Below are 288,358 nucleotides of genomic sequence, written 5' to 3'. Positions count from 1 at the left end.
CCAAGGCTTTTCTTGAGAAGGGAAGGAGCACCAATGAAAGAGTGATCCCAGGAGGTTGAGTATTGTTTATGTAGCTTTAGGAGGAAGATAGGCTTTAGAGGAATAAAGAGATAGGGAAAAAATCAGGCCTTGGTTGACTTCGTAGTCCCTTCTCAAGGCAAAGAAAATAAAAGAAGCACCGGCAGAAAGGGAACAAGTAGTTGTATCACGTTTGTGAGTGTGAAATGCCAAGGGGCTTTAGCTACTTGGTTGGCTTGTTGTGAGGACTTTTATGGCATAGGTTAATGGCGAGGATTGTTGTTTACCTTTCAATCTGTGACAGGGAATTTATACTTCTGTCAGGATTAGCCAATTAGCCAAGGTTCTAGATGTTGCCAGGCTGAGTAGCTTTTATTCCTTCCTATTAGAAGGTGGAAGTGCTCATAGCAGCAAGATGACCAAAGGGAGAAGAAAGAGATGCAAAAAAACAGGAGCAATATAAAGCTAGAACATGTATTCCCATGGACTGGTTGTGGTTCAAATGTGTACATTTCCCATTAGAGTCATTTACCAGTTTCCCCTAAACATTTTCTCTTCTTTCCTTTATTGTAAACTCTAGACTGTAAGCTTGTTGTGGGCAGGGAATTTGTGTGTTATATTGTTATATTGTACTCACCCAAGTGCTTAGTACAGTGCTCTGCACACACTAAGCACTCAATGAATATGACTGACTGACTGGACTCAATCAATTAATTAATCTTAGTATTTATGGAGAGCTTACTTTGTTTAGAACACTGTATAAAGTGCTTAAAACAGTCCTAAGACTCTCCTTCCTGTATTCATTCATTCAATCATATTTATTGAGCTCTTATTGCGTGTACAGCACTATACTAAGTGCTTGGGAAGTACAAATCGGCAACATATAAAGACGGTCCCTACTCAACAACGGGCTCACAGTCTAGAAGGGGGAGACAGACAACAAAACAAAACAAGGAAACAGGTGTCAATACCATCAAAATCAATAGACTTACAGCTATATACACATTTTAATATAGTAGAATAATAAATATGTTCAAATATACATGAGTGCTGTGGGGAGGGGAAGGGGGTAGGGCGGGGGGGGTGATGGAGAGAGGAGAAGCAGGGAGGACGAGAGGAAAAAGGGGGCGTTCAATCTGGGAAGGCCTCCTGGAGGAGGTGAACTCTCAGTAGGGATTTGAAGGGAGAGAGAGAGCTAGTTTGGCGGATATGTGGAGGGAGGGCATTCCAGGTCAGAGGTAGGACATGGGCCAGGGGTCGACGGTGGGACAGGTGAGAACAAGGCACATTGAGGAGGTAGGATCATTACCACTACTCTCAAATTAATCTGAAATTGGAGGGGTGGCAATATTCGTTCTAGGCAGTGGCAAAACAACGGAGGGTGAACTACAGGACAGAGCAGAAGGGAAGCCGAACCTGATTTTGGGGTTGCGAATAAGGGGAAAAGGATGGACTCCTGTCTGATGCAATCAAATCAATTATTCAGGGCTGATTATCCTGTCACTGCCTGTCAACACCTCTGCCAGAGTGGAAAAGGGGAAAAAAAATCTGGGGAAAGATGAGTCGGTGAATTTTGGTGCTTTTAGTTCAAGTTTAAAAAGATTCAGTCTGGATGATACTTTAAGGTTTTGGTTAAAAGAGATTTTTTTTTTAAAGTTTCTTCCCCGTTGGAAGAGGTTTTCAAAAACAAGAGTGATTCTCCTCTGAGGTAGCTTTAGGACAGGTAGGTAGAGTAACAGTGAGAAGTTAACAAAGATGTCAAGGTTGAAAATTTCAGAGAGGATGGCGGCGGCTTTCTGAATGGAAATGGGAAGTAGCATGGCCTAGTGGATAGAACCCGGGCCTGGGAATCAGAAGGACCTGGATTCTAATCCTAGCTCTGCCACTTTTCTGCTGCATCACTTTGGACAGGTCACTGAACTTCTCTATGCCTCAGTTACCTCATCTGCAAAATGGGGATTAACGCTGCTAGCCCCAACAATCAATGTCATTTATTGAGATTTTCAACTCTGTGGTGTTTCCAGTGACAGCGTATGGATCCAAAAGCTGGACAGTGAAAAAACAGGATAGAAAAAACATCGATTCTTTTGAATTGTAATGTTGGAGTAGGCTTTTGCAATTACCATGGACTGCCTGGAAAACAAACAGATGGACTTTGGAGTATATTAAACCAAAGTAGTCTTCGGAAGGCTAAATGACTTGACAGCATATTTTGGACACATTATCGGGAGGACTGATTCTCTGGAGAAGACAATATCACTAAGAAAGTTCCAGGGAAAATGTGGAAGAGGCAGACCAGAAGCTAAATGGATAGGGACCATAACAAAGATAACAGAAGGACCATTAGAAAGGTTGTGGATTATGGCAGAGGACAGGATGTTCTGAGGAAAGTATATCCATGGAATCGCTACGAATCGGAAGCAACTCGATAGTGCGTAATACTATATGCAGAGCACTGTACCAAGCACTTGGGAGAGTACAATATAACAGAATTAGCAAGCATATTCCCTGTCCAAAAGGAGCTTACAGTCTAGAGGGAAGACACATCAATATGCATAAACAAGTGATTTATAATATATAATTTAAAGATATGCACATAAGTGCTATGGGTTTTGGGGTGGGGCGGATATCATATGTCCAAAGGTCACACAAATCCAAGCACATAGATGATGCAGAAGGGAGAGCAAGCAAGAGAAAAGAGGGCTTAATTGGGGAAGGCCTCTTGGGAAGCCCTGTGTGGGACATTGACTTTGTGCAATTTAATTACTTTGTATCTACCCCAGTGCTTAGAATAGTGTCTGGAACATAGTGCTTAAGAAATACCATTAAAAAAAGGAGGGAAGTGTTTAGGAAAGTAGTTGAGAAGTTAAGTTTTGGACAGAACTTATTTACATATCTGCAATGTATTTATTTATGTCTGCCCCCCTTTATACTGTAAACTCACTGTGAGCAGGGATTGTGTCTTTATTGTTATATTGTTCTCTCCCAAATGCTTAGTAAAGTGCTCTGTATATGGTAAGCACTCAATAAATTGACTGAATTTGAGGTATCAAAACAGAACCCTCCATTAACCACATAATTAACTTATATAGAACAGTGTTTCAATGCTTTGCTCTTCTCTACCAACTCTGTTACGTTGTACTCTCCCAACTGCTTAGTACCGTGCTCTGCACAGTAAGCACTCAATAAATACAATCGTTTGATTGATTCAAGCTGGAATCCCAGGGTGCTTGAATCTCTCAGGGTGATTGAGCTGTGAAAGGCAGGAGGAAGGACAGAGCATCGAACCAGCAATGGGGAATCCCTCTGTCTTTGAAAAAGTCACTCCAGAGCTCTTTATCTATCAAAAGAAGAGTTCTTACCTTATAGCTGACATTAGGGGAGGATCATAAATAAAACCACTAGCAAAAAGCCCCAAGGCGATGCAGTGATACATGCCCTATAAATGCAAAATAGCATAAAGGCTGGATGGGTCCTTTTAGATCAGATGGTAAACAGGGCATAGCTATTAACTTATTACACTTTGGGTGAAAACTTCCACTTTAATTGTTAAGATCCAGGGAATAGACTTCCCAGAGTTTGGAAAGTTGCAGAGGTATTGGATCACAGTACAGAGACCAGAAAGGCAACTGAATCGAGAGCAGGGAAGAAATTCACTAACTGATAGTTTAAAAACCTGTAAACATATTTGTGGTTTAGCATATGAGCCAGAAACCGGTGGACTTCCCAATTTAAAACCAGGACACATTTTGGTCTAAGCTTCAGCAGTGAACTGACTGTGTTTGCTTGGTTTGGCTATTTCACTGAAAACTGAGGAATGACAGATCAGAAGTTGCTCCAAGTAGGTTACCTTATACTGTTCATTCATTCAAATGTATTTATTGAGTGCTTAAGTGTGCAGAACATTGTACTAAGCACTAGGGAGAGTACACTATAACAATAAGCAGATAGATTCCCTGCCCACAGTGAGCTTACTGCATTCACTCATTCATTCAATGGTATTTATTGAGTGCTTACTGTGTGCAAAGCACACAGAAGAGAAGCAGCATGGCTTAGTGGCAGGAGCATGGGCTTGGGAGACAGAGGTTGTCAGGTTGTGGGTTCTAATCATGACTCTGCCACTTATCAGCTGTGTGACTTTGGGCAAGTCACAACTTTTCTGGGCCTCAGTTCCCTCATCTGTAAAATGCGGTTGAAGACTGTGAGCCCCACGTGGGACAACCTGATCACCTTGTATCTACCCCAGGGCCTAGAACAGTGCTTGGCACATAGTAAGTGCTTAACAAATACCATTATTATTATTATTATTAAGTGCTTGGGAGAGTACAATATAGCAACAAATAGACATATTTCTGGCCACAACGAGCTCACAGACTACAGGGGGAGACAGACATTAATGTAAATAAATAAATGAATAAATGGATTAAGCAAATGCATAATTACAGATATATAAAACATATGCATATGTGCTGTGCGGATGGGAGGAAGGATGAATAAAAGAGCAAGTAAGAGCGGCTCAGAAGGGTGTGGGAGAAGATGAGAGGAGGGCTTAGTCAGGGAAGGCTTCTTGGAGGAGATGGGCCTTCAATAAGGTTTTGAAGTGGGGGAGAGCAATTACCTGTCTGATAAGAGGAGGGAGGGCATTCCAGAGGTGGGATGTAGTCGAGAGATCGGTGATGAGCTAGACGAGACCGAGGTACAGTGAGAAGGTTAGCATTAGAGGAATGAATGCACTGTACACATTGACCAGCTGTGAAACAGATCAAACATTTACTACAGTGCTCTCCATTCATTCATTCAATCGTATTTATTGAGTGCTTACTGTGTGCAGAGCATGGTACTAAGCGCTTGGGAAGTACAAGTTGGCACACAGTAAGTGCTCAATAATAATAATAATAATAATAATAATAATAATAATATTGGTATTTGTTAAGCGCTTACTATATGCTAAGCACTGTTCTAAGCTCTGGGATAGATACAAGGTCATCAGGTTGTCCCACGTGGAGCTAACAATCTTCATCCCTATTTTCCAGATGAGGGAACTGAGGCACAGAGAAGTGAAGCAGCTTGCCCAAATTCACACAGCTAAGTGGCGGAGCCAGAATTAGAACCCATGACCTCTGACTCCCAAGTCCGGGCTCTTTCCACTGAGCCATGCTGCTTCCCAATAAACGCCATTAACTTGTATCTAACCCAGAGCTTAGAAGAGTGCTTGGCACATAGTAGGTGCTTAACAAATACCATAATAATAATGAATGTAATATTAATGGATAATCTATAATTCTATTTATTCTGATGGTTTTGACACTTGTCTACATGTTTTGTTTTGATGTCTGTCTCCCCCTTCTAGACTGTGAGCCCGTTGTTGGGTAGGGACCATCCCTAAATGTTGCCGACTTGTACTTCCCAAGCACTTAGTACAGTGCTCTGCATACAGTAAACACTCAATAAATACGATTGAATGAATGAATGTATAACTTTGGAGATTTTGCTTCCCTTAGATGGTGAGCCCCAAGTGTGACCGGTACTTACTCAACATGATTATCTTCTATCTCCCCCAGATGTTTAGCGGAGTGCTTGGGCATAGTGAGTCAATAATTCATTCATTCATTCATTCATTCAATAGTATTTATTGAGTGCTTACTACGTGCAAAGCACTGTACTAAGCTCTTGGGAAAATAAATAAACAAAGATGGCATTTGTTAAGTGCTTACTATGTGGAAAGCATTGTTCTAAGCGCTGGGGAGGTTACAAGGTGATCAGGTTGTCCCACAGCGGGCTCACCGTCTTAATCCCCATTTTACAGATGAGGGAACTGAGGCACAGATAATTGAAATGACTTGCCCAAAGTCACACAGCTGACAATAGGCAAAGCCGGGATTTGAACCCATAACCTCTGACTCCAAAGCCTGGGCTCTTTCCACTGAGCCAGGAAGGAAGACACGAAAGTATGATATAACAATAAACAGACACATTCCCTGTCCACGGAGAGTTTACAGTGGTATTAATTGAGCACTTACTGTATGCAGGGTACTGTAGTAAGCACTTGGGAGAGTACAATACAACACTGTCAGTAGACACATTCCCTGCCCACAAGGAGCTTATCATGGCATCTGGACCTGGGGGTCAGAAGGTCATGGGTTCTAATTCTAGCTCTGCCACTTGTCTGGTGTGTGACCTTGGGCAAGTCACTTCACTTCTCTGGGCCTCAGTTCCCTCACCTGTAAAATGGAGATTGAGACTGGGAGCCTCAAGACTGTGAGCCCGTTATTGTGTAGGGACCGTCTCTATACATTGCCGACTTGTACTTCCCAAGTGCCTAGTACAGTGTTCTGCACACAGTAAGCACTCAATAAATATGATTGAATGAATGAATGAATGTATGTGGGACAGGGACTGTGTCCAATCCGATTTGCTCAGTGCTCAATATGGTGCCTGGCACATAGTAAGCGCTTAACAAATCCCACCATCATTACTATTAGAGGGGGGGACAGACGTTAAGATAAATCACTAAAATCTTATTGCTATTATTATTATTATTACCATTTTCTTTTCAGGTACACTTAGGGTTCTGGGGAAAGGGAATGGAGGAGGGAGAGAGAAGGTTAGGAGAGGAGAGCTGCCGTGACCCCAGAATCCAGAGACCAAAGAGGCCCACCAGGGTGTGAAAAAATACCCGAGGCTCCTGATTTAGGGTATGTGTGCCATTGCTAAGCAAAAAGGCTCGATAAATCTGGACAAAGGGCAGCTCATTCATTCATTCAATCGTATTTATTGAGTGCTTACTGTGTGCAGAGCACTGTACTAAACGCTTGGGAAGTACAAGTTGGCAACATATAGGGATGGTCCCTACCCAACAACGGGCTCACAGTCTAGCATGAGACATGCCAGTGGACCTATTCTGAGCTTTCTGGTAAGCTGAAGGCAAATGACCTGTGATAATGGCTTTTATGCTTCATTAGTTTTCAAAGTTTAAAAGGGCCAAATGCTTTAAATGTTTAAATGTTAATGAATTCCATTGCACCTGTCCTTCAGGGTTACCGACTGTAGTCTCTGCATTGTCCTAGCTTTTACTGACATATTATGGGGCCATTGGCAATTTCAGACATAAAAAGGTGATGGCAGCTTGTCATGATGATGACTGTTAAGTGTTTACTGTGTGTCAAGCCCTGTTCTAAACGCTGGGGGACATACAAACTAATCAGTTCCACGTGGGCTCTCAGTCTAAATAGGAGGGAGGATGGGGAGTTCAAAGTCCCATAAACAAATGAAATCATTTAGAGAAATGATCCACATCAATAGCAAATGGTGACTTTTGTAATAGGAGTTTAATCAGCCTGTTACTGCAAGAAACTAATTTTAAACATTCAACTTTCATCATAACTATGTTTTACTGGAAACAACAAATTTTAAGCAATTATAAATATTTTCCCTGTAAAATTCTAATGATCAAATATCATGTGTCTGATACAGATCACGATATAGATGAGTTGAAACAAACTTTAGAACCTGTTGATAAAACGTCTACATGCTGCTCCCATCAGGCTGAAAGTCAGGAGACCTGGATTCTACTCCTGGCTCCACCACTTACCTGTTGTGTGACCTTGGGCAAGTCACTTACCTTCTCTGTGCCTCAGTTTCATAGTCTGCATAATGGAGATTACGTTCGTGTGATTTTTCCCCGTTATAATAATAATTATGGTATTTGTTAAGCGCTTCCTATGTGCCAGGCACTGTACTGGACACTCCATGCGGGACGAAGACTCTATCCGATCCGATGATCTCATATCGCACCCAGCTCTCAGCTCAGTGCTTGGCACATAGTGAATGTTTAACAGATACCACAATTAATTCTTTGTTTTCCCCTGAAGCAGTGGTTGTTTCAATCTGGTCTTTTTACACAGGGGTTTTCGAGAACCCAACTAGCATGCTGTATTAATAGTAGTAGTAGTAGTACTGGTATTCATTGAGCACCCACTTGGTGCAATACATCGTAAGCAGTGTTTGGGGAAGGCAAAATAAAGTGGCATATTCCCTTTCCACAAGGAGCTTTATATTCTAATGTGGGAGACAGACATGAAGGTATTTACAAATAGAATAAACAAGATAATTAAATGTATAATTGAACCAATCTATTTATCTATTAATAGGTAGGTAGATGGATATAGCAGTGGTAAGGATGTAAGTTCCTTGAGGGCAGGGATCCTGTCTATCCACTCTTGTCTTGTCTTATGCTGTCGAGTCATTTCCGACACTTAGCAACACTACAGGCACATCTCTCCCAGAACATCCCGCTCTCCATCTGCAGTTGTTGGTAATGTATCCATAGAGTTTTCCTGGTAAAAATCCGGAAGTGGTTGACCATTGCTGCCTTCTGCGCAGTTAAATTGAGTCTCCACCCTTGATTCTCTCCCATTCCACTCCCCCAGCATGGGGAAGTTTTGATTTTGTAGCAGACTGCCTTCCACTTGCTAAACACTGGCCAAGCTAGGAATGGAATGGGTGGGCCTCTGCTTGACTCTCCCTCCAGTAGCCAAGACTGGGAGAGGACTGGAAACTCTCCAGATTGGCACCCTGAGAGGGACTACTCACTTTAATGCATTGTATTATTCTCCCAAGCACTTAGTATAGTGCTCCACACATAATAAATGCTCACAAATAACATTGATTGAAGAATGGATATGACATCAATCGTTTTTATTGTAAGCCCTCATTAAATACAATTAATTGAAGAATGGGTAGAAGTAAGTTGCTAAGTACTGTAATAGGTAAGGCTGAATTTACTGAGGGTCTAATGATTCATGCATTCATTCAATTGTATTTATTGAATGCTCATTTTGTGCAAAGCACTGTACTAAGCGCTTGGGATAGTACAATGTGGCAACAAACAGACACATTCCCTCCCCACAAGGAGCTCACAGTCTAGAGGGAGGGCAGAGTGATCTTCTATAGAAGGCATTTGGGAGAATACAATAAAAAAGAAGATGCAGTCCATGCCTGCCTTTGAAGATCTTACAATCTGATGGGTACAACAAGCTTCCTGGAGAAAATAGTTTCCAGGCCTTCCCAGACGGAGCCCCTTCCTTCCTCTCCCCCTCGTCCCCCTCTCCATCCCCCTCATCTTACCTCCTTCCCTTCCCCACAGCACCTGTATATATGTATATATGTTTGTACGTATTTATTACTCTATTTATTTATTTTACTTGTACATATTTATTCTATTTATTTTATTTTGTTAGTATGTTTGGTTTTGTTCTCTGTCTCCCCCTTTTAGACTGTGAGCCCACTGCTGGGTAGGGACTGTCTCTATATGTTGCCAACTTGTACTTCCCAAGCACTTAGTACAGTGCTCTGCACACAGTAAGCGCTCAATAAATGCGATTGATTGATTGATTGATTGAGAAAATCTAATGGAAAGAGGAGGTGGTATTTGATGAAAGGAGATTTTTTTGAAATGTACAGGGCAGAACTTGCTCCCCCAGATTTCAGCTTTGATTTGGTTTTGGTATGAAACCTTCCCCTGTCTCCCTGAAAAGGTCCCTTTAATCTGATGAATGTGTTCATGTGAAAACCTGGATTCCTAAAGTATCCTGTTGGATTGTAGATGTTTAGAAGCTCCTGAGGAAAAAAAAGGGTGAATATGGAGGTCTCCCCAGCCATTCCGGAAGTAATAATAATAATGACAATAATGATGATGATGATGATGATGATAATAATAAGTGAAAATTTTCAGTTTTTTGTGAATGCATAGTTTTAATGCCTACACTATATGTATATGCAACCCACACATATGGACACACATATATGGAGCAGCAGAGCTCACTAGATTGTAAGCTGTTTGCGGGCAGGGAGTGTGTCTACCAACTCTACTGCATTGTATTTTGCCAGATGCTTAGTATAGTGCCTTCCTACAGTAAGTGCTCAATAAATCTGACTGGCTGATTGATTGACTGGGGAGAAGAGATTGAGAAGGTGGGAAAGGGAGAGAGGAATGGGGAAGGGGAGAAAGGAGAGGATAGGCAGGCAGACCTGTCCTGCCGTTTTGAGGATGCTGCCGTTGAAGGTCATGGGTTCTAATCCTGGCTCTACCACTTTTCTGCTGTGTAACCTTGGGCAAGTCATTTAACTTCTCTGTGCCTAAGTTCCTTCTTCCGTAAAATGGGGATTAAGACTGTGAGCCGTATGTGGGACAGGGACTGTGGCCAAGCCAATTATCTTGCATCTACCTCAGCTCTTAGAAAAGTGCCTGGAACATAGTAAGTGCTTAACAAATACCACAATAATTATTATTATTATTACGGTAAGATTTCACCCCTGGATTGGTGTGTGGTTGAAAATAGTGATATGGAAAGGACTTCCTTCTTTCCCATGATGTTTGCCCAAAACAATCGATTCTCATTATGCAAATGGATTTATCCCATAGAGATCCTCATCAATCAATCGATCGATCACATTTATTAAGTGATTACTATGTGCAGATAGGGATTGTGTCCTACCTGATTAACTTGTACCTACCCCAGTGCTTAGAATAGTGCTTAAAACATTCACCAGATACCAGAATAATCAATTATTATTGTTAGAGTTCCATCTGTTACAGCTACCCTATCTCACCTTATTATCTTGTATCTACCCCTGTGCTTAGTGGCAAGTAGTACACACTTAACAAGTACTATAATTAGTATCATTTTTCTGACTATAAACAATATATTCTCTGAAAACTTCGCTCAGAATACATTCTTAGCTACAGATTGACCCCATTTTGGAGGCTTTACTGAAAATTTAGAATTGCGGTTTCATGACGATGGAGGAAAGAACAGTGAAAAATGATGATGGTATTAAATACGATGACAGATGGGATAGGCAAACCTAAAAAGGGCACTGGAAGGATTGATTGAGAATTCGAGATTATGGCAGGTGAAGTGAACGTGAATCACTCCACCGAATTCACTTTGTCATACAAAACAAGAGAAAAGAAAGAGGATTCAGAAGCCTCCAAAAATATTTACAAAGGGACCTGCCTTCTCCAGCTGATGGAAATGGATAACTTTCTTCATCATTCAGAGTCTACTTTGCTTATTTGATCATCAACTATTCCTTGTCATCAGTGAAGTATGTGAACTAATAATCTGTGTGAGAAAGACCTGTGAAATATTCTGAACCTACCAGGTACCAAGGATCAAGGTCAAAGACGTAGCCTTGAATACTATGGCTGAATTTCTGTTACTTAGGTAACCCATTAGACTCTAAGCCCCATGTGGGACAGGGACTGTGTCCAACCTGGTTTTTTTATACTTACTACTCGAAAGCTTACTAGAGTGCTTGGCCACTTGTCTGCTGTGTGACCTTGGGAAAGTCACTTAACGGCTCTGTGCCTCAGTTATCTCATCTGTAAAATGGAGATTAAATCCCACTCCCTCCTACTTAGATTGTGAACTGCAGGTGGGACAGAGACTATGTCAGATCTGATCATCTTGGATCTGCCCCAGTGCTTAGTACGTGTCTTGGTACATAGTAAGCGCTGAAAAGCAGCGAGGCTTACTGGATAGAGCATGGGTCTGGGGGTCAGAAGGACCTTGGTGTCTAGTACAGTGCTCTACACACTGTAAATCAATCAATCAATCAATCAATCGTATTTATTGAGCGCTTACTATGTGCAGAGCACTGTACTAAGCGCTTGGGAAGTACAAATTGGCAACACATAGAGACAGTCCCTACCCAACAGTGGGCTCACAGTCTAAAAGGGGGAGACAGAGAACAGAACCAAACATACCAACAAAATAAAATAAATAGGATAGAAATGTACAAGTAAAATAAATAAATAAATAAATAAATAGAGTAATAAATGCTCAATAAATATGATTGAATGAATGATCTCGGCTCCCCCACGTGTCTGCTCTGTGACTGTAGGCAAGTCGCTTCGCTTCTCTGGGCCTCAGTTACCTCATCTGTAAAATGGGGATTAAGGCTGTGAGCCCCACGTGGGCAGAGATTATGTCCAACCTGATTAGTTTGTATCTACTCCCACTGACGCATAGTAAAGGGCTGAACAAATACTATAATTATTATTGTCACACTGATTTCAGTCAGCCCTGATTACCCAATCTGTAGTACTGAGTGTATCCGTTGGCTTAGAGGAAAGCACCTTGGGTAAAGGATACTTCACAGGAAGCTAAGGAAGCCAGATGGAAACAAGCCCATTTTCAATGTTTGGCAACTTTTTAGAGTTTCATCATGTGGATTTCTTTTCCTGTTTACCCTTGCACAACTTTCTTGTTCAGCTCCTTCTACTGTGTGAGGTTGAAAACTGCTGCCCCGTCTCTTTCGACCAACTGGATTGAGGCGGCCCAATTTTCCAGTATAAGGCAATAGACTGTACCCTGGGTGCGTCTTTCCATTTTCAGCCTCATTGCTCATTCAAAGGGCTTTGCTGATTCCAAACAGAAATCCTTCATCCTCAGATAATCTTCTTATGTCCATATTTCCAGGGTTCTAGGCAGTTCTAGGAGCTCCTGTCTGACTGATTTAAAGAGATTCAACGATACTCAGTAGAGTACTCTTCTGCAAGTGTTATTTGAGCCCAAATAGGGTGTTTTCAAAAGAAAAGCACCCCTAGGTGCCACGGCTTGCCAGCTGACCAAATTTGGCACCCCTTCACAGCTCTGTGTCCTACCCACGGACAGATCCTTCCCAACCAAATAAGAAGGAAGAAATGGCCTTTTCCAAACTCCACCCAGAGTGCTCCCCAAAGAAGAGGGAGGAGCTGCATCCCTTACACTTGGAAGAAGAGAACACTTGAAACTCATTTTAAACAGAAGTGGATATTGATTTGTCCTAAAAGCCACACAGTTAGAGTTTGTCTTGCTTATTTACATTCAGGTGCCTACTAGATTGTAAATTCCATGTTGTCAGAGATGTGACTGAGTGCTATTTGTTTTTTAAATGGCATTCGTTAAGTGCTTGCTATGTGCCAGGCACTCAATGAAGTTCTGGGGAAGATACAAGATAAATAGGTTCTATTCAATTCATCATATTTATTGAGTGCTTGATAATAATAATAATTGTATTTGTTAAGTGCTTACTATGTGCCAAGCACTTTCCTAAGCACTGGGGTAAATACAAGGTAATCAGGTTGTCCCATGTGGGGCTCACAGTCTTAATCCCCATTTTACAGAGAGGTAATTGAGACCCAGAGAAGTGAAGTGACTTGCCCAAAGTCACACAGCTGACAAGTGGCAGAGCCGTAATTAGAACCCATGACCTCTGACTCCAAAGCCCAGGCTTTTTCCACTGAGCCACACTACTTCTCTGCTTCTCTTCTTTATTGTGTGCAAAGCACTGTACTAAGGAACTGGGAGAGTACAGTATAGCAATAGACACATTCCCTGCCCTCAACAAGCTTACAGTTTAGAGGGGGAGACAGATATTAATATACATAAATAAATAAATTACAAATGTATACATAAGCGTTGTGGGGCTGGGAAGGGGGATGAATGAAGAGAGCAAGTCAGGGAGACGCAGAAGGGAGTGGGAAAAGAGGAGATGAGGGCTTAGTCAAGGAAGGCTTCTTGGAGGACGTGTGCCTTCAATAAGGCTTTGAAGCAGGGGAGGGCAATTGTCTGCGGGATTTGAGGAGGGAGGATGTTCCAGTCCAGAGGCAGGATGTGGGCTACAGGCGAGAGAAACTAAATGGAATTCATTCTTCATTCAGTGATATTTATTGAGTGCTTTCTCTGTGCAGAGCACTGTACTAAGCTCTTGGGAGAAGACGATACAACATTTCCCAACACAATAAACAGACACTTTCCCTGCCCAAATCGAACCTAATGCTGCAGAATAAGTTTTCTATTAAAAGTGGTGAATATTTTTTGTAGGAGAGAGATTTAGAAGTAGCTACAAGTCGTGGGATAAGCCCTCTGCCCTTGTGTCTTTCCAGACCAATAGATCATTGGGTTTTCAGGCAATCCTCCAATGGATCCCACTCTTTCCCTGGAATTATTTCACTTGCTCTTCTGCACTGCTCAGATTTAGAAGGGGACGCCTCTCCTTATGAAAGAGTTAGTACAGTGCTCTGCACACAGTAAGCGCTCAATAAATATGATTGAATGAAGGAATGAATGAATGAACAAAAGCTTGGATAGATTCACAGACACTAGGTTCCCGAGCTCATGGTAGGCAGGGGATGGGTCTACCACGTGGTTTTATCGTAATAATAATAATAATAATTATTATTATGGTACTTGTTAAGCACTTGCTGTGTGTCAAGCATACAAAACTCCTCCCTATTGGCTTCATAGCTCTCCATCACCTTGCCCACTCCTACCTCACCTCCCTACTGTCCTTCTCCAGCCCAGCCCTCACACTCTGCTCCTCTGCCACTGCTAACCTCCTCACTGGGCCTCATTCTCACCTATCCCGCCATCAATCCCTGGCCCACATCTTACCTCTGGCCTGGAATGCCCTCCCTCCTCACATTGGCCAAACTAGCACACTTCCCCCCTTCAAAGCCCTTCTGAGATAAAGAAATATTTATTTATTTATTTATTTATTTTACTTGTACATTTCTATCCTACTCATTTTATTTTGTTGGTATGTTTGGTTCTGTTCTCTGTCTCCCCCTTTTAGACTGTGAGCCCACTGTTGGGTAGGGACTGTCTCTATGTGATGCCAATTTGTACTTCCCAAGCGCTTAGTACAGTGCTCTGCACATAGTAAGCGCTCAATAAATACGATTGATTGATTGATTGATTGAGAGCTCATCTGCTCCAGAGGGCCTTGCCAGACCGAACCCCCTTTTCCTCTGCTCCCCCTCCCCTCCCCTTCGCCCCTGCTCGTCCCTCTGCTCTACCCCCCTCCCGGCCCCACAGCACTTGTGTACATGTACACCTATGTACATCTTTATTATTCTATTTATCTTATTAATGATTTGTAACTATCTCCTGATGGTTTTGTTGTCGGTCTCCCCCTTCTAGACTGTGAGCCAACCGTCTCTACAGGTTGTCGACTTGTCCTTCCCAAGCGCTTAGTACAGTGCTCTGCACACAGTAAGCGCTCAATAAATACGATTGAATGAATGAATGAATAACTGTAATTCTGTTTATCCTGATGGTTTTGTTGTCGGTCTCCCCCTTCTAGACTGTGAGCCAACCGTCTCTACAGGTTGCCGACTTGTCCTTCCCAAGCGTTTAGTACAGTGCTCTACACGCAGTAAGCGCTCAATAAATACGACTGAATGAATGAATAGCTGTAATTCTGTTTATCCTGATGGTTTTGTTGTCGGTCTCCCCCTTCTAGACCGTAAGCCAACCGTCTCTATAGGTTGCCGACTTGTCCTTCCCAAGCGCTTAGTACAGTGCTCTGCACACAGTAAGCACTCAATAAATACGATTGAATGAATGAATGAATAACTGTAATTCTGTTTATACTGATGGTTTTGTTGTCGGTCTCCCCCTTCTGTCTCTATAGGTTGCCGACTTGTCCTTCCCAAGCGCTTAGTACGGTGCTCTGCACACAGTAAACGCTCAACAAATACGAATGAATGAATGAATAGCTGTAATTCTATTTATTCTGACGGCTTTGACACCCGTCTCCATGTTTTGTTGTTGGTCTCCCCCTTCTAGACTGGGAGCCTATTGATGGGTAGGGACCATCTCTATAGGTTGCCGACTTGTCCTTCCCAAGCACCTAGTACAGTGCTCGGCACACAGTAAGCGCTCAACAAATACAAATGAATGAATGAATAATTCTATCTATTTATATTGATGCTATTGTTGCCTGTCTACTTGTTTTGTTTTGTTATCTGTATCCCCCCTTCTAGTCTGTGAGCCCATTGTTGGGTAGGGATTGTCTCATCTGTGGCCAAAATGTCTAATCGCTTAGTACAGTGCTCTGCACACAGTAAGTGCTCAATAAATGCGATTGAATGAATGAATGAATGTTCTAAGCACTGGGGTAGATACAACCTAATCAGGTTGGTCACAATCCTAATCCCTCATGGGGCTCACCTCCCTTCTTTCCTACTCCAGCCCAGCCCGCACCCTCCACTCCTCTGCCGCTAACCTCCTCACTGGGCCTCGTTCTCGCCTGTCCCGCCGTCAACCCCCAGCCCACGTGCTCCCCCTGACCTGGAATGCCCTCCCTCTGCCCATCCGCCAAGCTAGCTCTCTTCCTCCCTTCAAAGCCCTACTGAGAGCTCACCTCCTCCAGGAGGCCTTCCCAGACTGAGCTGCCTCCTTCCTCTCCTCCTTCCCCTCCCCACAGCGCCTGTATATATGTTTGTACAGATTTATTACTCTATTTATTTTACTTGTACACATTTACTATTTTATTATTTTGTCAATGATGTGCATCTAGCTTTATTTCTATTTATTCTGATGACTTGACACCTGTCCACATGCTTTGTTTTGTTGTCTGTCTCCCCCTTCTAGACTGTGAGCCTATTGTTGTGTACGGACCATCTCTATATGTTGCCAACTTGTACTTCCCAAGCGCTTAGTACAGTGCTCTGCACACAGTAAGCACTCAATAAATACTATTGAATGAATGAATGAATGAATGAATGGAGCTTACATTCTTACACCCCATTTTATAGATGAAGTAACTGAGGCCCAGAGATGTTAAGTGACTTGCCCAAGGTTATACAGAAGACATGTGGTGGAGCTAGGATTAGAACCCGGGTCCTTCTGCTTTGTCCACTAAGCCATGCTGCTTCTCTACTCTCCCAAGTACATAATACAGTGCTCTGCAAACAGTAAGTGCCTGAAAAATGTGACTGACTGACTGAATTAGAGAGAAAAGTTTAGTATTTTAGGTGATCCGTCAGCTCTGAGAATGGATATTAATACCCTCATGCTGTTCCTTTGAGTGTCCTTTGAGGCACTGTCAGAGAGGGAATTCAAGGATGGAGTCTTTGATTCTTATTGCAATCAGGACTCTAAACTGATCAATCAATAAATAAATAAATTAATTAATGATGCAAAGAGGATAAAGGACACTACATAGCATTTGGAAAAGTCTTTATCAACATGATGAATAAAAATGATTTGGAACAGCTCGTAGGCTTTTTTCTCTGCCCAGAATTTTCAGTAATTAATTAATTAATTAACTGTGGCGGTGTTAGGTGTTGGCTATGTGCCAAGCACTATACTAAGCGCTGGGGTAAATGCAAGGTAATCAGACCTGGCATAGTCCCTGCCCACTATGGGGCTCACAGTCCAAGTAGGAGAGAATAGGATTAGATCCTAGACTGTGAGCTCATTGTGGGCAGGGAATGTGTCTGCTTGCTGTCATATTTTACTCTCCCAAGCGCTTAGTACAGCACTTTGCACACAGTAAGCACTCAATAAATATGATTGAATGATCGAATGAATCCCCATTTTACAGATAAGGAAATGGAGGTTCAGAGAACTTAAGTGACTTGCCTGAGGTCACCCAGAAGGGTAAGGCAGAGCCGGGTTTAGAACCCAGGTCCGTTGAAATTCAGGCCTCTGTCCTTTCCATTCGGCCATGCTGCTTCTCAAGTTCTCTAAGTCCTCTCAAAATCTCTTATTCCAGATCAATTCTGTCTCGGGCTAAACTAAATCAGTTGTCTACCCATCAGTGATGAGTGAAACAGCGAGATTGACTAATGAGCTCTTCTGTTAGGAAGCAGGAGGCTGAAATATTGAAAGGACTCATAAAAAATAAGCAAACATGGAAATAAGGTAAGTCCAGTCAGAGCCAGAAAGCGTCTCGTAACCATCATTTAGTTCAACTGAAGAACTAAGCCGACATCTACTGAAGCTGGTTGTAATCGGCTGAGTACAATGCCTTCAACTCTGTTGACTTGAGTCCTTTTAGCTAGACTTTTCCTCTTCTCCTTCAGGGTAAATGATATTTTCAAATGCAACATTCTTTGGAGATTCACCAACCTTTCCGGGGGCCAAAGACCTCAACTTTGTAATGGGACAAGGTTATTGTGAAAATAAAATCATCATGAATAATCCAGGGAGAGGAAGCTGGAGAATTGCTGACTGTGTTCTGAGGCTCATTTTGGATGCAACCAGCCAATGCCAGAGGGAAATGATGAGCCAGGAGAACAAGAAGAAGATGGAAATAATCCAGTAAGTGGTATTTGCTGTTACTCTTTCTCTGACATTATCTCATTAGTAAAGCAAAGAGAGTATTATATTAGCTCAGCATCAAAACATTGCCTCAATTTTCAGCACTGGTCAATCGCAAATCTTTCTGTCTCCTATGTGCCCTCGTTTCGAGTTAAAAGATGACCGCGGCTCTGGAATAATATTTCTTCTGCAAAACCTACCTGGGCGCAAAGAGGATAAAGGATGCTATATAGTATTTGGAAAAGTCATTACTAACATGACGAATCAAAATGATTTGGAACAGCTCATAGGCTTTGTTCCCTGCCCAGAATTTACAGTAAATATATATCTTGATTTTCCCTCTATCGGTCCGATGTGTTTTCTTTCTTTAGAAGACTAGCATTATTCATGTTGCTAAAGATTAGCCGTTGGTTGAGTTCCAGATTTTCTCTTAGAGTTGCAGAGTTTCGCTACTAGGCAAGAAGTGGAAAGTTTCAGTGCAGTGTGGATCTCTTGTGATCAGAAAGGATAAGAAGTGTGAAGGAAACATATCTTCCAAATCTGTTATATTGTTATACTGTAATAATAATAATAATGATTATTATTATTCTTTTTATTGTGGTATTTTTTAAATGCTTACTATGTGCCAAACACTGTTCTGAGTGCCGGGGTAGCTACAAGATAATCAAGTTGAACGCAGTTCCTGTCTCACACAGGGATCAAAATCTTAATACCCATTTTATACCTGAGGTAACTGAAGCCCAGAGAAGTGAAGTGACTTGCCCACAGTCACACAGCAGACAAGTGGCAGAGCCGGGATTAGAATCCAAGTCCTTCTGACTCCCAAACCCGGGCTCTAACTATTAAGAGAAGCAGCATGGCGCAGTAGAAAGAGCTCGGACTTTGGAGTCAGAGGTCATGGGTTCAAATCCCGGCTCCACCAATTGTCAGCTGTGTGACTTTGGGCAAGTCACTTCACTTCTCTGGGCCTCAGTTACCGTATCTGTAAAATGGGGATTAAGACTGTGAGCCCCCCCTCCATGTAACCTCCCCAGTGCTTAGTAGAGTGCTTTGCACATTGTAAGCACTTAATAAATGTCATTATTATTATTATTATTATTATTATTATTAGGTCACGCTGCTTCTGTGGTCTCCCTAGCACTTAGTACTTTGCCCAGCACACAGTAAGCACTCAATAAAGACTATTTAATGGTGAAGACAGAGTGTTTGGAGTTGGGCCATTCTGCCTGTGTCTCTTTAGGGATCCTACTGCAGCTAATCCTGGGGAATCTGATCTCAAGAAGGGTTGAGTCAGTGGGTTTTCAGGTTTTTAAGCAAAGTGTTGGATCTATGTCTGTAATGATAATAGTGGTGGTATTAACTAAGCAGTTACTCTGTTCTAAGCACTGTACTAAGCCCTGAGGTAGATGTAAAATAATCAGGGGAGATCCTGACCCATATGAGGCTTAGAGTCATAGTAGGTAGGAGGACCTATTTATTTTACTTGTACATATTTATTATTCGATGTATTTTGTTAATGATGTGCATAATAATAATAATAATAGCATTTCTTAAGCACTTACTATGTGCAAAGCACTGTTCTAAGCACTGGGGGAATGCAAGGTGATCAGGTTTTCCCACGTGGGGCTCACAGTCTTAATCCCCATTTTACAGAAGAGGTAACTGAGGCTCAGAGAAGTTAAGTGACTTGCCCAAGATCACACAGCAGACACGTGGCAGAGCCAGGATTCGAACCCATGACCTCTGACTCCAAAGCCTGTGCTCTTCCCACTGAGCCGTGCTGCTTTTCTGCATCTGTATCGGCTTCTTCTAGACTGTGAGCCCACTGTTGGGTAGGGACTGTCTCTATATGTTGCCAACTTGTACTTCCCAAGTGCTTAGTACAGTGCTCTGCCCACAGTAAGTGCTCAATAAATACGATTGATTGATTGATTCTCTGCATCTAGCTTTACTTCTATTTATTCTGATGACACCTGTCCACATGTTTTGTTTTGTTCTCTGTCTCCCCCTTCTAGACTGTGAGCCCATTGTTGTGTAGGGACTGTCTCTATATGTTGCCAACTTGTACTTCCCAAGCGCTTAGTCCAGTGCTTTGCACACAGTAAGCACTCAATAAATACAATTGAATGAATGAATGAACCATTATCGAATCCACATCTTAGAGATGAGAAGCTGAGGTGGAAAGAAGCAGAATGACTTGCCCAAAGTCACAGAGTAGGTAAGTGGCAGAGCTGGGATTAGAACCCAGGTCCTCTGACTCTGATGCCTGAGAATATGACTGGGGTCCTAGTGCTACATACGGCTTAGGTAAGGACTTTCTTAGAAGAACAGCTTGATCTGGTGGGAAGAGCATGGGCCTACTAGTCAGAAGGACCTGGGTTCTAATCCTGACTTTGCCATTTGCCTGTTTTGTGACCTTGGGCAATTCACTTCACTTCTCTGGGCCTCAGTTCCATCACCTGTAAAATGGGGATTAAGAGTTTGAGCGCCACGTGGGACGGGGACTGTGTCCAACCTGATTAACTTATATCTATCTTCTAGACTGTGAGCCTGCTTAGGTAGGGACCGTCTCTATATGTTGCCAACTTGTACTTCCCAAGTGCTTAGTACAGTGCTCTGCACACAATAAGTGCTCAATAAATACGATTGAATGAATGAATCTATCCCAGTGCTTACAATGTGCTTGGAGCATAGTAAGCACTTAACAAGTACCATTATTATTATTATTATTATTGCTGTTGTTATTTGGGACCAGATTATTAACTTGTCTCTATCCCAGTGCTTACAATGTGCTTGGAACATAGTAAGCGCTTAACAAGTACCATTATTATTATTATTGCTATTGTTATTTGGGACCAGATTATTAACTTGTATTTATCCCAGTGCTTACAATGTGCTTGGAACATAGTAAGCACTTAACAAGTACCATTATTATTATTATTATTGTTATTATTGCTATTGTTATTTGGGACCAGATTATCTTGTATCTACTCCAGACCACCTTATATTTGCTTAGTACAGTGCTTCATTCATTCAGTAGTTTTTATTGAACACTTACTGTGTGCGGAGCACTGTACTAAGCACTTGGGAAGTACAAGTCGGCAACATATAGGGACGGTCACTACCCAACAACGGGCTCACAGTCTAGAAGGGGGAGACAGACAACAAAACGAAACATGTAGACAGGTGTCAAAATCATAGTAAGTGCTTAACAAATAATTGTTATCCTTATCATTATTGAGCATTCACAGATGTGTCCCTTTAATAATAATTATAATAATAATTGTGGTACTTTTTAAACACTTATGTATATATGTTTGTACATATTTATTACTCTATTTATTTTACTTGTACCTATCTATTCTATTTATTTTATTTTGTTAGTATGTTTGGTTTTGTTCTCTGTCTCCCCCTTCAAGACTGTGAGCCCACTGTTGGGTAGGGACTGTCTTTATATGTTGCCAGCTTGTACTTCCCAAGCGCTTAGTACAGTGCTCTGCATACAGTAAGCGCTCAATAAATACAATTGATTTATTGATTGATACATGGCAATCAGGTTGGACCCAGTCTCTGTCCCACATGGGGCTCACGGTCTTAATCCCTATTTTACAGCAGAGACCCAGACAAGTGAGGTGACTTGCCCAAGGTGACACAGCAGACAAGTGGCAAAGCCTTCTGATGCCCAGCCCCGTGCTCCTTCCACTACATCATGCGGTTTCTCTAGTCAATCAGTCCTATTTGTGTGCCGAGCACCGTACTAAATGCTTGGGAGAGCCGCCACGTTCCCCTCTCGTAATGAGCTTACATGACGCCATGCTGTGGGTCTTAGATTTGGGGCGCCCAATGGAACAGGTAGCGCCCAGGTTTCAGAGAGCCACTCATGAGGCTCAAAGAAAACCATACTCATCTTCCCCTTCGTGATTGAGATCTCTCTGAATCATGGGAGCTCTTCCCATCCAGACTACACCAACCTATTCTTTAGCCAGAAATAGGTAGCTTATATATTATTTATTTGATCAGTCGATCGTTGGTGACTGAGGCACAGAGAAGGGAAGTGACTTGCTCAAGGTCACACAGCAAAGTAGCAGAGCTGGGATTAGAACCCAGGTCCTTCCGACTCCCAGGCCTGGCCTCTAATCAGTAGGTGATCCTGCTTCTCTGCTTGTTTTCCCAGGAGTCGCCTCACCCAGTCCTTCCCCGTCATTCTGTCATAGGCAAGGAAGTGGATAAATTCGGGATGGTCCTGATTTCCATTTGAATTATGCCCTGGGCAAGGGCACACGGGAAGCAGCATTGCCTAGTGGAAACAGCACGAGCTTGGAAGTCAGAGGACCTCAATTCTAATCCTGGCTCTTCCACTGGTCTGTGTGACCTTGGGCAAATCGCTTCACTCCTCTAGGCCTCAGTTACCTCATCAGTAAAATGGGAATGAAGACTGTGAGCCCCGTGTGGGACATGGACTGCGTCCAACTCGATCATTTTGTATCTTGTCTTATGCCGTCAAGTTGTCTCCGACCCATAGCGATGCCCCGGACTCATCTCTCCCAGAACGTCACACCTCCAGTCGTTCTGGTAGTGGATCCGTAGAGTTTTCTTGGGAAAAATATGGAACTTTTTTCCCACTGCCTCCTTCCACGCAGTAAATTTGAGTCTCCGCCCTTGACCCTCTCCCAATGCTGCTGCAGCCAAGCACAGCCCAGCACGGGTGAGTTTTAACCTGCAGCATTCATTCATTCATTCATTCATTCAATCAATCGTATTTATTGAGCGCTTACTGTGTGCAGAGCACTGTACTAAGCACTTGGGAAGTACAAGTTGGCAACATACAGAGACGGTCCGTACCCAACAGCGGGCTCACAGTCTAGAAGGGGGAGACAGAGAACAAAACAAAACATATTAACAAAAAATAAATAGAATAAATATGTACAAATAAAATGGAGTGATAAATACGTACAAACATATATACAGGTGCTGTGGGGAGGGGAAGGAGGTAAGGCGGGGGGGGATGGGGAGGGGGAAGAGGGGGAGATGAAGGAGGGGGCTCAGTCTGGGAAGGCCTCCTGGAGGAGGTGAGCTCTCCGTAGGGCTTTGAAGGGATTGTCTTCCACTCACTAGCCATTGGCCAAGCTAGGAATGGAATGGGTAGGCCTCTGCGTGATTTTTCCTCCCATATTCAAGACTGGTAGAGGACTGGAAGCTCTCCAGGTGCCACCCTGAGAGGGGATCTTGTATCTACCCCACGATTAATGGCACTTACCAAATACCATGTGGAAAAAAAGATAGACATGGAGAGAGGCAGGGAGGAGACTGTACCTTCTTCTGTCTCAGCGAGGTCTATAGAAGGGCTTTCTCCACACTAATTGTAAAAACCATTCCAGAGTGAAGTTACAGCAGTCGGTTTACTTCCTGAAAAACAACTTCCACTTTTTGACCAAAATTCAGCAGAGGGGATATCCTGAAATGGGGTAAAATTTAAAAATACACTGGATGAGCGAAAGGGAACCCCTCTGATCATAGTTCCGATCAGAACTATGAGATGACAACTCTGTGATGATATAATTTCAGCACTTATAACAGGATCCAGCACTAAGGATCCTGTCGAGCTTCTGTTATTTAAAAAGTTTCCTGAGCACATCGCTATGGTTTAAGTTTTGGACAGTCCATAGTTTTTACCTTGGTCTACTCCATAAAATGGCAAAGTGCTGATGGAAATTCATCGTAAATCTAACATAAATTCAGCGACATTTCTCCAACTATCTCTGTCTGACTCAGAACAGTTGGAAAGTAGCAGTTGGATTGATCGATCAGGACTCTTGAAGGGATTTTCATCCTTAATGACAAATAACTTAGGAGCAGTGTTGCCTACTGGAAAGAGCGTGGACCTAGGAGTTGGGGGACTTGGGTTCTAACCCCAGCTCTGCCACTTACCTGTTGTGAGACCTTGGGTGAGTCACATTAATTCTCTGTGCCTCAGTTCCTCACCTGCAAAATGGGAATTCAATAAGTGTTCTCCCTCCTATTGTAGATTGCTAACCCCATGGGGAACTGATGATCTTGTATCTACCCCAGTGCTCAGTACAGTGCTTGGCACATAGTACTTAACAAATACTTTAATTATTATTATTATTATTACTCTAACTTGCTTTCTTACTACAGCCTGATTTTCCCTCAGCCCTTCATTTCCCATTACTCGCCTGCGGAGAATGGAATATCCTCAAGCCAGGTTTCCTTCCTCCAATCTTCACGGGATTAGCAGTCCTGGCTAACCCTGTGAAGCAGCGTGGCTCAGTGGAAAGAGCCCAGGCTTTGGAGTCAGAGGTCATGGGTTCAAATCCCGGCTCCACCACTTGTCAGCTGTGTGACTTTGGGCAAGTCACATCTTTTCTGGGTCTCAGTTCCCTCTACTGTAAAATGGGGATTAAGACTGTGAGCCCCACGTGGGACAACCTGATCACCTTGTAACCTCCCCAGCGCCTATAACAGTGCTTTGCACATAGTAAGCGCTTAATAAATGCTATCATTGTAATAATAATGTGGAGCATTTATTATTGGGTTTACTATGTGCCAAGCACTGTACTAAACACTGGGGTAGATCCAATCAGATTATGCACTTTCTCTGTCACACAGGGATCTCACAATCTAAGGGGAAGGGAGAACAGGTATTTAATCCCCATTTTACAGATGGGAAAACTGAAGAACAGAGAAGTTAAGTAACTTGTGCAAGGTCATTCAGCAGGAAAGTGGCGGAGTGGGGATGACTGAGAATGAATGAGTGAATTAATTAATTATGGTATTTGTTAAGTGCTTACTATGTGCCTGGAGAAGCAATGTAGCTCAGTAAAAAGAGGATGGCTTTGGAAGTCAGAGGACGTGGGTTCTAATTCCTGCTCTGCCACTTTTCTGCTGTGTGACCTTGGGTAAGCCGCTTAACTTCTCTGCGCATCAGTTCCCTCATCTGTAAAACGGGGATGAAGCCTGTGAGCCCCACGTGGGGCAACTTGATGACCGTGTAGCTGCCCAGCGCTTAGTACAGTATTTGGCACATAGTAAGAGCTTAACAAATACCATTATTATTCTTCTTATTCTTATTATTAATAAATGCTGGGCACTGGACTAAGAACCCAAGGCTCATGTCCCTCCCTCCCTCCTGTGCTTAAGCTCATTATAGGCAGGGAATGTGTCTACTAATTGTGTTGTAGTATACTCTCCCAAGTGTTTACTACAGTGCTCCACATGTAGTAAGGTCTCAATAAATACCACTGATTGATTGATTTCCACTTAGTCCATGCTGCTTCCAGATACAGGCCCTCTCTTTTCTCCCCTATCTTTAGCTTGGTAGTATAAATAATGATGGCATTTGTTAAGTGCTTACTAAGTGCAAAGCACTGTTCTAAGCACAGGGGAGGATACAAGGTGATCAGGTTGTCCCACTTGGGGCTCACAGTCTTCATCCCCGTTTTACAGATGAGGCAACTGAGGCACAGAGAAGTTAAGTGACTGCCTAAAGTCACACAGCTGACAATTGGTGGAGCTGGGATTTGAACCCATGACCTCTGACTCCCAAGGCCGTGCTCTTTCCATTGAGCCATGCTGCTTCTCTAGTATCTGTGGTGGAAGCTATAAACTGGGAGAAAATGACACTAGGGCTCATTCATGGAGGTGTAGAGGCAAGGAGTTTTTAAGGGCAAAAGTCCGTCTCTTCTGCCCAATCATTACAGTGGCTTAGAAAAATGTATAAAATTCCAGGGTCTCAGGGGATTGGAACCACAAGATATGTGTTCAGTACAACCCCTTCCCTCCAGGAAGGTGATAATGACAATAATAATAATTCTGTGACATGCAATTTTTAATTGGTGATATCTCAGAAGGAAATAATAATAATGATGATATTAAGTGCTTACTATGTGCCAAGCACTGGTCTAAGCACTGGAAAAATGATGGTATTTGTTAAGTGCTTACTATGTGCCAAACTCTGTTCTAAGTGCTGGGGTAGATACAAGGTAATCAGGTTGTCCCGCGTGGGGCTCACAGTCTTAATCCCCATTTTACAGATGAGGTTAACTGAGGCACAGAGAAGTTAAGCGACTCGCCCAAAGCCACACAGCTGATAAGTGGCAGAGTTCAGATTAGAACCCATGACCTCTGACTCCCAAGCCATCTGACTCTTTCCACTAAGCCATCCGCTATTACCACTGAAATTTTTTTTTATCTTGTGCCTTTCTTTACAACCGCAGCCCGGAAATAGCGCAAAGACAGAGATGGATGATAGAAAATTCAGCTGAGGAGAGCTAGCACATGCGCCTATACCAGCGATATATACATATATCGATTAGCGGTAAAGATCTGTTGTTTGCAAGGACTGAAACAGCTGGATGAATCTTTTTTGTTTATGCCTAAATAGCATATGTTTGCGGGGGATGTATATTTCCAGAAATTAGGCTGGAACTTACATTTAGTCTACTGTCAATTTCACAGAAATAAAAACCTTGGGCTGGAACTCTTCCGGCAATATTTGTAATATGCAGCAATGCGAATATCTCAACAGCATCTCTCCTGGCTCTTTTCAGAATATTCTTCTAGGAGATGATGAAGGGAATAGCTCTGCGGACATGAAAAATGAGCAAATTGTGGTTGATTTTAAAGAGAGGTTGGACCGCGGCTTATGAGCCATGTGACCAAAGATTTTCCTTTGGCAACAAAAAGCATAAGGATGCCATTCCCTCCCCACAGGCCAAGGGGGTGGAGGACCTGGATTCTAATCCCTGTTCTTGCTGCTTGCCTGCTGTGTGACCTGTGTGAACTTCACTTCTCTGTGCCTCAGTTTCCCCATCTCTAAATTACAACACCTGTTCTCCCTTCTTCTTGGATTGTGAGCCCCAAGGGGGGACACGGAGAGTACAGTACAACAGAATTGGTAGACACGTACGCACCTCAGAGATACAACCATTATGGTTTGATCCTTACCCCAGGTTTTAGCCACCCCATGAAACATACAACCAGAGGATACAGCTATTGTTGTTGGTTAAGCCTCGAGAAACCAGTGTTCTGGGCAGGTCACTGAACTTCTCTGTGCCTCAGTTAACCTCATCTGTAAAATGGGGATTAAGACTGTGAGCCCCACGCGGGACAACCTAATTACCTTGTATTTATCCTAGCACTTAGAACTGTGCTTGGCACATAGTTAAGCACTTAATATCGTCATTATTATTATTATCTCCTGAGATATCACCAATTGAAAATTGCACGACACAGATTCCAAAATTGGTAGCTCATTTGACTTGGGTTCGAAGGACTCTTCAGGTTTAGAAGAAGTGTTGCCTAATGGAAAGAGCCCTGTCCTAGGAGTAGTCAGAGGCCCTGGGTTCTAATAATTCTGGCACTTCTCTGCTATGTGACCTTAGGCAAGTCACTTCACTTCTCTGTGCCTCAGTTACCTCATCTGTAAAATGGTGATTAAGACTGTGAGGCCAAGTTGGGGCTTGGACTGTGTCCTACCTGACTACCTTGGATCTACCGTCAGCGCTTAGCACAGTGCCTGGCATATAGTAAAAGCTTAACAAATACCATTAAAAAAAGAAAAAAAGAAGAAAAAAGTGCAGGCTTTCCTTCACTTGCTAATATGGGGAAATTCAAAGAAAAAAAAATTATGACATTATGTTTAAAGAAAGATGGATTTATAAAAATAACTGGGGAAAGATCCTTATATGTAGAGAGGAATTTGAAAGCATGAAGAGATGTTCAGAATAATAATATTACTTGTGACTTTTGTTCAGTGCTTACTTGTGGTAGGTACTCTACTAAGCCCTGGGATAGATAGAATTGGATCAGACCCCATCCCTGTCTCGATTTGGGGCTCACATTTTAACAGGGATGGAAAAGAGGTATTTAATCCCCATTTTATAGATGAAGAAACTGAGGCCCAGAGAAGCTGTGACTTGGCCAAAGTCTTACAGCAGGTTAAGTGGTTGAGCCAGGTTTAGAACCCAGGGTTTCCGACTCCAAGGCCTGTGCTCTTTCCATGAGTCCACGCTGCTTCTCTAGAAGGAGTTGATCTGCTCTGATACTTTATGAAAACAGAATAAAGTTTTAGTTTAATCTAAATTTTTCATTAAATGTGAAAAACCACCACTGCAGTCGGCAGAACAAACTATTTTCACAGCAGCCTGCAAAGTTTCATTATACTGCAGTGTCTCAGTTATTGTGGTGTTATGGTTGGAATTAGTTTAACAGAGATTAAGCACTATTTTAGTGATGCTTAATCTAGCTGTATAGAGCATATAAAGGGTTTTTATACATTTCCAGAGATTGGGGAACAGATCCTAATTTATATCATGCAAGTCTATTGGAAAATGGACGATACAAAAACTCTTCACTATTAGCTTCAAAGCTCTCCGTCCCCTTGCCCCTTCTTGCCTCACTGCCCTTCTCTCCTTCTACATTGTAGCCCGCATACTCCACTCCTCTGGTGTCCTTAACCTCTCTGTGCCTCGTTCTCGCCTGTCCTGCCGTCGACCCCTGGCCCACATACTACCTCTAGCCTGAAATGCCCTCCCTCCTCAAATCCTCCAAACAATCACTTCCCCCTTTCTGTGTCCTAATGAAGGCTCACCTTCTCCTAAAGGACTTCCGAGCCCCCTTTTCCTCAGCTCTCCCTTCCTTCCACGTCACCTCTCCTCATTCCCTTTGCTCTTCCCCTCTCTCCCCACTGCACAGCACTTATGTATTCATTCATTCAATCATATTTATTGAGCACTTACTGTGTGCAGAACACTGTACTAAGCGCTTGGGAACTACAAGTCGGCAACATATAGAGACGATCCCTACCCAACATATCTACAATTATATTTATATTGCTGCCTGTTTATTTATTTTGATGCCTGTCTCCCCCCTTCTAGGCTGTAACCCCAGTGTGGGCAGGAATTGTCTGTATTGCTGAATCATACTTTCCAAACGCTTAAAACAGTGTTCTGCACACAGTATGCGCTCAATAAATACAATTGAATGAATGAAGGTATGAACGATAATGAATGATACAGCTAGGCCTGATATAGCCATGTTTTCAAGGAACACAGCACAACTCTTTCGCTTGTACATGTAAATGTACATTACTACTAATAATAATATATAATATATGTGTATATATGATATACGTATTTCTATATATAAGTATATACACACACACAATACAGAGAGAAGACAGAACATGCTTTTTTTTCCCCATTGCAAAGCTAAGCATCAAACCCAGGTATAATTCACATCACCTTTACAGCTCCCTTACTTGTTATATCTCTTGCCATAAAAGTCAGGGGAGAAATTCATCTATAAAATCTCTTCCTTTTTTCTGTATTTTTATATTAAATGAGATTGAGAAGGGAGTGGCGTATTTCCTTTTTTTGTATCCTCTTCCCTTTTTTGAGCCATTTATAAAATTATGTATTTCCTGGTGATTTCCCATTTGTTCTTCCAAACATTATTAAACAAATCAGAACAGCTGGCAATAGCTGTCTTTTAGCTGTGGACTCTCCTTGTAGGATGACAGTTGGACTGAACACGTTATTATTTTCCGTCAAATGATGTCTTCTCTACCATCAATTGTTTTATTTATTTCAATCGGTATTTATATAAGCTTTCTGGTAATGTGGTGCCTCAGAATACTGTGTAAAGGACTTGGTTTGCTGCTTTTATACTGACTGAAAATCAAAATACTTCATCATGTGCTGCAAAACATAAGTAGAAAAATGAGACGAGGTTCAAAGCTACTGTGGTGGGATAGCAGAGGCGTTGTTCTGAGCTTACATACCCAGTTAGAAAGCACAAAGATGAAATGATCTGGGAGCAGGGTAGGGGGTGGGAAGGGGAAATTAGATTAATAGCCTAGAAGGAGTTTCATCACTGCAGATGTTAGAGATTGTAGAGCAGACTTGATTCATTTATTCAATCGTATTAATTGAGCTCTTACTGTGTGCAGAGCACTGTACTAAGTGCTTGGAAAGTACAATTTGGCAACAGATAGAGGCAATCCCTACCCAACAAAGGGCTCACTGTCTACAAGGGATGACACTGCTATCTTCACCGAGCCCAAAGTGGCGGTTGAAACTGAAACATGAGCAAATTTTTTAAAAATAGCATTTGTTACCACGTGCCAAGCCCTGACCTAAGCCTTGGCGAAGATACAAGCTAATCAGGCTGGACATAGTCCAAGTCCCATGTGGGGCTCACAGCCTTAACTCCCATTTTTCTTTTCATATTTAAGTGCTTACTATGTACCAGACACTGTACTAAGTGCCAGACTAGTTACAAGCAAATCAGGCTGGACAAAGGCCATGTCCCACATGGGCCTCGTAGTCTTAATCCCCATTATTTTTTTTCGGATTTAAGTGCTTAACTAAGTGCCAGGCACTGTACTAAGCTTTGGGGTAGATACCAGCAAACCAGGTTGGACAGAATCCATATCCCACAAGGGGCTCACAGTGTTAATCCCCAATTTATAGATGAGGGAACTGAGGCCCAGAGAAGTGAAGTGACATTACCAAGGTCCATGTGGTGGACCCAGTTTAGAACTCAGGTCCTCTGACTCCTAGGCCCAGTCTTTTCCCACTAGGCCACACTGCTTCTCATTGACAGTCTTTTAGACTGTGAGCCCACCTTTTAGACTGTGAGCCCACTGTTGGGTAGGGACTGTCTCTATATGTTGCCAACTTGTACTTCCCAACTGCTTAGTACAGTGCTCTGCACACAGTAAGTGCTCAATAAATATGATTGATTGATTGATTGATTGATTGACTTGGCTAGTCCACCTTAGTGGATAGAGTACGGGAAGTCAGAAGGACCTGGGTTCTAATCTTGGTGCCTCCATTTCCCTGCTGTGTGATCTTGGAAAAGTCACTTCACTTCTCCGGGCCTCAGTTACCTCACCTGTAAATTGGGGATTAAGACTGTGAGCCCTATGGGGAACAGGGACTGCGTCTAATCTGATTAATTTGTATCTACCGTAGTGGTTAGAACAGTGCTTGCCACAAAGTAAACGCTGAACAAATGCTGTAATTATTTATTATTACTATCATCATTATATTATCGTTAGGAGGGAGATGGGGACAACTGTGGGGTCCTGTAATAGGGAATTCCAATACAGGAACTTCAAAAGCCACTTGAGTGTTTCCCAAGGCTCCATCAGGGAGATTGTGAAGGCTGGATTTGGAGCAACTAAGAACAGTAAGTAAAAATAATAATAATAATAGTGGTATTTGTTAAGCACCTACTATGTTCCAGACACTGTAATAAGCACTGGGGCGGATATAAGCAAATAGCCTTGGACACAGTCCCTGTCCCATGTGGGGATCACTATCTCCAACCCCATTTTACAGATGAGATAACTGAGGATCAGAGAAGTGAAGTGATTTGCCCAAGATCATACAGCAGACAAGTGGTGGAGTGGGATTAGAACCCATGACCTTGCTTCTCTACGCCCTGCGGGACTGGTCTTTTCACAAGTCTGCCTCATCTCAGTTCCCCACCCTGGGAGAGACAAGGCCACTTTGGCACACTGGGGCTGCAATTCTAGCTTTGACTAAAGTAAATCTTTTCAGGTTTGGCTGTGGGTAATCCTTGCATGGAGCTTGAGGCTAAAACACAACCCTTTAGGGTGGATAGACAACATCAATGATAATAACGATAATTGGGGTATTTGTTAAGCGCTTACAATGTGCCAAGCACTGTACTAATCGCTGGGATAGACACAAGACTATCAAGTTCCACATTGAGGTCACAGTGTAAGTAGGAGGGACAACAGGTGATAAATCCCCATTTGACAGAAGAGGGAACTGAGGCCCAGAGAATTGAAGTGACTTGTCCAAGGTCACACAGCAGGCCACAGCAATATGTACTAGGGCACAGTGCTTTCCACTAAGGTAGAAAGGGTGAGGTGAATCTGTTCAGATTCATTCAGTCGTATTTATTGAGTGCTTACTGTGTGCAGAGCACTGTACTAAGCGCTTGGGAAGTACAAGCTGGCAACATATAAAAGGGATCATGCCTACTCACACTATTATATTCTCCAAAGTGCTTAATATAGCTCTTTGCACACAGTAGCCTGTAAGCTTCTTGAGGGTAGAGGAGCAGCGTGGCTCAGTGGAAAGAGAACAGGCTTTGGAGTCAGAGGTCATGGGTTCAAATCCCGGCTCTGCCAATTGTCAGCTGTGTGACCTTGGGCAAGTCACTTCACTTCTCTGGGCCTCAGTTCCCTCAACTGTAAAATGGTGATTAAGACTGTGAGCCCTCCATGGGACAACCTGATCACCTTGTAACCTCCCCAGCACTTAGAACAGTGCTTGCACATAGTAAGCACTTAATAAATGCCATTATTATTATTTTTATTATTATTTGTTGGCAGGCAGTGTTTACCAACTCTGTTATACTGTGCTCTCCCAAGTGCCTAGTAAGTGTCTGGCACATAGTAAATGCTTAACAGATACTAAAAAATAAAATTAATAGGGAGGAAGCCTGGCCTATGGGAAAGAGCACAGAGTCCAAAGGATTTGAGTTCTAATCTAATCTAATTATCTAATCTAATTAAAGAAGCAGCATGGCTCAGTGGAAAGAGCATGGGCTTTGGAGTCAGAGGTCATGGGTTCAAATCCCAGCTCCGCCAATTGTCAGCTGCGTGACTGGGCAAGTCACTTAACTTCTCTGTGCCTCAGTTACCTCATCTGTAAAATGGGGATTAAGACTGTGAGCCCCCCGTTGGACAACCTGATCACACTTAGAACAGTGTTTTGCACTTAGTAAGTGATTAATAAATGCCATCATTATTATTATTATCAATCCCAGCCCTGCCACTTGCCTGCTATGTGACGTTGAGCAGCTCATTTAATTTTTCTGTACCTCAGTTTCCTCAACTGTTTCCTGGGATGAAGTACTGGTTCTCCATCCTACTTAGACTGTGAGCCCCAAGTGGGACAGGGACTGTGTCTGATCTGATTAACTTGCATCTACTCCAGTGCTTAGTATGGTACCTGACACGTAGAAAGTGCTTAACAAATATAATAATAATATAACAATAATGACGATAGTAACAAGAAGATCCTTGAGGGTAGGGATTGTGTCTACTAACTCTATAGTATCCTCCCAAACTCTGAATACAGTGCTCTGCACACAGCAAGAGCTCAGTGCATACTCTTTATTGATTTATAAGGGCTTCCAAAATATTGGGCAGAGCTCCATGGATGCTGAAAAGCAGGGAGGAAAGATACAGTCCTTCTGGGACTTTCACAGACTTCTATAGAGATCTGAAATGACACTTTTCATCCAGGATTTTGATGATTCTGCTTTTCACACTGTAGCTGGAAGGATGAAATAATAATGCAGACGCTTTGCAGATCATATCGGATCACATATTATTTTCTTCTTCATTTAATGAACCACATTTAGCAAAAGAAAAATGATCAAAAGATAAAGCTGTGTGTTATATACTTTGGTTTAAAATACTATGTTTCGTGTTTATGTTAAATGTCTCTCCTCTGTGAAGACTGTCACAATAGGAGGGAAAGATTCTGGTTAGTGAAAAGGCTCAGTTTTTTACAGCATTATGTTAGTGTGAAGCTATAACCTCTGAAAGTCATTCTGTGTATCAATAATAGTTTTATTATCAATGATAAATAGCAGTGTCTGTGGTCTTGGGCTGAGCCTATCCATATGAGTTTACTAGGAAGGGAAGTGGATTTTCTTAATGATGTAAAGACTATTAAATGGTCTCAAGGTCTAGTCTTCTCTCGATTGGATTGTGTAACCCCACTGAGATGAATATAGCAGGAGCATATAAGCGTTTGTCAATACAATGGGCATGAATCAGTAATAGATCGTTAAAAGAACCTCTTTTTCAGTTGCTAAGGTGTCCGATGCATCTCAGGAAAATGCATCTATACCTGTGGCAGCCCGACAGATTTGCTCAAGCAACTTTAAATAATAGTGACCTTGTCGACCAACCAGCCATTTAGAACATAGGGCATTTCTGAAATCCTGGAAAACAGAGACAAACTGGCAGGAGCACATGAGGTTCCTTTACTGATTCCTGCATAATTCCTAGGAGTGACTGTGTCATTTTGCCTGCCCATCCAACCACTTTGACCCAGCTTCTAAACTTGGAAAGCCTGTTAACAGAATCTGAACTGTGTAGGGTGAGCTCTACTTAGCTAGGGAGACTGGAAAATGAATTCTAATCATTCAGTTAATGGTCTCCATGGAGATGGCTAATGAGAATTAAAAGACTCATCCACTTATAAATTGGGATATTTAGAGAAATGAGATTATGTGAAGCGTTTGATTAACTGTGGGCAGTTACCAGTGATCTTCTTTCTTTTCCTCTTGGGCGATATGTTTTTTCTGAAAATGGAGTCTCTTGTTGGGTAGAAACTGTGGGTAGATTTCATATGTGAACTATGTAATAATTTTATTTCTAAATGACATCAACAATAATAACTTTGATGATGGTATTTTTTAAGCACTTACTATGTGCAAAACACTGTTCTAAGCGCTGGGGGGGATACAAGGCGATCAGGCTGTCCCACGTGGGGCTCACAGTCTTAATCCCCATTTTACAGATGAGGTAACTGAGGCCCAGAGAAGTTAAGTGACTTGCCCAAAGTCACACAGCTGACAAGTGATGGAGCCGGGATTAGAACCCATGACATCTGACTCCCAAGCCCGGGGTTCTTTCCGCTGAGCCACGCTTCTGCCATGTTGGAAAGCTATTGATGAGACTCAGACCTGATTAGCCTCTATCGTGAGAATCTGTATGCCATCGATATTTACACGGTGATAATCCGATGAGGATGAAAATAAGATGCAACTTTGAAAGGTTTTTTTAAAAATACCTTAATAGACAATGTATAGTGTTTTGCAAAAAAAAATTGCAAAAAATTCACTTTCCCCCTTTTTCTAGCTCACAGGCTGGCCAACATGGATCATTAGCAAATACTGGGTGATAGTAAGGGACTATGGGTAGGTAAGCAGAGCCTGGAAAGGAGCTTTGGCTGAGAAATGGTTCCCTATCACTTGCAAGGTCATCATCATCATCATCAATCGTATTTATTGAGCGCTTACTGTGTGCAGAGCACTGTACTAAGCGCTTGGGAAGTACAATTTGGCAACATATAGAGACAGTCCCTACCCAACAGTGGACTCACAGTCTAAAAGATAATAGATAAAGATAATAAGGTCGATAATAGAAATTCAATTACAGCGTGGTGTTGCTTACTATGCCATCCTCCCCCATGTGCTCAGACACCTACAGACATTGCCCCTCATCACCATGACACACACATACTTGGCCACCTTCCTGATTCAGAGATGACCTGAAAATTTTTTTTATGGTACTTGTTGAATGCCTGCTGTGTGCTGGGGTAAATACAAACTAATCGGGTTGGACACAGTCCGTGTCCCACTTGGGGCTCACAATTTTAATCCCCATTTTACCGGTGAGGTAACTGAGGCACAGAGAAGTTAAGTAACTTGCCCAAGGTCATGCAGCAGACAAGGAGCGTGGCTCAGTGAAAAGAGCACGGGCTTTAGAGTCAGAGGTCATGGGTTCAAATCCCGGCTCTGCCAACTGTCAGCTGTGTGACTTTGGGCAAGTTACCTCATCTGTAAAATGGGGATTAAGACTGTGAGCCCCACGTGGGACAACCTGATCACCTTGTAACCTCCTCAGCTCTTAGAACAGTGCTTTGCACATAGTAAGCGCTTAATGAATGCCATCATTATTATTATTATTTAAGGAGAAGAGACAGGATTAGAACCCAGGTCCTTCTGAATCCCAGGCCCATACTCTGTCCACTAGACCTTACTGCTTGGTAGGCAGGGAACGTGTCTACCGACTCTCTCATATTGTACTCTCCCAAGTGCTTAGTACAGTGCTGTGCACACAGTAAGCATTCAATAAATACAATTACATAGATTTTATGGAAAAAAGAAGCAGTCAGAATATAGAGACGACCGTGGAAATTATGTGTCAACAGATGTGTAGGATGTAAATCTTGCTCTGGTTGTAGATTGGGATAAGAGGTCCTACGGGGAACTGCTTACTGCTGCTGAATTTCTTGTTAACTGCAATTTGGTCTTTGATCTCAGAACCATTCTCAACACTTCAGCCTTGCTGGTGTGTCCTGTGACTGCTTTGTTGTCGATTTTAGCATTGATGAGGCTCCTTGGTGTCGTGGCCTAGGGGAAAGAGCAGGGGCCTAAGAGTCAGAAGGACGTGGGTGGAGTGGATAATCAATGCTATTTAATAATTACTAATCAATGAGGCGCTGCAACTTAGATCTTGGAGTCCACAGTGGTCCGTCCTCTTATTTGGTCCTCTGGACTACATGGTGTTGATAGCATGGCCTGCTGTGTGACCTTGGGCAAGTCTATTAACATCTCTGTACCTCGGTTCTTTCACCTGTAAAATGGGATTAAGACTGTGAGCCCACTGTTGGGTAGGGACTGTCTCTATATGTTGCCAATTTGTACTTCCCAAGCGCTTAGTACAGTGCTCTGCACGTAGTAAGCGCTCAATAAATACGATTGATGATGATGATGATGACAGGATCGTATCCAATCTGATTATTATGTCTCTACCCCAGAGCCTAGAACAGTGCAGAGTACATAGTAAATGCTTAACAAATACCACTATTAGTATTATTATTACCAATAATAATGGTAAACTGGTGGTCCATATATTTCTTGAGAAGAATTAAACTGCTGGTATTTAGCCTTCCAGTCCCTTGTGGTCTAGTATGTTTTCTCAGTCTTTCCACATCACTGCCCATACCCACCTTGGCATTTCCCATTCCAGTCAGCTCACTGGGTATTGGCGATGCCGCAACGAGTGGATCCAACACCTTAGAGAATCTTTCCTCCTCATGGCCGACGCTCATCGGGAGGGACCTACGTAGCATAGTGCTTCTGTTTGAGAAGACAGGTAGGGTCATTAGTTACTCACTAATTCTTCTAGGCAGATTTGGGAGGTTTAAAACAGGTTATGTAGTGGGCAAGATTGTCTATTCTTACTCTTTTGTACTGTACTCTCCCAAGCAGTAAGTACAGTGCTCTGCACAGAGTAAGTGCTTGATAAATACCATTTTTTTAATGGCATTTATTAAGCACTTACTGTGTGCAAAGCACTGTTCTAAGCGCTGGGGAGGTTACAGGGTGATCAGGTTGTCCCATGGGGGGCTCACAGTCTTAATCCTCATTTGACAGATGAGGTAACCGAGGCACAGAGAAGTTAAGTGACTTGCCCAGTCACACAGCTGACAATTGGTGGAGCTGGGATTTGAACCCATGACTTCTGACTCCAAAGCCCGGGCTCTTTCCACTGAGCCACGCTGCTTCTCAGCGTGATTGATTGATTGAGTTATCACAACACACACAATAAATCCATGAATGGCATTTATTGAGAGCTTACTATATACAGAGCACGCGTACACACACACACACACACACACACACACACACACACACACAGATGGACGAACGGATGGACGGACAGACGGACACACAGACGCACGGACACAAACACACACACACACACACACACACACACACACACACACACAAAATAGATCTTCCTTTAGGTTAACATTGGATTCCCAGATATTCTTGAACCAATGATCAAATTCAGGTCATCCACTCACCCCAGTGGCATTGTCATCTTCTTTCTATCAATCAACAGTCAATCAATTGTAATTATTGAGCTTTTACTACTTGCACAGCATTCATTCATTCAGTCGAATTTGTTGAGCACTTACTGTGTGCAGAGCACTGAACTAAGTGCTTGGGAGAGTACAATATAACACTAGACAGACACATTCCCTGCCCACAATGAGCTTACAGTCTAGACTGAATTAAGTGCTTTAGAGAGTACAGTCAAACAGTATTAGCAGGAATGCTCCCTACCCATGAGGAGCTTACAGACTAGAGGAGTTTACAGCCTAGAGGATGACTATTAAGGGCTAAAACGGCAGCCTCTTGTGACCTTGTATTTGGTATGACAGTGCGATCTTCCTTAGCTTGAGTTCCAGGAACATTTGCTTTGCACAGCAAGGGCATAATTTCCAGGAAGAGCCGACTTCCGCCCTGAAAACGCGCGTGAGAAAAAAGGCAAAGAATATCTTTTCAAATATGGATGAAGTCCTGCCACAACACACAAAAAATGGACTTGGTGCTGACATGCCGAACCGAAGGAATGAAAGCAGAGCGAGACGGCTGGCCTCTTAATGGATAGGATGACATGAATGCCAATGAGCGATTCATTTCTAGACTGAGGCAGGGAACATTTATCTTTTCTTATGTTGGAAGTTTCTCCTTTATGATTTTTCAAGGGGAAATGGATTGTAGAGAACCTCCGGCCCTGTGGGGACAGCACTGTTATGTAAATTAAACGTGCTCAAACATTTACCTCTGGAACCTCTTCCCTGGATTGCTCGTATCCATACTCATGCTTAGTACAGTGCCTGACACAGAGTAAGCGCTTAACAAATACTACCATTACCATTATTATTGATGCCGGAGCAGAAATCCAAATGAGGAGACGGTTAGTCAGTCAGTCAATTGTATTTATTGGGCACTTACTGTGTGCATAGCACTATGCTAAGCTCCTGGGAGAGAACAGTATAACAGACACATTCCCTGCCAACAGTGAGCTTACTATCTTGAGGGGGAGACAGACATTAATATAAATAAATGAAATTACAGATATGTACACGAGTCCTGTGGGGCCGGTAGTGAGTGGGGATGATTGAAAGGAGCAAATCAGGGTGCAGAAGGGAGTGGGAGAACAGGGAAAGAGGGTTTAGTCAGGGAAGGCTTCTTGGAGGAGATTATACTCTTATTACGCTCTACACATAGTAAGCACTCAGGAAATACCATTGATTTATTATTCAGTCCATCCAGTTGAGGGGTAAAGATTCTCTCTGATGGTAAGCTCGTTGTGGGCAGGGAACGTTTCTATTCATTCATTCAATCATACTTATTGAGTACTTACTGTACTAAGCACTTGGGAGAGTACAATATAACATCAGTCACGTTCCCTGCCCACAGTGAGCTCACAGTCTATCACCTCTGTTTTATTATACTCTTCCAAGGGCTTAGTACAGGGCCCTGCACAGAATAAGCACTCAGTTACAGATCAATCTCCCTGTTCTTTCTTCCTCTCACCTTCTCACTACTGTATTTGACCAGTCTTTTCTAGACTGTGAGCCCGCTGTTGGGTAGGGACCATCTCTATATGTTGCCAACTTGTGCTTCCCAAGCGCTTAGTACAGTGCTCTGCACACAGTAAGCGCTCAATAAATACAATTGAATGAATGAAAGTAAATACTATTGTATGATTGGGGAACGAATTTAACCAATTAAAGCTGATCATTTTAAAGACCAAGTTAACTGGACCCGTTGCTATTTACTGAGGGCTTAACTGTATGCAGAGCACGTACTAAGCACTTGGGAGAGTACAATATAAAAGAGTTGATAGAAACATTCTCTGCCCAAATTGGACTTTGCTGCCTGCCTTTCTCCACGCATGTCCCATCCAGAGAAGCTATGCCAAGACAAACAGTGCTTCGAGGCTGATGGTCGGATGATGATATTCCAGGACCTCATTGCTCAGGATCCATCTTAACAATTAATTTTAAGCTTCCATTTATTTGTGGTCTCCAAGGTCTCGAAAACCAGCTTCACCAGCGTCCAGAGAATTTCAGTTCTATGGTCAAGAGTAAATACCTATGTCCATTTCTTTGTATACTCCAATTCAGTGCAGTCAGTTATCCTTCCATCACTAGAAAATTGGAGCTGTCTCCAATTCCCAGAGATGTGAGATCAGGACTATGTCTGATCTGATTATGTTGTATCTACTGAGGGGTTTAGTGCAGTTCTTGGTACCTACGAAGCACTTAAGACATGAGGCTTATTATTATTTTATTATTAATAACAATAATAATGGTATTTGTTAAGCACTTACTATGTGCCAGGCACTGCACTAAGCTCTGGGGTAGATACAAGCACACAGTCCCTTTTCATCATCATCATCAATCGTATTTATTGAGTGCTTACTGTGTGCAGAGCACTGTACTAAGCGCTTGGGAAGTACAAGTTGGCAACATATAGAGACAGTCCCTACCCAACAGTGGGCTCACAGTCTAAAAGACTTATGAGGCCCTTTTCCTCATAAGACTCACAGTATAAATCCCCATTTTACAGACGAGGTAACTGAGGCACAGAGAAGTGAAGTAACTCGCCCAAGCCACACAGCAGACAAGTGGTGGAGCCTGGATTAGAACCCATGACCTTCTGATTCCGAGGCCCATGCTCATGAACAGCAAACGCGTCTACCAACACTGTTGTCTTCTACTCTCCAAAGTATTTATTATTCATTCATTCATTCATTCAATCAATCATGTTTATTAAGCGCTTACTGTGTGCAGAGCGCTGTACTAAGCACTTGGGAAGTACAAGTTGGCAACATAGAGACAGTCCCTATCCAACAACAGGCTCATAGTCTAGAAGGGGAAGACAGACAACAAAACAAAACATGTAGACAGGTGTCAAAGCCATCAGAAGAAATAGAATTATAGGTATATGCACATCATTAATAAAATAGAATAGTAAATATTTACAAGTAAAATAAATAGAGTAATTAATCTGTACAAATATATACAGGTGCTGTGGGGAGGGGAAGGAGGTAGGGCAGGGTGGGGGATGAGGAGGGGGAGAGGAAAAAGGGGGCTCAGTGTGGGAAGGCCTCCTGGAGGAGGTGAGCTCTCAGTAGGGCTTTGAAAGGAAGACGAGAGCTAGTTTGGCAGATGTGAAGAGGGAGGGCATTCCAGGCCAGGGGAAGGTTGTGGGCTGGGGTCGACGGCAGGACAGGCCAGAACGAGGTACGGTGAGGAGGTGAGCGGCGGCAGAGGAGCAGAGGGCGCGGGGTGGGCTGGAGATGGAGAGAAGGGAGGTGATGTAGGAGCGGGCGAGGGGATGGACAGCCTTGATACAGTGCACTGTGCACCGTAAGTGCTCAATAGGTACCATCGAATGATTGATTAATTGTAATACTAATGCTGACTGCATATTGTAACATTATATAACCGCATAATACATCATCATGATCGCAAAGATAGAATGTTATGTAAATATCCTATATTATATTGCTATGGTGTAATTTGATATAAATATGATAATCATGATTATTATATCAACCTGGCCAGTGCCTGATAATGCCTGTTTTCATAACCTCTTTTGTTATCTGTGTCTAATTCTTCCGGCTCATTTTGTACAAAGCCACCGAGTGTATATATCCCTGCAAGTGGGTGTATGAGTGTGTGTTAGGCATGTGTTAACACCTCAATTCTTTTCTTTCTAAGGCTATTAGAAGGATTTGCAGAAAAAATTCAATCTTTTGGATTTTTTTATTGCAGTTTCAATGCATGTTGTTTCCTCAGAGCTGAACATACCCTTGTTTGTTTGCTTTTAGCAATGGGAATATTTTGAAACTTTCTAGACAGGTTTCTGCCATTTCTTTGTGGTTTTGTTTCTTCATTTCCATCCTTTGTCTCTTTCAGTTCAAGTAAGCTCTGTAAGAAATGATCAGAAGGTATTTGTTAAGCACTTACTATGTGTCAAGCACTGTACTGAGCACTGAGATAGATACAAGCTAATCAGTTTGGACCCAGTCCATGTCCCACATGGGGCTCATAGTTTTATTTCCCATTTTACAGATGGGGTAACTGATGCACAGAGATGTTAATAATAGTAATTATGGTATTTGTTGAGCACTTACTATGTGCCAAACACTATTCTAAGCCCTAGGGTAAATATAAGGTAATCAGGTTGTCCCATGTGGGGCTCACAGTCTTCATCCCCATTTTACAGATAACTGAGGCACAGAGAAGTCAAATGATTTGTCCAAAGTCACACAGCTGATCAGTGGTGGAGGCAGGATTAGAACCCACGACCTCCGACTCCCAATCCTGTACTCTTTCTGCTGAGCCACATTGATTCTCTTGTTAGTTAGTTAGTGAAGCCTTAATTCACACAGCAAAGTGGTGGAGTCAGAATTAGAACCCAGGTCCTGCTGACTCCAAGGACCATGTTCTATCTACTTGGCAACACTCTTCTCTTTTCTATTCTACAGAAGCAGCTCTGTCAGAATTTCTACTCCTTGGGAATTTTTTTTTCTCCCCTTTTCCCTCTTTGCTCTTCAGTATCTAAATATGAAAGGCTGAATCTGACTTTTTTTTTGAAACAGCAGGCTAAAATTTTAGATGTTATTGTCACTTGCCTTCAGAAGGAAGTTGTGAATACAAAGGATACATGTTAGTCTTTGAACTGCCCGGACTTCTAAAGCCCAAACCCTTAGTGGCTGAGAATTTGAAGGAAAATAGTATCCTTTCTTCTCTTCAGAAGTGCCCATGTTCAAATGACCCTCAAGTATAATGCTGCTACATTCCCAATTCTTCCACAAGACGGGAATTGCTGAAAAACAGTTAGGGGAACTCAAGAAACATTGCTTTTGAAATCAACTTGGAGAAGGCAGAGGCTGTGAAGGAATCAATCGATCGATCAATCAATGGTACTTACTGAGCACTAACTATATGCAGAGCACTGTACTATGCGCTTGGGAGAGTACAATAGAACAGAGTTGGTAGATGCCTTCTCAACCCACCAACCCAGGGTTTAGGGGATTCTGCAGTGGTCTAACTTTGGGGGATTGCGAATTAGGCACAGGAAGAAAAGCCGCGTGGGGCCATTCATCCATTCATTCCATCGTATTTGTTAAGTGTACAGAGCATGAGACTAAGCACTTGGAAAAGTACAATAATAATAATAATAATGATGGCATTTATAAAGCGCTTACTATGTGCAAAGCACTGTTCTAAGCGCTGAGGAGGTTACAAGGTGATCAGGTTGTCCCACGGGGGGCTCACCGTCTTAATCCTCATTTTACAGAAGAGGGAACTGAGGCCCAGAGAAGTGAAGTGACTTGCCCAAAGTCACACAGCTGACAATTGGCAGAGCTGGGATTTGAACCCATGATCTCTGACTCCAAATCCCGTGCTTTTCCCACTGAGCCACGCTGCTTCTCTGCTTCTCTTCTTTACAGTTTATACAGCAATAAACAGTGACAATCCCTGCCCACAACGAGCTCACAGTTTAAAGGACGAGTTAGTCTAACACGGGTGTGATTTGGCTAAGAGGCATTTCATCATCATCATCATCACCAACAATGGTATTTATTGAGCACTTACTGTGGGCAGAGCACTGTACTAAGCGTAAGGAGACAGAACGGGCAGACATGTACCTCATTCACAGTGAGCTTGCATGGAATTGGACAAAAAATAGACTCTAAGCTCTAGATTGTAAGCTCATTGTGGGCAGGGAATACGTCTGTTATACTCTCCCAAGTGCTTAGTACAGTGCTCTGCACATAGTGAGTGCTCAATAAATACAATTGAATGAATCTTAGAACTAGCTGGAGAAGCTAGTGGCCAGAGCACAGGACTGGGAGTCAGAAGGTTGTGAGTGCTAATTCTGGCTCTGCCACTTGCCTGCTGTGTGGCCTTGGGCAAGTCACGTAACTTCTCTGTGACTCAGTTTCCTCATCTGAAAAATGGGGTTTCAATACCTGTTCTCTCTCTTACTTAGACTGTGAGCCCCATGAGACAGCGACTGTATCTGATCTGACTGTATCTACCCCAGTGCTTAGCACAGTTCTTGACATATAAAAAGAAAAGCAGTGTTGCCTAGTGGAAGGAGCTTGGGGCTGGGAGTCAGAAGACCCGGGTGCTAATTCCAGCTCTGCTACTTGTCTGCTGTGTGACCTTGGACAAATCACTTCACTTCTCTGTGCCTGTTACCTCATCTAGAAAATGGAGATGAAGACTGTGAGCTCTAAGTGGGACAGGGACTTTGTCCAACCTGATTGTCTTTTATCTACCACAGTACTGAGTAGCCTGCCTGGCACCTAGTGAGCACTTGACAAATGCCATTAAATAAAGAACAAAAAAAGCACTTAACAAATACTTCAATTAGTATTTTTTTTTAATGCTTGGGGCTTAAAAGCCCTCTTTTCCCCTTCCTTTTCTCTTTCATTCATTCATTCATTCAATTGTACACACACCTGAGCTCTGGGCATGTCACTCACCTCCTCAAAAATCTCCAGTGGTTGCCTATCAACTTTCACGTGAAGCAAAAACTCCTCACTCTCGGCTTCAAGGCTGTCCATCACCTCGTCCCCTCCTACCTCACCTCCCTTTTCTCCTTCTCCAGCCCAGCCCGCACCCTCCGCTCCTCTGCCGCTAATCTCCTCACCGTGCCTCGTTCTCCCCTGTCCCGCCATCGACTCCCGTCCCACGTCCTTCCCCGGCCTGGAATACCCTCCCTCCACACATCCGCCAAACTAGCGGATGGTGTCTAACCTGATTATCTTGTATCGACCCCAGTGCTTAGTATAATACCTGACACATAGTAAGCATCTAACAAATACCCTCAAAAACCCCTGAAAACAAACATGGGAAAACCCTATTTCCACCAAAGGTTGGGCTGGAGCTGTTTAGTACTTGAAATGTGCAGGGGTAGGGTTACAGTTGCTCCTGCCAAACTTTGGGACTTTAAGTCATTTTTTACTTTTCCACATCAGAGTCTCTTTCTCTGTGCACATTCTAAAGACCCAGTTTGAAGAGGGGTTGCTGGAGATAGGAGACAGAGATGGAATGGATGAAAGGGCGAAAACTAATGGGTTCTTTGACAGTTGTCTTTAATGATGGTACAGGTGCTTGGAAGAATCACCAAAGTGATGGATGGGATACTGAGTGTTTGAGTCACTGTAAAAGTAGCTACAAATGATTGGAGAGGCCTGAAATTGAGACCCATATTTGAGCTCTTTAAAGTAACTGATTCGAATGGGGGGAAAGAAAGATGATGGTTAATAGGTAGAAAAATATTATAGGCCTACGCCTCCACGGTATAGAACTTCCATTAGCTCAGAGGAAACGTTCCACAGAGTAACATAAGCTGAAAATAGGGAAAATAGGACTTTAAAGTCACAGGCCTCAATGAACTGAAGCCAGGAAATGTTGAGCAGTCTTTAAGGGCAAAGTTGAATCTATACAAAGAGAAAAATAAAAGCTTATCATGTCAACTCTAGGCTGTGCTATGGGGAAAAAAAATGTTTTTCAGACCAGCCAGCCCATAATTGGTTTGGATCCCGGCTTTCTCATTTCATGGTAGATGCTGAAATATCGAACTGAATAAACGGTTATGGGATGTTTCAAGCGGGTTAGTAATAAAGAATTCTTGCTATATTTGCCGGCATTCCTTCAGAAATTATGAACGTGAAAGGGATTTCAAACAATATTTCCTGGAAAGCTGATCATTAAAAACAGCAAATTCAAAATATTTGGCTTACAGGGAAGATATCAGGATAAAAGCTGCTCTTGATGATGATGATGATGGTATTTGTTAAGCACTTACTATATGCCGGGCACTGTACTAAGAGCTGGGGTGGATACAAGCTAATCAGGTTGGGCATAGTCCCTGTCCCACATGGGGGCTCACAATCTCGATCCCCATTTTACAGGTGAGGTAACTGAGGCCCAGAGAAGTGAAGTGACTTGCCCAATGCCACACAGCAGACATATGGCAGAGCAGGATTAGAACCCATGACCTTCTGACTCCAAAGCCGATGCTCTAGCCACTACACTGGCCCGGTGGACTAAGAGTCAGGAGACTTGTGCTCTAATCCCCGCTCTGCCACTTGCCTGTTAGGTGACCTGGGACAAGTCACCTAAATATGCTGTGCCTCGATTTCCTCACATCAAATGGGTATGAAACATGTTTTCTGGCTCTTAATATTCCCCTAAAATGGGAACACTAATGTCCATTAAGAAAACACAATGAGATGACTAAAAATAAAGTGCTGTAAAAATGGTGGAGAATAATAAATGGGGAAAGGCGCCAACTGGCTAATTACAAAAATAATGTTTTGTGCAATGACCATCCACTCCTCTTTTCAATACAAATAGAGTTTTCCACTAGTCCTCCTGGTGAAGCAATAGCTAAAGTTGAAACCAACCTGAAGAGACAACTGGGCAACTATTTTTTTATGGTATTTCTTGAGCACTTACTGTGTGCCAGGCACTGTACTAAGCGCTGGGGTTATCAGGAACACAGTCCCTGTTCCACATGGTGCTCAAAATCTTAATCCCCATTTTACAGGTGAGGTAATTGAAGGATAAGGAAGTTAAGTGACTTGCCGAGGTTCACACAGCAGACAGGTGGAGTTAGGATAAGAATCCCGGTCCTTTTGACTCCTAAATCCATTCTCTATTCACTATGCCACCTGCAACATAATCTTCTAAACTCGCTGTGGGCAGGGAATGTGTCCGCTCATTGTTGCATTGTACTCTCCCAAGTGCTTAGTACATTGCTCTGCACACAGTAAACCTCAATAAATATGACTGAGTGAATGAATGAATCAATGAATGAATTTTCTCTGGTTGGTGGGGAAGTTGATGGGGAAAATGAGGCTACGGCATTCTGATTATTGTTCTTATTATCATTATTATTGTTGTTATATTTATTAAATCCTAATTTTATGCCGAGCCCTGTGCTAAATTCCAGGATAGATACACTCAGTTCTTCTAGATTGTGTGTTTTTAATACCATGTTACCTAGAATATTGTTAGGGAATTAGGGAATGCTACTCTGACAACCAACATCTATCTGGAAAGGATATGATGCACTGTCAGAAGAACCAATTGTTCCCAAACCTCCAGTATTATGCAGTTTAGGCACTCTATACCATGACTTTTCTTTAAATAATAATAATAATAACAATAATCATTGAGTGCTTACTATATGCCAAGCACCGGGATAGATACAAGATGGATTGGATGCAGGCCTAGTTCATTCATTCATTCAATTGCATTTATTGAGTGTTTACTGTGTGCAGAGCACTGTACTAAGCGCTTGGGAAGTGCAATTCAGCAACAAAGAGAGACAATCCCTGCCTACAATTCGTTCATTCAGTCGTATTTATTGTTCCACCACCTGTCTACATGTTTTGTTTCGTTGTCTATCTCCCCCTTCTAGACTGTGAGCCTGTTGTTGGGTAGGGACGGTCTCTATCTGTTGCCAACTTTTACTTCCTAAGCGCTTAGTACAGTGTTCTGCACACAGTAAGCCACTCAATAAATACGATTGAATGAATGAATGAATGAATGAATGTGGTGTTCAGAATATATGGCTTAGCGGAAAGAGCATGGGCTTGGGAGTCAGAGGTCATGGGTTCTAATCCTAGCTCCACCACTTATCAGCTGTGTGACTTTGGGCAAGTCACTTAACTTCCCTGGGCCTCAGTTACCGCTTCTTTAAAATGGGGATGAAGTCTGTGAGCCCCACATGGGGCAATCTGTTAACCTTGTATCTCCCTCAGCGCTTAGAACAGTGCTCGGCACATAGTAGGCTCTTAACAAATACCATCATTATTATTGTAATTATTATATCTGGAATTCATTTACTTAAATTAATGCCTGTCTCCCCCTATAGACTGTAAGTCTGTTGTGGGCAGGAAATGTGCCTACCAACTTTGCTATACTATGCTCTCCTAAGTGCTTATGCACTTTGGACATTTATTATTTGCCCGATCCCCACAGCACTTGTGTACATATAAATTGTATAAATTACGTATTTATTCATAATAATGTCTGCCTCCACCTCTAGACTGTAGGCTCATTATGAGCAGGGACTAGGTCTGCTAATTCTGTAGTATTGTACTCTCCCAAATGCTCTTAGTGCAGTGCTCTGCACACAGTAGCGCTCAACAAATACGACTGATTGATCGATCATTGTACTCTCCCAAGCGCTTAGTGCACTGCTCTCCACATAGTAAAGGCTGGATAAATACCATTGATTGACTGGTGGATTGCTTAGTACAGTGCTCTGCACACAGTAAGCGCTCAATAAATATGATTGAACGAATGAATGATGCACTCCTCTGTGGGTCCAGAATGTCTACCCTGTTTGAGGGAAAACCAGTTTCACCCATCTCACCAGTTTCAGGACTCCAGTCCACTGAGTTTCAGAGATGTGAAGAGAATCCCAGGGAAATATTGAGGCGACACTGATCCCCAATTTCCGCGGCTCCTTGTGGGCAGGGAATGTGTTTGTTTATTGTTGTATTGTTCTCTCCCAAGCGCTTAGTCCAGTGCTCTGCACACCATAAGCGCTCAATAAATACGTTTGAATGAATGAATGAATGATTCCTTCCCCTCCTTGAGTGTATGAGATGGCATTTCAGTGTCCGTGAGAAGCTGTTCCAATGACTCAAAACTTTTCACCCTTCTTAAGCAGAGTGGCCTACTGGATAAAACCCAGGCTTGGGAGTCAGAAGGACCTGGGTTCTAGTCCCGGCTCTGACACGTGTCTGTTGTGTGACCTTGGGTAAGCCCCTTCACTTCTCCATGCCTCAGTTCCCTCATCTGTGAAGTGGGATTAGGACTATGAGCCGCATGTGGGACAGGGACTGTTTCCAACCCGATTTGCTTCTATCCATTCCAGCACTGTGAACGGTGCCTGGCACATATTCATTCACTAAATCTTATTTATTGAATGATAAATTTATTTATTTATTTATAGTAAGCGCTTAATAAATACCACAATTGTGATTATTAGCCACCACCTTGTGCCAGGCTGCCTCTTCTGTAAACATGTCAACCAGAATTCTGAGGTGGCATTCGATCCAACTGAGGAATTATTCTCTCTACTTTCTGATATTGTAACGGCTTGTACATTTAAAATGCAATCAGCGCCTTTTATACGTTACAGGTATTAAAGGATTCTTTTCATTAAACTTAGCTCTCATATTTTAAAGCAGAAGTATTGCTTGTATGAATAATGAAATTATAGAGTAGTTTTCCACTTAAACTGGTATTGCCGGCACTTCTAATACTTAATTGTTTATTATTTTATACCCTCTCAGTATATTTAATTAAATTATTCTCAGCATGCTGCATTATTTATATTACTCAAATAGAACCTTAAATCAGATTGCATGCTGGCATCCAAAATATGCACTTGCATCTCTCTAAAGTAGATTTATGGGAAGTAATAATTATTAAGTAGTTGTTTTATGCATGCCATAAATTCTAAATTTCAACTGTATTTTATTTTAGTACGTTACAAAAATAAAATTAATTTTTTCCAACTACATGTCGTTCCTAATGATTCATGTTCAATATTTTATTAACACTCCCTGTTGTTTGCCGTGTTCAACCATGTGTTGGAACGGATGAGTTATTTTCCACTCCACCACAGAAATGATGTCAGGCCTGGAGTTGAAGGTTCGTCCTGAATGCAATAGCCCAGTGCTAGCATGCAGAGGAAGCCTTTCTGTGACTGGACTTGCCTGCCAGGGGCATTACATCTTGTGATCATTCATTTATTCATATTTATTGAGCGCTTACAGGGTGCAGAGCACTGTACTAAACACCAAAGGTTTCTGATCTGGGCCTGGCCTGGCCTCAGCCCCTGTGTCTTAACAGTTTCTGCTGCCTGAATATCTCAATCAGAGATTTTTTAAAAAACTCAACCTTTCACTCAGCTCTAGGAAGTCTGCACAATCAATCAATCAATCAATCAATCATATTTATTGAGCGCTTACTGTGTGCAGAGCACTGTACTAAGCGCTTGGGAAGTACAAGTTGGCAACACATAGAGACAGTCCCTACCCAACAGTGGGCTCACAGTCTAGAAGGGGGAGACAGGGAACAAAACCAAACATACTAACAAAATAAAATAAATAGATATGTACAAGTAAGACAAATAAATAGAGTAATAAATATGTACAAACATATATACATATATACAGGTGCTGTGGGGAAGGGAAGGAGGTAAAATGGGGGGATGGAGAGGGGGACGAGGGGGAGAGGAAGGAAGGGGCTCAGTCTGGGAAGGCCTCCTGGAGGAGGTGAGCTCTCAGTAGGGCCTTGAAGGGAGGAAGAGAGCTCAATCAACCAATCGATAGTATCTGGTAAGCATTTACTCTACGGGGAGCACTGTACTGAGCTTTTGGGAGAGCACAGTAGAGTCCGTAGACCCGATTCCTGCCCTTGAGGAGCTTGTGCTCTAGTTAGGGAGACAGACGCTAAAATAAATTACAGTGAAGGGAACAGAATGGTTTTTCAGGATATGTATGTAAGGGCTAAGGTAGGTTGAGGGGACAACCTCTCACTGCCTTCGACACTGTGGATCACCCCCTTCTTCTCAACACGCTATCCAACCTTGGCTTCACAGACTCCGTCCTCTCCTGGTTCTCCTCTTATCTCTCCGGCCATTCATTCTCAGTCTCCTTTGCGGGCTCCTTCTCCCTCTCCCATCCCCTCACTGTAAGGGTTCCTCAAGGGTCAGTTCTTGGTCCCCTTTTGTTCTCGATCTACACTCACTCCCTTGGTGAACTCATTCGCTCCCATGGCTTCAACTATCATCTCTACATTGATGACACCCAAATCTACATCTTCACCTCTGCTCTCTCTCTCCATCCCTCCAGGCTCCTATCTCCTCCTGCCTTCAGTACATCTCCATCTAGATGTCCGCCAGCCATCTAAAGCTCAATATGTCCAAGACTGAACTCCTCATCTTCCCTCGCAAACCCTGTCCTCTCCCTGACTTTCCCGTCACTGTAGACGGCACTACCATCCTTCCCGTCTCACAAGCCCGCAACCTTGGTGTCATCCTCGACTCCGCTCTCTCATTCACCCCACACAGCCAATCTGTCACCAAAACCTGCAGGTCTCACCTCCACAACATCTCCAAGATCTGCCCTTTCCTCTCCATTCAAACCACTACCTTGCTGGTTCAATCTCTCATCCTATTTCCGACTGGATTACTGCATCAGCCTCCTCTCTGATCTCCCATCCTGCTGTCTCTCCCCACTTCAGTCTATACTTCACTCTTCTGCCCGGATTATCTTTGTACAGAAACGCTCTGGGCATGTTACTCCCCTCCTCAAAAATCTTCAGTGGCTGCCTGTCAACTTACGAATCCAGCAAAAGCTCCTCACTTTCGGCTTCAAGGCTGTCCATTCCCTCGCCCCCTCCTACCTCACCTCCCTTCTCTCCTTCTCCAGCCCAGCCCACACCCTCTGCTCCTCTGCTGCTAACTTCCTCACTGTGCCTCATTCTTGCTTGTCTCACCCTCAAAACCCGGCCCACGTCCTTCCCCTCACCTGGAATGCCCTCCATCCACACATCCGCCAAGGTAGCTCCCTTCCTCCCTTCAAATCCTTACTGAGAGCTCACCTCCTCCAGGAGGTCTTCCCAGGCTGAACCCCCTTTTTCCTCTCCTCCTCCCCATCCCCCCCACCCCGGCCTACCTCCTTCCCCTCCCCACAGCACTATATATATTTGTACAGATTTATTACTTTATTTTACTTGTAAATATTTACTATTCTACTTATTTTGTTAATGATGTGCATATAGCTATAATTCTATTTGTTCTGATGATTTTGACACCTGTCTGCATGTTTTGTTTTCTTGTCTGTCTCCCCCTTCTAGACTGTGATCCCGTTGTTGGGTAGGGACCGTCTCTATATGTTGCCAACTTGTACTTCCCAAGCGCTTAGTACAGTGCTCTGCACACAGTAAGCACTTAATAAATATGATTGAATGAATGAATGAAGAGGGGAATGTACTAGATATAGGACTGCAAGAGTAGTAGAGAAGCAGCATACCTCTACCTCTACCTCCTACCTCTAGCCCAGAATGCCCTCCCTCCTCACTTCTTCCAAACTAGTACACTTCTCCCCTTCAAAGCCCTACTGAAGACTCACCTCCTCCAGGAGACCTTCACATACTGAGCCCCCTTGTCCTCTGCTCCTCCTCCCCTCCCCATCGCCCCGACTCCCTCCCTCTGCTCTACCCCCCTCCCTGCTTCACAGCATTTGTGTATATATGTACATATTTTTTATTCTATTTATTTTTATTAATGATGTGTATATATACATAATTCTATCTATAGAATGTTATTGATGCTATTGATGTCTGTCTACTTGCTTGTTTTGTTTTGTTGTCTGTCTCCAACACTGTGAGCTCACTGTTGGGTAGGGATTGTCTCTATTGCCGAATTGTACTTTCCAAGCACTTAATACAGTGCTCTGCACACAGTAGGCATTCAATAAATACTATTGGATGAATGGATGCATATGTTGGTAACTCTCTGGGGAGAGAGGAAGGGGCAGATCTAGAAAATGTTGTGGAGGAAGAACCATCAGGATTCAGGGGGACACTTAATGGGGGAGAGAAAATAGACAGGTGGTCAAGGACAACACCAAACCTGAGGGCTTCTGGAAAGATTGTGGTGGGGTCAACTGGCACAGGGAAGTTGGGAGGAGGAGTGTGTTTAGGAGGGGAAAAGAGGAGATCATTTTTAGATGTGTTGAGTTTGAAGTATCAGCAGGGCCACCAAAATGGAGGTGTTCTGAGGCAAATAGAAGTACTAGAATGTAGAGCAGGTGAGAGATCGCGGGCAAGAGAGGTCGATGTGGGAGTTGTCCACGTAGAGGAGACTACTGAAGGTGTGAGAGTGGACGAGTTCCCAGAGAGAATGAGTAGAGAACAAAAAGAATGGGCAATCAGGTGAATCTGGAGTCTTCATCATCACCATCACCATTATCAGTGGTATTTATTGAACGCTACTGTGTTCAGAGTAATAATAATAATAATAATTTTGGTATTTGTTAAGCGCTTACTATGTGCCAAGCACTGTTCTAAGCGCTGGGGGAGATACAAGGTAATCAGGTCACAGTCTTAATCCCCATTTTACAGATGAGGTAACTGAGGCCCAGAGAAGTTAAGTAACTTGCCAAAAGTCACACACCGGATAAGTGGCGGAGCCAGGATTAGAACCCATGACCTCTGACTCCCAAGCCCGGGCTCTTTCCACTGAGCCACACTGCTTCTCCAGAGTATTGTTTTAAGTACTTGGGAGAGGACAAAACAATCGAGTTGGTAGACATGTTCTCTTTGTTCTCTGTCTCCCCCTTCTAGACTGTGAGCCCACTGTTGGGCAGGGACCATCTCTATATGTTGCCAACTTGTACTTCCCAAGTGCTTAGTACAGTGCTCTGCACACAGTAAGTGCTCAATAAATACGATTGATTGATTGATTGATTCCCAGAGGGTCTTTTTTTAATGGTATTTGTTAAGTGCATACTATGTGCCAGGCACTCTATTAAGTACTGGGGCAGAATCAAGGTAATCAGTTGGACACAGTCCCTGCCCCACGTGGGGCTCACAGTCTTAATCCCCATTTTGCACCTGAGGTAACTGAGGCCCAGAGAAGTGAAGCGACTTCCCCTAAGGCCACACAGCATTCAAGTGGCAGAGCTGGAATTCGAATTCAGGTCCTTCTGACTCCCAAAGGTCTTCTGTCAGGAACAGTGGATGAGCCTCAGCCGTGAGATTTGAGGACTGAAAATCCACATAGAAGAATTGATTATAGTGTAAGGAGTTTGGGCAGATCCACTCCTATGCTCTCATCCAAGCCAATCAGATTCTCTCTGGGCCTTGAAGTTCAACAAGACAACACAAGCAGTATTCACTTACATCAAGGGTGAGAGCGACTGATACACTCCATTTAGCAGCTCTGTGAGAATCAGGCTTAACGCTTCTGCCCAGCCTTTCAGCACGGAACCAGAGTGAGAACATCAATATTGGAAAAATCCGATTCATCCTACTTGCCCTCAGAATTCCATCTCACCTGGAATCTCATCGTCTTGTGTCAGAGGTTCAAAATTCACCTGGTCTTTTTCCTACCAAATTAGTTTCAGAAAAGGACAGCCAAGACACAGGGAAATTTCATTTTGGAAGATAGTACCTATTCTAGGTCAACAACCATGTCTCCATGGAGAAGGTATTTGATAAAAATAATATTTTCCTCCCATAGGTAATACAATTAGCCTAATGACTTTTGTCTAAATACCTGGATGCCATGGAGATAGATGTTATTTAAATGCGTAAGTAGACCAAAACCATGTAAAGTGAAAAGAAGGGGAAGGAAGCTTTAAAATGTGGAAAACCTCTCGGTTAATAGTGTTGGAAAAACACATTATCGAAACAAAAGTGTGGCCTTGGTTTCCCAGCCCAGATAAAGGGATTAGTTTCAAATTTGCCCTGCTTTTCTTGATTCATGGAATATTACACCCAATTTTCTAGTTTAGACTTTGGACTTGCAGAAAGGTGACAGGGTGTCCCTCACTAGATGAAAAGGTCGCATTTCCCAGAGTTTCTCCCTTTTTAGGGCCCTAAAAAGGCCCTGTGGGAGACCCTACTCCTCTTTGATCAGTGCCATTTCCGTGGCAGCTAGTAGTTCAAAGAATCAATCAATCAGTGGAATTTATTGCCTGCTTACAATGAGAAGAACACTCTTCTAAGCACTATTCCCTGCTTACAATGAGAAGAACACTCTTCTAAGCACTTGGGAAAGCGCGCTGTGGGCAGGGAATGTGTCTGTTTCTTGCTACACTATACTCTCCCAAGTGCTTAGTACAGTGCTCTGCACACAGAAAGTGTTTAGTAAATATGATTGAGTGACTGACGATAAAAATAGAGATGGTAGACAGGATCCCTATCCTCAATAAGCTTACAATCTCGTGGAGTTTATAACAACTCTGTCTAATTCCTGAGGCTTTTGGCATGACTGGCATAATGTATACCCTTCTGCTGCTCCTGTAGACAGTAATCTCATTGTGGGCAGGGAATGTGTCTGTTATACTGTTATATTGTATTCTCCCAAGTGTTTAGTATGGTGTTGTGCACACATACTACTTTATTTTATTAATGATGTGTATATATCTATAATTCTATTTATTTTTACCATGAGCACTGTACTAAGCACCTGGGAAGTACAAGTTGGGAACATATAGAGACAGTCCCTACCCAACAACGGGCTCACTTGACTTGCCCAAAGTCACACAGCTGATAATTGGAGGAGCCGGGATTTGAACCCTTGACCTCTGACTCCAAAACGCGGGCTCTTTCCACTGAACCACGCTGCTTCTTTTAAGGCACTTAACAAATACCATTATTATCATTATTATTGCTGCCTTTTAGGTCACGGTACTACAGCACAGCTTCGGCCTTAGGCTGTGGCCACTTTCTAGACTGTGAGCCCACTGTTGGCTAGGGACCGTCTCTATATGTTGCCAACTTGTACTTCCCAAGTGCTTAGTACAGTGCTCTGCACACACTAAGCGCTCAATAAATACGATTGATTGAGTTTTACCCTTGAAAATGCTTGGCTGACATCTCTCAATTTTTTGCCTACTCGTTCATTGCATTCTGTGCCCAGGTGGGAATGACATTTGGCAGGGAAGAGAGCAGTTCTTCCAACTTGATTATTTTCACCCACGTACTTAATGGCAAGCTCGGCATGGAGTACGTGCTCAAAAATACAACTGATTGATTGAGTCTCTCTCATTTCTTCCTCTATCTGTTTCTCCTATGAATCTTTCCCCTTCTCCTTTTTCTTACTTTCGGTTCCCCTTTGTCCCCCTCCCCCGGCTCGGACTCCCACGTCTCTACTTCCTCTTTCTATTTCCCACTCTGCTTCAACCACTCGTGACCCTGCCCCATCCCATCGAGATCTGAAACTGCATTGCCTTCTGGCATTTGTAACCGTTTAATGGTGGCATTTATTAAGCAGTTGCTATGTGCTGAGCCTTGTACTAAATGCAGAAGTAGTTACAAAATAATCAGGTCGGATCTGGGCCCTGTCCCAGGTGGAGCTCACGGTGTAATGGGGAGGGAGACAGGTATTTAATTCCAGTTTTACAGGTGAGGAAACTGAAACACTGAAAAGTTGTTACTTTTTGTGGTACTCGCTAAGCACTTATTATATGTGTTAAGCTCTGTTCTAAGCGCTGGGGCAGATACCAGTTAATCAGGCCAAATACAGTCCCTGCCCCACAACGGGCTCACAGTCTAAGTAGAAGATAAGCAGCGTGGCCTAGTGAATAGAGTACGGATCTGGGTTCTAATCCAGGCTCTGCCACTTGTCTGCTATGAGACCTCGGGCAAGTCACTTCACTTCTCCTGGCCTCAGTTCCCTCATCTGTAAAGTGGGGATTGAGACTGTGAGCCCCATGTGGGACTGGGACTGTGTCCCGTTGTTGGGCAGGGACCGTCTCTATATCTTGCCAACTTGTACTTCCCAAGCGCTTGGTACAGTGCTCTGCACACAGTAAGCGCTCAATAAATACGATTGAATGAATGAATGACCCAATTCGTTTGTATCCACCCCAATATTTAGTACAGTGCCTGGCACATAGTAAGCGCTTAACAAATACCATTTTTCTTTTTAGGAGGCAGAACAGGTGTTTTTTTTTTTTTCACACTAGGCCATGCTGCTTCTCACCAGGGTCCATTAATCAGTCAATCGGTGGCATTGATTGAGCATTTAATCGGCACCTAAATAGATTTGCGCCACTGTAGAGAGGAATCTCATTGTCTCTGCAATGGACCTTGCCCTAACTCTCCACTATTGAGTGCTTACAATGGACAGAGCACTCTATCAATCAATCGTATTTATTGAGCGCTTACTGAGTGCAGAGCACTGTACTAGGCACTTATTCTACTAAGCATTCTACTAAGCACTTGGGTGAGTACAGTTCAATAGAAGTAGCAGACTCGTCCTTGTCCCTAATGAGTTTACAGTCCAGAAGGGGAGACAGATATTGATATGAATAAAATACATAATTGATGAGATGTAATCATGGGCTTGGGAGTCAGAGGTCATGGGTTCTAATCCCAGCTATGCCACATGTCTGCTGTGTGACCTTGGGTAAGTCATTTCACTTCTCTGTAGCTCAGTTACCTCATCTGTAAAATGGGGATTAAGACTGTGAGCCCCACGTGGGGCAACCTGATCACCTTGTATCCCCCCCAGTGCTTAGAATAGTGCTTTGCACATAGTGAGAACTTAACAAATGCCATCATTATTATTATTATTAAAGATATGTATGTAAGTGCTGTGGGGTTGAGGGTTGGGAGAAAACAAATGTCCAAAGGTCACAGATCTAAGTCACAGTAGGGAGAGCGAGCTGGAGTAAAGAGGGTTTAATCAGCCAAGGCTTCTTGGAGAAGATGCGACCTTAAAAAAAGTTTTGAAGATAAAGAGAGTGGTGGTCTGACGTATATGGAGGGGGGAAAGGAAGGGGGAGTTCCAGGCTAGGGGGAGGATGTGGGAAAGGGGTCTGTGGTGAGATAGATAAGATAGCTAAGATCAGGGAACAGTGAGTAATCTGGTGCTAGAGGAGCAGAGCGTGTGGGCTGGGCTGGAGGTAGGATGGGGCGAGTTGATTGAGTGCTTTATAGCCAAGGATAAGGAGTTTCTGTTTGATGCGGAGGTGGATGGGCAACCACGGAGGTCCTTGAGGAATGGGGAGACAAAGACTGAACGGTTTTGTTGATAAATGATCTATGCAGCAGAGTGAAGTATGGACTGGAGTGGGGAGAGACGGGAGGCCGGAAGGTCAGCGAGGAGGTGAGAAGCAGCGTGGCTCAGTGGAAAAAGCCCGGGCTTGGGAGTCAGAGGTCGTGGATTCTAATCCCGGCTCCGCCACTTGTCAGCTGTGTGACTTTGGGCAAGTCACTTAACTTCTCTGTGCCTCAGTTCCCTCATCTGTAAAACGGGGATGAAGACTGCGAGCCTCACGTGGGACAACCTGATTACCTTGTATCCCCACCAGTGCTTAGAACAGTGCTTGGCACATAGTAAGCACTTAACAAAAGCCATTATTATTATATAGCAGTCAAGGCGGGTTAAGTGCTTGGATTGGCATGGTAGCAGTCAGATTTGGTGACAGATTAAATACGTGGATGGAATGGGAGGCATGAGTCGATGTTATAGGCTTGTGAGTTGGGGAGGATAGTGGTGTTGTCTACGGCAGTGGGAAAGACAGGGAGAGCAGGGTTTGGGTGGGAAGATAAAGAGTTCGGTTTTGGTCATGTTTAATTTGAGGTGTCAGTGGGTCATCCAAATAGAGATGTTTTGAAGGGAGGAGGAAATGCGAGATTGCAGGGAAGGAGAGAGGTCTGGAGATGTAATTTTGGGAATTTTCTGCGTAGAGATGATCACTGAAGCCATGGGAGTGAATGAGTTCTCCAAGGAAGTGGGTGTAGAAGGAGAATAGAAGGGGGCTCAGACCTGAGTCTTGAGGGACCCCCACAGTTAGAGGGTGGGAGACAGAGGAGGAGCCAGCTAAAGAGACTGAGAAAGTGTTCAGAGTGACAGAAGGAGAGGACAGTGTCTCTGAATTGGAGTCCCCGCAGCTCTCCACAGCACTTGCATACATTTGTACAGATTTATCACTCTATTTATTTTACTTGTACATATTTACTACTCTATTTTGTTAATGGTGTGCATATAGCTGTAATTCTATTTGTTCTGACAGTTTTAACACCTGTCTACATGTTTTGTTTTGTTGTCTTTGTCCCCCTTCTAGACTGTGAGCCCATTGTTGGGTAGGGACCATCTCTATATGTTGCCGACTCGTACTTCCCAAGCGCTTAGTGCAGTGCTCTGCATACAGTAAGCGCTCAATAAATAAGATTGAATGAATGAATGAATGAATGAGTCTGTATAAATTTCAATGAGAAGGGGGTGGTCTACAGTGTCAGAGGCCGCTGAGAGGTCTAGGAGGATTAGGATGGAGTAGAGGTCATTGGATGGGATCAAGGGGAGGCCAGATTGGAGGGGATTTAGGAGAAAATTGGAGGAGAGGACTAGTCTCTCCCCACTAATCTCAGTGGGGGTAAACGACTCTCTCAAGAAGTGTGGACAGAAATGGTAGAAGGCAATGGGGTTATAACTGGAGGGAGCTGTGGGATCAAGAGAGGGTTTTTTTTAGGATATGGGAGATAGAAGCATTAATTAGCTGTTCTCCCCACTTCTTAGGCTGTTAACTCCAGGTGGGACAAGGACTATGTCCAATCTGATCATCTTATTACTGGTATATTATCCCCTTCCAAGTGCTTAGTATGGTACTTTGCACACAGTAAGTGCTCAATAAATACGATTGAATATATCTTGCATCCATCCCAGTGCTTGACACATAGTAAGTGCTGACAAATACCATTATTAGTATTGTTTCAAGTGTATAAAGATTATTGTTATTAACTGCATTTAAGTGCTTTCTATGCACCAAGCAGCATGGTGAAATGGATAGAGCTTGGGCCTGGGAGCCAGAAGGTTATGGGTTCTAATCACTTGTCTGCTGTGGGACCTTGGGCAAGCCACTTCACTTCTCTGTGCCTCAGTTACCTCATCTGTAAAATGGGGATTGAGACTGTGAACCCCACATGGACCAGAGACTGTGTCCATCCTGGTTTTCTCGTATCCACCTCAGCACTTCATACAGTGTCTGGCACAAAGTAAGCTCTTAACATATAGCATTATTATTACTACAAAACCCTGTACTAAGCTCTGGGGTAAATACAAGATCATCAGATTCCACATGGAGCTCACAGTCTAAGTAGGATGGAGAACAGGTATTGAATCCCCATTTTCCAGATGAGGGAACAGAAGCCCAGAGAAGTTAAGTGCCTTGCCTTAGGTCACACAGCAGTCCAGTACTAGAGCTGGGACTAGAACCCAGGTCCTTCTGACTCCTGTGGCTGTACTCTTTCTACTAAGCCATGCTGATTCTCTTTCCAGCAGGATTCTCTTTCCCCTTTATATTATGAACTGAAGGATGACTCTATTATTAATTTTCCTCATTCACTGGTCTCTATTGTGATTAATAGAGAAAAGCGTATCATTTGTAATACATCACTGAACAGTACTATGATCTGGTCTCCTAAGAGGCCCTTCCAGAAATATTCTTGCAGTTTTCATCCAATGTTTCAGTGACAGTGTTATCTCAGGAAAAAAAAAAAGCTTTCTTAATATAAGCCAACATGTTTTCACAATTCTTCACTTGGAAATGCATTTTACACTTAGCAAATGGAAAGCTGTTCGTAAACCTTTCTGCGTTTTTATTAAAGAAATTTAATTTATTCCAGGGTTCTGTTAAGTGATGTAGAGAATTGAAATGAAATCCAATGTACCCTTTAGAAAAATCGAGTGATGCCAGGAAGTGGCAAAAAGGCATTTTCATACGAGTATGTGTTTTTTAAAACGATATTGCATATCTGAAAATGGCTCAAAGAAGCAGCTTATTTACTGAATAACCCATCTCTTAAACCAATTTGTTTTAATCAAATGGGTATTGCACCTAAATTCTTGATGAGCTTCTATCTTTCATTGCAATCAATGCGTTTTTCCCACAGATTGGTTTGATTTCAGTTAAATTCACTGTATATTCATTTCAACTCTCGCATTTGAGTTGAATTTCTCCCACCACACAAGATATTTTCTGTATCTTGTACTAACTTGAATGACGGTATATTTACATAAACGACTCTACCTTTCCTCTCCATTCACCTCTCTCCACTATCTATCGCCAGGATATCTGGGGACTCACTTCACTCAAACATCTGCTAGTTTGGAAAATGCATCTGCTGATTTCCGGGAAATTAAGTCTACAGCACAAGCAGAAAATATTTAACGTTTACACTGGAAAAAGAGAAAGGTTTTAATTCGAAGCAACTTTACTTCCTAGTGTATCACCCGGAGGGTTGATTGATGGATTGATTGGTCGATCAATTAACTGATTTATAATGAAGTTATAAAAATGTCTCTGGCATTGGTGTGTGGAAATGCATTTCACATGTAGCAAATGGAAGGCTAAAGCAGCATGGCCTAATGGATAGAGCCCGGTCCTGGGAGTCAGAGGACTTGGGTTCTAATCCCGGCTCCGCCACTTTTCTGCTGTGTGACCTTGGGCAAGTTGCTTTACTTCTCTGGGCCTCAGTTACCTCATCTAGAAAGTGGAGATTAAGACTGTGAGCCCCACTGTGGGACAGAGACTGTGTGCAGCCTGATTTGCTTGCATACACCTCAGCGCTTAGTACAGTGCCTGGCACATAGTAAGTGCTTAACAAATGCCACAGTAATGGAGCACAACGAGGGTCTTTCCCTTTTTTCCCTTTTTTTTAATGGCATTTGTAATCGTATGTAACTATCTTTAATTTTCAAACATAATACAACTGTCCTATCCATCCAGGTGAATGTGGTGGAAAAGTCCATTAATTAATGGTACTTACTGAGTATTGTGCGGAACACAATACTAGATGCTTGGTAGAGTATATAATGCAACAGAGTATGCAGAGGTGTTCTCTGTCCACAAAGAGCTAACATTTTAAAGGGGGAGATGGACATGAAAATAAAGAATGATGCGTATATAACTGCTGTGGGACTGAATTGAATATCAAGTGCTTAAAGGTTGCAGATCCACTTGGAAAAGTACAACAGAGCTAGTAGTCACAGCCCCTGCCCACAATGAGTTTACAGTCTCAAGGATTCCATTACAGACACACCTTCTTCACTGTTGCACTTAAAACTGGATTCTTGCTGGGCTTCTTTTTCAGGGGTTTTTGTTTCCTTGTTTCTTTGGGGGGTTTTGCATGCTATTTGTTAAGTGCTTACTATTTTCCAGGCACCGTTCTAAACGCTGGTGTAGATAGTAAGTAATCAGGTTGAACACAGTGTGTGTCCCACATAGAGAGGTCACAGTCTTAATTCCTAATTTACAGGTGAAGTAACTGAGGCACGGAGAATAATAATAATAATGATAGTATTTATTAAGCACTTACCATGTGCAAAGCATTGTTCTTAGCACTGGGGAGGTTACAAAGTGATCAGGTTGTCCCACGGGGGGCTCACAGTCTTCATCCCCATTTTACAGATGAGGGAACTGAGGCCCAGAGAAGTGAAGTGACTTAACAATAATAATGATGGCATTTGGTAAGCACTTACTATGTGCAAAGCACTGTTCTAGGTGCTGGTGGAAACGCAAGGTGATCAGGTTGTCCCATGTGGGGCTCACAGTCTTATTCCCCATTTTACAGATGAGGTAACTGAGGTTCAGAGAAGTTAAGTGACTTGCCCAAGGTCACACAGCAGACATGTGGCGGAGCCGGGATTAGAACCCATGACCTCTGACTCCCAAGCCCAGGCTCTTTCCACTGAGCCATGTTGCCCAAAGTCACACAGCTGACAAGTGGTGGAGCTGGGATTTGAACCCATGACCTCTGACTCCAAAACGTGGGCTCTTTCCGCTGAGCCACGCTGCTTCTCTAAGTGCTTATTATTTTCCAGGCACCGTTCTAAACTCTGGGGTAGATAGAAAGTAATCAGGTTGGACACAGTCCGAGTCCCACATAGAGGGGTCACAGTCTTATTTCCTAATTTACAGGTGAAGTGACTGAGGCACGGAGAAGTGAAATGATTTACCCAAAGTCACACAGCAGACAAGTGCAAGTGCTGTGGGGAGGGGATGGAGGTAGGGTGGGGAGGGATGGGGAGGAGGAGAGGAAAAAGGGGGCTCAGTCTGGGGAGGCTTCCTGGAGGAGGTGAGCTCTCAGCAGGGCCTTGAAGGGAGGAAGAGAGCTAGCTTGGTGGATGGGCAGAGGGAGGGCATTCCAGGCCAGGGGAAGGATGTGGGCCGGGGGTCGATGGCGGGACAGGCAAGAACGAAGCCCAGTGAGGAGGTTAGCGGCGGCAGAGGAGTGGAGGGTGCAGGCTGGGCTGGAGAAGGAGAGAAGGGAGGTGAGGTAGGAGGGGGAGAGGTGATGGACAGCCTTAAAGCCAACAGTGAGGAGTTTTTACTTGATTCGTAGGTTGACAGGCAACCACTGGTGATTTTTATTAGTGATGTGCCTATAGCTCTAATTCTGTTTATTCTGACGTTTTGGCACCCGTCTACATGTTTTGTTGTCTGTCTCCCCCTTCTAGACTGTGAACCCGTTTTTGGGTAGGGACCGTCTCTGTATGTACTGATTTGTACTTCCCAAGCGCTTAGTACAGTTCTCTGCACACAGTAAGCGCTCAATAAATACGATTGAATGAAAGTGGCAGAGCCGGGATAGAACCCAGATCCTTCCTACTCCCAAGCCCGTGTTCTATGCATTAGGCCAGACCGCTTCTGCCGCTTGCTATTGCAAACCCCTGAAAGCCTCTTCTCAGGGCGAGACACCTCATTCATTCATTCATTCATTCATTCATATTTATTGAGTGCTTACTGTGTGCAGAGCACTGTACTAAGCGCTTGGGAAGTACAAGCTGGCAACATATAGAGACGGTCCCTACCCAACAGCGGGCTCACAGTCTAGAAGTGGGAGACAGACAACAAAGCAAAGCATATTAACAAAATAAAATAAATAGAATAGTAAATATGTACTAGTAAAATAAATTCATTCAATCATATTTATTGTGTGCTTACTGTGTGCAGAGCAGTGTACTAAGTGCTTGGGAAGTACAAGTTGGCAACATATAGAGACGGTCCCCAACAGTGGGCTCACAGTCTAGAAGAGGGAGACAGACAACAAAACAAAACATATTAACAAAATAAAATAAATAGAATAGTAAATATGTACAAGTAAAATAAATTCATTCAATCATATTTATTGTGTGCTTACCGTGTGCAGAGCACTGTACTAAGTGCTTGGGAAGTACAAGTTGGCAACATATGGAGACAGTCCCTACCCAACAGTGGGCTCACAGTCTAGAAGGGGGAGAAAGACAACAAAACAAAACAAAACATATTAATGAAATAAAATAAATAAAATAGTAAATATGTACAAGTAAAATAAATAGAGTAATAAATATGTATAACCATACCCCTCGCCTGATTGCCGCCCTCCATCTGGTCACTCTGCTTCTATCTTCTACATGCCACTCTGTAGGAAAACTATACATCTTTCACTTGTGGCAAAAAATATTCAGCCCACCTTTCTTCTAAGCACGGACACTGTGGCACCAGATTCAAAGAGAGTCAGAGATGCAGCATGGCTTAGTGGATAAAGCACGGGCCTGGGGTTGGTTAGGGACTGTCTCTCTTTGTTGCTGAATTGTACTTTCCAAGCGCTTAGTACAGTGCTCTGCACAGAGTAAGTGCTCAATAAATGCAGTTGAATGAATGAATGAATGAATTCAGAAGGAGTCCGGCTCTGCCACTTGGCTGCTCTGTGACCTCAGGCATATCGCTTAACTTCTCTGCACTTCATATGTAATGTCGGGGTTAAGACTGTGAGCCTTATGTGGGAGAGGGACTGTGTCCATCTGGATTAACCTGTATCTACCCGGCGCTCAATGCAGTGCCTGGCGTATAGTAAGCGCTTAGAAATCCCCAGCCCACACCCTCCGCTTCTCTGGTGCCGCTAACCTCCTCAATGTGCCTCGTTCTCACCTGTCCCTGTCTCACGTCCTACCTCTGGCCTGGAATGCCCTCCCACCATACATCCTCCACACTAGCTCTCTTCCTCCCTTCAAAACCCTACTGAGAGCTCACCTCCTCCAGAAGGCCTTCCCACACCGAGCCCCCCCATCTCCTCTGCTCTTTCTCCCCTCCCCATCGGCCCCACTCCCTCCCTCTGCCCTACCCCCTTCCCCCCACCCCACAGCACTTGTGTATATTTGAACATATTTATTACTCTATTTTATTAATGATGTGTATATATCTATAATTCTATTTATTCTGATGGTATTGACACCTGTCTACTTGTTTTGTTTTGCTGTCTGTCTCCCCCTTACAGACTGTGAGCCCGTTGTTGAGTAGGAACTATCTCTATATGTTGGCGAATTGCACTTTCCAAGAGCTTAGTACAGTGTTCTGCACACAGTAAGCACTCAATAAATACAACTGAATGAATGAAGTAAACTTATATCATAAAAGAGAGGTGACATGATTATTTTCCAGCTCAGTTCCCTAATGCATTTTGATACTGTTGCTCTCCTTCTCAATATACGCACTGCATGCAGGAGAACCGGGGCCTGTGTGTCCTTGGTTTGGACCAAGATGGTTTCTCCCGTTCAGACTGTCTGAACCTGTGACCTAAAATCCTTAAACGCTAACACTAAAATGTCTTTGAAGAGAATCCGGGAGCCTTCTGCAACCCACCTGAATGGCTTCTGTGACAGTTCACACAATGGTGTGGTTCTGCTGACAGTGTTTCATGTTCTGTTAAATGTCATGTTAAATGCCAGGAAATGTCATCCATTTTTGTTATTTCAGACGGTTAAATAGAAAACCAGGAATACGTTTAGAAGTCTGGCCTGAGACACTTTTTCTGACTCGTCCCCCGCAAAGCCTGCCATGTGTTCCCCCGAGTTTTCTGTAAAGTGTTGGGGTATAAATCCCCCTGAAATCACCTTCTGGCTCCTTGTGGGAGTCATTCGACTCTGCAGAAGCGGTGTAGCTTCGTGGATAGAGCACAGGCCTAGGAGAGAATGTGTCTACAAACACCATTTAGTCCAGTGCTTGGCACACAGAGAACACCGAAAAAACGCGATCGATTGATTGATTGATTGAGTGTTTTAAAGCCAATGGAAAGGCGATTCTGTTTGATGTGGAGGTGGCTGGGAGGCTATCAAGGAGTGGGGAGATGTGGACTCATGTTTTTTTAGAAAAATGTTTGGGACAGCAGAGTCCAGTGTGGACTGGAGGATAACATCAGGGTCTTTGCTAGCTTTCATGTCACTTCAGGGTCAAGTCTCGTTCGACCACTTCTACAAAGCCAAGCTTGAGGATTCCACAAAGAATCTGGAGGAAGCTGGTATGGAATACCCCATATGATTCCACACCCCTCAAACTCCTCCAACATCATCCGAATCAGCCTGGCCTAATGAAAAGAACAAGGGGCAGGAAGTTCAGAGGTCCTGGGTTTTAACACTGGCTCGGCCAATTACTTGCTGTGGGACCTTGGGGGGGCCCTTTTTCCTCTCCTCCTCCCCATCCCCCCCCACCCTTCCTCCTTCCCCTCCCCACAGCACCTGTATATATGTTTGTACAGATTTATTACTCTATTTATTTTACTTGTACATATTTACTATTCTATTTATTTTGTTAATGATGTGCATCTATCTAGCTTTATTTCTATTTATTCTGATGACACCTGTCCACGTGTTTTGTTTTGTTGTCTGTCTCCCCCTTCTAGACTGTGAGCCCATCGTTGGGTAGGGACCGTCTCTATATGTTGCCAACTTGTACTTCCCAAGTGCTTAGTACAGTGCTCTGCACACAGTAAGCGCTCAATAAATACTATTGAATGAATGAATGAATAAATTTAACATCCTCTTGCCTCGGATCTCCTGTTCTCCCTCCCACATGTGAGTCCATGCGGGACAGGGAATGTGTCCAACCTAATTAATTTTTATCTACCCTAGTGCTTAGAAGAGTGTCTGATACATAATAAGCAGTTAACAAACACCATTGACAAAAAAGAACCTTGAAAACTGATTGCTTTCAACAAGACACGCGAGGGCTCACAAACTGCTTTTCAGACCCACAAAGCCCTGTGGTTTGACAGTTAGCCTGAAAAACGTTGAGGTTTTATACCGGCCTGCACCTGGTTAGCTCTGAACATAGTCAAGGATCTTCATCAGTGATGATTGTGATCCAGGGATTCGTATTGTACTTCTTCGGTCTTCCGATCAATTAGTCAATCAGTGGTATCTGTTGAGCGCTGTAATAAGCACTTTGGAGGATACAGAAGAACAGAGTTGGTAGCCATGTTCCCTGCTCAGAGAGAGTTTACAATCCAGAGGGGGAGACAGACATTAAAATAAAGAAATAAATTCCAGATGAGGATCTGAATGGGGATGCTCCCAAATACCCATAGTGAGCGCTCACCTCCTCCAAGAGGCCTTCCCAGACTGAGCCCCCTCCTTTTCCTCTGCTTCTCCTCCCCTCCCCATCACCCCTACTTCCTCCCTCTGCTCTGCCCCCTTCCCCTCCCCACAGCACTTGTGTATATTTGTACATATTTATTACTCTATTTTATTAATGATGTGTATATATCTATAATTATATTTATGTATTTTGATGGCATTGATGCCTATCTACTTGTTTTGTTGTCTGTTTCCCCCTTCTAGAGTGCGAGCCCATTGTTGGGTAGGGATTGTCTCTATCTGTTGCCGAATTATACATTCCAAGTGCTTAGTACAGTGCTCTGCACACCGTAAGTGCTCAATAAATATGATTGAATGACTGAATGGTCACAATTATCACTCTATCCTATAAAGAGGTAAACTAAAAAGTCATCAACAATGAAGAAAAGATTCCCACTGGAAGAGCGATGCTTTCTCACTTATCCGAAGTAATTTTCTTTAGGGGAAGGACAATGTGTGCTTTAAGTTAAAAACAATAAATCTTTTGACCGCTACTCATCCAATAAAATTTTAATTGAGAAAGAGTGTGGCTCAGTGGAAAGAGCATGGGCTTTGAAGTCAGAGGTCATGGGTTCAAATCCCGCTCCGCCAATTATCAGTTGTGTGAATTTGGGCAAGTCACTTCACTTCTCTGGGCCTCAGTTCCCTCATCTGTAAAATGGGGATTAATAATAATAATAATGACGGCATTTGTTAAGCACTTACTATGTGCAAAGCACTGTTCTAAGCGGTGATTAAGACTGTGAGCCCCATGTGGGGCAACCTAATCACCTTGTAACCTCCCCAGTGCTTAGAACAGTGCTTTGCACATAGTAATCGCTTAATAAATGCCATCGTTATTATTATTATTAATTACATAAGGTAAATCACAACTTTGCATTGATCAAACAATCGTATTTATTGAGCTCTTACTATGTGTAGAACACAGTACTAAGTGGTTGGAAAGTACAACACAACAGAATTAAAGGATATGTTCCCTACCCATATCGAGGTTGCAGTCTAGAGCTGGAGGCGGACATTAATATAAATAACTAAGCAATTTATAACATATAATTTAAAGGTATGTACATATGAAGCAGCGTGGCGTAGCAGATAGAGCCCTGCCTTGCAGTCGGAGGGTTCTAATCCCAGCTCCACCAGTTGTCTGTTGTGTGACCTTGGGCAAATCACTTCACTTCTCTGGGCCTCAGTTACCTCACCTGTAAAATGGAGATTAATAATAATAATAATGATGGCATTTATTAAGCACTTATTATTTGCAAAGCACTGTTCTAAGCGCTGGAGAGGTTACAAGATGATCAGGTTGTCCCACGTGGTGCTCACAGTCTTAATCCCCAATTTATGGATGAGGTAACAGGCACATAGAAGTTAAGTGACTTGCCCAAGGTCACACAGCTGACAATTGGCGGAGCAGGATTTGAACCCATGACCTCTGACTCCAAAGCCCATGCTCTTTCCACTGAGCCACGCTGCTTCTCTAAGAGTGTGAACCCCATGTGGGTCAGGGACTGTGTCCAACCTGATTACCTTGTATCTACCCCAGTGCTTAGCACATAGTAAGCACTTAACAAACACCATAATTATTATTATTAAGTGCTTAACAAGTACTATTAGTACAAGAAGGAATTATTATTTCCCTCTAGACCATGAGTTCGTCATGGGCAGGATGTGTCTCGTTGTTATATTGTCCTCTCCCAAATGCTTAGTACAGTGCTTTGCACACAGTAAGCACTCAATAAATGTGTTTGAATGAATGAATGGATGAAATGAAAGAGCAATGGGGTTGGGGATTGGGCAAATATCAAATGTCCAGAGATCACAGATCCAAGTCATAGATACCACAGAAAGGAGAGGGAGCTGGGGAAAAGAGGGGTTAAACAGGGAAGGCCTCTTGGAGGAGGTGTGACCTCAACAGGACCCTAAAACTGGTAGACTTCAGGGATTTCTCCATTAGAAGAAGGATCCACATCCTTCGGCTCATCTTCAGCAACTTGGCTTAGTGGAAAGAGCACGGGCTTGGGAGTCAGAGGACATGGATTCTTATCACGGCTCTGTCACATGTCTGCTGTGTGACCTTGGGTAAGCCGCTTAACTTCTCTGTATCTCAATTACCTCATCCTTAAAATGGGGATTAACAATGTGATCCCCACGTGGGGCAATCTGATTACCCTGTATCCACCCCAGCACTTAGAACAGTGCTTGGCATATTGTAAGCACTTAAATACCATTCTCCTTACAATTATTATTATTCACCAGCTCTAAATTTTTTGATCATATTTGTTAAGTGAGCATCAACCTCCTTTCTGATCTCCCAACCTCCTGTCTCTCCCCGCTTCAGTCTACATACACTTCACTCTTCTGCCCGGATTATCTTTGTACAGAAAAGCTCTGAGCAGGTCACTCCCTCCTCAAAAATCTCCAGGGGTTGCCCATCAATCTTCGCATGAAGCAAAAGCTCCTCACTATTGCCTTCAAAGCTCTCCATCACCTCACCCCCTCCTACCTCACCTCCCTTCTCTCCTTCTCCAGTCCAGCCCGCACCCTCCTCTCCTCTGCCACAGACTTCTTCACTGGGCCTCGTTCTCACCTGTCCCGCCGTCGACCCTGGCCCGAGTCCTACCTCTGGCCTGTAATGCCTTCCCTCCTTAATAATAATATTAATGATAATAATAATTTTGGTATTTGTTAAGCACTTACTATGTGCCCAGCGCTGTTCTAAGCACTGGGGGAGATACAAGGTAATCATGTTGTCCCACATGGGGCTCACAGTCTTCATCCCCATTTTCCAGATGAGGTACTGAGACCCAGAGAAGTGAAGTGACTTGCCCGAAGTCACACAGCTGATAAGTGGCGGAGCTGGGATTAGAACCCATGATCTCTGACTCTCAAGCCGGCGCTTTCTTCACTGAGCCACACTGCTTCTCAAATCTGCCAAATTAGCACACTTCCCCCCTTCAAAGCCCTCCTGAAAGCTCACCTCCTCTAGGAGGCTTTCCCAGACTAAGCCCCCCTTTTCCTCTGCTCCCATTTCCCTCCCCATCACTCCCACTTGCTCCCTCTGCTCTACTCCCCTCCCCACCCCGAAGCATTTGTGTGTATATCTGTACATACTTATAATTCTATTTATTTATATTGATGCTACTGATGCCTGTTTACTTGTTTTGATGGCTGTCTCCCTTGCCCCCCCCCCCCCCCCCCCCGCCCCACCTTCTAGACTGTGAGCCCAGTGTGGGCAGGGATTGTCTCTATTGCTGAATTGTACTTTCCAAGCACTTAGTACAGTGCTCTGCACACAGAAAGCGTCCAATAAATAGGAATGAATGAATGAAAGTGTGTAATTTTTGCAAAAGTCTATGTACCACTCCATGGTGGAAAATTCCGTCTGCCGTAGCGATGGAATGCTCCGGGTGCGAGCTGGCCAATGTGGCACCTCTACCAATCGTCCCGCCTTTCCAGCCTTGCCCTTTCGGGCCAAACCACTGTTTGCCAACCAACTTGGGGTTCATTCTTGCAATGAGTAAGATGGGCGTTGGCTGGTATTTGCATGCAGCTGTTTATTTAACTGGCTCATGACTATGGGAAGACGGAGAATTTCTGCAATCGGAATCACACCTCAGTGTATCAAGCAGAAACTCCGGCACTCTATCAGCTCTCTGTGATGTGGGCTGGGAACATGTCAAACTCTGTTATAGTGTACTCTCCTAAGCGCTTAGTCCAGTGCTCTGCACATAGTAAGCACTCATTAGTTGGTCAGTCAACCGTGTTAATTGAGCAGCTACTGTGTGCAGACCACTGTACTAAGCACTTGGGAAAGGACAATATGTAAGACACATTCCCTGCCCACATTGAGCTTACAGTCTAGAGGGAGCTATCAATCGATAAATACCACTGATTAATATCTTTGTAATCTATTACTGCCTCCTAGCTCTAATTTAGGTTAGTGTCTAGACCGCATATCAACGTCTTATTGTATTATCCCAAGTGTTCAGTACAGTGTTCCGTACACAGTTAGCACTCAATGACCCGTTGTTAGGTAGGGACTGTCTCTATCTGTTGCCTAATTGTACTTTTCAAGAGCTTAGTACAGTGCTCTGCACACAGTAAGTAGTAAATAAATATGATTGAATGAATGAATAATACTGATTAATCCTGCCGGAAGGGCAGATTGCTTGGCAGAAATGCCACATCAGCTAGCTTCCATCCCAGGCGTCTACTGATTGACTGATTGAAATCTCAGGTCTCGAATATGGCATACTCACCTATCTCACCTCCAACCTCTCGCCCACATAATAATAATAATAATGATGGCATTTATTAAGCGCTTACCATGTGCAAAGCACTGTTCTAAGCACTGGGGAGGTTACAAGGTGATCAGGTTGTCCCACGGGGGGGCTCACAGTCTTAATCCCCATTTTACAGATGAGGTAACTGAGGCCCAGAGAAGTGAAGTGACTTGCCCAAAGTCACACAGCTGACAAGTGGCAGAGCCGGGATTTGAACCCACGACCTCTGACTCCAAAGCCCATGCTCCTTCCACTGAGCCACGCTGCTTCTCCTTCCTTTGGCCTGGAATGTCCTCCCATGGCTCGGTGGAAAGATCCCGGGCTTTGGAGTCAGAGGTCATGGGTTCAAATTCCGGCCCCGCCACTTGTCGGCTGTGTGACTTTGGGTAAGTCACTTAACTTCTCTGGGCCTCAGTTACCTCATCTGCAAAATGGGGATTAAGACTGTGAGCCCCTTGTGGGACAACCTGATCACCTTGTAAACTCCCTAGCGCTTAGAACAGTGCTTTGCACATAGTAAGCGCTTAATAAATGTCATTATTATTATTATTATTATCCAACAAACGATTACTCTCGCCCATTTCAAAGCCTTATTGAAGGCACAGCTCCTCTGAGAGGCCTTCCCTGACTTAGCCCTCCTCTCCTCTTCTCCCACTCCCTTCTGAGTTGTCCTGACTTGCTTCCTTTATTCATCCCCTCTCTAGCCCTACAGCACTTAGGTATACATCTGTAATTTATTTATTTATTTTAATGTCTGTCTTCCCCTCTGGAATGTAAACTCGTTGTGGGCGGGGCATATGTCTGTTTATTGTTGTATCGTACTCTCCCAAGCGCTTAGAACAGTGCTCTGTACACAGTAAACGCTCAATAAATGCCATCGACTGACAGACTGCAAACTTGGGATCCTCAGGTATCTGAACAACAGCCCAAAGAGTCTGCCTTTTCCATCTGCAGCAGTGTGGTTTTTTGCATGTAAAACCGGCTCAGGAGAAACAGCACTTCCTTGGAAACCCAATATTTTCTTTGCGGAACACATCAGAATAATAATTACTTTCGCAATGAACCGTAGCCAACACATACCTGAGCTGTATTGTACTGCAGGCCTCTATGTGCAGTTCAATTAAGTGACAACAGCCCGGGGATATGAGAACTGGAACTATTTTCAAAATACGATATTAAATTTGCGGGTCACCCGTGTTAGAGGCATGCTTTTGATATTGTGATTTCAGCTGGGAGGTATTTATTTTTCAGTCTGCTCTAAACACAGTTTTTAATTTAGGTAGAGGGATGAATACCCCTGCCTGTTTTGAGACAATCACGGTAAGGCAAAGAATGAAAATAAAGTAGCCTGACTGGCCATATTCAACTTTTTCAAGTGGCGAAACTTGTGTGACTCAGTGCTTGACAGGATTCTGAACTCACACAAAGACCATCCTGGCGCTCTGAAACCTTGATGGGTGTCGGATTCTTTACACGGGTCTATAATCAAGTTTTTCGATATTCAGTGGCAATTGGGGCTGTTACCTCTAGTGTGTGACCTTGGGCAAGTCAATTCACTTCTCTAAGCCTCAGTTTCCTCAACTATAAAATGAGGATTGAGACTGTGAGTCCCATGTGGGACAGGGACTGTGTCCAACCCTATCTGATTGTATCCACCCCAGCGCTTAGTACGGTGCCTGGCACATAGTAAGTGCTAGACCCACCCTGCAATCAAACCCCAAAGATCTCAGCTGGCACCCAGCTTTCATGACATCCTCAAGAACCCCAGAGGATGGTAATCCCTGTGCTCAAGGAAATTTGCCATCCCATCTCCTATTAATGAGGATTGACCCCAAAATCAACCTCGCCCCTTCCCAAACGATTCTGCAAATATCTCCCACTCTCTGACCACGTTGGATTAATGAACTTAAGGATTTTGTTTTTTAGAAACGGAAAAGAGGAACGGAAAAAACAATCAGCCCATCAGAAATCTTCCAACACTCAGCACTATTCAGACACCTCCATCCTACCTCTTCCCCTTTTCCTCTCCTCCTCTTAACTCCTCCTTTCCCACATCATTTTTGGCCCTCACCCTGCTTTGGTTCTTTCTGTTCACAAACCTGTCTTCAAGGTTCCCTTCCGGTTTATATCTGGTTTTTAATTTCCTCAGAGCCTAATAGCGTAGGAGTACCTCACGGTCAGTGGTGTCTTTGATGATGAAAAATGAATATTCATGCATGTATACTGAGTACATAGTGAGAATGCACACCTAAGCACTTGGAAGAGTAAAACAAACACAAGACATACATCCTGTGCCCTTATAGAGTTTACAATCTCTTAGTGGAATCAGACAAACGATAGTTACAAATAGTGGGAGGAGGGAGGTCAAGAGTATCACCGGTGTCTTGTCTTATACCGTCGAGTTGTCTTCTACCCATAGCGACACCGCGGACACATCTCTTCCAGAATGTCCCACCTCCACCTGCAATTGTTATGGTAGTGGATCCATAGAGTTTTCCTGGTAAAAATATGGAAGTGGTTTATCATTGCCTCCTTTTCACAGTAAACTTGAGTCTTTGCCCTTGACTCTCTCCCACTCTGCTGCTGCTCAGCACAGGTGAGTTTTGACTTGTAGCAGATTTCCTTCTACTCGCTAGCCACTGCCCAATGGAATGGATGTGCCTCTGACCGACTTTCCCTCCCGTAGTCAAGACTGGCAGAGTACTGGGAACTCTCCAGTGTGACCCTGAGAGGCGATATCACCAGTACTGGACCAGATAGTACAGTTGTTTGGGTATCTTGCTGGTAGCCATTCTCCTCATGATTCTTTAAGTAAAGAGGTGCAGTAAAGAGCCTTCCTTCATTTCTGTGTGTTTCTCTGGGTTCCTCTGAGACCTCTGTGGTCCAGGATTTCACTGCTTGCAATGCTCTTGTCTTGCTAATTCATTGATCATAGATGGATTTGATGTAACAGTTTTAGAGGTCAAGTGTGGTCTCTGAGATAAGTCCAGGTCTAATAACTGCACTGAACAATTTGGTGGCTAAGACTCTGACCATCCGAACAATCATTCGTTCTCTCGGTTCTTTCCCAATCAATCAATCGTATTTATTGAGCGCTTACTTGCTTCCCAACATTCCCTGCCTCACTCACTACAATCCTCTACAGCCTCTTTTTCTTGGGCTTCCCAATTTGTCCTCACTCTCCTGTAAATTCTTTCTTCATTACTCACTCATTCATTCATTCATTCAATCGTATTTATTGAACGCTTACTGTGTGCAGAGCACTGTACTAAGCTCTTGAAAAGTACAATTCGGCAACAGATAGAGACAGTCCCTACCCAACAGCAGGCTCACAGTCTAGAAGGGGGAGACAGACAACAAAACAAAATATATTAACAAAATAAAATAAATAGAATAAATATGTACCAGTAAAATAAGTAGAGTAATAGATATGTACAAACATATACATTCATTCATTCAATTGTATACTCATGGTTTGTGAGTGTGTGTGTGTGTGTGTGTGTGTGTGTGTGTGTGCGCACATGAGCATGTGTGACCTAGTGGGAAGAGTACAGACTTGGGAATCAGAGGACTTGGGTTCTAATCCTGTCTCCACCACTTACCTTCTGTGTGACCTTGGACAAGTCACTTCGCTTCTCTGTGATTCAGTTTCCTCATCAGCAAAATAGGATAAAACACCTGTTCTCCCTCCCTCTTAAACTGGAATCCTCCAGTGGGCCAGGGACTGCGTCAGATCCGGTTATATGGTATCGACCCCAGCACTTAAGACAATGCTTGAAATATGGTAAATGCTTTAGAAGCAGCACAATTATTATTATATAGGGGTGTCAGAGATTTGGTTCCTTGCTCCGCATATTATTGCTTTTATTTGGCTGGCTCTGGGACCCAATCAGTTAAGTTCAGAACTTCAACATCAAAAGAGAGAGACCATCTTAAAACTTGGGCTCACGGTATCAATAAGTGTTTCTTGGGATTTGTAGAGAAGTAGTGTGGCCCAGTGGATAAAGCACAGGCCTGGCAGTCAGAAGGACCTGGGTTCTAATCCTGGATCTGCCACGTGTCTGCTGAGTGATCTTGGGCAAGTCACTTCACTTCTCTGGGCCTCATTTTCCTCATCTGTAAAATGGGGATTGCGACTGTGAACCCCACTTGGGAGAGGAACTCTGTCCAAGCTAATTAACTTATATCTACCCCAGCACTTAATACAGTGCCTGATGCATAGTAAATGCTTAACAAATACCACAATTATTATTATTATTGTTATCCAACACATAGTCCCTCAAATTGAAAAGAAGCTTGGGACTCAATCGGAAGCTACATTTCAGAGTCCTTGGCCATGGAAATCTTTCTCGTACTCAGTGGATCTCCACTCTCCCTTGATTTAAAAGTTCAATTTTTCTTATTGATCCTCTAAGCTACTGAAATTCCTTTACAGAACTTTTCTTGCTTTCTGGAGTTCATCATCTGGGCACCTTGCCCAATTTGGTTCACTTTTTGTTTATTATTTGTCCGGTCGCCCAGATTGGATTGAGTCAAGTGCTTCATGCATTATTAATTATTCTTATTGTCGAGCTTATATTCTCATTTTCATTCCAAACATCATTGGGTACCTTGGGTGCTTTGGGTCTATTTGCTTGTTGTTCTATTTATTTTTGGTCTCAAAATGAATTTCCTTTTCCCCAAAATATACTTAAGCGGCCCCCTCCCCGATTCCCCCCCTCCCAGCATTAAACACAGTGGCGGAACAAAAATACAGAATCCAAATGGTGTTCTAAAACTGGAAAGAATGGATATCTGCTTGAAATTAAAGGCAATTAACCGCGTGCCTTCTGTTTTCTTCCTCTTGGTCCCTTTTTGTCCCAGGGAACAATTCATTCGGCGTCTGACTGCTTTGCTTAGGCAAAAATGGTGGCCCTGCTTGATGCACTGGCCCTGTTTGAATAGGGGATGCTGTTATGCTCACTTCACTGATGATCCAGCGTTGACCAAGGTTGACTGTGAGCCAGTGTGAACCCAAGACCGCTAAACCTCTGACTAACTAGGAGTTCGGATTCGTTCTGGGATAAATTCGCCCCGAGATTCAACTATGGGATGAGCACAGCGTCGATTTCCCAGATTAGACGGTACCTCATTCTCCACCCTGTAGAAGATAGCTATTAAGAAAGATTTTTCTACCATTTCAATAGGCTCTTTAGAAAGCCAGAATTGTTACATACCAAATGATTATTCTGGAACTTTAGCAAGATTTCACTTGTTCTTAATTCTGCAGTGGTCAGACTTCCCTCCTTCTCCTAGTACTCTGTTCCTTACTGGATTAATTAAAAACCGTTTATTGAGTGCTTACTGTATTCAGAGCAATGTATTAAGTGTTTGGGGAAGTGTAATAAATACAATGGAGGTGGTAGACATGATCCCCACTTTAAGATTTTATAGTCTACTGTAGTTAATCTAGCTCTCAAGCATCCAGTAGATTGTCCTGCACATAGTGGGTGTTCAATGAACACTTGTGTTGAAAGACTGAACGAAGGAATGCGTACATGAATGAATGAATGAATGAATGAAGGCTATGATCCTCAAATAAAAAATAGAGTGTTAATCATATTTAGGTTATATGCATTTGCACATAATTTCAGGCATGGTGTTTGTCTATCTGTATAATCATTTATATTGAGAAGTCATTCACATCAAGCAGAGGCGTGACCTAGTGGAAAGAACATGGGCTTGGGAATCAGAGGATCTTTGTTCTAATCCCGGCTCAGCTAAACCTTGGGCAAATAATAATAATAATAGTATTTGTTAAGAGTTTACTATGTGCCAAGCACTGTTCTAAGCTCTGGGGTAGATACAAGATTATCAGGTTGTCCCACGTGGGGCTCACAGTCTAAATCCCCATTTTACAGACGAGATAGCTGAGGCACAGAGAAGTTAAGTGGCTTGCCCAAAGTCACACAGCTGACAGGTGGCAGAGTCAGGATAAGCCACTAAGCCACGCTTCTTCTCTAGTTCTCTGTGATTCAGTTTCGTCATCTGTAAAATCGGGATTCCATACCTGGTTCTTCCTGCTCCTTAGATTTGGGATTGGAATCCCACCTGACTGACTTGGATCTACTCTGGCAGTTTTTATAGAGCTAGACACATAGTACACACTTCATAGATACCACTATTATTATTATTTGTAGTTTTTTTCAAAACAACAAATATTTGCTTACTATTCCTTTAGTTAAAGAATGCACACTTAACTAGGTTCAGCTATGTTAAACATTTTCCATGAGCGTTCTTTTCCAAATCGATGAAAAAAGTCTGATACATTCCATTAAAACTACATTAATGACCTAATCCGATCGTGTTCAAACTATTCATATGGATGCGAGCAATGAAAGCATTTCTGTAACGTGATTAAGACTAGAAGGTAGGGACAATTTTCTCCAAGTTACATTTAGAAATGCCTTTTTGAAGACTATTTTCTTTTGGAAGATCATTTCAAGAAATGTAGGACTATGAACCCCAAGTCATTTTTCTTTTGACTTATCGGGATGTTTTTCCTGTAAATAAAGCCTAAAGCAGAGAACGCTTTTAGTGTTATTTCACAGCAAATAACATTCTGCAGTCAAGCCCAATACAGCTCTCCCTCCGATTACATGGGTTATTTCTGTTCAATTTCAGATTTAGATGGGTTTTTTATTATCAGAAATATACAGTGTTAAGAGTGTATATTTTTGATAATAAAAAAGTGTCCTGACTGTCAGCTGAAATGTGGAGATTTTTACACATAATCCAGTATTTGTCTTCGGCGTCACAACGAATGCTCCGTTTTAATTCATTTTGTCAATCAGGAAAAGAAATACGTGAAACTAGAAACAGTAGTATTATTGTCAGCTCAGCCCAACCCTAAACCAGTATCCAGACTGTAAACTCACTGTGAGCAGGGAATGTGTCTGTAATTAATAATAATAATGACATTTGTTAACCGCTTACTATATGCAAAGCACTGTTCTAAGCGCTGTATTGTGTTCATTCATTCATTCATTCAATCGTATTTATTGAGCGCTTGCTGTGTGCAGAGCACTGTACTAAGCACTTGGGAAGTGTTCTACTGTACTCTCCCAAGTGCTTAGTATGGTGCTCTTCACACAGTAAATACTCAATAAATACAATTGACTGAGTGATTAATTATAATAATAATAATAATTAGGGTATTTGTTAAGCACTTACTATGTCCCACGTAAGCAGGATAATCAGGTTGTCCCACGTGGGGATCACAGTTTTAATCCCCATTTTACAGCTGAGGTAACTGAGGCACAGAGAAGTGAAGTGACTTGCCCGTGGTCACACAGCAGACAAGTGGCAGATTAGAACCCACATCTTCTGACTCCCAAGCCTGCAGGAGAACCAGAATGCTTCATGGAAACATCTGAAGGGAGCCTTCCTAGACATCCATCCTAATAATAATAATTGTGATATTTGTCAAGTGCTTACTGTGTAGGAAACATTGTACAAAGCACTGGAGGAGGTATGAGATAATCAGGTGAGACACAGTCCCATTCATTCATTCAATCATATTTATTAAGCGCTTATTGTGTGCAGAGCACTGTACTAAGTGCTCGGAAAGTACAATTCGGCAACAGACAATCCCTATCCAACAACGGGCTCAGTAATAGTAATGATAACTGGGGCATGTGTTAAGCACTTCTTATGTGCCAAGCACTGGGGTAATCTGTCAGTCAGTCAGTTGTATTTATTGAGCACTTGCGGTGTGTTGAGCACTGTGCTAAGCACTTGGGAGAGGACAATATAACAATTTAACAGACACATTCCCTGCCCACAGTGAGCTTACGATTTCTGTCCCACGGGGGCTTGGCTTACAGTCTAAGGAAGGAAGGTTTTTATCCTATCCTATTTTTATCATAAGGAGCAGCATGGCTCAGTGGAAAAGAGTATGGGCTTTGGAGTCAGAGGTCATGGGTTCATATCCCGGCTCTGCCAATTGTCAGCTGTGTGACTTTGGGCAAGTCACTTCACTTCTCTGTGCCACAGTTCCCTCATCTGTAAAATGGGGATTAAGATTGTGAGCCCCCCGTGGGACAACGTGATCACCTTGTAACTTTCCCAGTGCTTAGAACAGTGCTTTGCACATAGCACTTAATGTTATTATTATTATCCCCATTTTACAGATGAGGAAACTGAGGCAGATAGAAGTCTGGGGGCTTTGTTAATGGTATTTGTTAAGCACTTACTCTGTGCCAGGCACTGTACTAACCTCTGGGGTGAATATAAGTTAACCAGGTTGGATAAAGTTGTTCTCTCCTGTGGGGCTCACAGTCTTCATCCTCATTTTACAGATGAGGTAATTGAGGTACAGAGAAGGTAGGTGACTTTCCCAAAGTCACACAGCAGACATGTGGACGAGCCAGAATTAGAACTCTGGTCCTTCGACAACCAGGACTTTGCTCTTTCCACTAGGCCATACTGCTTCTGCACGTTAAGTGACTTGCTCAAGGTCTCCCAGCAGGCGAGTGGTGGAGATGAGATTAGAACCCAAGTCTTTGGACTCCCAGGCACATGCTGCTACTCACAGGGATGGATGCAGAGAAGCAGCGTGGCTCAATGGAAAGAGAACGGGCTTGGGAGTCAGAGGTCATGGGTTCTAATCCCGGTTCCACCACATCAGCTGTGTGACTTGGGGCAAGTCACTTAACTTCTCTGTGCCTCAGTTACCTCAACTGTAAAATGATGATTAAGACTGTGAGCCCCACGTGGGACAACCTGTTCACCTTCTATTCACCCCAGCGCTTAGAACAGTGCTTTGCACATAGTAAACGTTTAACAAATACCATTATTATTATTATTATTCAATCGTATTTATTTAGCGCTTACTGTGTGTGAAGCACTGTATTAATTGCTTGGGAGAGCACACTATAACAACATAACAGACACATTTCTACCCACAATGAGTTCACAGGCTAGAGGGGGAGACAGGCACATGGCCCAGTGGCAAGAACACAGGCTTGAGAGTCAGAGGTTGTGGGTTCTAATTCCGGCCCCGCCACTCGTCTGCTGTGTGACCTTGGACAAGTCACTTCACTTCTCTGTGCCTCAGTTACCTCATCTGTAAAACGGAGATCGAGACTGTGAGCCCCATGTGGAACAGGGACTGTGTTCGACCTGATTGCCTTGTATCTCTGTGTTCCCAGTGCTTAGGACAATGTTTGGTGCATAGTAAGCACTTAGGAAATACCATAATAACAATTGATATAAATAAATAGATGAATAAATAAACCACTTAACATCTATAACGGCTCCCATCCCCATTCTCCCTTTTACTGACCCATATGGTTCATTCATTCATTCAATCGTATTTACTGAGCGCTTACTGTGTGCAGAGCACTGTACTAAGCGCTTGATCTTGCTAATGAATTTATCCTAAATCTGGATCGCAAACTATCACCCACCTTTAGCTCTCTTTGCAGTTTTCTGCTTAGAATCAATCAATCAAGGATATTTATTGCTTCTTTCTCCCGTCCATTTTCTTTCTTTCCCCTTTCTGATTTTATGATCTGTCTGATGCAAAACACTTCAGTTAGCAAGCTGTCTATTGTCAGCGATAATTATTCTGGTAGAGTTTCCCCCTCCAATCTCTCCTGGATTCTGCTCTGGTGGAGTTTTGCCTCCCCTGAAGACCTTGAAGGGAAGAGAGAGAGAAAGGGAGAGGGAGAGAGAGAGAGTTTGTGTATGTGTATGTGTATTTGTGTGGTACAGGGTGTAAATTTGTGTACGAGTGTTTATAGGTGTGTATAATGAGCCTAGGTTTTGTAGAAAAAATATGTGTTGTTTTGGCCTGAAGGGACCTGGAATTGTTCTATTTAACCAGATTTAACCTTTTTCTATTTAAACCAGATTCTCTTTACACTGAATCACTTTGCACTACTCTTTCTAATAATTACAATATTTGTGGTATTTGTTAAGTGCTTACCATAGAGAAGCAGCGTGACTCAGTGGAAAGAGCCCGGGCTTGGGAGTCAGAGGTCATGGGTTCTAATCCCATCTCCGCCACTTGTCAGCTGTGTGACTTTGGGCAAGTCACTTAACTTCTCTGCGCCTCAGTTCCCTCATCTGTAAAATGGGGATTAAAACTGAGTCTCCTGTGGGACAACCTGATCACCTGGTAACCTCCCCAGCGCTTAGAACAGTGCTTTGCACAAAGTAAGCGCTGAACAAATACCATCATTATTATTATTATTATTCTCAGTGCCTCAATTCCCTCATCTGTAAAATGGTAAGACTGTGAACCCCACGTGGGACAACCTGATTACTTTGTACCCCCCCCCCCATCCCCGATCTTAGAACAGTGCTTGGCACATAGTAAGTGCTTAACAAATACCATCATTATTATTATTATATGGTAGGCACTGTTCTAAGCGCTGGGGTAGATAAAAGATAAAGGGCAGGTCATAGTCCCTGTGCCACATAGGGCTCACAGTCTTAATCCCCACTTTACAATTCCCCAGAGAAATGAAGTGACTTGGCTAAGGTCACACAGCAGACACGTGGTGAAGCCAGAATTCGAACCCAGGTACTTCTGATTCCCAGACCACGTTGTTGTCATCAGGAAATCCTGGGAATCTTCTTTAAACGAGCTCTCTAAGAGGTGAGCTAAGGGTTGCTGGCCTTTGCTCCTTCCTATAAACCGGGCTGTTGATAAATAAGGATCGATTTAATAAATTGTCTCTTCCGAAGTATTCCATGTCCCACTGGTGAAATAAAAAGAGTTACTGCACTTCCTGAATGAACAGTTTATTCCCTCCTCCCTGGTAGAGGAGGGTCATTGCAGTTGGTCCTCTTCGCGGACGTAAAACTGCTCAGCGATTTTAAGCCTCCCCCTCTCCAAATCAAATGAAAATATAAATCAGATGAAAGAAATCTTACTGTAAAATGTGAATTTTGATAACAACATTAGAGGAACCTTTCATCTCAAAATCATGGTGTGAGCCTAGCCAGAGGCAAGCACTGTCTTGTCAAAAAAAGAAAAAAAAAAAGGTGTTTTATTCTTTTGCTAACCTTTTCCTGAACTGGCGGTGCCCGGAGACAGTACAAAATCTTTAGCTTTGTACCAAACCGTTTTCCAAATGGAAATTGTTTAACTTGAAAATTGGTAAGCCCCTGGGGAAGAACTTAATCTCTGTCCAGTCTCATGTAACCCATCAGTCGTTTTAGCCAGAACCACCGCTTTTATTTCAGGATCACTTTCCTCCATACGAAGTTCAAAATACCCCATGGGCCTTTCTCGATCCGAGTGTTGCATTGTTGACTCCCGTTTCATTTTCGTTCCGATGAGATGGCAGGTATTTTTCTACTGTAACTGTCCCTAGCCAGGTGGTGACTACCTTGGATTTTGGCCTTAATCGTAGTACCGCCAACTCATTCTTGCCGATTTGCTCCTGGTTTTTAATGGATCCATCCTCTTTCCAGTCTGTCCCGGGGTTACATCAACACCTCCCAGAGTGCTGGTGACATCACCCAGCTGGGGAAAACTGCAGAGCGATGAATCCAAGACAATTGAAAGATGTCGAATGGTAACGTCAATCAATCAATCTGTCAATGGTTTTTATTGAGTGCTTACTGTGTGCAGAGCACTGAGTAAGCGCTTAACAAATGCCATTATTATTAGTATTATTATTACTAAGAGTTTGAGAGAGCACAGTATAACAGATTTGGTAGGCATATTCCCAGCCCAAGACGTACTTACAGTTTAGAGGGAACTGACAGTTCCTTAGCTATTGTTAGGCAGTCAATTACATTTCCTGAGTGCTTACTATGTGCAGAGCACTGTACTAAGCACTTGGGAGAGTACAATACAGCAATATAAAAGACGCATTCCCTGCCCACAATGAGCTTATGGTCTAGAGAGGGAGAAGGTCATTAATATAAATTAAAATATGAAGCAGCATGGCTTAGTACAAGGAGCCCGGGCTTTGGAGTCAATGAATCAATCGTATTTAATCAATCGAGTCAGAGGTCATGGGTTCTAATCCCGGCTCTGCCACTTAGCTGTGTGACTTTGGGCAAGTCACTTGACTTCTCTGTGCCTCAGTTACCTCATCTGTAAAATGGGGATTAAGACTGTGAACCCCACATGGGACAACCTGATCACCTTGTATCTACCCCAGTGCTTGGCACATAGTAAGCACTTAACAAATACCATCATTATTAAATGACAGATTTATACATAGGTGCTGTGGGACAGGGGCAGGGGGATGAGTAAAGGGAGCAAGTCAGAGTGATGCAGAAGGGGGTTGAAGAAAAGGAGAAGAGGGTTTAGTCAGGGAAGGCCTCCTGGAGAAGATGTTCATTCATTCAATTGTATTTATTGAGCGCTTATTGTGTACAGAGCACTGTACTCAGAGCTTAGAAAGTACAATTCAGCAACAAAAAGACACAATCCCTACCCAAAAACGGGCTTACAGTCTAGAAGACCTTCAGTAGCTTGGAAGTTGGGGAGAGTATTTGTCTGTCAGATATGAAGAGGAAGGGCATTCCAGACTAGAGGCAGGGCATGGGCGAAAGGTTGGCGGTGAGATAGCCGAGATGGAGGGACAGTGAGAAGGTTAGCATTAGAGGAGTGAAGTGTGTGGGATGGGTTGGAGTAGAAGAATAGCGAGGTGAGGTAGGAGGGGACAAGGTGACTATGCTTCAGAGGGTAGAGGGAGCTTATAGTCGAGAGGGAGCCGGCAGGAGGCTGAAAGTCTCGTTTGCTTTTAGACTGTGAGCCCACTGTTGGGTAGGGACTGTCTCTATATGTTGCCAATTTGTACTTCCCAAGCGCTTAGTAGTGCTCTGCACACAGTAAGCGCTCAATAAATATGATTGATGATGATTTGCAGTCTGCCACCTTGGACTGGCCTTGCAAAAACCGCTTACCGTATCCCTTGAAATGACTGTCAGCTCAGTGTTACCTTGAGTCAGCCCAGTTCCCCTGAACTGCAGTATAGTCAAAACGATACCATCCAAACTTCAGAAGGTGAGTCTGAGATGGGACCAACATTTTTTATTTTTGTATTTGTTAATCACTTACTATGTGCAGGGCACCGTACTAAGCGCTGGGGTAAATACAAGCTAGTCAGGTTAGAGGCAGTCCGTGTTCCACATGAGGCTTATGGTCTCAATCCCTATTTTACAGAGGGAGACACTGAGGCACAGAGAAGCTAAATGAACTGCCCAAGATCACACTGCAGATGAGTGGCAGAACCTGGATTCGAACTGAGGTCCTCCTGACGCCCAGGCCCGTGCTCTGTCAATCAATCAATCAATCAATCATATTTATTGAGCGCTTACTGTGTGCAGAGCACTGTACTAAGCGTTTGGGAAGTACAAGTTGGCAACATATAGAGACAGTCCCTACCCAACAGTGGGCTCACAGTCTAGAAGGGGGAGACAGAGAACAAAACCAAACATATTAACAAAATAAAATAGAATAGATATGTGCAAGTAAAATAAATAAATAAATAGAGTAATAAATATGTACAAACATATATACATATATACAGGTGCTGTGGGGAAGGGAAGGAGGTAAGACAGGCCGTAAAAACATCTCCGGAGCCAAGATAATTTCATCTGTTGTCTATCTCTAGTCCACATGGCTAGTTGCTATTTCATAGAATGAGGTCTGCCTGGTATGATTCCCTCTTCAGAAACGCTTAGCTTTTATCATTTTCTCACAGCCCAAGTGTCATCTTTGAAAGTGAAGGATAGTACGTGTGTGTCTAAGTGTGTTCTGTCTACATGAAGGGACAAATGGGTGAGCAATTATAATGACGGTATTCATTACATGCTTACTGTGTCCCAAGCACTGAACTCAGCACTGGGATAGATACAAGATAATCGGGTTGGACACAGTCCCTTTCCACATGGGCCTCTCAATCTAAGTAGGAGGGAGAGCAGGTATTGTATCCCATTCTGCAGCTAAGGAAACTGAGGCACAGAGAAGTTAAATGACTTGTCAAAGGTCACAAGTGAGATAAGTGGCGTAGCTGGGATTAGAACCTAAATCCTCTGGCTCCTAGGCTCAAGCTCTTTTCACCAGGCCATAGATAGGCTTGATGGGTTTGTCCCAAACACAGACCCTTTCTGTTTCCAAGTCTGCATTTTGGCATCTAGTAATAATTAAGGTCCTTGTTAAGTGCTTAATATGTGCCAAGCACTGTCCTAAGCACTGGGGTAGATACAGGTTAGTCGGGTTAGACACAGTCCCTGTCCCACATAATAATCAATAAATCAATCAATCAATCGTATTTATTGAGTGCTTACTGTGTGCAGAGCACTGTACTAAGCACTTGGGAAGTACAAGTTGGCAACATATAGAGACGGTCCCTACCCAACAGTGGGCTCACAGTCTAGAAGGGGGAGACAGAGAACAAAACCAAATATACTAACAAAATAAAAAAAATAGAATAGATATGTACAAGTAAAATAAATAAATAAATAGAGTAATAAATATATACAGACATATATACATATAAAATAAAATAAATAGAATAGATATGTACAAGTAAAATAAATAAATAGAGTAATAAATATATACAGACATATATACATATATACAGGTGCTGTGGGGAAGGGAAGGAGGTAAGATGGGGGGATAGAGAGGGGGACGAGGGGGAGAGGAAGGAAGGGGCTCAGTCTGGGAAGGCCTCCTGGAGGAGGTGAGCTCTAGTGCTTACTATGTGCCAAGCACTGTTCTAAGCTCTGGAGGGGATACAAGGTAATCAAGGTTGTCCCATGTGGGGCTTACAGTCTTCATCCATATTTTACAGACGGGGGAACTGAGGCACGGAGAATAATAATAATGATGGCATTTATTAAGCACTTACTATGTGCAAAGCACTGTTCTAAGTGCTAGGGAGGTTACAAGGTGATCAGATTGTCCCACGGGGGGGCTCACAGTCTTAATCCCCATTTTACAGATGAGGTAACTGAGGCCCAGAGAAGTTAAGTGACTCGCCCAAAGTCACACAGCTGACAAGCGGCGGAGCCGGGATTAGAACCCACGACCTCTGGCTCCCGAGCCCGAGCACTTTCCACTGAGCCACGCTGCTTCCCACACTCTTAATCTCTATTTTGCAGATGACACAACTGAGGCCCAGAGAAGTTAAGTGAGTTTCACATAGCAGGCATGAGGCAGAGTCAGGATTAGAACTCAGATCCTTCTGACTGTCAAGCCAGTGAAGCTTTTTCTTGAGGAGGGCTACCCATCTCCTGACTGTGGCTCTCTGGGGGGTGGGGGGAGGGAGGGCGTGTGTGTGTGTTGTGTGTGTTGTGTGTGTGTGTGTGTGTGTGGTGTGTGTGTGTGTGTGTGTGTGTGTGTGTGTGTGTGTGTGTGTGTGTGTGTGTGTGTGTGTGCCAAAGTGGGGGAAGAATCCTTCAGCAGATCACTGCTAGGCGGCACAGCTTTATTGTCTATAACTTGTTTATTCCACCCAGAAGGTAGCAGGAACTGCTGCATGGAGAAGTGGCAAGAGCCCAGCCTTAGGGGGCAGAGGACCTGGGTTCTAATCCTGCCTCCTCCACTTGTCTGCTGTGTGACCTTGGCCAAGTTACTTCACTTCTCTGGGCCTCAGTTCCCTCATCTGGAAAATGGGGAATGAGACTGTGAGCCCCACGTGGGTCAGGGACTGTGTCCGGCCCAATTTGCTTGTATTCATTCAATTGTATTTATTGAGCACTTACTGTGTGCACAGCACTGTACTATACTCTCCAGTGCTTAATACAGTGCCTGGCACATAGTAAGTGCTTAACAAATACCATCATTATTATATCATCATCATCAATCATATTTATTGAGCGCTTACTATGTGCAGAGCACTGTACTAAGTGCTTGGGAAGTACAAACTGGCAACATATACAGTCCCTACCCAACAGTGGGCTCACAGTCTAAAAGAATATTATATCATATATTGTTAACAAACGAACAAAGGCACAGAGAAGTTAAGTGACTTGTCCAAAGTCACACAACTGGGCATTGTCGGAGCCGGGATTTGAACTGGCACATAGTAGGTGCTTAACAAATACCATCATTATTATAGTGATAATGTATGATGATAATATAAAATGTACATGTGTATTCATATATTAATATTCTATTAATATTTTTAAATAGAATATATAATTACAAAAGAATAATAATAACAATGGTATTTGTTAAGTGCCTACTATGTACCAGGTACTGTTCTAAGCACTGGGGTGGATACAAGGTAATCAGGTTGTCCCATGTGGGGTTCACAGTCTTATTGTCATTAATATGAATAAATTCATTCAATCGTATTTATTGAGCGCTTACTGTGTGCAGAGCACTGTACTAAGCGCTTGGGAAGTACAAGCCAGCAATATATAGAGACGGTCCCTACCCAACAATGGGCTCACAGTCTAGAATAAATAAATTGCGGACACAGACCTAAGTGCTGTGGGGCTGAGGGAGGGATGACTAAAGGGTGCAAATCAAAGCTGGAGGATGCCGCAGGAGGGAGGGGGAGAAGAGGAAATGAAGGCTTGGACAGGAAAGGCTGCCTGGAGGAGATAATAATAATAATAATAATAATAATAACAATAATAGTATTTGTTAAGTGCGTACTATCCGCAAAGCACTGTTCTAAGCACTGGGGGGATACAAGGTGATCAGGTTGTCCCACGTGGGGCTCACAGTCTTAATCCCCATTTTACAGATGAGGGAACTGAGGCCCAGAGAAGTGGAGTGACTTGCCCCAAGTCACACAACTGGCAATTGGCGGAGCTGGGATTTGAACCCGTGACCTCTGACTCCAAAGCGCAGGCTCTAGCAGGGGGTGTGCTGTCAATAAGGCTCTGAAGGTGGGGAGAGTGATGGTCTTGTTCTCTGTCTCCCCCTTTTAGACTGTGAGCCCACTGTTGGGTAGGGACTGTCTCTATATGTTGCCAACTTGTACTCCCCAAGCGCTTAGTATAGTGCTCTGCACACAGTAAGCGCTCAATAAATACGATTGATTGATTGATTGATTGATTGATTGAAAGAGTTCCAGGTCAGAGGCAGGACACGGGCGAGAGGTCGACGGCGAGTTAGGCGAGATCGAAGTACAGTGACCGGTTTGGTGTTGGAGGATTGAAGTGGGCAGGCTGGGTGATAGTAGGACAGCAGTGAGGTGAGGTAGGAGGGGGCAAGGTGATTAACTGCTTTATAGCTAATTGTGAGGAATTTCTGCTTCATGTGGAGGTGGATGGGCAACCACTGGAGTTTCTTGAGGAGCAGGGAAACCAGGCCTAAACATTGTTTTAGAAAAGTAATCCAGGCAACGGATTGAAGTAGGCCTTCCCAGACTGAGCCCCTTCCTTCCTCTCCCCCACGTCCCCCTCTCCATCCCCGCCATCTTACCTCCTTCCCTTCCCCACAGCACCTGTTTATATGTATATATGTTTGTACAGATTTATTACTCTATTTATTTATTTATTTATTTTACTTGCACATATCTATTCTTTTTATTTTATTTTGTTAGTATGTTTGGTTTTGTTCTCTGTCTCCCCCTTTTAGACTGTGAGCCCACTGTTGGGTAGGGACCGTCTCTATATGTTGCCAATTTGTACTTCCCAAGCGCTTAGTACAGTGCTCTGCACATAGTAAGCGCTCAATAAATACGATTGATGATGATTGATGATGATGAAGTAAGGACTGAAATGGGGAGAAATCTTTTTTTTTGAAATGTTGGGGCTGCGAGTGACTAGGAAACAGAAGCAGCGTGGCTCAGTGGAAAGAGCACGGGCTTTGGAGTCAGAGGTCATGGGTTCATTCATTCAATTGTATTTATTGAGCACTTACTGTGTGCAGAGCACTGTACTAAGCATTTGGGAAATACAAGTTGGCAACATATCCCATCTCTGCCAATTGGTAGCTGTGTGACTTTGGGCAAGTCACTTCACTTCTCTGTGCCTCAGTTCCCTCATCTGGAAAATGGGGATGAAGACTGGGAGCCCCCTGTATGACACCCTGATCTCCTTGTAACCTCCCCAGCACTTAGAACTGTGCTTTGCACATAGTAAGCGCTTAATAAATGCCATCATAATATTATATTATTATTATTACTAAGCATTTGGGAAATACAAGTTGGCAACATATCCCGGCTCCGCCAATTGGCAGCTGTGTGACTTTGGGCAAGTCACTTAACTTCTCTGCACCTCAGTTACCTCATCTGTAAAATGGGGATTAAGACTGTGAGCCCCCCCCGTGGAACAACCTGATCACCTTGTAACCTCCCCAGCGCTTAGAACAGTGCTTTGCACATAGTAAGTGCTTAATAAGTGCCATCATCATTATTATTATTATTATTATTATAAGGTTTCCAACCCCTAAGGGAATTCTCCAGGACTCAGTTGTGTTCTGAGCTAGATGGTGTTATATGAGCTAATTAGCATGCTGAAATCTGAAGGTCTTAAACACGTCCTTGTTTGAATCGTTTGTGTTTTATGTCCCTGGTTTTGCTTCGGGGAACACCACGAGCATCATCGGGCTGGCACCAAAGGTTTCTGGAAACAAATATAATCGGATTTTAAAGCTTGTTCTTTTTTATCTAAACATCTTCAGTTTTGATAACAGACGAGAAGTCCCAGTTAAGGACGTCCTCTTTGGTAGCTAGTTAGCGCTTCATAGTGCTGCTGATGGCACATTAAAGAAGAATAATTAAAGAAATCGGTGAGGCACTAGATAGGATTTTGACATTTCTCTTACAGTAAACCCATTCAGGCTCGTGTTAAGCTTCGCCATTCTAAATGAAATGCACTACCTGGTACAATTAACAATATGCCTGTTTTTATTCCTCTTTGGAGAACTCTGGTATGGTGTTAAATTGGACCAAAACAAAGGAACTAACTTGTTTTAGAAGGGAAATTCTAGAGAAGCAGTGTGGCCTAGTGGCTACAGCATGGGCCTGGGAATCAAAAGGATCTGGATTCTAATCTGTCTGCTGTGTGACCTTGGGCAAGTCACTTTGCTTCTCTGTGCCTCAGTTACCTCATCTACAAAATGGGGATTAAGATTGTTAGCACCGTGTGGGACACGGACGCTGTCCAATAGCTTGTGTCTACCCTAGCTCTTAGTTCAATAGCTGGCACATTGTACGTGCTAAACAAATATCATAAGAAAATAATTAGCTTCTGGATCACGGTGCAGTGAGAATCCATTTGTTTACAAATGTTGTTATTCAATGAAGAGACGATTTGCCCTTCCAATTAGTTAACAAATCTCCATACTAATTTCATAAGACTCTAATTGGATAAAGACTGAGATAAGCATGTTTTGTCGGCTGTTGACTGAAAAAGAAAAGCCCACAATGCTCTGGGTGGGCTAACCTGAGCAATACTTTGAAAAGAATTAAGTGGTTAGAGGTGCTCTTCATTCATTCATTGAATCGTATTTAATGAGCGCTTCCTGCGTGCAAAGCACTGTACTGGTCTGCTGTGTGACCTTGGGTAAGTCACTCCACTTCTCTGGGCCTCAGTTACCTCATCTATAAAATAGGGATTAGAGTTTGAGCCCCACGTGGGACAGGGACTGTGTCCAACCTGATTAACTGGCATCTACCCCAGTGCTTAGAGTAGTGCTTGGTACATAGTAAGCGCTTAACAAGTACAATAATTAATCCATCACCTCAGTGGTATAGCTGAGTGTTGCGTCAGAGTTGAAGGTGCTTTTTCGGACCCTGGACCCATTGCTACCACAGATAATTGTGGTGTTTGTTAACCGCTTACCATGGGCCAACCATTGAAGCAGCATGGCTAGTGGCAAAATCAGAGGCTTGAAAGTCAAAGGATGTGGGTTCTAATCCCGGCTGCACACTTGTCTGCTCTTTGTCCTTGGGCAAGTCACTTAACTTCCCTGCGCTTCAGTTACCTCATCTGAAAAATGGGGTTTAAAACTGTGAGCCCCACGTGGGACAACCCAATTACTTTGTATCTACCCCAGCACTTGTCACATAGCAAGCACTTAACAAATACCATAGTTATAATTATTATTAACCACGGGGCTCTGTTTTGGGGTAGAGACAGTATAAATCAGATCAGACACAGCCTCTGCCCCACAATTGGGCTCACAATCAAATAGGGAGGAGAATAGGTATTGGATCCCTATTTTACCACTAAGGAAATCGAGGCACAGAGAAGTGAAATGACTTACTCAAGGTCACCCAGCACGAAGGGGGGCAAGGCAGGGATTAGAACCCAGATCTCTTGACTCCCCATCCTGAGCTCTCTCCATCAGGCTGTGCATCTCTTTCCAGTTTATAGAACCAGAGGAGGATATGGGATGAAGTGATCCTGTGACAAAGGTTAATTTTGATGATTTCCAAATTGTTGCATCAAAAGCCCAGGTTCCATTAGTGGGAATGAAATGGTCCTTGAGTGACGGCGAGAAAGGAAATCGACCACGGCAACTAGAGGAACGTTCATGAAAAGAACTAGAGGAAAGTTCACAAGACAGGTTTTCAAAGACAGTTTTGAAGCACGGCAAAGACTAAAGGAAAAGGGAAACTGAATTAACTAGACAACTGAAAACAAACAACTACAAGAAAAAAAAAACAGTTGAAAGTTTCTTGGGCCACACCTTACTCTTCAAAGGGAAGGGTGATTTTTCAGTGTGTTTTTAAAACACAGACATCTGGGTTGGAGAAAGATGAGCGGGGGAGGAGGGGGAAACCCCTAGGAATTATGAGCTTGGTCCTTTTCTAAACAGCTTCTGGGCCCAGTTGGGACTGACCTATAATCCTGTCCTGCTTGGGATCAGAAACCCACGGATGACAGAAAGAAACCCCCTTTCTGCCAAGCAGACACTGCTCTGTTTGTAGTGTGGAGCCCATCTCCTGCCACCCCTTTCTTTTATGGTATTTGTCAACTCTTGCTTTCTTTTCTTTTTTAATGGTATTCGTTAAACACTTACTATTCATTCATTCATTCAGTTGTGTTTATTGAGCGCTTACTGTGTGCAGAGCACTGTACTAAGCTCTTGGAAAGTACAATTCGGCAACAGATAGAGACAATCCCTACCCAACAATGAGCTCACAGTTTAGAAGGGGGAGACAGACGACAAAACAAAACAAGTAGATAGACATCAATAGCATCAAAATAGATAATAATAATGGCATTTACTCAGTATTTACTATGTGTAAACCACTGTTCTAAACACTGGGGAGGTTACAAGGTGATCAGGTTGTCCCACGGGGGGCTCAGAGTTTTAATTCCCATTTTACAGATGAGGTAACTGAGGTACAGAGCAGTCAAGTGACTTGCCCAAGGTCACACAGCTGACAGTTGGCGGAGTCGGGATTTGAACCCATGACCTCTGACTCCAAAGCCCGGGCTTTTTCCACTGAACCACGCTGCTTCTCCAATTAATATGGGTCCAGCACTGTTCTACGCCCTTGGGTGCAGTTAGCTAGCTGGAAGAAAGTGGGATTTGAACTTCCATTTCTTCTGGCTTTTAGAAAAACTATAGGCATGCGGTGAAATCCTATTCACCTTCCATCTATGGCTAGCCCTGGTACACATTATCATGGTTCTACTCACTCCAGAAAAAAAAAAATGTCATTTTTAGACCTCAAACCAGCAGAAATTCATCTTAGAAGGGTTTTTTTTGTTCTCCTTTGAATTTTTTTGGCCAGGAACAGCTTTCTCTTGAAGTCCAGTATTTTGTAGCTAGTCCTCTCTGAAAATCTGATAATATTGATTAGGGATAAAGAAGATGAGGGCTGTTGGAAACTTCAGAGGGTGTGTAAAGGTCATATTATTTCGTATGAAGTTTTCAACATCAAACCAAGAAACAAGATAAATCTATCTGTAGGGAAATTCCAAAATGGCTTCATGCTTTAAACTTTCTCCTTTACATCCGCTTTCATTCGGACACGCAAATGTCAGGGCAGTGTACTAGTTCAGGTTTTCAGTTCTTGGGAAAAAAAATCTTTAATTCAGCATCCCATTTTTTTGCAGTTGAGCGGTGTAGCCAGGTGGAAAGAGCCCAGGCCTGGGAATCAGAGTCAGAGGAGCCGGAGTCTAATCCCAGCTCTGCCACTTGTCTGCTGGGTGACCTTGGGTAAATCACTTCACTTCTCTGTGCCTCAGTCCCCTCATCTGTAAAATGGGGATTAAGACTGTGAGCCCCATATGGGACAGGGGCCGTGTCCAACCTAATTACTGAGAAGCAGCGTGGCTCAGTGAAAAGAGCCCGGGCTTTGGAGTCAGAGGTCATGGGTTCAAATCCCGGCTCCGCCAATTGTCAGCTGTGTGACTTTGGGCAAGTCACTTAACTTCTCTGGGCCTCAGTTACCTCAACTGTAAAATGGGGATGAAGCCTGGGAGCCCCCTATGGGACAACCTGATCACCTTGTAACCTCCCCAGTGCTTAGAACAGTGCTTTCCACATAGTAAGTGCTTAATAAATGCCATTATTATTATTATTATTATTATTATCTACCCCCACCACTTAGTACAGTGTCTGACACATACTAAGCGCTTAACAAATACCATTAATAAAAAAAAGTGTCAACATTTGCCTACTGGACAGAGGGGGTGTCTGTAAGTCTACAAAGCACTGAACCCGAGTCTGAAAATATTGGAGGCAAAAGCTGCTTGGGCCTAAATCGGTAGGAACAGCTGAAGCTGCAATGAAACCTTTGCAGAGATTCCTCGCTGTGCAACCGACAAGTGGTGCTTTTGATGGAAGATCTTCAAAAGCAGGTGGTTGTCTAGACAGGTGTTGTTTCTTAAAATGCCAGCCAGGAGTTTGAGTTCTAGTGAGTTTGGAGAGGTCTCGAGTCTGCCAACGTGCGTGTTTTTGTGGGGGGGGTGTAAGCGTTTGGAACTGTGGAATTGCACAGAAAAAAATCGAGGTGAGAGAGCCCGGCCCTGAAAAGTCTTCCTGAGGCAAGTGAAGCTTCCCTGCCCCAAGAACCCCTCATCTCCTGGGATTCCCCTTATTCTCTCCCCAGTTCGGAACCTTCCCATTCATTCATTCATTCATTCAATCGCATTTATTGAGCACTTACTGTGTGCAGAGCACTGTACTAAGTGCTTGGGAAGTTGGCAACATATAGAGACGGTCCCTACCCAACAGCGGGCTCACAGTCTAGAAGGGGGAGACAGACAACAAAACAAAACATGTGGACAGGTGAAAAGTCAAGGGAAGCAGCATGGCTCAGTGGAAAGAGTCCGGGCTTTGGAGTCAGAGGTCATGGGTTCAAATCCCGGCTCCACCACTTGTCAGCTGTGTGACTTTGGGCAGGTCACTTAACTTCTCTGGGCTTCTGTTATGTCATCTGTAAAATGGGGATTAAGACTGTGAGCCCCCTGTGGGACAACCTGATCACCTTGTAAACTCCCCAGTGCTTAGAACAGTGCTTTGCACATAGTAAGCACTTAATAAATGCCATTATTATTATTATTATTATTAAGTCATCAGAACAAATAGAATTAAAGCTAAATGCACATCATTAACAAAATAAATAGAATAGTAAATATGTACAAGTAAAATAGAGTGATAAGTCTGTACAAACATATATACAGGTGCTATGGGGAGGGGAAGGAGGTAAGATTGGGGGGGATGGGGAGGAGGAGAGGAAAAAGGGGGCTCAGTGTGGGAAGGCCTCCTGGAGGAGGTGAGCTCTCACTAGGGCTTTGAAGGGAGGAAGAGAGCTAGTTTGGAGGAGGTGTGGAGGGAGGGCATTCCAGGCCAGGGGGAGGACGTGTGCCGGGGGTCGACGGCGGGACAGGCGAGAATGAGGTACAGTGAGGAGGTTAGTGGCGGCAGAGGAGTGGAGGGTGCGGGCTGGGCTGGAGAAGGAGAGAAGGGAGGTGAGGTAGGAGGGGGTGAGGCGATGGAGAACCTTGAAGCCGAGAGTGAGGAGTTTTTGCTTGATGCGTAGGTTGACAGGCAGCCACTGGAGATTTTTGAGGAGGGGAGTAACATGCCCAGAGCGTTTCTGCACAAAGATGATCTGGGCAGCAGCGTGAAGTATAGACTGAAGTGGAGAGAGACAGGAGGATGGGAGATCACTCTCCCAGCATTCCCTCCGTTTCTCCTAGTTTATTTCCAAACCTCCCCAGCCTCCCCGATGATAACATTCCCCCCAACCCAAGGACTCTCCCACTAAATCTCTTCTCCCTCAGAACTTCCTCCCTTGTAGCTTCCTCCTTCAGGAGGTACTTTGTATCTCACTCACCTCCCTGACCCCTCTTCCCCTCTCGATCTTCAAAGCCTTATGAAAAGCAAGTCTCCTGCAGGAAGCCTTCCCTGACTAATCTCTCATTTCTCCACCCTAATTTTCCTCCCTCCCATGTCACCAATCCACTTGAGTCCTTCTCTCCAGGCACTTAGGTAACCTCCCCACCTCTCACCAAAGCACTTATATACATGTCTTTATAGTTTGTCGCCCTCCCGACCTGAAACTGTTTTTATTGTCTGTGTGCCCTGCTAGCCTGTAAGCTCTTTGACGGCAGTGGTCATGAGTAATCATTCTATCTTAGTGCTTAGTACAGTGCTCTTCATACAGCACATGTTCAATAAAAATCACTGGCTGATTAAACCAATAAATTGCTTGATAAATCTCTCTCTGGAAGTTTGGAGTTCCTCTCTTCATGAAGCCCTTCTCCTTCTGAGCTCCTCCTATACCCCTCTTCTTCAAGTTCCTCTCTGTTTACTCCCCACCCCATTATCCACTAGAATGGCCTAGTGAACTGAGCCCGGGCTTGAGAGTCAGAAGGACCTGGGTTCTGATCCTGGCTCTGCCACTTGTCTGCTGTGTGACCTTGGGCAAGTCGTTTCACCTCTCTGGGCCTCAGTCAACTCATCTGTCAAATGGGCATAAAGATTGTGAGCCCGATGTCCAACCTGATTAGCTTGGATCTACCCCAGCGCTTAGATCAGTGCTTGACACATAGTAATAATAATTATAATAATAATGTTGGTATTTGTTAAGCGCTTACTATTCATTCATTCATTCAGTAGTATTTATTGAGCACTTACTGTGTGCAGAGCACCGTACTAAGCGCTTGGGAAGTACAAGTCGGCAACACATAGAGACGGTCCCTACCCAACAGTGGGCTCACAGTCTAGAAGAGGGAGACAGAGAACAAAACCAAGCATACTAACAAAATAAAATAGAATAAATATGTACAAATAAAATAAATAAATAAATAGAGTAATATTGTGTGCAGAGCATTGTACTAAGCGCTTGGGAGAGGACAATGTAACAACATGTGCAAGGCACTGTTCTAAGCACTGGGGTAGATACAAGGTAATCAGGTTGTCCCACGTGGGACTCACAGTCTTCATCCCCATTTTACAGATGAGGGAACTGAGGCCCAGAGAAGTTAAGTGACTTGCCCAAAGTCACACAGCTGACAAGTGGCAGAGCCGGTAAGCACTTAACACGTACCATTATTATTGTTGTTATTATTATTATTATGCTTCTCTTCCTGCCTGTAGTCCTTTACCCAGTCCCACTGCCTTCGAACTTGTCAAATAAGTGAAGTATGTAGGTGTCTTTGTGCAAATGAGTACGCAAGTAAATGAAGCCATTCATAAAACCCACAGTGTCTGATGCTTATTTCCATTTCTCTCCCTTGGTACCGGGTTCTTCCTAGAACTTCTGATGAGAAGAAAATCATCTCATTTCTGATTTCTGGATGCCAGGCTGACCTGTCTTCTTTTGCGCAATACCTACTGTCTATAGTTCTTCTTCCATTTTGGTGCCCATTTACAGAGAGGGATACCAAGGGCCTGGGAGGTCAGAAGGACCCGGGTTCTAATCCCAGGTCTGCCTCTTGGGTAAGTCACTTAATTAAACTGCTCCCCATTCAGGATGCTGGAATTTGGCACATTTCTCAAACCTTTCCTCCGGTATGGCAATGCCCCTCTTTCATATCCACAAAATCACATCTGTCTTCCATCCCACATGAACCTTAAAGCCCTTCTAGACAGACTCCTCTTCCAGGAAGCATTCCCTGATAACTCCCTTCCTTCTCCAGCCCAGCCCGCACTCTCCGCTCCTCTGCCGCTAACCTCCTCACTGTACCTCGTTCTTGCCTGTCCCGCCGTCGACCCCCGGCCGACGTCCTCCCCCTGGCCTGAAATGCCCTCCCTCCGCACATCCTCCACGCTAGCTCTCTTCCTCCCTTCAAAGCCCGCCTGAGAGCTCACCTCCTCCAGGAGGCCTTCCCAGACTGAGCCCCCTTTTTCCTCTCCTCCTCCCCATCCCCCCCGCCCTACCTCCTTCCCCTCCCTACAGCACCTGTATATATGTTTGTACAGATTTATTACTCTATTTATTTTACTTGTATATATTTACTATTCTATTTATTTTGTTAATGATATGCATCTAGCTTTACTTCTATTTATTCTGATGCCTTGACACCTGTCCACCTGTTTTGTTTTGCTGTTTGTCTCCCCCTTCTATACTGTGAGCCCGCTGTTGGGTAGGGACCGTCTCTATATGTTGCCGACTTGGACTTCCCAAGCGCTTAATACAGTGTTCTGCGCACAATAAGCGCTCAATAAATACAATTGAGTGAATAAATGAATGAATGAACTCCCTCTCTCCCCGCCCCCAACCCCTCTCACTCTCTGGTTACCCTCCGGCATTGGCTATCTTAGCACTACACATGCATTTCTGTTTATTTTCCCGCTTACTTTTTAATTATCTTCCTTCTGGGCCTATTTTTTGCTCTTTTAACTAGAGTGTGTTTGGCCATTTCTGTCTGCTTATCTGCCCCGGTAGACTGTAATCAATCTTTCAATCAATGCTATTTATTGAAGGTTTCCCATGTGCAAAGAACTGTACTAAGTGCTTGGGAGAGTACATTACCAAAAGCGTTGTTGCCCTCAAGGGCAATTTCTGTCATTTGTTTTTACAAGCAGCAGTGGTCTGTGGGCAATTTGTACTCAGTCAATAAATGCTATTGATGGTGATGATGATAATAATGATGAAGATAAAGGGGAAAAGAAAACAAAAAGGGGAAGGACGGGGATAGAAAGAGCATCGGGGGGATAAGTGACTTCATTTTTGACTGACTGGCCACTGTTATTCCCATGAATATTTCAGAGGGCTCTGAACGTACTCAGAGTACTGGCTAATAGATCGAATTGTCCTGACTAAAACGGTACGTGTTCCTACCGTAAGAAGTTTCCAGTTTAAGTGCTGGGTGATTGAGGGCAGATCATTTAGCGTCACTGCTGAATTGACTGGGTTCAAAATAGGCCTCCTTACTGGGCATTAACGAGTATTTTGAAAGAAGAAACGCCTGCCTGTCTTAACGATCCTCCTGAGTCCTATAGCCTGCTGGGTGACTGAACAGGGAAATGAGAATTTCCACCCCATGACTCAGCTGTTGATAGACCAAATCTTGATCCGTTCCGCATTTGCGAACCCGGCGTTTGCTACCTGGACCCTGGTATGTCCCGCCAATTGAGACGTAGCGGGGCCCAGTGGGAAGAACGCAGGCCCGGGGGGCCGGAGAACCTGGGATCTAGCCCCAGTTCTGCCATTTGCTTCCTTCCTGACCTTGGGAAAGTCATCTAACTTCTCTGCCCCTTAGTTTCCTCAACTGGAAAATGGGATTTCAATACCTGTTCTCCCTCCTGCTTAGACTGGGAGCCCTGTGTGGGACAGGGACTGTGTTTGACCTAAACCCGATTTGCTTGTATCCACCCCAGCGCTTAGTACAGTGCCTGGCACACGGTAAGCACTTAACAAATACCATAATTATTATTATTACTGTACGTTCTTCAGCACTTGGTGTTGGACACGTAGCAAGTGCTTAACAAATACCATTATTATTATTACTATTATGTTCTCCCAGTAGAGAAGCAGCATGGCCTCATAATAATAATAATGTTGGTATTTGTTAAGCGCTTACTATGTGCCAAGCACTGTTCTAAGCACTGGGGTAGATACAAGGTAATCAGGTTATCCCCCATGGTGTTCACAGTCCATATCCGCATTTTACAGATGAGGGAACGGAGGCCCAGAGAATCAATCAATCAATCAGTCGTATTTATTGAGCACTTACTGTGTGCAGAGCACTGTACTAAGCGCTTGGGAAGTACAAGATGGCAACATATAGAGACAGTCCCTACCCAACAGACGGCTCACAGTCTAAAAGGGGGAGACAGAGAACAAAACCAAACATACTAACAAAATAAAATAAATAGAATAGATATGTACGAGTAAAATAAATAAATAGAGAAGTTAGGTGACTTGCCCAAGGTCACACAGCTGAAAAGTGGCAGAGCCGGGATTAGAACCCATGACCTCTGGCTCCCCAGCCCACGCTCTATCCACTGAGCCACGCTGCTTCCATGCTTCTCATGGAAAGAACTCAGGCTTGAGAGTTGGAGAATCCCACTTTTTACTGACCTTGGGCAAGTAACTTGACTTCTCTGGGTCTCAGTTTCCTCAACTACAAAATGGGGATTCAGTACCTGTTCTCTCTCCTACTTAGACTTGTGAGCCCCATGTTTCCGACTTAATTAACTTGTAGCTACCCCAGCCCGTAAAATGGTGTTGGGTAGACGGTAAGTGCTTATCACGAATACCATAAATAAATGGAAGGGTGTCCTTTCATTAACTGAAGCTGATGGGCCAACAGGTCTGTTCGGGTTTATTGCTCTCACTGGGCAGTGACTCTGACGAAGGGCAGAAAGGTTAATTGGTTTATTAATTAATTGTGGTATTTGTTCAGCAATTGGTTCATTAATTAATGGTGGTATTTGTTCAGCACTTGCTGTGTGCCAGGCACTGTAGAGAAGCAGCGTGGCTTACTGGAAAAAACACAGGCTTGGGAATCAGAGGACGTGGGATCTAATCCCGCCTCCGCCACTTGTCTGCTGTGTGACCTTGGACAAGTCACTTCAATCAATCAATCAATCAATCAATCGTATTTATTGAGCGCTTACTATGTGCAGAGCACTGTACTAAGTGCTTGGGAAGTACAAACTTCACTTCTCTGAGTCTCAGTTACCTCATCTGTCCTCTTCTAGACTGTGAGCCCACTGTTGGGTAGGGACCGTGTGACCTTGGACAAGTCACTTCACTTCTCTGAGTCTCAGTTACCTCATCTGTCTTCTTCTAGACTGTGAGCCCACTGTTGGGTAGGGACCGTGTGACCTTGGACAAGTCACTTCACTTCTCTGAGTCTCAGTTACCTCATCTGTCTTCTTCTAGACCGTGAGCCCACTGTTGGGTAGGGACCGCCTCTATATGTTGCCAACCTGCACTTCCCAAGCGCTTAGTACAGTGCTCCGCACACAGTAAGCGCTCAATAAATACGATTGAATGAACGAATGAATCTGTAAAATGGGGATTCAAAATGTGAGCCCCACGTGGGACAACTTGATTACCCTTTATCTATCCCAGCACTTAGAACAGTGCTTGGCACATAGTAAGTGCTTAGCAAATACCATTATTATTATTATTATTATTATTAAGCGCTGGAGTAGATGTAAGCAAATGGGGTCAGGAAGCAAAGGACAGCCCTCCCACGTCTCCCTCCAATGAGGGGCCTTCCGGCACCTCACGCTACTTCCCAACTGGCATTGTCTTTTTCCTTCCCCATTTTTCATCTCCCCCTCCCCATCCCCACCTCTGCCCTACCTCCTTCCCCTCCCCACAGCACCTGTATATATGTTTGTACAGATTTATTACTCTATTTTACTTGTACATATTTACCATTCTATTTATTTTGTCAATGATGTCCATCCAGCTTTACTTCTATTTATTCTGATAACTTGATACCTGTTCACATGTTTTGTCTTGTTGTCTGTCTCCCCCTTCTAGACTGTGAGCCTGTTGTTGGGTAGGGACCGTCTCTATATGTTGCTGACTTTTACTTCCCAAGCGTTTAGTACAGTGCTCTGCACACTGCAAGCGCTCAATAAATATGATTGAATGAATGAATAGGGTCCGTCTCTATATGTTGCTGACTTGTACTTCCCAAGTGCTTAGTACAGTGCTCTGCACACTGTAAGCGCTCAATAAATATGATTGAATGAATTGGCTCCCACTGCCGCCCACAGCATGAAGCCTGATACAGGGCTTACAGACAATTTTTTTATGGTATCTGTAAAGCGCTTACTATGTACCAGGCACTGTACTGAGAAGCAGCGTGGCTCAGTGGAAAGAGCCCGGACTTTGGAGTCAGAGGTCGTGGCTTCAAATCCCGGCTGCGCCACTTGTCAGCTGTGTGACTTTGGGCAAGTCACTTCACTTCTCTGGGCCTCAGTTACCACATCTGTAAAATGGGGATGAAGACTGTGAGCCCCCCATGGGACAACCTGATCACCTTGTAACCTCCCCAGCGCTTAGAACAGTGCCTTGCACATAGTAAGTGCTTAATAAATGCTATTATTATTATTATTAGTGAGCACTGGAGTAGATGTAAGTTAGTCAGATTGGACTCAGTCTCTGTCCCTTGAGGGGCTCACAGTTTTAACCCCCATTTTACAGATGTAGTAACTGAGGCCCAGAGAAGTGAAGTGACTTGCCCAAAGTCACACAGCTGACAAGTGGCGGAGCTGTGATTTGCCCAAGGTCGCACGACAGACAAACGGCAGGGCCGGGATTAGAACCCAGATCCTTCCAACTCCCAGGCCCGTGCTCTGTCCACTAAACTAAGCTGCTTCTCCCTCATTCCACCACTTCACCCCCTGCCTGCCAGGGAACATTATCCTTTTCAACTAAAATGCTCCCTCTTCCCTGTTCCCGTGGGCAAACAAACTCATTTTCAAACATGGGGACACATGGACTGAAATCTCCATGGAAACCCAGAAACACATGTACTCACATATAATGATAATAATAAATATTATTATGGTACTTGTTATTATTATTAATAATAATAACAATGATTGTAGCTATTATGCACTTACTATGTGCCAGGCACTGTACTAAGCCCTGGGGTGGATACAAGGAAATCGGGTTGGATACATAGTAAGCGCTTAATAAATGCCATTATTATTAATCCCTCGTCCCACGTGGGGCTCACGGTCTCAATCCGCATTTTACGGATGAGGGAACTGAGAAGTTAAGTGACTTGCCCAAGGTCACACAGCAGACAAGTGGCAGAGCTGGGATTAGAACCCATGACCTTCTGTCTCCCAGGCCTGTGCTGTATCCACTATGCCAATCTGCTTTTCATTCATTCATTCAATAGTATTTATTGAGCACTTACTGTGTGCACAGCGCTGTACTAAGCGCTTGCTAAGTACAGTTCGGAAACAGAGACAATCCCTACCCGACAACGGGCTCACAGCACTTACTATGTGCCAAACACTGTTCTAAGCACTGGGGTAGATGCAAGTTAATCAGGTTGGACACAGTCCCTGTCCCCTATTGGGCTTACGCTCTTAATTCCCATTTTCCAGATGAAGTGACTGAGGTGCAGAGATGTGCAGTGACTTGCCCAAGGTCACATAGCAGACATGTGGCGGAGGCAGGATTAGAACTCAGGTCCTTCTGACGCCCAGGTCCTTGCTTTAATCATTAAGCCACACAATCAATACTATGTGTTGAGCACTTGCTGTGTGCAGAGCACTGTAATAAGCGTTTGGGAAAGCTCAACCTACATAGGGGGACCCTGTGATAGACAGCTCAAGCTCTGACATGGACGATACATCCAAGCTCACACAAGAACCGTCATCCCCAGGTTCAGGGGGCAAAGCCCTAGAAAAGCAGGAAATCAGGGCCAAGGAGAAAAAATCAATCAATCAATTAATCAATCGTATGTATTGAGCGCTTACTGTGTGCAGAGCACTGTACTAAGCGCTTGGGAAGTACAAGTTGGCAACACATAGAGACAGTCCCTACCCAACAATGGGCTCACAGTCTAAAAGGGGGAGACAGACAACAAAACCAAACATACTAACAAAATAAAATAAATAGATAAAATAAATAGAATAGATATGCCTAGATATCCTAGGCAAGTGTGTGGGAAACATGAAGTGGAGAAAGAACTGTCTTCTCCTGCCAAAGAATGATATTTCCTAAAAGATGGGAAACGGGCCTTTCTTCCTCTGGTTCTAGATTCCTCAAATAATCATAAATCTGGTATTTGCTCCAGGCTTACAATGTGCCAAGCACTGTACTAAGCACTAGGGCAATAATAATAATAATAATGGCATTTGTTAAGTGCTTACTATTATTATTATTAGTGGTATTAGTTAAGTGCTTACTATGTGCAAAGCACTGTTCTAAGCGCTGGGTGGGATACAAGGTGATCAGGTTGTCCCTCGTGGGGCTCACAGTTTTAATCCCCATTTTACAGATGAGGTAACCGAGGCACAGAGAAGTCAAGTGGCTTGCCCAAGGTCACACAGCTGACAAGTGGTGGAGCCGGGATTCGAACCCATGACCCCCGACTCCCGAGCCCGCGCTCTTTCCACTGAGCCACGCTGCTTCTCTGCGAAGATTTTATATGGGAATTGGTCTCACATGGGACTCACAGTCTTAATCCCCATTTTACAGATGAGGTAACCGAGGCCCAGAGAAGTCAAGCAGCTGGCCCAAGGTCACACAGCTGACAAGTGGTGGAGCCGGGATTCGAACCCGTGACCTCCGACTCCCAAGCCCGCCCTCTTTCCACTGAGCCACGCTGCTTCTCTGCGAAGATTTTACGTGGGAATCGGTCTCACATGGGACTCACAGTCTTAATCCCCATTTTACAGATGAGGTAACCGAGGCCCAGAGAAGTCAAGCGGCTGGCCCAAGGTCACACGGCTGACAAGTGGTGGAGCCGGGATTCGAACCCATGACCTCCGACTCCCAAGCCCGCGCTCTTTCCACTGAGCCACGCTGCTTCTCTGCAAAGATTTCACGTGGGAATCGGTCTCACATGGGACTCACAGTTTAAAGTGAGGGAGAACAGATTCCGCATCTCCGTATTCTAGATGAGGTAACTGAGGCCCAGAGAAGTAAAGCCACTTGCCCGGGATCACACAGCTGGCAAGCGGTGTAGCAGGGATTAGAAGCCAGGTCCCCTGACTCTCAGGCTGGGCTCTTTCCATCATCTTTCCATTCCCCCTTCTAGACTGGGGAAGTACAGTGCTCTGCACACAGTAAGCGCTCAATAAATACGATTGATGATGATGACTGTGAGCCCACTGTTGGGTAGGGACCGTCTCTATATGTTGCCAACTTGGACTTCCCAAGCGCTTAGTCCAGTGCTCTGCACACAGTAAGCGCTCAATAAATACGATTGATTAATTGATTGATCAGGCCCCACTGCTTCAGATGGAACCAAATGGCCAAAGGACATCCAGCCACCTCCAGAGGCAAGCGATTAATCAATCAATCAATCAATAATAATAATAATGGCATTTATTAAGCGCTTACTATGTGCAAAGCACTGTTCTAAGCGCTGGGGAGGTTACAAGATTATCAGGTTGTCCCCCACGGGGCTCACAGTCTCAATCCCCATTTTACAGATGAGGTAACTGAGGCCCACAGAAGTGAAGTACTCTGAAGTGAAGTACTCCAATTTGTACTTCCCAAGCGCTTAGTACAGTGCTCTGCACATAGTAAGCGCTCAATAAATACGATTGATGATGATGATGATGAAGTGACTTGCCCAAAGTCACACAGCTGACAATTGGCGGAGCCGGGATTTGAACCCACGACCTCCGACTCCAAAGTCCGGGCTCTTTCCTACTGAGCCGCGTTGCTTCTCGACCAATCAATCAGTCAATCGTATTTATTGAGCGCTTACTGTGCGCGGAGCACTGTACTAAGCGCTTGGGAAGTACAAGTTGGCAACATATGGAGACGGTCCCTACCCAACAGTGGGCTCACAGTCTAAGAATCCTTGAATCTTAATCCTTGAATTCCCTACTAACCCCTAGGTGACTTCACTGGTCTATAATAATAATAATAATAATAATGATAATAATAATGGCATTTGTTAAGTGCTTACTATGTGCAATGCACTGTTCTAAGCGCTGGGAAAGATACAAGGTGGGACAATATCAATAAGGGCAGGACCATGGTACCATTGTGCCTCTCTATTTCCGTGGGACTTTGAAGTGTCCCAGTTTTCCAGATCTTGACTCATTTCCTGGGAAGGCCAACTTAACCCTGCGGTCAATCCAAAGTCAATTTTCTGATACGCTCTTCATCCTCGGGACATCTTAGAAAACTCCTGCAGGGAGGAAACTTCCTGAGCCCTTTTATTATTAAGACTGAAAGAATCGCACTGAAAAGACAAACTTTGCCTTTATTGCTTGCGGGGAGTTAGGACCTATATGTTGCCAATTTGTACTTCCCAAGCGCTTAGTACAGTGCTCTGCACATAGTAAGCGCTCAATAAATACGATTGATGACGATGATGATGATGATGGTGGCTATTGTCCTTGGATTTCAGCAGTAATAGTAGTAGTAGTAACAGTAGGATTTGTTAACCCAAAGGAAGTGCTTAGTACAGTGCTCTGCACATAGTAAGCGCTCAATAAATGCGATTGATGTTAACCAGTTATTGTGCACAAAGCACCGAACTAAGTGCTGGGAAAGAATAGACAGGTGGGAATTAGACACGATCCCTGTCATTCATTCGTTCATTCAATCAGTCGTATTTATTGAGCGCTTACTGTGTGCAGAACACTGTACTAAGCGCTTCCTTTGGGGGCTCACAATCTCCCAACAAAGCAACATGGCATTGTATATACAGCACAGGCCTGGGGATCAGAAGGTCATGGGTTCTAATCATCATCATCATCATCAATCGTATTTATTGAGCGCTTACTATGTGCAGAGCACTGTACTAAGCGCTTGGGAAGTACAAATTGGCAACATATAGAGACAGTCCCTACCCAACAGTGGGCTCAGGCTCTACCCCATCATTCATTCATTCATTCAATCGTATTTATTGAGCGCTTACTGTGTGCAGAGCACTGTACTAAGCGCTTGGGCAGTACAAGTCGGCAACATATAGAGACGGTCCCTACCAACAGCGGGCTCACAGTCTAGAGGACTATAATTCTATTTGTTCTGACGATTTTGACACCTGTCTACATGTTTTGTTGTCTGTCTCCCCCTTCTAGACCGTGAGCCCGCTGTTGGGTCGGGACCGTCTCTATATGTTGCCAACTTGTACTTCCCAAGCGCTTAGTACAGTGCTCTGCACGCAGTAAGCGCTCAAGAAAGACGATTGAATGAATGAATGAATGAATAAATACCTGTTGTCCTTCTCAGACTGGGACAGGGACATTTCTGACCCTATTTCCTTCTGCCTTCCCCAGTGAAACAGCGTTAGCGGATAGAGCCCTGACTTGGGGGTCAGAAGGACCTGACATCTAATCCCGGCTTCGCCACATGCTTGCTGTGTGACCTCGGGCCAGTCACTTCACCTCTCTGGGCCTCAGCGACCTCATGTGTAAAATGGGGACAAGGAGCGTGAGCCCCATGTGGGAGAAGGACTGTGCCCAACATGATCGACGTGGATCTACCCCAGTGTTTGGCATGTAGTGAGCGCTTCGCAAGTACCATAGGGAAGAAAAAATAAATACAGTTGACTGCCTGACTGATTGACTTCCGCGGGGTTTGAGGATGATGATGGTATTTGTTTAGCGCTTACTAGGTGCCAAGCACTGTGCTAATTGTTGGAGTAGGTAGAAGGGAAACAGATTGTCCCCCTCTCCATTCCCCCTCCATTCCCCCCGCCTTACCTCCTTCCCTTCCCCACAGCACCTGTATATATGTATATATGTTTGTATATATTTATTACTCTATTTATTTTACTTGTACATATCTATTCTATTTATTTTATTTTGTTAGTACGTTTGGTTTTGTTCTCTGTCTCCCCCTTCTAGACTGTGAGCCCACTGTTGGGTAGGGACTGTCTCTATATGTCGCCAACTTGTACTTCCCAAGCGCTTAGTACAGTGCTCTGCACACAGTAAGCGCTCAATAAATACGACTGATGATGATGATGATTGTCCCATGTGGGGCTCACAGTCTTAATCCCCATTTTCCAGATGAGGTAACTGAGGCACAGAGAAGTGAAGTGTCTTGCCCAAAGTCACACAGCTGACAAATGGCGGTGCCGGGATTAGAACCCATGACCTCCGACTCCCAAGCCCGGGCTCTATCCACTGAGCCATGCTGCTTCTTGGGAAGGGGTGGGGATGGGAGTGAGGGGGTAAGCTGAGTCGCAGCCCGCTTCATTCATTCATTCAATCGTATTTATTGAGCGCTTACGGTGTGCAGAACACTGTACTAAGCGCTTGGGAAGTTGGCAACATCTAGAGACGGTCCCTACCCAACAGTGGGCTCACAGTCTAGAAGGGGGAGACAGAGAACAAAACAAAACATTAACAAAATAAAATATAGAATAAATGTGTACCAATAAAATAGAGTAATAAATACGTACAGACATATATACATATGTTAACCTTTGAGCCCCAAGTGGGACAACCCGATTAGCTTCCAGGCACCTGAGCCCTGGGGGGAGTGAGTGAAACTGATCCCGCTCGCTCTCTTCCTCCCTTCAAAGCCCTCCTGAGAGCTCACTTCCTCCAAGAAGCCTTCCCAGACTGAGCCCCCTTTTTCCTCTCCTCCTCCCCACCCCTGCCCTACCTCCTTCCCCTCCCCACAGCACCTGTATATATGTTTGTACAGATCTATTACTCTATTTTACTTGTACATATTTACTATCCTATTTATTTTGTTAATGATGTGGATTTAGCTTTAATTCTATTTGTTCTGACAACTTGACACCTGTCCACCTGTTTTGTTTTGTTGTCTGTCTCCCCCTTCTAGGCTGTTGGGTAGGGACCGTCTCTATATGTTGCCAACTTGTGCTTCCCAAGCGCTTAGTACAGTGCTCTGCACACAGTAAGTGCTCAATAAATACCATTGAATGAATGAATGAATCCCAACACGACCTCTGGTTAGAGAAGCAGCGTGGCTCAGTGGAAAGAGCCCGGGCTTTGGAGTCAGAGGTCAGGGGTTCGAATCCCGGCTCTGCCACATCATCATCATCATCAATCGTATTTATTGAGCGCTTACTGTGTGCAGAGCACAGTACAAAGTGCTTGGGAAGTACAAGTTGGCAACATATAGAGACAGTCCCTATCCAATGGTGGGCTCACATGTCTGCTGTGTGACCTTGGGGAAGTCACTTAACTTCTCTGAGCCTCAGTTACCTCATCTGTAAAATGGGGATTAAGACTGTGAGCCCCATGTGGGACAACCTGATCACTTTGTATCCCCCCAAGTGCTTAGAACAGTGCTTTGCACATAGTAAGTGCTTAACATGCCAACATTATTATTATTATTCTTATTATTATTATTATTGTTATTATTATTATTATTTCACAGGGAACCAGTCCATCAGCTCCACATCGGTTGGTGGAGTTTGGTTTTGCCTGCCCAGCGGCCTCTGGGTCAGACAGAGAAGAAGTGGGCCCAGGGGGATTTCTGAGGCTGGTCAACGGGGAGGTGAAGAAGCCTAACTACACAGAGCCTTTTCTTGATATTAAAGGAGATCCCAGTTACAGCTATCCCCATTCATAAATATTCTTCTACTCTTCTATTTTCCCCGTCTCTGATTTATTTTCATGCCTCTCTCTCCCTCTGGGGGCTGTAAGCTCCTTGTGGGCAGGGATTGTGTTTACTTGTACTCTCCTAAGAGCTTAGAACATACAGCACTTGTACACAGCTGTAATTTATTTATTGATATTAATGTCTTATCTCCCCTTCTAGACTGTAAGCTCATTGAGGGCAGGTAATGTGTCTTTTTATTGTTCTGGTGCAATAATGATGGTGTTTGTTAAGCGCTTACTATGTGCTTCCCATCCCTTTACTGTAGGGGTTCTTCAAGGGTCAGTTCTTGGTCCCCTTCTGTTCTCTATCTACACTCACTCCCTTGGTGACCTCATTCGCTCCCACGGCTTCAACTATCATCTCTACACTGATGACACCCAAATCTACATCTCTGCCCCCGCTCTCTCTCTCTCTCTCCCTCCAGGCTCGTGTCTCCTCCTGCCTTCAGGCATCTCCATCTGGATGTCTGCCCGCCATCTAAAACTCAATATGTCCAAGACTGAACTCCTATCTTCTCTCCCAAACCCTGCCCTCTCCCTGACTTTCTCGTCACTGTAGACGGCACTACCGTCCTTCCCGTCTCACAAGCCCGCAATCTTGGTGTCATCCTCGACTCTGCTCTCTCGTTCACCCCACACATCCAATCCGTCACCAAAACCTGCCGGTCTCACCTCCGCAACATCGCCAAGATCTGCCCTTTCCTCTCCATCCAAACCGCTACCTTGGTGGTTCAATCTCTCATCCTATCCCGACTGGATTACTGCATCAGCCTCCTCTCTGATCTCCCATCCTCCTGTCTCTCCTCAATTCAGTCTATACTTCACACCGCTGTCTGGATCATCTTTGTGCAGAAACACTCTGGGCATGTTACTCCCCTCCTCAAAAATCTCCAGTGGCTGCCTGTCAACCTACGAATCAAACAAAAACTCCTCACTCTCGGCTTCAAGGCTGTCCATCCCCTCGCCCCCTCCTACCTCACCTCCCTTCTCTCCTTCTCCAGCCCAGCCCGCACCCTCCGCTCCTCTGTCGCTAACCTCCTCACTGTTCCTCTTTCTCGCCTGTCCCACCATCAACCCCCGGCCCATGTCCTTCCTCTGGACTGGAATGCCCTCCCTCTGCCCCTCCGCCAAGCTAGCTCTCTTCCTCCCTTCAAATCCCTACTGAGAGCTCACCTCCTCCAGGAGGCCTTCCCAGACTGAGCCCCCTTTTTCCTCTCCCCCTCCCCATCTCCCCCGCCCTACCTCCTTCCCCTCCCCATAGCACTCGTGTATATTTGTACAGATTTATTACTCTATTTTACTTATTATTTATTTATTTTTATAAATATTATAATATATAACAATAATATTAATAATATCATTAATAATTCACTCATTCATTCAATCATATTTATTGAGCGCTTACTGTCTGCGGAGCACTGGACTATGGGGAGTACAAGTTGGCAACATATTGACAGAATGAATCTGCGGGCCGAATGAGAGAGGGGAGTCAAGGATAACGCCAAGGTGACGGGCTTGTGGGATGGGAAGGACGGTGGTGCCGTCTACAGTGACGGGAAAGTCACGGGGAGGACGGGGTTTGGGTGGGAAGTAAGGAGTGCTGTTTTGGACGTGTTAAGTATGAGGTGGTAGAGATGTCTTGAAGGCAGGAGGAGATGTGAGTCTGGAGAGTAGGGACTGTCTCTATATGTTGCCAACTTGTACTTCCCAAGCGCTTAGTACAGTGCTCTGCACACAGTAAGCGCTCAGTAAATATGATTGATTGATTGATTGAGAGAGGGAGAGAGAGCAGGGGAGGAGGTGTAGATTTGGGCATCATCCGCATAGAGGTGGTAGTTGAAGCCGTGGGAGCGAATTCATTCATTCATTCAATCGGATTTATTAATAATAAATCATCATCATCATCATCAATCGTATTTATTGAGTGCTTACTGTGTGCAGAGCACTGTACTAAGCGCTCGGGAAGTACAAATTGGCAACATATAGAGACAGTCCCTACCCAACAGTGGGCTCACAGTCTTAAAGGAGGGCTCACAGTCTAAAATAATGGCATTTATTAAGCGCTTACTATGCGCAAAGCACTGTTCTAAGCGCTGGGGAGGTTACAAGGTGATCAGGTTATCTCACAGGGGGCTCACAGTCTTAACCCCCATTTTACAGACGAAGGAGCTGAGGCACAGAGAAGTTAAGTGACTTGCCCAAGGGCACACAGCAGGCAGTTGGCAGAGCCAGGATTTATCGAGCGTTTACTGTGTGCAGAGCACTGTACTACCATCATCAATCGTATTTATTGAGCGCTTACTGTGTGCAGAGCACTGTACTAAGCGCTTGGGAAGTACAAGTTGGCAACATACAGAGACGGTCCCTACCCAACAGTGGGCTCACAGTCTAAAAGGGGGAGACAGAGAACAAAACCAAACATACTAACGAAATAAAATAAATAGAATAGATCTGGACAAGTGAAATAAATAAAAATAAAATACTAAGCGCTTGGGAAGTACAAGTTGGGGGAAGTCCAAGCGGATGAGTTCTCCAAGGGACTGGAGCCCACTGTCTTTTAGACTGTGAGCCCACTGTTGGGTAGGGACTGTCTCTATATGTTGCCAATTTGTACTTCCCAAGCGCTTAGTACAGTGCTCTGCACACAGTAAGCGCTCAATAAATACGATTGATGATGATGATGATGACTGGGTGGAGGCGGAGAATAGAAGGGGGCTCAGACCTGACCCTTGAGGGACCCCCACAATCAGGGGGTGGGAGGCAGAGGGGGACTGTGAGCCCACTGTTGGGTAGGGACCGTCTCTATATGTTGCCAATTTGTACTTCCCAAGCGCTTAGTACAGTGCTCTGCACATAGTAAGCGCTCAATAAATACGATTGATGATGATGATGATGATGATGATGAGACTCAGAAACAGCGGCCACAGAGAGGAGGAGAACCAGGACAGGACGGAGTCAGTGACGCCAAGATTCATTCATTCGATTGTATTTATTGAGCGCTTACTGTGTGCAACGCACTGTACTAAGCGCCTAAACGTTGAACAACATTTCCAGGAAAAGGGGAGGAAGGGCGCAGTGTCATAATCCGTCGATGTGGGAATCCGCACTCAAGAGCATCCTCATCCTGACTATTATTGGGGTAACTATGCTCTCTGTGTGTGTCCGCTGTGTACGTTGTGTGTGAATGCGCGCTGTAGGAGTTCTTCAGACGCGAAAAGGCTCAGAGAGTGCGCTGTATTTGTGTGGTGTGCTTATAATAATAATAAGATAATAATAATAATAATAATAATAATAATGGCATTTGTTAAGCGCACTGTTCTAAGCGCTGGGGAGGATACAAGGTGATCAGTTTGTCCCACTTGGGGCTCACAGGCTTAATCCCCATTTTCCAGATGAGGGAACTGAGGCCCAGAGAAGTGAAGTGACTTGCCCAAAGTCACCCAGCTGACAATTGGGGGAGCCGGGATTTGAACCCATGACCTCTGACTCCAAAGCTCCGGGCTCTTTCCAATGAGCCTCGCTGCTTCTCAACTGCGTGTGTGTGTGTGTGTGTGTGTGTGTGTGTGTGTGTGTGTGCGTGCTTATTTCCCAGGCTGGGTGTGAACAGGCATTCCAGGGATTCTATTGAAGTGATATGGGAGAGGATCAGGGGGCCTGGGCTGGATCTGTGTGGTGGAGTGTGTCTGTGTGTGTCCGTGTGTGTATGTGCAAGCACACGCCTTGTGATTGTGGGAGCTGTGTTAGTGTGTCCAGCTGTGTGAATGTGTGTGCGTGTGTGTATGAGAAGCAGCGTGGCTCAGTGGAAAGAGCCCGGGCTTTGGAGTCGGAGGTCATGGGTTCAAGTCCCGGCTCCTCCACTTGTCAGCTGTGTGACCTTGGGCAAGTCACTTCACTTCTCTGGGCCTCAGTGACCTCAGCTGGAAAATGAGGATTAAGACTGTGAGCCCCCCCGTGGGCCAACCTGATCACCTTGTAACCTCCCCGGCGCTTAGAACAGTGCTTTGCACATAGTAAGCGCTTAATAAATGCCATTATTATTATTAGCTGTGTGTAGGTGTGTGTGTGTGTGTGTGTCTTTGTGTGCATGTGTGTGGCTGTGTGTATGCGTGCCTGTGTGCATGCGAGTGTCTGTGTGTCTGTGTGTGGCTGTATGTGTGTAGCTGTGTTAGTGTGTACAGCTGTGTGAATGTGTGCGTGGGGCGGGCTGTGGGTATGTGTGTGTAGCTGTGTTAGTGTGTACGGCTGTGTGAATGTGTGTGTGTGTGGCTGTGTGTATGTGTGTCTGTGTGCGTGTGTGTGGCTGTGTGTATGTGTTGCCAACTTGTACTTCCCAAGCGCTTAGTACAGTGCTCTGCACACAGTAAGCGCTCAATAAATACGATTGATGATGATGATGATGTAGCTGTGTTAGTGTGTACAGCTGTGTGAATGTGTGCGTTGTGGGGGGGGGGCTGTGTGTATAGCTGTGTTAGTGTGTACGGCTGTGTGAATGTGCGTGTGTGTGAGCTGTGTGTATGTGTGTGTAGCTGTGTTAGTGTGTACGGCTGTAATACTACTACTAATGATGGCATGTATTAAGCGCTCACTGTGTGCAAAGCAGTGCTCTGATTGCTGGGGAGGCTACAAGGTGATCAGGTTGTCCCACGGGGGGCTCACAGTCTTCATCCCCATTTTCCAGATGAGGGAACTGAGGCCCAGAAAAGTGAAGCGACTTGCCCAAAGTCACACAGTTAACAGTTGGAGTCGGGATTTGAACCCACGACCTCTGACTCCAAAGCCCGGGCTCTTTCCACTGAGCCACGCTGCTTCTCTAAGCTGTGTGAATGTGTGGCTCTGTGTGTGTGTAGCTGTGTTAGCGTGCACAGCTGTGTGAATGTGTTGCCAACTTGTACTTCCCAAGCGCTTAGCACACTGCTCTGCACACAGTAACTGCTCAATAAGTACGATTGAACGAATGAATGTGGGTATAGCATCCGTGTCTGCGCATGCGCGCTGTAGGGCCGCAGCGACCGCCGCCCCCGGCGACATGGCACGGCCCCGCCCCCACTGTTCTAAACCCCGCCCCCTCCGGCAGAAGCCCCGCCCACAGCCCCGACCCCTGTCGGCGATTGGCCGAGCTTCCGCGGGGGGCTCCCCTTAGCCCCGCCCCCCGCTGGCGATTGGCCGAGCGCCGGCTTGGGCTCTCCCGGCCCCGCCCCTTCCTCCTAAGCCCCGCCCCCTGCGCGCCGGCCCCGCCACCCGCCGGAGACTGGCTGGACGTCTGCGGGGGCTCCCCTTAAGCCCCGCCCCCTTATCTCCGCCTCCGCCGGCGGTTGGCTGAGTGCCGGCTCTCCCGGCCCCGCCCCCTGCGCCCCGGCCCCGCCCCCCGTCGGCGATTGGCTGAGCGCCGGCGGGGGCTCTCCTTAGCCCCGCCCCTTTACTACCGCCTCCGCCTGCGATTGGCAGAGCGCCGGCGGCGGCTCTCCTGGCCCCGCCCCTCAACCCCAAGCCCCGTCCCCCCGCCCCAAGCCCCGCCCCCCTCCGGCGATTGGCCGAGGGTCGGCGGGGGGCTCCCCTGAGCCCCGCCCCCTCCGCCCTAAGCCCCGCCCCAACGTCGGCTCCACCCCCAGCCCCGCCCCCAGCCCCCCCCCGTCGGCGATTGGCCGAGCGTCTTTGGGGGCTCCCCTTAGCCCCGCCCCTTTCCCCGCGCCTCGGCCGGCGATTGGCAGAGCGCGGGCGGGGGCTCCCCGGGGCCCCGCCCTTCGGCCCCGTCCCCGCCCCCCTCCGGCGATTGGCCCCGCCCCTCCGCCCTAAGCCCCGCCCCAACCTCGGCCCCGCCCCCGCCCCCCTCCTCCCCTTTCCCCCCCACCTTGGCCGGCGATTGGCCGAGCGTCGGCGGCCGCTCTCCCGGCCCCGCCCCCCGGCGGCCCGGCCCCGCCCCCCTCCGGCGATTGGCCGAGCGTCTTTGGGGGCTCCCGTCGGCTTCCCCCCTTTTCCCCCGCCCCCCCGCCCCCCCACCGGCTATTGGCCGAGCGTCTTTGGGGGGGGGGGGGGCTCCCCTCGGCCCCGCCCCCCGCGGCCCGGTCCCGCCCCCCGCCGGCGATTGGTCGAGCGTCTGGACGGGCTCCCCTCGGCCCCGCCCCCCGCCGGCGATTGGCCGAGCGTCTTTGGGGGGGGGGCGCCCCTCGGCCCCGCCCCTTTCCCCCCGCCTCGGTCCCGCCCCCCCGCGTCCCGGCCCCGCCCCCCGCCGGCGATTGGCCGAGCGTCTTAGGGGAGGAGGGGGCTCCCCTAGGCCCCGCCCCCCGCCGGCGATTGGCCGGGCGTCTATGGGGGGGGGGCGCCCCTCGGCCCCGCCCCTTTTCCCCCCGCCTCGGCCGGCGGCTCCCCATCGGCCCCGCCCCCCCGCCGGCGATTGGCCGAGCGTCGGGGGGGGCTCCCCTCGGCCCCGCCCCCCGCCGGCGATTGGCCGAGCGTCTTTGGGGGCGCCCCGAAGCCCCGCCCCTTCCCCCCCGCCTCGGCCGGCGGCTCCCCTCGGCCCCGCCCCCTACGGCCCGGCCCCGCCTCCCGCTCGGCGATTGGCCGAGCGTCTTGGGGGCTCCCCTCAGCCCCGCCCCTTTCCCCCCGCCTCGGCCGGCGATTGGCCGAGCGTGTTCGGGGGCTCCCGCGGGCCCCGCCCCCTTCGCCCAGCCCCGACGCCCGGGCCGGCGCGCTGCCACACCCGAGCCGGGCTCCGGGCGCCCCGACGGGCACCGCCACGGGCACCGGCACGGGCACCGCCGGACAAACCGCCACAGCGCCGCCTCGTCCCGCCTTCCCCCGGGGGGCACCGCCGGGGGAGCGTCCCCGCCCCCGCCCCCCGCTGCTCCCGACGCCTCTTCCCGGGCATCCCCGGCGGGCACCCCCGGCGGGCACCGGCGGGCATCCCCGGCGGGCACCGGCGGCGGGGGCCACGATGCGGTCCGTGCGGAAGCGGTGGACGGTGTGCACCATCAGCATCCTCCTCATCGTCTACAAGACAAAAGAAATGGCCCGACCCGAGGACCGCCAGGACGCGCCGCTCGCAGGGTAATCGGGGGGCACCGAGGGCGGGGGCGGGGGGGGGGGGGCGTCCATCATCATGGCATTTGCTCAGCGCCTAATCAATCAATCGTATGTATTGAGCGCTTACCGCTCTACTAAGCGCTTGGGAGGTCCAAGTTGGCAACATAGAGAGGCGGTCCGCACTACGTGCTAAGCGCCGGGGGGGGGGGGGGGGAGATTCGTTCATTCATCATCATCGTCATCAATCGTATTTATTGAGCGCTTACTATGTGCAGAGCACTGGACTAAGCGCTTGGGAAGGACAAGTTGGTAATGTTCGATCGCATTTATTGAGCGCCTGCCCTGTGGGCAGGGCGCCGGACTGAGCGCTTGGGAGGTCCAAGGCGGCAACGTCTAGAGACGGTGGTGGTGGTGGCGTTTGTTAATCAGTCAATCAATCAATCGTATTTATTGGGCGCTTACTGTGTGCAGGGCACTGGACTGAGCGCTTGGGAAGTACGGGTTGGCGACGTCTAGAGACGGTGATGATGGTGGTGGTGGCATTTGTTAATCAGTCAATCAATCATATTTATTGAGTGCTTACTGTGTGCAGGGCACTGGACTGAGCGCTTGGGAAGTCCAAGTTGGCAACGTCTAGAGACGGTGATGGTGGTGGCATTTGTTAATCAGTCAATCAATCATATTTATTGAGTGCTTACTGTGGGCAGGGCACTGGACTGAGCGCTTGGGAAGTACGGTTTGGCGACGTATAGAGACGGTGATGATGGTGGTGGTGGCATTTGTTAATCAGTCAATCAATCATATTTATTGAGTGCTTACTGTGTGCAGGGCACTGGACTGAGCGCTTGGGAAGTCCAAGTTGGCAACGTCTAGAGACGGTGATGGTGGTGGCATTTGTTAATCAGTCAATCAATCATATTTATTGAGTGCTTACTGTGGGCAGGGCACTGGACTGAGCGCTTGGGAAGTCCAGGTTGGCAACATCTAGAGACGGTGATGGTGATGATGGTGGCATTTGTTAGTCAGTCAATCGTATTTATTGAGCTCTCACTGTGTGCAGGGCACTGGACTGAGCGCTTGGGAAGTACAAGTTGGCAACGTCTAGAGACAGTGATGATGATGGGGATGGCAGCATTTGTTAATCAGTCAATCAATCAACCGTATTTATTGGGCGCTTACTGTGTGCAGGGCACTGGACTGAGCGCTTGGGAAGTCCAAGTTGGCAACGTCTAGAGACGGTGATGGTGATGATGGTGGCATTTGTTAATCAGTCAATCAATCATATTTATTGAGCGCTTACTGTGTAAAGGGCACTGGACTGAGCGCTTGGGAAGTCCAAGTTGGCAACATCTAGAGACGGGGATGGTGATGGTGATGATGATGGCATTTGTTAGTCAATCAATCGTATTTATTGAGCTCTCACTGTGTGCAGGGCACTGGACTGAGCGCTTGGGAAGTACAGGTTGGCATCGTCTAGAGACGGTGATGATGATGATGATGGTGATGGCAGCATTTGTTAATCAGTCAATCAATCAATCATATTTATTGGGCGCTTACTGTGTGCAGGGCACCGTACTAAGCGCTTGGGAAGTCCAAGTCGGCAACATCTAGAGACGGGGATGGTGATGATGATGGCATTTGTTAGTCAATCAATCGTATTTATTGAACTCTCACTGTGTGCAGGGCACCGTACTAAGCGCTTGGGAAGTCCAAGTCGGCAACATCTAGAGACGGTGAAGGTGATGATGGTGGCATTTGTTAGTCAGTCAATCGTATTTATTGAGCACTCACTGTGTGCAGGGCACTGGACTAAGCGCTTGGGAAGTACAGGTTGGCAACGTATAGAGACGGTGATGGTGATGATGATGATGATGATGGCAGCATTTGTTAATCAGTCAATCAATCGTATTTATTGAGCGCTTACTGTGTGCAGGGCACCGTACTAAGCGCTTGGGAAGTACAAGTTGGCAACGTCTAGAGACGGTGATGGTGATGATGATGATGATGGCATCTGTTAATCAGTCAGTCAGTCATATTTATTGAACACTCACTGTGTGCAGGGCACTGGACTGAGCGCTTGGGAAGTCCAAGTTGGCAGCGTATAGAGATGGTGATGTTGATGATGATGATGGCATCTGTTAGTCAGTCAATCATATTTATTGAGCTCTCACTATGTGCAGGGCACTGGACTGAGCGCTTGGGAAGTACAAGTTGGCAACTTCTAGAGACGGTGATGGTGATGATGATGATGGCATCTGTTAATCAGTCAATCAATCGTATTTATTGAGAGCTCCCTGTGTGCAGGGCACTGGACTGAGCGCTTGGGAAGTACAAGTTGGCAACGTATAGAGACGGTGATGGTGATGATGATGATGGCATCTGTTAATCAGTCAATCAGTCGTATTTATTGAGCTCTCACTGTGTGCAGGGCACCAGACTGAGCGCTTGGGAAGTACAAGTTGGCAACGTATAGAGACGGTGATGGTGATGATGATGATGATGGCGGCATTTGTTAATCAGTCAGTCAATCAATCGTATTTATTGAGCACTTACTGTGTGCAGGGCACTGGACTGAACGCTTGGGAAGTACAAGTTGTCAACGTCTAGAGACAGTGATGATGATGATGGTGGCATTTGTTAATCAATCAATCAATCGTATTTATTGGGCGCTTACTGTGTGCAGGGCACTGGACTGAGCGCTTGGGAAGTACAAGTTGGCAACGTATAGAGACGGTGATGGTGATGATGATGATGATGGCGGCATTTGTTAATCAGTCAATCAATCAATCGTATTTATTGGGCGCTTACTGTGTGCAGGGCACTGGACTGAGCGCTTGGGAAGTCCAAGTCGGCAACATCTAGAGACGGTGAAGGTGATGATGATGATGGTGGCATTTGTTAATCAGTCAATCAATCAATCATACTTATTGGGCGCTTACTGTGTGCAGGGCACCGTACTAAGCGCTTGGGAAGTACAAGTTGGCAACGTATAGACGGTGATAGTGATGATGATGATGGTGGCATTTGTTAATCAGTCAATCAATCGTATTTATTGGGCGCTTACTGTGTGCAGGGAACTGGACTAAGTGCTTGGGAAGTACAAGTTGGCAACATCTAGAGACGGTGATGGTGATGATGATGATGATGGCATTTGTTAATCAGCCAGTCAATCGTATTTATTGAGCACTTACTGTGTGCAGGGCACTGGACTGAACGCTTGGGAAGTCCAAGTCGGCAACATCTAGGGACGGTGATGGTGATGATGATGGCATTTGTTAGTCAGTCAGTCGTATTTATTGAGCGCTTACTGTGTGCAGGGCACTGGACTGAACGCTTGGGAAGTCCAAGTCGGCAACATCTAGGGACGGTGATGGTGATGATGAGGATGGTGGCATTTGCTAATCAATCAATCAATCGTATTTATTGAGCACTTACTCTGTGCAGAGCACTGGACTAAGCGCTTGGAAAGGACAAGTTGGCAACGTATAGAGACGGTGAAGGTGATGATGATGATGGTGGCATTTGTTAATCAATCAGTCGTATTTATTGAGCGCTTACTGTGTGCAGAGCACTGTACTAAGCGCTTGGGAAGTACAAGTTGGCAACATGCAGAGACAGTCCCTACCCAACAGTGGGCTCACAGTCGAGAAGGGGGAGACAGAGAACAAAGCAAAACATATTAACAAAATAAAATAAAGACAATAGATATGTACAAAGCTTTGCAAAGATGTGTTAAGCGCTTACTATGTGCAAAGCACTGTTCTAAGCGCTGGGGAGAATCCCGGCTCCACCACTTCTCAGCTGTGTGACTCTGGGCAAGTCACTTCACCTTCTCTGGGCCTCAGTTCCCTCGTCTGTAAAATGGGGATGAAGACTGTGAGCCCCCCCGTGGGACACCCTGATCACCTTGTAACCTCCCCAGCGCTTAGAACAGTGCTTGGCACGTAGTAAGCGCTTAATAAACGCCATCATTATGGGGCTCACAGTTTTCATCCCCATTTTCCAGACGAGGGAACTGAGGCTCAGAGAAGTGAAGTGGCTTGCCCAGGGTCACACAGCAGACATGTGGGGGAGTCGGGATTAGAACCCATGACCTCTGACTCCCAAGTCCGGGCTCTTGCCACCGAGCCACGCTGCTTCTCTAATAGTGGGCTCGCAGTCTAGAAGGGGGAGACAGGCAACAAAACAAAACGTATTAACCAAGTAAAATAAATAGAATAAATATGTACAAATAAAATAAGTAAATTTATTTTACTTTTATTTTAAATAATAAATTTATTATTTAATACGTACAAACGTCTATACGGGTGCTGTGGGAAGGGGAAGGAGGGGGCTCAGTCTGGGGTGACCTTGGGTCACCCAGGTGATCAGGTTGTCCCACGTGGGGCTCCCAGCCTTCATCCCCATTTTCCAGATGAGGCCCAGAGAAGTGAAGTGACTTTCCCAAGGTCACACAGCAGACAAGTGGCGGAGCCGGGATTCATTCATTCATTCATCCCCTTCTAGACTGTAAGCCCGCCGTCGGGTAGGGACCGTCTCTATATGTTGCCAGCTTGTACTTCCCAAGCGCTTAGTCCAGTGCTCTGCACACAATAAGCGCTCAATAAATACGATGGAATGTGAATTCATTCATTCATACTTATTGAGTGCAATTCAGCAATTAAGAGAGATGATCCCTGTCCAACCACGGGCTCACAGTCTAGAAGGGGAGACAATAACGACGGCATTTGTTAAACGCTTACCATGTGCTAAGCACTGTTGTAAGCGCTGGGGGAGATACAAGGTAATTCGTTTTCTCCACGTGGGGCTCACGCTTTTAATCCCCATTTTCCAGATGAGGGAACTGAGGCCCAGAGAAGTGAAGTGACTTGCCCAAGGTCACACAGCAGACAAGTGGGGGAGCCGGGATCCATTCATTCATTCATTCAGTCAGTCATTCAATCATATTTATTGAGCGCTTACTGTGTGCAGAGCACTGTACTAAGCGCTTGGGAAGTACAAGTTGGCAACATAAGAGACCCCCAGATGAGGGGACTGAGGCCCAGAGAAGTGAAGTGACTTGCCCAAGGTCACACAGCAGACAAGTGGGGGAGCCAGGATCCATTCATTCATTCAGTCAGTCATTCAATCGTATTTATTGAGCGCTTACTGTGTGCAGAGCACTGTACTAAGCGCTTGGGAAGGACAAGTTGGCAATATATAGAGACCCCAGATGAGGGAACTGAGGCCCAGAGAAGTGAAATGGCTTACCCAAGGTCACCCAGCTGAGCGTTCACTGGGCAGAGCGCCAGACTAAGCATTTGGTGAATAAAATTCAGCAATAAAGAGAGACAATCCCTGTCCAACCACGGGCTCACAGTCTAGAAGGGGAGACAATAACGACGGCACTTGTTAAACGCTTACCGTGTGCTAAGCACTGTGCTAAAGCACTGGGGGAGATACAAGGTAATTAGTTTTCTCCACGTGGGGCTCACACTTTTAATCCCCATTTTCCAGATGAGGGAACTGAGGCCCAGAGAAGCCAAGTGGCTCACCCAAGGTCACCCAGCTGAGAAGCAGCGTGGCTCAGTGGAAAGAGCATGGGCTTTGGAGTCAATCAATCAATCAATCAATCAATCAATCAATCGTATTTATTGAGCGCTTACTATGTGCAGAGCACTGTACTAAGCGCTTGGGAAGTACAAATTGGCATCACATAGAGACAGTCCCTACCCAACAGTGGGCTCACAGTCTAAAAGGGGGAGACAGAGAACAGAACCAAACATACCAACAAAATAAAATAAGTAGGATAGAAATGTACAAGTAAAATAAATAAATAAATAAATAAATAAATAAATAAATAAATAGAGTAATAAATATGTACAACCATATATACATATATACAGGTGCTGTGGGGAAGGGAAGGAGGTAAGACGGGGGGATGGAGAGGGGGACGAGGGGGAGAGGAAAGAAGGGGCTCAGTCTGGAGTCAGAAGTCCTGGGTTCAAATCCCGGCTCCGCCAATTGTCAGCTGTGTGACTTTGGGCAAGTCACTTCACTTCTCTGGGCCTCAGTTCCCTCATCTGTAAAATGGGGATGAAGACTGTGAGCCCCCCCGTGGGACAACCTGATCACCTTGTAACCTCCCCGGCGCTTAGAACAGTGCTTTGCACATAGCAAGCGCTTAATAAATGCCATTATTATTATAAGTGGCTGAGGCGGAATTCGAACCCATGACCTCTGACTCCCAAGCCTGCGCTCTTTCCACTGAGTCACGCTGCTTCTCTATCCCTCCCCAGGCAGACTCCTCCCCAATTTGGTGGTCCGGGGGATGCCCAGGAGTGCCCCCGAGGGTTGGCAGAGGACTGGGGGGGAGGGTCTCCCCAATTCCGAGGGGTCTCTGTCCCCCCGATCGGGCTGGAAGGACGCGGCCGGTCCCGGAGCCCCTTCCCCTTGCGATATTCCTTAATATCATCATCAATCGTATTTATTGAGCGCTTACCGTGTGCAGAGCACTGTACTAAGCGCTTGGGAAGTACAAGTTGGCAACATACAGAGACAGTCCCTACCCAACAGTGGGCTCACAGTCTAAAAGGGGGAGACAGAGAACAAAACCAAACATACTAACAAAATGAAATAAATAGAATAGATATGTACAAGGAAAAGAAATAAATAAAGAAATAGAGTAATAAATATGTGCAAACATATATACATATATACAGGTGCTGTGGGGAAGGGAAGGAGGTAAGATGGGGGGGGATGGAGAGGGGGACGAGGGGGAGTACTACTATTCATTCATTCATTTATTGAGCGCTTACCGTGTGCAGAGCACTGTACTAAGCGCTTGGGAAGTACAAGTTGGCAACATATAGAGACAGTCCCTACCCAACAGTGGGCTCACAGTCTAAAAGGGGGAGACAGAGAACAAAACCAAACATACTAACAAAATAAAATAAATGGAATAGATATGTACAAGAAAAATAAATAGAGTAATAAGTATGTACAAACATACATACAAATATACAGGTGCTTTGGGGAAGGGAAGGAGGTAAGATGGGGGGGATGGAGAGGGGGGCGAGGGGGAGTACTACTATTCATTCATTCATTCATTTATTGAGCGCTTACCGTGTGCAGAGCACTGTACTAAGCGCTTGGGAAGTACAAGTTGGCAACATATAGAGACGGTCCCTACCCAACAGTGGGCTCACAGTCTAGAAGGGGGTATTAGAAGGAAATACTACTACTACTACTACTAGTAATGGTAATTGTTAAGTGCTTACTAGGTGCCCGGCACTTTTAGACTGTGAGCCCACTGTTGGATAGGGACTGTCTCTATATGTTGCCAACTTGTACTTCCCAAGCGCTTAGTACAGTGCTCTGTGCACAGTAAGCGCTCAATAAATATGATTGATTCTAAGCGCTGAGGTGGGATACAAGCAGCGTGGCCCAGTGGAAAGAGCCCGGGCTTTGGAGTCAGAGGTCATGAGTTCAAATGCCGACTCCGCCAATTGTCAGCTGTGTGACTTGGGGCAAGTCACTTCACTTCTCTGGGCCTCAGTTCTGTCATCTGTACAATGGTGATTAAGACTGTGAGCCTCCCGTGGGACAACCGGATCACCTTGTATCCTCCCCAGCGCTTAGAACAGTCCTTTGCACATTGGAAGCACTTAATAAATGCAGTTTTGTTATATAAGGTCATCAGGTTGTCCCCCTCGGGGCTCCCAGTCTTCATCCCCGTTTTATAAAATGAGGGAACTGAGGCCCAGAGAAGTGAAGTGACTTGCCCCGAGTCACCCAGCTGACAAGCGGCGGAGGCGGGATTAGAACCCATGACTTCTGGCTCCCAAGCCCGGGCTCTTTCCATTGAGCCACGCTGCTTCTCGTAGGGGTTGAAACTGACCCATCCCTCCACCAACCCTCCCACCCCCCTGGGGGGCCGGGAGGAAGAAGAGGAGAGGGGTCTCTGCCCCCCTAATAATAAATAATAATAATAATAATAATAATAATGGTATTTGTTAAGCGCTTACTATGTGCCTAGCACTGTTCTAAGCGCTGGGGGAGATCCAAGGTCATCAGGTTGTCCCACTTGAGGCTCACAGTCTTCATCACCATTTTCCAGATGAGGTCACTGAGGCCCAGAGAAGTGACGTGACTTACCCAAAGTCACACAGCTGACAAGTGACGAACTGTACCTCCCAAGTGCTTAGTACAGTGCTCTGCACTCAGGAAGCGCTTAATGAGCACGATTGAATGAGAAGGGACGGAAGGCGGGATTAGAACCCACGGCCGGCCTCCGACCCCCAAGCCCGGGCTCTTTCCACTGAGCCACGCTGCTTCTCTAATAACAAAAATTATGGCGTTTGCTAAGCATTTGCTCTGTGCCAGTCATCATCAGTCGTATTTATTGAGCGCTTACTATGTGCAGAGCACTGTACTAAGCGCTTAGCACTGTACTAAGTCACTGTACTGAGCGCTGGAGTGTATGCGAGTCAATCGGGTTGGACGCCGTCCCTGTCCCACGTGGGGCTCTGAGTTTCAACCCCCATGTTTCAGATGAGGGAACCGAGGCTCAGAGAAGTGAAGTGACTTGTCCAAGGTCACGCAGCAGACGGGTGGCGGAGGCGGAATTAGAACCCAGGTCCTTCTGATTCCAAACAAAAGCCGCCCTCCCCAGGACTCCTGGCACTTGGGAGTTTCATTCATTCATTCATTCAATCGTATTTATTGAGCGCTTACTGTGTGCAGAGCACTGTACTAAGCGCTTGGGAAGTACAAGGTGGTTGGGAGAAGCTATTGTAACTTTTGTTCGCCCCGTGGTTGGCATTCAATCAATTGTATTTATTGAGCGCTTAATGTGTGCATTCGATGGGTTTCCAGAGGATGCCAAGCTTAGCGCTTAGAACAGTGCTTTGCACATAGTAAGTGCTTAATAAATGCCGTCATCATCATTATTATTATTTTTAGCCGGGGCCTCTTGAAGCACTGTCCGCCCCGCTCCCCTCTTCCTGGCTCCGTCAAGGGATGGGTCTTTTCCTTGTTCTATTGTTCTCTCCCAACAGCTTAGTACAGTGCTTTGCACATAGTGAGCGCTCAATAAATACGAAAGAAGGGGTGAACGAATGAGGGAACTTGAACGCGGTGTGCGGGACTTTTTGCGTAAGGGTCAGTCCGAGGGGAAAATCGGGGACCCAGGGATTAAGCAGATAATAATAATAATGATAATAATGATGACGTTTGCTAAGCGCTTACTATGTGCGAAGCACTGTTGTAAGCGCCAGGGGGGATACGAGGTGACCATGTTGTCCCACGGGGGGGCTCCCACTCTTCATCCCCATTTTCCAGATGAGGGAACTGAGGCCCAGAGAAGTGAGGTGACTTGCCCAAGGTCACACAGCAGACATGTGGCGGAGGCGGCATTAGAACTCATGACCTCCGGCTCCCAAGCCCGGGCTCCTGCCACTGAGCCACGAGATCTTTATATCTGCATTTATATTCATTCATTTGTTCAATCATATTTATTGAGCGCTTACTGCGTGCAGAGCACTATACTAAGCGCATCTATATCTATTTCTAGGCTATAAGCCTGTTGTTGGGTAGGGAGCGTCTCTATATGTTACCGATTTGTACTTTCCAAGCGCTTAGTCCAGTGCTCTGCACACAGTAAGCGCTCAGTAAATACGATTGAGTGAATACCTATATCTATATATTCAGTCATTCATTCAGTTGACTACCTAGATCTATATATTCAGTCACTCATTCAATCAATCGTATTTATTGAGCGCTTCCTGTGTGCAGAGCACTATACTAAGCGCATCTATATCTATTTCTAGGCTATAAGCCTGTTGGGTAGGGACCGTCTCTATATGTTACCGATTTGTACTTCCCAAGCGCTTAGTCCAGTGCTCTGCACACAGTAAGCGCTCAATAAGTACGATTGAATGAATACCTATATCTACATATTCAGTCATTCATTCAATTGAATACCTAGATCTATATATTCAGTCATTCATTCAATCAATCATATTTATTGAGCGCTTCCTGTGTGCAGAGCACTATACTAAGCGCATCTGTATCTATTTCTAGACTATAAGCCTGTTGTTGGGTAGGTGCCGTCTCTATATGTTACCGATTTGTACTTCCCAAGCACTTAGTCCATTGCTCTGCACACAGTAAGCGCTCAATAAGTACGATTGAGTGAATACCTATATCTATATATTCAGTCATTCATTCAGTTGAATACCTATGTCTATATATTCAGTCATTCATTCAATCAATTGTATTTATTGAGCGCTTACTGTGTGCAGAGTGCTATACTATGCACATCTATATCTATTTCTAGGCTATAAGCCCGTTGTTAGACTTATATGGCTCTATATGTTACCGATTTGTACTTCCCAAGCTCTTAGTCCAGTCCAGAGGAAAAGAAGGGGCCTTTAAAACAGTACTTGGCACATAGTAATAATAATAATAATAATAATAATAATAATAATAATAATAATAATAATAATAATGTTGGTATTTGTTAAGCGCTTACTATGTGCCAAGCACTGTTCTAAGTGCTGGGGGGAGACAAGGTAATCAAGGTTGTCCCATGTGGGGCTCACAGCCTTCATCCCCCTTTTACAGATGAGGAAACTGAGGCATAGAGAAGTTAAGCAACTTGCCCAAGGTCACACAGCTGACAAGTGGAGGAGATGGGATAAGCACTTAAATACCATTATTATTATTATTATTATTATCATTATTATTATTAGTAGTAGTAGTAGTATGAGACTGTGAGCCCCACGTGGGACAGGGACTGGTTCCAACCCGATTGGCTTGTCTCATTAATTCATTAATTCATATAATCATGTTAATTGAGCGCTTCCTGTGTGCAGAGCACTGTACTGAGCGCTGGCAAAGGACAAGTTGGCAACATATAGAGACGGTCCCTACCCGACAACGGGCTCACAGGCCGTTGTTCATTCATTCATTCATTCATTCATTCATTCAATTGTATTTATTGAGCCCTTCCTGTGTGCAGAGCACTGTACTGAGCGCTTGCGAAGGACAAGTTGGCAACATATAGAGACGGTCCCTACCCGACAACGGGCTCACAGGCCGTTGTCCATTCATTCATTCACTCAATCGTATTTATTGAGCGCTTCCTGTGAGACGGTGATGATGATGATGGTGGCATTTGTTAATCAATCAATCAGTCGTATTTATTGAATGCTTACTGTGTGCAGAGCACTGTACTAAGCGCTTGGGAAGTACAAGTTGGCAACATCTAGAGACGGTCCCTACCCAACAGTGGGCTCACAGTCTAGAAGGGGGAGACAGAGAACAAAACAAAACATGAGGACAGGGGTCAAGTCGTCAGAACACCTTGTTAACCTCCCCAGCGCTTAGAACAATCAATCAATCAATCAATCAATCGTATTTATTGAGCGCTTACTGTGTGCAGAGCACTGTACTAAGCGCTTGGGAAGTACAAGTTGGCAACATCTAGAGACGGTCCCTACCCAACAGTGGGCTCACAGTCTAGAAGGGGGAGACACAACAAAACCAAACATACTAACAAAATAAAATAAATAGAATAGGTACAAGGAGAAGCAGCGTGGGTCATTGGAAAGAGCCCGGGCTTTGTAGTCAGAGGTCATGGGTTCAAATCCCAGCCCTGCCAATTGTCAGCTGTGTGACTTTGGGCAAGTCACTTAACTTCTCTGGGCCTCAGTTCCCTCGTCTGTAAAATGGGGATGAAGACTGTGAGCCCCAAGTGGGACACCCTGATCACCTTGTATCCTCCCCAGCGCTTAGAACAGTGCTTTGCACATAGTAAGCGCTTACCAAATGCCATTATTATTATTATTATAATAAATAAATAAATAGAGTAATAAATATGCACAGACATATATACATATATACAGGTGCTGTGGGGAAGGGAAGGAGGTAAGATGGGGGGATGGGGAGGGGGACTAAGTGCTTTGCACATAGTAAGTGCTTAATAAATGCTCAAGGGCTTAGTACAGTGCTCTGCACACAGTAAGCGCTCAATAAATACGATTGATTGATATTATTCAACAGAATTAATCGTATTTATTGAGCGTTTGTGTGCCCAGCACTGTACTAAGCGCTTGGAAAGCCCAACTCGGCAGCAGATAGAGACAGGCCCTACCCAACTTCTAGGCTCACAGTCTTGAAGTCTTCGCCCCGGCGCTCAGTACAGTGGCTGGCCCGTAGTGAGCGTGCAACAAATACCATAAAGAGGGTGGACCCTGGGCAGGAATACGATTGATTGATTAATTGATTGATTGATTCTCTCAGCCCTGCTGAGAGCTCACCTCCTCCAGGAGGCCTTCCCAGACTGAGCCCCTTCCTTCCTCTCCCCCTCGTCCCCCTCTCCAACCCCCCCATCTTACCTCCTTCCCTTCCCCACAGCACCTGTATACATGTATATATGTTTGTACATATTTATTACTCTATTTATTTATTGATTTATTTTACTTGTACCTATCTATTCTATTTATTTTATTTTGTTAGTATGTTTGGTTTTGTTCTCCGTCTCCCCCTTTTAGACTGTGAGCCCACTGTTGGGTAGGGACTGTCTCTCTATGTTGCCAATTTGTGCTTCCCAAGCGCTTAGTACAGTGCTCTGCACACAGTAAGCGCTCAATAAATACAATTGATTGATATTATTCAACAGAATTAATCGTATTTATTGAGCGTTTGTGTGCCCAGCAGTGTACTAAGCGCTTGGAAAGCCCATCTGGGCAGCAGATAGAGACAGGCCCTACCCAACTTCTAGGCTCACGGTCTAGAAGTGTCCACCCCGGCGCTCAGTACAGTGCCTGGCCTGTAGTGAGCGCGCAACAAATACCATAAAGAGAGTGGACTCTGGGCAGGTAGGGAAAGGTCGAATACGATTGATTGATTAATTGATTGATTGATTCTCTCAGCCCTGCTGAGAGCTCACCTCCTCCAGGAGGCCTTCCCAGGCTGAGCCCCTTCCTTCCTCTCCCCCTCGTCCCCCTCTCCATCCCCCCATCTTACCTCCTTCCCTTCCCCACAGCACCTGTGTATATGTTTGTACATATTTATTACTCTATTTATTGATTGATTTATTTTACTTGTACCTATCTATTCTATTTATTTTATTTTGTCAGTATGTTTGGTTTTGTTCTCCGTCTCCCCCTTTTAGACTGTGAGCCCACTGTTGGGTAGGGACTGTCTCTCTATGTTGCCAACTTGTACTTCCCAAGCGCTTAGTACAGTGCTCTGCACACAGTAAGCGCTCAATAAATACGATTGATGATGATGATGATTGATGATGAACGAGGATAATAATTGTTCTTCCCACGGGCAATAACCAGGACGGCGTCCCGGCCTCGGGGCGCGTCCGCGGTTGTGAACGTGTGTCAGCCAAGGGCGCGTTGTGCAGTGTGTGGGCGCCTCCCCCTGTTGGGGTGCTTGGGTGGGTTGTGAGTGTGGAACAGTGTGTGTGTGTGTGTGTGTATAACGTGTACTTCCTGAGCGCTTAGTACAGTGCTCTGCACACAGTAAGCGCTCAATAAAGGCGATTGAATGAATGAGTGTGTGTGTGTAACTTGTACTTCCCGAGCGCTTAGTACAGTGCTCTGCACACAGTAAGCGCTCAATAAATACGATTGAATGAATGAGTGTGTGTGTGTGTGTGTGTGTGAGTGTGTGTGTCCGGGTTCTGGATTTAAGCGGGTCACAATGCGGTTGTGTAGACGAGTCTATGGGAGAAGAGACCAGGTCTGCGTGTTTGTCTGGGAGACCCGGAGGGGGACAAGGGGTGTTGTGCTCGGGCCTATTGGCCCGGTGTGTATCCGCCTTTGTGTGTGTGTCTTTGTGTGTGTGTGTGTGTGTGTGTGTCAAGGCGCCCGCGTGTGTTGGTCAGAGTGCTGGCCCGTGGGTGGGGGAGTGTCTGAGAATCTGCCAGGGGGAGTGTGGGCATCCTTCGAGTGTGTATCCGTGTTTGTATTTGTGTGTGTGTGTGTTTGTGTGGGGGGGGAGTAGCCTTCGAGTGTCTATGCGTGTTTGTATTTGGGTGTATGTCTGGGTATCCTTCGAGTGTGTGTCCGTGGATGTATTTGTGTTTGGGGGGGGGAGGGGGTATCCTTTGAGTGTGTATCTGTGTTTGCATTTGTGTGTATGTGTGTGGGGGGGCGTATCCTTAGTGTGTATCCGTGTTTGTATCTGTGTGTGGGGGGGCGTGTCCTTAGAGTGTGTATCCGTGTTTGTATCTGTGTGTGGGGGGGGGGGGGGGCGTATCCTTAGAGTGTGTATCTGTGTTTGTATCTGTGTGTGTGGGGGGGAGTATCCTTAGAGTGTGTATCTGTGTTTGTATTTGTGTGTGGGGGGGAGGCGTATCCTTAGAGTGTGTATCCGTGTTTGTATTTGTGTGTGCGTGGGGGGAGGCGTATCCTTAGAGTGTGTATCCGTGTTTGTGTCTGTGTGTGGGGGGGGGAGGCGTATCCTTAGAGTGTGTATCCGTGTTTGTATCTGTGTGTGGGGGAGGGAGTGTCCTTGGAATGTGTATCCGTGTTTGTATCTGTGTGTGTGGGGGGGGAGGGAGTATCCTTAGAGTGTGTATCCGTGTTTGTATCTGTGTGTGTGGGTGGGGGGGGGCGTATCCTTAGAGTGTGTATCCGTGTTTGTATCTGTGTGTGTGTGGGTGGGGGGGGGGGCGTATCCTTAGAGTGTGTATCCGTGTTTGTATCTGTGTGTGTGTATCCTTAAAGTGTGTATCCGTGTTTGTATTTGTGTGTGTTTATCCTTAGAATGTGTATCCGTGTTTATATCTATGTGTGTGCGTATCCTTAGAATGTGTTTCCGTATTTGTATCTGTGTGTGTGTGTGTGTGTGTGTGTGTATCCTTAGAATGTGTTTCCGTGTATGTATTTGTGTGTATGGGGGGTGGGGTGGGGTATCCTTCGAGTGTGTATTCGTGTTTGTATTTGTGTGTGTGTGTGTACTTAGAGTGTGTATCCGTGTTTGTATTTGTGTGTGGGGGGGGGTATCCTTTGAGTGTGTATCCGTGTTTGCATTTGTGTGTGTATGGGGGTATCCTTCGAGTGGGTATCCGTGTTTGCATTTGTGTGTGTATGTGGGTATCCTTCGAGTGTGTATCCGTGTTTGCATTTGTGTGTGTATGTGGGTATCCTTCGAGTGTGTATCCGAGTTTGTATCTGTGTGTGTGTATGTATGTGTGTGTGGGGGCATCCTTCGAGTGTGTATCCGTGTTTGTGTGTGTGGGGGGCATCCTTCGAGTGTGTATCCGTGTTTGTATCTGTGTGTGTGTGTATCCTTCGAGTGTGTATCCGTGTTTGTATTTGTGCTTGTGTGTGTGTGTGTGTGTGTGTGTGTGTCAAGGTCCTCCTGGTTGTCGGAGTGCTTGCCCATGTCTGGGGGAGTGTCTGAGAATGGGTGAGTGAGTGGGTGTGTAGCGGCCTTGTGTGTATCCCTGTTTGCCTTTGTGTGTCGAGGTGCCCGGGTGTGTTGGTTTGAGTGCTTGGCTGTGTGTGTGGGAGTGTCTCAGAAGGGGTGTGTGTGTGTTTGTGTATCCGTGTTTGCATTCATCCATTCAATCGTATTTATTGAGCGCTTGCTGTACTAAGCGCTTGGAAAGTACAATTCGGCAACAGAGACCAGCCCTACACAACAACGGGCTCATAGTTGTGTGGGTGGGTGGGTGTGTCGGTGTGTGTCAAGGTGCGCGTGTGTGTTGGTTAGAGTGCTTAGCCTTGTGTGTGAGGGGGGGAGTGTCTGAGAATGGGAATGTGCGTGGGTGCCCAGCGCTTAGAACAGTGCTTTGCACATAGTAAGCGCTTAATAAATGCTATATTATGTGTGGGGGGGTGGGTGGGTGTGTTGGGGTGTGTCAAGGTGCGCGTGTGTGTTGGTTAGAGTGCTTAGCCGTGTGTGTTTGCGGGGGGGGAGTGTCTGAGAATGGGAATGGGTGTGGGTGCCCAGCGCTTAGAACAGTGCTTTGCACATAGTAAGCGCTTAATAAATGCTATATTATGTGTGTGGGGGTGGGTGGGTGTGTTGGGGTGTGTCAAGGTGCGCGTGTGTGTTGGTTAGAGTGCTTAGCCTTGTGTGTGTTTGCGGGGGCGAGTGTCTGAGAATGGGAATGGGTGTGGGTGCCCAGCGCTTAGAACAGTGCTTTGCACATAGTAAGCGCTTAATAAATGCTATATTATGTGTGTGGGGGTGGGTGGGTGTGTTGGGGTGTGTCAAGGTGCGCGTGTGTGTTGGTTAGAGTGCTTAGCCTTGTGTGTGTTTGCGGGGGCGAGTGTCTGAGAATGGGAATGGGTGTGGGTGCCCAGCGCTTAGAACAGTGCTTTGCACATAGTAAGCGCTTAATATAGAGACGGTCCCCACCCAACAACGGGCTCAGTGTCCCAGTCCTCTCCCCAATCCCTCCAGATGCCGTGCCCAGATCCTCCTTCCCCACTCCTCCTCTTCTCGCCCCTAATAATAATGATAATTATGTTGCCAACTTGTACTTCCCAAGCGCTCAGTACAGTGCTCTGCACACAGTAAGCGCTCAATAAATATGCATGCATGAATGAATAATAATAATAATGATGGCATTTGTTTTTTCTTTTTTTAATGGCATTTATTAAGCGCTTACTGTGTGCAAAGCACTGTTGTAAGCGCTTACTGTGTGCAAAGCACTGTTCTAAGCGCTTACTGCGTGCAAAGCACTGTACTAAGCGCTTGGGAAGTACAAGTCGGCAACACATAGAGACGGTCCCCACCCAACAATGGTATGCCCAGATCCTCCTTCCCCACTCCTCCCCCTCTTCTTGCCCCTAATAATAATGATAATTATGTTGCCAACTTGTACTTCCCAAGTGCTCAGTACAGTGTTCTGCACACAGTAAGCGCTCAATAAATATGAATGAATGAATAATAATAATAATGATGGCATTTGTTTTTTGTTCTTTTTTTAATGGCATTTATTAAGCGCTTACTGTGTGCAAAGCACTGTTGTAAGCGCTTACTGTGTGCAAAGCACTGTTCTAAGCGCTTACTGCGTGCAAAGCACTGTACTAAGCGCTTGGGAAGTACAAGTCGGCAACACATAGAGACGGTCCCCACCCAACAATGGTGTGCCCAGATCCTCCTTCCCCGCTCCTCCCCCTCTTCTTGCCCCTAATAATAATGATAATTATGTTGCCAACTTGTACTTCCCAAGTGCTCAGTACAGTGTTCTGCACACAGTAAGCGCTCAATAAATATGAATGAATGAATAATAATAATAATGATGGCATTTGTTTTTTGTTCTTTTTTTAATGACATTTATTAAGCGCTTACTGTGTGCAAAGCACTGTTGTAAGCGCTTACTGTGTGCAAAGCACTGTTCTAAGCGCTTACTGCGTGCAAAGCACTGTACTAAGCGCTTGGGAAGTACAAGTCGGCAACACATAGAGACGGTCCCCACCCAACAACGGGCTCGGTGTCCCAGTCCTCTCCCCAATCCCTCCAGATGCCGTGCCCAGATCCTCCTTCCCCACTCCTCCTCCTCTTCTTGCCCCTAATAATAATGATAATTATGTTGCCAACTTGTACTTCCCAAGCGCTCAGTACAGTGTTCTGCAGACAGTAAGTGCTCAATAAATATACATGAATGAATGAATAATAATAATGATGGCATTTGTTTTTTGTTCATTTTTTAATGGCATTTATTAAGCGCTTACTCTGTGCAAAGCACTGTTGTAAGCGCTTGCTGTGTGCAAAGCACTGTACTAAGCGCTTGGGAAGTACAAGTCGGCAACACATAGAGACGGTCCCCACCCAACAACGGGCTCGGTGTCCCAGTCCTCTCCCCAATCCCTCCAGATGCCGTGCCCAGATCCTCCTTCCCCACTCCTCCTCCTCTTCTTGCCCCTAATAATAATGATGATGATAATTATGTTGCCAACTTGTACTTCCCAAGCGCTCAGTACAGTGTTCTGCACACAGTAAGCGCTCAGTAAATATGAATGAATAATGATAATAATGATGGCATTTGTTTTTTGTTCTTTTTTTAATGGCATTTATTAAGCGCTTACTCTGTGCAAAGCACTGTTGTAAGCGCTTACTGTGTGCAAAGCACTGTTCTAAGTGCTTTCTATGTGCAGAGCACTATTCTAAGTGCTGGGGGGGATGCAAGGTGATCAGGTTGTCCCAAGTGGGGCTCACAGTCTTCATCCCCATTTTACAGACGAGGGAACTGAGGCCCAGAGAAGTGAAGTGACTTGCCCAAAGTCACACAGCTGACAGTTGGCGGAGCTGGGATTCGAACCCATGACTTCTGACTCCCAATCCCGGGCTCTTTCCACTGAGCGACGCTGCTTCTCCGATAATAATCTCCCCCTTCTAGATGGTGAGCCTGTTGTTTGGGTAGGGACCGTCTCTATATGTTGCCGACTTGTACTTCCCAAGCACTTAGTCCAGTGCTCAGCACACAGGAAGCGCTCAATAAATACGATTGATTGAATGAATGGATATTAATAATAATTGTGGATTTTTTTAAGCTCTTACCGTGTGCCAGGCACTGGGGTTGACACAAGCGAACCCGGTCAGACGCGGACAGGGGATTAGATTTTACACAATCTCCCCTTTTCCCCACTCCGGGCGTATTCCCCAGTTTGGACTTTCATTCGTTCAGTCAATCGTATTTATTGAGCGCTTACTGGGTGCAGAGCACTGTACTAAGCGTTTGGGAGGTACAATTCGGCAACATATAGAGACGGTCCCCCCAATCTAGCGGAGGATTACCAACTGCATTTATTGGTAGCCTGAGAGTCCAAGGTGGGACAGGAATTGTGTCCAGTCGAGTAGTGTTGTCTCTACCCCCGAGCTTAATTAAGCACATAGTAAGCGCATAAAAAACCCCTAAATGATTTCAATTAAAATAACTTAATTTCGCTTGTGCCCACTGAGAAATGTGCTGTCGGAGACAGTAAGAATTCCCAAGGGAGTGAGGGCATTAAGCCTGTAATAATAATAATAATAATAATAATAATGATAATGATATTTGTTGATAATTTGTTAATAATAATGATATTGATATCATTGATATTTGTTAATGATTTGTTAAACTTGTAATAATAATAGTAATAATAATAATAATGATGGCATTTGTTAAGCGCTTACTATGTGCAAAGCACTATTCTAAGCGCTGGGGGGGATACAAGGTGATCAGGTTGACCCACATGGGGCTCACTGTCTTCATCCCCATTTTACAGATGAGGGAACTGAGGCGCAGAGAAGTTAAGTGGCTTGCCCAAGGTCACACAGCTGACAAGCAGCAGAGCGGGGATTTGAACCCGTGGCTTGTGACTCCCACGCCCGCGGTCTTTCCACTGAGCCACGCTGCTTCTGGCTGTACCGCAGCTAGGTCTGGAGGAATGACCTTTTCATTCATTCAGTCGTATTTATTGAGCACTTAATGTGTGCAGAGCACTGTACTAAGCGCTTGGGAAGTACAGGTCGGCGACATTTTGGCCTCTGAAGATCTTCCCAACTTGACTGGGGTTTTTACGGGTGAGCTTTAAGCATCATCCTGCCTTCTTTTGAATAGAAGATTTCCTTGCAGGTATTTTATCATCATCATCATCATCAATCGTATTTATTGAGCGCTTACTATGTGCAGAGCACTGTACTAAGCGCTTGGGAAGTACAAATTGGCAACATATACAGGCAGCTTCCCGAGCTCCAAGTTTTCCTGATGCGAATTGCTAACCGGCTTGCCACTGACTGAAAAGAGGGTCCTAAGCCAAGGATGGAAAGATCTTTCCCTTTTACAACTGCACAAACCGAATAGTAATAATCACTGTGGAATTTATTAAGCATTTACTTAAATCAATTAATAAGCATTTACTTTAGAGAAGCAGCGTGGTTTCGTGGAAAGAGCCCGGGCTTAGGAGTCAGCGGTTGCGGATTCCAATCCCGGCTCTGCCACTTGTCAGCTGTGTGACTTTGGACAAGTCACTTCACTTCCCTGGGCCTCAGTTCTCTCAACTGTAAAATGGGGATGAAGACTGTGAGCCCCTCGTGGGACAACCTGATTACTTTGTATCTACCCAGCGCTTAGAACATTGTCAGCTGTGTGACTTTGGACAAGTCACTTCACTTCCCTGGGCCTCAGTTCCCTCATCTGTAAAATGGGAATGAAGACTGGGAGCCCCACGTGGGACAACCTGATTACTTTGTACCTACCCAGCGCTTAGAACAGTGCTTGGCGCATAGTAAGTGCTTAACAAAAACCATCATTATTATTATTATTATTTACTATGCGCCAGGCACCGTTCTAAGTGCTGGGGTAGATACCAGATCATCCGGTTGGACTCAGTCCCTGTCCCACCTGGGGCTCACAGTCTTAACCCCATTTTACAGATGAGGTGATTGAGGCCCAGAGAATAATAATAATAATAATAATAATAATAATAATAATAATAATAATCATGACATTTATTAGGGACTGTCTCTATATGTTACCAGCTTGTACTTCCCAAGCGCTTAGTACAGTGCTCTGCACACAGTAAGCGCTCAATAAATACGATTGACTGATTGATTGATTAAGTGCTTATTATGTGCAAAGCACTGTTCTAAGCCCTGGGGAGGTTACAGGGTGATCAGGTTGTCCCTCAGGGGGCTCACAGTCCTAATCCCCATTTTCCAGATGCGGTAACTGAGTCCCAGCGAAGTGAAGTGACTGGCCCAAAGTCACACAACTGACAATTGGCGGAGCCGGAATTAGAACCCATGACCTCTGACTCCAAAGCCCGGGCTCCTTCCACTGAGCCACGCTGCTTCTGCGACCATCCTTAAATCATCGCTTTGGCTTTGTGATTGGAAGCTCCTCGAGGGCAGGGAGCGGGTCTTCCGATTCTTTCGTTTGGTGCTCTCCCGAGTTCTGTAGGCGTTCGAGGAATACTGTGGATTGATGGATCCAAGTTAAGTCGTTTAGACGCGATTTGTTCTCCACACAGTCAGATCTGTGGCTTCCTGGTATCTTATGTTGTTCCAAGCGTTGCAAATTCTCAGGAAGCAAGAACTCCTCATTTTCGGCTTCAAGGCTGTCCATCCCCTCGCCCCCTCCTACCCACAGCACCTGTATATATGTATATATGTTTGTACAGATTTATTACTCTATTTATTTTACTTGTACATATCTATTCTATTTATTTTATTTTGTTGGTATGTTTGGTTCTGTTCTCTGTCTCCCCCTTTTACACTGTGAGCCCACTGTTGGATAGGGACTGTCTCTATATGTTGCCAATTTGTACTTCCCAAGCGCTTAGTACAGTGCTCTGCACATAGTAAGCGCTCAATAAGTACGATCGATGATGATGATGATGCCCATCCGCCAAGCTAGCTCTCTTCCCCCCTTCAAAGCCCTCCTGAGAGCTCACCTCCTCCAGGAGGCCTTCCCACACTAAGCTCCCCATTTTCCTCTGCTCCTCCTCCCTTCCCCAACGCGCTCTCGGCCTCCTCTTATCCGTGCGGCCCCACGCGGAAGCTCCGTCCGTGACCCGGGGAGCCAGCCGGCCAAGCAGTTAGTGCTACTTACTGAGCACTTACTATGTACCGAGCACCCCGCGGGACCATAGAATATTTATTCTCTCTATTTTGTTAATATGTTTGGTTTTGTCATCTATCCCCCCCCTTCTAGACTGTGAGCCCGCTGTTGGGTAGGGACTGTCTCTATATGTTGCCAACTTGTACTTCCCAAGTGCTTAGTACAGTGCTCTGCACACAGTAAGCGCTCAATAAATACGATTGAGTAATTGATGTTGCCAACTTGTACTTCCCAAGCGCTTAGTACAGTGCTCTGCACACAGTAAGCGCTCAATAAATACGATTGAATGAATGAATGAACGCCCGGACTCTCTCCTTCTGCTCTACCCCTTCCCTTCCCCACGGCTCTTGTGTATTTAGCAGCGTGGCTCAGTGGAAAGAGAACGGGCTTGGGAGTCAGAGGTCACGGGTTCTAATCCCAGCTCTGCCACTTGTCAGCTGTGTGACTCTGGGCAAGTCACTTCACTTCTCTGGGCCTCAGTGACCTCATCTATAAAATGGGGATTAAGACTGTGAGCCCCATGTAGGACAGCCTGATTACCATGTATCCCCCCCCAGCACTTAGAACAGTGCTTGGCACATAGTAAGCGCTTAACAAATACCATTATTATTAGACTTCTAGACTGTAAGCCCACTGTTGGGTAGGGACCGTCTCTATATGTTGCCAACTTGTACTTCCCAAGCGCTTAGTACAGTGTTCTGCACACAGTAAGCGCTCAATAAATACAATTGATTGATTGATTGATTATATTTATTACTCTATTTTATTGATGATGTGTATATGGCTCAGTGGAAAGAGCACGGGCTTTGGAGTCAGAGGTCATGGGTTCGAACCCCGGCTCCGCCACAAGTCTGCTGTGTGACCTTGGGCAAGTCACTTAACTTCTCTGAGCCTCAGTTACCTCATCTGTAAAAATGGGGATTAAGACTGTGAGCCCCACGTGGGACAACTTGATCACATTGTATCCCCCCCAGTGCTTAGAACAGTGCTTTGCACACAGTAAGCGCTTAACAAATGGCATCATTATATATATCTATAATTCTATTTATCTATTTTGATGGTATTGACGCCTGTCTACTTGTTTTGTTGTCTGTCTCCCCCTTCTAGACTGTGAGCCCATTGTTTGGTAGGGACTGTCTCTATCTTTTGCCGAATTGTACTTTCCAAGCGCTCGGTACAGTACTCTGCACACAGTAAGCACTCAATAAATACGATTGAATGAATGAATGAATGAAAGAAATTATTTGTTAGATATTAAGTTGTGATATTTGAATCATCCTTTCCCTCCCCCACCCCCTTTTTTACATAGATGGGCCCACTCAGGGTGCTCTTCTTTGTTCCCTGAGTTCTTATAAACAACAGTCAGGGAGTTATGCAAAAACATCCGCCAAGTCCCTAAATACCCTAGGAAATACCTCACTGACGCTCACTGTTGTAAATACATCCAGTTTGGTTTTAGAATATCTTTACTGCTTCTGTCTAGATTCCAACTTAGCTTTCCACCTATCCCACTGCATGTGGCATTTCCACCGGTCAGTCGGCAGTTCACGATTGATCTTTCTCATAAAGGCAGAAGTGGAAAAAAAACCCCACAAATAAACATCTCTGCCTTTTCACGGACTTTCTCCCGTTGTCAGTTTTGCCTTTCGTTTATCAGGAGTGAGGGGGGAAGGGTGTATCTGACATTTTCCCTTGTACCTAATATAATTGAAAATTTTTTTTGAGTTTCCTTTCGTGACTCATGCTATTTGCATCTCCTGTACAATTTTGACATTTCTAATTTTATCCTTTCATATTTGCATTATTTCTTTATGTTCCTTACTTGGCCTAATTTTTGCATATTGCAACTTTCTAGTTTTCCACTGAGGTCCTTGTGGAGCTTTTTAATTTTTTTTTTTTGACCAAGTGACTTCATATCTTGTCATTCTTCTGGTCTTTTCAACTGGTAGAGTTTGTTCTTGAGCCTGGGGAACTGTCTTTTGGAAGGGCGGCTATCTCCACTAGACTGTAAGCGCCTTAAGGGCAGGGGTCGCGTCTACCAGCGCTTATTGTACTGTACAAGCCCTAAGGGCTTAGTATAGTTCTCTGTACCCAGTTAGCGTTCAATAAATCCCAACGATGGATTGGCTGGACTCCTCTATATGTCTGCATTCTCTTCCTTCGGGCCCTTCCTAGTCGTATCCTAGGTGTGTTCAACCTTGCTTTCCGGAAGCTCATTCTCCGTCACGCTGACTTCTCTCTTTCCGTCTCCTGAGATTTAGAAATTGGTCATCCTGAGATCACTCCTCCTTTAGATCCTTGATGGATTCTTCTTTGTTAGGAAGGATCAATACCTCAGCCTTATCTTAATTCCTCTTCTTTGCGCACAATGAAACCACCTCCATCCAATCCCCAAATCAGAGGGATAAGCCCCACTCTGCTAAATGACTTTTCTAGCACATAGCTGTCTGTAGAGTTCCACTTTACCCACAAATTCTTCTCAATCAATCAATCAATCAATCAATCAATCGTATTTATTGAGCACTTACTGTGTGCAGAGCACTGTACTAAGTGCTTGGGAAGTACAAGTTGGCAACATATAGAGACAGTCCCTACCCAACAGTGAGTCCCTACCCAACAGTGTAGGGACTCCCCCCATTACCCACAAATCCAGCTCAAAATCCCAAATCTGGGTGCTCTAGTTGATAATACGGTATCTATTAAGGGCTTACTATGTGCCAGGCACTGTACTAAGCGCTGAATAATAATGACGTTATCAGAGAAGGCTCTCTCCATCTTTCCTCCCATTTTGGAGGTGCGTAATAGACCCCTGTAATGACTCCACCTTAATTCAGAGGTTATTACTCAATCAATCGTATTTATTGAGCACTTTCGGTGTGCAGAGCAGTGTACTAAGTGCCTGGGAGAGTGCAATATGACAAAATAACAGACGCATTCCTTGGCCACAGCGAGCTATCTCTTGGTCTCCTTTTGTCTCCTGAGAATCTGAGACGATTTCGCTCACCTCTATAGTCAAGACAAGGCCGTCTCTCTTTTCTCCACCCGTCTTTTCAGAACCACTAATATCACTATAGTCTAGCCACCTCTTGTACCAATGCATCGTGACTGTAGCGGAGTTGAGACCTTCCATCCCTCGTGCACGCCTTCCGTACTCCTTTGGCTTCACAGAGTGCCGCTTGGACACTTCTCCGAAGTGACAGCGCCAAGCAGGAATTTCCTAATTTTGGTGCCTGGAGTTACACCGGGGCAAGTTTTAGTTTTGTGGGTTAGTGAGTGGGTTTTAGAACGCCGGAGGATAAGAAGCAGGGAGGAGAATCCATCGATGGTATTTATCGGACGCGTACTGTGTACGGCGCACTGTACTGTGCATTTGGAAAAGTCAAATAGAGTAAGGTACAATCAAGTGATGACGGCATTAATGATGGTATTTTGTTAAGCCCTTACTATGTGCCGAGCACTGAGCGCTGGGATAGAAACAAGGTTATCATGTTGTCATTCATTCATTGTCGTATTTCTTGAGCACTTACTGTGTGCAGAGCACTGTACTAAGCACTTGGGAAGTACAAGTTGGCAACATATAGAGACGGTCCCTACCCAGCAGCAGGGCTCACAGTCTAGAAGGGGGAGACAGAGAACAAAACAAAACATATTAACAAAATAAAATAAATAGAATAAATATGTACAAGTAAAATAAATAAGTAGAGTAATAAATATGTACAAACATTTATACATAGTGACTTGAATATAGATAGCACACCCCTCTAAATGTTTATCACAACCACAACAAATCACAACCCCTCCTCCCGCTTTCCATCCCCCCCGCCTTACCTCCTTCCCTTCCCTACAGCACCTGTATATATGTATATATGTTTGTATGTATTTATTACTCTATTTATTTATTTATTTTACTTGTACACATTTATTCTATTTATTTTACGCTGTTAATATGTTTTGTTTTGTTCTCTGTCTCCCCCTTCTAGACTGTGAGCCCACTGTTGAGTAGGGACCGTCTCTATATGTTGCCAACTTGTACTTCCCAAGCGCTTAGGACAGTGCTCTGCACACAGTAAGCGCTCAATAAATACGATTGAATGAATGAATGACATTTAGGATTTTATGGGAAAATTCCAAGGTGTGATTGTTAGGTGTTTCATTCATTCATTCATTCAATCATATTTATTGAGCGCTTACTCTACTGCTCCATGTTTGTAACGTCATACACATACATAGAAAAGCGGCATGGCTCAGTGGAAAGAGCACGGGCTTTGGAGTCGGAGGTCATGGGTTCAAATCCCGTCCCTGCCAATTGTCAGCTGTGTGACTTTGGGCAAGTCACTTCACTACTCTGGGCCTCAGTTCCCTCATCTGTCAAATGGGGATTAAGACTGTGAGCCCCCCGATCACCTTGTAACCTCCCCAGCGCTTAGAACACTGCTTTGCACAGAGTAAGCGCTTAATAAATGCCATCATTATTATTACACTCCTTCATTCAGTCGAATTTATTGAGCGCTTACTGTGTGCAAAGCACTGTATTAAGCACTGGGGATAGTACAACATAACAAGACAGACCCATTCCCTGCCTGCAATGAGCTTACAGTCTAGAGGGGGAGACGGGCTTGAATATAAATAAGTCAATAAATCGCAGTAAGGCACTGCAGACCTCACGGAGTATCTTGTGAACATGCACGACAACAGCATTTCAGAGGATCATAATTAATGACTAACTCCTGGTAGCAGCACCATCCCGAAGAAGACTTTAATGGATTATTCTTAGCTCGGCAGAAGCTAGAATTGCTTCCAATATATTTTTACGCTGTGTACTTGATCGATCTGGTTAATTTCTCCTCAGTCTCACATACTGCGTCTTTTCGAAGGGAAGGTCCGGGTAGTGAATGGGGGTAGCGCCGTGGTTTTCCCGTGGTTTTCTTTTAGACTGTGAGCCCACTGTTGGGTAGGGACTGTCTCTATATGTTGCCAACTTGTACTTCCCAAGCGCTTAGTACAGTGCTCTGCACACAGTAAGTGCTCAATAAATACAATTGATTGATTGATTGATTTCCCAACTGGAAAAAGAATGCAGGACAGACTGATTGTTTCCTCAGGCGGCCTTCGCTGCTGATTTCCGTCAGAATGCCCCCAGTTGCTTTTTAGCTCCTTGCAAATCCGCTCATCAATCAATCAATCAATGGTATGAACTGAGTGCTTAAGCAGCGTGGCTCAGTGGAAAGAGCTTTGGAGTCAGAGGTCATGGGTTCAAATCCCGGTTCTGCCAGTTGTCAGCTGTGTGACTTTGGGCAAGTCACTGAACTTCTCTGGGCCTCAGTTCCCTCATCTGCAAAATGGGGATTAAGACTGTGAGCCCCATGTAGGACAACCTGATCACCTTGTATCCCCCCTGCACTTAGAAGAGTGCTTTGCATATAGTAAGCGCTTAACAAATACCATCATATTATTATTATTATTATTATTATTAGGTGCAGAGCACTGTACTAAGTGCTTGGGACAGTACAATGCAATAGAATTAGTGGACATTTTCCCTGCCCATGATGAGTCTGCAGACTTGAGGGATGCAATTGTGATTGCTTTGGCAGTTTGGACGGAGCCTGCTCATCTGGAGATCACCCTTCACCTTGAAGGATCTCAAAGTGCCTTAAAAATTCAGTCCCCTGTGGGGACTAATTTATTTCCCCAAATAAATACAGCTATTCTCGGTCAGTCAGTGGTAGACTGTAAGCTTGCCACGGGCAGGGAACGTGTCTACTAACTGTGTTGTTTGTATTCTCCCAAGCACTTAAGTACAGTGCTCTGCACAGTCAGGGTACAATAACAACCTTTGGTTGATTGAGTGCTTACTGTGTGATACATTCAATTCGTTCAATCATATTTAATCAATCGTATTTATTCCATTCTATTATTTATTCAATCCTATCTATTATGTGCAAAGCACTATACCAAGTGCTTGGGAGAGCGCTGCTTAGAGAAGCAGCGTGGCTAGAGAAGCAGCGTGGCTCAATGGAAAGAGCACGGGCTTTGGAGTCAGAGGTCATGGGTTCGAATTCCAGCTCCACCACATGTCTGCTGTGTGACGTTGGGCAAGTCACTTAACTTCTATGAGCCTCAGTTCCCCCATCTGTAAAATGGGGATGATGACCGTGAGCCCCACGTGGGACAACCTGATCACCTTGTATCCCCCCAGCACTTAGAACAGTGCTTTGCACATAGTAAGTGCTTAACAAATGCCATTATTATTTACTATAACAACAAACAATCTAACAGAGCACTACACTATTTCGAGAAGCAGTTTGGCCTAATGGATAGGGCTCAGTCCTGGGAGTCAGAAGGTCATGGGTTCTAATCCTGGCTCCGCCATTTGTCTGCTGTGTGGCCTTGAGCAAGTCACTTCACTTCTCTGGGCCTCAGATACCTCCTCCGTAAAATGGGGATTGAGACTGTGAGCCCCTCTTGGGACGGGGACTGTGTCCAACCCGATTTGATTGTATCCACCCCAGCGCTTAGTACAGTGCGTAGCACATAGGAAGGGCATAACAAATACCATATATTATTATATTAGGCCAGTGGGAGTGTACAATATGACAGACTCAATAGATACATTCCCTGCCCACAAGGAGCTTTCAGCTAGAGGAGGAGCTTACCGCCTAGCCAAGATTTAGTTTTCACCAAAATACAGGACGTTCAACAACCCTACTAACCACCAGAGATCTTTTAGAGGCACGTCTCCTGTTCTGGACTCACCTGAAATCAGCATTCCTTTCTGCTCACCAGAATCAATTATTACTCAGAAACTCTCTGGGCATGTTACTCCCCTCCTCAAAAATCTCCAATGGCTACCAATCATCCTACACATCAGGCAGAAACTCCTCACCCTGGGCTTCAAGGCTGTCCATCCCCTCGCCCCCTCCTACCTCACCTCCCTTCTCTCCTTCTCCAGCCCAGCCCGCACCCTCCGCTCCTCCACCGCTAATCTCCTCACTGTACCTCGTTCTCGCCTGTCCCGCCGTCGACCCCCGGCCCACGTCCTCCCCCTGGCCTGGAATGCCCTCCCTCTGCCCATCCGCCAAGCTAGCTCTCTTCCTCCCTTCAAAGCCCTACTGAGAGCTCACCTCCTCCAGGAGGCCTTCCCACACTGAACCCCCTCCTTCCTCTCCCCCTCTTCCCCCTCCCCATCCCCCGCCTTACCTCCTTCCCCTCTCCACAGCACCTGTATATATGTATATATGTTTGTATGTATTTCTTACTCTATTTATTTTACTTGTACATATTTATTCTATTTATTTTATTTTAATATGTTTTGTTTTGTTCTCTGTCTCCCCCTTCTAGACTGTGAGCCCACTGTTGGGTAGGGACCGTCTCTATATGTTGCCAACATGTACTTCCCAAGCACTTAGTACAGTGCTCTTCACACAGTAAGCACTCAATAAATGCAATTGAATGAATGAATGAATGAATGAATCTGCCAAGCTAGCTCTCTTCCTCCCTTCAAAGCCCTACTGAGAGCTCACCTCCTCCAGGAGGCCTTCCCACACTGAGCCCCCTCCTTCCTCTCCCGCTCCTCCCCCTCCCCACCCCCCTGCCTTACCTCCTTCCCCTCCCCACAGCACCTGTATATATGTATATATGTTTGTATTTATTACTCTATTTTATTTGTACATATTTATTCTATTTTATTTTGTTAATATGTTTTGTTGTGTGTCTCCCCCTTCTAGACTGTGAGCCCACTGTTGGGTCTCTATATGTTGCCCACTTGTACTTCCCAAGGGCTTAGTATAGTGCTCTGCACACAGTAAGTGCTCAATAAATACCATTGAATGAATGAATACTCAGTCGGAGGCGAGCTGAGTAGAGATCTTGGAATTTGGGGGTTAAGTGATCCGTGCTGAGCATCAGCACTGGCTTTTGGTCACTGTTTCCTGTATGACCCCTGCTATTGTCCCGCTGGAATCCTGCTGCTTTTCTCTTTTCTGTCTCCCCCGAGCTTCTCACGCTCTTCCCATCTTTAGTTGCAAGGTCTAAAAATGACTTTCAAAGCCAGTTAGGGCTCCGTTGAATCTCAAGATCTTCAGAAGCAGCATGGCATAGCGGATAGAGCTCGGGCCTGGAGTCAGAAAGTTATGGGTTCTAATCCCGGCTCCGCCATTTGTCTGCTGTGTGGTCTTGGGCAAGTCACTTCGCTTCTCTGGGCCTCAGTTACCTCACCTGTAAAATGGGGATTAATCAATCAAATTTATTGAGCGCTTACTGTGCTTGGGAAGTCCAAGTTGGCAACATATAGAGACAGTCCCTACCCAACAGTGGGCTCACAGTCTAAAAGGGGGAGACAGACAACAAAACCAAACATACTAACAAAATAAAATAAATAGAATAGGTATGTACAAGGAAAAGAAATAGAGTAATAAATATGTACAAACATATGTAATCGGGGGTGGCTGCTGTATGTACCAGGCACTGTTCTAAGCACCGAGGTGAAGACAAGCAAATCAGGTTGGGCACAAACCCCCGTCCCATATCATCATCATCATCATCATCAATCGTATTTATTGAGCGCTTACTGTGTGCAGAGCACTGTACTAAGCGCTTGAGAAGTACAAGTTGGTAACATATAGAGACAGTCCCTACCCGGCAGTGGGCTCACAGTCTAAAAGGGGGAGACAGAGAACAAAACCAAACATACTAACAAAATAAAATAAATAAGCCCCATATGGGCCTTAAGGTCTCAATCCCCATTTTACAGATGAGGTAACCGAGGCACAGAGAAGCGAAACGATTTGCCCAAGGTCACACGGCAGACAGTGGAGTCCCTGAGGGGGCCGGGGGTCGGACCTGGACACTTGACGTCCATAAAATAGGAGTTGGGGCTCTGTACCAGCCGCTTCTTCTTGTGTTTCCGCTTCTCCTCCTCGGGAGAGGGATGCAGGATTAAGACTGTGAGCCCTGCGTGGGACAACCTGATTATCTTGTCTCTACACCAAGGTAGCACATAGTAAACGCTTAACAAATGCCATCATTACTATCATTACTATTATTATTATTATTAACCATCATTAATCATCATTAATCAATCAATCATTTATTGAGCACTTACTGTGTGCAGAGCACTGTACTAAGTGCTTGGGAAGTACAAGTTGGCAACATATAGAGACGGTCCCTACCCAACAGTGGGCTCACAGTCTAGAAGAACTGTAATAGTATCATAGTAATCATCATTACTATTATTATTATTATATTTTAATGTCTGTCTCCCCCACCTAGACTGTAAGCTCCTTGTGGGTAGGGATTGTGTCCACCACCACTATGGCACTGTACTTTCCCAAACACTTCGTACAGTCCTCTGGACACAATAAGCACTTGATTGATTATGTCACGAGTGGCCTCTAGAAGGGTGTTAATAAATATTGGTAGTAGTAGAACTATTAGCATTCATTCATTCATTCATTCAATCGTATTTATTGAGTGCTTACTGTGTGCAGAGCACTGTACTAAGCGCTTGGGAAGTACAAGTTGGCGACATATAGAGACGGTCCCTACCCAACAGCGGGCTCACAGTAGTAGTAGGACTCTGTGCTCTGCACACAGTAAGTGCTCAATAAATACAACTGACTGATTGACAAGTAGTAGAGTTTATTGAGCACCCACTGGGCGTGTTGTGCTGTATTAGGCACTTGGGAAGTAAATGACAAAGTAGTAATGATTATTATGGAATTTGCTAAGCACTTACTATGTGCCGAGCACTGTTCTAAGTGCTGAGGTAGCTACAAGGTTATTAGTTTGGGCACAGCCCCTCTCCAGCATAGGGCTCACAATCTAGGTAGGAGGGAGTAGGATTTACTCCCCACTTTACAGGTGAGGAATCTGAGGCACAGAGAAGGTAAATGACTTATTGAAGGTCACACAGCAGCAGAGGGCAGAGCCAGAATTAGAATCCAGGTCCTCTGATTTCCAAGGATCTTCCCTGCCCGCAAGGAGCTTACACTGTAATGGAAAGGACAGACATGTGAGCTTGTCGTGGACAGGAACGTGTCTGTCTGTTGTTATATTGTACTCTCCCAAGCGCTAAGTAAGTGCTCTACAAATGCGACTGAACGAATGAGTGAAAGAATTTACAACTGGAGAGGTCAAAAATAAACAAAATGGGCATATATATGTGAGTGTAAATTAGTCCCTAAGTGGTAGAGTGCTCTGCACACAGTAAGCGCTCAAAAATTGGAGTGAAAGAGTGGGCTTGGTTATAAAACCTCCAGGCATAGACATTTTAAATATATCATGTTCATCAGCCAAGATTTCTTAGGGCAGTTGTAGCTAGATAACCCAGATTTGGGAGGGGGAGTGGTTTTGATTGAAGATGCTTCCAATCCTAACAACCTCTTTTTGAAAATATTACAGAAGAAAATGCTTTAAGGAAAGGTTCCACTTAGAGGTTTCATCAGGCAGGTTTGATACAGTCAGAATTCCCAGTGAAAGTGGGTGACGGGTGCCTGCATACTGCCAGAATTTATGCGAATGTGTATGTGTGTGTGCTTGTGTGTTTGTGCCCTATATTCTGCCTGTCCTCAAAATGCCTTTAAAACATTAGCAAACTGACAACCATCTAAAGGAGGCATCTGAAGTGGGCATTTTTTTTAATGCAGAAATTTCAGAAAAGATGTAGTCCCACTGGGTTTGTCAGAGGAAACAGATGGATTTTTCGGTGACATCAGGATAGTTGATTGAAGCTCAAGCCAGGGTGCATTGTTAACATCTAATGACGCAAATGGCGACTTCCTTAGAAAACCAGCCTGGTCCTATTCAGCGGAAGACATCTTTAGGAACTAATAATCATGATAATGATGGTATTTGGTGCCAAGCACTGTTCTAAGCACTGAGGTAGATACAAGGTAATCAGGTTGTCCCTCATGGGGCTCATAGTCTCATTCCCTACTTTACAGAAGAGGTAACTGAGGCACAGAGAAGTTAAATGGCTTGCCCAAAGTCACACAGCTGACAAGCGGCGGAGCTGGGATTAGAACCCACGACCTCTGACTCCCAAGGCCGGGCTTTTTCCACTAAGCCATGCTACTACCTACTGGAATGGAGATTCTGGAATGAGTGGAGCTTTTCTTTCAGGCTTTGAGCCTTGTATGGGACAGAGACTGTGTCTGATCTGCAGATATCATTTCTTCCCCATCTCTTAATAAAGTGCTTGGCGCCCTAATTCACGTTTAACAAATACCACAAATTCCACAACAATTACTTTGTGGAAATCCCCTTTTAGGCTGTGAGCCCACTGTTGGGTAGGGACTGTCTCTATATGTTGCCAATTTGTACTTCCCAAGTGCTTAGTACGGTGCTCTGCACATAGTAAGCGCTCAATAAATACGATTGATGATGATAATTACTGGGGACTCCCAATCATTGGAAGAGTCGGAAGAGATGATCCTTGCCCTCAAGGTTCTTACGATCTTTGTCCAATTTTACTTCAGTTAATCAATCCATCAATGGTATTTATTGAGAGCTTTCCATGTGCAGAGTACTGGACGAATGCTCCTGCAGCAACGTAGAAAACGTGCGTGATGTCGAAGTACTGAAATGTCCCTAATAACGTGCTTCTCCTTCTCACCCAACTCGCTTTTAACTGCTTTTTCCGTGTTGCATTTCAGAGACGGCGAGCTGAGTTTGAGTAGATCCCTGGTTAATAGTTCCGATAAGATCATCCGGAAAGGTGGCTCTTCAATCTTCCAGCACTCTGTAGAAGGTTGGAGAATCAATTCGACTTTGGTCCTGGAGATCAGGTGAGTTTCCCTCTATAAGATCCAGTGAAATGCCTCTAACTTGTTCTAGAATTCTGTAGGGTTGGCCGATTTTCTTTTTCTGCCCCCGGGGATGATTTGATTCATCATTGAAATAAGGGATATTTTTATTAAAATGCCCTGCTGGTTTTATTATTACCCACAGAATGAAGCAAGAGGAGAAAATTGAAATAATTCTTCCATTTGCATGTCAAAGGAAGGATAACCTGGGACTCTGAATAAGACAGGAAATGAGATAGTGAAAAATCAGCCATGCCAACACTTTAGCTTGGACAGAACACCTCTCCATCCCCCCCATCTTACCTCCTTCCCTTCCCCACAGCACCTGTATATATGTATATATGTTTGTACATATTTATTACTCTATTTATTTATTTATTTATTTTACTTGTACATATCTATCCTATTTATTTTATTTTGTTAGTATGTTTGCTTTTGTTCTCTGTCTCCCCCTTTTAGACTGTGAGCCCACTGTTGGGTAGGGACTGTCTCTATATGTTGCCAATTTGTACTTCCCAAGCGCTTAGTACAGTGCTCTGCACATAGTAAGTGCTCAATAAATGCGATTGATGATGATGATGATGTTGAGGGTGACATTTTGACTGCCATCAGTTTTTCATTATGTTTCTGCACCTTGCAGATGATCTCTTTTCCCCTGTCTAGGTGGGGAGACTAGGGTTGGTGTGAATCCGTGAATCTTCACCGCTGAACTGAGCCTGCCCCGTTCAGCTTCTTGACCAATTAATTGTTCGCTCTCCCGTACTTAGACTGCGAGCTCCGTGTGGGACAGAGACTGTGGCCGACCTGATTATCTTATATCTGCCATAGTGCTTAGTACAGTGCTTGGCACAGGCATGACATGACATGACATGGCTTTGGAGTCAGGGGTCAGGGGTTCAAATCCCGACTCCGCCAATTGTCAGCTGGGTGACTCTGGGCAAGTCACTTCACTTCTCTGGGCCTCAGTTCCCTCATCTGGGAAATGTGAACCCCCCCCCACCCCGGACAACCTGATCACCTTGTAACCTCCCCAGCCCTTAGAGCAGTGATTTGAACATAGTAAGCGCTTAATAAATGCCATCATCATTATTATTATCCCAGCTCTGCCACTTGCCTGCCAGGTGACCTTGGGCGAGGCACTTGACTTTTCCAGCCCTCAGTTTCCTCATCTGTAAAATGGGGATGATACCTCTTTTTCCCCGCTTAACTTCGAATGCGGGCCCCATGTGGATCGACAGGGACTGTCTGACCTGATCTATCTGGTCTGTACCCCAGCGCTTAGTACAGAGTTCGGCGCACAGTAAACACGTCATTATCCATTCATTCGGTCGTATCTTCTAGACTGTGAGCCCGCTGTTGGGTAGGGACCGTCTCTATATGTTGCCAACTTGTACTTCCCAAGCGCTTAGTACAGTGCTCTGCACACAGTAAACGCTCAATAAATATGATTCAATGAATGAATGAATGACAAATCCCACCATTACTGTTATTATTTGTGGGCCCCGAGGGGCTGAAGTGGGCCTGGGCTGGTGATGAGGGACCTTTGTCATCTTGATGCCAGACCAGAAGAGGCTACATCTCCTAGAAGCCTTCCCTGATTAAGCCAAGGTAGGAATTGTCTCAATCTGTTGCCGAATTGTACTTTCCAGGTGCATAGTACAGTGCTCTGCACACACTAAGCGCTCAATAAATACAATTGAATGAATGAATGAATGAATAAGCCCTCCTTTCCTCTTCTTCCACTCCCTTCTGTGTTGCCCTGACTTGCTCCCTTTACTCATCTCCCCCTCCCAGCCCCACAGTACTTATGCAAAAATCCAAAATTTATTTATTTCTGTTAATATCTGTCTCCCCCTCTAGACTGTAAGCTCTTTGTGGCCAGGGAATGTGTCTCTTCTATAATAATAATGATAATGGCATTTGTTAAGCGTTTACTATGTGCAAAGCACTGTTCTAAGCACTGGGGGGGGGGGGGATACAATGGGATCAGGTTGTCCCATGTGGGATTCACACTCTTAATCCCCATTTTACAGATGAGGTAGCTGAGGCTCAGAGAAGTTAAGTGACTTGCCCAGTATCACACAGCAGACATGTGGCAGAGCAGATTTTCATCATCATCGTCATCAATCGTATTTATTGAGCGCTTACTGTGTGCAGAGCACTGTACTAAGCGCTTGGGAAGTACAAGTTGGCAACATATAGAGACAGTCCCTACCCAACAGTGGGCTCACAGTCTAAAAGATTTTGAACCCATGACCCCTCACTCCAAAGCCCGTGCTCTTTCCACTGAGTCACGCTGCTTCTCTATGAACTCTTCTATGTTCTTGTGTACTCTCCCAAGCGCTTACTATAGTGCTGTAATAATAATAATGATGATGGCATTTATTAAGCGCTTACTATGTGCAAAGCACTGTTCTAAGCGCTGGGGAGGTTACAAGGTGATCAGGTTGTCCCACGGGGGGCTCACAGTCTTAATCCCCATTTTACAGGTGAGGTAACTGAGGCCCAGAGAAGTTAAGTGACTTGCCCAAAGTCACACAGCTGACATTTGGCGGAGCCGGGATTTGAACCCCTGACCTCTCGTATTTATTGAGCTCTTACTGTGTGCACAGTAAGAGCATGCACACGATGCTGTGTGCTCGTACTATGCACACAGTAAGAGCTCAATAAATACAATTGAGTGATTTATAGATTAACTGCTGGCATGCGAGCTGCTGACTTGGAAGATCTTGAGGTGGATGCTTGTAGATGGATTCCGTGTATCATCCGCGGCTTGTCCGATCATCCAGGCTGTACCTGGCAGGGCTTGGTGATCAGTTTCACACAGTTGCCCTTTTCTTAAATATTCCAGTAGTTTTTGCTTCCAGCTCCTTGAGGTGGATGCTTGTCGATGGATTCCGCGTATCATCCGCTGCTTGTCCGATCATTCAGGCTGTACCTGGCAGGGCTTGGTGGTTAGTTTCACACAGTTGCCCTTTTCTTAAATATTCCAGTGGTTTTTGCTTCCAGCTCCTCGAGGTGGATGCTTGTCGATGGATTCTGCGTATCATCCGCGGCTTGTCCGATCATCCAGGCTGTACCTGGCAGGGCTTGGTGATCAGTTTCACACAGTTGCCCTTTTCTTAAATATTCCAGTAGTTTTTGCTTCCAGCTCCTCGAGGTGGATGCTTGTCGATGGATTCTGCATATCATCCGCTGCTTGTCCGATCATTCAGGCTGTACCTGGCAGGGCTTGGTGGTCAGTTTCACACAGTTGCCCTTTTCTTAAATATTCCAGTGGTTTTTGCTTCCAGCTCCTTGAGGTGGATGCTTGTAGATGGATTCCGCGTATCATCCGCTGCTTGTCCGATCATTCAGGCTGTACCTGGCAAGTCTTGGTGGTCAGTTTCACACAGTTGCCCTTTTCTTAAATATTCCAGTGGTTTTTGCTTCCAGCTCCTTGAGGTGGATGCTTGTAGATGGATTCTGCGTATCATCCGCTGCTTGTCCGATCATTCAGGCTGTACCTGGCAGGGCTTGGTGGTCAGTTTCACACAGTTGCCCTTTTCTTAAATATTCCAGTGGTTTTTGCTTCCAGCTCCTTGAGGTGGATGCTTGTAGATGGATTCTGCATGTCATCTGCTGCTTGTCCGCTCATTCAGGCTGTACCTGGCAGGGCTTGGTGGTCGGTTTCACACAGTTGCCCTTTTCTTAAATATTCCAGCAGTTTTTGCTTCCAGCTCCTTGAGGTGGATGCTTGTAGATGGATTCTGCATGTCATCCGCTGCTTGTCCGATCATTCAGGCTGTACCTGGCAGGGCTTGGTGGTCAGTTTCACACAGTTACCCTTTTCTTAAATATTCCAGCAGTTTTTGCTTCCAGCTCCTTGAGGTGGATGCTTGTAGATGGATTCTGCATGTCATCCGCTGCTTGTCCGATCATTCAGGCTGTACCTGGCAGGGCTTGGTGGTCAGTTTCACACAGTTGCCCTTTTCTTAAATATTCCAGTGGTTTTTGCTTCCAGCTCCTCGAGGTGGATGCTTGTCGATGGATTCTGCGTATCATCCGCTGCTTGTCCGATCATTCAGGCTGTACCTGGCAAGTCTTGGTGGTCAGTTTCACACAGTTGCCCCTTTCTTAAATATTCCAGTGGTTTTTGCTTCCAGCTCCTTGAGGTGGATGCTTGTAGATGGATTCTGCGTATCATCCGCTGCTTGTCCGATCATTCAGGCTGTACCTGGCAAGTCTTGGTGGTCAGTTTCACACAGTTGCCCTTTTCTTAAATATTCCAGTGGTTTTTGCTTCCAGTTCCTCGAGGTGGATGCTTGTAGATGGATTCTGCATGTCATCCGCTGCTTGTCCGATCATTCAGGCTGTACCTGGCAGGGCTTGGTGGTCAGTTTCACACAGTTACCCTTTTCTTAAATATTCCAGCAGTTTTTGCTTCCAGCTCCTTGAGGTGGATGCTTGTAGATGGATTCTGCATGTCATCCGCTGCTTGTCCGATCATTCAGGCTGTACCTGGCAGGGCTTGGTGGTCAGTTTCACACAGTTGCCCTTTTCTTAAATATTCCAGTGGTTTTTGCTTCCAGCTCCTCGAGGTGGATGCTTGTCGATGGATTCTGCGTATCATCCGCTGCTTGTCCGATCATTCAGGCTGTACCTGGCAAGTCTTGGTGGTCAGTTTCACACAGTTGCCCCTTTCTTAAATATTCCAGTGGTTTTTGCTTCCAGCTCCTTGAGGTGGATGCTTGTAGATGGATTCTGCGTATCATCCGCTGCTTGTCCGATCATTCAGGCTGTACCTGGCAAGTCTTGGTGGTCAGTTTCACACAGTTGCCCTTTTCTTAAATATTCCAGTGGTTTTTGCTTCCAGTTCCTCGAGGTGGATGCTTGTCGATGGATTCTGCGTATCATCCGCTGCTTGTCCGATCATTCAGGCTGTACCTGGCAGGGCTTGGTGGTCGGTTTCACATAGTTGCCCTTTTCTTAAATATTCCAGCAGTTTTTGCTTCCAGCTCCTTGAGGTGGATGCTTGTAGATGGATTCTGCATGTCATCCGCTGCTTGTCCGATCATTCAGGCTGTACCTGGCAGGGCTTGGTGGTCAGTTTCACACAGTTGCCCTTTTCTTAAATATTCCAGTGGTTTTTGCTTCCAGCTCCTCGAGGTGGATGCTTGTCGATGGATTCTGCGTATCATCCGCTGCTTGTCCGATCATTCAGGCTGTACCTGGCAAGTCTTGGTGGTCAGTTTCACACAGTTGCCCTTTTCTTAAATATTCCAGTGGTTTTTGCTTCCAGCTCCTTGAGGTGGATGCTTGTAGATGGATTCCGCGTATCATCCGCTGCTTGTCCGATCATTCAGGCTGTACCTGGCAAGTCTTGGTGGTCAGTTTCACACAGTTGCCCTTTTCTTAAATATTCCAGTGGTTTTTGCTTCCAGCTCCTTGAGGTGGATGCTTGTAGATGGATTCTGCGTATCATCCGCTGCTTGTCCGATCATTCAGGCTGTACCTGGCAGGGCTTGGTGGTCAGTTTCACACAGTTGCCCTTTTCTTAAATATTCCAGTGGTTTTTGCTTCCAGCTCCTTGAGGTGGATGCTTGTAGATGGATTCTGCATGTCATCTGCTGCTTGTCCGATCATTCAGGCTGTACCTGGCAGGGCTTGGTGGTCAGTTTCACACAGTTGCCCCTTTCTTAAATATTCCAGTGGTTTTTGCTTCCAGCTCCTTGAGGTGGATGCTTGTAGATGGATTCTGCGTATCATCCGCTGCTTGTCCGATCATTCAGGCTGTACCTGGCAAGTCTTGGTGGTCAGTTTCACACAGTTGCCCTTTTCTTAAATATTCCAATAGTTTTTGCTTCCAGCTCCTTGAGGTGGATGCTTGTAGATGGATTCTGCATATCATCCGCTGCTTGTCCGATCATTCAGGCTGTACCTGGCAGGGCTTGGTGGTCAGTTTCACACAGTTGCCCTTTTCTTAAATATTCCAGCGGTTTTTGCTTCCAGCTCCTTGAGGTGGATGCTTGTAGATGGATTCTGTGTATCATCCGCTGCTTGTCCGATCACTTAGGCTGTACCTGGCCTGTTCCATGCTGATCGCTGTGTCAATCCACTCAGTTCTGGGCACATTCCGTGCTGCCGTGATTGTAGCCATTGCTTGGGGTGATGCCAGTCTGCTACCATTTATCTGTTTTTCTTTCTTTTTTTTTTTTTCCTCAAATGGAATTTAAGCACTTACTATGTGCCCAGCACTACTGGGGTAGATACAAGTTACTCAGGTTGGACACAGTCCCTGTCCCACTTAGGGCTCGCAGTCTTAATCCCCAGTTTACAGATGAGGTAAATGAGGCCCGGAGAAGTGAAGTGACTTGCCCAAGATCTCGGAAAAGACAAGTGGAGGAAGTGGGATTAGAACCCAGGTCCGTGCCCTAGCCACAAGGTCCGCCCTGCTTCTTATCTTGGCATCTTCTTTGGCATCCCTCCTCCCCCTCCCCATCCCCTCCACCTTACCTCCTTCCCCTCCCTACACCACCTGTATATATGTATATATGTTTGTACGTATTTATTACTCTATTTTATTTGTACATATTTATTCTATTTATTTTATTTTGTTAATATGTTTTGTTTTGTTGTCTGTCTCCCCCTTCTAGACTGTGAGCCCGCTGTTGGGTAGGGACCGTCTCTATATGTCGCCAACTTGGACTTCCCAAGCGCCTAGTACAGTGCTCTGCACACAGTAAGCGCTCAATAAATGCGATTGAATGAATGAATGAATGAATCTTGCCCCTCAGGGCTGATTCTGGTTGGTGGATGGTTCTGGAAGGTTTGGGTTGGGGGCATTCTCGGGTGCAAATACCCAAGGGGGAGGATGTTCCAGGCCAGAGACAGGATAATAGTAATAATAATAATAGTATTTGTTAAACTCTTACTATGTGCCAGGCACTGTACTAAGCCCTGGAGTGGATACAGGCAAATTGGGTTGAACACAGTCCCGGTCCCATGAGGGGCTCAGAGTCTCAATCCCCATTTTGCAGATGAGGTAACTGAGACACAGAAAAGTCAAGGCCCTGCTGAGAGCTCACCTCCTCCAGGAGGCCTTCTCAGACTGAGCCCCTTCCTTCCTCTCCCCCTCGTCTCCCTCTCCATTCCCTCCATCTTACCTCCTTTCCTTCCCCACAGCACCTGTATATATGTATATATATATATTTGTACATATTTATTACTCTATTTATTTATTTATTTATTTATTTTACTTGTACATATCTATCCTATTTATTTTATTTTGTTAGTATGTTTCGTTTTGTTCTCTGTCTCCCCCTTTTAGACTGTGAGCCCACTGTTGGGTAGGGACTGTCTCTGTATGTTGCCAATTTGTACTTCCCAAGCGCTTAGTACAGTGCTCTGCACATAGTAAGCGCTCAATAGATACGATTGATTGATTGATTGATTGATAAAGTGATGTGCCCAAGGTCACACAGCAAACAAGTGGCGGAGTTGGGATTAGAACCCATGACCTTCTGATTACCTTTTAGACTGTGAGCCCACTGTTGGGTAGGGACTGTCTCTATGTGATGCCAATTTGTACTTCCCAAGCGCTTAGTACAGTGCTCTGCACATAGTAAGCGCTCAATAAATACGATTGATTGATTGATTGATTGATTACCAGGCCTGGGCTCTATCCACTAAGCCATGCCTCTTCAATGATTAGCCTTCCCTCGGCAATACTGCTGGAATTAATGGGAAGGATAGTTTTAGAATGCTTTCATCCAGAACTGATTCCTTGTTTATACAGGTGACAGCTCTTACTGTGTATTCTAAATTACATTTCCTTTAGTGTCCGAATACGCTGGGAATCCAACCAGGGTAGCACCGGTTATGAACGCACTAGCGAGATTTCCTCTTTCGGTTTATTTATTCAATTTGAAGAGCGCTTTCCAGCCAAGTAGGGAATCGTCTCCTACGTGGAGGCCAGGAGAGAAACACTTATTTCTCACAGATATATCAATCAATCTTATTTATTGAGTGCTTCCTTTGTGCAGAAATTTCACTGTGCCATTGCCCCAATTTGTAACTCTTAGAACACTGCAGTGGTCTTAAGATTCTGAAAAGAGCATGGATCGGGGGTCTGGAAACTTTATTATTATTATTATTGTTGTTGTATTTGTTCAGCTCTTACTATGTGTCAAGCAGTGTTCTAAGCTCTGGGGTAGATACCAGATTTCTTTTTTTTTATGGTGTTGGTGAAGTGCTTACTATGTGCCAAGCACTGTACTAAGCGGTGGGGTAGATACAAGCAAATCAGGTTGGACACAGTCCCTGTCCCACATGGGGCTCACAGTCTAAGTAGGACAGAGTAAGACTGAATCCCCATTTTACAGTTGAGGAAGGAAACTGAGGCACAGAGAAGTTACGACTTGCTTAAGGTCACACAGCAAACGCATGGTGGAGCCAGGATTAGAACTCAGGCCCCTTGAATCCCAGGCCCTTGTCTTTCTGCTAGACCATGCTGCTCCTCTAGCTTCATTTCTAGCTGTGCTGTTGGCCTGCCGGGTGGCCTCAAGCGAGTCACTAAACAACTCTGAGTCTTAGTTTCCTTAGCTGAAGATTATTCATTCATTCATGCAATCGTATTTATTGAGCACTTACTGAGCACTGTACTAAGCGCTTGGGAAGTACAAGTTGGCAACATATAGAGACGGTCCCTACCCAACATTGGGCTCACAGTCTAGAAGGGGGAGACAGAGAACAAAACAAAACATATTAACAAAATAAAATAAATAGAATAAATATGTATAAATAAATAGAGTAATAAATACGTACAAACATATATACATATATACAGGTGCTGTGGGGAGGGAAAGAAGGTAAGGCTAGGGGGAAGGGGAGGGGAAGGAGGGGACTCAGTCTAGGAAGGCCTCCTAATAAATGCCATCATTATTATTATTATTATATCTGTCATTTTATTTATTCGTGTTGATGTCTGTCTCCCCTCTTCTGGATTGTAAATTCATTGTGGGCAGGGAACATCACTGTTTATTTTTGTACTGTACTTTCCCAAGTGCTTAGTACAGTGCTCTGCACACAGAAAGCGCTTAATAAATACAATTTGAATGAGGGAAAGAAGCAACTTGGAAGATCCACTTGAGAAGCAGTGTGCCGTAGTGGAAAGAGCGCGGGCCCGGGGGGGTCAGAGGACCTGGGTTCAAATCCCGGCTCTGCTACTTGACTGTTGTGTGACGTTGGGGAAGTCACTTCACTTTTCGGTGCCTCAGTGAACTCATCTGTAAAATGGGGATGAAGACTGTGAGCCCCATGTGGGATAGGGACGGTGGTTATCTTGTATCTACTCCAGTCCTCAGTAGAGTTCCTGGCACATGCTAAGGGCTTAACAAATACCATAAAAAAAACAAAACTGAAAGATGTTGAAGCCAAAGGTAATTACTGAAAGCGGGCCTTAGTGATTCTCTGGGAGAGCTACTGGGCAACCTCCCAGATTTCGCTAGATTACCTGCCCTTTGCTGATCAGGAAGGTGATGGATCCTCAGTTATCATAGCTCATGGTATCCTGGAGAGACTCCAAAATTGGGCTTGAGGAGTACGAGGAGCTCCATAATAAATAAAATAAAAAAGAAGGGTACAATAAAACATTGAACAACTCTTGAATAATGCATCCAGGGTTGTCAGTTCCTGGCAATGAAGAAGCAATTCATAAAACCTTTAATGTACAGTGAGCACTTCATAAAAAGCATAATTGCCATAAACGGTAGTGACTGGTTTGTATTAAATCAGCATGATATTTACCATAAAACATGACGAAAGTGAGAAATGCCTGCTTGTTCATGTTGCGGGGCGCAAATATATTCGAAGGTGCTTTGGACCCCGTTTGGAGATTCCGAATGTTCCTGTCTCTTTTTGTTCTTCCTTACCCAGGCTCTACTGAGTGTCCTTCATTAATGCATTAAAAACTTTCTCAAAAGTCTTAACTCGATTTGCTGCTTGACATCACGACTGCTAAAAACTTTCTGCTTCTCCAGTGACCAAGTCCTTTATATAAACCCTTTTCAAAAGGCCTTCCATTTGATAGGATTTATAGCTACTCTGACATTCTTGATAAGCAACCCCACTGAAATGATTGCCATCTCGAAAATGTTACCCTGAAGTTAAATTTCACGTTCGCTTCCTCTATTTTTAGACCTGATTGACCTACTGCTTCTTTCCTTGACTTACCCGTGGTGATTCACTTTTATTCAAGATACATCATGGCCCTTTACGGAGTAGTCTCCACTTATCCGTCCACCACTCCAGCCTTGTAGATGCAGTCAGGGCTTATACGGGGCTTGAATTAGCTTAATGCGTTGATGATTCAGGATGTTTCAACGGGCCCTGACATCATCTTTAAAAATGAAGGACCTGAAAGTGGAGAAGCAGCATGGCCTAATGGAGAGAGCACGGGCCTGGGACTCAGAAGGACCTGGGTTCTAATCCCGGCTCTAACAAGTGCTTGCTTTGCGTGCCCTTGGGCAAGTCACTTCACTTCTCTGTGCCTCCGTTTCCTCAACTGTAAAATGGGGCTACCTGTTCTCCCTCTTATTTAGAGCGGGAGTCCCCAGCGGGATAGGGACCGTGTCTGACCAAATTCACTTTTACCTACCCCAGTGCTTAGAACAGTGTTTGACACACAGAAAGCGCTTAACGAATACCATTAAAAAGGACAACAACAAAAAAACTTCTGCGTCACCTATGCACTGGAGTCCCTCCCCTTTAGAAGAAGCAGCGTGACATAGTGGAGCGAACACGAGACTGGGAGTCGGATGGTCACGGGTTCTAATCCTGGCTCCGCCACTTGTCTGCTGTGTGGCCGTGGGCAAGTCACGTCACTTCTCTGTGTCTCAGTTACCTCATTTGCAAAATGGGGATTGAGACTGTGAGTCCCAAATGGGACAGGGACTGCATTCAACCCGATTTGCCTGTAACCACCCCAGCACTTAGCACAGTGCTGTTAACTGTCACATAGTTAAATGCTTCACAAATAGCATAATAATAATTATTATTATTATTATTTAAGCACTTTGATCCCCTCATCTCACCTCTCCCTCTCCACCACATTTATGTACAACCCTTGTATCCTGCCTTGTGTTTTTAATTCTGCCTTTATGATTAATATGAGACCTCAGGTAATGCCATTTCTGGGTTAAATTCATGGTCCACTCATCTTAGTGTTCTCTAGATGATGGGAAACAGAAATGGTTTAATGTCTGTCTCCTCAGGGCTTAGTACAGTACACTGCACATAGTAAGCTTGTAATAAATATCCTTACTATTGGGTTGTAAGCTCTTTGAGGGCAGGTATCATGTCTACCAACCCTAATGCATTGTAGTCTCCCAAGTGCTTAGTACAGTGCTCGGCAGTCAATACCATTGATTGCTTGATTGTTAACACAGGAATATATAGTACAACTTTTGGACCAAAATATAGATATATGTGGCAAATATATTGCTGCAAAAGTTGCACACCATACATCACTATATCTGTTTCTATATCTCTGTAGTGTACATTCACAATTCAAACTGTTCCAAATTCGCATTACAAAAACTGGTTTTAAGCCTGTTGAGGTTCTCTCAGAGATTGCTTAGAAGCTGTGCTGAATTATGAGTTGGCTCATCTCGGAGGGGAGCGACCGTGGCCTAGGAGTAGCATGGCCTTGGAAAAATAATAATGATGGCATTTCTTAAGGGCTTACTCTGTGCCAAGCACTGTTCTAAGCGCTGAGGGGGTACAAGGTAGGTTGTCTCACGTGAGGAACACGCTTTTAATCCCCATTTTACAGATGAGGTAACTGAGGCCCAGAGAAGTTAAGTGACTTGCCCAAAGTCACACAGTTGACAAGTGGCGGAGCCGGGATTAGAACCCATGACTTCTGACTCTCAAGCCTGTGCTCTTCTCACTGAGCTACATTGACAGTAAGAGGACCTGGATTCTAATCCTGCCTCCACCACTTGCCTTCTGTGTGACCTTCACTTCACTTCTCTGTGCCTCAGTTTCCTCATGTGTTTAATGAGATTTCAGTCCCTATTCTCCTTTCTACTTAGACTGTGAGCCCCATCTTGGGCAGGAGCTGTGTTCAACATGAATACCTTCTATCTACCCCAGCGTTCCAACACATAGTAAACACTTAGTAATGACCAAAATGATGAATTATTGTTCATTTGGCACTTGTGACTCAAGTTTTGCATAACAGGAAGTTTTTGTAACTATTTTGTCACTCAGTTAATAGGTTTAGGCGGGTACAAGTACCAAAATAAGTCATTTGCCTAGAAAGTTTGAACTCAGAAAAGATGGCCACAGTTTAATAACATTGTTCTTTAGTGCAGACACGAATTTCAGCTTCTAAGAAAATGATTTAATGCTGCCACTGTAGACTGAAAGCTTTGTGTACAGCAATGCCTTGCAGGGTAAATAAACACAATTGCAGATTTGATAAATGTCCACTCATCTTCCGGGAATCAATACAAGATTTCAGTAGCGTTATGGATCTTTTCATGGAAAATGAATGATCTGTCCCAAATGATGCAAATTCATAACTGGCACATGCTCTGTAAGTCATCCGTTGAATGATTTTGATTATTTTTTTTGAATTATTTATTTGGTCTAGTCACTGATTTTCCATATCTGTTGGGATGGTGAAAAAGAGAAACAGCAAAGAATATGTAGTTATCAATGAAACAGGAAATAACAATAACTTTTATACGGATATTTCAAATAATAATGATAGTGTTTATTAAATGCTTATGATGTGACAACACTGGGCCAGAGTAAAAGAATCTATCCCACACCAGGGATGCCAATCTAAGCAGCAGTCGCCATAATATAAATGAGAAGCTGGCTGGGGAAGTTAAATAATAATAATAATCATCATCATCATCATGATAATGGTATTTGTTAAGCACTTCATAATAATAATAATAATAATAATAGCATTTGTTAAGCACTTACTATGTGCAAAGCACTGTTCTAAGCTCTGGGGGGGATACAAGGTGATCAGGTTGTCCCACGGGGGGCTCACAGTCTTAATCCCCATTTTACAGATGAGGGAACTGAGGCTCAGAGAAGTTAAGTGACTTGCCCAAGGTCACACAGCAGAAAATTGGCGGAGCCGGAATTTGAACCCATGACCTCTGAATCCAAAGCCCGGGCTCTTTCCACTGAGCCACACTGCTTACGTGCCAGGCGCTGTTCTAAGTGCTGGGATAGTACAAGATAATTGGGTTGGACACAGTCCCCCTTCCACATTAATCAAGGGTATTTATTGAGCTCTTACTATGTATAGAGCCGTCAATCAGCCAATCATACTTATTGAGTGCTTACTTTGTGCAGAGTACTGTACTAAGCACTTGAGAGAGTGCAATATAACAATAAACGGACACGTTCCCTTTCCACAGCGAGCTTACGGTCTAGAGGAGCACTGTAGGAGAGCATTCATTCAATCATATTAATTGAGTGATTACTGTGTGCAGAGCACTGTACTAAACACTTGGTAGAGTATAAAATCCCGGCTCCACCAATTGTCAGCTGTGTGACTTTGGGCAAGTCACTTCACTTCTCTGTGCCTCAGTTACCTCATCTGTAAAATGGGGATTAAAACTGTGAGCCCCCCCGTAGGACAACCTGATCACCTTGTAACCTTCCCAGTGCTTAGAACAGTGCTTTGCACATAGTAAGTGCTTAACAAATACCATTATTGTTATTATTATTATATATAATGATATTATTATTGGTATAATTATTATATAATTATTATTATATATAATGATAATGTGGAGCAATATCCACATGATGCTGATGACACAGCCCCTGTGCCACAGAGGGCCCGGGTTGTTATATATTAGCAAGACTGTACTAGTGGTTAGCTAATGATTATATATAATAATATATATATTATAATATTATATATGTAATATATAATATTATTATACATAATGATATTATTATATAATAGGCATGTTTCCTGCCCACAATGAGCCTATAGTCTAGAGGAGCTTAAGCACTTGGGTGAGTACAATGCAACAGAATTAGCAGGCAGGCTTCCTGCCTCTAGTGAGCTGACTTGCCCAAGGTAACACAGCAGTCCCGGAGTCAGGATTCGAATCCGGGTCTCCTGACTCACCGTTCTGTGCTCTTTCCTCTAGGCCACCCTGAATCAGTCGTAGACTGTGTCTCAACTACGCTTGCCCTGGGCTTAGACTTAGACTCTCCCTTCGCTCCTTGTTTGGGAAGGAAAACATTTCAATGTTGGTTTAAACTGACTAGCTGAGTTTCCTAGCACAGCAAATGTGACCAGTTCAAACAGTCCAGTGGTTTTCTTTGATCCCGAGGCGTCTCATATGGAGGTCAGAGGGTCTGACAATATTTGACATGACTCCAAGATTAGTGAGAAGTGAATGCAGAGAGTTCAGTAGGGGTTATACCGAAGATTCACGTTGAGGGAACAAATGCCCCGGAATCTTTTTATGTGCCTTTTGATCCGGTGCAGCCAATATGGTATACGGCTGGAAGCTTTGATAACATCCTGATGATGATGATGATTACCTCTAGAAAACACTCACCATGAGCTAAACATTTTGCTAAGTGCTAACTGCAACAAAATGAGACGGGGCCCAGACTCCTTTCCTCACAATCTGAGAAGAGCAGGTATTTTATCCCCATTTTACAGCTGAGGAAGCCGAGGCCCAGAGGGATTAAGTGACTTGTTCCCGGGCCCATTGCGGGCAAGTAGAGGAGCTGGGACTTCAACCCAGGTTTTCTGATTCCCAGTCCTGTGCCCTTTCCACTAGGCTACACTGCCTCCCTATCACGTAGTTAAAGATCAAATGACGCAACTTTTTTTAATGGTATTTGTTAAGCACTTACTATTCCTTCCTTCATTCATTCAATTGTATTTATTGAGCGTTTACTGTGTGCAGAGCACTGTACTAAGCACTTGTGCCAGGCACTGTATGAAGTGCTAGGGTAGATCCAAGCTAATCAGTCTGGACACAGTCCCTGTCCAAACATGGGGCTCACAGTCTTAATCCCCATTTTGCAAAGGAGGTAACCGAGGCCCAGAGAAGTGAAGTGACTTGTCCAAGGTCAAAAGACCAACAAGTGGCAGAGCAGGGATTAGAACCCAGATCCAGATCCCAGGCCTGTGCTCTAGCCATTAGACCACACAGCCAGAGGCACCAGGAAGGTGACAATTTGCTCCCTGTTTTTCAAGCATGGATTCTCACAATCCCATTGCCCTCACGCACGAGCAGGTAGAGAATCACATTCCCACAAGGACTAGCATAACCTAATGGAAAGAGCACAGGCCTCGGAGTCAAAGGACCTGGGTCCTAATCTCTGCTCTGCCACTTGCCTGCTGTGTGACCTTGGGCAAGTCATTTAACTTGGCTGGCCCTCAATTTTCTCATCTGTACAATGGGGACTCAGTACCTGATCTCCTTTCTACTTTGTTTGTGAGCCCTATGTGGGACAGGGGCTGTGTCATTATCATCATGCGGCTATTGCTCCATTTTCCAGGTGATTTTAGCTAACCACTAGTACACTCTTGCTAATATGTAACAACCCGGGCCCTCTGTGGGACAGGGGCTGTGTCATCAGCATCATGTGGATATTGCTCCATTTTCCTGGTGATTTTAGCTAACCACTAATACACTCTTCCTAATATGTAACAACCCGGAATCTAGGCAATATTCAACATGTGTTTGTCCCGTGGTTTTATGAAGTGGCCATATCTTTGTTAAGCACATAGTAAGGGCTTAACAAATGCCATCTGATCATCTGATAATAATAATAATAATGATAATAATGGTATTTGTTAAGCGCTTACTATGTGCAAAGCACTGTTCTAAGCGCTGGGGTGATAAAAGGTGATCAGGCTGTCCCATGTGGGGCTCACAGTCTTAATCTCCATTTTGCAGATGAGGGAACTGAGGCACAGAGAAGTTAAGTGACTCACCCAAAGTCACACAGCTGACAAGCGGCGGAGCCGGGAATCATCCTGTATCTACCTCAGTGCTTAGAACAGTGCTTAGAAATCTCTTAACAAATCCAACGATTACAATTATTAAGGGAAAGAGTACTGGCGTGGAAATCAGAGAACCTGAGTATTAATCCAAGCTCTGCCACTTGTCTGATTTGTGAACTTGAGCAGGTCTCTTCCCATCTCTGAGCCTCAGCTTCCTCATCTGCAAAAGGTATTAAATCCCTGTTCTCCCTCTTACTTAGACTGTGAGCCCCGAGTAGGACAGGGACTGTGCCCGGCATGATTGACTTGTATCTACCCCGGAGCTTAGAATGCTGCTTAGTACATAGTAAATGCTTCATAAATATAATCATCATCATCATCCACCCACTACTGGATCAAGGAATGCAAGAGGGTGAATATGAAATTGTGGAGTTAGTTGTATGGAAATATGGATTTGCAAAGAACCACGGTTGGCTTCTTCAAAGGAAAGCAGATATATTTAACTAATGAGAAAGGAAGCAGAATGAAGTTTTCCTATTCAGGTCATTGGAGAAGACTGGATTTTAAGAAAAGCGAGTACAGCTTTTAATCATTAATTCTCGTAAGATGCTTGCAATTTGAAAGTATCACCAAATAAAATAACGATGCTCAGGATTACTAAGAGAGTAATTGTTTGGGTTATTGATTTGGTGCTTTAAATCTATTTTGCCGTTTTAAATGTGTTTATTGACTGAAGTAAACACTTGCAAAGGGGCTGGGAAGGGACTTTTTAGTTGGTCTAAAATAACCTGTTGGAATACCCTTTGTGTTTTTAATTCTGCCTTTATGATTGATAGGAGACCTTAAGTAATGCCATTTCTGGGTTAAATTCAGGGTCCACTCATCTTAATGTTCTCTATATGATGGAAAACAGATTGCTTGGATGATCTATAGTCAGAAGACATAAGATGGGACTGCCTGTCTAAAATTTGATCTAAACCTTTCTTCTCCGTTCCAACATCTCTAACTTTTACTCCTCATAACCCACTTGGAACTGTCATCCCATGAATCTGTTTAAACCCTTCTTCAGCCTTTTCACTTCCCCAACTATCCCTCTAATTGCCTTTGCATTTGTTTAAATCCTTTTTGAGTTCAATTGATGCTTTCTGGGTGCCCAGTTTCCAGTGGTATAATGAATAATGAGTTCCTGAAGTAATGAGTTCCACAACCTTACTCTATGCAATGTGAATAAATGTTCAATTTTATTTTTCTTGAGTCTACCACCTTCAAGCTTCATTGGATGTCCCTTAATCCTCTGGGGCTGAATTTGGCAAGAAACAATGCCGTGTTCTTTAGTCACCCCCTTCATAGTTTTGTTACCTTGGCTGGGCCTTCCCTCAGCCTCCATCTATCCACATTGGGGTTCTAATGTTTCCAGTTTATAAAGATTACTTTCCTGGAGGCCAGCGAATATGGGTTCTAATCCCAGCTCTGCCAATCGCTAGCTGGGTGACCCTGGGCAAGTCACTTAATTTCTCTGTGCCTCACTTTTCCCACCCATAAAATGGGAATGCCGTGCTTATATCCCTATGTAGGACAGGGACTATGTCCACCCTGATTAACTTGCATCTACCCCAGTTCTCAGAACAGTGCTTGGCACACGGTAAGCGCTTAGCAAATATAACAGCAATCATCATCATCAATCATCATGTGGATATTGCTCCATTTTCCTGGTGATTTTAGCTGACCACTAGTTCACCCTTACTAGTATGTAACAACCCAGAATCTTTGCAATATTCAGGGTGTGTTTGTCCCATGGTTTTATGTAGTGGCCATATCTATGATTCTGGCATCAGTTCAGTGGTATTCTTTAGCATCCTATCAAGGAGGGCTCTGGCTGGGAACTTACCAGCAATGAAGAATAATGATGGCCATGACATGCCTTTGGTGTGCCTTTGTGTGATTTTTTTTTTAATTGCCCTGTCCATGAAGTTGTATCTTTGAATAGTACCCAGTAAGAAAATAATAAGGACCTTGGAGACATTCCAAATATTTCAGAGATAAATATGAATATAATAGTATTTACTTAGACTTAACAAAATGTACCATTTAGAGAAGATTAATTCTGGAGTCTGAGGGCAACAGAGATAGCGAAAATAGATGTCTTTGTGAAAATCAATTCTGAGGGTTGCACTCTAAATCCAGTGTTTGTTGGATAATATATACTGTTGGCTTCCACAAAGCCATCTACATTTCAAAACTGTGTATATGTGCCATTGGCAAGGAGCCATCAAGCAAGAGCGCAAGGAAAGGATGGTGCGGTATGATGATGATGATGGCATTTATTAAGCGCTTACTATGTTCAAAGCACTGTTCTAAGCGCTGGGGAGGTTACAAGGTGATCAGGTTGTCCCACGGGGGGCTCACAGTCTCAATCCCCATTTTACAGATGAGGTAACTGAGGCACAGAGAAGTTAAGTGACTTGTCCAAAGTCACATAGCTGAAAATTGGCAGAGCCGAGAATTGAACCCATGACCTCTGACTCCAAAGCCCGTGCTCTTTCCACTGAGCCACGCTGCTTCTCAACAGCGTGGAGATTTCTCTTTGTCACATTCTCAAGCATGGTAGTGTAGAAGAAGTGCTATAGGTTTGGATCTTCCACCCGAAGTGGAAGTGAATAAGAAAAAAGATTCATACGCCATCTTCAATTCAGACCAACTGGCTGTTCATTCATTCATTCATTCATTCATTCATTCATTCATTCATTCAATCGTATTTATTGAGCGCTTGTTGTGTGCAGAGCACTGTACTAAGCACTAGGAAAGTTCAGTTTGGCAACAGATATGGACAATCCCTATCCAGCAACATGCTCACAGTCTAGAAGTGGGGAGACAGAAAACAAAACAAGTAGACAGCCATCAATAGCATCAGTATAAATAGAGTTATAGATATATACATTTAATTAATAAAATAAATAGAATAATAAATATGCTCATATATACGCAAGAGCTGTGGGACAGGGAAGGGGGTAGAGCAGAGGAAGGGAGTTGAGGAGATGGGGAGGGGAGGAGGAGAAGAGGAAAACGGGGGCTTAGTCTGGGATGGCCTCCTGGAGGAGGTGATCTTTCAGTAGGGCTTTGAAGGGAGGAAGAGAGCTAGCTTGGTGGATGTGAGGAGGGAGGGCATTCCAGGCCAGAGGGAGGACATGGGCCGGGGGTCGAGGGTGGAACAGGCAAGAACGGGGCCCAGTGAGGAAGTTAGCACCAGAGGAGTGCAGTGTGCGGGCTGGGCTGTAGAAGGAGAGAAGGGAGGTGAGGTGGGAGGGGGCAAGGTGATGGAGAGCTTTGATGCCAATAGTGAGGAGTTTTTGCTTAATATGGAGGTTGATAGGCAACCACTGGAGATTTTTGAGGAGGGGGGTGACATGCCCAGAGTGTTTCTGTAGAAAGATAATCCAGGCAGCAGAATGAAGTTTAGACTGAAGTGGGGAGAGACAGGAGGTTGGGAGATCAGTAAGGATGCTGATGCAGTAATCCAGTCGGGCTAGGATGAGTGATTGTACTAACAAGGTAGTGGTTTGGATGGAGAGGAAAGGGCAGATCTTGGTGATGTTGCGAAGGTGAGACCAGCAGGTTTTGATGACGGCTTGAATGTGAGGGGTGAATGAGAGAGCGGAGTCCAGGATGACACCAAGATTGCAGCTTGTGAGACGAGAAGGATGGTAGTGCCATCCACAGTAATGGTAAAGTCAGGGAGAGGACAGGGTTTGGGAGGGGAGATAAAGAGCTCAGTCTTGGACACATTGAGTTCATGGAATAAATATAGGCTCCTGGAATGAGACCAACTTTTCATTTTGAGTGTAGGGGTGAAATTGGAGGCAGGAGTTCAATGGCACTGAGAAAAAGAAATGACGGGGAAAGGTAAGCCTAAGGTAAGCCCACTGTGGGCACGGATAATGTCTATCAACCCTGCTGCATATACTGTCCCCAAGTGCTTAGTGCAGTGCTCTGAACACAGTCAGTGCTCAATAAATACCTTTGACTAGTTGATAGGAAAAGTGGAAGCAAATGGAAGGAGGGAAGGAGAGATAAATAGGAGAAAGTAAGGAAGCAAAGGAAGGAGATATTTCCTTGACTCGCCAGCAGGTCCTGTCCTTATTTTCTTACTCCCAAGACTCATTCTGACCACTGGAGAACTTCTCACTGTAACAAAATTGCTTGGTAGTTTGTAGATAATGATGCCAAACACTTGTGTGAGATCCACACATACAGTAGAAGTGTAGCATTTCTCCCTGCATTTTTCTTACATCTGTCAAACTGCCAATTGCATGTCTGCAGTGCTGCATTTTGTTCTGAAGTTTCACGGTGATTCATGAAGGTGATGGTTGAAGATACTTTACAGTAGCCACTATGGAAATTCTAAGTTCTTGCCAGACATGAAGAGCAGTGAGATAGACATTCCCCCTGCCCTTCGCCCAGTCACAGTTTTCCCCCTTCTTGAAGATGGTCATTTAGGTGGCATTTGGAAGTTCATGGCATTTCTTTATGCTCCACATGCTGAGGAAAAACCCAAACAGACATCTAAGCGTTAAATACCCTCCTTACTTGTAGGTGGGCACACCCGATGCCAGAGCTTTGCCCTATTGTTTTGACTTGTGATTCATTTAAAGGTTGGAGTTAAGATCCCATCTTTAAATTGGCCGGTTCTGTACACTTCAAAGGGGTTTTTTCTTTGATGGTGGAAGGTATGTTCAGAAGATCACTGAAGTGTGTTTACCGTTCAGTTAAAGTGACAGTAGCTCTAGACTGTAAACTCACTGTGGGCAGGGAATGTGTTTAACAACTCTGTTGCACTGCACTCTCCCAAGCACTTAGTAGAGGGCTCTGCACTCAGTAAGTGCTCAATAATGCTACTGATGGATTGATTGATACCATTTCTGCAGGGTACCCTCCTTGTCTCTAACAAAAGACAGACCCGTCGTAACCCAGTGGAAAGAACATGAGCCTGGGAGTTTGAGGATCTGGGTTCTAATCCTGACTCTAACACTTGCCTGTTTGTGGAACTTGGGCAAATCACTTAATTTCTCATTTCCTCCTCTGTAAACTGGGGGATACAACATCTGTTTTCCCTCTAAGATTGTGAGCCCCACGTGGGACAGGGGCTGAGTGTACCCTGATGAACTTGAATTTACCCTAATGCTTAGTCCAGTTCTTGGCACATAATAAGTGCTTAACAAATATCACTATCATCTTCAGCGACAGTAGCACATATGGAGAAGCAGCGTGGCTCAGTGGAAAGAGCACGGGCTTTGGAGTCAGAGGTCATGGGTTCAAATCCCGGCTCTGCCAATTGTCAGCTGTGTGACTTTGCGCAAGTCACTTCTCTGGGCTTCAGTTCCTTCATCTGTAAAATGGGGATTAAGACTGTGAGCTCCCCGTGGGACACCCTGATCACCTTGTAACCTCCCTAATGCTTAGAACAGTGCTTTACACATAGTAAGTGCTCAACAAATGCCATCATTATTATTATTATTATACGACATCTTAGAGCCTCTTTCATAATGAGTAAAAGTCCTTGGTTTGGTAGTAGATAATAACCCAGCCCTGGATCTTTTTCAGCATTAGCATTCTACTCATAGCTAAATTTCTTATCCTTTTTTTCAATCTTATTTGCTAAGAGCATCCTATGTTCCAGGCACTGCATTAAGCGCTGGGGTAGATACAAGATAATCAGATTGGACACAATCATGTCCCACATGGGGCTTACAGTCTTAATCCTCATTTTACAGATGAAGTACCTGAGGCTCAGAGAAGTGAAGTGACTTGCCCAAGGTCACATAGCAGACAAGTCGTGGCTCAGTGGAAAGAGCACGGGCTTTGGAATCAGAGATCATGGGTTCAAATCCTGGCTCCGCCAATTGTCAGCTGTGTGACTTTGGGCAAGTCGCTTAACTTCTCTTTGTCTCAGTTACCTCATCTGTAAAATGGGGATTAAGACTGTGAATCTCCCATGGGACAACCTGATCACCTTGTAACCTCCCCAGCGCTTAGAACAGTGGTTTGCACATAGTAAGAGCTTAATAAATGCTATTATTATTATTATTATTATTATTATTATTATTATTATTAAGTGGCAGTGCCGGGATTAGAACCCAAGCCTTCTGATTTATAGGCCTGGGCCCTTTCCACTAGGCCCCTCTGCTTCTCAGTCTTGACTGCCCTTTTGAAGTGCAGGAGTATGTAGATCTCCCGTTTGCATCGAATATGAGACACTGGAAGGTAACGGTGACAAACAGCTGCACTAATATTCGAGTTATCATTTCCTCTCAGTCCACAAAATCATAGATGGCAAAATAACCCATGGACATAGAATTTATGAAGATAACCATTTTAAACGTATACCTGGTTATCTTAAAAAAGGGTGTTCTGTTTAGCTCTTGGTTCGTCATTTTCAGTTTCTGAAGAGAGACAAGATGTGAAGCATAAGAAGATGGTTTTAAGCTTGAATAGAGTTTTCATTTTGGTTTGTCAGGCCAGGAAATTCACCCCTACTTTGCCTAGCTGGTTTGTAAGTAACTGTTAATGACGCAGTTTGGTGATAAGGAGGGGGGCTCTTTTCCCTCATGTGGCAAAATGGTTCAGAGATGGGACACCCAGTTTCTTCTCTGGATCCTGTTTAGAGTCCTGAAAATATTCCCAGTTTTCCTCCAGATGCCTCCATTTATGGACATAAAATCTTCCTGATTGCTTCCTGCTTTCCTCTGGATTGGAGCCATAGTCTTTTTCCTCTTTAACCATTCAAGTCAAACTGTGTCTCAAATTTCCAATGCCATCTGAACCATGACTTGCTCTTTCAATCTCTTCACATTTGTTCCGTTGAAGGAATCTATTTCAGGACAGCCACTAAGCAAGATTTTCTCAAACTATGGCCCTTGAGTTGAGGGAGGAATAAGGAAAAACATCTTACAAATCAACAATTACTGAGGTTTTACACTGTGCAGAGTGCTGTACTATGCACTTGGGAGAATACAGCGTGACTCAGTGGAAAGAGCCCAGGTTTGGGAGTCAGAGGTCATGGGTTTGAATCCCGTCTCTACCACTTGTCAGCTGTGTGACCTGGGGCAAGCCACTTCACTTCTCTGTGCCTCAGTTACCTCTGAGGGTCTGTAAAATGGGAATTAAGACTGTGAGGCCCACGTGGGACAACCTGATCACCTTGTATCCCCCTCAGTGCTTAGAACAGTGCTTTGCACATAGTAAGCGCTTAACAAATGCCCTCATAATTATTATTATAAGATCCTTGTCCTCAAGGAGGACAGAGGGACTCTATGTGGGACAGTGCAAGCTCCTTTTTTTCATGATATTCGTTAAATACTTGCTATGAACTAGGCACTTTGTTAGCGCTGGGGTAGATATAAGCTGATTGAGTTCTTCTAGACTGTGAGCCCACTGTTGGGTAGGGACCGTCTCTATATGTTGCCAACTTGTACTTCCCAAGCGCTTAGTACAGTGCTCTGCACACAGTAAGCACTCAGTAAATACGATTGAATGAATGAATGAATGAGTTGGACACAGTCCATGCCCCAAATGGCACTCACTGTTTTTCAACCCCATTTTACAGATGAGGTAACTGAGGCCCAGAGAAGTGAAGTGATTTGCCCAGGGTCACAGAACAGACAAGGGATGGATCAGGATTAGAACCCAGGTCTTTCTGACTCCCAGGGCCGTGTTCTATCCATTAGGCCATACTGCTCCTTGAGGGCAGGTCTATTGTCTACCAACTGTACTGTATTGTACTCTTATCGTTCATTCAATCGCATTTATTGAGCGCTTACTGACTGCAGAGCACTGTACTAAGCACTTGCTCTTTTAGCGTAAACGCTCAATGAATGCCACTGATTCTGTCAATCAGTAGTTTGCATTGAGCTTTGCACATAGTAAGCACTTAACAAGTGCTATCATTATTATTATTATTATTATTATTATTATTATTATTATTATTATTATTATTATGAGCATGACTGCTACAAGGTCAAGGGCAGGGGAAGCAGCATCGCATAGTGCATAGACCACAGGCCTGGGTGTCAGGAAGTCATGGGTTCTAATTCCAGCTCCACCACTCCTCTGGTGCATAGTCTTGGGCAAGTCACTTCACTTCAGCATGGCTCAGTGGAAAGAGCACCAGCTTGGGAGTCAGAGGTCATGGGTTCAAATCCCTGCTCCGCCACTTGTCAGCTGTGTGACTCTAGGCAAGTCACTTAACTTCTTTGTGCCTCAGTTACCTCATCTGTAAAATGGGGATTATAACTGTGAGCCCCTCGTGGGACAACCTGATCAACTTGTATCCTCCCCAGCACTTAGAACTGTGCTTTGCACATAGTAAGCGCTTAATAAATGCCATGATTATTATTATTATTATTATTATTCTCTAGGCTTCAGTTACTTCATCTGTAAAAGGAGGATTAAGACTCTCTTCCTCCCTTCAAGGCCCTACTGAGAGCTCACCTCCTCCAGGAGGCCTTCCCAGACTGAGCCCCTTCCTTCCTCTCCCCCTCGTCCCCCTCTCCATCCGCCCCATCTTACCTCCTTCCCTTCCCCACAGCACCTGTATATATGTATATATGTTTGTACATATTTATTACTCTATTTATTTATTTATTTATTTTACTTGTACATATCTATTCTGTTTATTTTATTTTGTTAGTATGTTTGGTTTTCTCTCCCCCTTTTAGACTGTGAGCCCACTGTTGGGTAGGGACTGTCTCTATATGTTGCCAAGTTGTACTTCCCAAGCGCTTAGTACAGTGCTCTGCACACAGTAAGTGCTCAATAAATACGATTGATGATGATGACTGTGAGCCCATGGGACAGGGACTGTGTCCAACCCAAAATGGCTTGTATCCACCCCAGCACTTAGTTCAGCACCTGGCAGATAGTGAGCACTTAAATACCACAATTATCAAAGTGGCCACAAAGCTGGTGGAGTGGGTGGCGTGAGAACAGGAGTCTCGTACATCACTGGAGGGAGGCGGAACTCCATCACGATCTCTTGGCAAGACTCGTCTGGTATCTACACATTGCCAACCTCTGTTTGGCTTGCCCATCTAGAAACTATCTTCAAAAATACGTGCGGCACCAGGGTTGACATGTGGGAAATACTCATACACTCCCCTGAGCTCCTATTCACACATCACTTAGGGTCCTCTGAGGCTTGTGATTTTTAGCTATTTGTATGTTGAATATCTGTGGTCATATTGCCTAGCTGCTAGAGTTTTAGACCCCTTGAGGGCAGATGCTACTTCTTGTTTTCTCCTTTTAATTACCCACAGCAATCTCCACAGTTTACGCTCAATAAACACTGCTGAATGACTGACTGAATGATTTGAAGCACAGTAGCAGCAATCAACCAGAACCACACAGATTGCTTTGGTGACCGTATATTTGCCTCACAAATATAAACGCGGTGATTTTCTAAGGTTTTTGGCTGCCAATTCATAAAACTGAGCATTCCCACTGTATTTGGTACAAGTCCATTGAATTTTACCCAGGTTTTGCTTCTGTCAGAGTCTGGAAGGGAGAAAGCACCAGAAGTTATTGATGAAATTGGAGATAGTGTCAATAGTATAATAATTACAGTGCTTTCAAGTGCTTTCAGTGTTACAATCACTGTGCTAAATTCTGGGTGAGGTACAAGACCATTGGATCGGACTTATTCTCTGTTCCGCCCAGAGCTCAAGATTTAAGAGGTAGGAAGAAAAGATAGCTGTCTTATCTTTATTTTATAGATGAGGAAACTGAGGCCTAGAGAGATTAAGTAATTAACCTAAGGTCATTTGCTTATTTATTAAGTGCTTACTGTATGCAAAGCAATATCAAGTGTTTGAGAGTACAATAACAATTAAAGATACAATGTCTGCCCTTGAGAAGTTTATAATCTAATCAGGGGACAGTGTCTCACTCTGTTACATTGTACTCTTCCAAGTGCATACTGTAGTGCTCTGCCGTGGTAAGTGCTCAATACATACAGTTGATTGATTATTTCCTTTTTCTACCACAACTCAACTCACACACATCTTCATAATAATAATAATGATAATAATAATAATAATGATAATGGTATATGGTAAGTGCTTACTATGTGCCAGGCACTGTACTGATGAGAAGCAGCGTGGCGCAGTGCAAAGAGCACAGGCTTTGGAGTCAGAGGTCATGGGTTCAAATCCCGGCTCCGCCACTTATCAGCTGTGCGACTTTGGGCAAGGCACTTAACTTCTCAGTTACCTCATCTGTAAAATGGGGATGAAGACTGTGAGCCCCACGAGGAACAACCTGATCACCTTGTAACCTCCCCAGTGCTTAGAACAGTGCTTTGCACATAGTAAGCGCTTAATAAATGCCATCATTATTATTATCATTACCAAGCGCAGAGGTGGATTCAAGCAGAATGGTTGGACACAGTTCCTGACCCATGTGGGGCTCACAGTCTCAATCCCCATTTTACAGATGAGGTAACTGAGGCCCAAAGAAGTGAAGTGACTTGCCCAAGGTCACACAGCAGACAAGTGGCAGAGCCAGGATAAGAGCGCATGACTTTTTGCCAACTAGGCCCATGCCCTAGCCACTATGCCATGCTGATGCTGCTTCTCTTCCAGTGCCAACCTACTCAGAGTGTCTTGTTCTCATTCTCTCTCTCTGTCTCTGTCTTTGTCTCTCTCTCTCACCTGGAACTCCTTCCCCCTTTCATTCATTCAGTCGTATTTATTGAGCGCTTACTCATTCATTCAATCGTATTTATTGAGCGCTTACTGTGTGCAGAGCACTGTACTAAGCGCTTGGGAAGTACAAGTTGGCAACATATAGAGACGGTCCCTACCCAACAGTGGGCTCACAGTCTAGAAGTGTGCAGAACACTGCACTAATCAATCAATCAATCAATCAATCGTATTTACTGAGCGCTTACTGTGTGCAGAGCACTGTACTAAGCGCTTGGGGAGTACAAGTTGGCAACATATACAGACAGTCCCTACCCAACAGTGGGCTCACACTAAGCGCTTGGGAAGTACAAGTTTTTTCTCCAGTTGCTCTCCCCACCTTATAAGCTTACTTAAATCACATCTTCTTCAGGAAGCCGTCTCTCATTGTGGTCAGGGAGTGTATCTGCTAATTCTGTTATATTGCAATCTCCCAAATGCTTAGTACAGTGCTCTGCACATAGTAAGCACTCAATAAATGCCATTAATCTATCACTTCCCTTCCCTATTACCCCCACCTACTGTCTCATCTATGTTCTTTAGTTCTTACCTTCTGAACACCTGAGGACTCACCCCTCCCTCCTCTACCTTCCATCTATCTTTAACTCTTTTCCTGCTTCCCCTTGTAATTTATTTTAATGTTTGTCTCTCCCACTAGATTACAAGCTCCTTGAGGGCAGGAATCAGATCTATTGTATGCTCTCCAGAGCTTCTTTCAGTACTCTGCCCAAAGTAAGAGCTTAATAATGGACTGATAAGGCAAAGAGAGGCACAAAGTCTAGAATTCATTCAATCGTATTTATTGAGGGCTTACTGTGTGCAGAGCACTGTACTAAGCACTTGGCACTATACTAAGCACTTAGCACTGTACCATGTGCTTATCAATGGGAGCAACTGGTATAAGGAAGCTTATGAAGCCTTGAACAAACAAATTTGTCAAAGAATAAGCAGAATATGTGAATCAATATACAGTCAAGTGCTGAGAGGGTGTATTATTATTAAGGTACTTGTTAAGTGCTCGCTATTCATTCGTTTGTTCAGTAGTATTTATTGAGCACTTACTGTGTGCAAAACACTGTACTAAGAGCTTGGGAGAGTGCAATATAACAATAAACAGGCACCTTCCCATCTCACAGTGAGCTTACTGTCTAGACTCTTCTAGACTGTGAGCCCACTGTTGGGTAGGGACCGTCTCTATGTTGCCAACTTGTACTTCCCAAGCTCTTAGCACAGTGCTCTGCACACAGTAAGCACTCAATAAATTGATTGATTGATTAGAGACGAGCTTATTATGTGTCAGACACTCTTCCAAATGCTGGAGTGTTTTTTAATGCTGTCAAGTCATCTCTGCTCCATAGTGACGCCATGGGCACATCTCCCCGAGAATGCCCCGCTCTACATCTGCAATCGTTCTGGTAGCGTATCCATAGAGTGTTCTCGGGAAAAATCTGGACAAGGTTTTCCATTGCCTTCTCCTGCATAATAAACTTGAGTCTCCACCCTCAACTCTCTCCCATGCGGCCGCTGCCCAGCACTGGTGAGTTTTGACTTCCAACAGATTGCCTGCCACTCGCTAGCCACCGGCCATGCTAGGAGTGGAATTGGTATTCCTCTGCTTGACTTTCCCTCCCACAGCTGAGACTGGTAGAGTACTGGAAACTCTCCAGGTGCCACCTGGGGAGGGAAAATGCTTGAGTAGATACAAGCTAATTCATTCATTCAATAATATTTATTGAGCGCTTACTGTGTGCCGAGCACTATTCTAAGCTCTTGGGAAGTACAAGTTAGCAACATATAGATACGGTCCCCACCGAACAGCTAATCAGGTTGGACACAGTTTTTATCTTAGATAGGGTTCTCAGTCTTAATCCTCATTTTCCAGATGAGATAACTGAGGCTCAGAGAGGTGAAATGTCTTGCCCAAAGTATCACAGGAAATAAGTGGCAGAGCTAGGATTAGAACCCAGGTCCTTTGACTGCCAGTCCCGCTGCGGATCTCTGTCTGTCTTTTATTTTTACCAGCATCGCTGGTAATATGTTTGTACATATTTATTACTCTGTTTTTTTATTTATGTATTTTACTTGTACATATCTATCCTATTTATTTTATTTTGTTAGTATGTTTGGTCTTGTTCTCTGTCTCCCCCTTTTAGACTGTGAGCCCACTGTTGGGTAGGGACTGTCTCTATATGTTGCCAATTTGTACTTCCCAAGCGCTTAGTACAGTGCTCTGCACATAGTAAGCACTCAATAAATACGATTGATGATGATGATGATGATGATGATCGCGCTGGGTGGACCGTCAGTAGATAAAACGTGCTCTCGGTTTCTGATACAGGAAGAACATACTCCGGTTCCTGGATGCGGAAAGAGATGTCTCCGTGGTGAAGAGCAGTTTCAAGCTGGGAGACGTGATCCACTATGTGTTGGACCGACGTCGCACCCTCAACATCTCTCAGGACTTACACAGACTCCTCCCCGAGGTCTCCCCCATGAAAAACCGGCGCTTCAAAACCTGCGCCGTGGTTGGAAACTCCGGCATTCTGCTGGAGAGCGAATGCGGCAAGGAGATCGACAAGCACGACTTTGTCATCAGGTGAGCGTCCACCTCCGAGCGGACGTCCATTCCGACTGTTTCTTGGGGTGCAGGGGGCAGGGGGAGATGCCGGCGGAAATGTTCAACCTTCGCTTACAATTGTAGAATTTTGTCTAGCGTCAGACACATCTCTTCGACGACAGGCCTTTTCTTTCTGGCGCCAAATGTAAGCATCTTTGGGGATAGGATATTTTGATTATTGAAAGGGAAATTATTTTGTTTTGATTAAGCACTTACTGTGGGCCAAACATTATGCTATTGTGTGTGAAGTACTACTATTTCAGAATTTTGCTTAGAGCCACAGAGACACAGGTCTGCAGCAACGACCTTTATCTTTCTGACGCCGAATGTACACATCTTTTGGGAGAGAATATTTTGATTTCTATGTTGAAAGGGAAATTGCTTATTTATTATGGTATTGATTAAGCACTTACTCTGCACCAAGCATTGTGCTATATTCAGATTAATCTGGTTAGACACAGTTCCTGATGCACAGGGGACACCCAGCCAAACAGGGAGGGTGAACAGGTGTTTAATTCCTGTTTTACAGATGAAGAGACTGAATCACAGAAAAGTGAAGGGATTTGCCCAAGATTCCACAGCACAGGGAAGCAGGGAAGCAGCATGGCCTGTGGAGAGAGAAGAGGACTGAGAGTCAGAAGGACCTGGGATCTAATCCCTGCTCTGCCAGTTATTTGCTGTATGACCTTGGGCAAGTCACTTAATTTCTCCGTGCCTCAGTTGCCTCATCTGTAAAATGGGGATTAAGACCGTGAACCCATGTGGAACAGAGAAAGTGTCAACCTGATTAGCTTATATCTATCGGGTCACTTAGGTAATCAGAGCAGACCGTCCCTTGTCCCTTGCAGGGCTTACAGACTTTTCATTTTATTTATTTTGGCCAGACAGTGTACGTCAGATGTTGGCCAACCAGTATGGAAGAGTGTGGGTCCTCTTGGGATACGGTGTGGATGGAAGTGGAGGCGGTAACAGCAGAGAGAGAAGCCTGGCCAAATCAGGCATAGTTTTGGAGCACTTTTTGCGTGCAGAGCACTGTACTAAGTGCTTGGGGGAGTACAATATAGCAGAGTTGGTAGACACATTCCCTGCCTATAAGGAGTTTACAGTCTAGAGGGGAAAAGAGCGTGGGCATGGGAGATATGGGGCCTGAGTTCTAATCATGATTCAATCAATCAAACCTATTTTTGGAGCACTTACTGTGCACAGAGCACTGTATTAAGCACTTAGGAGAGTACGATATGGCAGAGTTGGTAGATACATTCCCTGTCCACAAGGAATTTACAGTCTAGAGGGGGAAAGGACGTGGGCCTGGGAGACATGGGACTTTAATTCTAATACTGGTTCAATCAAATGATCGTATTTATTGAGCACTTACTGTGTGTAGAACACTCCACTAAGTGCGATTTTGGGGCTTCCCAGTCAGTGCCGGAGAGCCTGCCATGTGACCCTGGGAAAGTCACTTAATTTCCCTTTGTCTCAGTTTCCTCATCTGTGAAATGAAGATCAAATACATCTTCTTCATCCCCTTTTGATTATGAGTCTCCTGTAGGGTAAGGACTAGTCTGACCTGTTTTCTTGAATTTACCCCAGTGCTTAGTGCCTAGTAAATGCCAAACAAATACCATAATGATTATTGTTATTATTTAAACCCAGCGCACAGTCAGCTGACACGTGGTCCACGATCCAGAGACCGAACTTCTGGGAAGGAGGAATTACTTGATATTTGGAATTCAGTCAGGGACCTCATAATCTTCAGATTTTTTCAGAGGGTGTGGGAGATCTGAGAATTCACTGTTTATTCAACGCTGGGCTCCCCTAGGAGCAACAGCATGGCACATCTGTCGTGCATATATGATCAGCTGCTCTTTCTCTTCTTTCTTTTCCCTCGATGAAGGTTGGAGTGGAGAAGCCCAAATTCTAAGTGCAAAATCTGGGCTAGAAAGTCTGCAGCTTGTTTTTTTTTTTCTATTAAGAAATAGCCATCCTGGTTTATTGTGGTAATTTCTGGGATTATTGGGAATTGATTTTTCCAGAGCTAGCAGCTTGAGTAGTCTTCTGACAGGTTACCAGAAACTCTCATTACAGAAGCATCGTGACCTAGAGGATAAGCATCGTCCTGGGAGCCAGGGCACCTGGGTTCTAAACTCTGCTCTGCCACTTCCTCGCTCTGTGACCTTGGGCAGGTCACTTAACTTCTGTGTGCCTCAGTTTCCTCAACTGCAAAATGGGGATTCAGTGCTTGTTCTCCCTCCTAATTAGACTTGTGAGCCCCATGCGGGACAGGGACTGAATCCAGCTTCATTAACTGGTAGCTACTCCAGTACTTCAAACACACAGTAAGCGCTTAACAGATACCATAAAAAAATAGACTGCAATATAACCTATTGTATGATTTAACACTGAAACTGAATTATATCTAGCTAGTGGTGCTGAGTTAAGATCAGCTACTTTACATCTTCAAAGATGCTAATAAGCGTGGGAACGAACCCGCTCGCTTCCCTTTAGAAGAAGTGTGAGGAGCAGAAATGTTCAGGAGGAGTGGAAAGCCCTACTCCTACATTTTGTAGGTATGAGTCAGTTCCATGGTACGGGATTCATGGTGGGGAAGCAGCATGGCATAGTGGATAGAGCACGGGCCTGGGTGTCAGGAAGTCCTGGGTTCTAATCCTGGGTCCACCACTTGTCTACTGTGTGACCTTAGGCAAGTCACTTCACTTCTCTGTGTCTCAGTTACCTCATTGGTAAAATGGGGCTCAAGATCGTGAGCCCCATGTGGGACAGGGACCGTGTCCAACCTGATTTACGTCTGTCCACCCCAACATTTAGTACAGTGCCTGACACCTAGTAAGCATTTAACAAATACCAGTATCATTATTATTAGTAGTCACTGATTTGTTCAGGGTATTGGTGAATGGGCATTGGCCTGAGATGTTTGACTTTCCATTCTTACTGACTTATTGCCATTACTTCATCGGACAGTTACCCACGATCAACTTTTTGGGGATTTGAGTGTAATGCTATCTCACATAGGAAGATCAGATAACTTCAGAGTGACTCTGTGGAAAGAGGATGAGTTCGGGAGTCAGGAGACCCTGGTTCTAGTTCGAACTCTGCCACTGGCCTGCAGCATGATCTTGGACAAACCACTTAATCACTCTGGGCCTCAGTTTACTCATCTATAAAATGGGGATTAGATAGATTGTGAGCCCTGTGTGGAACAGGGACTATATCCTATATTCATTCAATCACATTTATTGAGCTCTTACTGTGTGCAGAGCACTGTACTAAGCACTTGGAAAATACAAATCAGCAACGTATAGAGACGGTCCCTACCCAGCATGGGCTCACGGTCTAGAAAAGCACTTAACCAATATCATAAAACTAATATAAATTCACACTTGCACTTAGTACATTATCAGTGTGTAATAAATGTCATAATCATTATAAGACAAGCCACTGTGCAGATCTGCAGACAATGATAGTTGTGGTATTTGTTAAGCATTTACTAAGTACCAAGCACTGTACTAAATATAGGATTCATTCTTTCAATCGTATTTAGTGAGTGCTTACTGTGTGCAGAGCACTGTACTAAGCGCTTGGGAAGTACAAGTTGGCAACACATAGAGACGGTCCCTACCCAACAGTGGGCTCACAGTCTAGAAGACTAGGATAAGTAATAATAATAATAATGATAATAAAAATGATGGTATTTGTTAAATGTCTACTATGTGCCAAGCACTTTTCTAAGCACTGGAGTAGATACAAGGTGCTCAAGTTGTCCCACGTGGGGCTCACAGTCTTAATCCCCATTTTACAGATGAGGTAACTGAGGCACAGAGAAGTGAAGTGACTTGCCCAAAGTCACACAGCTGTGTCTCTGTCCCACATGGGACACTGTCTAGACTATATGGAGAAGCAGCGTGGCTCAGTGGAAAGAGCCCGGGCTTTGGAGTCAGAGGTCATGGGTTCAAATCTCTGCTCCACCACTTGTCAGCTGTGTGACTTTGGGCTAGTCACTTCACTTCTCTGGGCCTCAGTTACCTCATCTGTAACATGGGGATGAAGACTGTGAGCCCACTGTGGGACAACCTGATCACCTTGTAACCTCCCCAGCGCTTAGAACGGTGCTTTGCACATAGTAAGCGCTTAATAAATGCCATCATTATTATTATTATTATTATAAGCTAGTTATGGGCAGGGAATGTGTATGTTTATTGTTTTGTATTAAATAAATATGTTTATTTATTTTGTATTCTCCCAAGTACTTAGGACGGTGCTCTGCACACAGTAAGCGCTCAATAAATATGACTGAATTAATGAACATGCGGCTCTCAGTCTAAGAGGGAGGACAGGTGGATGAGGAAACCGAGGCACAGAGAAATGACTTGATTCTTCCTAGGTCCCACAGCAGGCAAATGGCAGAGCTGGGATTAGAACCCAGGTCCTCTGACTCTCCGGCCTGTCCCTTCCCACTGGGCTACACTGCTTCCCCTGCCACCACTCTTTATGGAATACACGGTTCTCTCCGTGACAGGGATATTCACTTGTCTCCCAATTTGATCAGAGATTTTGCCGTTCCTTGAAGCAGTATGGTTCTTCTCTTATTGATGGACTGCGTCTCTGGCTTCCAACCACCTTCTGGAACCAGAGATGAAAATGGGCCAGACAGCCATCGTAATGTCTGAAATCTTCGTTTTGCTCATTTTCTTCCGAGGGGAAGCCTGGGACAGGATGGACTATTGTTCACATCCCAGAATTGCTCACTGAGTCAGGTCTTTTCCTGTCTACCAAGATCCAGCCAACTCCCTCCCTGATCTCAGTATCCCAGCCCATCCTGCCCAACATCCTCCAAATTTCTTAATTAGACCCCGTGTCCAATAATAGAAATGTAATAATTATAGTATTGGTTAAGCACTTACTACGTGCGAGGTACGGTGCTAAGCGCTACCTTGAATACAAGCAAATTGGGTTGGACATAGTCCCTGTCCCACATGGAGCTCAGAGTCTCAATCCCTATTTTACGGATGAGAAACTGAGGCGCAGAGAAGTGAGGTGACTTGCCCAAGGTCCCACAGCAGACAAGTGGAGGAATCGGGATTAGAACCCAGGTCCTTCTGATTCCCAGGCCCTCTAGGCCATGCTGCAAGTGGTTCTTTAAAAGCCCCGTTCTTCTAGGACAGCTGCAAATCAGACACTTTTAAAAACTGCATTGACAATATATCTCTGCATTTTATAGACACCCAGGAACCCTAACACACACACAAATGCATGCACACTCTATTCAGCCATCTGAAACCCATCTCCCCTAACCAGAATTACCTGCATAGAGCAATTTATTTCTCTGGAATATTTCACAGATCTGCAGCCCATGCACCGTCCCTGAAGAACATTTCCAAAGAGCAGTAGAAAATCCATTACTCATCACCTCCATCATCCCAGTGGATTGCAGATGTGGACTTCATTCATTCATTCAATCAATCGTATTTATTGAGTGCTTACTGTCTGCAGAGCACTGTACTGTTTTTGAAACCCAAAGTCTCAGATTCTGGAGTGACTTTGTAACTGAATCAATAGGTGCAAAGGAAGATAATCCTGTTTTTCATAAAGAAGTTGATCAAAATCAGGTCTCTGAGTAATGGGAATTGCATCCTGTAGAATAATAATAATGGAATTTGTTAAGGGCCTAAAACGGGCCAGGAAGTGGACTAAGTGCTGGGGTGGATACGGGCAAATCGGGTTGGATGCAGTCCCTATCCTGCGCACCAGATGTGGTAACTGAGGCACAAAGAAGTGAAGCGACTTGTCCAAGGCCACAGCAGACAAGTGGCAGACCCGGGATTAATAATAATAAATGTGGCATTTGTAAAGTGCTTACTATATGCCAGTACTAAGCGCTGGGGTGGATACAAGCAAATCAGGCTGGACACAGTCCCTGTCCCACGTGGGGCTCACAGTCTTAATCCCCATTTTTCAGATGAGGGAACTGAGGCCCAGAGAAGTAAAGTGGCTTGTCCAAGGTCACACAGCAGAGAAGTGGAGGAGCCGGGATTAGAACTCATGACCTTCTGACACCCAGGGCCATGCTCTATCCACTACGCCCTGCTGCTTCCCGTGCAGCTTAAGTACCCTCCCACTCCTTCTAGACTGTGAGCCCGTTTTTGGGTAGGGACCGTCTCTATATGTTGCCGACTTGTACTTCCCAAGTGCTTAGTCCAGTGCTCTGCACACAGTAAGCGCTCAATAAATACGATTGAATGAATGAATTGCTAGCCTTAGCGTGTGATCGCCACAAATGATGAAGATCATTAGAAGAGAAACCGAGAAGGGCATGAAGCCGGCCAGAAGGTCAGGCCCAGAAATGCAGAGGTCAGTTTTGGAGTCAGAGGATTCACTTGGGGTTGGTTCATTCTTGTTTACCTCCCCACTCGCCACCACTCCCACTATGGGGTGTGAGGCCGAAAACAGCATCAGGAAAACTGCAAGCGGGATCAGATTCAGACTTCCTCTGGGAGCTGGGTCCTGGAGTTGCAGTATTGGGAATATGATAATCTTTGTCCGCCACGTCATTCTGCATCTGGGTTACTAAACAGCTGGTGAACAAGAAGAGACACAAGTGGAGGCAGGTTATTCCCCGCAGCCTGAGGTGGATCGGTTTATTATCTGATTTCTTACAACACTGATTTCCTCCTCCTTCACAGAGTGACAGGTGTTTGGCAGTTAAAGAGCCTTTTCCTCCTACATTATAAAACTGCTGGGCAGTGGGATTTACCACCGGGTGTGCAAAAGGATCGATATTTAGGTAGAAGACTATTAAAGAGTACATTTTCCCTGTCTGTTTTTCTTTATTTCCGTCAGTTCTTGTCCGCCTGTCAGTCTCTCACTCTTTGGCTTTCTCTTTCTGGGTCTCTCTGTTTCTCCCTGTTTCTATTTCTCTCTCTGTTTCTCTCTCACTCTCTCTCTCTCCCTCTCTCTAATGGCATCCCACATTTACTCTCTCTCGCAGTGACTTTTTGGTCCAGAGAAGGATGAAATAATAACAACTGTTATTAAGCCTTGCTTTGTGCCAAACTGTACTAAGCCCTTAGGTAGATACCAGATAATCAGTACTGACACAGTCCCTGTCCCACAAGGGCTCACAAGATTAGTAGGAGGAATAACATGTATTGAAGCCCCCATTTTAAAGGTGAGGAAACCAAGGCACAGAAAAGTTAAGTGAGGTGCCCAAGGCCACACAGCTGACAAGTGGTAAAATCAGGATTGGAACTCATGTTCTTTCCATTAGAACACAGTGCTTCCAATTGAAAGATTGATTGATTCAAACTAACGGATGAATTTCTGCAAGTTTTTGAGACCATGGTCTTTAGCCATCTTTGACATCCAAGGGAGCAGAAAAGGGAATGGAGGCCACAGGATAAGAAGGCCCTAACCCGGCTAGGCTTTGGAATCACAGGGCAGAGGGCAGAAGGCACTTTTAATGGTTTTGTTAAGTGTTTATTATGTGCCAGGCAGTGTTCCACAATTATTATTGTTATTACTGCAATCTAATTGGGGAGACATAAAATCGTTTACCTGAATGGAGAGAAAGAGGAAGAACAAAGCTTCAGCTGATAATAGCCAGAGTTTGGAAAAGTGACTAGATGAAATGAGCAGGGAAGGAAAGAAGCAGGGAAAGAAACATTTACTCCATCTCGAGGCACTGGATGTGGTTTTCCAGGCAGGGCTGTTTAGAGTTGGACTCATCCTCCAAAAAGCCTTCCCTAACTAAGCCCTCCAAACTCTTCTCCCACTCCCTTCTGCGTCGCCCTGACTTGCTCCCTTTGTTCATCCCCCATCCCAGCCCCACAGCATCCATGCCCACAACTTTAATTTGATTTAGTTATATTAATGTCTGTCTCCCCCTCTAGACTGTAAGTTCGTTGTGGCATGGAATGTGTCTATTGTGCTGTTCCATTGTACTCTCCTAAACGCTTAATATGGTGCTCCGCACAGGGAAAGTACTCAATGAATATGATTGACTGACTGGAGTGGAACAGTAGCCCAACGGGATGGGAAGGATGCTCAGAGAAGTAAGGTGACTCGCCCAAGGTCATACAGCGGACAAGTGGCTGAGTTGGGATTAGTACCCACGATTTTGTGACTTCCAGGCACTAGAGGGAAGGGATTACCAGTCATCCACATCTACTTCACACCCAGAGATAGACTGTCGCAGTCAATAGCATCCTCTTTGAATTTGAAGGACAGCAAAGGCTATGAATAGCAAAAGGAATTGGTGATTTTACTTGGTCTGATCGTTTTCTATTGTTTGAAAGGGTTTGCTGGAAACCGATTGGCATGCTGAGTGAAAGGCATTAGAGGGTAGAAAAGGGACTATAAAATGAAGAGTCAGGAGAAGGTGGTTCTTTCTGCAGTGACTTCAGAAAATCACTAATCTTTCAGAGGTTTATGGCTCTTATTGAAACAGAGAGGAGTAAACCTTCCTTTGACCCTTTGCTGTGAGCACTGAGAGGTTTAAAGCATTTTGAGCTTTATGGGAAAAGATATTATGATGCCACTTCTGACAGATGGGGGTCCTGACGGTGACTCTATTTATCCTGTCGTGCATGAGAAAACCGTGGCCTCGTAAATCCCCGGAAACTGCTCTTTATGGATTTCTTGGGGAGGGAAGGAAACATTTCCTGCATCTTGACACCCTGGCTGTGGATGTACAGGCAGGGCTGTTTGGAGGAGAGGCAGCATCCAGATGGTGGGAGAGAGCACCAGCCTGGGAGTCAGAAGGACCTGGGTTCTAGTCCCGGCTCTGCCACGTGTCTGCTGCGTGACCTTGGATAAGTCACTTCACTTCTCTGGGATTCAGTTACCTCTCTGTAAAATGGGGACTGTGGGACATGTGGGTTGGGGACTGTGTCCAACCTGATTAGATTTTATCTACCCCAGCGTTTAGAACAGGGCCTAGCCCTTAGTGAGTGTTTAACAAATACCATAAAGAAGGGCATGTTCCTGCTCCAGGACCCCAGATGCTTGACCCTTCTCATGTGGCCTTCTTGGAACTCCCTCCCCATTGATATCCGGAAAGCCCCCTACTCTCTCTATCTTCAAAGCCCTAATAAAATCACATCCCTTGCAGGAAACCTCCCCCTGACTGATCTCTCATCTCCCCACCCTTATCTTGGGAGTCCGAGGACCTGGGTTCTAATCCCAGCTCTGCCATTTGTCTGCTGTGCGACTTTGGGCAAGGCACTTAACTTCTCTGTGCTTCAGTTTCCTCGTCTGTAAAATGGGAATTCAATTCCCGTTCTCCCTCGTATGTAGACCGTGAGCCCCACATGGGACAGGGACTGTGTCTGATCTACTTTTCTTGTATCTACCCAGTGCTTGGTATCTAGTAAGTGTTTTACTTACTAGTTGAGCCCCTTCCTTCCTCTCCCCCTCGTCCCCCTCTCCATCCCCCCCATTTTACCTCCTTCCCTTCCCCACAGCACCTGTATATATGTATATATGTTTGTACATATTTATTACTCTATTTATTTATTTATTTATTTTACTTGTACATATCTATTCTATTTATTTTATTTTGTTAGTATGTTTGGTTTTCTTTTCTGTCTCCCCCTTTTAGACTGTGAGCCCACTGTTGGGTAGGGACTGTCTCTATATGTTGCCAACTTGTACTTCCCAAGCGCTTAGTACAGTGCTCTGCACACAGTAAGCGCTCAATAAATACGATTGATGATGATGATGATGATGTTTTACGGTATTATTATTGTTACATTATTATCATTATTATGCCCTCCTAGTTTCTGCTTTCCTACTCTTTGGTTCTCTTTACAACAGCCTGCTGTTGTAAAGTACCCTGCTTTTTTTTAGGGTATGTGTTAGGCACTTACTATGTGCCAGGAACTGTTCTAATTGCTGGGGTAGGTACAAAGTAATCAGGTTGGACACAGTCCATGCCCCACATGGGGCTCACAGTCTTCATCCCCATTTTACAGATGAGGTAACTGAGGCCCAAAGAAGTATAATGACTTGCACAGGGTGACACAGCAAAGTGGCAGAGCCAGGATTAGAGCACAGGTCCTTCTGATTCCCAGGCCTATGCTCTATCCCTTAGGACATGTTGCTTCCTCATTCAGTGCCCACTTGAAATCCCACCTCTTTCAACAGGTGCTTCCGACTAGCTCCCATCATCTTAAGTCATGCAAGCCCAATAGTTAACCCCAGCTCTTGGGTTCTTATTTCTGTCTGTCCTGAGCACTTTCACATACATGTTATCTGTGGGACTTTGAGTCCTCAATTTGTAAATTTTTTTATGTCTCTCTCCCCTGTCAGAATGCTTGCTGTTTGTGGGCAGGCATTTCCCTTCTCTGTTTTGAACTTGCCAAGCGCTTAGTATAGTGCACTGTATTCAGTGCGCACTCACCAAATATCATTACCAGTACTACTGTTATTTCTACAACTATTACTAGATATCACCTCAGCTTTGTCGACCTTTGATTTGGTATAAAACCTGAGACCCTCGACTGTAAGCTCCTTGTGGACAGGGAATCGGTCTACCAACTCTTTTATAGTATACTCTCCCAAGTGCTTAGGACAGTGCTCTGTACACCATAAGCGCTCAATAAGTACCATTACTTGATGCACTTTTTTTGCCAAAAAATCTCACGCTCTACAAAAAGAGTTTCGATTTAGTTTCATATACTGGTGCGTTATTAGATGGTTTGCTACCTAGATAGCAGAATCCATCGGTGGCTTTCAACTTTGGGTGTCAGCCTTGCCAGGTGTGGGCGATTACATGATCTTGATATTCTGCAGGCTAATTATTAGGCCCTAGTGCTTTACTGGTTATGCAAAGCAGCTCACAGTTATTTGCCTACCCATTGTGGATATTCTTACAGCGTACATCACTCTTTCCATCCTCTAACATGGCTGCTAGGAATGGATTGAATCATAGCCACTTGTCTGCTGTGTGACCTTGAGCAAATCACTTCACTTCCTCTGTGCTTCAGTTCCCTCATCTGTAAAATGGGGATTAAGACTCGGAGCCCCATGTGGGACAGGGACTGTGTCCAACCTGATCAGCCTGTATCCACCCCAGCGCTTAGTACAGTGCCGGGCACATAGTAAATGCTTAACAAATTCCACAGTTATTATATTATATTAGACCTACTCTGTGTCTGTTATATTGTACTCTCCCAAGTGCTTAGTACAATGATCTGCACACAATAAGCACTCAAGATATACAAGTGATTGATACTATGTTGTACTCTCCCAAGCGCTTAATACAGTGCCCTGCACACGGTAAGCTGTCAAAAAAATGTGATTGATTATTATACCACTCTGTTGTCATGCCTCAGTGAAGGAGAAAGAGTCAAAGAAGGGAACCCGCACCTCTGGCTCAACTGGGAGCATTGTCATGAAGTTACTTTAGGATCTTGATAAACTTCTCAGCATGACTGTAATTGTTTATGCTGTCAGAGTTCACATCTGCAAATGCCTCGAACAAATCTGTGAACACTATAGAAAAATCTTGAAGAGGTTCCCATAGGGAAATAGCTTGGCCTAACGGAAAGAGCACGGGCCCAAGAATTAGTGGACCTAGGTTCTAATCCCAGCTCTAACACCTGTCTGCTGTGTGGTCTGGGGCAAGTCATTTCACTTCTCTATGCCTCAGTTACCTCATTTGTAAAATGAGGATTAAGACTGTGAACTCATTGTGAGAAAGGGACTGTGTCCAACCTGATTAGCTTGGATCTATCTCAGTGCTTAGTACAGCGAGTGCCTGGCATGTAGTAAGCAGTAAATAAGAAACATTTAAAAAAAGGCTACCATCAGAAGTGGGTTTTTCAGACACACAAACATGTGGATGACATCTTGCTGTCATTAGTATCTTCCTTAAAATCAAAACCAGCTATATATAAAGTGATGGGGGGAGTTCACATCAACTTGGCAGGGTTGTAGAGAAATTCTTGTGTAAGTGGCATTCGGCAGAGCCTTGCTATCTCCGTACTTTTCCCACAGGCTCCTTAACTTAGGTTTGGTCATGAATAAATAGCTGCAAAATGTTAGCGGTGCATTACTTGGTTGGCTGCAAACTTTCTGCTTTCTGGGATATAAATCTGAGAAGCGGTGTGGTCTAGTGGGGGGATCACGGACTTGAGAGTCCGAGGGACCTGGGTTTTAGTCCCAGCTCTACAGCTTGTCTGCTGTGTGAGCTCAGGCATGTCACTTCACTTCTCTGGGAAGTTCTTCTCAGTTCTTCTAGACTGTGAGCCCACTGTTGGGTAGGGACTGTCTCTATATGTTGCCAGCTTGTTCTTCCCAAGCGCTTAGTACAGTGCTCTGCACACAGTAAGCACTCAATAAATACGCTTGATTGATTGATTGATTGATTGGGCCTCAGTTACCTCATCTGTAAAATGAGGCTTAAGACTGTGAGCCCCATCGGGGACCTGAACTGTATCCAACCTGCTTAGCTTGTATCTACCCCAACTCTTAGAACACTGGCACACAATAATCACTTAACAAATAGAAAAAAGAAAACTGATGTGGGTAAGCAGGAGTGCTGTGCTCTTATTTCAATCTGCGGTAGACAAAAAATTGCCCTTTTATCTCTATTTTGGTGTTGGTCTGCTTTCCCAAATTTCCTTCTCTCCTACCCGCCTCTTCCCTCCCCCTTTGCCCATCGCTCTGTGACCCCATGATTTGAACGGGATTCAGAGAAAAAGTTTTCCCTGATCGTCTTTCTATGGCTTGTTTGTAGGCATTTTAAGTCTTGGGGAGTTTTCTCCTCTGCAAAACCAGACAGCCAGAATGAAGAGATTTAAGTTGACTCTAAAAACCCTTCCCTGGCACGAATCTGATAACTAGCCCGGCAATTATCAAGATAACTTTATTGCAGCAAGTACCATCACTAGATATTTTAGTAAACACTATTCACCAGTGATACTGAATTAAATCCGGTCATGTAAACTATGAAGGGTGGGTGTTAAGATATCCTTGGACTGGCTATTAGCTTCCCTTCCTTTCTTCTCACCCGTTTTTCAAAATAAGCTTTTCTTTTTATATCCTCATGTTCTTCCTCGACTAATCCTCCTCTCCCTAACAATTTTAATCCCATAGCCAACAATAGTGCTCACGAGTCTCTCTGTATTTATAATTTTACACTTGTTCAGTCGATCAGTTGTGTTAATTGAGTGCTGACTGTGTGCAGGGCACTGTACTAAGCACTTGGGAGAGTACACTATAACATCATTGGTAGACACATTCAGGCCACAATGAGTTCACAATCTCCTACATTTACAATTTTGTCTGCTTGTCTCCCCCATTAGATTGTAAATTCTCCAAGGGCAGACTGTGAGCCCACTGTTGGGTAGGGACTGACTCTATATGTTGCCAACTTGTACTTCCCAAGTGCTTAGTACAGTGCTCTGCACACAGTAAGCGCTCAATAAATATGATTGATTGATTGATTGAAGGGCAGGGACTGTGTGCTCCCAAGAATCTACTACAGGGTTCTGCCCACAGAAATAATAATTCAGTACTTATTTAGCATTTACTGTGTGCCTAGGACTGTACTAAGCACTAGGGTAGATATAAGAGAATCAGGTAGGATATAGACCCTGTCCTATATAGGACTGACAGTCTAAGGGGAAGGGAGAATAGATATTGAATCCCCATTTTACAGAGGGGGATACTAAGGAACAGAGAAGTTAAATGACTTGCCCAAGGTCACACAGTGTGAGTATGGCTTAGCCAGACAAAGCATCCAGCGAATACTGAAGGTGGTGACGATAATGCTCTCCTCCCTGTCGTTACCTGAATCACAGCTAGAATAAATAACTGGTCAGTCAGAAAACTGCTAATATTTTGGGGGGTATGGGCTTCATAGTCATTACCCTTAGAGCTAATTATACTAGTAACAATTAATAATAATAATAATCCTCATATTTGTAAATGCTTCCTATGTGCCAAGCACTTTGCCGAGTTCTCCTTGAGGGCAAAGCATATGTCCATCAGCTCCGTTGTTATCGTACTCTCCCAAGCGCTTAATACAGTGCTCTGCACATAGGAAGCATTCCACGCATACTACTGATTGATTGATTGATACGTTCATTCAATCGTATTTATTGAGCGCTTACTGTGTTCAGAACACTGTACTAAGCGCTTGGGAAGTACAAGTTGGCAACATATAGAAATGGTCCCTACCCAACAGTGGGCTCACAGTCTAGAAGGGGGAGACAGAGACAGATTGTATGCAGTCTGATGAGACACAACTCCCCGTGTTCTCAGCTCTTTGGTTGTTTCACGGTAACTCACGAGGGCCCCCAAAATCAGATGTTGGACTTCCAGACTAAGTCCGTCGTCTCTAGTTAGAGCTTCAAGAGTTTTCTTGTCCCGTTCTTCTCCAATTTTTGACGTGAATAGCAGCTGATGGGCTCATGGGTCAGAGGGAAGGAGCAGGAGTCTACCATCTTGCCATAGACAAAGAAACCGGGAGATCTGGCCCTGCTAGCAGAGAAGCACCCAAGGGCACCAGAAACTGGTCTGTCCCTTTTTCCTTGGTGGAATCCACTGGACCTCAGAAATTAGAACCCAGAAGGACTCAGGTTCTAATTCCAGCTCTGCCACTTGTCTGCTAAGTAACCCTGGGCAAGTCACTTCACTTCTCTTTGCCGTAGTTGCCTCAACTATAAACTCGGGATTAAGACTTTGAGCCCCAGGTGGGCTAGGGACTGTGTCCAACCTGATTAGCTTGCACCTAACCCACTTAGTACAGTGCATGACACGTAGTAAGCGCTTAACAAATACCATAAAAAAATGGGGATGGGGAGGGAGAAGCAATTTCTATTGGAAAGCAGAATGAGGTGGGATGCCTTACCCACCGTGTCATTCATTCACGTGGGATGGGTCCAATGTAGATGGCTCCCAGAGAGGCTGTTGAAGGCATAGAGGGGCTAAACTCTTTCTAAAACCACAGTTGGAATCATTGTTTAGTGGAAACGATGGCATACCCCATTCCTGCCATGTTGGCCGAACTACAGCAGAATGAGAATAATAATAATAACAGCATTTGTTAAGCACTTAATATGTGCTTAGAAGCAGCATGGCTCAGTGGAAAGAGCCCAGGCTTTGAAGCCAGAGGTCATGGGTTCAAATCCCAGGTCTGCCAATTGTCAGCTCTGTGACTTTGGGCAAGTCACTTAACTTCTCTGGGCCTCAGTTACCTCAACTGTAAAATGGGGATTAATACTGTGATCCCCCCCCGTGGGACAACCTGATCACCTTGTAACCTCCCCAGCGCTTAGAACAGTGCTTTGCACATAGTAAGTGCTTAATAAATGCCATTATTATTATCATTATTATGTGTCAAGCACTTTTCTAAGCACTAGAGTAGGTACAGGCTAACCAGGTTGGACACAGTCCCTATCCCACATGCTCACAGTCTCAATCCCCATTTTACAGATGAGGGAACTGAGACACGGAGATGTGAAGGGACATCCAATGCACACAGCAGACAAGTGGCAGAGCTGGAATTAGAACCCAAGTCCTTCTAACTCCCAGCCTAGGCTCTACATGGAGCCTACAAACAGGAACCCAGGTGGCCTGGAGAGGAAAGATAGGAAGCTAGGGGCCGGGTGGCTACCTAAACCCCTCCACTCCTGCATCCAGTTTCCCCCAGTCCCAGCCCCCTTTCCCACATAATAATAATAATTATGATGGCATTTATTAAGCGCTTACTACGGAAAGCACTGTTCTAAGTGCTGGGGAGGTTACAAGGTGATCAGGTTGTGTCATGGGGGGCTCACAGTCTTAATCCCCATTTTACAGATGAGGTAACTGAGGCACAGAGAAGTGAAGTGACTTGCCCAAAGTCACACAGCTGACAATTGGCAGACCCGGAATTTGAACCCATGACCTCTGACTCCAAAGCCCGTGCTCTTTCCACTGAGCCACGCTGCTTCTCTAGTAGCCACTGTGGCTACTGTGGCTGGTAGCCACATCTGCTACCAGCGCTTAGTACAGTGCTTCAGTGCTTTGTACAGTGCCTGGCACATAGTAAGCGCTTAACCAATATACCATCATCATTATTACTACTACCATCCCTCCCAGGTCTTTGGAATGGACTTATCGATGAAGCATGGGAGATGTCCCGTCTTTATCCTATGAAACACGAGCATAATCTTCCTCACCTGGGCATTAAGCGCGTGGATTGTGTTATCCTTCCTTGACCTCGGAGTAAAAGCCATTAATAACAATCCTGCTCAGTCCTTGGACGTTCGCATGCCCGTGTCTTGCCCTTCATTTGTATTACTCTTTCAAATCCTCCACACATTATCTCCTGCCCTAAGGCTCACCAAATTATCAGTGTATGGAATACTTTGTTTGACCAGCTCTATATTAGTGGGTATCTGTGATCTGTTCTTTAATGATCTGATGGAAGACTACTTAGTTAAGCCTTTGGCAAAAATTCTTTAATGTCAAATTGACTTTTAAGCTCATCTCAATATTTAATGTGACTTCTGCTCAAAAGAGGAACAAAATCCTGCCATGAGGAGAACATTTAACTTCCTTGTCAAAACTGCAAGTAAAATTCAGAGGTACTTCTCTCTTCTCAAAGTTACAGGTGCCCAGTGATAAACATGCTGCCTTTTTCCTTGACATTAGGACACTCTTTTTTCAATCAATCTATTGTATTGATTGAGCGCTTACTGCCTGCAGTGCACTTTACTAAGCGCTTGGAAGAGTATAATTGCACAGGGTTGATAGACACATTCCCTGCCCACAATGGTGGTTGAGGAAATGCAAGTCACCAAATAATAATAATAATGATGATGGCATTTACTATGTGCAAAGCACTGTTCTAAGCGCTGGGGAGTTTACAAGGTGATCAGGTTGTCCCACGGGGCAATTGGCAGCTGACAATTGGCAGAGCTGGGATTTGAACCCATGACCTCTGACTCCAAAGCCCGTGCTCTTTCCAGTGAGCCACGCTGCTTGTCAGCTGTGTGACTTTGGACAAGTCACTTAACTTCTCTGGGCCTCAGTTACCTCATCTGTAAAATGGGGATTAAGACTGTGAGCCCCCCGTGGGGCAACCTGATCACCTTGTAACCTCCCCAGTGCTTAGAACAGTGCTTTGCACATAGTAAGCACTTAATAAATGCCATTATTATTATTAAAATGTTTATCTGCCACCCACACATCCCAAAACAGAACGACGGAGCATTTGACTGCAGGCAACATCTGTCCTCTGCAGAAGCAGTGTGGTCTAACGGTTAGAGTGTGGGCCTGGGAGCCCGAAGGACCTGTGTTGTAATTCTGACTCCACCATTTGTCTGCTGCGAGACCTTGGGCAAGTCACTTAACTTCTCTGTGCCTCAGTTACCTCATCTGTAAAATAGGGATTAAGACTGTGAGCCCCATGTGGGACAGGTGGTGTGTGTCTACCCCAGCACTTAGTATAGTGACTGACCATAGTAAGCACTTAACAAATAATAATAAAAAAAGCACAGCTTCACTGCAGTGAGTCATCTAGACCATTTTCACTCAGAGCTGTTCTTGCCCACAACCTTATTTCTGTTAAACCTGGGCTCTTTGATAAGAGGCTTCGGGGCTGTTGATTTGGACACATTCATTTCTGTTGTGATTTATCTACTTCTGAAACCTGGGGAATCTGCCATCTGGAAGCTTTGCCGCCGTTTAAGATCCCCCCGGAAACATGACAGCTATAGACTCACAACTGTAACACCCCCAAGGTGTGGGAGAAGAATGGGCAAGTTGGAAAATTTGACTTGGAAGTGATTCTGCTGGAGAACTGGATTCTGGGGGGAAATGAAAATGATCCCAAAGGGTGATCACCTCAGCTCCAAAATTCCTTCCTAGGCCTTGAGGTTTGTGTGCCGTACACAGTTTTGCATCTTTGTTTTTCTTCTTGAAAGGAAGGTTGTTTCCGTGGAATATCTTACAGTGAAGCCATAGAGTCTGTAAAGCATGACTTTGGGCAAGTCACGTAACTTCTCTGTGCCTCAGTTCCTTCATCTGTGGGAACTTGTTTCCAACATCGCTCTGCCTCGGAAAACTTTACCCAGAAGCAAATCTTGTAACCTCAGCCGGAAAGCGGCTTTGGCTATCACGCTGCACTTTTCGACAAAGAAATGCAAGCTGTCCATTGGCGTGAGAAGTATTTAACTTCATCAATTGCTTTCCCTTCCTTTTCCGTAAACAAGGAACTTGAACGTCTGAGTGATATTGCTGTAACGTTCAGTTTGCGACATTCATTGAATTACTAAAACTTGGGAAATGTCAAAGCGTTTCCCTGGCAACTAAAATGGCCACTTGGTCCATAATTTCATTAACCCATTAGTCCAATGAACAAGAGCCCACTAGTGAATGAAGATACAGTTGTGCCACCACCAAAAAACAACTTTTGTGCAATGGAAATATAAGCCATAACTTCTTCATTCATGTGGCATCATCCTTTTCAATACCCAAGTGATATTTTTGAGGATGAATATACCTTTTTGCACATAGTGGGAGAAATGAAAAGTGAGAAAGAGACAGGGAGGGAACTGTCCATTTTTGAACACAACATACCTGATCAATCAATCAGTCGTATTTATTGAGTCCTAATGGCGAAAGTCTATCAGTGTCAGTCAGTCAATTCACTCATTCATTCAATCATATTTACCGAGCGCTTACTGTGTGCAGAGCACTGCACTAAGTGCTTGGAAAGTACAGTTCGGCAACAGAGACAATCCCTACCCAACAACGGGCTCCCAGTCTAGAAGGGAGAGACAGGCAACAAAACAAAACAAAACAAAAAAACAAGCAGACAGGCATTAATAGCTTCAATGTAAATAAATAGAATTATAGATATATACACATCATTAATAAAATAGAATAATAAATATGTACAAAAATACAGAAGTGCTGTGGGGCGGGGAGGGGGAGAGAGCGGGTGATGGGGAGGGGTGGAGGAGCAGAGGAGAAGAGGGGCTCAATCTGGGAAGGCCCCCTGCAGAAAGTGAGCTTTCAGTATGGGTTTGGAGGGGGGAAATGTGTTAGTTTGGTGGATGTGAGGAGGGAGGGCATTCCAGGCCAGAGGTAGGACGTGGGTCAAGGGTCGACGGCAAGAAAGGCAAGGACGAGGCCCAGTGAGGAGGTTAGCGACGGCAGAGGAGCGGAGTGTGCGGGCTGGGATGGGGAAGGAGAGAAGGGAGGTGAGGTAGGAGGGGGCAAGGTGATGGAGAGCTTTGAAGCCAATAGTGAGGAGTTGAGCTCTTGCTGTGTTCAGAGCACTGTACTGAGTTAGACTGTGAGCTCGTTGTGGGCAGGAGACATGTCTGTTGTTGTACTGTACTCTCCCAAGTACTTAGTACAGTGCTTTGCACACAGCACTCAATAAATATGACTGAATTGAATGAATGAGTGCTTGGAAGCTTAATAATAAACAGACACATTTCCTGCTCACAACAAGCTTACAACCTAGAAAGGGAGACAGACATTAATATAAATAAATAAATTATAGAGAGGGACATAAGTGCTGTGGGGCTGGGAGGGAGGATCACAGTGAGCGCTCAATAAATACAATTGAATGAATGAATAAAGGGAGCAAGTCGTGGGAGAAAAGGAAAGGAGGACTTAGACGGGGATCGGTGTCATGTGGATTGGCATAGCTGAAAACAACAAGGCACAACTCACAATCCTTCCATGTTGTGCTTCCCTTAATACATTCATGGACTTGGCCCTTTTCCTTGATGCATTTGCTGCTTATAGGACGAGTTGTGGTTCTGGCAGCTTCCTCTTGCTCTGCTGAACTTCGTGGCAATGCTGCTCCCCCTTCTAGACTGTGAGCCCACTGTTGGGTAGGGACCGTCTCTATATGTTGACAAATTGTACTTCCCAAGCGCTCAGTACAGTGCTGTGCACACAGTAAGTGCTCAATAAATACAATTGAATGAATGAATGAAGGAAAGAGACCCTTTCCTGAGTGCTGAACATGGGGCTGCTCTTTGTGCACATGCTGGTCTCTCTTCCTTCCAGTTAAATCACGTTGTTTGAGACTGGACTTCACTATGCATTTGAAACTTTTCTTCTTTCCTCCTGCTTATCTGGGCACCTTTCACTTCACCATGAAATGGCTCTTTGGAAATTTGACTCCTGCCCACTCTTTTCAAGTGACCAGTTCAGTGAAGCTGTGTTATGATAAGCATTGCATCAGTGCTGTGGAGATAACAACACTCCAGGCTCTCATTTCTCATCATCTCATTGTGCCATTTGATGATGAGGAGGACGATGATGATAATAATGATAGTTAATAATTGCTGTCTATGTGCCAAGCATGGTACTAAGCATTGGGATCAGGATAGAGAATAGTAATAATAATGATGGTATTTGTTAAGCGCGTACTATGTGCAAAGCACTGTTTTAAGCGCTGGGGCGATACAAGGTGATCACCTTGGATACAAGTTAATCAAGTTGGACACAGTCCCTGTCCCACGTGGGGCTCACAGTCTTAATCCCCATTTTACAGATGAGGGAACTGAGGCACAGAGAAGTGAAGTGACTTGCCCAGAGTCACACAGCTGACAATTGGCAGAGCTGGGATTTGAACCCATGACCTCTGTCTCCAAAGCCCGTGCTCTTTCCACTGAGCCACGCTGCTTCTCTAGAACTATTTAATTGGGTCTGGGAGTCAGAAGGACCTGGGTTCTAATTCTGCCTCTACCGCATGTCTGCTGTGTGATCTTGGGGAAATCACTTCACTTCTCTGGGCCTCAGTTACCTCATCTGTCAAATGGGGATTAAGAGTGTGAGCCCCATGTGGGACAGGGACTGTGTCCAACGTGATTAACTTGTATCCACCCCAGAGCTTAGAACAGTATTTAGCACATATTACATTTAACAAGTACTCCAATTATTATTATTATTATTACTATTATTACAGGATTCCTTACTGAAGTATTCCTTCAATGTTGTGCCAGTACAAAATGGTGAAAGGTGCTGAGTGGCCCTTTGACGGAAGTATAGTAATATCATCAAGCGCTTAGTACAGTGCTCTGCACACTGTAAGCGCTCAATAAATACGATTGAATGAATCATCGTCATTTATCTCATCTACCTCACCGCTGACCCCTTTCCCACAACTAACCCCTAGCCAGGAACTCCCTCCCCCTCCATATTTATTCATTCATTCAATCATATTTATGGAGCGCTATACTGTGTACAGACATTTTCTAAGCATTTGGGAGAGTACAACAGTAAACAGACACATTCCCTGCCCACAAAGAGCTTATAGCTTGGAGCAGGGAAGACAGACATCAATACAAATAAATGAAATTACAGATGAGTACAGAAATGGTGTGGGACTGGAAGGGGGGAAGAGCAAAGGGAGCAAGACAGGGTGATGCAGAAGGAAGTGGGAGAAGAGGAAAAGTGAGGCTTAGTCTGGGAAGGCCTCTTGGAGGAGATGGGCCTTCAATAAAGCTTTGAAGAAGGGGTGAGTAATTGTCTGTTGGATTTGAGGACAGAGGCTGTTCCAGGCCAGAATCAGGACACGGGCTAGGGATCAGCGGCAAGCTAGGCAAGATGGAGGCCCAGTGAGAAGGTTAGCACCAGAAGAGCAGAGTGTGCGGTTTGGGATGTATAAGGAGAGAAGTGAGGTGAGGTAGGAGGGGGCAAGGTGATGGACTGTTTTTAAAGCCAATAGTGAGGAGTTCTTATTTGGTACAAAGGTGGATGGGCAACCACTAGAGTGTTTTGAGGAGCGGGGTGGCGTGTCCTGAAAGTTTTTGTAGAAAAATGATCCAGAAAGCAGATCGAAGTGTGGACTGGAGTGGGGAGAGACAGAAAGCTGGGAGCAAGAAGGCTGTTGCGATTGATAATCCAGGCAGGAAAGGATAAGTGATTGTATTAACGTGGTAGCAATTTGGATGGAGATGAAAGGGCGGATTGTAGCAATGTTGTGAAGGTGGGACCGACAGGATTTGGCGATGGATTGAATATGTGGGTTGAATGGTAGAGAGGAGTCAAAGATAATACCACTCTATCCACCTTCAACCCAAAATTAAGGCCACATCTTCATGAGGCCTTCCCTGATTAAACCCTCTTTTCCCTGGCTCTCTCTGCCTTCTGCATTGTCTGTGCACTGGGCCTTTGGACATTTGATATTTTCCCCACCCAAAACCCCGTAGCACGTATGTACACATCTTTAAATTATTTATTATAAATTATTATTTTTAATATCTACCTTCCCCTCCAAACTGTAAACTCCTTATGGGCAGGGAACGGTTCTACTAAGTCTGTTTTATTGTACTCTCCCAAGTGCTTAGAACAGTGCTGTGTACATAGTAAGCGCTCAGTAAACACCACTGATTGATTGACTGAGCCTCTACTGGATACCAAGCCCTCCTCTAGGTGCATGGAGGCCTTCTATTACAGTGGAAGAAAGAATTCCTGCCATCGAGCAGTTTACAATCTAATATCTCCTGCTAATGAGGTTAACGACAGACCACTTCCCTGCTCCTAAACTGTGCTCTCTCAAATAGCCATCTCAGAAGAATTACACCACTTGACAGAGACCTTTTCAATCAATCCATGGTATCTGTGGAACGCTTACTCTGTGCAGAACACTGTACTAAGCGCTTGGGAGAGTCCAGCCCTTAGAACAATGCTTTGCAGATAGTAAGTGCTTAACTAATACCATCATTATTATTACAACACAACATTATAACAGATATTCCCTGTCCACAACAGGGACAGTAGAGTCCTTTTTCTTTATAAGCAACAGAGTTTCTAGCCAACCCAGTACACTGCGCAGTCAATAACTTCCCCAACAGGTCGTATTAGATTTTCATTTGTTTTCTTCCAGAAAATGGGAGGGTATCAAATGCTGGATTTTCATGTTCTCTAGGGAAGGACAGAGGGCCCAGAAAATGTTGGCAGTATCCAAATTCATTCCAGTTATTAGTTTCAACCTTCTTTAGCCCTGCACCCTCAGACTACGATGACCAAAACGGTCAATTTCAGTTTGGCCATTTAACTCTATTCGTCTATTCTATTCTATTCTATCCTATTCTATTTCATCTATTTAGCCTCTTGGGACTTCAGATTTCAGGATTATATCCGCTGTGTTGGCAGAAAACACATCCCTTCCTTCAGACTTCTCAGGCAGAGTGGAATTGAGGAAAGATTTTTGGTGTTTACAGAGCTGCAGGCAGGAAATACTGTATTAAAGGAAGGGCAAGGGCAAGGACACCTCACCTACCATTCCTTTCCAAACTCCTTGAACAAGTCGTCTACACGCGCTGCCTCGAATTCCTCAACGCCAACTCTCTCCTCGACCCCCTCCGATCTGGCTTCCATCCCCTACATTCCACGGAAACCACCCTCTCAGAGGTCACCAATGACCTCCTGCTTGCCAAATCCAACGGCTCCTACTCTGTCCTAATCCTCCTCGACCTCTCAGCTGCCTTCGACACTGTGGACCACCCCCTTCTCCTCAACACGCTATCCAACCTTGGCTTCACAGACTCTGTCCTCTCCTGGTTCTCCTCTTATCTCTCCAGCCATTCATTCTCAGTCTCTTTTGTGGGCTCCTCCTCCCCCTCCCATGAGGGCACTGTAGGGGTTCCTCAAGGGTCAGCTCTTGGTCCCCTTCTGTTCTCTATCTACACTCACTCCTTTGGTGACTTCATTCGCTCCCACGGCTTCAACTATCATCTCTACGTTGATGGCACCCAAATCTATATCTCTGCCCCTGCTCTCTCTCCCTCCCTCTAGGCTCACATCTCCTCCTGCCTTCAGGACATCTCCATCTGGGTGTCTGCCCACCATCTAACACTCAACATGTCCAAGACTGAACTCCTTATCTTCCCTCCCAAACCCTGCCCTCTCCCTGACTTTCCCATCACTGTTGACGGCACTACCATTCTTCCCGTCTCACAAGCCCGCAACCTTGGTTTCATCCTTGACTCCGCTCTCTCGTTCACCCCTCACATCCAATCCGTCACCAAAACCTGCCGGTCTCACCTCCACAACATCACCAAGATCCACCCTTTCCTCTCCATCCAAACCGCTACGCTGCTCGTTCAATCTCTCATCATATCCCGACTGGATTACTGCATCAGCCTCCTCTCTGATCTCCCATCCTCCTGTCTTTCCCCACTTCAATCCATACTTAAGGCTGCTGCCCTGATCGTCTTTGTGCAGAAACGCTCTGGGCATGTTACTCCCCTCCTGAAAAATCTCCAGTGGCTACCAGTCAACCTACGCATCAGGCAAAAATTCCTCACTCTCGGCTTCAAGGCTGTCCATCCCCTCGCCCCCTCCTACCTCACCTTCCTTCTCTCCTTCTCCAGCCCAGCCCGCACCCTCCGCTCCTCTGCCGCTAATCGCATCACTGTGCCTCATTCTTGCCTATCCCGCCGTCGATCCCCGGCCCACGTCCTCCCCCTGGCCTGGAATGCCCTCCCTCCGCACATCCGCCAAGCTAGCTTTCTTCCTCCCTTCAAAGCCCTACTGAGAGCTCACCTCCTCCAGGAGGCCTTCCCAGACTGAGCCCCCTCCTTCCTCTCCCCTTCCTTCCCCTCCCCATCCCCCCGTCTTACCTCCTTCCCCTCCCCACAGCACCTGTATGTAAGTATATATGTTCGTACATATTTATTACTCTATTTATTTTATTTGTACATATTTATTCTATTTATTTTATTTTGTTAATATGTTTTGTTTTGTTGTCTGTCTCCCCCTTCTAGACTGTGAGCCCACTGTTGGGTAGGGACTGTCGCTGTATGTTGCCAACTTGTACTTCCCAAGCGCTTAGTACAGTGCTCTGCACACAGTAAGCGCTCAATAAATACGATTGAATGAATGAATGAATGAAAAGGGGTGAGCAACTGCCTTTTCTCCCAATCACTGCCTAGAACGTTTTGGTTCTATTTTAAGACCTGGCAGACACAAGCCAATTATAATAATAATAATATAATGGTGAACGTGCTAAGTGTGTCATTCATTCATTCAGTCATATTTATTGAGCCCTTACTGTGTGCAGAGCACTGTACTAATCGCTTGAGAAAGAGGAGAAAAATAAGCAGACACATTCCCTGCCCTCAACAAGCTTATAGTTTAGAGGTGACTGTAAACTCATGGTGTAGTGGACAGAGCATGGGCCTAGGAGACAGAAGGTCATGGGTTCTAATCTCGCTTCCACCACTTGTCTGCTGTGTGAACTTGGGCATGTCACTTCACTTTTCTGGGCCTCAGAGCCCTCATCTGGAAAATGGGGATTGAGACTTGTGAGCCCCACAGGGATTGTGTCCAACTTAATGAGCTTTTATCTACCTCAGTGCTCAGAACAGTGCTTGGCACTAATAAGTGCTTAACAAGTATTATTATTATTATCACTAAGTTCTAAGGACTGGAGTAGATACAAGATAATCAGGTTGGACATAGTCCCTATCCCTCGTGGGGCTCACAGTCAGAGGGAGGAGGATTGAATCCTCATTTTATACATGTGGAAACTGAGGCACTGGCAAGTGAAGTGACTTGCCCAAGGTTACATAGTGGACAAATGGCTGAGACGGGCTTAGACCCTATGTCCTTTGACCCCACCCAGCCTGTGCTGTATCCATTAGGCTACACTTCTTACCCACAATTGAAAGATGAATTGGCAAACGATGAGACCTGAAGACTGCTTTTAATTTGTATGCAATGGGCTACAGGTAAATCAATGTGTCTGTTTCCTTTCACTGCCTCCGTGGCCACCAGAGATAATAGATGTTGTCTAACCAAGGGACATTTCAATCAGTTAGTGAATCAATCCTTTTTACTGAGCGCTTACCATGTGCAGAGCACTGTATTAGAGCGTTTGGGAGGGGATAATACAATGGAGTTGGTAGACACATTCCCCGCCCACAGTGAGCTTACAGTCTAGCATCTAGTCATTTCAACGAGGACAGCTTAGGATAATAATAATAATGATGATGATGATGGTATTTGTTAAGCACTTACCATGCGTCAGACCCTGTACTAAACACTGGGATGGATACCAGCAAATTGAGTTGGACACAGTCCCTGTCCCAGGTGGGGCTCACAGTCAGAATCCCCATTTTACAGATGAGACACCTGAGACACTGAGAAGTGAAATGACTTGCCCGAGGTCAAGTGGTGGACAAGTGGTGGAGCTGGGATTAGAAACCAGGTCCTTCTCTCAGGCCAGTTCTGGTTAGGACATTGCTAAACGAGCACTTTAGGGGCCATCAACTGGGAGAAGAGCAGGGAAAAGCAAGTTTGTTCAGGGCAGAGAATGTGTTTGTCTACTCTCCCAAGCGCTTAGAACAGTGCTCTGCACACACTAAATGCTCACTAAATGCGACTGATTGAATGAACAGCAACAAAGCATCTCTCAAGCAGGTCTAGGGAAATGATTACACCAGCAGAGACCTGAACTTTGGCAGCTTTTAACAGAGAAATGAACGTGACTTGACCAAGCTGGCAAATGGGTGGCCTGTGAAAGTTTCCGAGACTTCTCATACAATTCTGGGAGGGTGTCTGATTTGAAAGTCTTTTGTCTCATTTGGGTTTCATCAGTAGAGGAAGGTGCTGTTAATAATTATAATTATTATTATTATGGCATTTATTAAGCACTTACTATGTGCAAAGCACTGTTCTAAGCGCTGGGGAGGTTAGAAGACGATGAGGTTGTCCCATGGGGGGCTCACAGTCTTAATCCCCATTTTACAGATGAGGGGACTGAGGCCCAGAGAAGTGAAGTGACTTGCCCAAAGTCACACAGCTGGCAAGTGGCAGAGCTGGGATTAGAACCCATGACATCCGACTTCAAAGCCCGGGCTCTTTCCACTGAGCCACGCTGCTTCTCTAGCCACGCTGCTTCTCTAATAGGTCTGTTCACCTATTGTGTACAATATAATCTATTCAACACAATCATGCTTGAAGGTGCATCACCAGGGGCCTGAAATTTGATGTTAGACGTGACTTCTGATTCTTCCAAATCATATATGTGCAGAAGGCAACGTTTTAGAAATATTCATTACCAGGAAAAAGGCCAAGGTTACATACCCAGCCCCAACAGAGAAATCCCAAATACAACCTGAGACTTTCTTAGAGTTGAATGTTGTCATTTCTGCTACCTTAGAAAAACTGTCCAATGAGGATGGTATGTATAGTAATGATGATGATGATGAGGGTATTTATTCAGACCTTACTAAGTGTCAGCAACTGTTTTAAGTGCTGGAGTAGATATAAGACAATGTACACAGTCCCTGTCCCATTTGGGGCTCAGAGTTTAAAGCAGAAGGAGGAGAGGTATTGAATCCCCATTTTACAGGTGAGGAAACCAGACTATACGATCGTAGTGGCCAGGGAATGTGTCAGTTTATTGTTATATTGTACTTTCCCGAGTGCTTAGTACAGTGTTTTGCATACAGTAAGCACTCAATAAATACAACTGAATGAATGAGTGAATGAAACTGAGGCACCCAAGGTCACACAGGGCAGAGCCAGCGTTAGAAGCTAAGTCACCCGATTTCTAGCCCTGTGCTCTTTCCAATGGGCCTTGCTGCTTTTAAGGGTAAAAATAATCCATTACAAATGATAAACAAAGTCTCTCTCTCTCTCTCTCTCTCTCTCTCTCTCTCTCTCTCTCTCTCTCTCTCTCTCTCTCTCTCTCTCTCTCTTTCTCCTTTCTCCCCCAACCCCAAGCTCTTGACTATTTTTCTGCTACTCTGTCTACAAAGAAGGCACAAATTAGCACCTCACCGTTACACTTTGATGTCGAAAGTCATCTTTATAAAATACTCCAGTGTAAACATAGCAACAGTGTAATCCTTATTTCTAGATTTGTGGTGGGTCTCTTTTTTTTTCCCTCCCTTTTCATTTTGCATACAGGCCTATTTCCCAATGTCTGCTTTTGGAAGTTCCTTTACTTTCAGCTGGATCCTGCCATAATAATGATGGTTTTTGTTAAGCGCTTACTATGTGCAAAGCACTGTTCAAAGTGCTGGGGAGGATTCAAGGTGATCAGATTGCCCCACGTGGGAATCACAGTCTTCATCCCCATTTTACAGATGAGGGAACTGAGGCCGAGAAGTTAAGTGACTTGCCCAAAGTCACACAGTTGACAATTGGCAGAGACGGGATTTGAACCCATGACCTCTGATTCCCAAGCCCGTGCTCTTTCCATTGAGCCACGCTGCTGTCATCCAAGTGTAAAGTGTCTCTTCCATTTTCCCATTTTTGCCTCTAAATTTTGCTTGTGCTTTTCTGACTCAGTAGCCTGAGGCAGCGGGAAAGGGGAGTGTTTTCACTGTTTACACTGCAAGGCAGCTAGATGGGAAATGTCCTCTCAAGAGTCTTTCTTCAGAGTTAAGCTGGACCATAAAGTCATTGGACACAAACTCTGGGCCTTCATATTCTCCCTTGGAAACAATTCGTTGTTTTCCAGTGGAAGCAGCTGCAAAGGGGAACTGATGTTGATTCTTTTAGGCTCCTGTTAATGCACTTTATTTTCAGCTCATGGTGCTTTGGGGTGTTGGCAACTCTTAAATGTGACAGGCTGATATTACAGATGCACCTATTGAGTTATACATGCCGCTTAGAGGCCACAGATCCCTCTTTTTCTCTTCCTTTTTACTCTTATTCTCTCTTCTCATGGTTATTTCTCTCTCCCCTCTCCTCCTCTCACTCACTTTCTCTTTCTCCCCCTCCTCTCTCACTCCTTCTTTATCCTATTTCTCTTGCCCCACTGCCCCCCACCCTCAACTGTCTCCCTTTTTAATGTTCTATGTTAAACACTATGTTCCAGGAGCTGTTCTAAGTGCTGAGATAGATGCATGGGAATAGATACATGGGGCTCACAGTCTTAATTCCCATTTTACAGATGAGGTAACTGAGGCACAGGGAAATGAAGTGATGTGCCCAAGGTCACACAGCAGACAAGTGGCAGAGCTCTCATGCCCATACTCTATCCACTAGACCATGCTGCTTTTCACTAGGCCAACCCTTTTCATTCTCTCCTCTTTTGTCTCCTTCCCCCTCTCTCTTTCTCTTTTCTCCCCATCGTTGCTCTTTCTCTCCTTTCCTCTCTTTCTTTTTCTCTTTTTCTCTACTTCTTTCTCCCCTTTCCTCTCTCCCTCTTCTCTCTCTCAGTGTGTGTTAGGGAGAATCCTTGGAAAATATTTCTCCTTTACCTATTTCCACTGGATTCACAGGAGGTTGAAGGAATAGCTAGAGCTGGGAACTGGGAGATGCCTGGGGTTTGTTGATCCTCTGAGGTAGCCTGGATTTGATCCCTCCCTCAATGGGACTTCCTATTTCTGCTTTTCGGGTTCAACATTAATCAATCAATCATATTTATTGAGTGCTTACCATGTGCAGAGCACTGTATTAAGCACTTGGGAGAGTACAATATGACGGCGTGAAGCAGCATGGCCTAGTGGAAACAGAATGGGCTGGGTATTCATTCATTCATTCATTCGTATTTATTGAGTGCGTACTGTGTACAGAGCACTGTACTAAGTGCTTGGGTAGTCAGAGGACCTGGGTTCTAATCTCTTCTCCACCCATTGTCTAGTTTGTGACCTTGGCAAGTCACTTCATTTCTCTGGGCTTCAGTTCCCTCATCTGTAAAATGGAGATTAAGACTATGAGCCCCTTGTGGGACATGGACTGTGTCCAACCTGATTAGCTTGTACTTACCTCAGTGTGTGCTTGGCACATAGTAAGTGCTTAACAAATACCAGTAGAAAAACAAAACAAAAAAAAACAAGCAAAAGAAAACAGAGTGTCAGACACATTCCCTGCCCTCAGAGACAGACATTAAAATAAATTATGCATGCATACCCAAGTTCTGCCTGGCTGAGGGTAGGGTGAATAGGGTAAAAATCCAAGTGCAAGGGCAACAAAGGAGAGGGAGAGAGAGTAGGGGAAATAAGGGCTTAATTGGAGATGAGCCCTTGGAGGAGATGTGCTTTTAGTAGGACTTTGAAGGTGGGGAGTGTGATGGCCTGTCAGTTATAAAGGGAGGGAGCTTCAGGCCAGAGGCAGGATGTGTCTGAGGTTAGCATTAGAGGAGCGAAATGTTTGGGCTGGCTTCTAAGATAGGAGGGGTGGGCTAAGTGAGTGTTAAAGTCAGTAGTAAAGAGTTTCTGTTTCTTGTTGAGGTGGAGTAAGAAAACATGATCCTGGCAAGATAGTGAAGTATTGATTGTAGAGGAGAGAAACAGGTGTCAGGGAGATCAGCAAGGAGGCAGATACAGTAGTCAAGGCATGATAGGAAAAGTGCTTGGATCAGCGTAGCAGCAGTTTAGGGGGAGAGGAAAGGCTGGATCTTAGTTATGTTGTGAAGGTTAAACTGACCAATTTAATGATTGAATATGTGGGTTGAGTGAGAGATGAGTTGAGGGTAATGCCAAAGTTCTGAGCTTGGGAGACGGGGAGGATGGTGCTACTTTCTACAGATAGAAATTCAGGGGGCAGACAGGGTTTGAGTGGGAAGATGAGTTCTGTTTTGGACAGCTAGAGTTTGCGATGGCAGTGGGACAGCCAGTGAGAGATGTCCAGAGCCAGGAGGTAATACCAGACTGCAGAGAAGGAGAGAGGTCAAGGCTAGAGATGGGATAAATTTGGGAATCATCGAAGCAGCGTGGCTCAGTGGAAAGAGCCCAGGCTTTGGAGTCAGAGGTCATGGGTTCAAATCCCGGCTCCGCCACTTGTCAGCTGTGTGACTTTGGGCAAGTCACTTAACTTCTCTGCACCTCAGTTACCTCATCTGTAAAATGGGGATTAAGACTGTGAGCCCCCCATGGGACTACCTGATCACCTTGTAACCTCCCCAGCGCTTAGAACAGAACTTTGCACATAGAAAGCGCTTAATAAATGCTATTATTATTATTATTATTATTATTATTATGTAGAGATGGTAGTGGTAGTGAATGAGTTCTCCAAGGCAGTGGGCATAGATGAAGACTAGAAAGAGACCCAGAACTGAGCCTTGAGGGACTCCCAAAGTTAGACGTGGGAGGCAGAGAAGGAGCCCACAAAAGAGACAAGATGAACAACAAAGAAAGGTAGGAGGAGAGCCAGGGAATGACAGTGTCAGTCAAGTCAAGGTTGGATAATGTTTCCAAGAGAAAGGGGTGGCTCACAGTGTCGAAGGCAGCTGAGATGTTGAGGAGGACGAGGATGGAATAGAGACCATTGGATTTGGCGAGAGAGGTCTTGGTGACCTTTGAGGGCACAGGTTCCATGGAGTGAAGGAGGCGGAAATCAGATTAGAAGGGGTCAAGGGGAGAATTGGATGAAAGAAAGTGGAGGCAGTGGTTGTAGCGACTCACTCAAGGAGCGTGGCAAGGAATTGTAGGAGGGAGGAAGGGTGATGCATGGAGGGAGCTATGGGGTCAAGGAAGGGTTTTGTTAGGATAGGGAATACATGAGCATGTTTGAGAGCAGTGGGGAGGAAGCCATTAAACAGTTGAAGACTGTGGTCAGGGAGGGAAGATTGGAAGGGGCAAGTGTTTTGGTAAGGTGCCATGGGAGGAGGTCAGAGGAGCATGTGGGCGGGGCAGATTTTGAGAGGAGCCCGAAGATCCCTTCTTGACATACTGCTTGGAAAGATAGGCAAGTCAAAAAAGGGGGCAGGAGGAGGGAGCAACTGGAGAGGAGCAGGAGAAATTATAGGGAGATTATACGTAATGGTTTCAATTTTCTCAATAAAGAAAATGCGTGGATCATTAGAGGCAGGAGGGGATAGGGGGTTTAAGGAACGAGTTAAACATTTGAAACAGCTAGCATGAGCATTGGGTAAGGGAGTAATAGCGATGGAGAAATAATGTTGCCCGGGGGAGGAAAAGGCAGAAGTAAAGAAGTTGAGGATGAATTTGTGATGGACGAGGTCAGCTGGTACACAGGAACTGAGGAAGTGTACTGTGGGGGCGAGCCAGGGCTGCGTCTTAGTGGGGTGAGACTGGTTGAGGGCATCAGTTGGTTCATCATGAAAAGACACTTTGTGTATAGAGACCAAATGGGGCACGATGACTTTAGTAAATCGGTGCAGATCAAAAGAACAGAGGTCCGCGTGGGGAAACGGACAGGTTTACGAGGCGGGAGTGAATGGGAGAGAAGGAAGGTGAGGAGGTTGTGATTGGATTTCTAAACTGTGAGCCCACTGTTGGGTAGGGACTGTCTCTATATGTTGCCAAGCTGTACTTCCCAAGCGCTTAGTACAGTGCTCTGCACACAGTAAGCGCTCAATAAATATGATTGATTGATTGGATAGGATTTCAGAGTTGGTGGGTGTGTACGGTGAATAAAGATGATGAGGTCCAGTGTGTGTCCAGGATGTTGAAGGGAAATGGAGCAGGTTGGTTAAGTGAAAGGAAGTGGGCAGCGGAAGGGTCAGCGGGAACATCCACATGGATATTGGAGTCCCCAAGTATCGATGAAGGGATGGAGAAAGAGAGAAGAAGTGTGAGAGTGCTACTAACCATGAATGGGGTCTCATTCTGATGCTAAAGAAGGGGAAAACATTGTCTGAGCATAAAACCTGCATTTCCCCCAACACTGGCTAACAGACAGACTCTTGGGTTTCATTGGTTCTAATCCCGGCTCCACCGCTTGTCAGCTGTGTGACTTTGGGCAAGTCACTTAACTTCTCTGTGCCTCGGTTACCTCATCTGTAAAATGGGAATTGAGACTGTGAACCACACGTGGGACAACCTGATTACCTTGTGTCCTCCCCAGCGCTTAGAACAGTGCTTTGCACATAGTAAGAGCTTAACAAATGCCGTCATCATTATCATCATTGCAGACTTCCAAACCCGGGTGAATTTGCGTTTCCACTGAGGCTTGACCCTTGAGGAATAGCAATAGTGGCAGTCATCATAGAGATGGGCAGACCACTAACAAGAATAATAATAATAATAATAATAATAATAATGACGGTATTTGTTTAGCGCTTACTATATGCCAAGCACTGTTCTAAGTGCTGGGGTAGATACAAGGTAATCAGGTTGTCCCACGTGGGGCTCACAGTATTAATCCCCATTTTACAGATGAGGTAACTGAGGCACAGAGAAGTTAAGTGACTCACCCCAAGTCACGCAGCTGATATGTGGCGGAGAAGTATTAGAACCCATCACCTCTGACTCCGAAGCCCGTGCTCTTGACATTAAGCCTCGCTGCTTCTGTAATGAGAACTGAACCCACTGTTTTCTCATCACAGTAGGCAGAATGGGAGAGGCAGTAACATTTGAGACGGCTTGAAGATGACGAGGGCCGTATGGTGCGTGGGACTCTTAGTTTGTGGGCCGGTGAAAGTGAGTGGTTTTGAAGGGAACTTCTACACACAAACAGATAAAAACAGACAGATGGGTCTGAACGCCTGGCTGCCCCCAAAACAGGCCTCTCCTGAACAACGAGGGAAGGAAATTTCTCAATTCTTAGCCCAACATCAATAAATTCCTCTTCCTCTTCATTTTCGGTAAAACTTTAATGCTCTTAGCCGCCTGGCCGCTGCCCAGCAGAGAAAAACCAGGACTAGGGGAGAGCTGGATTCTAGTGTGTGTACCCACACAAACTTTAACACCCATACACACACACACACACACAACACAGAGAAGCATTCCCATACACAGAATTGCTCACACATGAAACAAAAGAGCCACACAGAAATATTTACAAGAATACACACACTCACACACATAGAAGTACATATGGAAGAAGGGACATATATAGAAAGACAAACAGGGGTGCCTATTTCCCCAGGAACAGTTACACAAACACAACAAAACATAGAAAATGCCTGTGCATTAATTGATACAGTGAATTCATTAATAATACATTAATCAATACAGTCAATGCTTCAGTGCAAGAGCTGCATGTGGGCGGGGAATGTGTCTTCCAACTCTGCTATATTGAACTCTCCCAATTGCTTAGTACAGTGCTCTGCACTGGGTAAGAACTCAATAAATACCATCGATCCTTGAAAACACCATTAAGGAAAATCAGGTTTTGTTAGCCATTGTTTCCGTGGTAAAGCAGAAGTTAGAGATCAGATAGTTTGAAAATAATTCACACAGTTTATGGGGAAGTTCTGCAGCCATTAGCTTTCTGTCTTTGAATTTTTGTGTGTATCCTAATCCTGACCCTCCCCTCCTCCCACCCTAACTTCATGGTGGGGAAGGGAGAGGGAGAATGAGTTGGGGGGTGGTGGAAAACCTTGGAGCCCCTAGAGCAGGGACAGAGTGCAGGGCATGTACAGGCAAAGTTGGATCTCCTAACCTCATCTCATAAGACTGGAAAAGAGATGTAGACATATCTAGACTGTGAGCCCACTGTTGGGTAGGGACCATCTCTATATGTTGCCAACTTGTACTTCCCAAGCGCTTAGTACAGTGCTCTGCACACAGTAAGTGCTCAAGAAATACGATTGATTGATTGATTGATCTTCAGAGGCGACTATGGCAGCGAAAGTCAAACCTCTGAAAGGCAACTCTGATACTTTAGTTGTCAATATCTGCTTCCAGTGATGATGTGAAATCAATCATATTTATTGAGCACGTACCCTGTGCAGAGCACTGTACTAAGTGCTTGGGGAAGTACAATATAACAGATTCGTTCCCTGCCCACAACGCGCTTACCGTCTAGAGAGAGAGACAGGCATTAATATAAGTAAATTATGGCGATGGACATAAGTGCTGTGGGACTGAGTGAAGTGAGTGAGTGAAGTGAAGTGAGTACAAGTCCAACTTGTACTTCCCAAGCGTTTAGTGCAGTGCTCTGCACACAGTAAGCGCTCAATAAATACGATTGATTGATTGATTGATTGAATAAAAGGAGCAAATCCAAGTGCAAGAGTGATGCAGAAGGGAGTGGGAAAAGTGGATATGAGGGTTTAGTGCAGGAAGACCTCTAAGAGGAGATGTGCTTTTAATGAGGCTTTGAAGGTGGGGAGGGTGATTGTCTGTTGGATAGGAGGAGGGAGGGAATTCCAGGCTGCAGGCAGGATGTAAGCGAGGGGTCTGTGGTGAGGTAGATGAGACTGACGTATAGTGAGTAGGTGGGCTTTAGATGAGTGAAGTAAATGGGGTGGGTTATAGTAAGAAGGCAGTGAGGTAAGGTAGGAAGGGCAGTGATTGAGTGCTTTAAAGCCAATGGTGAGGAGTTTCTGTTTGATGCAGAGGTGGATGGACAACCATTGGAGGTTCTTGAGGAGTGGGGAAAAATAGACTGAACGTTTTTGTGGAAAAATGAGCCAGGCAGGAGAGCGAAGTGTGGACTGGAGTGAGGAGAGACAGGAGGTAAGGGAGGTCAGTAAGGAGGCTGATGCAGTAATCAAAGCGGGATAAAATAGGTGCTTGGATTCATTCATTCATTCATTCATTGAGCGCTTACTGTGTGCAGAACACTGTACTAAGTGCTTGGAAAGTACAATTCAGCAACAAATAGAGACAATCCCTGCCCACAACAGGCTCACAGTCTAGAAGGGGGGAGACAGACATCAAAACAAGTTAACAGGCATCAATAGCATCAATTCAAGTAAATAGAATTATAGATATATATACACAACATTAATAAAATAAATAGAATTGTAAATACGTACTTATATATACACAAGTACTGTGGGGCGGGGAGGGAGTAATAATAACGATGACATTTATTAAGCGCTTACAATGTGCAAAGCACTGTACTAAGCACTGGGGAGGTTACAAGGTGATCAGGTTGTCCCATGGGGAGGCTCACAGTCTTAATCCCCATTTTACAGATGTGGTAACTGAGGCCCAGAGAAGTGAAGTGACTTGCCCAAAGTCACACAGCTGACAATTGGTGAAGCCGGGATTTGAACCCATGACCTCTGACTCCAAAGCCCGAGCTGTTTCCACTGCACCACGTAGGGAGTGGGGATGATGGGGAGGGGAGGGGAATAGCAGTTTGGATGGAGAGGAAAGAGTGGATTGTAGCAATTTTGTAAAGATTGGTTTGGTCTTTTGGTCTTTCAGACTGTGAGCCCACTTTTAGACTGTGAGCCCACTGTTGGGTAGGGACTGTCTCTATGTGTTGCCAGCTTGTACTTCCCAAGCGCTTAGTACAGTGCTCTGCACACAGTAAGCGCTCAATAAATACGATTGATGATGATGATGATGATGGTGATAGATTAAATCTGTGGAATGAATGAGAGAGAGGAGTCCAGGATAACACCATGGTTATGGTCTCGCGTAACAGGGAGGATGCTTACAGGAAAGTCAGCGGGAGGAGGGTCTTCTGTGGAAAGATAAGGGGTTCCGTTTTGGACATGTTGAGTTTGAGGTTTCGACAGGACGTACAAACAGTGATGTCATGAAGGCAGGAGGAAATATGAGACTGCAGAGAAGGAGAGAGATCTAGGCTGGAGATACCGATTTGGAATCATCTGCATAAAAATGGTAGTTGAAGCCCTGAGAGCAAATGAGTTCTCCTAGGGAGTGGGTGTAGATGGAGAATAGAAGGGTCCCAGAACTGAGTCATGAGGGGGCTCCCACAGTTCAAGGGTTGGAGGCAGAGGAGGAGCCTATGAAAAAGCCAGAGATATAGGAGGGGAACCAAGAGACGACAGTGTCAGTGAAGCCTAGGTTGGATAACGTTTCCAGAAGAGGGTGGTCAACAGTGTTGCAGGCAGCTGAGAGGTTGAGGAGGATTAAGTTGGAGTAGAGGCTGTTGGATTTGGCAAGGAAATCATTGGTGACTTTTTAGGGCAGTTTTGGTGGAGTAAAAGAGAAAGAGAAAACATAACAAGGAAGCTTCCTCATATGAACTCCAAGGCAAAAAAAAAAAATATTAGGGAACAGACAGGAAAATGAGTTCATGCTGCTGAATGTAAAAAGTCAAAGTGTAGGCGTTCTTAGGCTTTTGTAACAAGGTTGGCTCAGCCTCATTGATGGAAGAAAGGAAAGAAAGACACTATCACTGAAGGAGAAAAGTTCCGAGATCATATCACTGAGGAACTGCACGGTGGACCGAGTTGTCTAAAGACTCCTTCGCCTTGCAAGGAAGTGATACTATATTTTTCTATACACATCACTGTTTTCCTAACTGAAAGGAGACACATCTATGTAGAGAAGCTACTGTGTATCAGTAGCTGTCTATTCAATACAATTGTTAGGCTTTCTCTTTCCTTCTGTCTCGTGTTTTAATAGAGTCAAGTTATTTAGAGCCTCTATTGTTCCTGGAACGTTTGGGATCCTTGAGGTTCTCTTTTAAAAACCTTCAATTTCCAAGGTGGTTAACTGTGAAATTTATGTCCCTGCAGTTGATCTTTAGCAAGAAGATTGTTTCTCTGAGCTAGAGCTAGAAAAATTCTACCATATTTGTTTGCTGGGGGGAAGTAATCAATCAGAACATGGAAATCTTCATGGAAACAATGGAGATGTTTTGGGGAAGTAATGAGATCTAATTCAATCTGACAACAAATGATCAACATCAAAACAACCAAGTCCGATTGTCCAAAACACAGAAATCCCTGAAGATTCCAGATATCAAAATCAGCCCAATTAATAAGCCAGTTGTCATGGAAAGATGTGGAGGACATGGTGGAAAATCCAATTTTTGCTTTTGTTTTTCCAGACAATCAGATTTCGGAGGATGATTTGATTTTAGTTATTTTATTTTTGAAGATTTGTGATGAAACTGGGTTTTTTAAAAAAAATTTCCTTAGAAGTCCATGATTGAGGAGTCAGAGTCTCTTCCCATTTTTTGGACTTTAGATTTCTGTGGAATAATGCATGCAATGAAAGATCTGGAAAAGTAGTAAGCCAGTATTAATTAACTTGAAACAGAAGAGTTACACAAGTCAATATATTTTAACAGTCCATTGCACAATTCACATCTTTAATTAAAATTTGAACATTTTGAGAATTTAATTAATATGATGAAATGCATTAGAAAGAGATTATCGAGTGGAAATGTGAGAAGCTTTTATAATTCATTGAAAACTGCAAAAATGAAACACTAGATGAGTTAATGAATGCTTACTTCTCTTCACAACCTAAAATAAATTTTTGTGGTATGCATAAGAGTGTGGGTATAAATTCCATTGTTTTCATACATTGGCTGAATAAATTTCTAACCTATGAGTCATGTAACTTTTCAGGTAAGTATAAATGAACAATATTCCAGAATCATTTGATATCGATTGATAATGTATATTGCTTTTTTTTTTGTCTTGCAGCAGATATCTATCCCTATAAATCAGGGAAGGGATTTTAACCTTAAACTAGTTTCTCATTTTTTTCTAGGTTCTAGAAGATGTTTTTGGAACAAGTCATTTTTCCCTTCATCTGTGGTTATATGCAAATTGTGTCTGCCCAGTTGGTTTAGCACAACTTCAATGGGAAGGAACGGTGTGATTTATTCAGAACTCTAATTGTACACTTTTCACTGCAGACTATATTTCAATGCTGTGGAGTTTGCCTGCTAAATAACAAATGGTTAATGCTCCTTATGTACCCCTTATCCTAGTTACATGGAAGAATATGTTCTATTTTCATGATTCTGTCAATATAGGTAAAAAGAGAAACCTGAGGTAGTAAGTTGAATAAATGTAATTAGTGGTTTTATAAATGATCGTTTTTTTAGATACAAATTCCGATTTTAAGAATGACTTATTTCTGAATGCCCTGTATGGTATTTGCCGAGCTGGAAAGATTTCTAGGAAAAGAGAGTTTCCAATCTCTGTGAAGAATTGTGTGTCATCTATGACGAAATATCCCTACAGTTATTCTTGGTGGGTTTTTCTCACTTGGTTTGAAACAGACATGCTTGTTCATCCCCAGCCTTTCTTTGTAGGAGTGAGTGGTTCATATTTATTTTTCATTTATCCATTCATGTCTTCCTCTTCAGGTGCAATCTAGCTCCTGTGGTGGAGTTTGCTGCCGATGTGGGAACTAAATCTGATTTTATTACCATGAATCCATCAGTTGTACAAAGAGCATTTGGAGGCTTTCGGAATGAAAGTGACAGAGAAAAATTTGTGCATAGACTATCCATGCTGAATGACAGTGTCCTTTGGATCCCTGCTTTCATGGTCAAAGGCGGAGAGAAGCATGTGGAGTGGGTTAATGCCTTAATCCTTAAGAATAAATTGAAAGTGCGAACTGCCTATCCATCACTGAGACTTATTCATGCTGTCAGAGGGTAAGTGTCTGGAAAAGCCTGCTCTGTCCTTGGCACAATGGAACTCATAACTAAAAATTTTCCTCAGACAGGAAAACCCTTTAGTAAACTTTGAAAGGACTCTATCCTTTGATTCTCTTTAAGATGAAGTGCACGTTTCATGAATTTAAGTCTGTTTTGTTGTAAATGTATTTTTCTTTTCAGTCCTCTTTCTTTCCAAAACACTAGGGTAAGTTCAAAGCACTAGAGAAAGTGGAAATGGGAATATAGAAATCTTTCCCATCCCTTTGGGGTGAAATTTGGATGGCTGTATTTCTATCTGCCCATCCAAGAAAGAAGATGAGTTCCAACTACAATCAAGAGTCTTGTTAGAAAAGAACAAATAGCTTCCAGCTGCTACTAAAAAGTCCCAAATGCTAGGAGTATTGAAGAAGCAATTCAATACCACCTGGAAGCAGAGGGAATGTATACTGGCTGGGCTGTTACATCTTAATGTGCTCCGAATCAATCAATAGTATTTATTAAGAATTTACTGTGTGCAGATCACTGTATTGAGTTCTTGGGAGAGTACAGTTTTAACAGACACATTCTGTGCCTACAATGGGCTTACGGTATAGAAGGGGAACTAAGCAAATTTTCCTCCTTTTGTTTGAGAGTGGTTAAAGATCCTCAGATGATAACTTCTCAATTTCTTGATGGTTTTTGTTTAGCACTTACTATAAGCTCTGGGGTAGGTACAAAATAATCAGGTTGGGCACAGTCCACGTCTCTCTTGGGGCTCACAGTATTAATCCCCATTTTACAAATGAGGTAACTGAGGCACAGAGAAGTGAAGTGGCTTGCCCAAGGTCACTAAGCAGACAATAATAATAATAGTAATAATAATAATGATGGCATTTAAGTGCTTACTTTGTTCAAAGCACTGTTCTAAGCACTGGGGAAGATACAAGGTGATCAGGTTGTCCCACGTGGGACTCACAGTCTTAATCCCCATTTTGCCGATGAGGTAATTGAGGCACAGAGAAGTGAAGAGACTTGCCCAAAGTCACACGGAAGAGCCGGGATCTCCCAGGCCTGTGCCCTAGCCACTAGGCCAGGCTACTTTCCAAACGCTTATAGCACAGTGCTCTGCACACAGTAAGCACTCAATAAATACGATTGAATGAATGAGTTAAGAATCAGCCTGTTGATGACTTCTTTGTCCTTGGATGAGCACAAGAGGACAATCAAGATCCATGGCTCTTCATTAGAACTCCAGGAGAAATGGAGCCGAGAGGGATAATAATGACTGTGGTACTGTGGGAAGGAATTTCTAGGAGAGCCAGTAGGTCTGATTATTTCTAAACTGGTGCCACTTGAGATAATATTACAACAGTTGAAATGCCTGCTTTACTCTGAGTCAGTTCAGGCCGGATCCTGCCCTCGGAGCTATAAGATGATTCGTGGGTGGGTTTCATTTTGTTTGCTTTCTCCCTCTCTGTCCAACTTCTGATACCTTTCCTTAGAGGAAAGAATGACTTTGTCACGGCTTTCCTTTGGACCATCTGATCCCAATAACCACCTTGCTTGAGGGCTGGATTCTTTAATGTGCTGATTTCTGAAATATTTGATAGGATCTTCAGGTTCTGCTGAAAGAAGGAGGGGACAAACATCTCTTTAAGGAAAAACAAATGATTTTGCAACATGAAAGTGAAACCGCAATTGATGGCAATCACCACTCGGACCTACTCCTGCATGTAGAAATTGAAGTGGGTGTGGGCAAAGTTTTTCTCACAGTGATTCTTCGCTTTTATTAAGCTTCAGAGAAAAGCTTAGGGAACCCAGACTGCCCTGTGCTTGCCTACATAGAGTTGGCTCTGCTGAGAACAACTGAGAGCTTTTTCCTTGAGGAACTACCTCACAAGAAGACCCTTGGGTAAAATGTTTGGCTCTGATACCGATATGTTGAATCCTGTCTGAGTGAAAAATGACAAGACCAATGCAAGAAACAGCATGGCCTAGTGGAAATAGAACATTCCCGGGAGTCAGGGAACCTGGGTTCTAATCCCATTCGTGCATTCATAAAATTGTATTTATTGAGCACTTACTGTATGCAGAGCACTGTACTAAGCACTTGGGAGAGTACAACAGTAAACAGACACATTCCCTGGACAAAAATGAGCTTCAGTCTAGAGGAGGGGAAACAGACATTAATATAAATAAACAAATTACAGATATAGACAAAAGTGCTGTGGGGACGGGATAGAGGTTGAACTAAGGGAGCAAGTCTGGGAGTTGCAGAAGGGAGTGGGAAAAGAGGAAAGGGGGGTTTAGTCTGGGAAAGCCTCTTGGAGGAGATGCACCCTCAGTAAGGTTTTGAAGGGGGGGAGAATCATTGTCTGTCGGATTTGAGGAGGGAGGGCATTTCAGGCCAGAAGCAAGACGTGGGTGAGGGGCAGCCGGTGAGATAGACAAGATCGAGGAACAGTGAGAAGTTTAGCATTAGAGGAGCAAAGGGGGCAATCTGGGTTGTAGTTGGAGAGAAACAAGGTTAGATCGGAGAGGGCAAGGTGATCGAGTGGTTTAAAGCCAATGTTGAGGACTTTTTGTTTGATGCGGAGGTGGATGAGCAACCACTGGAGTTTTGTGAGGAGTGGGGAATCATGTCCTGAGCATTTATGTAGAAAAATGATCTGGGCAGCAGAGTGAAGTATGGACTGGAGTGAGGGGAGACAGGAGGCTGGGAGGCCAGCAAGGAGGCTGAAGCATTAATGTGGTAGCAGCTCTGCCACTTACCCACAGTGTGACCTTGGACCAGTCATTTAACTTTTCTATGTCTCTGTTTCCTCATCTGTAAAATAGCGATCAAATGCCTTTTCCCCCTCCCTCCTAGACTGTGAGGCCCCTGTGGGACAGGGACTGTGTACACTCTGATTAAGTTGTATCGATTCCCGCCCTTATTACAGTGCTTGGTACATAATAAGAGCTTAACAAATATGATAATAATAGTAATTATTATTGAAACAAAGCTCCCCTAAGATTCAGACTCCAATTTCTTCCCTCAAACTTGACGGGCAACATAAAAATCCAAGCACCAGTGCAACTAACTCATCCAAATGGTCTTTGTGAGCCTGCAAAGAGAGTTTGCACTTCAGCCAATATTAGGCAAGGACAGAGGTGCCTGATTTTCACTGTGAGTGTGGGGAAGGGATTTTAGGGGCTTGAGGTTTGGGAAGGGAGATTGTTATCTCCAACTCTATTATCTTGTGCTCTCCTGAACATTTAATGCAGTGATCTGTACACAAAGTAAATGCTCAATAAATACCATTCATTTATTTATCATTCATGTTATTTGTTAAGTGCTTAATATGTGTCAAAAACTGTTCTAAGCGCTGGGGTAGATACAAGTGAATTAAGTAGGACATAGTCCCTATCCAGAATGGGGCTTACAGTCTAAGTAGGAGGGAGAACAGTAGAACTGAGGCACAGAGAAGTGAAATGAGTTGCCCAAGGTCACACAGCAAGCATTTGTCAGAGCTGGGATTAGAACTCATGCTGCTTCTCTATAGACTGACAGGCTTCAAAGAGATTATAGGTCAGAAAGCCACCACTTTGGGTATTTTCACCCTGAGTGGAAACCCTCAGGTCTCATCAGATGAGTATGTGTGGGAGTTCAGTTCAGAAAACTTTGGGCACCTTCACCCCACAACCACCCCAAAGGAGTTTTCTTCCATGGGCCTGGAGGGGATGTCTTTTCTGTTTTTTCCTCCCACAGATTTTGCCAGTGCTTTCCTTTCCAATTGTAACCATAGGGCAAAGTCAATTATTATCCCCGGACAATGCACCATGTATTTTTGGCCTTCTCTAAGCCAGTAGTTCTTAATGGTATTTGTTAAGTGCTTATTATGTGCCAGACAATGTATTAAGCACTGGGGCAGATGGTAGCTTATCAGGTTGGACACAGTCCCTTGTCCCACATGGGGCTCAGAGTATTAATCCCCAACTGGGGCCCAGAGAAGTGGAGCGACTTGCCAGGTCACACAGAAGACAAGTGGCAGAGCTGGGATTAGAACCCAGGTCCTTGTTAGTCCCAGGCCCGGGCTCTTGCCACTAGGACTCACTGCTTCCATGTGTGGGGAAAGTTGGTTCACGGGCTGTTCCTGGAACTTAAACCTGCTCAAGCACTGCCATGGAAAGACTGAGTTTGCCACTTCTAGAAGGCTTGCAGTTGAGTTAGTCAATCGTGTTTACTGAGCACATACTGTGTGCAGGGCACTGTACTAAACACTTGGGAGGTACAGTGTAACAATCTAATAGACACATGAGCTTGCAGTCTAGAGGGTGAGACAGATATTAATATAATTGACTGAAATTACAGCTATGTACATAAGTGCTATGGGGCCGGGAACAGGGATAAGAATAATAATAATAATGATGGCATTTGTTAAGCGCTTACTATGTGCCATGCAGTATTCTAAGTGCTGGGGTAGATACAAGGTAATCAGGGTTGTCCCACGTGAGGCTCACAGTCTTCATCCCCATTTTACAGATGAGGGAACTGAGGCCCAGAGAAGTGAAGTGACTTGCCCAAAGTCACAGAGCTGACAAGTGGCGGAGCCGGTATTAGAACCCACGACCTCCGACTCCCAAGCCCGGGCTCTTTCCACTGAGCCACGGTGCTTCTCTGCAAAAAGGGATGAACTCGTTTTGATGTCTATCTCCCCCCTTCTAGACTGTGAGTCCATTGTGGACAGAGATTGTCTCTGTTGCTGAATTGTACTTCCAAGCGCGATTATACTTTCCAAGTGCTTAGTACAGTGCTCTGCACACAGTAAGCACTCAGTAAATACGATTGAATGAATGAATGAATGAACAAGGTGTCGCAGAAGAGAATGGGAGAAGTGGAAAGGAGTCTCTTGGAAGAGCTGTGCCATCAGTAAGGCTTTGAAGCGGGGAGGGTAACTGTCTGTCAGATATGAGGAGGGAGAGTGTTCCAGGATAGAGGCAGAAAGTGGGCAAGAGGTAGGCGGCGAGATAGAAAAAATCGGCGTACAGTGAGAAAGCTGGCATTAGAGGAGCCAAGTGTGCAGGCTGGGTTGGAGTGGGCGAATAGTGAGGTGAAGGAGTAGAGGGCGAGGTGATTGACTGCTTTAAAGCCAAGTTTGAGGAGTTTCTGTTTTATGTGAAAGTGGATGAGCAACCACTGGAGGGTCTTGAGTTGACCAGAGCATCCCCCAGGGTCACTTCTTCACTCTAAAAGGAGCAGCTCAGCGTTGCAGCTTCTGGATTAATGGCTAGACCGCAGGCCTGGGGGTCCTAATCCCGGCTCCGCCACATGTCTGCTGTGTGGCCTTGGGCAAATCACTTCACTTCTCTGGACCTCAGTTACCTCATCTGTAAAATTGGGATTGAGACTGTGAGCCCCACGTGAGACAGGGACTGTGTCCAACCCAATTGTTGCTTGTCCCCATCCTAGCGCTTAGTACAGCGAGAAGCAGCATGGCTCAGTGAAAGAGCACGGCCTTTGGAGTCAGAGGTCATGGGTTCAAGTCCCGGCTCCGCCGATTGTCAGCTGTGTGACTTTGGGCAAGGCACTTCAGTTCACTGGGCCTTGATTACCTCATCTGTAAAATGGGGATGAAGACTGTGAGTCCCCCATGGGACAACGTGATCACCTTGTAACCTTCTCAGGGATTAGAGCAGTGCTATGCACATCGTAAGCACTTAATAAATGCCATTATTGTTATTATTATTACATAGTTGGTGCTTAACAAATACTATTATTACTATTATTCTGAGCCCCAGGCTCTGTCTTCTGAGCAATTCAGCTTCCTCCCAGCCATAGATGCGCAGCCAGAGGAATGGTTACAAAGCTGTGGAGTTACAAAGCCCATGGTGATAGCATCCCAAATCTCTGCCATTAAAGCAGGATGGAAAAATCATTCAGGTGGTAAAGATGAAAGGCAGCTCCAACTTTAATTCGGGTGAAACCGAGGCCAGAAAAGTGATGTGAGTCACCAATGAAATGGAAGAGAAGTGTGACTTGAAAGAAAGGGTAACTACTGGAGTCTTGTTCTTTATTTAAGTACCTGATTTACTCCTGATGGGTTAAATTCTGACAGTACAATACGGCAGGTTCATGCGGGCTTTTTTTCCTGCAGGACTGCGACCTGTTATACCGTAGTCTCCCAGAAGCAGCATGGCATAGTGGATAGAGCATGGGCCTCGGTGTCAGGAGGTCATGCGTTCTAATCCTGGCTCCGCTACTTGTCTGCTGTATGGCCATGGGCAAGTCACTTCACTTCTCTGTGTCTCAGTTCCCTCAACTGTAAAATGGGGATTAAAGACTGTGAGCCCTCTGCGATATAGGGACTGTGTCCAACCCGATTTGCTTGTATCCACCCCAGTGCTTAGTACAGTGCCTGGTACGTGGTAAGCGTTTAACAAATGCCACAATTATTATTATTACAATGTTCTGTACACAGTCAGTGCTCAATAAATACAATTAATTGGGCGAAGGAGGTGGAGAAAGAGAACAAATTCTGAAGCGTGGAAAAGAGAAATGAAGGGACAGTGGTTTCTGAATGAGCTGTTGGCCTCTTTCCGTTCCATGTGGTCATTCGCAAAGCCCGTAAGCTCCGGTGTCAGGAATCAACTTCATTAAGTATTATTTTTTTATCTCTCTTTGCCTCTTCATTCCTCCCACACTATTATCACTAGTAATATTCAATCAGTGGTATTTATTGAGCTCTTAGTGTTTGCAGAGCACTGCACTAATTACTTGAGAGAGTTCAATACAATGGAGTTGGTAGAATTATAATTATGTTATTAAGCGCTTATGTGTCGTCCACTGTTTTAAGCCCTGGGGTAGATACAATTTAATCAGGCTGCACCCAATCTCTGTCTCACATGGGGCTCATAGTCTAAGTAGGAGGGAGAACAGGGATTGAATCCTACATGCATTCTCCAGGTCCGTATGCAGGCACAGATGTATAGAAATCTGGATTCCAGTGCTTCAAATGTGGGAGGACTTTGAAAGTGGCCGTTTAGCGATGAGAAAGGCTCTTTCTGCGGTGGGAAGAGGAGGTTGGGAGTCAGAGGACCTGGGTTCTAATCCCAGCTCTGCCACACGACTGCTGTGTGACCTTCAAGTCACTTCATTTCTCTGGGCCTCAGTTACCTCCTCTGTAAAATGAGGATGAAGACTGTGAGCCCTATGAAGGACGGGTGCTTTGTCCAATCCGATTATCTTGTATCTATCCCAGAATTTAGTTTAGTGCCTGGCATACAGTAAGCCCTTCGTAAATACTATTTAGAAAAAAAAGGAAAGAAAACAGTGGACAATAGCCTGGGAAGGATGACATCCTGAAAATGACCTTTCTTCTAGCTGGTTGTGGGCGGGGAACGTGTCAGCCAACTGTGTTGTATTTTTCTCTCCCAAGCGCTTAGTACAGTGCTCTGTAAACAGTAAGTTCTCAATAAAGGAGATAAGCAGTGTGGCTTAGTGGACAGAGTACAAGACTGGAAGTCAGAAGGACCTGGGTTCTATTCCCAGCTCCTCGACACACCTGCTGTGTGACTTTGGGCTAGTCACTTGACTTCTCTGGACCTCAGTTACCTCATCTATATAATGGGGATTAAGACTGTGAGTTTCATGTGGGATAGGGACTGTGTCCAACCCGACTGACTTGTATCTAGCCCAGTGTTTTGAACAGTGCTTGGCACAAAGTAAGCTCTTTGCAAGTATCATAATTATAATTATTATTATTAAATACGATTTAGTGACCTGCGTCCATGTCAAGCAGAATAGTGAAAAACCTGAAGCTTCATTCTCTGGACTCGCTAGCGAACGTCCATCTTCTCAGCCAGCTTCCCAAAGCTCTCAGGGCAGACGCAACAGAGGGAAAATCAGTGGATCAATGGGATCTTAAGCACTTTTGGATAAGAAACCGTAGATCCCATCCAGAAATAAAGAACCTCAGTTGAAGCAGCAGTGCGTATGCCTTATCCGACGCCTTCAGGAACTATCCCCACTGCCTAGAGTTTCCGAGCACTTCATTCTGCCAACTTTCACACTGAGCATTACAGTTGCTGCTTCGCCTTCGTATGAAGGCGGTTGGGCGTTACTTGAGATTCCAGTGATGGAAGACTAACCGTCACTGAAGTCATAAGTGTTCCTTATTGACTAATAAGCTCCAAATGTTTCTGGTTAATGTCTTGAAACCCATCCAAAATCAGATTAACTAAATCTAGAGGAGACGTGCGTAAATCGGAGCTGAAGGGACGACGCAAAAAGATCCCCCCACAAGAGAAACCTGCACTTGAAAGGATAATCTCATGGTGACAGTTGAGTTGTATTGTGTCCTATTTAGCAGGCAACAGAAGTGCCTTCAACTAGCTTGGTAGGACAGATTATCAATAAAGCAGTGTGGCCCAGTGGAAAGAACACGGGCCTGAGAGTCAGATGACCTGAATTCTAATCCCAGCTCCACCTTTTTTGCGTGACCTTGGGTAAGTCATTTCACTTTTTTGTGCCTCAGTTTCCTCCCTGCGAAACGAGAATTCAATACCTGTTCTCCCGCCTATATAGGGTGTGAGCCTCATATGGAACAGGGACTGTGTCTGACCTGATTATCTTGTCTCTACCCCAGCACTCTGTGGCACTTAGTAAGCACTTAACAAATGCCACACATTATTATTATTATTATTGTTGTTGTTGCTGTTCTCATCAATAAGCCGTCAATGGGAGAAAGACCTTTTGGTCCCACTGATATTTTTGTTCACCATTTTATTTGACAAGGAAGGACCTTAATCATGATTTCCAGTGACTTCGTTAGATCCCAGCTCCACCAATTGTCTGCTGTGTGACCTAGGGCAAGTCACTTAACTTCTCTGAGCCTCAGTGACCTCATCTGTAAAATGGGGATGAAGACTGTGAGCCCCACGAGGGACAACCTGATCACCTTGTATTCCCCGCCCCCCCAGCGCTTAGAACAGTGCTTCGTACATAGTAAGCACTTAACAAATGCCATTATTATTATTATATTATTTGCAAACCCAACCCAAGTTTATCAAGCGGGATTATCCTTTACAAATAGCTTATAGTTGAATAATTATAAAAAAGAAAAACAACTCAAGAGGAATATTAGCCCCATGATACTCCCCGTGGAACATTTCAATTACAGCCCAGAGCTTATAGATTTCACAAATGCTAACCTAAAGCATAGAGGCCTTGAGAAATATGTGAACTGAGTCGTCGTGTTAATGTCTAGGGACCAATTTCACATCTGCTTTCTATCTTAGTTCTTGGTTCACAGAAATCACCCAATTTCTTTTTTTAATTTTGCTAATGGTCTGTATAACCCATGTTTCAAGAACTATCCACAGAACTTCTTGGAAGAGGGGGTGGATGGGGGTGGAGGAAGAGCGAGCACAACACAATTATTATCTTCCCTAGCAAGCTTCCTGGAATAAAAATTTAATATGGCGTCATATTTTCACTGGGGATGCACATAGAGGATTTGAGTAGAATCGTTTTTTAAAATACGTGTTTTAGGAAATGGAAGATTTTAACAGTGATTTAAATTTAAGATCTTTTAGCACAATTCTAGCAAGAATTTTTAAGTGTTTACATTTCAATCTGATTTTTGTCAATTTCAGTAAATTGTTTAAACTATTTAATTCTCATTCCTATTTTTGCCAGACATAACCTTGTGATTTTGAGATGCCAGAAAGTAATAATCCATCCATATTCTTACCGTATTGCATGGAATTTATTTTAATGGCTTTGTTCTCTCTTTCCATGTAATTTAATAACGTTTAACATTTTCACGTAAACAGACGTTGAAATGAAAGGATTGGTATTTTGCAATTATGAAGGTCAACGCTAGGAATTCATCTCTTCAGTCGAAGGGTAGACTTTATTAAATATTGTACTTTCTAAAGTCACTGCCGAGAAAGGTAATTGTTGTGTAATCCCACAAGTAAATCGTAGTTTTAAAACTTGCTTTCTGATGGATTAATCTCTTTGAAATATGAATTTAAGTTTTTGAGGCAGAGCCTCTGACGGGGAACTGAAAAGTCATTCATTCGTTCAGTGGTATTTCTTGAGCACTTACTGTGTGCAAAGCACTGTACTAAGTGCTTGGGAGAATACCATATAACAATAAGCATATACATTCCCGCCCACAATGCACTTTCAATCTAGAGTAATTTTGGATTAGTATTGGGCTAGAACATTGGTGGAGTTGCTATTTTTTCTTGGGTCCATGCTGACCTGGAGATGCTAAAATTGAGCTAGATTCCAGCCTTGTGGCACGGGAGGACATGTCTTCCAGCTGGAACATCTGTAGTTTGATCCACTGTTCTCCTAGATCAAACCAGATCTTCCAGTAATCCTCAAACCGGAGGCTGGCATAAACCTCCATAATGTACATCTGATAGAGAAACTCTCTTTCAACGAGATGAGCCCAAAGCAAGATGGCACCAGTTCATGTGAGGTAATATTATCGATATTAATCAATTAATTAATGGTATTTATCAAGAGCCCACTGTGTTCAAATCACTGAACGGGGCACTTAGTTAGAGTGCCCAGTCTCTGCCCTCAAGAAGCTCGCAATCCACTGGGGAGACAGGCACAAATGGATACAGAGTGGAGGAGGGAGAGAATAAAAGGATGGCCTGTGAAGGTGTTAAGTGCTAAATAGTAGAGCATGAAAAGACTAGGTAATATGTAGACTGTGAGCTTGTGCGGGCAGGGATTGTCTCTATTCGTTGCTGAATTGTACTTTCCAAGCATTTAGTACAGTTCTCTGCACACAGAAGTGCTCAATAAATACGATTGAATGAATATCAGAGATGCACAGTTAAGCACAATATTATGTTTCTTTAAAAAAAGAAAAAACCCTATATTTTACCACAAGTATCATCTTTGCAAATTTTTTTGTACTTCTCGAGGGCCTATCGCAGTGTCCGGCACCTAGTAATATTCATCAGAGGTATTTATAATAATGTTGGTATTTGTTAAGCACTTACTATGTGCAAAGCACAGTTCTAAGTGCTGGGGGGAATAGAAGGAGATGAGGTTGTCCCATGTGGGGCTCACAGTCTTAATCCCCATTTTACAGATGAGGGAACTGAGGCACAGAGAAGTTAAGTGACTTGCCCAAGGTCACACAGCAGACATGTGGGGGAGGCGGGATTCGAACCCATGACCTGTGACTCCCAAGCCCGCGCTCTTTCCACTGAGCCACGCTGCTTCTCTATTTATTTGTGTTGACTGTGGGCAGAGCACCATACAAAGAGCTTGGGAGAGTACAAAATGACAAAGTCAGTAGACACATTTCCTGCCTCCAGTGAGTCAGTAGTCTAAGCTCAATATTATTAGCTCAGTAAACACTATCAATTTGATTAATCGGATGAAGGATATTTGCTATTACTATTTAATTATTTATTTTATTTTTATCATGGTATTTGTTAAACACTCCTTGCAGAATAACGATGGTATTTGTTAAGCGCTTACTGTGTGCCAAGCACTGTTCTAAGTGCTGTACTAAGCACTGGGTGGATACAAGATAACCAAATCAGACACAGTCCCTGTCCCACATGGGCCTCCCAGTTTAAGAGATTCTTAGATACCTCTTCGATTTGCGGTTCACGATATTAGAACACCCATGACCTTCCTTTCCTCTTTTTATCCCTTTAACTTTCTGAATATTTAGTCGTTACAGGGGAAAAAATGTAAAATTTCTTTAGGATAGCCAGTCCAAATGCCAGTGTCGTTATCCTGTCCTTGATGATATATAAAAATCTCCTCTTCAGCAAGTCGTCAGTGAATTCTTGGCTAACATCTTCACCAAACTGCCACTGACGTCTTTTTACTTTGCTCAGAACTCATTGAGGGTTCAGTGGACAAGGAAACTAAAGGGTCCATTATTTCCTTTCTGTTCGCAAATATATTAGAACGCGTCGCTCCAATAAGCCACCCTCTCCCTCTCTACATTTTAAGAAGAAAACTTTCTTTAAGGCTTCCATTGGGAATAATATTATTCCCAACTAAATTGTTCAAAAAAGAAATTCCCCTTTAGCCAGTTTTTAAGTACTGGTGTTCTTTGAGGTTTCAGGGGGATAACTCTCTGTTTATGGCTTGTAAGCATCTTGATGATGGGAAAGTGTCCTTTGTTACCAGTGTTTTCCTCCAAAATCTATGTGCCGAGCACTGTAGTAAGCTCTGAGCCCTGAGGGTGACTCCGGAGGTGGAATCAACTCCTACCAATCTACTGAACAGTGCAGTTTATTTATTGAGTACCCACTATGTGCATCACACCTTTTCAAGCACCGTACTAAGCACTGATGTTCCCATTTATCTGAAAGAACAAGTCTCACAGTGTCTCACAGTCTCACTTGGCTGCCTCCTCCAATCAATCAATCATTCAATTGTATTTATTGAGTGCTTACTGTGTGCAGAGCACTGTACTAAGCACTTGGGAAGTACAAGTTGGCAACATATAGAGACAGTCCCTACCCAACAGTGGGTTCACAGTCTAGAAGGGGGAGACAGAGAACAAAACCAAACATACTAACAAAATAAAATAAATAGAATAGATTAACAGTCTTAATCCCCGCTCTACCGATTGTCAGCTGTGTGGCTTTGGGCAAGTCACTTAACTTCTCTGTGCCTCAGTTACGTCATCTGTAAAATGGGGATTGACTGTGAGGCCCCCGTGGGACAACCTGATCACCTTGTAACCTCCCCAGCGCTTAGAATAGTGCTTGGCACATAGTAAGCGCTTAACAAATGCCATTATTATTATTATTATTGTTATTATTATTTTACAGATGATGTAACAGAGACCCAGAGAAATGAAGTGACTTGCCCAGGGTCACACAACAGACAAGTTATGGAGCCAGGATTAGAACCCAGGTCCTTCTGACTCCACTAGGCCATGCTACTTCTCGTCAAGGTCTATCAGGTCATCGGGTTGTCCATCAGGTCTTATCAGGTATACTCCCAAGTGCTCAGTACAGTGCTCTGCACACAGTAAGTGTTCAATAAATACCACTGACTGATTGATTGAGATGATTTTTTTCTAATTGAAACATTTCAAAATTAAGATGAAATTAAATTGAATTACAATCAATCATATTTATTGAGCACTTATTGTGTGAAGAGCACTGTTCAAAGTGTTTGGGAGACTTTTAGACTGTGAGCCCACTGTTGGGTAGGGACTGTCTCTATATGTTGCCAACTTGTACTTCCCAAGCGCTTAGTACAGTGCTCTGCACACAGTAAGCGCTCAATAAATACGAGTGATTGATTGATTTGGGAGAGTAACAATGTAACAGAGTTGGTAGACGCATTCCCTGCCCACAGTGAGTAAACAGTCTAATTAAAGGTCGCTGAAAAGATTTTCCAGGGACTTGAACCTGTAGCGTGCATGTTTGGAATTAACCTGTTTGTGCTTTAAGACATATGTCAGGGCAGGACTTGGCTTAAAGAATAGAAATGAAGAACATGATAGTTTGAAATCAATTTCCCTCCAGTCCTGATCTCCTTTACTGCTTCTTACAAGTGATCATTCCGACAGTCTTCAGAAAAACAGTGTGTTTGACAGCTCCCTACTCATAAAAGTGACTTTCAGGAAGACTCAGCGTGGAGATTCTGTGCAAATCCTTCCTTTTTACGTGTTTCTCCTGGAACATATGCTTAAGCAGAATCCGCGGCAGATGTGACATTAATCAGTTGCGTATTTTTGCTAGAAACAATTAACACATAACTAAATAATTAAAGTGTTTTATGCAAACACCTTCCTAATGCACAAACCATGATGTGCCTGTCACCTCAAAGAATAATCAACTTGCAGTTTCCCATCAAGCAGAAAGAATACCAATAAAATTTCACCATCCCCTTTTCTCTTTCCCCCCTGATGTTGCCTGCTCTCCCTCCATCCTAAACCAGTCTGTCCACAGTCTCCAGGCTTGGCAGTCTTTTTTAATTTTTTATGGTATTCTTTAAGTGCTTATTATGTGCCAGGCAATAATCGATCAATCAATCAGTTGAATTTATGGAGCGCTTAGTTTGGGCAGAGCGCTGACCTAAGTGCTTGGGAGAGCACAATACAATAGAATTAACAAACATGTTCCCTGCCCATGACAAGCGTACAGTCTAGAGCAGGAGACACGTATCAATACGAATAAATAAGTTGTAATATAGAATTCTAAGCCCTGGGGTAATTACACTACATTCATTCATTCATTCAATCGTATTTATTGAGCGCTTACTGTGTGCAGAGCACTGGACAAAGTGCTTAGGAAGTACAAGTCGGCAACATATGATGTGGAGCTACTCCAACCCGGCTCTGGGAATCTCAGAAGTTACCCCCACTTTTAATCTAAATATATAATCAATCAATCAATCGTATTTATTGAGCGCTTACCGTGTGCAGAGCACTGTACTAAGCGCTTGGGAAGTACAAGTTGGCAACATATAGAGACAGTCCCTACCCAACAGTGGGCTCACAGTTATTACATATAAGTAATGCAATAATAATTTATAATTGAGATATTCGTTAAGCGCTTACTATGTGCCAGGCACTGCTCTAAGCGCTGGGGAAGATACAGAGTAATCTGGTTGGACACAGTCCACGTCTCACATGGGGCTCACGGTCTTAATCCGTATTTTACAGATGAGGAAGCTTTTACAGATGAGGTGGATGAGCAACCACTAGAAGTTCTTGAAGAGAGGGGAAACGGGGTCTGAACTCTTTAGAGAAAAATGGTGCTTGCAGTGGAGTGAAGTATGGTTTGGAGTGGGAAGAGACAGGAGGCTGGGAGATCAGCCAGGAGGCCGATGCAATAATCAATAGGATATTGATAGGCTGATGGATAAGTGTTTGGATTAACATGGTAGCAGGTTGGATGGAGAGGAAAGGGCAGATTTTAGTGATGCTGTGAAGGTGTCTAATTGTGGAGCACATAAGGGTCTAAACTGCATTTTGGTTGCTGATAATTCTCCCAGACAGTATTACCAGTCAGCAAAGTGATGAAATGAGATGCAGCATGGCCTAGTGGTAAGGGTGTGGGCATGAGAATCAGAGGACTTGGATTCTAATCCTGGCTCCACCACTTGTCTGCCCTGTGACCATGGGCAAGTCACCTACCTTTTTTCTTTTTAAATGATTTTTGTTAAGCCATTATACGTGCCAGGCACTGTACTAAAAGCTGGGGAAATTACAAGTTAATCAGGTTGGACACATTCTCTGTCCCACTTGGGGCTTAGAGTGGTAATCCCCATTTTACAGATTAGGTAACTGAGGCACAGGGAAGCAAAGTGACTTGCCCAAGGTCACACAACAGACAAGTGGCAGAGCTGGGGTTAGAACCCAAGTCCTTCTGACTCCTAGGCCTGTGCTCCCCTCCACTAGACAACATTGCTTCTCTGTTCCTCAGTTACTTCATCTGTAAAATGGGGATGAAGGCTGCTTGAGAACCAGCGTGGCTCAGTTGAAAGAGCCTGGGCTTTGGAGCCAGAGGTCATAGGTTCAAATCCCAGCTCCACCACTTGTCAGCTGTGTGACTCTGGGCAAGTCTCTTCACTTCTCTGGGCCTCAGTTACCTCATCTGGAAAATGGGGATGAAGACTGTGAGCCCCCGTGGGACAACCTGATCACCTTGTAACCTCCCTAGCGCTTAGAACAGTGCTTAATAAATGCTATCATTATTATTATTATTATATTATATGGGACGGTGACTACGTTTATCTGATTATCTTGTATCTACCACAGCTCCTAGTATCATGCGTGGCATGTCTTAAGTGCTTAACAAATACCATAAAAAAAATCAAATATCTGAGAGACAGTAGTCAACAAAACAATCTCTGAATAAACGTTGACTTCCGAATCCAGTCAGACCCATTTCTTAGACTCTAATTTAAGTTTAAGCATAATAAAGCTTTTAAGTGACTGAGATTGTTGATGTTTGATGTCAATGATTTTCAGCACTGGAGCAGTGAATTTGTTAATGAAGGGACTTTTCGATTTAGACAGTCTGTCATTCCCCATATCATTACTTGCTGCCTGCTGTTGTTTTTCAAAACTGGGATGACAGGTAGAGTGCTAGCAAATCTTCCAGCAGAATATTTGGCCTATTGTGCAGAAAAGCACTCAGTAAAGCAATCAACTGATGGATTGATTGAACTGGAGATGCTGCCTTTCTATAAGCATCTAAGTGATGAAAAAAATCAACCCCCAAATTGGAAAATTTGGCCATTTATGAAGTAGATCACCTAAAAGTATGAAAGAAGAGTTATTTTCTCCCCCTCCTAACTTTTTAGTTGAAATCTGCGGTTGTGCATCAGGATTCTTTCTGGGAAGGAAGTTTCAGTATTTTATTTTCAATTGCAAAGCTGAACACGATGTCAAGGAGTCAGAGAAGCAAGAACCACTCATGTAATGAATCCTACAATTTAGTGTTCATTCGTTCATTTATTCAATCACATTTATTGAGCGCTTATTGTGTGCAGAACACTGTACTAAGCTCCTACAATTTGGTATTCATTCGTTCATTTATTCAATCACATTTATTGAGCGCTTATTGTGTGCAGAGCACTGTACTAAGCTCTTGGAAAGTACAATTTGGCAGGTCAGCTGCAAATACAGATGGCTGAGTGATCACACAACCTGGTCTGACACGCACCTCCATGTGTTGAAGACAAATCAATCAATCAGTGCTATTTATTGAGCACTTACTGTGTGCAGAGCACTGTACTAAGTAAGTGCTTGGGAAAGCACGGTATAATAGAGTTGGTAGACATGATCCTTGCCCACGAGTAGTTTACAGACTACAGGACTGTACAGTCTTAGGGAAAGGCTCTGTCAGCAGAGATTTCCACTTCCAGCCCTGCTTCAGGAGGTCAGAAGGCCTGGGTTCGAATCCCAGCTCCACCACGTGCCTGCTGTGTGATCCTGGGCAAATCCCTTGACTTTATGCCTCAGTTTCCTCAAATGTAAGATGGAGATTCAATACCTTTTCTTCTTCCTACTAATACTGTGAGTCCTATATTCAATAAAATTTATCAAGTGCTTACTGTGTGTGCCGAGCACTGTACTAAGCGCGTGAGGGACAGGGACTGCATCCAACCTTGTATCTACAAGCACTTAATACAGTGCTTGGCACATAGTAGTTCACAAGTACTGTTATGATTATTATTGTTCTTAAGTGCTTACTATGTGTCCAACACCCTTCTAAGCATTGGGATGGATACAAGGCAATCAAGTTGGACACAGTCTTTATCCCACGTGGGGCTCACAGTGTGAATAGGGGGGATTTATATATATATATATATATATATACATATATATATATATATATATACACAGACATTAATATAAATAGATATTTATTTTATTTTATTTTGTTAGTATGTTTTGTTTTGTTCTCTGTCTCCCCCTTTTAGACTGTGAGCCCACTGTTGGGTAGGGACTTTCTCTATATGTTGCCAACTTGTACTTCCGAAGCACTTAGTACAGTGCTCTGCACACAGTAAGTGCTCAATAAATACGATTGATGATGATGATGATAATAGATATACATATCTATTATCTATTTATATCAATTACAACTTAATTAATTATTAAATAATAACCATTAATTATTTACCTATTATTTATTTATATTAATGTCTGTCTCCCTTTCTAGACTTTAAGCTCATTGTGGGCAGGGAATGTGTCTGTTTATTGTTGTAATGTACTCTCCCAAGAGCTTTGGGAGTACAGTGCTTTGTAGGCAGTAAGTGCTCAATAAATATGATTGAAAAATGAATGAATGAATGAAAGGGAGAACAGGTATTGAATTGCCATTTTACAGTTGAGGAAACTGAGGCTCAGAGAAGTCAAGTGACTTGCCCAAAGTCACACAGCAGGCAAACAGTGCTTTGCACATAGTAAGCACTTAATAAATGCCACTTAAAAAAAATGGTGGCATTGGGGTTAGAACCCAGGTCCTTTGACTCCCATGTCCATGCGCATTCATTCATTCATTCAATCGTATTTATTGAGCGCTTCCTGTGTGCAGAAAACTGTACTAAGTGCTTGGGAAGTACAAGTTGGCAACATATAGAGACGGTCCCTACCCAACAATGGGCTCACAGTCTAGAAGGGGGAGACAGACAACAAAACAAAACATATGAAACAGAAGAGAGACGAGACGGGCTTTGGAGTCAGAGGTCATGAGTTCAAATCCCAGCTCTGCCAATTGTCAGCTGTGTGACTTTGGGCAAGTCACTTAACTTCTCTGTGCCTCAGTTCCCTCATCTGAAAAATGGGAATTAAGACTGTGAGCCCCCCGTGGGACAGCCTGATCACCTTTAACCTCCCCAACACTTAGAACAGTGCTTTGCACATAGTAAGCGCTTAATAAATGCCATTATTATTATTATTATTAGATGGAGATAGACAGAGAGAGGAAAGATGGGATAAAGAGGTGAGAGAGAGGTGAAAGATGAGAGAAGAGAGATGAGAGATAGAGAACAGAGAGATGGAGAGAGACAAAGAGGGAAGAGAGAGATGAAACAGAAGAGAGAATAGGCCATGGTGCTTATTGTTCAGAGACCACCAAAGCCATAGGTTCCAGGTTTCATTATAATAATAATGGCATTTATTAAGTGCTTACTATGTGCAAGGCCCTGTTCTAAGCGCCAGGGGTATACAAGGTGATCAGGTTGTCCCACAGGGGGCTCACAGTCTTCATCCCCATTTTACAGATGAGGGAACTGAGGCCCAGAGAAGTTAAGTGACTTGCCCAAAGTCAATCAATCAATCAACCTCCCCAGTGCTTTGCACATAGCGCTTAATAAATGCCATTTTTATTATTATTATTATTACATAAGTGAGTTGGGGCTGGAATGGGGTTAGCAAGTCAAGGAGGCGCAAAAGAGAGGGGGAGAAGAGGAAATTTGGGTGGGGGTGGTGCTCAGTCTGGGAGGGCCTCTCGGAGGAGATGTGTCTTCAATAATCAATCAATCGTATTTATTGAGCGCTTACTGTGTGCAGAGCACTGTTCTAAGCGCTTGGGAAGTACAAGTTGGCAACACATAGAGACAGTCCCTACCCAACAGTGGGCTCACAGTCTAGAAGGGGGAGACAGAGAACAAAACCAAACATATTAGCAAAATAAAATAAATAGAATAGATATGTACAAGTAAAATAAATAAATAAATATGTACAAACATATACACAGGTGCTGTAGGGAAGGGAAGGAGGTAAGACGGGGGATGGAGGGGGGACGAGGGGGAGAGGAAGGAGGGGGCTCAGTCACACAGCTGACAAGTGGCAGAGCTGGATTCGAACCCATGACCTCGGACTCCAAAGTCCATGCTCTTTCTACTGAGCCACGCTGCTTCTCACAAGGTTTCATTGTGAGAATGGGGCTGAAAAAGGGATGGAAAAAAGGGGAAGCAGTGTAGTGCAGTGGATAGCAGTCAGGCCTGGGAGGGAGTCAGAAGGTCATGGGAAGCAGCGTGGCTCAGTTGAAAGAGCCCGAGCTTGGGAGTCGGAGGTTGTGGTTTCTAATCCTGGCTCCTCCACCTGTCAGCTGTGTGACTTTGGGCAAGGCACTTCACTTCTCTGGGCCTCAGTTACCTCATCTGGAAAATGGGGATTAAGACTGTGAGCCCCTCGTGGGACAACCTGATCACCTTGTATCTACCCCAGAGTTTAGAACAGTGCTTGGCACGAATACCATCATTCTTAATCCGGCTTCTCCATTTGTTTGCTATGTGGCCTTGAGGAGTTATGTCACTTCTCTGGGCCTCAGTTTCCTCATCTGTAAAATGGGAATTAATATGGTGAGCCCCACGTGGGACAGGGCCTGTGTCCAGCCTGATTTGCTTGTGTCCACCCTAGCGCTTAGTAAAGTGCCTGGCACATAGCAAGGGCTTAGAAGCATCATGTCTTAGTGGAAAGAGCACGGGTTTGGGAGTCAGAGGTTGTGGGTTCTAATCCCAGCTCTGCCACTTATCAGCTGTGTGAATTTAAGCAAGTCACAACTTCTCTGTGCCTCAGTTACCTCATCTGTCAAATGGAGAATAAAGACTCTTAGCCCCACATGGGACAATCTGATTACCTTGTATAATAATAATAATAATAATAATAATAATAATAATAATAATAATAGAACAGTGCTTTGCACATAGTAAGCGCTTAATAAATGCCATTATTATTATTATTATTTGTCTGCTGCATGGGGTTAGGGCATGGGCCTGGGAGTCACAAGGTTTGCTGCCATTTGTCTGCTGCATGGGGTTGGGGCACGGGCCTGGGAGTAACAAGGTTTGCTGCCATTTCAGCGCTTAGAACAGTGCTCAGAGCTTAGAACAGTGCTCAGCGCTTAGAACAGTGCTTTGCACATAGTAATCACTTAATAAATGCCATTATTATTATTATTATTTGTCTGCTGCATGGGGTTAGGGCATGGGCCTGGGAGTCACAAGGTTTGCTGCCATTTGTCTGCTGCATAGGGCTAGGGCACGGGCCTGGGAGTCACAAGGTTTGCTGCCATTTCAGCACTTAGAACAGTGCTCAGCGCTTAGAACAGTGCTTTGCACATAGTAAGCGCTTAATAAATGCCATTATTATTATTATTATTTGTCTGCTGCATGGGGTTAGGGCACGGGCCTGGGAGTCACAGGGTTTGCTGCCATTTGTCTGCTGCATGGGGTTAGGGAACGGGCCTGGGAGTCACAAGGTTTGCTGCCATTTCAGCGCTTAGAACAGTGCTCAGCGCTTACAACAGTGCTTTGCACATAGTAAGCGCTTAATAAATGCCATTATTATTATTATTATTTGTCGTCTGCATGGGGTTAGGGCACGGGCCTGGGAGTCACAGGGTTTGCTGCCATTTGTCTGCTGCATGGGGTTAGGGCACGGGCCTGGGAGTCACAAGGTTTGCTGCCATTTCAGCGCTTAGAACAGTGCTCAGCGCGTACAACAGTGCTTTGCACATAGTAAGCGCTTAATAAATGCCATTATTATTATTATTATTTGTCTGCTGCATGGGGTTAGGGCACGGGCCTGGGAGTCACAAGGTTTGCTGCCATTTGTCTGCTGCATAGGGTTAGGGAACGGGCCTGGGAGTCACAAGGTTTGCTGCCATTTCAGCGCTTAGAACAGTGCTCAGCGTGTACAACAGTGCTTTGCACATAGTAAGCGCTTAATAAATGCCATTATTATTATTATTATTTGTCTGCTGCATGGGGTTAGGGCACAAGCCTGGAAGTCACAAGGTTTGCTGCCATTTGTGTGCTGCATAGGGTTAGGGCACGGGCCTGGGAGTCACAAGGTTTGCTGCCATTTCAGCGCTTAGAACAGTGCTCAGCGCTTAGAACAGTGCTCAGCGCTTAGAACAGTGATGGCATTTGCTAAGCGCTTACTACGTGCAAAGCACTGTTCAAAGCGCTGGGGGGATACAAGGTGATCAAGTTGTCCCGCGTGGGGCTCACAGTCTTAATCCCCATTTTACAGATGAGGTCACTGAGGCTCAGAGAGGTTAAGTGACTTGCCTAAGGTCACACAGCAGGCATGTGGCAGAGCCGGGATTCAAACCCATGACCTCTGACTCCAAAGCCCGTGCTCTTTCCACTGAGCCGTGCTGTATCTGCCCTAGTGCTTAGAACAGTGGCTCGGCACATAGTAAGCTCTTAACAAAAACCGTCATCATTATTATTATTATCAATTATTACTGTTGTTATTATTTGAGATGGGGTGAGGACTGGCAGGGGTCAAGCTTCAGAGTTTGAACAGGCCGGAATGACACCAACTGGGGTCTTCTCTGCCCTGACTGGAAACTTGTCTGAGCCCCAAAATGAGCAATCTGGGAGTCCAGCACAGACTCCTTTAGGGGCCACAGCTCACAACCCCACTTTGAACAGCATCTGTGATCAAGGAAGATTTGGGCTTTTGTTTAATCAATCATCAATCAATCAGAGGTATTCACTGTGTTCGAAGCCCTGTACTGAGCACTTGGGGGAACACAAGGCAACAGAGTAGACATGCTCCCTGTTTGAAGATTGTGTTCAATTATTTTTAGAAATGTAGATCAAGTGACCCGAATATCCGGGGCCAGTATGTACAAATTCTGAAATAATGGTACCTTGAATCTGATTGTTTTGACTGCAGAGTGGGGATTTCACTTTGCATCAGGATTAAGTGGCCCCTTGTAAATCCATAGGGCTCTCATCAGTTTAAGTTTTAATTAAGGTAAAGAACCTTTGCTTGAAAGGGATACACATAAAAAGGGAGTAATATTTAACTCTGGAGAAAAACATTCCCACTATCCAGGTTGGAAGTTTTAAAATGTTCTTAGTGCTAAACGTGGTAGTCAATCAATCAATCAATGGTGTTTTTATGGTTTTTATTAAGTGCTTACTATATGCCAGGAACCATACTAAATGCTGGCGTAGGTATGAGCTAATCAGATTTACACAGTCTTCCTCCCATATGGGGCTGATTCGATTTATTTACTGAAAACTTACTATGTGGAGAGCACTGAATTAAGTGTTTGGGAAAGTATAATATAAAAGTTGGGAGACGCAAAGCAGCATTGCATAGTGGATAGTGCTCGGGCTTGGGAGTCAGGAGGTGAGAGGTTCTAATCCCGGCTCTGCCACTTTTCTGCTGTGTGGCCTTGGGTGAGTTACTTCACTTCTCTGTGCCTCAGCTCATCTGCAAAAAGTGGATTAAGACTGTGAGCCCCACATGGGACAGGGACTGTGTCCAACTTGTTTTAGCTTGTATCCACCCAAGCGCTTAGTACAGTGACTGGCATATAATCAGCACTTAGCAAATACCACAATTATAATTGTTATTACTCTATCGCTCTTTACCTTGGGTTTAACATCGCGTAGCAAAGTTGGGAAGTCACAGTTTACTGTATCCTTTCTATTTCCTCGCCAAATTGGGTTGGTCTCAGTGCAGCTAGAGTGGCCCGCTGGATGAAAAAGCCCAAGTGAATGCAATGGTATTTGCCTTCCTTCTTTACAACTTCAGCAGAGTGAGAGGAAAGATTGGATTAACCCACAAACTCTGTGACACTCTCGTCCTTGAAAGATATGTTTAGGGAAGAAGGTTAAAACTCTGATCAGTACCCAGTTCAGGAAGGAGTTGGCAAGTAAACTTCAACATCTTTGCCAAGATAAACATCCTCTGCTATTCAAAAGGCTCAGTCAGCTGCAAGACTCCTCTCCCTTTCTTTCCAGCGGTATTTATTAAGTACTTACTAAGTGCTAGGATCTGTCTTAAGTGCTGGGTTAGATGCCTGGTAATCAGGTTGGACACAATTCCTGTCCCTCATAGAGCTCGCGGCCTTAATCCCCATTTTATGGATGAGTGAACTGAGGAGTAAAGTGACTTTCCCAAGGCCACACACCAGACAAGCGGCAGAGCTGGAATTAGAACCCATGACCTTCTGACTCTCAGACCCACTTTCTTTCCACTAGACTACACTGTTTCTTGTGGGGGTTTTTTCCATCACTTCCATGCCCGCTTATGTTGATTGATACAAAGCACTGACAACCACGGGCTGGGTAACAGTTAAATCAGTAGCTCCCATATGATTAATCTGTTCTGGTTTATTCTACTTATCAAATTCAAGTGTGCCTAATGGATATTTTATAGCATAATCATTAAAATGGAGGCTCTAAATGTTATTGACTAAAGGAAAAGAGCTTGAGTCTTCTGCTTTGTTACTAAGGATGGCTTTCCAAGTGCTTTGAAATAATCTGCAAACTTTGCACTTTTTGATCTCCAAGAGGAAGGGGTGTTGACTTTGCAGTTCATATTTAAGAAGCCTGGACTCCACGTCGTATCCCAAATTGTCAAATCCACCCACCAGTGTGCTTAATACGTTTGACAAGGCAAAATGCAGGTATTGTAAAATCCCCACGATAAATGCCTGAAAGCATTTTTAGAAGAGCTACCTTCGTTTCCCTTTTAAAAGATTCGGTCGTGTTGACATTGAGGCCCACCAAAGGGGAAATCTAGTTTCTTTTATAGACTGAGATAATGTGGTTTCTTGCTCCATGGCAGGAGGACAGAGATTAACGGGCCTTGCCGCCCTGTGTGAACCTCCTGTGAGTTCAGTCACAGACTCTCTGGAGTTGAAGAGGTGAACACAGTTTTCTTCTTATTTTTTGTTAGGAGCAGCTGTGGTCTATTTACGGCAGAGGGTCACTCTCTGGTTCTCTGCTGCTTCCCCTGAGTCTCACCTACCCTTCCTTAGAGTGAGGCCTTTCCAGCAGTGTGGCCTATTCATTCATTCAATCATATTTATCGGGCGCTTACTTGGTTCAAAGCACTGTTTGGAACAGTCCAATATAACAATGAACAGACACAGCCCACAATGAGCTTAGAATGTAGTGAAAATATCCCCAGCCTAGGAATCAAGGGACCTGGGTTCTTCTTGTTCTTCAATCGTATTTATTGAGCGCTTACTGTGTGCAGAGCACTGTACTAAGCGCTTGGGAAGTACAAGTTGGCAACACATAGGGACGGTCCCTACCCAACAGTGGGCTCACAGTCTAGAAGGAGGAGACAGAGAACAAAACAAACCATGTTAACAAAGTAAAATAAATATGCAAATAAAATAGAGTAATAGATACGTACAAACATATATACATGTGCCTCTTGGCACATGAGGATGGTGGCATTTATTGAGAAGCTAAGTGACTCAGCTTAGTCACTTAGCAGAGCCGGGATTTGAACCCGTGACCTCCGACTCCAAAGCCCGGGCTCTTCCCACTGAGCCACGCTGCTTCTGTGCCACGCGTGTGACAGAGACACCGAGGCCTCACACGGAAAGGGGCCGGCGCCAAGCGTTCTGATCCCTTGTCTTCTGCTTGCCTGCTCTGTGACCTTAACTTCTCTGTGCCTCAGTTCCCTCATCCATAAAAGGGAGATTCAGTTCCTTTTCTCCCTCCCTCTTAGACCCTGATCCCCAGATGGAACAGGAACTGTGTCATGTGTGATGGCGTGATCTGCCCCAGCACTTTGTGCAGTGCTTGGCACATAAGAGGCACTTGACATATACCGCAATGATTCTTCTTATTGAGAAGCAGCATGGCTCAGTGAGAAGCAGCGTGGCTCGGTGGAAAAAGAGCCCGGGCTTTGGAGTCAGAGGTCATGGGTTCAAATCCCGGCTCCGCCAATTGTCAGCCGTGTGACTTTGGGCAAGTCCATTTCTCTGGGCCTCAGTTCCCTCATCTGTAAAATGGTGATTAAGACTGTGAGCCCCACGTGGGACAACCTGATCACCTTGTAACTTCCCCAGCGCTTAGAACAGTGCTTTGCACATAGTAAGCGCTTAATAAATGCCATTATTATTATTATTATTATTATTATTGAGAATCATTACTAATCCTTAATCAGTCTTAATTCATAAAAAAAGTATCCCACAGGAGATCCCCTAAGGGAAAGGGGTATTAGAGGTGTGCACTGGCTAAACAAGCGTGGAGAGAGTCCCAAATGGTCTGTGATGCAAGGGAGTAATAATAATAAAAATCATAATTGTGGTATTTGTTAAGTGCTTACTATGTGCCAGGCACTGTATTAGCGCTGGCTAGCTACAAGCTAATCCGGTCGGACACAGTCCCTGTTCCACATCTGGCTCACAGTCTTAATCTCCAGATGAGGTAACTGAGATGTAGAAGAAGTGAAGTGAATTGCCCAAGGTCATACAGCAGACAAGTGGTGGAGTAGGAATTAGAACCTATGTCTTTCTGACTCCCGGGCCTATGATCTAGCCACTAGGCAATGAATATTTAATAATATTGTGCTCTGAAGACAGCCCGCCTTACCCACAGATTCAGCTGATCTAAGGAGGTGAAAGTCAAGTAACTCATTGCAGTTAATCAACGGCACTGTAATTAGCAAGTGACAACAGACCTTAATTTATTTCCAAAACAGTAAAAGGAGAAATAATGGTCTCCTAAGCTTTTGTTTTTAATAAGGCATCGTTCCCAGAGTGAATGGGAGCAGTGCATTACAACACATCTTATAATGATCATCTAATCCAATTGCTAATTCCAAAGCCTTAATGTGGCAGTTAACATCCTTTGTTGTTTTAGAACTAACATCTTCCAATTCACTCCTCATCAGTAGGCAGAGAAAGGTCTATTTCTGGAAGGTGAGATTCATTCAATCATATTTATTGAGCGCTTACTGCATGTAAAGCACTGTACTAAGCATTTGGGAGAGTGCAATATAACAATAAACAGAGACATTCACTGCACACAATAAGTTTACAGTGTAGAGGTGGCTGCACAATTATACAAATGATTTCCTTTCACTTCACTGGGTTTCTTTGGTAGGTGGAGCAGTGTTACATGTCCTCTGTATCAATCAATCAATCAATCAATCAATCATATTTATTGAGCACTTACTGTGTGCAGAGCACTGTACTAAGCACTTGGGAAATACAAGTTAAGGCAAACGTGACCAAAAAATAACTCTCTTTCTTGTTTTGCCCTTATTGGGTTATTTCTTGGCTCACCATTCAATATCCCAGAACAGCAAGGAGTCAGTTAGCTACCAGGTGATTCCCGCAGTCATCATTAGCTGATGGACACCTTTCTCCTCGCCTCTTTGCTACCCAAAATAAATCAGCCTCCTAATGGAAGACAATGAACCCATCGGGGAAGCTGTTCTATTGCAGTGTGGGACGCTTTAAGAAGTGTACTGTGGTGAACCTAATTCATTTGCATCTATCCCAGAGCTTAGAGCAATGCTTGACACATAGCAAGTGCTTAATAATAATGATGGTATTTGTTAAGCGCTTACTATGTGTGAAGCACCGTTCTAAGCGCTTAATAAATACCATAAGAAAAATCAATCAATCTATTTATCGAGCACTGTAGAGCACTGTACTCAGTACCTGGGAGAGTACAATACAGCAGTATAACAGAGTTGGTTGACACTTCCCTGCACACAGCAAGCATACAGTCTTGAGAACAAGGCGTGATCAGATTATTCAAAAAACTGAATTTAGTTGCGCATGTTAAAAGGCCTGGCATCATTTTGCCAAAGAACAGCTTGGCCCAGTCGATAGATCATGGGCCTGGGAATCAGAAGGAGCTGGGTTCCAATTCTGATGCCACCACTTGTCTACTGTGAAACTTTAGGCAAGTCAGTTCACTTCTCTGGGCCTCAGTTACTTCATCTCTAAAATGGGGATAAAGACTGCGAGCCCCATGTGGGACACGGACTGCGTCCAACCTAATTCATTTGTATCTCCCTCAGAGCTTAAAACAGTGCCTGACACATAATGAGTGCTTCACGAATACCATTAAAAAAGAAAAAAAGAAAGAACTAATGTCAGGTAAACATTTCAAAGCAGCTGAATGTGAAGTTGCATCAAAAATATCAGCAGAGTTTAACTGTCAGGGGAAAGAGGATAATCTGAAGTAGGTTTGGGTGGTTAAGAAAAGGTGCTCATTTTTTACCTGTCAGTGTGTGTTCGGCATTAAAGCAGAAGCAGGGAGGCATCTGTGGGAACAGAGTAAACTCTGGGTCTAGAAGCCCCCCATCCCCTGGAAACTTGGTGGGAAGGTGAAATAATGGCCCTTTACTCCTTCAACCATATAATACTCATTCCGGTCCACAGCAGTTCTGTAAATATCCTTTTACTCTGCTATTTCCCTTAGCTGTCATTTACTGTAACGTCTGTCTCCCTCAGTAGACTGTAAGCTCCTTGAGAGCAGGGTTTGTGCCTTCGACCTCTATTATGTTGTACATTCCCAAGTGCTTAGTACAGTGCTCTGCACATAGTAAGTGCTCAATAAAAACCATCGATTGGTTAATTGATTGTTAAAGTAGTTGGTCTAAATGAATCCTGCTTCCTTCTCTCTCCCTCCCTCCCTCATTCCCTCCGACTGGCCAATATGGGTCTTTCCAATGGACTTAATGTTCACAGTGGGTGAGGTTGAATAATCAATCAATCAATCAATCGTATTTATTGAGCGCTTACTGTGTGCAGAGCACTGTACTAAGCGCTTGGGAAGTACAAGTTGGCAACATATAGAGACAGTCCCTACCGAAGTCCCTAAAGGGGAAACGTGCCTCTTCATGGGCTAAATGGATGCACAATGCTTTGGTATCATTCATTCATTCAATCGTATTTATTGAGCGCTTACTGTATGCAGAGCACTGTACTAAGCGCTTGGGAAGTACAAGTTGGCAACATATAGAGACAGTCCCTACCCAACAGTGGGCTCACAGTCTTGAAGGATCGTTCAAACTCCCATCCCTCAAGGGTTTGCCAAGGTGTTAATTGGACATGGTCCAGCCCGAACGGTTTCATAAATTCTTCCCTTCATTCTGTTATCCCTGCAAGACTCAAGTGGATGATATCCAATGAAGAGTCTGTTGCCGAATGAATGTACATGAATAAAAGAGAAGCAGGGTGGCCTAGTAGATAGACCATGGGCCCGGGAGTCTGAAGGACCTGGGTTCTAATCCCGGCTCCGCCACTTGTCCGCTGTGTGACCTTGGGCAAGTCGCATCACTTTTCTGTGCCTCAGTTACCTCATCTGTAAAATGGAGATTAAGGCTGTGTCCAACCTGATTATCTCTATAATAATCATTGCTAATTAAGGTATTTGTTCAGCACTTGCTATGTGTCAATAATGTTCTAAGCATTTGCCCCAGCTTTTAGTACAGTGCCTGGAACACTGTAAGTGCTTAACAAAATCATAAAGCCAAAAAATAATAAATTAATCATGTAACTTAATAATAGGCTCTGACCGATAACTCTAGTACTGGCTGAAACCAGTTGCCCAACACTTTCTACTTGTTCTTTCTGATCAACTGATCGATCAATCGGTGGTATATTGTGCACATTTACTGAGTGCAGAGTATTCTACTAAGTGTTTGGGAGAGGACGATGCAGCATAGTTGGTAGACTCAGTTTACACACCAGGATTTCACAGTCTAGCGAAGGAGACCGGCATTAAAATGAATAAATTATGGATATAGCTGTAAGTGCTTTGGGGCTGAGAGTGAGGTGAATATCGAAGGGGTTGGGTAGGGACCATCTCTATATGTTGCCAACTTGTACTTCCCAAGCGGTTAGTGCAGTGCTCTGCACACAATAAATAAATAAATTTGCTTAATAAATACAATTGAATGAATGAATCCAAGTCCAGGTACTGAATTACTTAGTAAAAAAACATGTATATATATATATATATATATATATATATATGCATATATATATATAAAAAATGCTCTGCACACAGTAAGTGCTCAATAAGTACAATTAAATGAATATACATATATATGTACTGAGAAATATGTAGATATACATCTTTGCTAAATAATTATGCAAAATGAATGAAAATGAGTTTAGAGTTCATTCTATACTTTTTTTCATTCAAAATGGTGAAGCATACTTTTTCCATGCCCAACAAAATCTAAACTCGTGCCTGGAGGAAAGGAGAACTGAATTGACTCATTGGCACTTCCAACATCGTTCTAATAATAATGTTGGTATTTGTTAAGCGCTTACTATGTGCAAAGCACTGTTCTAAGCGCCGGGGTAGGTACAAGGTAATGAGGTTGTCCCACGAGGGGCTCACAGTCTTCATCCCCATTTTACAGATGAGGGAACTGAGGCCCAGAGAAGTGAAGTGACTTGCCCAACGTCACCCAGCTGACAAGTGGCGTAGCCGGGATTTGAACCCATGACCTCTGACTCCAAAGCCCGTGCTCTCTCCACTGAGCCACGCTGCTTCCCCTGTCACCAAGTTCTGGATGTTTCCCCTCAACTCCGTTTAAATTAGGGCTAACAACCTTTGCCTTTCTATCATTAGAGAAGTTTGGATGATGATAGTAAATAACGGTTATATCTTGAATCTGAGCTCTGGACCGTAAGCTCGTGGTGTGAAGGGAAAATGCCTACCAATTTCATTGTATCTATAGTCTCCCAAGCGCATGCAATAAGTGCTCTGTAAATGAGATTGATTGATCGATCTGAGCAACTGAGAAACACGGAGATAAAAAGGGAGCGATCGAGGGGCACTGTGGAATTTAAAGGTGACCGTTATTCTGCTAGTGAGATTTATCAGTTAGGAGGGTGTGGGATGTCAGTGTGACTGAAAATGGGAAGTTATGTAACCAACATACCCCCCCCCCCCTTTTTTCACAGGTGTGTTTGTGTATGTACGTATGTTTGTGCCCTGAAAACATGCTTACGTCTGGTATTTGAAGTATCTTCCACTGTTTTATTTTCCTCCTTTTTGAGTCGTGGTCTTTTCAAAGTATCTGCTCTAAGCTTTCCAGTTCCAACTGCTAGGAGTCAGGCTGCCTGATTCTTCAAGTCATTCTAGTGAGCACTGAGCTTTCTAGGGTTCTCTCATTCAGTCAGTCATATTTATTGAGTGCTTACTGTGTGCAGAGGATTGGAAAATTACAGTATACAGAGTTAATAGACATGTTTCCTGCCCACAAGGAACTTACATTCTAGAAGGGAGCTTATAGTATAGCAACCTCTTTAACCCTCTCCATGCTCCTGTTTAGCTTGGAATTGGGACCTTATTTTTACAATGTGACAGGTGAATGTGATTTTCCTAAACTAATTTTCAGGAGAAATTGTGGCCTAGCAGATACCCCACAGGCCTGGTTGTCAGAAGGACCTGGGTTCTTAGCTCCTCTACTTGTCTGCTGTGAGATCTTGGGCAAACCACTTAACTTTTCTTTGCCTCATTTTCTTCAACTGTAGAATGGGGATTCAATCCCATTCCCTCCTACTTAGAGCGTGAGCCCCTTGTCGGACAGGGACTTTGTCCAACCTAATAAAACTTGTGTCTACCACAGCTCTTAGAATAGTACTTAACTTGTAGAAAGTGCTTAACAAATACCATGAAAAAAAAATCAAAAGCTCCCAAAAGAACATAGCTTCTCTGTGCCTCAGTTACCTTATCTGTAAAATGGGGATTAAGACCGTGAGCCCCATGTGGGACATGGACTGTGTCCAACCTATTAATTCATATGCCTGGCACATAGGAAGATGTTAATAAATACCATTAAAAAAACCAACAAAAGCCTGCAAAAGAACATAACTTCTCTGTGCCTCATTTACCTCATCTGTAAACAGGGGATTAAGACAATGACTCCCATGTGGGACAGGAAATGTGTGCAACCTGATTAAGTAGTATATACCCCAGTGCTTAGTACAGTACCTGGGACATAGTAAGTGTTTAACAAATACCACAAAACAAAAGAACATTTTGTCGAGGACTGAGAACTGCATTTTGCTGAATTGAAACCTTAGCCACAGCAGAGTTCTACGTCATGTTGAATAATCAGAGTTAGGAGGTGGGCTTGAAGCGGGTAGAGTTGGTTGGCACTGTGTTGGGTGAATTAATGAAAGTGTGAGTTTAAGTGCCCATAAATATATACATCAAATGGCTAAGTAACATTATGATTACAGCTTTATAAATAGATAGAGCTCAATCACCTTTATATGTTATATTGGTGGGGGATGTATGCATATATATATATATATGCATATATATATATATATATATATATATATATATATATTCTATACACTTGAAAACCTTTACGGGTATATTTTATACACATCCTTTGGGTTCAAAGATGATCCTACTAACCGTGCAAAATTTTTATTGGTGCTTTTGAGTGTCTGACAGACCAATTCATCGCTGACAATCCCTTCTAAATCATGTGCGTGTAAAGACTCACTGTTATTCAACTGCAGCTCCTCTATTGCATGGTAGCTTTTTTGTTTTTTCTTCTGGGTGCTACAATCTTCCCAAAGCCCCCTCTTCTAAGATGCTACCTACATTCCTAAATGCTATAAGCCTGGCTGATCTCTTTTTCTGGAACTCTCTCCTTTTAGCACTATGCTAAACTCCCCCCACCCCCCAAACACACACACAACACACAAACTCAGATCACAAACACCCTTCACACGAGGTGAACACTAAAATTGAAACCAAAGAGATTCATCTGTTTACATAGAAATTAATTCATTTTTCCACCACGGTTCTAAGCCATTGAAATGATTAATTGCCCTTGACTATTTGTCTCAACTCACCTGCAGTGAACTATATTGTTACCTAGAAATATCGGTACACATCAGAGGCAGACTAAAAGGAATTCAGAAATCAGAGAAACAGCTGTTTCTTGGTGAAAGTAGTCCATCAGAGGAAGGATTTAAACAAAAATGGTATTTGTTAAGAGCTGATGTTGTGCCAAGCACTGTACTAAGTGCTGGGGCCGATACAAGGTAATGAGGTCGGCCATAATCCTTGTTGCTCAATGGTGGTCCCAGTCTTTCCTTATAATTTCCTGTATTGTTATCCCGCAATCTATGAGTAGGATCACTGGGTGTATAAGTAAGTCTTCATTTATTCACTTATTCTTTCAATTGCATTTATTGAGCCCTTACTGTGTGCAGAGCACTGTACTAAGCCGTTGGGAGACTACAATATAACAATCTGTCAGACACATTCTCTGCCCACAAGGAGCTCACAGTCTAGAGGGGGAGACACAATAATATATATTACTGATATTTCTAATCACCTTTTCCTCTGCATGGAACTAATCTTCCCCTTCCCTAGACCCCTAAACGAGTTCCTTTCCATGTCAAAACTCTCCTGAAGAATCACCTCCTACAGGAAGCGTTCCAAGATTTATCCTCCACCTCCCTGTCAGCTCATCCTATCAACAACCTTAGCACTTGTATACAGTCCTGCTTTCTATTTCTTTTTAATTTCCTCGTCTTTTTTTTTGCCATTTCATCCTACACAGCATCTCCAAAGTTTGCCCCTTTCTCGCCACCAATCGCCACCACCCTAATGCCAGCTTCATTCATTCATTCATTGAATTCAGTCATATTTATTGAGTGCTTACTGTGTGCAGAGCACTGTACTAAGCGCTTGGAAAGTACCGAGCTTACAGTCTAGACCAGCCAGACTACTGTAGTGGTAGTTGAGGAGCTAATAATAGCACTCTATGATGTCTCCCCCACTAAGCTGTAAGCTCATTGTGGGCAGGGCATGTGGCTGCTAATTCTATTGTATTGTGCTCTCCCAAGCTCTTAGAGCAGTGCTCTGCACATTGTAAGTGCTCAATAAATACGATTGATCGACTGATTGTACTATGCCCTAAGGAAGTACAATAAGCAAGTGAACGACTTCCTGCCCGCAAAGAGCTTACACTCTAACACTGGGAGGCAGACAGGAAAATATTTACAAGTAATCAAAATAAATAATTAAATGTGGAATCAAATAGACACATCTACATAAATGTTAAGGATGGGTACAAATGCCTACGTAAGAGTTACAGATGGAATATTGCTTTATCTAACCTAGAATGCTGGAAATTATTTAGGTAAGATATAATAATGATAATACATTGTATTTGTTAAGTGCTTACGATGTGCCAGACACTGTACTAAGTGCTGGGGTACCTACAAGCTAATCAAGTTGGACATAGTCCATATCCCACCTGGGACTCAGAGACTTCATCCCCATTTTACAGATGAGGTACCTGAGCCAAAGAGAAGATCAGTGCCTTGCCCAAGGTCACAAAGTAGACAAGTGGTGGAGCCGGAATTAGAACCCATGACTTCTTGGCTGGGGAAGAGAACCTGGGTTCTAATCCAGGGTCTACCAATTGCCTGCTGTGTGATCTTGAGCAAGTGACTTAGCTTCTCTGGACCTCAGTTTTCTCATCTGTAAAGTGGCAGTTCAGTACCTGTACTCCCTCCCACTGAGACTGTGAGCCCCATGTGGGACAGGGACTCTGTCTGACCTGATGAACCTGTTTCAGTAAGTCAGAAAATTCTTCCAAAAATAGCAGTTTTTCAGTAAAGAACATTTTGGTCTCAATAACATAACTACCATTTGAAAAAATACAAGGACTCCATTCTTTCCTTTTGAAACTTAAAATTTGTAGATAACAACAATGACTGTGGTCTCAGTAGTAATCAACACCTAAATAGATATGGCTAGTATTTATAGTGACTATAACATCAATTCCAGTCTTTACCCTTCCCTCTAGACTCATTGTGGGCATGGAATGTGTCTACCAACTCAGTGATACTGTACTCTCCAAAGTGCTTATTAAGTGCTCTGCACTCAGTAAGCACTCAATAAATACCATTGATTGATTGATTCAGTGATTGTATCTACCCAAGAGCTTAGTACAATGCTCGTCACATAATAAGTGCTTAACAAATACCATTATTAACATTAGGATAGGCTGTCTTCCTCAACCGCAGAGCCTTCTCCAGCAGCTATACCATTGTCTTCAAGAGAAAAAGAAAATGGAGCAGAAAGCAGAGAGCCTAGAACTGCGAGATTCAGTGGCCAATCTTATTCTGTCTAACTCATCATCATCATCATCATCAATCATATTTATTGAGTGCTTACTGTGTGCAGAGCACTGTACTAAGCGCTTGGGAAGTACAAGTTGGCAACATATAGAGACAGTCCCTACCCAACAGTGGGCTCACAGTCTAAAAGGGGGAGGCAGAGAACAAAACCAAGCATACTAACAAAATAAAATATATAGAATAGATATGTACAAGTAAAATAAATAAATAAATAAATAGAATGACAAATATGTACAAACATATATACATATATACAGGTGCTGTGGGGAAGGGAAGGAGGTAAGAAGGGGGGAATAACAATGATGGCATTTATTAAGTGCTTACTGTGTGCAAAGCACTGTTCTAAGCACTGGGGAGGTTACAAGGAGATCGGGTTGTCCCACGGGGGGCTCACAGTCTTAATCCCCATTTTACAGATGAGGAAACTGAGGCACAGATAAGTGAAGTGACTTGCCCAAAGTCACACAGCTGGCAACTGGCAGAGCTGGAATTCGAACCCATGACCCCAGACTCCAAAGCCCATGCTTTTTCCACTGAGCCATGCTGTTTCTCATTATCATTATCATCATCATCAGTGGTTTTTATCGACCATTTACTATGTGCAGAGCACTTTACTAAGCGCTTGGGAGAACACATTAATAGAGTTGATAGACACATTCCCTGCCCAAAGCAAGCTTACAGGGGAGCCAGACATAAATATAATATAAAATGTAAATGATGATAAGGATAATGGTATTCATTAAACTCTTATTATATGCCAGGCATTGTAGTAAGCTCTGGGGTGGATAGAAACAAATTGAAATAGACATAGTCCCTGTCCCACGTGGGGCTCAAAATCTCAATCCTCATTTTACAGATGAGGTAACAGAGGCCTAGAGAAGTGAGGTGAGTAGTGAGGTGAGTGAGGTGAGAAGTGAGTAAGCGCTTACTACAGTGCTCTGCACACAGTAAGCGCTCAATAAATACGATTGATTGATTGAGGTGATTTGCCCACGGTCACACACATCAGACAAGTAACAGAGCAGGGAATAGAACCCATGACCTTCTGACTCCCAGCCTGTGTTCTCTCCACTATGCAATGCTGCTTCTCAATATATGTACATAAGTGCTCTGGGGTTAAGGATGAGGCAGATATCAAATCAATCAATAGTATTTATTGAATGCTTACTCTGTGTAGGGCACTGTACATATCTGTATTATATCTGTAATTTATTGTGGGCTGGGAATAACAATAAATAATGATGGCATTTGTTAAGCACGTACTATGTGCCAAGCACTGTTCTAAGAGCTGGGATAGATACAAGGTCATCAGGTTGTCCCACGTGGGGCTCACAGTCTTCTCCCCCATTTTACAGATGAGGTAACTGAGGCACAGAGAAGTCAAGTTACTTGCCCAAAGTCACACAGCAGACATGTGGCGGAGCCGGGATTCGAACCCACAACCTCTGACTCCAAAGCCTGTGCTCTTTCCACTGAGCCATGCTGCTTCTCTAATAGGAATGTTCCTATTATATTGTTATATTATCCCAAGTGCTTAATACAGTGCTCTGCACACAGTAAGCACTCAGTAAATACAATTAACTGACTGACTGACTATATTAAGAGCTTGGGAGAGTAATAATAATAATAATGATGGTATTTGCTAAGCGCTTACTATGTGTAAGGCACTGTTCTAAGCACTGGGGAGGTTACAAGGTGATCAGATTGTCCCATGGGGGGCTCACAGTCTGAATCCCCATTTTACAGATGAGGTAACTGAGGCCCAGAGAAGTGAAGTGACTTGCCCAAAATCACACAGCTGATGGTGGAGCCGGGATTTGAACCCATGACCCCTGACTCCAAAACCCGTGCTCTTTCCACTGAGCCATACTGCTTCCCAAAACAACATCACTGGTAGATGCATTCCCTGCCCACTACAAGCTTACAGTCTAAAACTGCAGAGTCCCATTGGTTGGAGGTTTCCCATCCCACACAAAACATAGGTCTGGTTTGGGACTGGCAACAAGCAGGGAGACTTTGTGAATTCATTCATTCATTCAGTCGTATTTATTGAGTACCTACTGGGTTCAGAGCACTGTACTAAGCACTTGGAAAGTACAACTCTGCAATAGATGGAGACAGCCCCGTCCCAACAATGGGCTCACAGTCTAGAAGGGGGAGAGAGACAAGACAGCAAAATAAGTAGACAGGTGTCAATACCATTAAAATAGATAAATAGAATTATAGGTATATACATATCATTAATAAAATAAATAGAGAAATGAATATGTACAAATATACACAAGTGCTGTGAGGAGGGGAAGGGGGTAGGGCAGAGGAAGGGAGTGGGGGAGATGGGGAGGGGAGGAGAAGCAGAGGAAAAGTGGGGGGTTCAGTCTGGGAAGGCCTCCTGGAGGAGGTGAGCTCTCAGTAGGGCTTTGAAGGGAGGAAGAGAGCTAGTTTGGCGGATGTGCGGAAGGAGGACATTCCAGGCCAGGGGAAGGACGTGGGCCGGGGGTCGATGGCGGGACAGGCGAGAACGAGGCCCAGTGAGGAGGTTAGTGGTGGCAGAGGAGTGGAGTGTGCGGGCTGGGCTGGAGAAGGAGAGAAGGGATGTGAGGTAGGAGGGGGCAAGGGGTTAGAGAACTTTGAAGCCAGAATAGGAGTTGGGAAGCAGTCAGGGAGGTAAGAGGTGGGAGGGAAATTAGGGCAAGCAGGCAAAAAGAAATATGCCAAAGATTAGCGTTAGGAAGATTTCCTATGAAGAGCCTGGAAAGAGTCACGAAATGTGCTGATATAACAATTGCCACAAAAATATAAATTGTCAATTCTATGGTGTTTCCAGTGACAATGTATGGATCGAAAGCTAGATGGTGAAAAAACAGGGTAGAAAGAACACTGATGCTTTTGAACTGTGGTATTGGAGAGGGCTTTTGCGAATACCCTGGACTGCCTTGAAAAACAAACAAATGGGTTTTGGAGCAAATTAAGCCAAAATGGTCTTTGAAAGGCCAAATGACTCGATTTAGATTAGCATCTTCAGACACATAATCAGGAGGACTAATTCTCTATAGAAGACACTAATGCTTGGAAAAGTCCAGGGAAAACATGGAGGAGGCCGACCAACAGCTAGATGAATAGAAACCATAACAACCATAACAGAAGAGCTGTTTATCGAGGTTACGGATTATGGCAGAAGATGGGACGTTCTGGAGAAAATAGATCCATAAAGTCGCTATGAATCAGAAACTACTCTACGGCACTAGATGATGATAGCAATAATAATAGGCAGAAAGAGCCAGAAACCCTGGAAAACATCTCTTTCCACCCTGCTCTTCCTTCTATTGAAACTCTTTTCAGGTTTTGCCCTTTGAAGAACACATTTAATCCCTTCTGTCCTTTTCTTCCTTAACACCAAGAGAGGATGAAGACTCTCTCAGTAACACACAGTCACACCGGGTTTACATTTTAAATGCAAGATGAAGTAACCAGTGTCAGCAACCCCGGGGGACCAAAAACAATATTTTCTCTTGGAAACGGCCTCAGCAGACGCTGAGTAGATTTGCTTCCAGAAAACATTCATCCAACTGAGGCCAAGACAGTTCTGCGAGTACAAAAGTCTTGTCTTGCCTGAAGAACAGAGTTTCGGCGTAATGTAACATCATCTTAGACACAGAGGCATAAAGTCCTACTTGTGTCCTGTTATATTTGATTTTAAACTCCTCCTGGACTGAGATAGTGACATCTGCTTTTTGTTGCAGTAGCATGGCCCTAGTGGAAAGAACACGGGTCTGGACGCCAGTGGACCTGGGTTCTAATCCTGGCTCTGCTACTTGTCTGCTGCATGATCTTGGTGAAGTCATTTTATCACTTTCCTTCTCTGTGCCTCAGTTTATGTCATCTTTAATATGGGTATTAAATATCCCTGTTCCTTCCTATTTAGACTGTGACCTCTGTGTGGGACACAGCCTGTGTCTGACCTGATATTCTGATTTCTAGCCCAGTGCTTAGTATAGTGCTTGGCACAGAGTAGACACTTTACAAATACTACCGTAATTACTTTCATTGAATTCTCCCAAGCAACTAGTACATTGCTCTGTTGTTGTCGTCGGTGTCTTATGCTGTCGAGTCGTGTCCGACCCGGAGCAACTCCATAGACAGATCTCTCCCAGATCGCCCCACTCTTCATCTGCAATCGTTCTGGTAGTGGATCCGAAAAGTTTTCTTGGTAAAAATCTGGAAGTGGTTTACCATTCCTTCCTTCCACACAGTAAACGAGTCTCTTTCCTCGACTCTCTCCCGTGCCACTGCTGCCCAGCACAGGGGAGTTTTGACTTGTAGCAGATTGTCTCCCACTCACTAGCCACTGGCCAAGCCAGGAATGGAATGGATATGCCTCTGCTTGACTCTCCCTCCTATAGTCGAGACTGGTAGAGGACTGGAAACTCTCTACCAGAGAGGGGGACATTGATTTATATTCAGGGTGTAGTCAATGGGTTCCAGTGGTCATAGTGATCATTGTTCTTAGCAAAAGAATATACATCTCTTTGTCCTTCCTATTTGAATAGTCGTAATAAGGGTAATACTATTTTGTACGCACTTTCTGTGTGCCTAGTTTCTCTGGCTTTCCTTCAGACTTCCTGTCAGTCCGTAAACCAAGCTGACTCTGCAGGGTCAAAGTGGTTCACAGTTATCCTCATGTCTCCTTGGGTGTGTGGCAGTAGGGCTCATTCAGTCATTCAATCGTATTTATTGAGCGCTTACTATGTGCAGTGCACTGTACTGAGCGCTTGGGAAGTACAAATCTGCAGCATATAGAGACGGTCCCTACCCAACAACGGGCTCACAGGCTGAGGCATTCGTATAGTACAACTCTTGAAGGACTGAATCTGGGCTGTTTGAAATAAAAGGGAATGCCAGGAAAATAACAATAATAATGTCTTGGTTTTACGCCAGAGTAGAGGGCTGTGGTGAAAGTGATGCTTCTGGGTAAGACTCACTTAATTGAAAACCTTCTAAAAAAAGCAGTGTGCTGAGACAGCCTCTTTGCCTTTGGAAGGACCTAGCGATTACTCTCCCGGGTAAACCTCCCACACCCCCCGACCAAAAGTTCGATGTCAGCTCAAACAAGCCTGCGGCATAATGGTCTGTGAGCCACGGGCAGTTGTTCTTGGGTCTGTGCCAGGTTGCTTGGTGGCTAGCTGGAGATGACAAGTCCCGTTAAAATTCTGTTTTCCCATTCCTCCGACTCCCGACCGGAGCAAAGGGAACGGAAGCAGGGGAGGGTATATTGGTGATGGCCGTATCTATTCTCAGACAATCTCAAAGCCAGTACATACGGTCCACATTGGCCGCGTTTAAGTGGGAACTTGAAGACTGCCACTTATCATTGTGTGGTTTTAAAGTGCAATTTTCCCAGCTAAAATACACAAAGGCAGTTCTGTGATTCCATTTATGTTTCTGGAAGTGGATAAATATGCACATTCTTAGGCTCTGCCAAGAACCATATGAATATTAACTACATTAGCATATACAGGGTTACAGAATCAAATTGATTATAGAATCTTGTTTTACAGTACTTAAGTGCTTACTATGTGCCAGGCACTGACCTAAGCGCTGGGGTAGATACAAGCTAATCAGATTGGACACGGTCCATGTCCCACATGGGGCTCACGGTCTTAATCCCCATTTTACAGATGAGGTTAACTGAGGCCCAGAGAAGTGAAGTGACTGGCCCAAAGTCACATGGCGGAGAAGTGGCGGAGTGGGATTAGAGCCCAGGTTCTTTTAACTCCCAGGTTGTGCTCTTTCTTCTTGGTTTTGTTCCCTGTATCCCCCTTCTAGACTGTGAGCCCACTGTTGGGTAGGGACTGTCTCCCTATGTTGCCAACTTGTACTTCCCAAGCGCTTAGTACAGTGCTCTGCACACAGTAAGCGCTCAATAAATACGATTGATTGATTGATTGATTGATTGATTCTAGGCCACGCTGCTTAAAGGCCATCGGGACTCCAAGAAACCCCTGCTCCATCATCATCATCATCATCAATCGTATTTATTGAGCGCTTACTATGTGCAGAGCACTGTACTAAGCGCTTGGGAAGTACAAATTGGCAACATATAGAGACAGTCCCTACCCAACAGTGGGCTCACAGTCTAAAAGGGGGAGACGGAGAACAAAACCAAACATACTAACAAAATAAAATAAATAGAATAGATATGTACAAATAAATTAAATAAAGAAAGAAATAGAGTAAAAAAAAATATGTACAAACATATATACATATATACAGGTGCTGTGGGGAAGGGAGGGAGGTAAGATGGGGGGATGGAGAGGGGGAGTACCAAGCTACTCCAGCTTGGGTAGCTCGCAAACACCAGACACAGAGGAGGCCTTCTCAACTTTTAGACTGTTATAAAAAGGACGTGGCTGCCTCTGTGGCTTCTATGACTTATGATGGCACCAAACCACAAGGAGCCTTAGGCTGAATTTTTTCTATTAGGTCATGTCGCTTTAGTGCGACCAATGCCATCAAAGACTCCCTTGATGCCCTGCTCGGGCCCCCCTGGCACTCAAACAGCAGCCACAGAGGAGGCCTTCTCAACTTTTAAAACGCTGTGAAGGTCATGGCTGCCGCTGTTGTTTCTGGGACTGATAGGAGTCAGTCAGTCATATTTATTAAGCACGTAGTGTGAGCAGAGTACTGTACTAAACACTTGGGAGAGTCCAATATAACAACCAATCAATCAATCGTATTTATTGAGCGCTTACTGTGTGCAGAGCACTGTACTAAGCGCTTGGGAAGTACAAGATGGCAACATATAGAGACAGTCCCTACCCAACAGTGGGCTCACAGTCTCAATCAATCAATCAATCGTATTTATTGAGCACTTACTGTGTGCAGAGCACTGTACTAAGCGCTTGGTAAGTACAAGTTGGCAACATATAGAGACAGTCCCTACCCAACAGTGGGCTCACAGTCTCAATCAATCAATCAATCAATCGTATTTATTGAGCACTTACTGTGTGCAGAGCACTGTACTAAGCGCTTAGGAAGTACAAGTTGGCAACATATAGGGACAGTCCCTACCCAACAGTGGGCTCACAGCCTAGAAGACACATTCCCTGCCCACAACAAGTTTACAGTCTAGAACGGGAAAACGTTGTCTGGAATGCTGCTTCTTGAGCCATGCTGTCCTACTGCTCTTCTTGCATTAGTAATAAGAACAATAATGATGATGGTAATAATAATGATGATGATTGTGGCATTTCGTAAGCATTTACTCTGTACCAAGCACTACACAAAGCGCTGGGATAGATACAACAAAATCAGATCCCACACGGGGCTCACATTCTAAGTAGGAAGGAAGGCAGGTGTTGAATCCCCATTTTACAGATGAGGGGACTGAGGCACAGAGAAGTTAAGCGGCTTGTCCAATGTGACCCAGCAGACAAGTGGCTGAGCTGGGATTAGAACCCAAGTTCTAAGACTTCTCTTAGGACTTCTCGTAGAACTTCTCTGCCTCTCTTGTACTTCTGTCCATTTCTATGAGCGTGTGAGTGGTGAATCTTGTCTTTGCATAGGGAATGCCAAAGAATCCTTCAAACCAGGGAGCTCGTTCGAACAGTCCTAGCAATGTGGGGCCATCATACCTCTAACTTTACCACTTTGAGACCAGAGCTGCCTCATCGAAGGCACGTCCCCTCCAAGAGGCCTTCCCTGATTGAGCCCCCGTTCCTCTTCTCCCACTTCCTTCCACGTAGCCCTGACTCGCTCCCTTTGTTCTCCCCCTCTCCCAGCCCCACAGCACTTATGCAATATATCTGGAACTCATATATTTCTATTAATGTCCGTCTCCCCTCCTCTAGACTGTAAGCTAGGAGTGGGCAGGGAATGTGTCTGTTTATTGTTGTACTCTCCAAAGTGGAGAAGCAGCGTGGCTCAGTGGAAAGAGCCCAGGCTTTGGAGTCAGAGGTCATGGGTTCAAATCCTGGCTCTGCCACTTGTCAGTTGTGTGACTTGGGGCAAGTCACTTCACTTCTCTGGGCCTCAGTTCCCTCATCTGTAAAATGGGGATAAAGACTGTGAGCCCCCCGTGGGACAGCCTCATCACCTAGTAACCTCCCCAGTAGTTAGAACAGTGCTTTGCACATAGTAAGCGCTTAATAAATGCTATCATTATTATTATTATAGTACAGTGCTCTGCACACAGTATACACTCAATAAATGCTAATGAATGAATGAATGAAAGCACTAAGACTTTACCCCCCACCTTATGGTTATTATATATTATGGCAAAACCCTTGGGAGAATACAGTAGAAATAGGAAGGTAATGATAATAATAATAATAATAATAATAATAATAATAATAATGGCATTTGTTAAGCACTTACTATGTGCAAAGCACCGTTCTTAGCACTGGGGTAGATACAAGGTGATCAGGTTGTCCCACCTGGGGCTCACAGTCTTCACCCCCATTTTACAGGTGAGGTAACTGAGGCCCAGTGGTTGCCCAAAGTCACACAGCAGACAAGCGGCGGGGTCGGGATTTGAACCCACCTCCTCTGACTCCCAAGCCTGGGCTCTTTCCACTGAGCCATGCTGCTTCTCTAGGTAGTATCCCTTCCCTCAGGAAGCTTACAGTCTACTAGGGGAGGCAGACCAAATTATTACAAAATAATTTAGAGAATCTCCAAGGGGTTCATCTGTTTCTGCCACTAGACCTTCTAGACAGTAAACTCCTTGTTTACTAACTCTATTGTCTTGAAATCTCTATATGTTGCCCACTTGGACTTCCCAAGCGCTTAGTACAGTGCTCTGCACACAGTAAGCACTCAATAAATACAATTGAATGAATAAAGCACTTAGCACAGTATGCTGCATAGAGTGAGCATTCAGTAAGTACCACTGATTGAGAGATTTGAGTCTTCTGCCTTGAAGTAGGTAAGGGACTGTGCCATTATGACTGATCAGTATATAATAGTTTCTTCACGATCTCCCTCCTTAACTGGGATTCCACAATAATAATAATAATGACATTTATTAAGCGCTTACTATGTGCAAAGCACTGTTCTAAGCACTGGGGAGGTTATAAGGTGATCAGGTTGTCCCACGGGGGGGCTCACAGTCTTCATTCCCTTTTTACAGATGAGGTAACTGAGGCATAGAGAAGTTAAGTGACTTGCCCAAAGTCACACAGCTGACAACTGCCGGAGCTGGGATTTGAACCCATGACCTCTGACTCCAAAGCCCGGGCTCTTTCCACTGAGCCAAGCTGCTTCTAATTCCCGATTCCCCCGATTCCACTGGCTCATCAAACTGAAATCTCCCTCTCTTCAATTTAAGGCCAATGTCTTCTTGTTCATACCCTGATGGGCGGGATGACAATTGTTCCCACCCACTCTATAAAAAATCTTGGATTTCAAGGTAGTTATTCAATCACAGCATGGCCTAAAGAATAGAGCACAGGCCTGGGAGTTGTAAGGACTTGGGTTCTAGTCCTGGCTCCATCATCTGTCTGCTGTGCAACCTTGGACGTGTCACTTCACCTCTCTGTGCCTCAGTTACCACATCTGTAAAATGGAGATGAACGCTGTGAGCCCCATGCGGGACACGGACTGTGTCCAACCTGAACATCTGGTATCTATCCCAGGGCTTAGAACAGTGCCTGGCACATAGTAGGTACTTAACAAATAACATTTTTAAAAAATCATCCCTTAGTTTTTTAGATAATAATAATAATGATGATGATAGCATTTATTAAGCACTTACTATGTGCAAAGCACTGTTCTAAGCGCTGGGGAGGTTACAAGGTGATCAGGTTGTCCCACGGGGTACTCACAGTCTTAATCCCCCTTTTACAGATGAGGTAACTGAGGCGCAGAGGAGTTAAGTGACTTGCCCAAAGTCACACAGCTGACAAGTGGCGGAGCCGGGATTTGAACCCCTGACCTCTGACTCCAAAGCCCGGGCTCTTTCCGCTGAGCCACGCTGCTTCTCCAGATGCTAGTCTTTTAGACTTTTAGATGCTAGTCTTGATGTCCTATGGGGAAGGAAGAGACTCGTCTGCCGTGTGACCGTGGGCAAGTCACTTCCCATCTCTGGACCTCAGTTCCCTCATCTGTAAAATGAGGATTAAGACTGAGAGCTCACCTCCTCCAGGAGGCCGTCCCAGACTGAGCTCCCCCTTTCCTCTGCTCCTCCTCCCCTCCCCATCGTCCCTACTCCCTCCCTCTGCTCCACCCCCATCCTCGCCCCACAGCACTTGTGTATCTATATATGCATATTAATTATTCTATTTATTTTATTCGTGATGTGTATATCTACATGTTTTGTTTCGTCATCTGTCCCCCTTCTAGACTGTGAGCCCGTTGTTGGGTAGGGACCGTCTCCATATGTCGCCGACTTGTACTTCCCAAGCGCTTAGTCCAGTGCTCTGCACTCAGTAAGCGCTCAGTAAATACTGGAATGCCCTCCCTCTGCCCCTCCGCCAAGCTAGCTCTCTTCCTCCCTTCAAGGCCCGGCTGAGAGCTCACCTCCTCCAGGAGGCCTTCCCAGACTGAGCCCCTTCCTTCCTCTCCCCCTCGTCCCCCTCTCCATCCCCCCATCTTACCTCCTTACCTTCCCCACAGCACCTGTATATATGTATATATGGTTGTACATATTTATTACTCTATTTATTTATTTTACTTGTACATTTCTATCCTATTTATTTTCTTTTGTTGGTATGTTTGGTTCTGTTCTCTGTCTCCCCCTTTTAGACTGTGAGCCCACTGTTGGGTAGGGACTGTCTCTATGTGTTGCCAATTTGTACTTCCCAAGCGCTTAGTACAGTGCTCTGCACATAGTATGCGCTCAATAAATACGATTGATTGATTGATTGATAAATACGATTGAATGAATGAATAAGATCAACTGAATTTTAGGAAAGCAAACTTAAAACACTCTTAGAGCAGTGGTTCTCTTGAAGACGAGTGTAAGAAGGGAAGAAATTCAAGGATGCTGACTGTTGTTCAAAAAGACAGTTCTGCAGGGCATTGGAAGAAAATATTCCGGGATTTAGGGAAAACCGTTTTTGTCCCCCGTCTGCCTTCCTTGAAAAACTGCATAGAGCTTATATACAGCTTTGCATTTATGAGCACGGTCTCATCTGGTTTATGTTATTTCAGTTGCATGATGATTGAGGTCCTCAGCTCTGACCTCCCTCTCCTTCTGTTTGTATCCCACGGTCCTGGAATTTGTCCGTGAACCTTTGAAGCAACCATGGGTTGCCCTTTCCATTTTCCTCCTTGTTTCATTACTATCTACACAAGAATTTCCCAAGTTCAGGCTGTTTTTGTCCCTTGGGTTCTCTCTCTCTTTCTTTCTCTCTCTCTCTCTCTCTCTCTCTCTCTCTCTAAGAGAACCCAACTTGATTCTCATTGTCTGGGAAGACGAACGCCGTTTCAGTGTTTAAACTGTATTGATTTAGGTGCAGGTGGCAGAAATTATCGACCGGTATCGTTTCTTGAGCCTCTGCTGAGAGCAGAACACTAAAGAAGCAGCGTGGCTTAGTGGAAAGAGCCCAGGCTTTGGAGTCAGAGGTCATGGGTTCAAATAATAATAATAATAATGATGGTATTTGTTAAACACTTACTATGTGCAAAGCACTGTTCTAAGCGCTGGGGGGATACAAGGTGAACAGGTTGTCCCACGTGGGGCTCACAATCTTAATCCCCATTTTACTGATGAGGTGACTGAGGCCCAGAGAAGTGAAGTGACTTGCCAAAGTCACACAGCTGACAAGGGGCAGAGGCGGGATTAGAACCCACGACCTCTGACTCCCAAGCCCGGGCTCTTTCCACCGAGCCACGCTGCTTTGAATCCCAGCTCCGCCACATGTCTGCTGTGTGACCTTGGGCAAGTCACTTAACTCCTTGGATCCTCAGTTCCCTCATCTGTAAAATGGGGATGATGACTGTGAGCCGCACCTGGGACAACCTGATCACCTTGTATCCCCCCAGTGCTTAGAACAGTGCTTTGCACATAGTAAGCGCTTAACAAATGCCATCATTATTATTATAGAGAAGCAGCGTAGCTCAGTGGAAAAGAGCCCGGGCTTTAGAGTCAGAGGTCATGGGTTCAAATCCTGGCTCCGGCCATTGTCAGATGTATGACTTTGGGTAAGTCACTTCACTTCTCTGGGCCTCAGTTACCTCATATGTAAAATGGGGATTAAGACTGTGAGCCCCACATGGGACAACCTGATCACCTTGTATCCTCCCCAGTGCTTAGAACAGTGCTTTGCACATAGCAAGCGCTTAACAAATGCCATCCTTATTATTATTATTATTACTAGGTACCGGGGAGAGTTCAATATAACAATACAACAGACTATCTGCCCTAGTGCTTAGTATAGTGCTCGGCACATAGTAAACACCCCAAAACCCCCTCAACCTTGGCCTTAACCGCACTATTCCCCTTCTTGATATAATAATAATGTTGGTATTTGTTAAGCGCTTACTATGTGCAAAGCACTGTTTTAAGCGCTGGGGAGGTTACAAGGTGATCAGGTTGTCCCACGTGGGGCTCACAGTCTTAATCCCCATTTTACAGATGAGGTAACTGAGGCACAGAGAAGTTAAGTGGCTTGCCCAAGGTCACACAGCTGACAAGTGGCTGAGCAGGGATTCGAACCCATGACCTCTGACTCCCAAGCCCGCACTCTTTACACTGAACCATGATATGTTCTCCACTCTCAGCCACACAGCACTTATGTCCTACAGTTGATTTTAATGTCTGTCTCTCCCTGCATTCATTCATTCATTCAATCATATTTATTGAGCGCTTACTGTGTGCAGAGCACTGTACGAAGCGCTTGGGAAGTACGACTTGGCGACATATAGAGATGGTCCCTACCCAACAGCGGGCTCACAGTCTAGAAGGGGGAGACAGAACAAAACAAAACATATTAACAAAATAAAATAAATAGAATAAAGATGTACAAATAAAATATATCAATGAATAGAGTAATAAATACGTGCAAACATCTGTACATCTATACAGGTGCTGTGGGGAGGGGAAGGAGGTAAGGCGGGGGGGGATGGGGAGGGTGAGACGAAGGAGGAGGCTCAGTCTGGGAAGGCCTCCTGGAGGAGGTGAGCTCTCTGTAGGGCTTTGAAGGGAGGAAGAGAGCTAGTTTGGCAGATGTGCGGAGGGAGGGCATTCCAGGCCAGGGGGAGGACGTGGGCCGGGGGTCGATGGCGGGACAGGCGAGAACGAGGTACGGTGAGGAGATTAGCGGAGGAGGAGTGGAGGGTGCGGGCTGGGCTGGAGAAGGAGAGAAGGGAGGTGAGGTAGGAGGAGGTGAGGTGATGGACAGCCTTGAAGCCCAGGGTGAGGAGTTTTGCTTGATGTGTAGGTTGATTGGTAGCCACTGGAGATTTTTGAGGAGGGGAGAAACATTCCCAGAGCGACTGTAAGTGCCTTATGGGCAGAGAACATGTCTCCCAACCCCATTATTTTGTCCTCTCCCAAGCACTTGGTACAGTGCTCCGCACACAGTAAGCACTCAGTATATACCATCGATTGGTTTCCATGCGATAGAGCCAAGTCAGATGCTGCCTCGAATGGATGAATGTTGAAGTGGGGGGCATCCAACTCTGTTGTATGACTTCAGCGGGGAAGTTGTCTAGGACTCTCCATCATCGGTTGTAATGGTTAGCACTCTGGACTCTGAATCCAGAGATCCGAGTTCAAATCTCGGTGGGACCTCAGTTGTGTTTTTTAGAGAAGCAGCGTGGCTCGGTGGAAAGAGCCCGGGCTTGGGAGTCAGAGGTCATGGGTTCTAATTCCGGCTCCACCACATGTCTGCTGTGTGACCTTGGGCAAGTCAGTTCACTTCTCTGAGCCTCAGTTACCTCATCTGTAAAATGGGAATTAAGACTGTGAGCCCCACATGGGACAACCTGATCACCTTGTATCCCCCCAGAGCTAAGAACAGTGCTTTGCACATAGTAAATGCTTAACAAATGCCATCATTATTATTATTATTATCTGCATCAGTACTGGATGGAGCACTGTATGCAGTGCTCACAGTTAAGTGCTCAGTAAATACCACTGATTGATAGCAGCATTTATTGGGCATCACACTGACTTGCTCCCTTTATTCATTTCCCCCTCCCAGCCCCACAGCACTTAAGTCCATATCTGTCATTTATATTAATGTTTGTCTCCCCTTCTAGAATGTAAGCTCATTGTGGGCAGGGACTGTGTCTGTTTATTGTTATATTGTACTCTCCCAAGCACGTAATACAGCATTCTTCACCCTGTAAGCACTCAATAATTACGATTGAATGAGTGCAGAGAACTAACCTGTATTATGGAACGTGCTTTAGATCCTTGACTATGTAATCATGCTTTTCAAGCTGATTCTCTCTCTTGGTCTAACTGGAGTGATAACTGAGTGAAACCCGCTCTTGTTAGAAAGGAAGATGCCTCTCTCAGGAAACCCAGGACAGAAAGTAAGCCCCTTCAGGCATGAACTTTAATCTTTAATATTATTGAGGAAGAAAATGCCAGGAATACGGTTCTTTCCTATTTGCACTTCCTTGTGTTTTATGTATCCTGAATCCATTTTGCTCAGGGGCCAAGCCCACCCTCAGTTTATGAAAATCAATCAATCAATCAATCAATCGTATTTATTGAGCGCTTACTATGTGCAGAGCACTGTACTAAGCGCTTGGGAAGTACAAATTGGCATCACATAGAGACAGTCCCTACCCAACAGTGGGCTCACAGTCTAAAAGGGGGAGACAGAGAACAGAACCAAACATACCAACAAAATAGAATAAGTAGGATAGAAATGTACAAGTAAAATAAATAAATGAATAAATAAATAGAGTAATAAATATGTACAACCATATATACATATATACACATAATAATCATATATACATGAAAATTTGTTCAGTGTGGCCTAGTATTGAGAGCACAGGCCTGGGGGGCAAAAGGATCTGGGTTCCAGTTCCGGCTCCATCATTTGTCTGCTTTGTGACCTTGGGCAAGTCACTTTACTTCTCTGTGCCTCAGTTATGTCATCTGTAAAATGGAAGTTAATACTGTGAGCCCTTTGTGAGACATGGACTCTATCCAGCCTGATTAGCGCTTATCAACCTCAGTGCTTAGAACAGTGCTTGGCACATGGTAATAAGTTAAAAAAATGCCTTAAACAAATAAACAAAACAGATGCACCCTGCTCGGCAAAATCTTCAGAGAGTGTCCCAAAACCAAATCAATCAATCAATCAATCGTATTTATTGAGCACTTACTGTGTGCAGAGCACTGTACTAAGCGCTTGGGAAGTACAAGCTGGCAACATATAGAGACAGTCCCTGCCCAACAGTGGGCTCACAGTCTAGAAGGGGGAGACAGAGAACAAAACCAAACATACTAACAAAATAAAATAAATAGAATAGATACATACAAGTAAAATAAATAAATAAATAGAGTAATAAATATGTACAAACATATATACATACATACAGGTGCTGTGGGGAAGGGAAGGAGGTAAGATGGGGGATGGAGAAGGGGGCGAGGGGGAGAGGAAGGAAGGGGCTGAGTGTGGGAAGGCCTCCTGGAGGAGGTGAGCTCTCAGTAGGGCCTTGAAGGGAGGAATCAATCAATCGTATTTATTGAGCGCTTACTGTGTGCAGAGCACTGTATTAAGCGCTTGGGAAGTACAAGCTGGCAACATATAGAGACAGTCCCTACCCAACAGTGGGCTCAGTCTAGAAGGGGGAGACAGAGAACCGCAAATGTTTTCAGGTTAAAAAAAGCCAATCAGGGAATGGGGAGAAATGCATCTCGGCATTTTGTGGTTTCTTGCTCAATTTTTCAGGCTATTGCCCTGGGATAGCTATGCAGGCTTTCTGTTCAGGCAAGGCACTAGTCTGTGAACGGGTCTGTGAACGGGCTTCAGATTTGTGCCATCACTGGGCTGACCCACCACTGACCTCAACCAAATGTCCAGTTCTTTACTACCATCGACCCTTCTGGAAAAGTTTCCAGAGTTGAGCAACTATCTGCTTCTTTACTTATTTATCTTTCTCTGCTTGCACAAGTACTAGACTTGTAAATCCTCAAGTCTGTCAGTGTCCCCCATTAGATTACAATAATGATAATAATAATAATGACGGCATTTGTTAAGCACTTACTATGTGCCAAGCACTGCTCTAAGCACTGGGGGGATACAAGGTAATCAGGTTGTCCCGCATGAGGCTCACAGTCTTAATCCCCATTTTACAGATGAGGTAACTGAGGCACAGAGAAGTGAAGTGACTTGCCCAAAGTCACACAGCTGACAAGTGGTGGAGCCGTAATTAGAACCCACGACCTCTGGCTCCCAAGCCCGTGCTGTTTCCACTGAGCCACGCTGCTTCTCTAAAGCTCCTTGAGGACAGCGTGTGTCTTTGGTTTTTATTATGTTCTTCTAAGCACTTAGTATAGTCCTCTCCATGCCATAGGTACTCAGTAAATACCAGTGATTGACTGATTGAAAAGCTACTTGGAGTGTCCCACATCTTTAGATTTCACAGGATGTGTTCAAGTCTATCAGAAGCGGTGTGGCCTACTGGAAAAGCCATAGATGTGAGGGATCAGAATCAATCAATCAATCAATCGTATTTATTGAGCGCTTACTGTGTGCAGAGCACTGTACTAAGCACTTGGGAAGTACAAGTTGGCAACACATAGAGACAGTCCCTACCCAACAGCAGGCTCACAGTCTAGAAGGGGGAGACAGAGAACCAAACCAAACATACTAACAAAATAACATAAATAGAATAGATATGTACAAGTAAGATAAATAAATAAATAGAGTAATAAATATGTACAAACATATATACATATATACAGGTGCTGTGGGGAAGGGAAGGAGGAAAGGTGGGGGAGAGGGGGACGAGGGGGAGAGGAAGGAAGGGGCTCAGTCTGGAAAGGCCTCCTGGAGGAGGTGAGCTCTCAGTAGGGAAGACCTGGGTTCTAATCCCAACTCCATCATTTGCCTGCTATGTGACCTTGGGCAGGTCACTCAATTTCTCTGTAAATTTCTTCAATTTCTTCAACTGTAAAATGGGGACTCAGTACCTGTTCCCTCTCCAATTTAGACCGTGAGGCCCGGTAGGGACAGGGACTATGTCCGACCTGATAGATTGCATCTATCCCAGGACTTAGAATAGTGCTCTCCACATAATAAGCAGTTAACAAATACCATATAAAAAATAGACTCCATTGAGGTTTTTCCCTCAGGAGACTGAAACAAGGCCATTTTGTTGTGTAACCATAAGCGAGGACCAAAATCAGCCATTCCTTATCTAGGATGACTAAAGGAAGAGACAGAATTAGGGACTCCATCCAAGGTCTAAAGGAGCGTTCTGTGGCAGATCTTGCATATATGTATATATGTTTGTACGTATTTATTACTCTATTTTATTTGTACATATTTATTCTATTTATTTTATTTTGTTAATATGGTTTGTTTTGTTGTCTGTCTCCCCCTTCTAGACTGTGAGCCCGCTGTTGGGTAGGGACCATCTCTATGTGTTGCCGACTTGTACTTCCCAAGCGCTTAGTATAGTGCTCTGCACACAGTAAGCGCTCAATAAATACGATTGAATGAATGAATGAATATACTCGTGGAACTACTAGTTGTAATTTTGTTTTCTGTCTCCTGTTCCTATTATTTCTAAATCCTCAAGTCTGTCAGTCTTCCCCCATGGATGAACATAAGCGACCTTGGGTGAACCAGGTTTCCAAGTCAGATAAGATCAAAGTTGGGGTTTAATCAGTCACACAAATGGGAAAAGATCACAACAGAAGATGCTAAAGTGAAGGTTGGGAAGATGATATTTACAGCCACTGAGGTTTAAGACTGTTTAAGGGGTAAAGTTGAAGATTTAAGCATTAAGGGTCAAGGTGGGGATTTGATGAACGGAAGTCATATGGTTAATTAGGTCTGGAGCTGCCTGATATTTCTGCCTGGGGAAAAATCTGTGAAATGGGCTTTAGTCTAAAATAATCCACAAATGAAGATAATGACCAAATTCACCGATTCTAGCTTCCTCTTTACTTCAGGTACAGTTTAAGTAGAGAAAAATACAAAAGTTGATTTCTTTTGGCTGGGTCTCAGAAGAACAGGCTGACATAAAAAGCCCTACTCAAAGCCCTGCTGAGAGCTCACCTCCTCCAGGAGGCCTTCCCAGGCTGAGCCCCCTCCTTCCTCTCCTCCTCCTCCCCCTCCCCATCCCCCCCCGCCTTACCTCCTTCCCCCCCCACAGCACCTGTATATATGTATATATGTTTGTACGTATTTATTACTCTATTTATTTATTTTATTTGTACATGTTTATTCTATTTATTTTATTTTGTTAATATGTTTTGTTTTGTTCTCTGTCTCCCCCTTCTAGACTGTGAGCCCGCTGTTGGGTAGGGACCATCTCTATACGTTGCCAACTTGTACTTACCAAGCGCTTAGTACAGTGCTCCGCACACAGTAAACACTCAATAAATACGATTGAATGAATGAATGAATAATTTCGCAGCCAAGAGAAGGTCACAACCATTTAACTTAATAATAATAACAATATAATATCAATAATAATGATTATTATAATTTTTTTAAAAATGGAAGTTGTGAAGTGAAGTGTTGTGTTGTGTTGTGAAGTGTTTACAACATGCCAGGCTGTACTAAGCACTTAGGTAGGTACAAGCTAATCAGGCTGGACAATGTCCTTGTCTCTCATGGGGCTCAATCTGCACCCCCATTTTGCAGATGAGGTAACCGAGGCCCAGACAAGTTTAGTGACTTGCCCAAGATCTCACAGCAGAGAAGTGGTGGAGCTGGGATTAAAATCCAGATCCTTTGACTCGTAGGCCCGTGTTCTTTCCACTAGGCCATGCTGCTTCTCATGTACTTCCCAAGCGCTTAGTACAGTGCTCTGCACACAGTAAGCGCTCAATAAATGCGATTGAATGAATGAACGAAATACAGAATTTGTTATAATGGAAGAATTTGTTAAACGCTTACAATGTGCCAAGCACTGAGGTAGACACAATGCAATTAGAGCAGAAACATGGGGGATGCCTAATCCCCAGTGCAGGAGCTCACATTATTCCTAGTAAACTCCTTGGTATTAATTTATATTAATTTCTGTCTCCCCCTCAAGATTGTAAGCTTGTTGTGGGCAGGGAATGTGTCTGTTATATTGTTATATTGTACTCCCCCAAGAGCTTAGTACAGTGCTCTGAACACAGTATGCACTCAATCTAAAGGAAATATTTCCCTTTGCTATGGTCTCAGGAGAACTTGACTACATCTCCTCCTTCCCTTCCCCACAGCACCTGTATATATGTATATATGTTTGTACATATTTATTACTCTATTTATTTTACTTGTACATGTCTATTCTATTTATTTTATTTTGTTAGTATGTTTGGTTTTGTTCTCTGTCTCCCCCTTTTAGACTGTGAGCCCGCTGTTGGGTAGGGACTGTCTCTATATGTTGCCAACTTGTACTCCCCAAGCGCTTAGTACAGTGCTCTGCACACAGTAAGTGCTCAATAAATACGATTGATGATGATGATCTCCAAGGAAAATGGAGTTTTTCCACCATGGAGAAGAAAATCAGCCTCACCCAGATTGTTCCAGATGATTTTGGGAGGGCAGGGGGCTGCCCAAGATTCATTTAGTCCTTAACTAGCAGCCTTTAATGAAGATCTCAGTAACTGTCATCCTTCTTTTATGTAGGTTTCATGCTGTCACTGCTTAGTTCATTTAGAGACCTTCGAAATGCAATGCAATGCGAGAAAGGAAAAAGAGCATTTACATATATGTACAAACAAAGTGAGACAGATGGTTGAGAAACACTCTACACATGCTAAAAATGTTCATTCTCTCAACGAGGCCTGCCTTTAGATGGCATTCAAATAATCCCTGTCATCAAACAAGTGATTTGGGAAGTTTTGTTTTGGAAATAATGCTCTTATGCCAAAAGCAGAACCTTTGCTAACGCATTTTCATTTTGTAGAAAATCGTGATTTTATCATTATGAAGGTTGAGTTAATTATCTGCGTCGCCTTACATTGTTTCTCGAGGAACTAGAGACAAGCAGTGGGATTTAGGAGTACAATGTTTGGCGTGCTTGGGTAGCCATAGATCCAAAGAAAACCAGATAATAGCAGCCGAAAAACTAAGGACTTGGCGAATACCTCCGAGTTCATTTTGAGTTCACTTGGCTTTTACGGAAGAGGGAGTCCCGATGAGATTTCCATGATTGCTTTCATTTTGGATATCCTATTTTGTAGTTCTCATCCATTCACCTTGAAGTTCATTAGAAACTTGGGCGTGCGTACTACCCAACGCAGTAGCTCACATTGCTCACAGTGAACTCCTTGGTATTTATTTAGATTAATGTCCGTCTCCCCCTCAAGACTGTAAGCTCGTTGTGGGTAGGCAACGTGTCCGTTATATTGTTATATCGTACTTTCCCAAGCGCTTAGTACAAGGCTGTATACACAGTAAGCACTCAATAAATATGATGGACTAATTATGGATATCCATAATCCAAGTTGCTTTTGACCAGTGTGTGAAAATTGGGGGCGACGTAGCATAGCTTAATGGAAATAAGCGCTTAGTACAGTGCTCTACGCACAGTAAGCGCTCAATAAATACGATTGAATGAATGAATAAGCACAGGAAGGGCAATTAGGTGACCTGTGTTCTAATCCCAGCTCCACCACAGTTTTTTTTTCAGTGGTATTTGTTAAGTGCTTACTCTGTGTCAAGCACTGTTATAAGATCTGGGGCAAATACAAGTTGATCAGATGGGACACAGTCCCTGTCCTACAAGAGGCTCATAGTTAACTGTAAAATGGGGATTCCCTCAGTTTCCTCATCTGTAAAATAATAATAATAATGATGGTATTTGTTAAGTGCTTACTATGTGCCAAGCACTGTTCTAAGCACTGGGGTAGATACAAGGTAATCAGGTTGTCCCATGTGGGGCTCACAGTCTTCATCCCCATGTTACAGATGAGGTAACTGAGGCACAGAGAAGTGAAGTGACTTGCCCAAAGTCACCCAGCTGACAGGCGGCAGAGCCAGGATTAGAATTTAGGACCTCTGACTCCCAAGCCCATGCTTTTTCCACTAAGCCATGCTGCTTTTTCTTCTTAAAATAGGAGTTAAGACAGAGCTCCACGTGGGACATGGTCTGATTCCAAGCTGATTAGCTTGTCTCTACCCCAGCGCTTAGTACAGTGCCTGTCGCATAGTAAGCACTTAAATGCCATTAGAACAAGCAGGTTTCACTCAATCAGTGAAATTTATCGATCATATATTGTGTGCAATCACTCAGTGTTATTTATCGAGTGCTTATTGGGTGCAGAGCAAAGTACTAAGCCCTTGGGAGAGTACAATACGATGGTCTTAAACATAGTCTACCCTCAAGGACCTTACTATCTAGTGGAGAGAACTGCGTTTAGTTCAAGTGCTTAGTACAGTGCTCTGCACACAGTAAGCGCTCAATAAATACGATTGAATGAAAGAATGACTGTAGTAAGCACTTAGATCAAGGCACAGAGTTTCTAAGTGCTTAGTAAGGTGCTTTGCAAACAGTAAGCTCTCAGTAAATATGATTGATGGGATGAATGAGTGACAGTTGACTGTTCTTGTTTGTAATTTCCTCCTAAAGAAATTTTAAGTTTATGTTTGTGCAGCCAGAAATGGTTGTCAGGGCAGGCCTCCCTGGCTGACCTGCCCTCTAGACCGTAAGCTCGTTGTGGGCAGAAAATGTGTCTGCTTATTGTTACAATAAACTCTTCCAAGCACTTAGTACAGTGCTTGGCACACGCTCAATAAATACAGTTGCATGAATGAATGAATGAACTGGAGGATACATACCAAAGTTTCTCTACCATTAAAGTGCGCTGTCTGCTGGAGGGCAACCCACAGAAAGAACAGAGCCCTTTCAGTCAATCTGTGGTATTTACTGAGCGCTTACTATATGCAGAATCAATCAATCAGTCATATTTATTGAGCGCTTACTGTGTGCAGAGCACTGTACTAAACACTTGAGAGAGTGCAAGGTAGAAATTTAACAGAGTTGGTAGACGTCTGCCCACAATGAGCTTACGATCTCCAGCATACAGTGCAGAACACTGTAATAATAGTGATGGGATTTGTTAAGCGCCTACTAGGTGCCAAGCATTAATTCATTCATTCATTCAATCATATTTACTGAGCGCTTACTGTGTGCAGAGCACTGTGCTAAGTGCTTGGGAAGTACAAGTTGGCAACATATAGAGACGGTCCCCACCCAACAACGCGCTTTTCTAAGTGCTGGAGTGCTGGACTAAGCCCTTGGGAGAAGAGAATAAAGCAAACATGACCCCTGTCTTCAAGGAGTTTACGGTCTAGTGGAAACTCATTCCCAAACCCTGCTCTCTCGAGACTCTAAAAACGCGATACAGGGTGAGAGGACTCAAAGGTTTAGCGTCTAGCTTGTTCGATAGGAGGAGAGGAAGCTGAAGATATCCAGTGAGCACGTGAATGGCAGCCGGACTCGCCACTGGATTGATGCCAGCGGGAACACCTTGAAGAATACCTCACAATATCTGGCACTATCGCCAGATGAACTTAGTTAGAGCTGTCAAGAGCTCCCTGATAACTTTCTCGGGTCGGCTGGTGAACTTAACCAGCAAACACTTTGTGGTATCGAGTGAATTATTGCGGGATTTATTGGCCCTCTTTCTTTGGAAACGGATTTCTGCGGCACTCCAGTCTGGAGGTTAAATGGAACCTGACTTATTGATGTAAACTGGTCATTCCCATTTGTAAACAGTTTAACGGGCTGAAAATAGACCAAGAGAGAGAGAGAGAGGTGAGGAAATAGTATAGGCACGGTAAAAAGAACTTTTATTTGGAAGCTGTTATTAGGCTGGTTATAGGGTCCCGAAGGAGAGCTTCTAAAGGACAGCTTGAGCTTTTATTTGAATGTCAGTCGAAAGCCTATTTGACTGCCACCTGGTAAATAATTTGTTAACTTTGGTCCATATTCAACCTGTTGTTCTCTCTCATTTTCTAGTTGTGTTTTCTTCTTGCTGCTCATTTTCTTCCCCTCCCTTCCGTCTACCAGTGGTATTTAATGAGCACTTACTGTGGGCAGAGCACTTGTACTCTGCACACCAGGGAGTTCAGTGGAGTTGAGAGACATGATCATTGCCCTTGAGGATTGCCCGATTAGCCAAGTGTGTGATTTTTGGACGGCGATCAAGCCCGCAGTACACAAGAAGCAGCATGGCTCAATGGAAAGAGCACGGGCTTTGGAGTCAGGGGTCATGGGTTCAAAACCCGGCTCTGCCAACTGTCAGCTGTGTGACTTTGGGCAAGTCACTTCACTTCTCTGGGCCTCAGTTCCCTCATCTGTAAAATGGGGATTAAAACTGTGAGCCCCCCCGTGGGACAACCTGATCACCTTGTAACCTCCCCCAGCGCTTAGAACAGTGCTTTGCACATAGTAAGTGCTTAACATCATCATCAATCGTATTTATTGAGCACTTACAGTGTGCAGAGCACTGTATTAAGCGCTTGGGAAGTACAAGTTGGCAACATATAGAGACAGTCCCTACCCAACAGTGGGCTCACAGTCTTACAAATACCATCATTATTGTTACATGGTATTTATTGGATGCTTACCATGTGCAGGGCACTGTACTAAATGCTTCACACTGTATTAAGCACTTACTAGGGAAATCCTTTGTACGGCATGACAAATGATCCCACATCCCCCTTCCAGAATTCTGAAGCGTTTAGGGAGCTGAATTATCCTGCTGCTCTCACTGCCTGGTGTTTGTCTTGTTTTATGCCGTCGAATCGTTTCCTACCCATAGAGACACCACGGCCACATCTCTCCCAGAACGCCCGCTCTCCATCTGCGATAGTTCTGGTAGTGGATCCAGATAATTTTCTTCGTCAAAATAGGGAAGTTGTTTACCATTGCCTCCTTCTGTGCAGTAAACTAGAGTCTCCACTCTGGACTTTCTCGCCTGCCGCTGCTGCCCAGCACGGGTGAGTTTTGACCCGTAGCAGATTGCCTTCCACTGGCTGGCCATAGCCCAATAATGACGGCATTTATTAAGCGCTTACTATGTGCAAAGCACTGTACTAAGCCCAAGCTAGGAATGGAATGGGTAGGCCCCTGCTTGACTCTCCCTCCCGTAGCCGAGACTGGTAGAGGACTGGAAACTGCTACAGATGTTGATTTTCTACCTGCAAATCAATCAATCAACCAATTGCATTTATTGAGCGCTTACTATGTGCAGAGCACTGTACTAAGCGCTTGGGAAGTACAAATTGGCAACACATAGAGACAGTCCCTACCCAACAGTGGGCTCACAGTCTAAAAGGGGGAGGCAGAGAGCAAAGCCAAACATACCAAAAAAATAAAATAAATAGGATAGAAATGTACAAGTAAAATAAATAAATAAATAGAGTAATAAATATGTACAACCATATATACATATATACAGGTGCTGTGGGGAAGGGAAGGAGGTAAGATGGGGGGATGGAGAGGGGGACGAGGGGGCAAAGAAGTGGTGAGCTGGCCACTAAACCCAGGGCTTCAGTATCAACCCTCTAACTTGATGCTGCTTTGGCAGATCGAAAAGAAAATACTCCTAAATTCCCGGGTGCATTGTCTACTTCTCTTTTTCATAGTTTCTGGCATCCCTAACCTTAACCCTGAAGCATGGCCTAGTGGAGAGAGCAGAGACCTGAGAGTTAGAAGGCCATGGGTTCTAACCCGGGCTCTGCCACTTGTTTGCTTTGTGACTTTTGGCAAGTCACTTTACTTCTCCGTGCCTCAGTTCTCTCATCTGGAAAATGGGGATTAAGATCGTGAGCCCTATGTGGGACACAAACTGCGTCCAACCCAATTACCGTGTTTCTGCCCCATTGCTTAGTACAGTGACTGGCACATCATCATCAATCGTATTTATTGAGCGCTTACTGTGTGCAGAGCACTGTACTAAGCGCTTGGGAAGTACAAATTGGCAACATATAGAGACAGTCCCTGCCCAACAGTGGGCTCACATGGTAAGCACTTAGCAAATACCACAATTATTATTGTTATATTCTAATAATTATAATATAATGGTGATAATACTCCCAGTTGAGGAATGCCATCCTAAATCAAATCAGACCATTTCAAGTTCCCAGTGGGGTGACCTTTACCCACCTCCAACACTGTCTCTTGTGGAAAAGGATGATTTACATCAATCTTCATGCGTGGAGAAATAAATTCATCTCAATAGAACGCTTGCCTCCTGCCTGGAAACTAGATATTTGGGGAATTGCTCAGTGTGTGTTTTTATTTTATTTCTCACGCTGAGCTGCCGAGTCCGTTTGGCAGGGGCAGCATTGTATTCCATCAGTCCTACTTCTGAAATCACAATGAGAAGGACCATTTTGTAATTTTGGATAATCACAGATCAGTCTAATGGTGGGCTGGTATGTGGAGAAGATTTCCTAATGACCCTCGTATTATCATAAGTGACAGTAAGCTAGAAGCCTTCGGTCAAAGCTCTGCATTTGGGATCGTTCTAATGAGCATCCACCGTGATGGAAAAAGGAGGTCGCTGATAAGTCCGTTATAAATGAAAAGAGGGAAGCAGTGTGGCGATTCATTTAACTTCTCTGTGCCTCAGTTCCCTCATCTGCAAAATGGGGATTTGATACCCAGTCTCCCTCTTGGAGTGTGAGCCCTATGTGTGACCTGATCATTTTTTATCTACCCCAGCGTTTAGTACGGTGCTTAGCACCTAGTAGGCATTTATCAAATACCACCATTATCATTGTTACTATTATTATAGATAATAAAAGAAAGCATGTTTCTCTGTAGGAAGCCAAGGTCTGGGTAGTTTATTTCAGCTGAACAGACCGTGCAACAGGCATATTGGCAAATTTGAATTCGATTCTTATTGTGTCCCTGGTATGCTGGATCCAGAGAGATTTCTAAATGCTAACGAGGCTTTTCATGTGACATACGCACTCTGAAGAGCGGAACCTTTTCTTCAGCTATGAGATCAGGACTTAGTACAGAAAACCACATCCGACTTCTCGAGCAGTTCTCCCAACATCACCCACGCCCTGTTCTCGCATCAGATGTCAAGATAAGATCAGAAACGGTGTCAAGCAGGGGCACTGCCTTCCCCAAAACAGTGAAACAACCCTCCATTGCATCACTGTGCCAGGCCAGTGAGGCGCTGGCATGAAAGCAGGATGCCCAAACAACTCCTGTAACCTGGGAGAACTAGAAGCGAGAGGATGGAAAAAAAAAAAAATGTTTCGAAGGCCCAAAAGAAAAACACTGCATCGTACGCTAAAACCACAGAGAACTGAGGGATCACAGAAACAGACAGACTGATGTCACATTCGGCAATAGAGAATGTTTGCTTTGTGCATATAGCTTTAATTCTATTTGTTCTTACACTTTTTGACACCTGTCTACATGTTTAGTTTTGTTGTCTGTCTCCCCCTTCTAGACTGTGAGCCCGTTTTCGGGTAGGGACCGTCTATATATGTTGCCGACTTGTACTTCCCAAGCGCTTAGTACAGTGCTCTGCACACATTCAGCGCTCAATAAATAGGATTGAATGAATGAATGGTGATAACTTTGCAATCCACAATCCAAATAGGAGGTAGCTCAAGCATTGAATCTCCATTTTGCAGATGAGGGAACTGAGGCACAGAGAAGTGAAGTGACTTGCCTGGTGCCACAGCAGGCAGGGTGGTGGTGGAGTCAGGATTAGAACCCAGGTCCTCTGACCCCCAGGCCTGTGCTCTTTCCACTAGGCCATGCTGCTTCCATAAGGCTACGCTACCTCCGTGTTACTTCAGGTGACATTGATGCCTAAAGGATTTGGGACAGTGTGGCTTCAGCCCGCCAATTTTTAATGACTGGAAATATAGTGGTTTGCTTTCTCCAGACCAAAGCATTCCTCTCCCTTTAACCTTCCTCTCCTGCAGTGGCTCAGGAGAATTGCATTTTTGCTCCATTTACACCCGACCCCACCTAAGTCAATGATATAAGCAGGCAGCCCAATGAGTTTCTTTCTTTCCCACCATCCATCATTCAATCAATAGTAGAAGCAGTGTGCCTCAGTGGAAAGAGCCCGGGCTTTGGAGTCAGAGGTCATGGGTTCGAATCCCTACTCCGCTAATTGTCAGTTGTGTGACTTTGGGCAAGTCACCTCACTTCTCTGGGCCTCAGTTACCTCATATGTAAAATGGGGATTAAGGCTGTGAGCCCCCCGTGGGACAACCTGATCACCTTGTAACCTCCCTAGCGCTTAGAACAGTGCTTTGCACATAGTAAGCACTTAATAAATGCCATTATTACTAGTAGTAATAGCATTTACATTAATTATTTTTTTAATCATTTATTTAATCATATTTGTTAAACGCTTACTATTTGCCAGGCACTGTGCTAAGCGCTGGGTAGAAACGAGCTAATCAGGTTGACACAGTCCAGGTCCCAGGCAGTCTTAATCCCCATTTTATAGATGAGGGAACTGAGGCCCAGAGAAGTGAAGTGGTTTGTCCTAGGTCACAGAGCAGACAAGTGGCGGAGCTGGGATTAGAACTCAAGTCTTTCCTTTTAATCGATAACGTAATCTGGCACAGTACTGTACTATGGCTTGGGAGAGTGTGTATTTGTATATTATCTATGCATAGTCATCCTTTATATTCAAAGAAGGCACATCTAAGAGTGAAGTTCATTTTGCTGAATTGGAAAAAGCAATGGCCTGGAAACCAGAGGATCTGGGTTCTATTCCCGACACTGCCACTCGTCCGTTGTGTGACCCTGGGCAAGGCAGTCAACCTCTCTGTTTCTCAGTTTCCTCATCTTCAAAATGGGGATTCCATCCCTGTTCTCCCTCCTACTTAGTCTGTGAGCCCCATGTGGGACCTGATTAGCTAGTATCTACCCCAACGCTTAGTATAGTGCTGGATGCATACTAAGCACTTAACAAATTCATTCATTCATTCAATTGCATTTATTGAGTGCTTCCTGTGTGCAGAGCTTAAGTGCTTGGGAAATACAAGTCGGAAACATATAGAGACGGTCCCTACCCAACAACAGGCTCACAGTCTAGAAGATACAACTATTATTTTTGTGTGGCCAAAAGACCAATCCAGGCCTCCCAGTCTTAGCCAAGTTGGACCCACAAAAAGGTTGTCTTTTTGCTGTGGAGTTGTAGCTTGTGAGAGCCCAACAGGGTTAGCAGACATCATCCCTTCCCTGAAGGAATTGAAAATCTAGAGGGAGAGGGAGTTGTTTGTTGTGGAGAAGCGATGCAACCTAAAGGGAAGGAGGGAGATGAAGGGTGTGGGTAATAGGGAAGCAGAGGAAAGTGTCCTCAAATGATCGAGCTACTTGATTTTGCATTTTCTTTAAGTGGAAGAGGTTGGAAATATGGGCTGGAATCAGGAGGCGAGGCATAGTATAGAGACCCAAGACTCTCTCAGTAACAATTCTTCTTAGTATTATTATTATTATTGTTAGTGGTGTTGCAAAGAGAAGCTTCTAATACTTGAAAAAAACACTATAGGCTGACAACCCCCTCAACCATTAGATAAAACAGATGCCAAGAGCGGGCTTTCCTTATCAGCTAAAGTGATGTGTCCATGACCAGGGCTTCTTGAGACTCCTGGGTCTGGGCACTAGATTGAAAGCTCATTACGGACAAGGAACGTGTCCCTGTTTCTGTCATATCGTACTCTCCCAGCTGCTTACTACAATGCTCTGCATGTAGTAAGTGCTCAATAAATACCATTAATCGATCGATTGTTTGGAAAAGGACAGAGCCGATGGGTCAGAGAAATGACCGGGTAAAATGCCTTGAGCTTGAAATGGACCAAATAGTAGGAAGGCAGTTGCTAAGATTTTCTCCATTAAGGGAAAATTGATAAGCTTGTTTTAAATTAACTATAAGGTTATAGAATCTGAAACATTTCATAAGAATTAATCTTTTTCACTAAAGGAAAAGTCTCGCTGAACTGTAAGTTAAAACCTAATTTCCCCTGCTCACTCTCCCTTATGTTTCACACTAAATAATAATAATAATAATGATGGTATTTGTTAAGCGCTTACTGTGTGCCAGGCACTGTACTAAGGACTTGGGCGGATGCACGCAAATCGGGTTGGACACAGTCCCTGTCCCATATGGGGCTTACAGTCTTAGTCCCCATTTTACAGATGAGGCAACTGAGGCACAGAGAATTGAAGTGACTTGCTTAAGGTCACACAGCAGACAAGTGGCAGAGCCGTGTTTAGAACCCATGACCTTCTGATTCCCAGGCCCTTGCTCTATCTGCTACACCATGCTACTCTCCTACTACCCCATGCTATTTCCATAAGCACTTGGACTAATAATAATAATAATAATAATAATAATAATAATAATAATAATAATGGAATTTATTAAGTGCTTTACTATGTGCCAAGCACTGTTCTAATTTAAGCACTTGATATTCACCCACCTTCAGCTCCACTGAACTTATTTATGTAGCTATCCAGAATTTATTTTAATGTCTTTCTCCCCCTCTAGAGTTCAAGCTCCTTGTGGGCAGGGAAAATGTCTATTAACTCTCATACTGTACTCTCCCAAACACTAGGCTATGCTGCTTCTCGTTCTTCTAGATTGTGAGCCCACTGTTGCGTAGGGACCGTCTCTATATGTTGCCAACTTGTACTTCCCAAGCGCTTAGTACAGCGCTCTGCACACAGTAAGCGCTCAATAAATACAATTGAATGAATGAATGAGCTGTCAGAATGTCTCCAAGAAGGACAAAAGAAGCAGTATGATCTTGTGAAGCAGCATGGCTTAGTGGAAAGAACATGGACATGGGAATCAGATGACCTGGATTCTAATCCTGGCTAGGGCAATTGCTTACTGTGTGACCTAGGGCAAGTCACTTAACTTCTCTGGGCCTCAGTTTACTCAAGTGTAAAATGGGGATTGAATACCCATTCTCTCTTCTATGTAGACTGTGAGCCCCATGTGGGAGAGGGATTTTGTCTTTTTCAACTTGTATCTACCGCGGCATTTAGAAGAGTGCTTGACACGTAGTAAGAGCTTAACAAATGCCATTAACATCAAGGGCAAGATGGTGAATTAGGCGGGGAAGGGGTACCCAGGAAGAGGTTTTGGATACACACCAGAGCTCTGAATCAGAGATCGCTGTTGTAAGTGAAGATAATGACAAAAAGGATGGTGATTCTGATGATCACCATCATCTATCAAGCAGAGCTATGTGAACTTGGGAAAATGCCCAAATTCTGACTTACGAGGGTACTATCGAGCTAGCCTAGAAATTGAGTGGCACAATTCAGAAGCCATTAAAAGCTCTGTTTCCAAAGCATCTTTGGCTGAAGCTAGGCTCCTCTGAATAATCCAAAGGTGAAATTGTTTCCAGTGAATTAGAATCCCAGTTTCAGCTGCAGGAAGTTCTACTCAAAAGCAGGTTGAATCCTTTTAAGGATTTCAATCACTCACCGAGCAAATTAAGCAAATCGTTATTTTGGAAACCCATCCATTATGTTTTCTTGAGATGATCGGCTAAAGAATGTTGATCCTCGCCTAAAAGCCAGCCTTGGGATTTAGCCAAAATGTTATTTTGTCTGATTCTCTAGGGAAAAATCTGAGAATAGGATGATGTGGCTGCTTTTTTAATCTGCCTCAACTGGAAAATTCTTTATACCCTGTCAAACATCTTGTTCATTTTTATGATGCGAGACCTCATTTTATGAGATGGTATGCCTCGGTTTCCCAAATGCTTGCATTATGAGCCTGAAATTAGTAGACATTTTTGAAATACTACTGGACATTATTGACATGAATTAGTGGCTCAATTATGTATATGTGCTCATAAACATCAGAACGGAGAATTCATTTTAAAAAACTGAAATGACTAGAACAAGTTAAATGGCTAGGCCTACAGGGTAATATCTCTACTTTGTGTATTTTTGGTCTTAATGCATGTCACTGACATTACTCCCTTCGCTTATTGACCATTTAGACCATTCCACTATAATAATTATGGTATCTGTTAAGCGCTTATTATGTGCCAGACACTGTACTAAGTACTGGGGTGGGTACAAGCAAATCAGGTTGGACACAGTCCCAGGTGGGGCTCATAGTTTCAATCCCCATTTTACAGATGAGGGAACTGAGGCACAGAGAATTGAAGTGACTTGCCCAAGGTAACAGAGGAGACAAGTGACAGAGGCAGGATTAGAACCCATGACCTTCTGATTCCTAGGCCCGTGCTCTATCCACCATCCCATGTGGCTGTGAGACCTTGTGGAGTCTGTAGTGATCGTAGGGTTGTAGAATTATAGGAGTTGTAGTAGAGTAATAACAATAATAATAATGATAGCATTTATTAAGCGCTTATTATGTGCAAAGCACTGTTCTAAGCGCTGGGGAGGTTACAAGGTGATCAGGTTGTCCCATGGGGGACTCACAGTCTTAATCCCCATTTTACAGATGAGGTAACTGAGGCCTAGAGAAGTTAAGTGACTCGCCCAAAGTCACACAGCTGGCAAATGGCGGAGTTGGGATTTGAACCCATGACCTCTGACTCCAAAGCCCGTGCTCTTTCCACTGAGCCACTCTGCTTCCCTATAGAATACACTATAGTAGAGTAGTAGTAGTAATAGTATAGTGTAGAATTACATGCCAGGGAATTTCCAAACTAAGCCTAATCAGTCAGCAAAGTGTATTTATTGAGTGCTTACTGCTTGCAGAGCACTGTACTAAGTACTTGGGAGAGTACAATATAACAGAGTTAGGTTGTTTGACCCTATTTTTCCCAGAGTAATACAAATTAGGGGAAAACAAAGAGGAGACAATGTTTATAAAATACATCAGCATGGCTCAGTGGAAACAGCACAGGCTTTGGAGTCAGAGATCATGGGTTCAAATCCCGGCTCTGCCAGTTGTCAACTGGGTGACTTTGGGCAAGTCACTTCACTTCTCTGTGCCTCGGTTACCTCATCTGTAAAATGGGGATTAAGACTGTGAGCCCCCTGTGGGTCAACCTGTTCACCCTGTAGCCTCCCCGGCGCTTAGAACAGTGCTTTGCACATAGGAAGTGCTTAATAAATGCCATCATTATTATTATTACTATTATCGTATGAAGGACAAATGAAGTCCTTCAGTAAAAGTTTATATTTTTCAAACGTATCTGTTGAGGAAAAACTTTTCATTTTGTTTATAAGCAGCATGGCCTGGCGGATAGAGCACGGGCCGGAGAGTTAGAAGGTCCTGGGTTCTAAGCCCGGCTCCAACGCTTATCTTCTGTGTGATTTTGGGCAATTCCCTCATCTGTAAAATAGGGATTAAGACAATGAGCCCAGTGTGGAACAAGGACTGTGTCCAACCCAGTTACCTTGTGTCTGCCTCAGCGCTTAGTATAGTGCCTGGCACATAGTAAGCGCTTAACAAATACCACTATGATTATTATTATTATTTTATCTATGCCGCCGACTTGTTTAGGATGAATGCCTGCTCTCTAACTTCTTTTCTTCTGGGTTTTTTTTCCAGTTACTGGCTGACCAACAGGGTTCACATCAAAAGACCCAGCACAGGCCTCCTCATGTACACCCTCGCCACAAGATTCTGTGACGAAATTCACTTGTACGGATTCTGGCCCTTCCCGAAGGATTTAAATGGGAAAGCAGTCAAATACCATTACTATGACGACCTCAAATACAGGTACTTTTCCAACGCCAGCCCCCATCGGATGCCACTGGAGTTTAAAACTTTAAACGTGTTGCACAACAGAGGAGCGCTCAGATTAACAACAGGAAAATGCGAACAGCAATAAGTCCACCCGAAAGGCTCCTCTTCGACAAAAACTTACCCCTCCAGTTGTTGGAATGGAAGTGGGATTCCAAAAGAGGAAAGATTCCCTTACCCGTTAAGTCACTGGGGGATGAAAAAGAGGAAATTGACGCGAAACCTATTATCAGCAGATGACCTACCTGTAAACGTAGGCATTTCTGACTGCAAGGAATTGCCAGTTTAAGAACCCAGCTTGAATGTATAATCAGTAGCGTTTACAAGACCCGACAAAAATTCGCCATCCATGAGAGAAGCCAATGTAGTCCTCTGGCACTCCACACCTACAACAAATCGATCGGAGGGGAGTCCGAGAAGAAACTGGTTTCCTCGTGGGAGATCAAATCACTGTTGTCCGGAAAACCCACGACAGAAACAGTTTAAGCAACAGAATGCTTAAGATCGAACAATTCAAGCAAATGCCTTCAGTCAGGAGACCGTGTCTGATCTTGTATTATAACCTCATGTTTTGATTTCTGTTATTGCTGTCTTTTGGTTTCTATTTGGTCTGGGGGATTGGGAATATGAACAGGAACACATAAATGATCAAAGAATCACTTTTGAAGTTCATATCTCGAAAAAAAGTCATTCAGACATCTCTCATAATGCACAAAAGGACATTGCCAAATTATTTTTGGATGATGTGGTAAATTGCCCACTAAATGAGGGGATTCAGTCACCTGCAGCCCTTCTTTAAGAAAGATCTACCTGTTCCGTGACATCAAGGAAGGTGAAAAGTGAATGAAAAGGTGCCCTTATTTTTGGTACCAAAGATTACACTGTTTTTTGTTGGGTTTTTTTTTTAGCACAAGAAACTTTTCTCTCTCCACTGAAGTAATATGTCTTTTTGGTAATATGGTGTTTGACTGCCCAGTTGAAAGTAGTCCCTGAGAGATTTATTTTAGTTCCAAAAACCAGTATTTTGTTAAACTCTGGTTGGAATAAAAACCAGCATCTCTCAACTTTGAATTTACTAAGACTCGGCTGACACATTCGGGCATTAAGAGGTCTTGAACTGAAACATGGACTGGTGGTTTAAAATTTCTCTTTCCATTTGAATATGGAGATTGGCTCGACGTTTAAGGGGTTTTTCAATTCTATGTTTAGTAAAAGAGATAATAGACTCTCTGAAGAGTGTTCATTTCCTAGCAGAGGAGGGTCGTTTGGGGAAGCAAGTTGAAAAGGAATTTACACATCAGAATTTCACACTTCAAAGGAACTAAAGTCACCAAGCATATTCAGCCGGTCAGTTTGGTTGTGAACTCGCTTTTGTAAAGGTGAAATGAATGAGAAGCCAACCGAAACCATAAATTAAACGAGAAACTTTAACAGGTTGGGCGAGATATGATTTTCTGGAAGTAAATTCTGTGCTTAAGTAATTTAGACCAAATTCCAATTTAAAGTATTACTCTGGAATGATAAATAAGAAAGCCTTCACCTATCACTCTGCCTTTTCTTCCAGGAAGGAAAGCTAAAGGCGGAAATGGCCAATTAGCAGTGGAATCCAGGTTCCCCATGCCAGGCTGTAAGAAATCTCCTCTGGAAGAGGAGTGCAGAAAAGTATTACCCACAGCGTAAGCCTATCTGGGGAGGCTGGAGGCAGGTAGGACTAGATCCCTTCAGAGAAGCCCCAACATATCTGCTACAGGAGACCCTCTCCTCTCCCACTGACTCCTGCTCTGTCTTCCCTGGAATAATGGATTCTGCCAGGGAGGTATTCAAAGCCAGGAATCCAGGATGAGGGGAGTCAGCCTGGATCCCCTTCCCATTTGGGTGGAGGGCTGTTATTTGGACAGTCAGTCCCCATGTCTTGAGGGGGCAGGGAAAGAAAGTGTTATTCGAGGGACATAGGTCTCTTGGACATCTGAGCTCCCTGAAAATCATGTCTGATGACAGCCATGGCTCTGAAGAGAGTCGCAGACATTGAAATAATACAGGCCATCACATCTAATAATTAGAAGGGAAAGCAGGGGCTGAAGAGCAATATTCTGGGCCGTTCGTAGCTAAATTGAGGTGGCCTAAGTCCAAAAATCCATCTAATTTGATGAAATTATTGAGCAACATTGAAAAGTTGGGGGAGGTAGCAGCATATTGAGGATCTGTTTTGAGCAGTCGCCATCAGACAACCATTCACAGAGCAGGACCTCACTTTGGATGGTCTAGTTCTGGGGCAAATTCTCCCGGATATTCATGAATTTGGGGAACTAGCAAACTCAGTCGATCAATCAGTGGTATTTATTGAGCACTTACACTGTGTACAGAGCACTGTACTAAAATGCTTAATGAATATGATGCGTTAAGTGGTTCAAAGGAGAGTTTAAGATCAGAGAAAGAGCGGGGTCTACTACAGCACTGATGGGCTGTGATCAAGTAGCTTTATTTCTTCTAATAAACACCCATGCCAGAAAGCACTAATATCACCGAGCGCTGATGTCCATCTGCGAGTTTTATTGTGCTTTCCCAAGCTCTTAGTGCAGTACTCTGCCCACAGTAAGCACTCCATAAATACGACTGACCTACTGACTGAGAGCACGATGAACTAAATACCATACGGCTTCTTCCCCAGCTTTACTATTCCATAGAATCTGTGTGTCTTCTGAATCTGTTTCCCGGCTGAAATTATCCTCTCGTCGAAAGAGTAGCTATCAAAAAGGGTTTCGGCGGGGGAGGAAACAGCTTCTGTTCATCTCAGGGAGCTTGCAATTCCCCAGTGTTAAGTCAGTTTTAGCTCCATGAAGCTCTCACTATGCTAGACCAGTTCATATGCTAACAAACACCGACCACGCTCCCTCTCCCAGTTGTACTGTCTACGCGCTGTTTTAAGACTAACTTAGGAGGAGCGTGAAGAGGAGAAATCATTCAGAATTAGCTCCAAGAAAGAATAACACAGGGCGAGTAAAGTGCTCCCAAATGTTTCGCTCCATCGTTGATGTTATACGAGCACCTACTGCGTGCAGAGCACTGTACTAAGCGCTTGGGAGAGTACGATACAATGGAGATGAAAGACATGATGCCCCACCTTCAAGGAGGTGGTATCTTAAGTGTCTCTGGAGGCAGTTGGAGATATTTCACAGCTTTAATCCACCTCCACGTCCCGCTTTTAACCAACCCGAGAAAGCTGAAGGCTTGTGGGAACTCCTGTCCTCTAGAGAAGACTGTTTCAGAACTGTCAACCGGAGAAACACCCAATACACTCTCACCTCTAGTTCCCTGGCACTCTAGGGCTAAAGCTAACCTAGGTGAACGTTAAGTGAGGAAGCGGGCCCTGATTTAATGACCTGTAATTCTCTTAGGGGAATCCTGAGTGAATGAAACCCGGAATTCTGTCGTGACAAAGTGCGATAACCG

At 44.4% G+C, this 288,358-nt stretch overlaps 1 protein-coding gene across 1 annotated transcript; it reads left to right on the top strand.

Moving 5' to 3' along the window:
* Nucleotides 1-115,599: 115,599 nt before the first annotated feature.
* ST8SIA4 (ST8 alpha-N-acetyl-neuraminide alpha-2,8-sialyltransferase 4) lies at nt 115,600-286,298 on the top strand. The gene is made up of 5 exons (XM_038765804.1): nt 115,600-115,877; nt 149,064-149,195; nt 178,273-178,530; nt 217,432-217,725; nt 284,714-286,298. The coding sequence occupies exons 1-5, from the start codon at nt 115,765-115,767 to the stop codon at nt 284,994-284,996; spliced, it is 1,080 nt and encodes a 359-aa protein (XP_038621732.1). The 5' UTR covers nt 115,600-115,764; the 3' UTR covers nt 284,997-286,298.
* The last annotated feature ends 2,060 nt before the right edge of the window (nt 286,299-288,358 follow it).

Source organism: Tachyglossus aculeatus, chromosome 23, assembly GCF_015852505.1.
Source record: "Tachyglossus aculeatus isolate mTacAcu1 chromosome 23, mTacAcu1.pri, whole genome shotgun sequence".
NCBI classification, from domain to species: Eukaryota; Metazoa; Chordata; class Mammalia; order Monotremata; family Tachyglossidae; genus Tachyglossus; species Tachyglossus aculeatus.
The sequence above is the reverse complement of the archived record's forward strand: the minus strand, read 5'-3'. Positions and strand labels throughout refer to the sequence as shown.

What these genes read in the sequence shown, in the direction of transcription:
- ST8SIA4 (XM_038765804.1), top strand. Translation starts at nt 115,765, where the DNA reads ATGCGGTCCGTGCGGAAGCGGTGGACGGTGTGCACCATCAGCATCCTC. An exon ending in CAGGACGCGCCGCTCGCAGG is followed by an intron (nt 115,878 to 149,063) that starts GTAATCGGGGGG and finishes GTTGCATTTCAG; the next exon opens with AGACGGCGAGCTGAGTTTGA. An exon ending in AAGCACGACTTTGTCATCAG is followed by an intron (nt 178,531 to 217,431) that starts GTGAGCGTCCAC and finishes CTTCCTCTTCAG; the next exon opens with GTGCAATCTAGCTCCTGTGG.